Genomic DNA, 288,358 nt, shown 5'->3' on the forward strand with positions numbered 1-288,358 from the left:
ATAATAATAATAATAATAATAATAATAATAATAATAATAATAATGTACAAGGAAAGTGTTGATATTATTTTTGCGACGAAGAAATGCTCGTTAGTAGATCGTTTCGACCTTAAATCAAGCCTTTCAACAGAACATTTTTATTTTACTTTTAATAAATTAAGTAAATAATGTATTTTTAAAATAATTTAATTCGTTATTACTTCAAACGTATCAAAAAAGTATGTTTTGGCTAATTAACTAAAAGTTCAAATAGATCGTGAACAGACTATTATATGAAATATGGTAGGTAGTAAATTATTATGCATGTGGAAACTACCTTTATAAATTTAAGTTCTAAAAATAAAAATTTCTGAAGGTTACAAATTTAACCAAATACATATCTGCAACTATTGAAAAGAAAAAAATCAAAATCTTTTACCTAGACCTCTTAAAAATAAGGATACTTTCGACTTCCTTTTTAATAAACTTTTAGAAGGTTCTAGCAAATTTAATTTTAAACCAGTTATAATAATAATAATAATAATAATAATAATAATAATAATAATAATAATAATAATAATAATAATAATAATAATAATAATAATGATGATGATGATAATGATGATGATACAAAGGACTTTATATACTTAATACATATACTATATCCATGAAATTAGGATTTCTGACCATTGATATACATCGTATGTATATATGATTCCACTACGCATTTTGAATTTTAATAACATTAAAGTGTCATGGGATAAAAATAAAACATGAGACCCATTCAAGTGAAGCGCCGATATTTAAAAAAAAAACAAGGAAATGATAGAAGAAGTTTATTGTGATTGATATACAAGTATATACCTTAGCTACTTTTCGTCGTACTCACCAAAAATCTCCAGACATTTCTGGTAGCATGGCACAAGCTTCCGTATGCTCTCAGTGTAAAAAATCTGCCGCTTGAGAGTGTAACCAATCCAGAACTAATGTATAGGGCATTTTACTGTCGTTAAAATGTTTCGATGCAAAATTCACCTTTTTATGTGAAGGAAAAGAAAGTAATCGCTGGGAGCAAGATCTGGGCTGTAAGGGGGATGACTGAATAGTTCTCATTGAAATCTTTGAATTACTCAACAGTTCAAGCAACTGTGTGGTTGGGCGAGCATTGTTATGGATCAGAAGAATTCCAGAGCGTAGCGTCCCTGTTCACCGATTTTGGATGGCAAGTTGCAGATTATTCAAGTGTTTGGCAATATGTATCTGCTGTAATTTTTCGTTCTGGTTTCAAGAATTCCGCAAGAATCACACTTTTTTGGTTCCAAAACACGGTTGCCATGATTTTGTGAACTGATATTTGTTTGAGTGCCATCATTGCATTGACTGTGCTTCGACTCTCCAGTGACATAAAATATTCGCGTTTTACCCCCCGTCACTATGCGAGATAGGAGGTCATTTCCATCCTCCTAGCAGCCGGCGAAAAAATCACGTACAGCTGTCATTTTTTGCTCATTGTGAGCGTCTGTCAGTATTTTTGGCATCAATCTTATATACAGTTTGTGATAACCCAGCTTATCAGTCACAATTTGATGCAATTTTTTCGCAGACATTTCTGGAAATTCATTGGTGAGTCCAGTTATTGTGCACGGACGATTGAATTGAACTGTGTTCCACCAGATCATCCGCTAAACGCTAGGCCTTCCGCTACGCTAATCCTCATGAACATTTGCACGCCCTTCCCGAAACTCTCTGCACCATTGTCTGACTTTCCCTTTCCTCATTACTGTCGAACTGTAAATAAAATTTCCGACGGATGTCAGCTGCATTCTGTCCTTTCCATTCAGAAATCGTATGACAGATCTCACTTGACATTTGGCGGGATTTTGTATTTCATGTACTATCTCACCTTACTGCTACTCGCAGGTACGTACGTTTACGATTATGCTAAAATAATTTGAACTTAAATAATACAAAAAGTTCTTTATTATTATTATTATTATTATTATTATTATTATTATTATTATTATTATTATTATTATTATTATTATTATTATTATTATTAGTTTGTCTTGTATATCAAAAGAGCTTTATCTGTTACCTCTAACTGATAGGCGGTGTATTTTTGATTTGAGTTTCTTTCATAATATTCTTCAAGGTTTCTTTTCTATTGATGGTCTATGGTCCATAAGAATTCCATATCGCAATGTTAGAAATTTTGTACCTTTTGTTTCGAATGTTCCTACCCTGAAATGTTTAATTTATAGAACTATAGATACAGCCAACAAGTGTTACTATGCTCTAGATATCTTTCAAAGTAACTTTGTTAAATTCCGTTCACAATTAATTAAAATTCTAAAGGATAAATAATTTTTTCCCTTAACTTGTAAGGTGCCATTTGAGATTTTTTTTGTTTTAAGGTACTTTTTCTTGTTTTCTCTTTTTTACTTTCTTTCCCTTTTCCTATCATCTTTTTTTCTCTTTTATTCTTGTTCCATCTTTTTTGGATACTACACTTCTCCTTTTCTCTTTCTTTTTTATTTTGGTTATGAGTTTTACATGCTATATGCTAATTCTTTATTCCTTGGTATACTCATTTTTTTTTCATTTCTGTCTTATGAATGAGTGTACTTTAATTAAGGTATCAATTGAGTTGAAAATTATGCTTATATTCTTTTTATGATTTTCATGTATTTTCATTTGTAATTTTATGTCTATATGTATGTTCCCTTTTAATATGTTATATACATTCTTTTATTTATTTTTTCTCTATTGTATACTCATATCACTATGTTATTATTTTAGTCTTATGACTGGGTGTACTTTGCTTGAGATGTTACTTGAGATGATAATTATGTTTATTTGTTTTTTTCATTATGATCTTTGTTGTATGTCCATCTGTAATAGTCATTGCATGTTTTCTTGCATGTTTCATTTTTATGTTATGTTTAAATGTAGCTGTTTGTCCCTAATAAACATTATTATTATTATTATTATTATTATTAATAATAATAATAATAATAATAATAATAATAATAATAATAATAATAAATAACACATTCATATCTTGATTTCGTTTTTATGCTCCTTCTGGAAACTACCTTTTGGACACTTAACTTAATTAAGTAAAGTATTGATAAACATTGTGTTCAGATTGATCTCATCTGTTAATTCATATATGTCTGATCTTTAGACAATATTGTAGTTTAAAGAAACAACAACAAAGTTTGAAATTTAATCATATTAGAGTTTTGGTCTTTATATTATTAACAATATTGTATATTGTAACGTTGATAGTATCAAAATGAAAAGCTTAATAACTGTATACTTCAATATTAGTATTTTCTTGATAGGTGGCGTAGTTGTCGTACTGTAGCAGTTTTGCCTTTTCTCGATTTTCTCATAAAACTTCTCAAGAGGGTTAGCACTCAGTTATATTATTTTGTTAAGAGCATTGAGAACTATCGATTGATATATGTCTTTGGATTTTTTTTGTTTCTTAAACGCTAGTAACATTGAGGAATGTTTACTTTATTATTTGTAGTATTAATATAATAATAATAAAATAATAAAATGTCTTTCCTAGCAACAACATACTTCGTTCCCTTGAAAATTCTTCTAAGAGGAAACATGTTGAAAGCCGTCTGCTATTTTCCAAACTATTATGAAAATGCTTGGCATCTCCGCTTTTATGAACAAATAAATAATGAAAAAAAAGAACAAGGAAATTCAAAATTTGTGTGTTAAACCACACAAAATACCTAAGATTCTTTCAGTTTTCTGCATCAAATTAGTACATTCTTATTTACCTCATTCTTGTAACCATGGAACTTGGCAGCCAGGGACCCAACCGACCCTTCTTTACCTGATGGAATTCTACTTCACAGGCGAGGGACGAGGAGGCACCGTATCCATAGTAATATATGCAAATTTCCAGAAGATAGTTTATCGACATGCCAGGAGAGCCTAAGATTAAAAATCAATAGTGGAGCGCCAGGGCTTCTCACGTGTATATACACCTACCATCAACATCTAACACGTTTTGTATGATGGACGCAACAAACAACAGTAAACTATATTTATATATGTAAAAAATAAAAACGTAAATAGAATAACAATGCAGGGCAATAGTTTTGACACAGTAGTTACATTTCGAATTCATGTCTCATTAGTTTATTTTGTGCATGAACTATATTTTCTAATTATATCTAAGCTTAATGTGTTTAGATAAATTATAACTAATTTAGTCTAATTAGTTTATTTCGGATACTGAAGTATTCGAAAATGATTTCTAGTTGCCATAAATAATGTTTCTTGAAGTGTATGCAGCAAAATTTCAATGGAATGTCGCTAAAAATCTGCGTATAATTGCTTAAACCAAAAATTAAGAAAGGAAGAAAAAAGAAACAAGTTTACTGTTGGTTAATATCGTACATTTTCGTTCTTCATCTGTTTTCTCTTTCTTAAAAAAATCTTTTACCAATATACTATATATGATTTACTGTTTATATTATGTTTATACGTGATTAATGAAACTCGTACGATTTTGACGAAACTTGGCATGGTCAAAGACTTTGAGCTTAGTAGGTATATGAAATACAACATGTTTCAAAATTACTTGAACGATAAGAAGTCGTTTCATGAGCGTTAAAACTATTTAACAATTAAAACATTGTATTGAAATATATTTCGATCACATCATCGAAATTAGTTTGGCACGGTCGTAGTAGTTTGAAATTGTTCCTCCAGACCCTATAGTAACAAATTGCAAAATGGCTGCCTGTGGGACAGATAAAGTATTTTGCATCCTACAATTTTACGTCAGCTGGTCTGTTGTGAACGCTCAAGTAAGTTTCGTACAAAATTGCACCATTCACAAGTGATATCAACAATGTAACACAACAGATGCATTTACAAGAGAAAATTATCTGTAGGTCTTCTACGTCTAAGGTAGATATTGAGAGAGTTTGCCGCTTGTTTTCAGTATCATAGGGCTTAACTCCCTGCATTTTTTCTGTGGCGACATTTGAAAGACATTTGTGTACAAACCCTTTCTACCTTAAGATATCTGTAAACTGCAAAAGTACATTACAGCTGCACTGCAAACTGGTTATGGAAACATACTAAAACGAGTCTGGGATGAACTGGATTACCGAATTCACGTACACAGGGTAGTACCAAATATAATAAACGTTTGGTTTTTCAAAAAATTATCAATAAAGGACGATTTTTTTCCTGAACAGGAAAACTTACTAGTAATCCTGTTACTTCGTCGTATGATATGGGTCAGAATGACCCTATAAAATTTTTGTTAGTGATTTATTAATAAATTGTAGAACCATTTTATTATTTTTCAGTTTGTTTCAATTCATCTTAACGCATAAAAGATAAAATTTCTTTAATTCTTTAAAAAGAAATCTTTACACAACTTTTACTTGTTGAAACCGGGGAACACACAGAAGAATAATGAAGCCAAATCTAATTATTCTTTGAACGAAAAATGTTGAAAATGCATCAGTGTGGATTATTTTATTTTCTACTCTTCTTATATTGAAACACTAACATTGAATTAATTACTCATATTTCTGATAGCGTTATAAAGCAAGAAAACTAATGGGGAAACGATCACCAAGCCTAATCTCTTCGTTATAGTAAACATGGAGCACTCATAGTGTTATATACATTTGTACTTTCGGTTAATTTGCTTATGTTGTAAAGTTAAATCTTTTAGAAAAAAAGTACCACGATTCCTAATTATTTGTTTTAAATGTATATACCACTATGGATATAAAAAAAGATGATACCAAAAGATATTGCAGATTTTTAAAATTTCATTTTACTATTACAATTTTTGTTCTAGAGCAGTTTGATTGGAACAACTTGGCACTAGACATATTCAATAACAAAACCTCGTTTCTGAGGCGATGAACTTTCAAGTTTCATAAGCAATATTGTTAGTTATTTAGAGGTTTGAGCGTGGTGCTGGAAGGAACAAAATTTACAGCAAATTATTTCTAAGTTGTCCATCCAGTCAATGTTTGCATTTTAATGTAGACATTAAATTTCAATCATTGATGGGCAACGAAGAAATAATTGGCTATGAACTTCATTACTTCTAGCACCGCGCTCAGACCACTAAATAACTAACAATATAGCTTATGAAACTCGAAAGAAAGCTTGAAAACGTATCTTTTATTAATTTATTTATTTATTATTTATTTTTTGTGTGTGAATAGTTTTTACTTATTTAAAACCATTAACTCTTTACAGTTCGCTAACCTCCAATGCACCATTCAGTCTGTTTTTTTCTTAACACAATTGTTTTCAGTAGTAAGTGTGTCACTATTAAGAGTACATGTGTCACCGTCAGGAGAGGACAGATAATACTAAATACAATTTGATAATTAACTGTCTATTTTCTTTACGTAATACAGTAATTAATACATAAACAGTTTGTTTCAACACAATAAAAAACTATCTATTATTAGCGATAAAACTATCTATTTGAGAACAAGATCCTGAAACGAATATTCGGACTCAAGAGGAACGGGAATGGGGAATGGCGAAAATTTCATAACGAGGGACTACATAATGCATACGGTTTACCAAACATTGTTAAAGTCATCAAGTTTACTAGGCTCAGGTTGGCAGGTCGTGTAACCAGAATAGAAGAAAGTAGAAACGCTTGCAAAGACTTAACTGTAAGACCAATCGGAAAACGACCATTAGGAATACCTAGGCGCAGATGGGAGGACAATATTAAGATAAATCTCACAGAAATAGGAATATAAAGTAGAAACTGGATCCAGTTGGCTAAGGATAGAAGTCAGTGGAGAGCTTTTGTGAACGCGGCATTGAACTTCCGGGTTCCATAGGTTTCTTATAGCGCTATGAAAATGATTTTTTCTCAAAAACTACGCATAAGAATTCACCCTGAAACATGTCATCTTATTCATCTCGATGCTATCTATCTATTTATATATGTCTAATATTTGCATAATTATTATAGTTAAACACAAATTATTAAAGTTTAAAAGTCAATCAAAATTTTTGGCTATTCTTATTAACTATACAATGTATAGTTATACACCAGCATCTTTTGCTAGTATAATAATGGGGAGCCTGAAGCGAGTATACATCAGTGTATTAGTTTCATCTTAACCCTAGAAAGATCATGCTCGAATCTGCTACGTGAAGGGCCAAGGGGGGGGGTCAAATTTGCCCGCGCTGGTTTTAAGTAATTTTCTGAATATATTTGTTCAATTTGAATTAACGTGTTTAACTAAATTTCAAAAATGGAGCTTTTCAAGGAATTGTGCATTTTTATTTCTATAAAAAAAGGCTAAATACAGTGCGTAAATCTGCTTATGTAGAAAACTAGTATTGTAGTTAACACTGGACAAGTTCTATGAAGACTTAAGTGTTCATATAAAGGAGAAAACTAATATTTTTTTGAAAAGTAATTGAAGTTTTAGATATAAAAATACAAATGAAAGGAGTTTTGGGGAAAACAAAGATGGGTAGCACCTATGACTAAGAGAGGGAGGGGTCAAATCGGCCCGCGCATGTGAATTATTTTTTATAAGGAAACAATGCAGTAAAATTCCAGTTGAAAAAAAGCGAAAATGAACCTTTCATCAAAAGAAACAATAACAAAAAGCAGAGAATCCTGAACACATATTAATCCATATAAACTAAATAAAAAAGTCCTCGTGGGCAAAATTGACCCTCCCTTGGTCTTTCTAGGATTAAAAAGTGTTGAAGTTATTATACAACATCGAGTTTTAGGTTTACAAAAAGAAATCCATTTTTCTCAAAAACTAAGCATCAGAATTTACAGTTCACTCATATCATTTTGTTCAGCGCAATGAAATCTATCAATAGCTATATGTCTCATTTTTGCACTTTCTTTTGTTAAAATCTAATCATACCGTAGAAATTATTTTCTTTTTTTCTTAGGAAGAAATAACATCGGTTGGGAAAATTATTAAATTTTTAAATAAATTATATGCTCATTTTATCCATTTAATATGTACATAATGAAACTTTTATAAACTTCGGAATCTTTTTTTTTTCATGAGCTCTCTTATTAGATACTCTACATAAAATATTTGAGCGAAATTTAATATTCGTGTTTTAACAGTATGTCATTTTGCGTATCAGCCATATTAAATTTTGTGTAATGTCATTCATATTACTGGTGTTATCCGTAAGATTACATCAAAAAGTATCGAAAAGTAGATTTGATGAATAAGAATTTATTAAATTCAAACTGATTAAAGTTGTACCCGAAATTAAGGATAAAGTCAACATATACATAAAACATTTTATCCTCCTTTTCAGCTTTGTTGAACTTCGGGTGAAAAAACTAATATTATCACACTTACGTACGTTAAAAAGTTTATATTATTTACAGAAGAAGAAAAACAAAACAGACAAGAAGATCCGTGAGTTAGGTCAGAAAAGAAATAAATCAACAAGTAAAAAAGCAGTAAAAAATCAACATTAATAATAATAATAATAATAATAATAATAATAATAATAATAATAATAATAATAATAATAATAATGTATTTTTAGTGCTGGCCTAGCAGTCAAGCAAGCACAGTCTCATTAAAGATCATTGATTATCAATGAGACAATTTAAACTTCTCAATTGAAAAATGATATTAAATGAAATCTTTGAGTTTTACGTCTCACGGTTATGCCGGTTAGGCTAAGGGAAGCGGTGATGATGAGAAATGAATGAAATGTCCATCCACAAAGTACACACGGCGCGAGCTGGGATCGAACCAGGAACCCCAAGCGCCGGAGGTGAACGCTCTACCACTGAGCCACCGCGCGCCAATCTTCTCAATTGAATTATAATAAATAAATAATTGAATTATAATATACAATTCATTTCGCAATTTTTTATTTTATGATAAAAAAAATGATAACAGTCTAAGATTAAGAACTATACTAATACAAATACATCTGCCTTTTTACACGTTTGAACCAATGAATTCAATACACTTTGAGTTTTGTTAAAGTACTTATTGTAGCGTAATCAGCAAGACATTTTTCCAGCACCAACGCGCTGCATGTTCGATCCTTAAAAGTGGAAAAAATTATATTTTAATTTTACCTTCGTTCCAAAGTGACACGCAGATTCAAGAAACTTGTTTTACAGACCGATTCATTTGCAAGAAAAGGTTTTTGCTATCTACTAACTGTTTGTTTCGTGGCAATGAAAGTTGAAAAACGGAAATGGCTAAGTTGAATCTCTGTTTAAGTCAAGGTTCAACAGAGAAAATGGGTTCTATTCTTGGGACGCTGAATTGATTCCAGAAACCTACATCTTGATTACATTTACTTTTTTCGCGCTACGGAAATCAGCATTGAAACCGGAAGTAATAGTAAATTCGAACCACTTCTTGTATTGGTAGAGTGTTGTGGGTAGTCATGATATGTAGTCTTAAGATGATGAATCATTTCAAAAATCCATTTCTCGCTAGTGTTATCTTTTTCGTTCAGTGGGGATGAACGTTGTAACCGGTATTGAAACTCGAAGTAATAGTAAATTTGAACCAATTTTTGTTCATGAATAGTTATGATATGTTGAATGAACAGTTGAATGAATTAATTAATGAACAGGTTTGATATGTTGTCTTGATATGGTAAATCGTTTGCAAGAAACCCCTTCACGCTATCTGTTACCGTTTTTGTTCTATGGCAATAAATGATGTTCTATGGCAATAATTTCCGGTTTGAATACAGGGTTAAGGGAGGGTATGAAACCTACTTTTTGGACCCTCAATCAATTCCCCCCCAAAAAAGCGCTTCTAGAGATCTCTTACCGTTTATGCTCTTATACTTATCGACGGACGGACGGACGGACGAACTTACAAAGCCATATTATAAGAGTTCAAACACTTGTGCATCGCATAGTTTGGAAGTCTAATTTCGTTGGTAGAGTAGTTAGTAGGCAGATGCCTTCTTAGTGACTACGCTATATAATAATAATAATAATAATAATAATAATAATAATAATAATAATAATAATAATAATAATAATAATAATAATAATAATAATAATAATAATAATAATTCTATAGTATAGAAGTACTATTACTGTTGTAGTACTACTAATAATAGATATTTCGACAGTGTAAGTGTTCATTATTCACTAAATATGTAATTTTGTATATGTGTTCGGTGTAACTAATGGAGTACTGTGTTATTTCTATTATTAATCATAATTATAATAAATTAAAGCTATTTTTAGAAAAATGATGTCCATATTGAAAAATTCCCATTCAAAAACTTGGACTTTGAATCAACGTTGCTCCAAGCAATGCCATATCAAATTTTGATTCAGAGGTGGCAAGACCCTTCAATGCAATTAAAATATTACATTTTCCATTGGTATATTATTATTGCATTGATAAAAATGTAAATCAGTGGTGTCTAATTATAATGAGCCCGAGGGCCATAACCGTCTTAACTAGTAAAGTGGAGGGCCGCAGCTAATAATAATAATAATAATAATAATAATAATAATAATAATAATACGCTAGAAATGAAAATATAAAAAAATATATATTTGAAATATGATATACCTTTCAATGTGACAAATGAGGGTGACTAGCAGCGTTTACAAGGGCTGGGGTGTCTACAGTCATTCCTGATGTTGTGAGCTGCAGGAGATGTAAAAGAGAAGAATTTCCAAGCCAGCTTCTGAAGCGATTCTTCAGAATTTTCATGGTGGAAAATTCACTTTCATACAAATGAGTATTATCAAACATTGACACTCAAGATTTAGGGAAAGGTGTTACCGTGGATTCCCGCGCCTTTTTGTTTAACAGAATCGCTAAATGGATGCCTTATTTCGAAAGGAAACATTAAAAGAATGAATAAATATAAATGAAAATAGTATCAGTAATAACAATCGTAAATCGTGAGAGCTTTGTGGGCCGCAAAAATTGTTTGGCGGGCCGCCATTTGGACAGCACAAATGTAAATAAACCTTAATTTTCCTTCTAAGGAATCCCATATGACGTACCTAGTTGCCCCTGCGTGTTGCCGCAATGAAATATTATTTATAGTACTATTTGTATCATGAGGTTTCTTGAAATATAATTTGTAATGTCCCAGGTGAGGTTAAACTTAAGATATTATTACTAATATAAAAAATATCCCTTTGTTTCCTATTACTTCTTCATAATTAATTGTTTTATACTCTTATCAAAGAAATGAAGACACACTTTTGCGAGGAAATAATGAAACAACGGTTATATTTAGAGGATCAAAATGATGTTTAAATTCAATTCATATGTTGTATATATTAAACAATTTACTAACTTTTGTTTTTTTAGAACTTGATGACTAAATTTCTTATTCAAAACTATTAACAGTAGTTGTTCAGAATTGTATTTAAAACATCATTATTGAATCCTTTTTCACTATTTTATTGGTATTTCTTTTTACTACAAGTAAGGAAAATAATCCTTAAAACATTCTGTATTATTAAAGTCAGTCTACAAATGATTAATTTTCGATTTATTTATTTCGATATATTAATTATTATTTACACAGAAAATTAAGTATTTCACATGAAAATAAACTATGTTGTTGGCATAAATATTGCTAATATTAAACCTTAACATAATTTTTAATATAGTGTCGTTTTGTATGTCATTATTTTGGAGATAAGGAAATTCTACATCATAATGCACTTTTAGAGAAAATTGTGATTATATATATAATTTTGTTAAAATACATATTTATAGAATCTTGACAGAGTTATACAATGTGTTTGAAAAGTTAACAATGAACAAAAACTGATATTATTTATTCGTAAGTTTAAGTTAATGACCTATTTCTTGATTTGGGAGGAGTCCAGTCAAATAGACACTACGATTATTTGATTTTAAACCTTTGAACTTTGTATTTTGGCTAAAAATAATGTTTTTCTTATTGAAAGTCCCTTAGGCAAATAAATATAGACGATAGTCAATATCAGAATGGCAAACACAATACTTCCGAACATGATAAAGAAATTGAGAAGATCCTCAGAGAGTGCAACAGTGAATATATCTAAGTAGTTCATATTTTCATTGACTTTTGTCTCTTTTTTGGATATCTTGACTTTTCCAACATTATGGAGCATGAGATTGTGGGAAAGCACAAACAAACTACAATGAATTTTTAAAAACTAATACAATTATTATCAACATTAAAGGTCAATTTTTGTTCGTGATTTCTTTCACAACGATTATATATATATATATATATATATATATATATATATATATATATATATATATATATATATATATATTTTTTTTTTTTTTTTTTTTTTTTGCACCGTAAATTCATCCTTACTAAAAATTTCCATTTCAACATTAAGCATTTCTTTAAAATCATAGATACCATGTTTTATAATGGCTTACAAGATAAACGTACATTTCAATCTAAAAGCATTGAGACAAGTTGCATTGAACTCGGCCTTCTTCATATACTTCATGATGTAGCTACTTCAGCTCCCATTTTTAACCATAGTGACCAAATGCGTTGAAATATCCACAAGCTATTGCTACGTTAATTTCTATTGAAAAAGAAAGTTTTTGGTACGTTTTCTTCCATGTAGGATTCTATTTCAATGTCTTATCCTGTTCGTTTTGATGTTTTCGATGAACGTAGTCGAAAATGTGCATTGAAAATTATACCTATAAAGACAGAGGAAAATAATACAAGTTATAATAATATTAATATAATATAATGGGGGAAATTTACAATAATTCAAATCATCGAATATTATGCTACTAATAAATCCAGAGTCCAGGAACCTATTCACCAAACTACTAGTCTTGTAATACTAGTTTAAAACTTTTAAAAATCAAAGAATTTACAATTGTATATATATAATTAAAATCATAACAACTTAGAGATATCACATTAGTATTTAGAAACGACTTCTACTATGATTCTAGTATTTCTACTTCACAACATTTTACGACTTGTAAAAGACATATTACAAAACTAGTAGTGTATACACTACAGATGTGCGGGATATTTTGCATGCATGAAAAATATTCGTGGAAGTCTAGTCGGAAATTTCTAGAAAGATAATATAAGTAGAAGAAGATTCAAATATAATATGAAACAGAATTTTAAGGAATTATTGGTAATAACAAATAAGAATTGATTGGATTATCACAGCTCCTTATGCTCCTTTTTGCATAAACGATTTTTTTAATTTCTCAACCATATAATTATTTAATTTTATCTACAAACTTTTTATATAACTATAAGAAATAAGAATTTTGAGATGCAGAAAATGTAGGTATTAATTAAGAATGAAATAAGTACTGTGGAATACGCATAATTATTTCTGTTTAATATATATTAATTTTTTCCAATAATTATTTTCTTTAGACACAAAATAGGGAATTTGAAGTGAAAACATTAGCAATAACTCTTGGATAAAAATTTCAAAGGAAATGTGCTACTATATAGACAATTGGAATTTCAGATGGAAACGATTAACAAGGCACTAAAATAAATTAAATGAAAGTAAGAAACATTTGCAATGGAAAAGTGTTTTTTCAATATTTAAACAGGAATTTCCTAAAGTTGATAATAATCACAGTAATCAACAAAAGTTATAAAATTTAGAAATTTAAAACTGAACCTTGAATAATTTCGTATAATAGAACTAAGTTAGACAAGTATTAATTAGTGCAAAGTATTAATTAGTGCAATAGTTACGAAATATACAATGGCGTAATAATAATAATAATGATATGTAATAAAATTATAATGTGTTCATAAAAATAACGTGTAAGTAATAATACATTTTGTTCAGTATGAATATGCAAAATATAGAGTGGTTCCAATAATATGAAGATTAGTTTCATAAAGTAATACTTGCATTATAATATTGCACTATTAATATTTAGAAGAATAGTCAACCTTCATAAGTTGTATACTTTTGGTTAATAATATGCCTAAAATTATCCATTATGGGAATACAAGTTCTTAAAATAATAATAATAAAAACGATGGAATGCAATTTAAAATCACGTTGTGCAGATTTATTTGCAAACTAAGTATCTGGGTAAGTTTCATTTTCATAATCTATGTATGTCCTCAAATAATTATAATAATTAGCCTAAACATAACTTTACAAAATGTACGTTGTTTATGATTAATATGTAATATTTTACTTAGTCGTAGTTCACAGCATACCAATGAATCAGTTTCAAGTTGACGCCGCTTCACTACGGACAACCAGCGGATTGATCGGTTTCTCCTGTGCGGTAGAGTTGCCCGCTACACTGCAAAGGATTTGCGCTGGATTATGTGTATAGGACTCGTATAATGCGGTAATTACTTATATAAAATATATAATAATATAGAATCTATTGCAGAAATAAAAATAAAAGGAAAAAAGAAATGGTTGTACATTTATTTGTAAGTAAAACATTACTTATGGATTACTCGAGGATGAAAATCAAAATTTAACCATGCAATTTTGCATTTTCAGAAAAACAGGGAAGTAAATTTTATTTTTAAAATTGAAGAGTAATTATTAATATTAATATTATTATTAGTAGTAGTAGTTGTTGTAGTAGTAATAGTAATAATACTAGTAATAGTAGTAATACTAGTATTTTTAGTAGCAGTTAGTACTAGAAAATAAAGACATTGCTGTTATTATTATATACTTAAGTGAGTTTAAATTTATAAGATTTCAACATATTTTCTTTCAAATTTTGAAAATATTTTTAATAAATTCTTGCGAAATTTTAACATATTATCTTAAATTTTGATAACCTTTCTTAGTAAATTATTATAAAGTTTCAATATAATTTCTTACAAATTTTGAAAGTATTTTTAGTAATTCTTGTGAGAATTTTTACATTTTTTAAAGTTTTAAAGATCTTTAAAATTCTAGAGAGGTTTAAATATTATATTTCAAAATTTGAAAGTGTTTTGAGTAAATTCTTGTAAGGTTTTAACATATTTTCGCTCAAATATTGAAAAAAAATATTCTGTAAATTCTTGAGTTTTAACGTTTTTTAAATTTCGAAACTTTGAATAAATGTTTGTATGGTTCTCAAAAATGTCTCAAATATCGATAATCTTTTTTTTTTAAATTCTTGTAAGGTTTTAATGAATTTCGAATAAATCCTGGGAGATTCATTGAAATTTTAAAAATCTTTTTAGTTTATTCTTGTTAAGATCTTAGCAAATTTTCGATCAAACTACAAAAATATTTTTAACTAAATTTTTGTGAGACTTTAAGATATTATCTTCAAAATTTTAAAAATCTGTTTTGTAAAGTCTTGTGGCTTTTACTATTTTTTTCAGATGTTGATAATCTTTTTTTATTGAATTCTTAATAATTAGAAGTTTTCTTTCAAATTTTAGAAATAGTTTTAGTAAATTATTGTACGCTTTTACCAATTTTCTCGCAAGATTTGAAGAGAACAATATAAAATAGTGTATTAATTATAAAATTTGGTAGCTATATTAATTCTCGTATGTATAGTATTATAATACTTTAGAAAACATTTAGAGCTATCAATTAAAAAGTTGTTCTACTCAATGTTAAAAATTGACTATTTCTGTCACAATCCTATGTGAAGTACCAGTGCCTATGTATTGACACAAAAATTGGACGCAAGAGAAGTTAAATTCAAATAATTAGAGACATTTATATTTACGAACAAGAGGTATTATGGAGGAGATTTAATGAAGTTCCGTTAATAAATAATTTTATAAAGCAAGGTTACAGCTTTAAAAAGTTTTACGATTTAAAAATGTTACAATTTGGTATTAATTTTACTGTAATCTACTTCGAGCATTAAAAAATAAATAAATAGCTATATGATATTACATTAATTGATTTGGCCCCGCGTAGTGCAGTCGCTGACGCTCTCGCCTTCGGTGCGAGCGGTGCCGGGTTTGATTACCAGTGGGGACAGTCGATCGAAAAAGTGGAAAAAGCTTTTTCAGGTCAGCCATCCTGTATGTTTTCCTCATTCACACCAGGTAAATACCAGGGTGGTACCTAACTTGAGTCCCAGGCCGCATCCTTCCTTCCTTCCCTTTTCTAGGATAGTGTGCTCACCCCTCATACGTGACAGGCTAAATGGCCATAAATTCCGAAAGCCCATAAATTTAAATCTTAAAATCCCTACATTAACTGATACAACTTTACGTATTTTAAAAATAACGCAAAATTGTATATAACAAGAATTTATGGAAATAAGAAGTTTTAACGTTATAAAAATGTTAAAACTTATAAAAATGAATTTGATAATTGAAACACAAATGTATAAGGGGGTAAAAGTTAACCAATCAATTTTGGTTAAATCTTATCATTCTCTATGCTAAGTTTATTGGACAAGGAAAGTACGATAATTTTGAACCTACTTGTATTAACACTACGGTTTTTATCATGACAGGTGGTTAGAGTTCTGTCCTTCTGTACTGAAAACTAGATTTCGATTTTGGCTGGAACTCATGACGTTCAAACTGAAAACCTTCGTCTTATGCGTTTTGCTACTGAAAAGGGATACGTTAACTTTTAACCAACGAATTAAAACATTCTCTACTAATTACGATCTTAAATGTTTAATTTGCTTGCTGGAATTTCTGAGTTCTTTGGGGAATCTATTAATAGTAAACGCCCTAAAGATGAATTTATATTATCCAACTGAATTTTTATAATTTTGTGCAAATGCAAATAATTCATTCATTCAACGATTTATCGAGTTAAACTAGGTTTAATTTCTTACTTTTAAGAAAATAATCATAATTTAAATATATTGAAGGTAACAATTCCTTACTAAATTGAACAGCGTTAAATATCAAGGAGATGAATGCTTATTATAATAATTATTAACAGATTCTTTAAATTTTAGATACGTTAGATTGGTCATAAATCATTTAAGATATCAGTAAGTTATTGCATTGAGTTTGCTCGTTATATTTACAAATTCATTATCATAATTTAAACCTAAGTAAATCCTTATTATTTAATTGGTCGTTTTAATTTTACACTCTTCGTTTAAACGTAGAGCTATTAAAGGGGACAAAGTGTAGAATGCTAATTACATGCACAAGTTACATATGACAACTCAAACATACTTGTATTAAAATTTAATGCTTATTTAAGTGATTGTTTTAATTTTACGTGCATTGTTTTTATAGCTATCCTTTTAAATTGGGCTAAATTATATATTTAAGTATGGTAATTTAAACTAGTTTTATTGAAAACATATTTTATTTAACTGAACCCTTTCGGTTTCATATATAAGAAAGAAGGATAATTGATTTGAACGTATATATGTTAAATAGTAATAATAATTCAGTATTGTTTACTTTCAGCACACAAGAAAGACGGCCAATTACTCAAACTTATTAAAAGGTTGAAATAAACATATTATCCAGTGGTGTCTCTATTCGCGTACATAAAAAACAATAATATGGTTATTATTCTATAATCAATTCTAAAATAGTATTGTTAAAGAATGAAAACTTTGAAAACATGAATTTTATTTTCATGTACAAAGAAAATGTGATATTTTTAGAGCAAGTATCTAGCAAAAACCAAATTATTAAAAATATAACAATTCATTTTCTCATATTAAACCTTAATACATCTATTTTATTTCGCGATAATTATGGTAAGTAATTATGGTTGTTATGGGAATTTTGTTATTTATAGTAATTATTTTCACAAAAAATTTGATCATACAGGAAAGGAAATATAGTTAATTTTAACGACTATCTTTAATAACAAAACTTTTCAATTAAGAAAAGAATTTTTTGAAGTTTGAATTATATGTAAAATAAAGCCAGAAGTCGGTTTTGTATCCATGTGTATCAAGACAATTAATAGCAGAGATAATAATAATAATAACAATTTTATTACATACTGAAATTTACAGACTTACCGATCCAATTACAATTTCCATAGAGTAGAAATAAAAGCATACAAATGGTGAAAATAAACATAATCTAAAATTGAATACAATTAACACATGCACAAAAAAGATGTAAAATCATATTAGAACTAATAATAATAATAATAATAATAATAATAATAATAATAATAATAATAATAATAATAATAATAATAATAATAATAATATATTAGAATTTTGAAACCTTTTACTAGTAAGTATAATAATATTATACTTACGCTTTTTTCCACTTGTCTTTGTGTCAAATTTAATTAGAAATCAAAATCATTAAACCTCCATTTTTGTAATATTATTCGCTTTATACATACAGTAATTAACACTGAAGATGATACAAGGCTCAAATAGTAAAATTAATTCTATCAGTTGCTTGGCAATATGTACCTTTCAACAATGATTTATTCATTCATTCCAAAAAGAAGCTACGACATTTAAAACAAGAATATTTTAATAATTTATTATTGAGTACTATGGATAAATGGAAAGTTAATTTGTGTATAAATTGTTTATTCAACATGCCAATTTATTTAGTTTAACGTCCCATGATTATGCACTGAGGCTAAGGGAGCGGGCTTTGTAGGATGATAAAGCTGGAATGACGAAAGGGGATGAAACAGAAGGTTCCTGAGAAAACCCACTCACAACTGTGTTTGTTCAAAACAAAGCTTACTTGGTGGGAACTGGGATCGAACCAGGGACCTCATGTGCCGGGAGTAAGCGCTCTACAACTGAGCCACAGCGATCTTAACACGTAGAACTATTATCTTTTGGAAATATTTGTAATATTATATGGTACCTTGGCAGATTTTATATATATTCGAAAATAAGTTACACTACTCCTATCCTAATGAAATATGTAACTCTAGCTGAAAAATGTAGAACCAGAAAACATGTTAAGTCGTACTTTCTTCCTGGAATTTGTTTTTTATAATAATAATAATAATAATAATAATAATAATAATAATAATAATAATAATAATAATAATAATAATAATAATAATAATAATAATAATAATAATAATGTCTGACATCATGAATAGAATATCAAGTTTTTTGCGATGAAGGATCGCAAACCAGGTAATATAATTGCCGAATGGAGAAACATTTAAGAGTCTTTAATACAAATTATTCTAGCTCGCTTCTGTTTACAGCTATTCTACTTCTAATATTAGAATAACTACATAATTTACTAAGATATACAAAGTTGATTTATAAGACATATTGTCCCACAATTCTTAGCATAGTTAAGATCTTTAACTCCTTCGAAAGTATTTCTGTTGCAAAATTGTAATAAATATAATTAAATAACTATTATTATTTTTGGTGTATTGATTATGTTTATATAGCTCATCTTCATTTTTTCACTCCAAAATTCGTCATAAATATTTTATTGTAACCTACCTTAGGTATATATGGAGATGAATTACAATAAAATATAATGAAAAATATTAAAGGTCAAGGCAATTCTATCCTATTGCCGAACTCTGATTATGACAGAAGTGAGAAGAAAATTATCTGCCCGTTAAACCATAAATTTTTTTAAGGAAAAATCTACCCAGAAATTATAATTACACTCATATATAAATAGAATATATTCAAATAGTCATACAGACTCTTACAAATCACATTAAGTGGAACCCTATAAGTATGGCAGTTGAATATTATATTACGTAAGAATTAGGTGACACTATGTAATTTTTGACAATCCTGAAGGCTCATTTGTCACTGGAATTTCAGGAGGGGTAAGTATATATATATATAGGCGCGGATCCAAGGGGAGGGTTATAGAGGCTATAGCCTTCTTGATGCTCAGGTATACACTGGATAAAATGGGCTTCAATTCTACTTTCTTTGCAGTGGATAAAGCGGCACACTATGGTTTAGGCCCTCCCTTGATCACATCCTGGATCCGCGGCTGTATCTATCTATCTATATTCTGTCTTTATCAGATACCACTCTTATAAAAATTTTGAAACTTGTAGAAATCTTTATCCTGGCAACACGTGAACACACATAAATGTCATTGCTAATAGGTATACCTAGATTTAATTCTCTCCCAACTATATTTCTCTCGGTATGTTTTTTCAAGGTAGAGTAGGAAAACGTTATGATATTGTCATACTTTGTACGATCTATTAAAATTTTAAAATTAAATGTGATGGGAAAATATAATTATAAACAAACACATAATAAGTTATGTCCTATAGTTTGCTGAATAGTTATGTACTGTAGTGTATAATAATAGGCGAGTAAAAATTATTTTTTAAGAAGAGAAGAATAAGAGAAAGAAGAAAGATTGAGTGGGATAAATTTTATGTTTACAAACAAAGATTCTGATAACACTTGTAACTTCTTATATTATATACAGTATATAACCATGAAATATTTATTACATACAACGGAAGATTATGTATTGCATACTATCAGTGGGTGTTATTATTTTGCAATCAAACTTGTAATTCTGTTCGGAAAAATTAATTAAATGAAAAGATGACAACGATGTAACGTAAACCAAGAAAGTATCATCTAGCATCAAAATTCTCTGCACGTTGAGTTTCTTTTTCAACTTTGAATCCTTCATGTTAAAACTGTTTTTTTCTTGGTGAATTGTTTAACAATAAATAGCAGCAATGTGTCAACATGGGAACAAGATGGCAGAAGGCAGACTCTCGTTGCTAACACCTAGCACCAACAGATCGATAACGTACTGTGTTACAATATGGAGGTGGGTGAAGTGGGAGGGTGAGACAGCGAGAGAGAGAGAAAGAGAGAGAGTGAGTGAAGGGGGGCGGTAACTTGGTCGGAGGAGCTTTTGATGGCGTAAAGGTTACAAACTGACATGGCGGACGAGCTCAAATCGGCCAGCGGGGCTTCATTCCTTGTGTGTTTACGGTTTTCAAAATTTCACCTGTTACCATACAGCAGCTATAATTGACATAATAAAGAATGTTTATGTTATTAAATATAGATGTTAGATTTTAGGGTGGTTAGCAAAGAAAATGGAAAATAAACTTGAAATTTATTTTGAAAGTTTTTAAAACAGAAATAACTGCAAAACAGAGCGTCTCAGGCATTGGAGTTGTCCACAAAGGGGTCAGCGCTTTTAGCAAAGCAAATCGATGACTAGGGTCTTGGGCTAGCTGCGCGGGCAGCATCACAGTGACGTCATTCTCTCTCTGTGGTTTTCATCCCCCTCTGCCATTCGCCAGGATTATGGTGCGGGGGGACTTCTTCGCAGGGAGCTTTAGGTAAGTGAGGGCGTTTGCGGCGGTGGTCCTCGTACGGGGAGAAGAGAGAAAAGGGAGAAGCTAAGAGATTTTGGGGGTGGAAGATTTTTCTGTTGTTACTATTGCAAAAGGTGTGTACACGAGAAATGTGTAACAAGGAATGAAAGGAGACGAGAGGAAACTAAGGAACGTATAGAAGCAGAGAGTAAGAAAACTTAGGGGATAACTCCTCATAGGGTGTAGCACACAAGGGAAAGTAAAATAATAATATCCATATAATTAACATTTGGCCAAAAGAGTATGTTTAGACAAAGTGAAGGGGGGAGAAAAGTATTGCTTTAAGTTTCTCTTGTGGTTTTTCCCAAAGAAGGGACTCGTTCCGCCGTTGGGACACATTCTTAACACTGTGGCAGTATCTATGCAGGGACACGCCCAAGACTCGACAAAATAAGAACTTTAGTTGGAAAAAGTACAGAAAGGGCAAAATACACATTTAGTGCTACAGTACTTGCATTTTCATGCATGGCTTCTCATCCACTACCTTGTTCCTTCTTCACCTTACTCTTTCCAGACATTTATCCTCTTTTCTTTTACCCTCTGACCCTTGATTTTAATTGTTCTCGTGCCCTTCTCTCGTCTTGAAAGATATTTTCAGCGTACAGGAGCAGTCGTCTTCTCTGGTCTGATGGTAAAAGACTATAATAGTAGCAGGGCGAAATATTACCAAAAGAGAGGGGAAGACGACTGAAAAAAAAGAAGAAGAAAGCTACTCATAAGGGCTATAAGTAAAGTACTAAGAAAGACTAGGGTAGGATAAAGTTTGTATGCGTGTGGGTGGATGTTAAGAAGACGCCAGCCAGGGCTGGAGAGACAGAAAGAGAAAGAAAGAGAAGGCTGCAAGAGAGAAATTGTCAATACATAACACAAGTGTCTCTTCTTCTGTACTTCTCTTGCGCGACCCATAATGGCGGTCACGTTTTAAGTCGTGTGCTTGCTTGATAGAAAAGGGGAGTAACGGAGCATGCGCAAAATTCATTTCATTGGCGTGGGTCAGTGTTTTGGCACGTTGCATATACATACCTCTCTTCTTCTACAAGCAAGTAAAAGTATCTTTTCCTCCATATATAACATTCTTTTGTCCCATGTTACTCCTTCGTTTTAATATTTCCCTTTTTTCGTTCTGAAACGTTGAGCATCATAAAAAAAAGAAGAAAAAATTTTCCCCCATTCGTTTCTGGCAATTTCGTATATAATATTCAATTCAGCGTTACTACTATTACTACTACTACTTCTACTGACAATATAGTGATAGTAAAGGTATTGATACTGGTGAGTGATGATTGTAGTAAGAAATTCTTAGCATGTACTAGCACTCAGTTTGGTTGTTGGTCTCCTTTGCATTTTAAAAAAAGTCATGTGAAGGGAGAAGGGGAGGTATCTTCATCTTGTATTCTTCAGAGTAACTTCTTTTCGGTGACTTTTTTTTTTTTAAAAAAAACTTTCTTTCCTTTAGCCTCCCACTTTATTTTTTCTATCATCCTTTTTTTGGCTGTCTGGCGTCTTGTTCGCCCCAGACACAACACAGAATAAGTATTTCCTCTCACGTTTTGCCTACTCAACTCACACTTTTCTCTCATTTTCGCCTATTTCTTTCTTCAGGGCACTTTTCTTTCTTTCTCCTGATTTTTTTAGGACAGTATTGTCTGTGTCAAACTTATTAAGAACGTTATAATTAAAATTTATGCATATACACACAGTATAATATATAAATTCTGAAAGGTAACAAAGTCACGATAAATGGTGTGAAGAACTTTCTTGAGGGATTCTGACGGTGGTAGAAAATGAGGGGGAGCGAAAACAAATTTGAATTTTGTAGTATATTCACGAAATGATGTTCTAAACATTAGAGGAATCTTTTTTAAAAATTCTTTTTAAAATTCTGTCTTGAAATATCTTATCTAGTATAATAGCTTAATAAATATAAGCTTAAATTATGAATTCCTTTTGTATTTATGTGTTATGTTTCTTTTGTAACTTGACTTTTTGGCGCGAAATTTAATTTCAAAATAATAGACAGCAGAAAAATACATTTACAGATCATTATAGTATTTTTCATTTTGAAGAAACTGCGGATAATGTGGGATAGTCTTGTAAAATAGGATATTATTAAGTCTCTATCTAATAAGGAAACGGTGCTTGTTGCACTTTTGGATGTTCCTATCATGCATAACGCCATCAATTGCAAACTACTGTTGATGTAAGCAGTACTGCTATAATTACTTTTCTACAAATGTTTGAGATTTTTTTTTTTTTTTTTACAAATGATTTATTAGGTTACTTTTCACTTTGTTTCTTTGTTAGTGTCAAATTTTGCAACTTAAACATAAGCTATAGAGTTCCGAAATTTTGTATAGACACATAAATTCGATGACAAATACGTACAATATCTTCACATAATAATCACTCTTGCTTATCGTTTCAATGTATAATTAATTAATGTGTGTATTAGAAGTGTATTTAGACTACGTAAATGGGTAGGCAACAACAATTAGTTAAGCATTACTTCTTAGAACTTGAACACACCTTACTTGAGTTTCATATTATTGAAAAAACTTAAATAATTCTTGTTGCCACGGGTTCTCCTTTTCTAGAGACAGAGCTACGGAAGTCTCTGGGAAATGGAGCGAATGCTTTAGCAGACTAGAGCGTTCTTTTGGTGGCTAAATTTTAGATAATGTATATTAATAAGAATATGCAACACAGTGTTTTAATAGAGATAGAGTTTTGAATTTAAAGGGTTAGTATTTCTTCTTACTGTTCTCCTAAGCAACGATATTGAAAAAATATACTTGTAATAAGTGAAAATAAATATATACTGAAATACTGTTGCTTACAGGAAACCTTGATTTCATGTATTAATATTACTCCAAGAATGCAGTGAGAAACCAGTCGAAGGATGTTGAAGGATACATAGTAGATTTTAAAATTCCCCGTGTGGCAAATTTCATGGGATTGAGATCACACGTACGTAGTATCCATTCCGCAGACACTCTTCTTTTTTTCCTCCATATCATAGCTCATCTGTAATGAGAGAAGAACAGCACAATGAGTTTTAGAATTTATATAGCAGATATTATCTTTGCATATATGCACTAATGGAAAAGTATTTAAGAACATCCAATAAGAATTCACAACTCTAACTCAAAGTTGGCACACAAGGTAAAAGTAATAATAGGTGTTATGTTATTGATCTACATATGACACTCATAGGACATCCCAAACATGTTGAAGAATGTTCAAACAGAATGTTCAATTCAACTTAATAGCACGCGTCTCCACCCGAATCAGAAGAATAATACACAACAGCTGTTGTAGAGATACTGACTGTTTGTCAAGGGTATGCTTAAAGTATGTAAGTGGTAGCTATCACGTAAGTCAGACCCACTATGTACCACTTGACCTTCATGAGTACGTATTAGGTTAGAAAGCATAGCAGCTAAGATAAAAGGCGTATTCGAGGATAATAAGCAAACCCCTTGGCGGTATGGGGATGCACATTATCCTGCAGGAAAATCGAATTCTGCGTAGTGTACTGATAATGTAGGAGCACAGAATTGTTGATGTTACGAATACGTTTATCAGTTTGTTATCTACAGAAACATTTTACGGTGTGCATTTTGTTCGAATGTACACTTGATATTCTTACATGTGTTTGTGTCATTACGAGCAAAAATTATAGAAGAGAAACGTTAATATGAAAATATGTATTTTCTATCTGCATATTTATTATTTTGTATCTGTATAGCCTCGCAAGGTTTCAGTTGAAGTTGGGATCCCTAGTCCAGTGCGACATAGGGTTTAGGAAGGGTGTACTCCTAGTCCAATGCGACCTCAAAGCAGGTGATGGCTAGTTGATCGACTGATACCAGGTCCTTCTGTGATCCCTCTTTTATTTGTCCTCTTCGGCTCCCTTCGTGAGGCCCATCTTCTTTCGGTTTCCCTCGGTGTTTTCCGTGTTGACTTGTCGTCTGCTTCATTGTTTATAATCAATAGCACGTATTGTATTAACATGTGCTTTTGTCATGATGTGGGTTTCCTTACAATATATTATTACAAAAAGGCAAAAATAATTGCCATGTTTGTATTTTTCGTATTGATATGACTGTCGTTAGATACAGTTTAGATTATAAACAATCTCATCTACTACACATCACTATACGAATACTGTTCCAGTAGTTAATCCAGAAGTTTTGTAATTGAGGTAGGCCTTTTCATAGAAATTTGCGAACACAGATATCGGAAGCCATGAAATATCACTGTAGCGTACAATGACCCATCTTCCATTGAACACACGTTCCTACCACTCCAATGCTTCACAAATGGCAAAGCCTTCTCAATGATATCACATCGGTCTCGAACAAATGCTGCCATTACAGTACTGCAAGACCTACATTTAAAAAATCCTGTTTTTGTGGTCATCCTGTGTACAGTTTAATTTCATCACCCAACATTTCATTGTAATATCTCAACAAAGAGTAGTAGCACTTTTAAAACACACTTTTCTGCTAATACTACTTTTGTTTTACCTTTGTTTAGAGAAACACTACAGAAAGTGCGTTAAATATAATATGCATGGCATGCTTTCACATCCACTCCTCTTAGCTATAAAGCAAACAAAACGTCATATCACTTTGTCTAAACCATGAACAAAAGGCACTGGTTGTAAAGTATTTAAAAAAAAAGACTTAATTATGGGGTTGGATATTTTGAAAATCATAAAATGACACATATTTCTGAAAGTGGTCATTTTAGCCCTACATTTTCAGTAAAATGGCCATTTTTTGTTATATTTGAATGATAAAACATGATATATTCAGTTATTTGAGAACTGTGGTAGCCATAACTTAAATTGTTAGAGCTGTTTAATCAGATATTTCTTTCAGATTTTTTGAAATGGTTAACTTTGATCGTTGTTCCCTTGCCTACTTAGCAAGTAAGATATATGCACCTTCAATTTACTGTTCATAAGCTTTCAAAGAGATTTTACGTTTTATAATACTATAATTAGAAGCTTCAAACAAAATTCTTCTTAAAAATTTCCGTGCATCAGAATATTTCTGTTAAAAAAATTCAAAATGGCAACCTTTTCCCAAACATTTGGAGATAAATATTTTTATACGCTGCCCTTCATACTATTCGATACTTATAGTTTGGTGCTAAAATAATTTTTATTGCAATTAGTCTAAGAAATATGGACGGAATCGGATACTGCCAACATTCAAATTGCACACAAGACCCAAAGGAAACGTTTCACATCTAACTGTTTATGGTATAGTTCGATCACAGCTAGCGCCAAATGAACTTTGTGGTGGACAAAAATAGCGTGCGTGGGTTCTACCGTTTCCTCCCACTTTCTTAATTCCACATTTTTTATTTCTCATCATTACTGTCTCCCTTAGCCTAGCCGGCATAACCGTGGGCTGTAAAACTTAAAGATTTCATTTTATTTCATTTTTGTTTATTGTATACTCACAGAATTAGTTTGTTTACCCTAATGAGCACCTTAAGGAGATGGCATCATTGTATCAGCAAAATTTGGCAACAGTGTTGCAGGTCTTGGTATCTTGACGTAACTAATTCGTGTAACGAGGGATATGCAGGTTTTATTTGGGCTTACTCTTGATATTGTATTAATATTTTTGAATTCACTTACGAAGTTCTTAATCCTCGATCCCAAAGGGTAATAAGAAAACTGAGGTAGAAGCTCTACGAAAAGCATAAAATTGAAATCGACACTAGCTTGCTTGTGAGTTCGCAATGATCCAGCAAGTGTTTCCCTAGCATAATGGTTAAAGTAAGCGAATTGAAATTTACAGATCTGAATTCGGGTCTGGGCTATGACACTTAATTTTATTATTTTTTCTAGAATCCAACTGGTTATCATTGCTAATTATTTTGTTTACTTGTTTGTATACAATTTGTTGTTGTATGGATGGGCATAAGCAGGTATCGTTTAACGTTAATGTTGTTGGGAAGTTCAAGATTATCATAGGTTAAATGCAAGGTTGGATAAGAATTATTAATAGTGACAATGAAAAATTGAAATTTAACTATTGAATATTCAGAATAAGTTTGTTCCAAGTCTGAGAATTTTCTTGACATAAACATTAATACAATAAAATAGACTGTTTGGGGATTTTTCGGAGAACGTACTTATAAAATGTTCTTTTGTGAATTTCTTTTTCTTCATTCATTTCATTTTGCCTCTACACTTTCAAACGTATTAAAATTATAATTGATTGGGTTGAGTTTAAAGATTATTGATGAAAAAGCAAGGATTCTTGGTGTAGAATTGAACCTGCGAACCATTGTAAAAAAAAAAAAAAAAAAAAAAAAAGTGCCTACTTACGTTTACACTGTTGCCATTTTATCAAGGTGCTTAGTAGGGCCCTTTCACCAAGGTGAAATGGCCGTTGCATTGTGATTAAAGCGTTGGAGTTATAATGCACAAATCCGTGTTCGAATTCAGGTTATGCTACTTTCTGTTATTTTTATTTATTTCTACCATCTAACTGGTTTCTCGTTGTTAATTATTTGTTTACTTGTTAGTATATGACTTGCTCCTTCTCTTAATGCAATAAGTAGAAAATAGACATAAATAGATATTATGTCTTTTTTGAATGAATCGCAGGTTCAATCCCATACTAAGCACTCTTGGCTTTTTCTTTTTCATCAATAAATTTCAAATTGAACCCAATCTTTTGTAATTTTGAAAATGAAATGAAATCTTTGAGCTTGTCCTTCTGCGATTATGCCTGTTAGGTAAAAGGAGATGATGATTAAAACAAGTGAATGATAACGGAATAATTGGTGTAATGAGAATGTAGAAGGAGATGGGGAGTACTTAGAGAAAACCCACATACACACGATGTTGTCCACGACAAACTTACTTTGGCCGGGATTGAACCAGAGACTCCATGCATCAGAGGTAAGCGCTCTACCACTGAGCTACGGTGCTCTTATTTATAATTTTATGCATCATGAAAATGTAGAGGCAAAATACGAACAATAAATGCAGCAAAAAAAAAAAAAAAAAAAAAAAATAGCTTCAGAAAAAAAAATATAAATACGTCCTCTGAAAAATCTTCAAACGAACATTCACCCTTTATTGTGTTAACATTTATGTCAAAAACATTCTCAGAACTTGGATCAGCATGATTTATGGTATAACCCGATTTAAAAAAAAAAAAATAATAATCGCAGTTTAATATATTTGTTTTAACATAGTTGGTTATATGTGAGTGAAATCATTCACATGATGAATATTCGATAGTTAAATTTCAATTCATCATTGTCACTATTAATAATTCTTACCCAATCTTGTATTCTGCTATAATACAAACCTCGTTTTGCAACTCTAATAGCTATGACTTGATATAAAACTAAAATTTCCAATTAAAACTTTTTAGGGATTTCTAGATAGCAATATCCTTCAACTCAATGCAATACTAAAATGCCAGGCTGAGGGAGGCTTATCCCTATAAATAGACACATCTTCCATGACTACCTATATCTTATAAATAATTATTATCCTAATATTATAATCACCGTTTATCATCACACTATTTGTTGTTGTTTATCATCCCTTATCAGCACCGAGCTTATATGAGACGTGACCGATAGTTTAAGGAGCAATACGAATGTTCTCTCACCGACTGTCGAACCTGGGACCTTTCTTCATCTATTTTTTTTAATTCCCGAACCGTGGCATTTGTCTCCACCTTTTCCACATAAATTTGAATCACTTTTCTACCTAATTCAATACGACAGGAACATGAACACAGAATCGTCAGCCTAATCCCTAAGACTTCAATTACACCTCTCTGGCTACCAACGAGGAGGACACATCACACGATCCCATTCAGCAATGATTGCTGGACTAACCCAATAAGACAGTCCATAGCTGAGCTTAGATGGAAAATATGAGTTGTGATGTAAACATGTTCCTTCAAACTTTTTCTAAGATAATGAATATTTTTGTAAACGTAGTTATATGTACAGAAGACAACAATAGTGCACTCCGTGCTACAAGTCACCAAGGAGTTGAAGTAGCAATAGCACCACACATCTTTCAAAATTAAACACAATTCGGGAAACACAGAACCATTTGTGTTGAATTAATACAGCCATAATAATAAAAACCCATCTCCCGTTTGATTTAACACTGTTTTCCATTCTGCCTTATCCTGAGGCAAACTTTTCACTTCCTTGTAGTTTTGTTCCCTACATTTTTTTTTTATTACTTGATCCATAGATAATATAGCACTTTTGGTGGACAGTGAGAAAAAATTAGAAACAGATCAAAATGAAATGCAAGAAGAGCTTAGCAGCAAGTGTAGTACGAAGATCAACAAGAGGAAAACAAAAGTTATGAAATACGTAAGAAAGAAACAAGAAGAAAGAAAGTTAATAATATCTTACTGGAAAAGATAGGATTTTTATTACTTACAGAGTAAAATAACAAGTGATAATAAGTGCAAACAAGATGTAAAATCTATAATAGCTCAGGCGAAGAAGACATTTGAAGTAAAACAATAGCATTCGACCGGAAACATTGACATAGGACTGAAGAGAAGGCTGATGGAACTATATGTATATGGAGTGTATGTGTATGTGTGAATGTGGAGCATAGACTCTTACACAGTAAAAATATAAATGTCTGTGTTAATGCAACACAATGTCTCTGTGTTTCCTAAGCTATATTAAAATTTGAGACGTTAATTTTGCTACTTCAACTGCATCGGATTTTGGACTTAATTGTTAAAATGGAAGCGGCTAAATCAACTACCTGACCTGAGACTTTGTAGTATGGAGCGGTTTTAGTAACGCGCTACTGGTGTTGTTTTGTGTTTAATTCCCAAACAACTACGTTTACCCCCCCCCCCAAAAAAAATCTTTCTAGTTAAACGGAAATGACTATTATGATGGATAAATATTTATAAGTGGCTAAGAGAAACGAAATATAATTGACATGAAAAAGGAACATCATGGACTTTAATGTTGCAATTTGGCAAATACGCTCTTCCTGAATGAAAGAAGATAATCGAAAAATGACCAGCAAAATAATCAAATACATTCAAATATTCTTGTCTTGTCTTATTTTGAAGAGTCTTCATAAGTTAACATACATCAAAACAAGTGTAAGAACATCAAAAACAGATGGCAGCGTGGTCTGCTAATGTAAATCTTATACAAAAGAACGAAACTTACGAAATTTTTCATACAAGATTACAGAAAATATAATACATTGGTAGTTACTTTGTATAAATGTCAAACATACCACGTAAAGGTTTGCTCATCGCTCAAAATAATAATAATAATAATAATAATAATAATAATAATAATAATAATAATAATAATAATAATAATAATAATAATAATAATAATAATAATAATAATGAACTAATACAAATCTCAACGGTAGTTACCTGGAGATTTATGACACCCTGCAAGTTAATCTGGACGCTAAAAGTCCAGATAAAAGTATAGATGTATCTGTCTGATACACAGGACTTTGACAAGATTGTTATAACTTTGTTAAGGTAATGTTTTTTCTTAGCAAATGAAAAAATTAGCTGATATCTGAAGAATAATACAGGAATAACATAATGATGTCCTTTCAATATATAGCCCTGTGTTGGTAGTAACACTCTAGCTCGCATGGCGAACACAAACTACTGAAGTACTAACACTAATACTTCAGTGGTTTGTGTTTATCATGCAAGCTGGAGTTTTACTACCAACACAGGGCTATATACTGAAAGAACATCATGATGTTATTCCTATTACCACGTTCCAACGCTCATTTACCTAGTTCTTTAACAAAGCCACGGTGTTATTTTTTTTACACTGTAATTAACATCGTCTCTGTGTTAAACCGGTGACACTGGGCCTGTATTAACCGTAACATCTTGCCTGTATTAACCGTAACAGCGGGCCTGGATTAACCGCAATATCGGAGCCTTTGTGTTAAAATAACACACACAAGTGGTATATACTCATGCTGAAATTACTGGTCTGTGCTAAAACTTTTTTGCTGTGAAGAAGGATAAAAATGAATAATGGAATCCTCCAAAATGAGATGCTTCAACAGAATGTTGAGAATTAGACGAATAGAAAAGGTATCAAATGAAAAAAGTTATGAAAATGAGAGAATAAAAGAAGAAATATACTAAAAACAGTTTCGTAAAGAACAGATAGAATGATTGGATACATTTACAAACATGTGGCGCTATTAGCTATGATGTGAATGCCAGAATAGAAAATACTCTGAGGAAGGCGGTGATTAAACTATACAAATAATAATAAGTTTTTTTTAAAAAAAAAGAAAATATACGCCAATGTAATCTCAGAGTATACAATTAATAATCTGCTCGCATGAATGTAGTATGTAAAATTAACAGACATAATTTATTTTATGGCAATGAGAAAAATAATGGTATTTTAGCAAATGATGGTAAAGGAGAGAAAAATCAACTGTTCTAATTGATGAATAAACGATGCTAAAAGAAGAAATTCTTTTCGGTCTCTCTTTAATTACCTAAGAGAAAGAGCGAGAGAGAGAGAGAGAGAGAGAGGGAAGACAAAGAAAGGAAAATAAGATTTTTATTATCACAAACTGATTTTGAGCTATCTCAGTACAGCTTCGTATTTCATCTTCCTCTTTAAAAAGAAAGAAAAAGGTGAAAGAAATTCTACCACCGTTCATAATTATCATCATCATCATCACGCGTTATCAGTATGAAGACGTATTCAGAAACAGGAGATGGCAAATTTCCTATTCATTCTCATTAACTGCATTTGCAAATTCCCATTTATCGCCACCAAAACTATCTTTTGGTTTGATTGAAAATCTGTTGAATCGCTGTGTGTATATATATGTGTGTGTTTTTATCTTTACGTTCTTAAATGCCTTTTTTTAAAGTTTATCCTTTTTTTGTTAAAACATCTTTCCGTACCTTTTTTTAAAAGAAAAAATCATACAAGAAGGGGTTGAAAACGAAGTGGGGCGGGGCGAAATGGTGAGAGTTTTCGCAGTGTGATGAGAATTAAATATTATCCTACTCCTCCGCCCCCCCCCCTGCGCTATCTCTTACTCCGTTTTCGTTTATTTTCTCTCTCTCTCTCTCTCTCTCTCTCTCTCTCTGTCTCTTTTCATCAAGAACTCAAATTATGTAATTTGAGACTCAATTGGAACGTTTTTAGTGCCTAAGTGATTCTAATTCCTGACTGGAAATGAAAAGATGTCCAGGAAAGAGGAGGAGAAGGCGGGAGGGCGGGCGAGAAAAGGGTGGTGTTGACGTTGGTGTTGATGGTGTGAGTAAAAGAAAGAAAGTAAGTAAAGGAGAAAGTGGAAGGAAAAAAAGGTGGGTTAATACAAACAGAAGAGTTCGATGGTGGGAGGCAAAGAAGAAGAAGGGATGAAATGATGCAAAAAAAAAAGAGTGAAAGCAATGGGAGGGGCTAGGAAAAAATAGGTTGCTTTGTGTCATCCGAAAAAAGAAAAAAAAAAGAAATCATTGGCCGGAAATTACTCTACACGAGGCTCATTTCGAAAAATCACCTGTTTTAATAAACTAACGCTTAAGAACGCCTATTAAAGCACTAAGGCGCTGCCTTCCCATCGTTTAATGAATGGAAAAGTGGTGGAGGAGGAGGATCTAACGTCATCATGTTTCTGTCTAATAATGTTCCTTCTTTTTTCGTCTTTTCCTGTTACTTGAAAGAAAAGGTGATTTCAATACATGATTTAATTCCAGTTTTAGTTTTGAACCTTACTTAGAAAAAAAAAAAGTTCTTCAAGGGTTTACAGAAAAAGAAATCTGATAGGATGACTATAAATTCTGGAGCCAATAGACAAACTTTAAAAAAAAAATGCATTACTTCAACAAGATCGTAGCCAGAATACTAAGGCACGGGTCGAGATTATTTTTGGGGGGCAATTTACTTCATCTTACATTATCAACAAAACCCCGAAAGTTCCAGTAGGAGATGGGCCCCATTTAGCCACTCCCTAGCGATGTGTACCTTAGTGTTTTTCGTGTCAGCCACTATCATCAATACATGTTAGCAAATCTTCCACTTTCCTCATTAAATTATCATAACACGTAAAGATCCAGTCCAAAGAGGCCCTTATAGTGTATTAGTTATCCTTACAATAGCAGAAAATTCAAATCTTGAATATTTGCAGCACATGTCTTGCATGTCACAGTGCTAAACATTCTTGTTGCTAAGATACAACAACACTATAAATTGTGCTTGAGAGGATTTGGAGATATTTACCGCCTTATGCAGAGTCGTTTTGACGTATGATTAGCATCATGCTAAAATCCTCACTACCTGCAGGAAACATATGTTAGTCGAACTCTTTAGTATGGCACTAATCACGAGTCATTACAACTCTGCATAAGGCCCTTAGAGTCTATCGTCGTACGTATGGGGAGCACTTCGGATGCACTCATTTAAGATCAGCACGAAATGTCAAATGTTCTTGTGTAAAATGGTAGTAATGCCAGATGTTTCTGTGCAGCATTGATTAAAATGTGATGTTAAATAAAATCGATTAATAACTTGCACGTACTTCGTGTTATAACATTTTTGTGTGCTTACGTGTACCCGAAGTAAGTGAGTGTGTGCCTTTGGTGCGCGTGGTCCCGAGTTCGATTATCGATTAGGATGCAATTTTCTGTATTGATTAAGTATTACGATATCATTGGGGAGATACTTAAATTAAGAATGTATCAAATTCCGGTTTAGAAAAGCACAAATAGGAGACGATATGCAACCAGTGACGTAGGAAAGAGAAATCAGGCGGCTCAAATCCTCCTAAGCTTCAAATAATATTGCACAGCTAGTACTTCGAAATTAAATTTTGGTAAATGTAAAGAATTTTTTTTCGTAGCTCCCACCATCTTTAAAAGAGTCCTGGTTACGACCTTATAAGTATTGCTAACGCTATGAAATTTAATATTATGTATCGCTATACAAACCACGTTTAATGCATTTTCGTTACCACCAACTACGTTATATGTAGATGGACAACTATTGAACGAAACATATTGGATATACTGAGGAGAAGACTCCAGTATCCTGCAGTCTTCATGTCATGAGCGGGCATTATTGTTCTGATGATGTGATGATCTTCACGGTGTTAGATCAGGTATTGTGGGAGGACTTGGGTCCTTTCACGGCAGAGAGGTCCACAACTCGCGAGCCCGGTTCTTGCACTTAATCGGCTTCCAGCTCAATAAATGAGTGAAACCTCATGTGAGCAGGGACACTATAAGAGATAGCGAGCTCCAATTAGATTAGCAAGAGCAAGCACAAGTGAGTGCGAGTCTCATTGAGTATAACAAGCCGATCAAGCCCGAGAACCGGTCTCGCAGGTTGTGGACCTCCCTGCCGTGAACCGACCCAAGTCCTCGCACGATGCCTGATCTAACATCCTGAAGATCACCATATCATCAGAAAAATAGTGGCCGCTCATGATATGGAGCAGTAATACGCATGAACGCAAGATCGAGCTAGTGTGAGTCTTATTGAGAATAATACGAGTCTAAGCTCGAACGTGTTCGAGTCCGAGATAGCGTGAACCTTTTCGGGATAAGTGGGAGCGAACATCATTGGTGATGTGAGTTTATGCAACCCTAATTTCAAAATGACCATCTCTGCCACACTGGGAACTACTTACATCTGATACAGAGTCCATGTCAAAATGAAAATCCACATCTAACATTCTCGATTTAGAAAAGGAGTTCCAGTTTCAAATAAACAAAATCTTACATTATAACAATCAAAATACGAGGGACGCTCGGAAAGTAACCTCGTTTCGGTTAAAAAAGAAACACCAAAGTAAATAAGAAGAATTTATTATATACATCCGAAAACTACTTCTTTGCTCTATCTTTTAACATAGTTTCCACAAACATTTAAGCAATTATCATATCTCTGCACTAGCTTAGAAATTCCATCAACATAAAAATCTCCCGCCTGTGCCTTGATCCAGCCTGTGACCGCATCTTTCAGCTCCTCACCATCACCAAAGCGCTGAGTAGCGCTGCTTCCACTACTTCACGTACAGTGACCAATCGGAGGTTACTTTCCGAACGCGCTTCGTAGTAAACGCTCTTCAATAGATCTTTATTATCGCCAACAGTTACCAAAAACCATACTACTAGTAAAAAGCGCATACGCTTGGTTAAATTTGTAATTATGCTTTTAACACTAATTTGAGGACGCTGAATCCAATGAAATTATTATATATTTTTTAACTATATCCGTCCATGAGGCCATGGGAAAAATTACCCCAAAGTTGGGATACGTATATTTAGGTTCCCATTTACATCCAAACTTTAAGGTTATTATTTTCGTGACTTCTTGGGCGATATAGTTTTAAAATAGTTCCTTTGGATTCAGCGTACTCAAATTAGAATAAAAAACATAATTAGAAATTTATCCAAGCGAGACTGACTTTTGTCAGTAACATGAGTTCTTCAACAAATAATGTCTTTGCTGAAATAGGCCTATAGCAGTTGCATTCAAATTGCAAGAAGTTATAGAAGGGTTAACTTCTTTAGAAGTATTTTAAATGCTTTTCTTTTCAAGATAGCATGTTTAGACAAGGAATGTAAATTGAGCAATTTAGTGTGTAATAGGATAGCATTAGGATGCAAACACATCGAGTGAAGCGTGAACTTATGATTGAAGGTGCTAACTTTTCTCCTTCTCTCTGTGTGTATACTTAATGTGTGTGTGAATGTAGCTACATGAATCTCTTATAAACATGTATGTATGCGAGTCTTGGTAATTTACGAACAGTGAACATATTTATGAGGTGATAGTAAACTATGGGAAAATATATAAAGGGGGAAAAAATCTTAGGGAAGAGAGTTCATTGCAAATCCATTCTTTTCTGGTACCTAGTCAGTACACACACACACACAAAAAAAAAAAAAAAGTGAGGACTTTAGCGCTTGGTTTGGCATTTGACCGTTCAATGCAAGCAAGTAATGATTTATAATACACGACAGAGCCTCCGAAGCTATTAGCAAACACCAATATACAAGACACTTTTATGTGAACGTATAGTACTGCGGTCATTACCCAAAACCGGAGTGACCACTTCTAGCCACGCGCCTTGTTAATAGCCCAAGTTCCCGGAGAATAGGGTTTAAGCCCTCACAGAAGATCATATATTTGTTTGCTGTGTGTGATGTCCAGCTCACGAGTATATTGTCCATGTCCACCCTTTCTTTTCTTTTTTTCTACCACCTAGGATCATTACTTCTCTAAAGTGTTATACCCTTTCAGACATTTGCCTGACCAGAAAAATGGTCCTTACCAGGAGGAGAATTGATCTAGCTGGCATTTCCTTGTGGCACGAACATAAGAAACTTGAACCATTCCTCAAAGTCAGCTTATAATCCCATCTTATTGCTATTGGTTGAATCTCACCCCTATTCTTTCAACCCCTAACATTCTTTTTTCTCCCTTCATCCCTTTTCCTCTTTCGGGCTTTGACAATGTTATATACGAAGATGATAAATTGTCGAAGTGCTGCAACTGAAGGGTGTTGCTTGAATATATGAGTAAACTGACCACCTCTTTGGGTTTTCATGTATTATATGCATACACACATACATACATCGCGCATGAACGACGCTCAGTTTAGAAGAAACAAGAAAGGAGAGAGTACGCCGTATTGTATGTGTGGACTGTAACCGCAGACAAGTTTACCTACGAATAAAGGCTACTTGCAATAACTGAGTATCCATTACATAGTCGAGGGACTTCTTTGCTTTTGAAGATGAATAATTCTCTGAAAGTGTGTGACATTCACCGACAATATTGCAATTATTCTTTCAGAGGATCCTGACTGCAAGTTCTTCCCGTTTATTGTCCCCGTCTGTAGTAACTTCTTCACATTGGAAATAGTTATTTGTTCAACACTGACCATTTTAGACCGAAATATTTATATGAAAGTTAACTACAATAACATGCAAAAAATAATTAAAACAAAGTATGTTTAAATATAATAGAGTAACATCCTTGAAGCTGGATTTCTTTTATATTTTAATCTTCTCCGAGGAAAAACCTATGCATATGAGACCAAGCTATCTATTTTAGTAAACACCTATTTTAAGTTGAATAGTTTTCATCGAACTTTCACAGGCATTAAACTTCGAGAGGTTCTACTGTATTAGCAATTGGTGATTTGTTATTATTATCTTATTATTCATACGTACATTAATATTAGTTTGGTGCAAATGAAATGTCCACTTTTACGTTTGAAGGAAAACTTACGTCAGCAACACAACACAGGGATGGACTAAGGTCACCCGTCTAATATTAGAAACTTAATACATGTCCAGCAAACAGCCTGTTGAACAGGACACCTTGGAGAACACAAAATAGAGAATCATTTTTCTTTACGAATTCAAACTGGGGTATTTTTCAGCACTGAAAACTGCAAGAAACATTAATAGTGCACTTGTGTCAGAGATGGTGAATGAACGTACTATTCGCCGTTGACTGGTCAAATTTCGTTCAGATCACACAGGATTGCAAAATGAGCCACGTGGTCATCATATTCGAATGAGTTGATCAGGAACACATTAGAAGCGGCCCCTCAAAAAATGGTGTTCGTGCTATTGCACTCGAGTTATGCATGGACCATACCATCGACGTTCGGTGGTTCTTTGTAATTGATAAGGTGAAAAGTTAGACTCATCGATGCAATGTAAGTTACGTAAATCATCTAGAACAAGAATCACTGTCTGGAGGCTTGCAGTTCTCTGAATGTAAGGAATAACAAAGAAAGTTTCCGGCAAGTATTTACTTTAGGCAAGGCAGTGACAATAGCCGATTCGCCTGAACTGGTTCCCGAAGTTACAGTTACGATTCTGAAGAAGGAAAGACAGAGAACAACGTGCCCTGCGGGACTCTAACCCGCCTTCACTTGCTGACGCTCGCTCGGTAATACTATGTATATAGGATATCATTGCCTTGCCCAAAGTAAAGAGTTACCAAGTTTCCTTCATCAGATTGTAACTTTAGATAAAGAAATGGCTAAAATGGCAATTGTAAATGATCATGTGATCAACGTCCAGAATGGTTTCCTAAACCACCTCTTCATCCACAGGTGTCGTTGCTGCTGTGGTGGTCTATGGTAGGAGTGATGCACCATGTCTTTCTCTGGCGAGGGGAAACCACCAAAGTAGATAATTACACCGCAAACTTGCGAAAAGTTGAAAGAAATTAAGGAAAACTGATCGTAAGACTAGTGGGAATTCGAAGTTTTGTGGACAGATGCTCTAGAAATCAACTAGACATCTAGCAGAGAAGCAGCTGGGAAATAATAACCTAGAGTTTGATTATTGATAGTATATGGATTTGTATTCCATTTTTTTTTATCAATGATAAAAACAGATAAATGTTATAATTAAAAAAAAAAACAACAACAATACTATATTGAAAACTCTAACAGAACTATGAAATTTCATTAAAATACCTATATGTTTAATTGTTTAAGGTTAGTTTAAAGGGACAAGTTTTGTCTATAGATGTCACTGCAGTCTTCGTATCTCTCTCATGTATTTTTTACCTTTTAAGAAAATTCACGATTCCTCTTACAAATTTCAGCCTGCAGACTTCAAATTTTTAGAGGAAGAAGTTCATAACCGTCGAAGGCAACAATCCGTGCCGATTTTTTTATTTAGAAATTTCTTCATTCTTGAAATGATTTGATTGTTGAAATTGATATCCAAACCTTTCACAATATAACTGTTTCAACAATGAAGAAAATTCTAAATAAAAAATCAGCACGGACCGTTGCCTTCCATGGGTTATGAAGTTCCTTCTCTAAAAAAATTGAAGTCTGTAGGTTGAAATTTGTAAGAGAAATTGTAAGTTTTCGTGAAAGGTAAAAAATACATGAGACACGAAGACTGTAGTGACATCTATTGGCAAAATTTGTCCCTTTACACTATCCTTAAGTGACTTTTTTCAATGTTACATTTGAAATTGTATTTTTTCCTGATTGATAGTTCAATAAATGCAATCAGTATGAGAATTATCCCATAAAGGTACATTGGTTGGATAAAAATAGTGGCAACACTGTTCTCACGTCAGAGTACAAGCACTACAAAAGAGATAAGGGAATAAGAGGCAATGAAGTGCGGCGAGTTGTAATGACTGTGTGATATTAATTCAGAAGCAGCAATGCCATAGAGTAAAGCAAAGCGTAGGAGCGCCATAACAATATGTTTCTATAATTGGAACAACATGGGTGATCATGATTAAAGTGATGTATGTGCTCAGTGACTAACAATATGTTCAGGGACTTCGTGATAACCTTTTCACCAAAATGAAGGAACCACTTCACGGGGATCACTACGACACGAGAGAAGCCATCAACCGTGGCATTAGGTGGTCCTTGCGAGACATCGATAAAGATTGAAGCGCTGACGATGTACGACGCTTTCCGCATATGGGGCAGAACGGGATAGAGATAGGAGACAAGTGAGTGCTTTCTCTTACATGTTAGATATAACTGTAATAACTAGTACAAACTTTACATTCTTTCAATTCAGTGCAAGGGCTGCATAAAAGGTAATAGGAATCTAACAAGTGTTCTTTTGTCCATAAGGCCAGGTACGAATTATAACAATGTTGAAAGTATGTTTTATGCAGCCCTTGTACTGAACGGAAAGAATGTAAAGTTTGTACTAATGATTACAGTTGTATCTAACTGTAAGTGAAAACACTTTTGCGGAAGAAAAAAAGAGTCATATGTATAAGTATATTTATTTATTTTTCGTGACACTTTTGAATCAGTAAAAGCTATATTCAGATTAAAAAAAAAAAAAAAAAAAGTGTTTCAAAGACTGTTTATAATATATACGTGATAAACAAATACAGAAAAGTACAATTAGTACAAATGGCGATTTACATTGGTAAAAATTTAAATTACTTCTATCGATGCTTTAGAAAAAGTAACATTTAAAAAAAATAAAAAATACTATTACAGTATTCAAAACACATTTTTTTTTTCTTTCAAACTCAACCATTTACGATAATTCACTCACCCTGCTAGTACAATGAAAACAACTCTGTTTGAACATTAAAGTATAAAAACCTTTAATGATAATATACTTCGCCATTTTAACGGTTTTCAAAATCATTTGATCTACTGCTCTTCTCTGATATCTTCATTATATAGTATAATGTTACAAAAGAGAAAGCAAAATAAGAGTTTGAAAAAAAAAATCATGATAGAAACAGGTTCATTCAATTCACCCTGTTAAATCTTACAATTTGGATTGTTATCTATAAAGAAAGTTGCGAAGTTAAGTTGGCAACAAGTCGTCTATATACTAAAGGTAATATATATGCATGCAAATTCAAAAGAAGTTTCCTTCTTCACTCGTTACGCTGCAATAAACATGCATAGCCTTTAAAATGACCCTTTGTGACTCATTAAAAGAAGGATAAAAAAAAGTGCAAGGGGAAGTTTATGTCAGTGGTCAAGCAACATTGCACCCTGCTGCAACTGGTTGGGGAAGGTAATAAAAGTTAATCGAATAGGGTTGAGTGGACAATGATGCACCGGACTGGACGTCAGTTGACCTCTAACCTGCAAATTATGCACAGGCACGTGGCTCCTAAGTGGGTTGTCCGGTTTATCTTTGATGATGATGATGACCAGTTCTCAGTTTACCTACACTTTATGCAGTCAATTTGCAAGACGATCCCAGAACAGGTTTTTACATGCAAATATGACCAACCCTTTCTGCTCAAGAGAACGTTTCAAGCACATGTAGGCTTACTGATCATCTTTCTCTTCTTGCTGAGGTGCAGTTTTATACTTCTATTTTTACAGATCATTCAACATCAGGAAAATACAGAAGCAGATTCTAAATTGAATTCAAGTATATGTCAAACAGTTTGTCGTCATGTAGGTATTTGAATAGTTGCTATAGTGTTTACGATCAACTATGACTACACAAATGTATTTTAGTCATGTGGTCTGCAGCCCAATTCTAGATTTTTTGTTCTCCAAATACATGTTTTTGATACCAATTAGCCATGGATAACTGCAGCGGGGACAAGAGGAAGATTTTCGGAACAGGATCGGTTCTCCGAAATACATGTCAAAATATATTGATTTGATTACTCACCCATGACAATATTTAACATATTTACTGTAGTTAAGAAATTTATTCAATGTGTTGCATGAAATATTACGTGCATCAAGATGTGTATATTCGCAATTTCACTTGTGTGTCGATTTTTTGTTCCCCATCTCCACCTTGGAAAACATTATGCAAGAAGTGTTCCTGCAACTAGCTCCATGATTGACTCGCGAAACTGGGTCATTAATAAAAACTATGTGGCGCACTAGGGACTAAAACTGGAGCTACCAACAACAGAATACGCTTGTTGTTCATTTAACTATGCGTCATTATGTTAACATGGTAAAATATTATGTTAATCATGAATACATAAGTTTTATTTATTTATTTTTTGTTTTGTTTTAGCGACATCGTAACGCAGTTTTCCACACAAAATCATAGAAATGTGGTGCAAACGAAAAATTGAATGGCAAAATGGAATGTACTTAGATCATAAAGTATTATTGAAGTGAGGTATATCGTTGTCTTTCATTCTCTTTCGATCTCGATATAGCTCAGTGATAAACATTCGCTCAAAAACCCGACGTTTGCCTTTAGGTACTTTTTTTTAGCTCTTAATAACACAGATCAATCCATTACGGACCACACAACATGTTATTGGAGACTAGTCGTAGATTGACGACGAGGGTACCAGGTATACTTTTAACATTTTAATGCACCTAAAAATAAAGTTCCTCGATCCACTTTCAAAGTACAAAATCCACTCTACTTTTCGGAAACCAGATCAGTAAGAAAAGGGCAGGAGCTTAACAGTAATTTCTTGCCCTTTCATTTTTATATAGTTGATTCAAGCTCTGGTAATAGGTTAATAAATGACATATCTTTTTGGGTTTGTTTTTTCATATAACTTATCCGAAATATTGTATTTGTTAAGTGTTCTGATGTTTCGTTGAAATGGTAAAAGAAGTGTTCGGTTTTAAGAGAGTAGTCCAAATCGTACTTATTTTACTGACAATATTTTCATTATTATTTTATTTTATTATTAGATTTAGGTAATGGAATCAAAAATATATCTAGATACGAAACGTGTTCTTTAAGAATCAGATTAATATTCGTTTGTTCGTTACTAATAGTGACAAAAATAACGCATGCTGTCCAATGACGTTCAAAATTTTGATCTGTGCCTTTCTATTTATTTATTTACTTAATCATGTGTTCAGCATTCATACTTTCAGTGACTGATTGACTATTCTTGTGAGATGTTTACCGTGCGATGAGTATTCTGTAAGTTTCAATTTAATGTGAGTTCAATACATTTGCGAAATGAATGGGGCAATAAGATAATATAGAAAATAAAAATTGAATATATCAGCAGCTGTGTGAATAATAACTTTATCATAACAAACCACATGGGAAAGCGACAATATTTAATATGTATGCAGATTGTATCTGTGTCCAAAGAATATAAAGTAAAGACCCAATATTCAACTGAACGAAAGAGTAAATACAACGCAATATCCTAACCACTAGACGATCACAGCCACATAATGCTTGGAGTCTTCTTCCTTTCTCTCTGGAGTCCTACGTAAATTCTAGATACAGCTTATAGTGTCGGTGCTGAGAAGGGTCCTAAATTAGAAATAAATAATAATAATAAAGAAATTGAATACACTACTAAAAATAAGTGCCCCATGCCGTGACCAGGATTCGAACCTGGGTTATTGCGGCCACAACGCAATGTCCTAACCACTAGACGATCACGGCCACCGTGAGGCTTTAATTGTTGTCTCTTTCTTTGTGGAGTCTTCTTAACACACTGAAGTGAAGCGACCAATTACTCGTCATGCATCAGGCATTCCGTGATCCGTGTCCAATCCAGGCAATGATTTCATGATGTCGAGATTAAAATTGTAGTTTTTAGCAAAAGAAAACAAGAAAAAAAATATTTGGAGCAACAAATTCAGATGAAAAAGCCGTAGGATACAGTAGCTAAAATGATAGGGGCACCATTGAAATTATTTATTTCTAGGAACACTCATAGACGTAGTAGCTACGTGGTCCGCCGCATATGCCTGCGCACACACTAATAATATGGTGTTATTGTTTATTTTTAAAACAAATATTCATTTTACTCTTTACCTTTTCAGTTCTTGTGTATTCTAATATTTTGATATGTGTAGTTCCTCGATTCATTAAGATCACTGAAATAAAATTTTATCTGATTTTTAATACATTTAAAACCCAATAACGTGAGAATATTAATGCAATGATAGGTGGGTTTAATTCCTTTTGTTCATATCCATATGAAAAATCTGCTTTAATTAGTACCATTGTGCACACTCACATGAAAACTTCTTTCTATACCTTTGAATATACTGAAACTACCTGAATTTCAAAACACAAAATTGGGAGGATATAGAAACTATAATAATGCTATTGTAACCTGTATCTCCTTCATTCATCCAATATCCTTAAAAACAAGTTATGATTTCAACAAGTTTCGAAAATTTTATGGTCTTTTCATAGTAAAAATCCTACTCCTCGAAGTATGTCAATACGCCCCTGGTGGCTTCGCCTGCTTCCATCGACTGCCGTCCCCAGACATGATGTATTGCATTGTAGGTCAAGTAATGAAATTATTATTTTCAATAGGCCTATAAAAAAAAAGCCTCCCCGCCAAAACAACTATGCCCCTCTTTTTCCTCTTCCTTCAAGAAATTAAAGTTAGCGCCATCACTGGTGTTAGCTAATGAGTATGCTTTCTGTGTATGTGGTCCCGGATTCGATTCCTAGTGCTTATACTTTCTATCGACAGAGACCTGAATAGTGCTATTCGAATCCCAATTCGAGCAGCAGATTCCGTTTCATGTGGACACAATACTTGAAACGAAGCTATAGAAAAATCAACTAACGAATTTCTAAACTGAGCGTCTTAGAGTCAGTAATTCAAAAACAAGTGCTGTCAGAACGTTTGGTACCTCATATGGCCACAATGCTGGAAACGAAGTTAAACAAAATTGAACCAACGAATTTCAAAATAGAGCGCCTTGAGAGTCAGTAATTCAAAAGGAACTGCTGTCAGAATGTTTGATGCCTATCATCATTATCAGTTCCAAACAAGTTGATCGCACATCTTTTCTTCCAGACAACAATAAAATTGACCGTGCGCAGAATAATTTCTTAATGTCAAAACCAAATTCATAACTCTTTCTATTTATCTTAATAGCCTGAAGTTGCAGCATTCAGACTATTGGTACCTGTACTGTACTTCCAGTTACCAGCTGTCAACATTTACGTAAACATATCCACAATTTGAGAGTAAAAATTTCCGATCACATACACTTTTTGAATATATAGTCACATTGTTTTGTGAACACATTGTCATATTTAAATATTTACTCGTAAATAGTTAAGTCTAGGTACATAGTGATTCTATATCCCATTATTATGCTTATTATATGCTTTCAGCATATCAGCCAGATAAGGAAAACAGTATATTCTAAACTGAGTTAGCCTGGTGTAAGGGTCTCCGTTTCGGCATTACAGAATAAGAGAATATGGTAATCCCAATTGTACTTACACATACTTATGACTATAATTAAAAACCCAAGCAACAATATTAACTTAGCAACAGAGTTGGATTAACCCATCTGAATTCCCGGGGCTAGGAAAAAAAATACATGGCCCCTGCTCACTTCGCCTAGTGAAAGTACAGTAGGAAAATTAAGTGAATACGTTTCATATTTTTGGTCACATTTTATCTTATAATGTTAATTGTACTTTGTATGATTGTTTTTAGACAGCCAAAAGAGATTTTGATCAGAATGGAGGCCCCCGTTCACCTAGAGTCCCTATGGCTAGGGCCACGTTTCCCCTAATCTCCCCTTAATCCGACCCTATTTGGCATTAGATATAATTAATTAATTCTATAATTAAGTTTGGGAATAAGCAAATCTTGTGCAGTAGCAGAAGATAACAGTAGACAAGGAACCTTACGATTCTCCGGAACCAACAACACTTTCAAAGTTCTCTCGTCGGGCTTGTCACATGTACTGGAATTATAGGTTTTAATATGCGAATATTCCAACATGGATCTCAATATTACAGTATAATAATAATAATAATAATAATAATAATAATAATAATAATAATAATAATAATAATAATAATAATAATAATAATAATAATAATAATAATAATAATAATCAATAAAAACATTGTTTCAATCGATTTCTAGGGAAATAGTTTTTTTTTTAAATGTCAATTATTCTACAACTTCTTTTGATGTGTTAATGAATGAGGGTTATAGCTCTAATATGACGTATTGGTGAATCTGTTGGTCTGGTATATATATATATATATATATATATATATATATATATATATATGTATATATATATATATATATATATATATGTATATATATATATATATATATATATATATATATATATATATATATATATATATATATATATATATATATATATATATATATATATATATATATATATATATTGTATATACCAGACCAACAGATTCACAAATACGTCATTTTAGTATATATATATAGTGTTTTCTTATAAGAATTCATTTCCTAACGTATCTTATCTTTTAACCCTTGAGGGTTTTAATATATTATTAGTTGCAGCTATATAAGCCCGGTCTACTTTATCGCTAAAATTCTTATAAAGTAAAAATTGATTTTGAAAATGGCCTGTCTATGTAGACGAAATGGAGAGATATAAATAATATTGCTATCACTAATATATGTGAAATTAGAGGGGTAAGAGCACCTAATATAACGTTTCTTGGTGTTGTTTCCGAACACCCTGATCACAGTGAATCTGTCTGTTTTATTTTTCTTCTTCAACAAATCATTCATTTTCCTTGGTGCTAAAAATATTCTCGTACAGTCAATGCGGCGATAAACTAAAAAAAAAAAAAAAAAAGCAACAATCCTTAATTACAATGATGTTGATTACCATTATAATAAGTAGCAAAATTAAAAGTTACTCTTTTCTGGTGAAACTAAGCAGGTTACATCATTGAAGATTTTTTTTTTTTTTTTTTGTCATTTACATTTGCATTACCTATTTCGCAAAACACGCGAAGGCCTCTTTGTGGCCAAGTGGCTAATTCACGTGCTTTCTTTACATGTGATACTAGGTTCTAACCCTGGTTGTGTGCTTTCGTCGGGTAGAAACTCGACTGTTGTTCTATTTTAAGTGATATAGCCTCAGTGTTAGAAAGGTACACTCATGTCCAAAATTATTGTCGCATATCTATAACTGTCTTCTTGTAAGAATATAATATGATAATGATTTTGCAGGGTACTTTTAATACTGATACTATGTGTATAATCGGGAAGTGTATATTTCTGGTCAATTTTAAAGGAAAAGAATTACAAATACGAAAATTAGAATGAGTAAAACAAAATGTTGCTAAACAGACAAGAAAATTTTATTTTCATTTTATTGTTCTTATTTACTGCTCTTTTGACATGAAATTTGTCACATACATGTCTTTGTCAATCATACACATACTAACATTATAAGAAATAAAGGCGAATTCGTTATCAAATTATATTCCTACAACAACATATTTATAGACGTGCGACAACAATTTTAGACATGAGTGTACGTTAAACTACAATAAACTAATCAACCAGCTAAAAAAAAAAAAAGCTTTTTTTAAAACCTTAATTTGAAGAAAAATGAATGAATGATTGATTACAGTTTAACGTTCCGTTTTAGTATGAGCGCTCTATCAAGAATATCATGATGAATTAATATAAAAAATAAAGAAACAAACCTGTAGTATCTGCAATTAAAAGAAATAACATGCATAAAGATTACGTGCAGAAAAATTACATACATGCATGGTAGAATTGCATGCAAGAACATAAAATGTACCTATATATATATATATATATATATATATATATATATATATATATATAAAGAGACAGAAATTAATACATATAAAAGGAAATATAGGGTATACACGCATATTAAAGGCACCCATCCAAACAAAACTAACAATAAAAGTTTAAAGAATTGATTACTAACAATTGGAAATTTAGATTGGAATAGATCTAAGTTAGAATGGAATTTATTAGCTATCTCAATAGTGCTATAAATAGAACATTTGAAAAATAGCCTATTGCAAACAAAAGGAGTAAATTTCCTGGTTCTACAATAAGGAACTCAACACTAAGGTTCTACAATAATTCATGTAATAAGAATTTGAGATCGAAAAGTCTTCTGCGTCTATCATTAATGATTAATAAACTTAAATCCTCGCGTATAAACCTTAAGCTCATACTATCATATTGCTTGAATTTCCATTTTAACCACGCAAGAAAATTATTCTGAATAGATTCAATAGAGTTTCAAAATATTTGAGTTCACAATTCCAAATAACAGTTGCATATTCAAGGTGAGACCATACGTTACATAAATAAAGAACTTTGCATGTATTAATTAAGTTAAATAATAATAATAATAATAATAATAATAATAATAATAATAATAATAATAATAATAATAATAATAATAATAATAATAATAATAATAAGGGTACCATGGCTCTGTGGTAGAGGTTTCATCTCTGATGTGAACACCGTCCCTTGTTCGATCCCAGTTCTTGCCAGCTTGTAGTGGACAATATTATATCCATGGATCTTCTTGGAATTCTCTCGTAACCTCCCACACTATCATTTTTTCCATAATCATTCACTTTCATTAACCATCCGACTAATTTATAACTTGGAAGGCATAAATGAACCACGTGGAACGTAAAAAAGCACACATTTCATTTTAATTCATAGAAAAGTTTTACATTTCGGAATTACCTTTCAACAAGTTTCATTTATCTTTTGCCATGGGCAAAAGATAAATGAAACTTGTTGAAAGGTAATTCCGAAATGTAAAACTTTTCTTTCTGATTGCTAAGATAATAATGAAGATTTCAATCTTCGCGCTTAAAACTTGCGACCAAGAAATATTTACTGCAAAGGCGTAAAATTAATGATAAATAAATAAATAAATAAATAACGATATATATTTAATAAAGCAAGTGCATCTAAAACTTTAATTAGTATGGATTTTATGTAAATAAAACACTGATTGGAGTTCATATTATAGAAGCATTTATTTAAAAAAAAAAATCACCTAGATTTTTGTGGCCATAAACTGTGCATTTTGCCATTAGCATTATAACCTATTTCACAGCACTTCTTTAAAAGTACCCTTTCTTCTTTAAAAGAAGACGAGAGAAAATAAAATCTGACATCATAATAACAATAATGAGATTTGCAAGAATGAAAATGAAAACTCATGCTTGAATGACGTCATCTGCATATTAAATAGAGGAGAGAGAGAGAGAGAGAGAGAAAGTAGACATAAAAAGGGTGGTTTACGAAAGGCTAAAAAGAGCTACACACACGGATAGGGAGAAAGAGTGTAGGGCTTAAAAGTAAGAAAGCTTAAAGTTTATTTGGCCGTTGCTTGGGGATTTTTATGATAGCCATTGGGTTTTATGAAGAGCTAACAACGTTGGACCGTATATATATTCATGTATGAAAGATTTTTTTTTTTTAAGGAATCTCTGCAATGTTTAACATAATTTCTAGAGAAGATTCTGTGACAGCTATACTGAACCCCCCTGGAGAGTATAATAACAAATTTTTGAAAGGTTTTTATAACATTGTAATAATACGAGCATTGTGTTTAACAATAACTTGCCTCAGGATCCCGTTTTTACTGGGGCGTGCGGTTACGATGCAATTTTGAAGAGGGTGATGCTTTGGAAGTGCGTATACGCATTGCACAGAGAGGGTCAGTTACTGGTCAAGCAACTTTTCAGATCATATGCCAAATCTGGCGTGTGTTCGAGATATCGCTTCCTATTATAGAGTAACTATATAGGGAGAAAAGTTTATGTAACGAAAAAAGAAAGAAAGAGAAAAAAAGGTTTAGTTTTGATTATTATTCAATCGCGAAATCCTGAATTTTTGTTTGAAGCTGTGGCCAATACATTTCAATACCAGATATCGTATTTCTTTACTTGGTGTTGAATTTAAAATTGAATTATTTCTTCGTTTCAAGTATTTGCTCAAAATTTTGATTAGCACAAAAAAATAATAACACGAACTAATTATAATACGAAAAATAATATTAATAAGCAAGAAATTCTATACGTATATATGAAGCTGAATGTTTCTATACTCGTATATTCCCCTTTGTATACAAATCACATCGTTGGTTTGGAATACTTTTAGGTAATTGAAAGGAAGAGACGGTAGGCTATTTAGAATTAGAATTCAAATCGTCAGGTTGGCATACTTCTAGGTAACTGTATGGAAGATACCATAGGATTTTTAGAATTAGAATTCAACCCATTGTGTTGGCATACTTCTAGGTGATTGTAGGGAAGAGTCCGTAGGTTATTTAGAATTAGAATCCCAATCGTTAGCTTCGTATACTTCTAGGTAATTATAGGGAAGAGTCCGTAGGCTATTTAGAATTAGAATCCCAATCGTTAGCTTCGTATACTTCTAGGTAACTGAATTCTAGGAACTAGAATTCAAAATATTACCCTGCATACTTCTAGGTAACTGTACGAACCGTAGGTAATTTAGAATTAGAATTACAATCCATACCGGTGACTTGGTGTACTTTTAGGTGATTGTAAGGATAAGACAGTAAGCTTTTACGTTTAAAATTGTACTTAAAGCTAAAAGTACAATGTTACGTACCTTTGTGTACTTCTAGGTAACTGTAGAGAATATACCATATAGGCTATTTAGTTTTTTCACCCCTTCTTTATTTTCGAGCAAAGATGAATACTCAAATTATTATAAGCAAGAACTTTATGTTTGCTGGTAGAACTCATGAAATATCTTAACATACAAAATATACGTAATTTTGTTTTTAAATTCTTAGCAAAATATATAAAATAACGTAAAAGAATGCATAAAATTTGCTTTAAAAATGAACAAAGAGGTCTTATAAACATTATTATCTATACATATTCATAATTCCTCAAAATATAGATTATCTGACAATATTCGCCAGAGATGTATGCAAACTCAATTTAGATTCTAAACTCACTTATAGGTCGCGAGGTTCGGATCCCACATGAAACTGTAGGTCCATGTTTCATATAGCCTTGGTGCTCAAAGATGTTAATTAGTTTTCACCACATAATCAACCTATTAGCCATGTACTGCAAATGTTCACAAAAATATTTTGGCGAGCCACTAATATATCTTGAAAACAGTTTTTTTAAAAGATTTTCATGTAATTTGGAGGAAAAAGTTTTAAAAAATGAGGGAGAGATTTCAGTTTCGAGAAAATTGTTTGAAGGTTTTTGTAGATAAGCATTTCTACAATAAATTGGGCGGCTAGGGAAATCGTAGTGGTATGTCATATTTTCTAATTTTCGAGAAAATTGGGAAAGAAGTTTTAGCATTCCCATGAAATTTTAATCAATGACAAACAAGCAAGTGCATATTCGAAATTAGACTACCACATTCTGTTCTGTGGTACGATGGGAATTCATTCCATCTAATAACTAAATTTCACCGTAGATGGCACATACCATTATGTTAGCCCGAGCCGCCCAGGTATATCTTGTAAACGACTGTAATGATCGTGGTAAAATTTGTCATGATACAAGAAAAATAATTAACTAGGTCTTGACACTGAAAAACTCCATAGGTTCGCGGTGGTTCAGTTGTTCAGCGTTCACCTCTGGTGATTGGGGTCTTTGATTCGATTCCAGCTTGCGCGAAGTGGATTTTGTGGTGAACAGACAACATATGCATAAGTTTTCTCGACAATTAAAGGATTAAAGTTTTGCTTTGTTGTTTGTTATTAGGGCAATTAAAAAGAGTTTTTGCTTTGTTGTCTATTATTATGACAATTAAAGAATTAAAGTTTTGCTTTGTTGTCTATCTAGATATTGGGACAATTAATGAATTTGAGTTTTTAGTTAAGTACGATTTTGACATATAGGTACAGAGAGTACCTATAGTAAGGCTTGGAAGCAACTCGTATTTCTGTTTGCAGATTTCCTAGATTTATTTACTTACTTGGGAATAAATAAAGAAATAAAATAAATACCGCTTACCTTAGGATCTTCACTACATGTTCCATATTGAAAGTAATAATGTTACTTTCCCCCACAGCACCGTAGTGTAATAATTTTGTTCTGTACATAACGTGAACAAGGTTTCACATTCTAATAACTTGGATAATGATCAGGTGGTCACATATCGGTTTCTCATGTCGCAAGTATATACGTTTTTTTTTAAAAAAAAAAAAAAAGATCGGAAAGTTTTGTATATAATTGGTGCTGAGAAGATAATCATATTCTTATGCAAGCACCACAGACGAACACTTATGAAGGGAAGAAAAAGCCTTATTCAATGACCAAAACTATCCTATATGCAATAGCCTATAACAGACCGAACAGCAGCACACATTGCTCATTAGCGAGCACAGCAACCAAACGACACCGCACGACGTTCGCATATTGAGTCGCATTACGTTTGTTAAAATTTTACGAATGACGTAACCTGTCTGAATCTACGATTCAAATCCTCTTCACTGACGAATGTGAACTAAACTAAACAACTAAAAAAATATATGCATGTATGTATTTGTGACGACTGTTCCAGTAGTATTATTTGTGAACGAACACAAAACAGTAGCTAGTTCTAACAAATCTGGGCCTCCCTTCTCCCGCCGACATTGAATATTCGAAGCACACGATTTGCTATGAACTGAATCTATTCAAATAAGAAATACAATAAAGGACCCTTAAAAAAAAGAAAACTTTTGATAGAGAAAAGTTCTAATTAAAAATCTAAGTCGGCCTGACTCCCATTCAGTATAGAAAAGAAAAGTAAGGAGGGGGAGAGGAGGTCGTATTGGAAGAAGGACGAAAGGATGAGACGTGAGTGGCACCCTGGTCCTCCATGAAAAGGATCTTCTTTTTGGGAGACAGTTGCTTGTCAAATTCAGATTAATTTTTTTGCACGCTTTTACCAAGCCAACCGCGTGCTTTACTCCCTTTTCCTCCCCCTTCCCCTGAAATTTACTTTTTTTCTTTCATTATGACAGCTCTGCAGGAATATATACATATACACATAGCCTCAAGCCCACCCGCCACCACCTGGTCGGGATGTGTCTGAGCTAAGAGTGATTTTTATATATGTATGTATAAAGTAACAACTGGAAAATGTAAATCAACCAATGTGACCAGTTTTTAGAGATAACGTAATAGGAATATTCCTAGATGACAAGGTTGTATCTTTGATTATATTTTTATATTAGACTAGAAGGTACTTTTGGCAAGGGTCCAGGTTGAAGCCAGTTAAAGAAGTAAAATCAGTAAAGTGTTTATTATAGTGTGCAAGTCGATATACGTGTAATGAATCCATAGTTACTCTGTTCTTGATGTGGTAAAATTCTAATTTTGGCCACAGTGGCTGTCTGACAGATCGCTCACTTCTAGTGCAAGGGGTTCTTGGTTCAATACCAAGTTACGTGAATTTGTGGTGGATGGTTCTCTAGTGTTCTCTCACATCTTCGTTCCACCAATTCTTTCATAGTAATGTATTTCATCTATTATCCGCCTTTTTTAGCCTAAAGGTCATAGAAGACAATGACACTTTAACCGAGAATTTTCCCGATCTAAATTCTCAATCTATTTCTGATTTTTAGTTCCCTAATTTCAAATATTCCCTAGGTCCTGTTGAAGTATAAGAAAGAGAAACTGGCTACTCTAATCCTGTAAGACTGGTTTAATGTTAGGCAATCGGACTACCACCTACCTTTTCAGCAGAACCCCAAAACCAAACAAGATCGGAAAATAATTCCACTATTACATACGGAACGGGGTAGTGTTTAAATTTAGATGGAGTTTTAACATACTAATTAGATCTATAACTAGTATATTTGGTTCAATATACTAGACAATTTGAAAGAAGAAATTAACAAGACAAGATTAATTTAAATTTGGTAGAAATTTGTAAAATCAGATGAGAAGGAAGTGAAGTTCGAAGCCAGTAGGGAGTATAGTGCCGGTAGGGAGTAATGCTCTATTTGGTTTATAAAAAGGTGAAGATATTGATGTAGCACTCACTAATTCTGGAAAAGATACTGAAGGAAAAGGGGATAGTGAAAATAAATGATAAGGATGTCGTCGTGATACGAACATGTGCTCTGACTAGTGCGTTCACGAAACAAGTAGGAAAAATACGGAAAGTAGAAGAAGGAGAGGGAGAAAAGGGTTGCATGCGTAATCGTAAGGTAAGATTTTGGTCCTGTTATGAGAGAAAGAAATGAAGGTAATATAGGAGGTAAATGCAGCTTAGGAGAAAGTAGTAAGAAAGGAAAAAGGTTTTGTAGACGGAAGTCACTAATAATAGGAAATTCAAGATGGATGGGAAAATATATCAAATAGATAATGTCATGAAAGGTATGAATGTGAAGGTATTCCGGAGGTAGCAAACAGTATTGACTCTTAAATGAACACGTTCTAAAGACAATCAGCATGCAGAAATCCTAAAAATAATTTAGCTGCAAAAGTAATAGATTACAGAAGACCTACAAGTTAAACTTGTCCTTCTACTTTTAGGACTACTACACTTTAAAAGACTTACGAACCATTCTTTTTATCGTATCATAAATTTTGTGGAAGTATTATCTCGTATCGATTCTCAAAAAGGATTTCTCATCTCGTTTTGCTGAATTATTTTCAAAATTTTATGCCCTGAATTTTTTTTTATTAATTTCATCTACAATTATCAGACTATCCCACGCCAAGAGAGGTCCGCAAAGGGTGTGATATAACATTTATAAAATATTTGTTATTGGAGTATATTGCGTAATGAGTTCAATATCTTTGAACGTTAATAAATGCTCTTTACATACACTTTATCAATGCATAGTTTTTATACTCTGAATCATGTAATACTAAAACAGCATTAGAGATCTAAGACTTGGATGAACTAGAGTTATCCACCTAAGACTCAAGAAATTTCTCGTCTTGTCTCGAAAACTTGAAGAGAATGTTTCTAGTCTCGTCTCGAATATTAAAATATACTACTCGTCTCGTGGACAACGTTACTCTTAGATCTTAGCAATCTGGTGCTGAGCAATGTTAATATTAATAATGTGTAGACAAGAACTTTACAAGAAATTAGATATATGTAGAAGTAGAAAGACAAAAAAAATAAAATAACAAATGGCAGTGTCACGTGTACACCATGTGAGGCAATTTGTTATATTGAAACTAGGTGAACGGTGTGCAACCAAACTGACGTCGAGGTACAGTTGGGTTGGATTGCGTGCTACAAAGGAACAGTATACACAAAGGATGGAAATTAGAGAGTGACGCAAGGGGACGGTGTCTCCTTACTAAAAGGCCAAGAAAGATAAAAAGAAAGAAAGAAAAATAATTATTAGAAATACACGAAGATGTGAGCACAGGAAGAATTTTTCGTTTTTCTTCTTTTCGTTTATTACCCTTTTAGAACATAATCAGAGGTCAGAAAACTTATTTCTAATAGCGACACATTACGAGTTCCGTAAATTGCACAGATAGGTGCCACCAAATACCAAAATGAATCTTGCGAACCAGGTAAAAAGAGGTGACGGGACATATTTGACTTGTAGGATGCAGTTTGCCGACCTCTGCTCTAGATTTTCATGTTGAGGTTTTGTGTTTCTTTTTTTTTAATTACTTATATTAAATATCTGTGATCTTGATTTTGTATGGTAGTTGCTCTTTCTGCATCAAACAATGGTCAATTGATGGCTGGATTCTTAATATTAGCCTCTGCATATATATATATATATATATATATATATATATATATTTGGTCTCCCGGGCGGACAGACAAGGAGTTTTTTCAAAGTAAAATCCTTAAAAAATCAGATCATTCGAAAACTCTAGAAGGGGCATAAAAATTCGGAAGAAATAGACACAAAGGGACAGTGGAAGTAGCTCACATTTTGCGTACTACGAGCACAGTAGGAACCACAGGGCATCGAGATTCTAACAGAACTAAGAAACCGCGTTGAAAAAAGTGGAAGGAAGCTGAGCTATGAAAGCATGATACTACAGAGGACAGGAAAAAAAAAGATATACAGGAAACTGTGCTGAACAACGAATCAAGGAAACTGACAAACCCAAAGAAGGATGTTATAAAAATAAATCTGAAAAGATAAGGGAACTGAAAATATGAACAAATACGATGTTTAGTTAAACCAGGATGTTTAGTTAAAGTATAAAATACTAGAAATTGTTAGGTACAGGTAAATAATATATCAATGAATTACATGAAAGAGGTAACAGGGTGCACAGTCTGGATATTGTAGATGAGAATGATAAAACGATACAAAGCGAGGAACACATTCGAACAAGCACATTGAGACATGAGGAACGAGATAGCTTCTGAAATAGGTAAGAAATGGGAAATTGTCTTTGAATTTGGGGCCATCCCAACCAAATCGGAACAGGTGGCAACCCTGACTGAAGAATTAATGCTTCACAACAGTTATATGCACTTGCACACATCAATTCATGTACCCCGATTCAAGACACCTTGACTTCCTATATGAATAGTATTAAAAACCCAGGTACTTGGTAATGCACACATAGTTTCTTGCAAGCTACAGAGAAATTGATATAATTTAAGACATGATTTAACTTAGTGATCAATTTATTTACAAGTGAAATACAGTAGGATTCCACTTTCATTAAAGCAGGCGTTACAAGATCACAAGGTTGCAACTAGGAAGGATTTTTCGGGAGGTATTTTCCACACGTGCTCAATTACACAGTCTTTGACATCTTTCGCTTGATAGTAGTCATATAACTTCTATATAACTTCTAAAAATTAAGGTTCGAGAGTTAATAATAGTAATTTTACGTTCCTTCTCATAAATGGTGGCAAATACTATAGTCTTACTAGTATCACAATGGATGACTTAATGAGGATGTGTTTTAGTATCGGCTTCACCTTAATAGTGGGAGTTGTCGTATAACATCAACAAAAAAAATCCTTTTCTGTCAATTTTCTCGAAAACTACACATGAGAATTTATCGTCAAGTTTAATGAGATTTCTCAAGTAACATGCATCTCATCTTTGGACAATTTCTCCCTGTTAACGCTAATAATATCGTTTTCCTGTTAACGCTAATAATATCATTTTCCTGTTAACGCTAATAATATCGTTTCCCTGTTAATGCTAATAATATTGTTTCTCTGTTAACGCTAATAATATTGTTTCTCTGTTAATCTAATAATATTGTTTTCCTGTTAACGCTAATAATATCATTTTCCTGTTAACGCTAATAATATTGTTTCTCTGTTAATGCTAATAATATTGTTTTCCTGTTAACGCTAATAATATTGTTTCTCTGTTAACGCTAATAATATTGTACGATTTTAAGAAAAGCATATGAGCAAAATATGCCTGTGGACAATATATTTTATTTACACAATAAAGTTGCCTCTAAAAAGTAACAGAAAATGTAGCTTAGTACTTATGTAAGAGTTGAATCACATAACAAATTCCAATTAGTTAATCTAGACAATTGAATAGTTGTGAACATAGCAGAAATTTAAATTTAGTTTGGTCTGATTAATGTAATATTATTGCGTATTCATGAATTAATCATAATATCATTTCTTCGAAATTTGTCAGAATTTGAATAATTCAAAGTTTGCAAGAATTTATTCAAGAATTGCTTGTTAAGTACGTTCATATTGTCTTTTCTTTTCTTTTTTTTTTTTACGTGCACAAGCTGAGACAAATGAACAAGGAAAATACAAACAAATATTAAGTACGGAGTGCGAGTGAAACATTCAATTATTTCCAATTAAGAAATAACTTTACTGAAAAAAGAATGAGCTTATAACGCATACTATATAAAAACTTTAAAAAAAAAAAAAAAAAAAACAGACTACGAGAGGTATGAAATAACGGCATTGTTTGAAAATCATTTAGTTCGCCTTATTCTCATGATTATGCTAACATCAGCCATGTCGAATAACAGTTTGTCTTTCTTCTTCTTCTTCTTCTTCTTCTTCTTTTCCTTTTTGACTGACATTCTGTTTCAGTATAACTCTTTCTTTCATTTTATTTAAAGTAACGTAAGACATCTTTTACAGCTGTTTCCAAAAGCGAAGAAATATTTTCCTTTCTTTTTATACATTACGTTAAAACAACAGAGCTGTTGTCCTAGTTGCTAGAATTGTGTATACTTCCTCTCCGCTTTTTGTGCCTAATATTTACTAACGAAAATCATCCTCGGCTGCAAGAAACCACAGACTAAAAAGAAAATAAGGTTGGTAAATACTGCTTCTTTTGACAGACATGCTTAAAGACTATGAAGAAAAAGATGATGATGTTTTAAAAAAAAGCTAGGGAATCACCAACGAGAAAATCTCTATGAATGAGGTGGAGAAGAAAATTTTCAGCAACTTCACCACTATCCTTATTACACACGAAAACTCTGTAACTTAACAAGAGTTTATCTCTCTCTCTTTTTTTTTTTTTTTTTTTTTTTAAATGCCACTTAAAAGAGAAAATTCAGTGCATTCATTTATTCACTGACATACACATAAAAAACTTTCCCTAAAAGAAATATATTTCATAGATATTACTTACAATATGAGTAAGTTAGACACTGTTTCTAAAAGCGTGTGTTCACAATTACTGCTTGCTCCTTTTTATTTTTACTTAAAAAACTAAAAGAACGAAAGAAAAAAAGTTGAAATTTCTAGGTATATATCTATATAAGAGATTCCCAGCCAGATGTCTGTGTTGATTTTTGTCATACAAGAGAGAGGGTAAAGGTGATGCTATTTCATGATGTTTGCGGTTCGATGCCTCAATAAATTCCAGTTTGCTGTTTCTACTTGAAGAATTTTCTCACTCACGGAATATATAATAAGTAAGAAGAAAATATTTCTTCTATCTTCTTCTCCTTTCTACATCTTTTTTTATTATTTGTGTGTGTCTTGTTTGCTTTCTGTATACACACATTTTCGCTTTGCTAGTGTTTGCTGTGAAAGAAAAGAAAGACGGTGGAAAAGATAGGAATATTTTCTGCTGGAAATGTTCTAACTTATAACGATTGAAGAACGAATGAAAAAAAAAAAAGAGAGAGAGACAACACACTCACGCTAACAAGAAATATAGAAATCCAAACACTGACTCGTTCATTTCTGCATAAAGATTCGTTCAAATTAAGTTTGTTTGTAATTAATCTTGGTTTACTGGGTTGGCTTTCAATGCAAATTTTCTTATTTTTCTCTACTTCCTTTATATGTATATTTTGATTTCTCCTCTTAAATTTCAACAGACTTTGCTTTTGCTAGTTGGAAATACTGTTAAATCAGCAACCAGCAACAGATGAAAAATAGAAGTTTTGCTGTTGACAAGAAAAAGCATTGTTTATATACATAGAATAAAAACAAGCGTGCTTCAGTTTTTTATTTTTTAATATTAGCATAAACTCAATTATAAATTATCTTACGTTAGTAATACTAAAATTTTGAGAAAACTAAGTTTTTAAAGACTTAGTGTGTATACATAACTTTTGCTGATTTAATAATAATAATAAAAGTTCAAATTTCAATCAATTATACATTTCATACTTTATTATTATTAGATTAGATTACTATGTATATCTGTTATAAGATGTTTGTATATCTGTATGTAAAGGTGCAAAATTCATAATTTTTCACTACATAACAGATGAAACTTGTAAACAAATTTTAATTATTTATGATACATGAATAGCGGATTAAAATTTTTCTTTCTTTTCCCATACTGTTTTGCGTTAATTAATTGCTTTGTCTTAAATATCATAATAACATATATTGACTGAGAGTACAAAAATGCTGTTTGAAAACTCCAAACCAAGAAAATCTCTTATTTATATATCAAGCAGGCAAAAGTTACATTTATTCTAATATTCATACATTGTTCTCTCTCTCTCTCTTTTTCCCCCTACCGTTTTATAAAAACAGAACAAAAATAAAATGTAAACCTAAAGGACGGGGTACTTTTATTAATCTATGTACACTGCTAACTATACACTAAAATTATCTTGTAATGCACGCAGCATTCTGATGAATAATGTATATAGACGAATACTCTAACATACCTTTACTCTCATTACTAGGATCTAAGTCACTTTTAGTATATAGGTCTGTATAATATTTGTCTTAGAGTACGGATTGTACGTCTATCTTACAGATAATTGAATATACAAATATAAAAATTCCTTGAATAAAGTAAGATATAATAAAAATGTTGTTTCTAAATCCTACTTCTGAGAAACTTCGTTAACATTCTATGGTAGAAATGAGTGGGAAAGAAAAAAAACCTCTTTAATTCAAATATCTATTTTTCAATATATGACTTTTGAGTAGGGATGCGTTCGAGTCGAGTCGAGACAGAATTTTCCTGACAAAACTCGAGTCGAGACACAGCTCTTCCAATAGAAAAATATATATTTTTCGAGTCGAGACATCACTTTTACAGCACATTTTCGAGTCGAAACAGTCTCAAATCTTGTCTCGTGCGCATCCCTACTTTTGAGTAAGAGATCTATTTAGAATCTCTCTTCAGTCCTTAGAACGTTGTAAACATTTCTGTATATAACAGTGTTTTTAGGAGGTAAACTCGGTTTTAAGTAAATAACTTGTATATAAAACCGTATGTATTTTTTTCCTCTATACAACTTCACTCTGTTGAACCACTTCAAATGCATTTCGGAACATAGTTAGTACCTATCTCGAATTGGATTTGAACTATGTCTCTTTAACTAACACGCATAAGCTAAGGGAAAAATGGGTGTTCAAAATTTATACTTATTTATTAAAATATAATTTGAAGTACGTTCTAGAGTTTTCGAAAATTTCATTTCTTTATGAGCTGGGGGGCACTTCTGTAATATCTTAATTTCTCATTTATTTTCATAAAATGGTCAATAATAATAATAATAATAATAATAATAATAATAATAATAATAATAATAATAATAATAATAATAGTTGAACCATTTAAAATGAATTTTTCAAATAGCACTTGGGTTGACTTGTACTTTATTATTACATTTCGATTGAAACCCATATTCCAAGGAGGAGGAAAGAGAGGAAGATTTTCAATTTTTCACAAAGAATAGTACTAAATACTTTAAAGTGAATTTTTGAACATATTTAGGATTTGGTTGGAGCTGTTCTTCCTTTCCTTCTTCTCTTTTTTTAAAGTAATTCCATTTCGATTTCAGTACGCATCCCAAATAATGAAAAGGGGTTCAAATATCTCTTTCAAATATTTTGCTATAAACTTATTCTTTTAGTGTGAAGAGTGAACATTTCAGTTAGTAAATAATAAGTAGAAACATAATAGGTTTTATACTTTCTTTCTTTCTTTCTCTTTTAGCATTGCTTAGTTGTAATTTATTTGTATAGCTTTTTAAACACTTAGAAATTAATTATATCTTCTTAAAGTGGACAGGTGCATAACTTTATCCAAGAATAAAATTAACTCTTATTTTTTCAATTAGTGACGAATTTTCTTCATTTAGTTTTGATAACATTAGCCATATATCTGTGAAGGTGGTATGTATATGTATACCCAATGATTACTCTGACCATTTCCTTCATTAAAATATTTTCGTATATTCTGTTCTAGAAGCTAGCCAAGTTGTGTATTTTACCTTGCGTATTCTTATGAGTATGATACCAAAAGTTCTCCTCTGTCACAGGCATGGTTTCAGAAGCTTAAGCAATGAGGTTTCCAGTGCGCATGTGTAATAAATAACCAATGATAAATCGAAAGACTGTCCTGTCCAATCATAAGTTTGTTGAAGATACATGAGAAATAATTTCGAAATAAATAAGTTAAATGAAGAAATACTATTAAGTTTTTTTTAGAAGTCCTAGTATTCGATCTTTGTGTAGTTCCCGACCATGAAATCGAGAATTATTCATTCGTACTGTGATTTAATGACAAGAAATATCCAAATGAATGAATATGTATAATATGTATGCTTATCGCTGATCAACCACTGATTAAAATCTGAGTTATTGTTAAACAGAAGGGGATGGTTTGTAGCTATTTTGTGTTATGAATCAAGGATTGGAGAGAAGGGAGTTTTTGAGAGATAAACTGTGACATTGGAGTTTGATATAATTGAAAATATGACTGTTGTGATGGTTAGTCAGAGAACATTATTATTGTTTTAAACTATACGAAAACGTTATCAGATAATAACTCCATCAACAGAATTGAATAAACAAAATTTGCTATTTCAATCCCTTCTGTTATGATCTGATTTCTTAGCATTTTCTTTATTTTATTAGCAGTGGTAGATTTAGCAAAAACGTCAAGCCAGAACAAAGACCAACTCTCGGGGTCTTAGCTCAATTCTCCTCCATAAATTTGATAGTCATTTTCTACTAATGAAATTAACTCACTGTTAGTTACTGGTCTCTAGCAGGTATATCATAAAGAGTACATGTGTCACTGTTAACTGTGCATTTTGCTGCATATAAAGTACATAAAATAAGTAAGTTTATTTCAGCAAAATAAAAGAAATAGGCAATTTGGAAAGGAATTACATACTTGTCAGCACTACAAAAGTTTATATATATTTTTTATTTTTTCAAAAACACACATGCGAATTTATGAAACACAACAACGTACTAAGCAAGGCTATGTGATAAAAATATATATACAAGAACACGTAAGAGTTTCAACACACTGTCTCCATAAAAATTACACTCCTCCTTAGTCTGACATAGTTAGTGTGTTGAAACTGTTAGGTGTTTGTGTTAGGGTTGCCAACTGGACGTTTTTTCACCGGCCTGGCCGGAAATATTGCTATTATTTTGATTAAAGCCGGTGACCGGTACAAACTTCTTACCAGTCTCTTCATGATCGGTTTTTTCAAATTTGTATCTAGTTCGAAGCAAATTCACCTAGTTCGAAGTATAGTTTTTTTTTAATAGTAACTTTCATTCTGTAAATCCAAAATTGTCACCTTTCACCGTCTATCAACGATTACTATATTTTACTCATCTATTTAAATAGTTTTAAAGAGAGGACAGGGACTGTATCCGGGGAAAATTTGAAATTTACTTGAAAGGAATTTTATAAATTTATTGAGAGTGAAAAGGGACTTCTTAAAACAATTTCCTGTAGTTGAAGTATAGGTTTAAAAAATAAATTTCATTTTTCAAATCCAAAATTGTCATGTAAAAATTAATATAATTCCGATAATCTGTTTCGATAATTTTAAAGAAGTGTCAGTTACTGGTAAATACAATAAAATGATCAATACTGATTTCAGTTTCTCATTTATAGCACAATATCTATTAAACTTATTAGTGAATGTACTAAGGATATGTAGAATAAGGTGCTAATGCACTTTTGTTCACGACAGTACATTTCCTTTCCATGGATGGGTCCGAACAGGGATACTTCACAGCACACTTAGATCTATATCAGAGAATTTTGAGGGGCTGCCGGTTATTTATTTTCCAGAGTTGACAACCCTAGTTTGTATTTTTATGTATTTTTTATGACATAGCCTTACTTAGTGTTATATTTGACAATATGGAAGCAGACCTGATAGAATAGTTATGAAAATTTATCCTCAAGGATATAATTTTATCCAGTTCAATATAATTTATCGACAGATATATGTCTTATGCTTGGACAATGTTTTAGGTAAACAGAAACTCTAGTTTACAGTTAATGATAATTTTAAGCTAAATATCTCATTAGCCATACTATGTACCGTCATCTTCCTAATGTTATAATGAAGAGCTTAATAACGTGTATACTTCAGTATTAGCTTCATCTCAATAAATGATATGGTTCTTAAACAACGTTAATTTTTAGAAATGAAATGAAATCTTTAAGTTTTACGTCCCACAGTTATGCCGGTTAGGCTAAAGGAGACGGTGATGATGAGAGATGAGTGAAATGGTGGAATGAAGAAAGTGGGAGGAAACGGGAGGACCCCGAGAAAAACCCACGAGCACGGTGTTTGTCCACCACAAAGTCCACACGGCGCGAGGTGGGATCGAACCAGGGACCTCAAGGACCGGAGGTAAGTTAACTTTTAGGTTTGCAAATTAATGACTTCTTTCTCCATATTATTATGTTCATCATAATATTTACCGTTTCTTATGTCTCATATAGTTTTCTTAAACGCTAATAACATCATAACATTTCCAAAATTGAGCAAGCACAGTTTTTTTTTTTTTTTTTAATAAAGATCAACTCAACTCCCGGTCAATGTTGTGTGTGTGTGTGGTTAAATGTGTAGAATGACTCATACAGAGAAAGATAAAATGTAACATGCTTATATTATCCACAATATAATAATAAGAAGGTAAGTCAAAAATTATTCACAATGTAGCTATAACTTTTCTTTCATACTGCCCTCTGTCCTCGTTTATTTTATTGTTATGCTGTTTTGGCCATGCTATGAAATTTTGATCCTAATTCCTTCATTTGTTTTTGTTTTGTTACATGGCCGTTCCATTAGAAGTTTGCGCCAAAGTGTAACAACGAGCAGTGATCCGGTTTTCGAGGTCAGAAATTGTGTATCAGTGTAATCCATCAATTAGAATCAAACTTTCATAGCATGGCCACAACAGCATAATAATAAAATAAACGAGTACAGAGGTCAGTACGAACAATGTAAAAAAAAAAAGTTATAGCTACATTGCGGATAATTTTTGACTTATCCTCGTATATTTAAAACTACAAGATATATAGATATGTATATAATGCATTATGAGCACGGTTTATTGGTGAGACACTCAGTTTACTGCACTTAAAAAAAGAAAGCATTTGCAAGTTGATTGAGGTACTAATTGACAATGGATGATTGAGGGACGCTGTCTGGCCTCATTTTACATTATATGATTATATAAATAATTTTAAAAAGATAATACTGGGAGTTAAAGTAGGAAGGTCGAGAAACACTGCAGAAATGTTCCAGACCCTAACCCAAGGAGAGAAAAAATAGTCCCAGGACCTGCCGACAAACAGCGTAAATAATAATAATAATAATAATAATAATAATAATAATAATAATAATAATAATAATAATAATAATAATAATAATAATAATAATAATAATAATAATAATAGCGTCTCCTGTCTAAAGTTCTTGAAATTTTTAAACAGTTGAATCATAATTTGAACTGGAGACATTGATCAATGCCACGGATGTTGTCATTGGAAAGATCCAAGAATAAACATGTGCAACGTAGCTAAAAAAAATGAACAAGCCTATATGCATATACCTCGTTTAAAAAGTTCAAGATTTGATTCCGAGTATCAAGCATTTTTCCTTACTACCTCATCAGATAATACGAAAAAATGGTAGAAGAAACAACATCAAGAAGATAGCAGAGACCCTCATAACAAAAGTAATCATAAAGAAATGTGATTAGCTTAAAAAAAGAAAAAAAGTTTCTTCTTTTGGTAAAACCATTTTTTTTTCAACCGTAATCTTTAGGTCAAGAAATCTTTGAACACTCACTTCACAATAAAAATCACTCGTTTGCGGCGAAAGTAGAACGGAGGATAGGCGATTTCATTCTTTAGTATAGAAGCGAAATTTCATGGCTACAGGGGCTCTTTGCTTATCTGGCTCCTTCTTTGCTCGGGTATACGCTTGGGATATGTGTATAAAGATCTTGGTAACAGAGAGACATCTTTGTCCTCCATAAGGCGTCCTCAGGAGACACTTCCCGAAAGACATTGAAGCGTTGGGGACCTATCTTATGCTTGTGTGTATAAAGAGAAAGATGTTCGTGGCTTACGGCACGATAGTTCTTATATACATATTATATATATACACAAGCACACACAAGAAGACAAGCCACTCGAGGACCACAGTAGAACCACATCCCAAAGGGCGAACCAAGTTCTTTTCTCATCGCTACATCGCCCTTTCAGAAGACGAGGCCGTTGTCACAAGAATAGAATCTTCCAAAGGCTTTACCACAAGCGAACAAGGTTTGGTTCGTCATATCCCAAGTCCTGGTCGTATCCTGCTTTTAAAAGGAGTTTCCAGACGTTCATCCATATATGTACTTGGGTCTATGGATGTGGTTGCAACACGATTTCCTATAGAATGGCAAGGCCTACATGTAAGTTCTTTTGCAAAAGGTGGGTGTGGGTGTCGTAAAGGTGTGTTTGTTAGCTTTTGACACTTCCATTTTTTCTCGAAAAAATGTTTCTTTCTAAAGAAAGGTATGAGCCAATAACAGAAGGTCTCTTTTTTTTTTAATGTCCTGAGGGACGACACATCTTGTTGACGCCAGTGTGATCTGTCAGTGCTAGTGTTGGCGACACAAACTTTTTTTTTATTATTTTTTCGCATCTAGAGAAGTTACCATATATGAGTGTGTGAGCATCTAAGCATATGTGCTTTAGGGTTCACATTCAGACGTTCTTGTCATCGACGTCCTTTTTCACCATGCCACAAAAGGACGTTATCTCTTCTCAACCCTTTTTCTCCCTACTAAAACACCCTCTATTCTTCAACCCCCGTTTCTTTGTAGCTGAGGCCTTCTTTGGTGAAAGTGTGAGATATATATATATACATACACAAAAAGCACACGATGTCATGACTCGGTTTTCAATATGTAGTAAAAGTAGCTGATGATCGTTCTAAGCCAACCACAAAAGCGTTCTTTAATATATGTCTAAAAATGTTTTTACACATCTCATGGCTTACCTTGAAACCATCATAAAATATCTTCAAAATTCTCCTTACACAATTGTGATTCAATTGTATTTTAAAAGTATACATTAAACTTTATTGATTTTTTTCAATTATTTAAGTATTTAATACCTCACATTTAGTGTATAAGAGCTATATTGCGCTAACGTTTTATATTTATCTAACGTAAACATTTTATGTTAACCGTAAAAGTCCTTTGCAAACCTAACAAGGTTGTATATTTTTTTAAAAAAAAATTTGTTGACTGGAAGTAATAGGCCTTAAATTTCAAGTTTCCTCTAAATGCGATTATAAAAGTCAATATATTACATACTTAACTATTTGCATTTAATATTTATTGTGTTATTAGAAAAAAAAAACCTGAGAAATTTGAGATGTAGTTTTAAGTTGTGTGGTATTTTAGGAGTAATGTATCTTTAATATATTGTATATTCATTATAATGTAAAATGTTTGAATTATATAGAGGGTTATTAGAAATTCTTCAGGTTTGAAAAGACTCTACTGAAAAGAAAAGTATAAGACATACAATACCGAATTATCCATGAAAATATACAGAAACTATGGTGTTACAAATGTTCGATGTGGCTTTCTTTCACCACCCGACACACATCTATGCGGTAGCCTAGTAGTAATGGTCACAAATGTAGTTGTAATGCGATTCTGAAGCTTACCTAAAGTTGTTGGTGGTAGAGGCAGCATCACTATGTCTTTCACATGGGTCCACATGAAAAAAAAAAATCAAAGACTGAGATCGGGAGATCTAGGAGGTCATGGGAAAAGCACTAAGTCATCTTCAACACGTCATCTAATCCAATAGCGTGCAAGTTCTTCGTACGGCTTGGACGTCCTGTGCTTTTACTTTTACACATCTGAGAAATTTTTGGTGACCCGGCAGTGCAGTTGCAAATTGTCTATGGAATGAAAACTGAACGATAACAACGAGAAAAAAAAAAAAAACTTTTCAGAATTCCAAAACAGAATGCTTTCTGACGCATAGACACAATTTTGGAAATTAAGTTTGTGTTGCCATCTGTCTCCACAAGTGAAGATCATGAATATGAAAAATTAAACCTTCAAATGTTTCCTTCCGTTTCGTGATGAGAACAAACGTATTTTACTTCATAATAGTTTTCTACATATTTCACTTTGAAACACGATGAATTATTTATAATTATTCTGTATAGCTAATTGTATCTTTATACTTACGTGTTTTAGATATAATTTTAGTGTTTTTTTTTTACATGTTTTAACATATAGCATTCTTCTAGATTTCATTCACATTAATGTGTCAATAAAAGCAAATTTAAGAGGAAAAATGATTTACCTTATAGAAATGTATGAACTTTTGCTTATTAATTTATACGACGTAAACCCACTTGATTTTCAAGTCTTTTATAATAAACTTTCTGCTGTTATATAACCGAGGAAGAAACATGAATGCTTCAAGAGGATTAAAGTAGACTTTTTTGTTTTGGATCTGTCTGGAACACTGAGATTATATCTACTATTAACGTGGGCTCCTAACCATGAGCGAGGATCGAATCCGGTGTAGTTAGTGAGTGCACAGTATGTCTCATGTCTCTTTCTCCGTATAATCTTCATGTCTGTTTTTCTCACAGCTTTGGTGATTGAACTTGATTCCCTTTTGCTCTGAGTGCCCCATGTATGCGTCATGATTTATTTACTTAACAAATTGTAGGAAGTCGTCTGCGACCGATATTTTACATTAGGATTATTTAGAGCTTCCTTGTGGTTATGTGGATGGAAATTCATATGGTTCGTATCTCACGTTAAGTAGTAGATCCACGTCTCATATAGCTTCGCTGCTGAAAGAGATGCTAAATAGGGATGCGAAGATTTACGGCTGTGTTGACTCGTCTCGAGAAAATGTTGCATCGACTCGACTCGAATTCGAGACAAGACGTCTCGAAACTCGAGTCAAGACAAAATATACGAGTTAAGACATACGCACACATCCGCCAGGAAAATTATTACTACCTTCCTAATTGTCAGTATGTCCACCTTTAGCAGGGATAACAACGGCAACGCGTCTTGGCATGGACGCAATGATCCTTGGTAGATCGCTGGAGAGAGTTGGCACCACATGTGTTCACACAGGTCACCTAATTATTTCAAGTTTCTGGGAGAGGGCGATGCGCTCTGACGACACGTTCAATCACATGCCAGATGTGTTCAATTGGGTTCAGATCCGGTGAGTTGGGGGCTAGCACATCACTTGGAACTCACCTCTGTGTTCCTCGAACCACTCCATCACACTCCTGGCCTTGTTACATGGTGCATTATCTTGTCAAAAAATGCCACTACCGTTGGGAAACATGGGAGTTATGAAGCAATGTACGTAGTCTGCAAGCAGTGTGCTATACGCCTCAGCCGTCATAGTGCCTTGCTAGAGCTCCACTAGACACATGGATGCTCACGTGAATGTTCCCCAGAGCATAACTAAGCCGCCGCTAGCTTGTCTCTGTCCCGCAGTACAGGTGTCAAGGAGTTGATCCCTTGGAACACGACGGATTCCCACCCTCCCATCGTCATGATGAAGAAGCTATCGGGATTCATCAGGCATTGCAACGCTCTTCCTCTGGGCCTAAGTCCAGTTGCGATGGTCACGTGTTCATTTCAGTTGTAGTTGCCGGTGTCGGGGTGTTAACATTCGCACATGGATGGGTCGTCGGTTGCGGAGATCCATCTTAGGAGTGTTCGGTGCACTGTGTGTTCAGACCACTTCTTCTTTGCCCAACATTAAAGCTTGATATTAGTTCCACCACAGTTCGCTGCCTGTCCCGTTTTACCAGTCTGCCCAACCTACGACGTCCGACATCTGTAATGAGCTGGATGGCGCCCAACCCCTCGATGTTTGGACGTCGTGTCCTCTTGGTTTCGCCGTCTCGCAGTCTGGACGGGCTTATATCGATAGTAGGTAGATGGTCATAAAAACACAATAATTATAACTATGCTAAATTACTATAGACTGCCAATTGCTCATTCAGAGAATTTACGAAGTTCACTTTATCGCAATAGTTTTATACAAACAAGATATATGCTACGGATAATAGTTTTATACAAACTAGATAATCTATTATTATTATTATTATTATTATTATTATTATTATTATTATTATTATTATTATTATTATTATTATTAAACTTGAAGTACAATCAAATATCACGACATTAATTATTAGTTTTAATTAACTGAATTGAGCTGAAAATTAAATCTTGATCTCGAAAGATTAACTATTAAGTTTATGCGTTCTGTACCTTTCTAAAGTAATAAATGCTGGAATTGGTTTCAAGGCTGTTTCTGAGTGAATACTTTCTTCAAAATAATATTAAAAACTATAGAAAGATTTTCGAGACATTCGAGTCGGTTCGAAATTTTTTACGAGCAATCTCGTCTCGACTCGTGTGTCGATTCGAAAATTCGAGTCAAGAAATATGTTTGTCTCTACTCGTCTCGAATTTTACAAAGTGTGTCTCGACTCGAATCTCGAGTCGAGTCGAAATTCGAGACATGTCTCGACTCATGCGCATCTCTAGTGACTCACAAGCGTATAGCAATACAGCTGATCAGAACCACTGCCTTATAGTATTCCTATAGGTCGTTCCCCACCACACTAATTAGCATCCAAGATAGTTGGATTATAGGACCACATCAGCAGTTCCGGCGTGTTTTGTGGAGTCTTATTACATAATATTGCTTTTACAGATAGAAAGCGTTCTACTTTCTTTCCTTTCCCCCCTTTTTTTAGCTTAATATCCCAAGATTATGCACCAAAGCTAAAAGAGACGGTGATGTGGTGATGAGATTGACCCTAATGCTGGAATGATGAAAGTGAGAGGAAACAGAAGAACAAAAAGAAAGCTCAAACACACGATGTTTGGCCACCACAAAGCCTACTCAGCGCAGGCTGGGATCGAACCAGGAACCCTACCCCGCTCCAAAAGTAAACACTCTACCACTGATCTACATGCTTTCATGATTTTCTTTCTTTCTTTTTTCTTTTTTCTTTTATCTTTTTTTTTTTTTTTTTTTTTTTTTTTTTTTTTTGACAATGAAATGAATAAATGAATCTTTAAGATGACTTACTACTTTTCTTTGAGTGAATGTAATATTGTAACATTTTGTGATTAATTTTACATGTGTTTATTTAAATGAATTTACGAATTCTTCAGCTGCTTGCTTATTCGTACGTAAATATCTTCGTTTATTTTCTTCTTAATAGAGCAGTCTTTTTAAAGCAATTGTTTTATTTGTGTTTTTGTCTCATTTCATTTAGGTATACATAAATAGCTTTAATTTTCAACAGCTTTTTTCTTTGCCTTATAAAGAAAAAGTGAGTCGTGTTATTTTTATTAAAAAAAAAAAAAACTTGTCGAGATTTAATTTATTCTTTGCTGGTTTTTAAAAGAGGATGACACAGTCTGTGGAACAGTAACACGAAGAGAATTTTCTTCTTCATCATCTTTTTTTTTTTAATATTAGCATTAAAAAAGATAAAAAAAAGGTATTTAAAAAACGGCCTTCTGTAAAATACTGAGCACCAGCAAAAGCTGCAGCCAAGAGTATTGATCTTTCTTTTTCTCTTCTTTTCAACAGCTGAGCAGAAGATGGAAATGATGTAGAAAAAGAAGAAAAGAAAGAAGATGAAGAAAAAGAAGAAAAGAAAGTTACACAAAAGGCTCATCATTATGTGTTATGCCGGTGTGTGTGTGTGTATGAAACAACTAACAAAAAGTTGTCCTAGGTCATGGTTCTCTTTCTTTCTTATTTCCTCATTTTACTTTTCCTCTTCTTTTATTTTTGCTTCCCTTCTTCTTCCTTTTTTTAACTTTGAAATTAAGATTTTTTAAAAGAGAGGTCTTTAAAAATTTTCCCTTCTATCCCCGACAGGAGAAAGTTTGTTTTAGCAGCTAAATGAGAGACTCCATAACCTATCTTATTTCTCTTTCTTTCTCTCCTTCTTTCCTTGTCAAGACGATTTTATTCTTTCCCTGTCTCTCATACTTTTTCATTTGTTTTAGTCATTTCTCTCCTCGTTTTCACTACTACACTAATTTTCGCAAACAGTGATATTAGCTATCACTTAAGGTATAAAAATGTCTTTTTTTATCTTCTTTAACCAAATATACAAAAGCTAACTTCCCTTTTTATAACTATATTCATGGTGCAAAGGCAGGATAGCTATAAAATTTGGAATCATTTTCTGGTTACTGCTTAGATGGCATTTTTATATTTTCAGCAGGAGCAGGTGATCTGTAAAATGACTTTTGTCACAGTCACCTAAACTCAGAAATTTTACAGGATGGTCCGGAAGTGGGCGTACCCCTAATTGATGTTTTCTGATAGTTTTAGGCTTTACCCACATTTGTTTTGTAACATTGCTTGGCATTGTCTGGAAACATTGTTCATGTTGATTTGTGTTCGCGATTCACGTGAGCAATTACCTGAATCAGACGTTTCCTGGCCATTGGTTTGGAAGAGGTTGTGCATCTTCACCAGCTCCCTTTGCCTGGCCTTCAAGAAGTCCCGATCTGACGACACCAGACAATGCTCTTTGGAGTTTCATAAAGTAACAAGTAAGAAACACTCGATACCACACAACGCAGGAAATACGAGCAGCTGTGGAACACGCCTTCAACGTCGTGACTCCGGAGAACTTGGCGAAGAATTCAGCTGTGTTACAACGTGGATGGTGATGATACCGATGTTTATGACTCTTAAGACTCTTAAGACTTCAAGGTAACTGTGTACAGACAAACTATACTGTTGAAACTAAAGTGGAGGTACTCCCAGTTCCGGACCACCCTGTAGTGCTAAATTCATAAATGCCAGGACACTTGATGAGAGATACTTCTTTCTTTCTTTCCTCAACCATAGGGTGGTGGGCAACACGGAGATTTTAAAATTTTTCTCTCCCTTGAGAGAGATGTTTTATACTTTGATAAAGTCTCTTCTTCGTAACTGCATCTAGATATTCTATTCTTGGTCTTCCTCTTTCTGATTTTCCTTCTGTCCTTCCCTCTATCAACACGATGATCCAATCGGAGTGCCGAATAAGATGACCAATCATGCTGTTTTTTTCTTTTTCCTATTACCTTCATGATCTGTCGTCCTTCATTAGCTTCCTTTAGTACGTCTTCATTCTTTTCCTTACGCAAAACTAAAATAAAATTTTAAGTGTTTATTAACGTTTATTTATAAATTAGCAATTAAAACGTAACTTTGAACATTTCTGGTGTAAGTTAGAAGTAGGCTATATCTTTTATTTTATTTTATTTTATTTATTTTTTACTTCATCTGTCCTCAAATAAATAAATAAAAGTATTTTTTCCTGATTCTGAGCCGGAGCGTCGCTTTTTTCTCAAAAGCTCCATTATACGCCTTCCTAAACTTTAATACGTCGAGAATTTTTAAACGTGAGTGTATGCTTTAAAAAAATCCGGAATTTGGGTTCAGGAGAACTCTGAAATCTGAGACTAGACGAATGCTATAAAATTTCGGGGTTAAGATCTGGGAGTTTTTTTTTTTCTTTTTTTCAAATCTGATACGTATTGTATACAAATTCAGAATGTGAATGTGGAAAATCTTTGAAATTTGAAGTCATGTTATTAAAAAAATGCGAGATTTGAATCATAGAAAATCTTGAAATAATCTGAAATGCTAATTTTTAATATCTGGAGTATAGCTTACATTATAAATCCTGGGGTTTGAGTAAAGTATTTTGAATCTTGGAGTGAATGACTAAAAAATCCGGTATTTAACTTTGGGCGAATATTGAAATTAGATTCAATATTCCCAGAGATCTGTAAAAATCCCAGAGATTTTTTATTTATTCTGAGATTTATGCTGTTAAATCTCAGAATCGAAGTTCGAGATAATTTTGAAATCAAAGGTGTAAAGTTATAAAAAAATCCGGAAAATTTTGAAATGTATGAGAATAATGATGTATGGATCTGGAATTTTTTTAAAGTCTGAAAGTGAGGTGCATACTACAGAAATCCGAGATTTGAACAATGTAGAATTTTGAAATTTGAGGTTTACGGTATAGAAATTCGGAATTTAGATCTGAGATAAGTTTGAAATTTATGAAGTATGTTATAAAAATCTGGAAATGTTTTAAAGTAATACGTGTATGCTATAAAACTCCGAGATTTGAATCCATGAGAAATTTAAAATCAGAAGCAGATTATACTGTAGAGATAAGGGATCTGGATCGGGGAAAAGATAACAGTACAATGACAGCTCTGGATCTTAACGCTGAAGCAAACTTCAAAAAATAAGGAAAACCACTAAAGAATTGCGGCTTTAGGATGGAGAAGAAAATGTGAAGCAAGTCTTGCATTAAAGTATGCCCTATTTATAATTGCTTCCATTTATTTAAGATATTTTTAGCCACCCTGTATATATATATTATTCATTAAAATGAATCGTTTCTTTTTTAAATACAAGACACAACCAAATCCTGAAAAATCACGAGAACTACAGAAACAACTTAGTTACAACTAGAATATAGTTTTCTTAAAACTTCGATGTCTGATTGATGTTTGCATGAATGATGTCACCACAAGATCTAAAGAAAAAGCTTAGCATTACACCAACAAGAATTGAAAGTATTTTCTTCCAATTAACATTTGGTATGGGTTCGGCTCTTGGGTCTAGCCTAGATGCAGTTTAGCGATTGGTATGAAAGTTGCAGGATTCATAGTCTACAATAAAAATGAAAAAAAAAAAAAAAAAACATCTGTACATAGAAAGGGGGGGGGGGCGGGGCATGATTCATAAAAATTGTCCAAATGTGACAAAACTTACAAATGTTAATCTGTGTAACGTCCTGAGAACTGAAATAATTTTAATATTTTTCTATTTCTCTTTGGAGGGAGCAGAGGGGTATATTCCCCCATAAAATCCTATGGTTCGGCTTTTAAGTCTAGCTTAGAAGGATTTGAGCGATTGGAAAGAAATTTGCAGGAATAATATTTTTTCAGGTTACAATAATAATAAAAAACACAAAAACAAAAACAAATTTTCCATTTGTAGACTACATACAAAGCGGGACGGGGAGCATAACCCTAAAAAATTGTCGAAACGGTAGAAATTTTACAAAATTTAATCTGTGTAATGTCCTGAGAACAGAAGTATTTTTAATTTTTTTCTATTTCTATTTGGAGGAAGCAGAGAGGGCATATTCCCTCATTAGTTTTGTCCCATTTGGACAATTTTTGAGTGTCATGCCCCTGTCTTCCCTTTTGTATGTGCAAATGAAAAATTTTGTTTCTTCGGGTTTTTATTGTATACTGAAGAGCTATTAATCCTGCAAGTTTCGTTCCAATTGCTCAACTCCTAGGCTAGACCCAAGAACCGAATCCTTACCATTTTATTTACAGAAGTAATTGATTAGTGGTTAGTACAAGTACCTTTAGCACATGGAATAGTCATTTAGGATGCTATTCGGGTGGTTCATACAGTCGAAATTCTGTATTTGTCACTTGTGCTGTGTTATTGTAAAACAGAATATTTGTATGTGAATATGATTCTTACTAAATCTAATGATATTTATAAGATAAAACTCATTGTGAGTGATGTAGAGTCATTTTATGACCAAACTTTGTAAAGTAAGAACGGGAGTTACAAAATAAGGAATCAAAATGTAGAGAAATTAGAAACTTGAGACAAAACATCGACTACAAAAAAAAAAAAAAAAAAAAAAAAAAAAAAAAAAAAAAAGAAACTCCACATATATGTAATATAGCTATTCTACTTTTCTTGATTGGTTAGTTGGATTGGATTTTAGCTTCCCTTTTCAGCATCGAGGTTATATTAGGAGACGTGGGCATTCGATTTAAGATGTAATCGAAACCACGTAATGCGCCTAAATTTCAAGTATGTTCAGTGATTTAATGGCTAATAGGGTGTATACTCACCTAATATATTTGAAGGGTGTGAGGCAAGAACATGGTAACCTATAATTTTACTATTTTAAGAAACTAGAGGTTTTCTGCTGCACAATTCATTTTCAAAGTGGGAAAGCTGATTTTTCACATAAAACTATACATGAAGGATTAAACGGACAAGGTTAAACGAAGCGGTATATGTTGTTCTCTATCGGGTGTTGCTAAACGCAGCAATTTTAGGGATGGGCACAAGTCGAGTTAAAGGTAATTTTCTCTAGTCGAGTTCCGAGCCGAGTCACTGTTTTGATGTCGAGTTTCGAGCCGAGTCGAGTTTGATAAATGGCTCGCTCGTTCAGCTCGTTTTAACTCGTTTTGAAATCATTGCCTGATTAGACTGGAAAGGGAAAGCCATGAGAAATTTAAGCAGTAATGTGGACTATTTTTAGTGTTGCTCACGAGGTGATATTTTTAGTGTTGCTCGCATCTCGTCTCGTTCCAATTAACGAAACGAAAAATGGATTTTTGTAACAATACAGCTTCAGATGTTGTGAACACCAAGTTACAATAGGTAGTTCATATCATCAAGACTGAGACCCGCAAGGTCGAAGTTTTGAGCCCAAGCAGAAGCCCAGCCCACGTAGTGATGTTAACCAGCTCAGCTCGGTTCAACTGAGCGAACAGCTCGAGCCGGCTCGGTTAGGATGAGCCACCGACTCGCCTCAGGTGAGCCATCGGCTGGGTGAGCTGTTGGCAGTGCCGTTACTTCTGGGCACAAGAATTAATACGCGTATTTGGCCCCCCTAAAAAATGTACCGGTATCTTGAGCCCCCTCTTTCCACCTTTCTCTCACTTTTTATGGCTCCCCGGAGCCTGTGGAACATCCCGCGAGGCAAGGTCTACGGGGCCGTTAATTATTTTCTATGCCCCTGGGGCCGTTCCATACATGACAAATAAATTAAGGGGACAATATTGACAAATCGCTAAGCCATACGGATAAATATTATTTCTAAGGCCCCCAATAGTAGACATTTTTTTTTTTTTTACTGAAATGGGCCCTCGACTCATTTTTGTTTTATTTACTTTTATTGTGCTGTTTTGTTTGTGTAATGTAGTGAACCTGTTTGATGCTTCATTTATAATTTCATGTTCGTATCGTATATGGAGTAACAAAATTTTGTCTTAAAGTGGGCCCCCTTCAAACGACGGGAGATTCCCTGGGTAGGCAGTTGCCCCCATGCCCCCCCCCCAAGTTACGGCCCTGGGTGTTGCCTAGGCTCCATAGTGAATGAACTATAAGCCAAGCCGCTTGAGCCGTTGACAATCCTAAACCCGGGCCGAACAGTTTTGAACATGTTTGGCCGGCGCCTTATAACTTTTAACAATTTTTGGTTCCAGTTCAAATAGGGTCTACTTGCTCCTCCGGAACTCAAACCCAGAACCTCGTAAACGATGTCCTTGCCTCCTAGATTTCACGACTACCGAGGTCAGCAGTCAACTAGTTTTCAGGTAGAAATCACTTGTCTTTCATGTTTATACACGGCGTTGTTATAATAATAATAATAATAATAATAATAATAATAATAATAATAATAATAATAATAATAATAATAATAATAAAAGTAATAGTAGTAGTAGTAGTAGTAAGTATCTTTGATAATAATTATTTTGTTTGTGTAGGATACTTGAAGAAAGTACTTCGAACTACACACAGGATTTGGCTTGATTTGGCTCAACTCGATTCGAAACTCGAGTCAAATTCGAGTCGAGTTTCGAGTCGAGTTGGAGGAAATTTTTCGAGCCGAGTTCTCGAGTCGAGCTCAAAGATGTCTGTTTCGAGTCGAGTCGAGTTTCAATGAAAACTCGCTCGAACTAGCTTGTGCCTATCCCTAAGCAATTGTAAAATTGTGGGTTACCATATTCTTGCCTCACACCCTTCATTTTATAGTCAAGCGTATACTCACTTAAATTTATGAAAGAACGAGCGTATACGAAGTTGGGTATACTGTTTATTTTTGAAAACGATTGTACATATACCTACCAAAAATTTTTGCATTTACATTACTGGCGGTGTATTCATAAACATTTCTAACATGATGGAAACATGCAGAAAATTTCGATGTACAGTCTAAATCTGATTTGCTTTGTTTTCTTGTAAAATTGAGTACATACAACTATTTTTCCATTGAATTTTCGAAGAACATATTAAATTTGATCTATTTTGTTTCAATTATACGTAATATTCAACATTAGCCTATATCAAGAAATTAGCAGGATATATTTAATATAATTTCTGATAGCAATATAAGCGCCATCTTGTGCGATAATTACTAAAAGCATAGGTATGGACGGGTTCTTGCCCACATAAACTACTTGTACGCAGAAGTGGGATTATTCACGCAACCGTTATCCCCCACACGCACATTTGTCCACTTTCGCGATGGCGGACAGTATTAACCAGCGTTGATCGGTGCGCATGCTTATGGGTTGTAACAAACCTAGTGAAGGGCCGTTCCGTATGTTCATAATAGGCAGCGGGCGGAAGGTCAGTATAGGATGCTTCGTCATCCATTAGCCGTGTGGTGGTGGTGCCCACTGCCTGGACACCGACATCACCCACTCCTGTCAGTTAATAGAAAAGGGGGCGGAGCTTAATGTGGCACGCGCCCGCATGCTAAAGAAAGACCAGGTCACATATATAGTTTTACGTGTATAACCAACCCCTTCAGCATTATGCGAGATTTCTGTTTCCCCTTTTTTATGTTTTCTATACCTCCCCGCCAACCTTCCCTTCAGAAAAGGGTTCTGCTACTACATACTACTGCTATAACATGTAGTGGCGAACACGACACTTTTTTTTTCCTCGAGTCGTACGATAGTAGAAAAGTCCTTGGCAAGCAATCTGGTTCATTGCTCGAATGGGGTCCCCCTACAGTCCAGGCGTTAGATGACATACTAGTTGGTCAAATGTGGTCCTTTGTATGTGCCTACATTGAGAGCACAATGGGCCCCTCAGAAAAAGACTTGAAGAGTTGGCAGCTATAAAATATTCCACCCTTTTAATTCTTCTTTTTCTTTCTTTCTTTCTTCTCTCTCTATTTAATAATAAAATACGCACAGACGAACCATATATATTTTATGCAGGCGGTTTCTTCCGTACAAAAGAAATGAGATCGACAGACAGAAACTGCATTTTTGACTCAGACGTAGAGAGAAAACGAAGATACTCGCGGTCCAAAATTCCCCTTCTCCACTTTGATTAAAAAAAAAAAAAAAAAAAAACTTTCTGTTCGTTTTACAGTCAATAAGGCTCGTCTTATTCTAGTCAAGAACATTGGCTATCATAGACAGCTTGATCTGTTTAATTATCTCTCTTTGCGTGTTTGTGTATCTATAGTGTACCTACCGTACCATGAACGACCTTTTAGAAATGAAATGAAATTTTTAGTGTAGCGTCCTATGTTTATGGACCTCTGAAAGCGTTGCAAACAAAGTTATGAAATTAGAGACGAGACTACATAGATGACAATTCTCGTATCGTTTCCGAGACGAGAAGAGAATTTTACAAGTCTCGTGGGCAACACTAATTCACTCAACTTAGATCTCAAAACACTGTTTTAGTGTTACATGATTTAGAGTAAAACATCTATAGATTTATAAAAGATTGTACGTACACAACGTACAGCATTTATCAACGTTTAAAGATACGCAAGTTACTCTTCTTATGAGTAGTATTGTAGAGCAAGGAATTAATCGACACTTAGTCAATTAATATAGAAGCATAGGCTGTTCCAGTTGTTTGGAGCAAGGGATAACTACCTACACAAACATTTACTCAGATTAAAGTATTGTGTAAAATTTCGTATTCTATGTCAAACTTAGATCTCATTACTACACGATACACTCGTACAGTTTATTACTGACTCAACACCATACCATTAATGTTCCTGCAAAGTATTGCTCTTATAATACTCCCATACTCCCAATATACTCCCATAATAAATATGGCTTAAATGCTGCTAAAGCGAAAGGAATCGTAAGCTTCTCGTGATGCGAAAGAAATATGATAACTTCAACTTGAAATTAAGAAAAAAAAGTCACTGCATAAATTTTGTGCATAAATTTACAGAACGAGGTGAAAAAAAATCGAGATAAAAGAGAGATTTTTTTTCGATAATTGAGACGAGACGAAACTACCAGACGAGGAAAGCTTGTTTCTCGTCTCGTCTCGTCTCGTGGCCAACACTATCTAGTTTAAATGAAACGAAAAAATAATTGGTGAAATGATAATGTTGATGGAAACGGTAAAAGCTCGGAGAAACTCCACAGATACGACGTTGCCCATCAGAAGTTCAAATGACCTGGGATCAAACTAGAGGTTAGCGCTCTACGCAGTAGCGTCATTTTCAGATTTTGCCAGGAAGGAGGTCAAGGTTGTCCACCGACATAACGAGTTTCACGTTCTTATTACTATAGACCTACTAATACACATTTAAAAAAGAAAGCAAGTATTTTTCAAATTCAAGGTGGAGGAGCAACTGCCTCCTGCTCCCCTATTGACGCCACTCTACTTACTTTTTTTCTTTAAAAAAATCCGTACTTGGTTATCGTACTTGGAACCTTTTGATCAGATTCAACGAGGACACGAACACTCAAGCTTTGAGAGCAGTTAAAAATACTCATACTTTTCACTTTCAAAACTTCAGATGGTTTTCATCTCATGATTATCAACTGAGAGTCTCAGATCTTATTATCAACTGACAACCACTGTGTCACAGTATCGAAAGGATATTTCTTTTCTTTTTCTTTCTTTCTTTTTTCTTTTTGTTTTTGTTTTTGGAACTGCATAGGTTTTACTCTTCTTATGAGTAGTATTGTAGATCAAGGAACTAATCGACACTTAGTCAATTAATATAGAAGCATAGGCTGTTCCAGTTGTTTGGAGCAAGGGATAACTACCTACACAAACATTTACTCAGATTAAAGTATTGTGTAAAATTTCGTATTCTATGTCAAACTTAGATCTTATTACTACACGATACACTCGAACAGTTTATTACTGACTCAACACATCGTACCATTAATGTTCCTGCAAAGTATTGCTCTTATAGTACTTCACTAAATTATAATATAAATCTTTCTGTAGGAAGGAAAACCAAGAGTTGGAAAATTATTAAGCTTTAAGATGTCGAGTTCTGCTAAATTTCACATAGTAAATACGCCAACTACTTCTATGATATTCAGAAAAACTACAGCCCTCAACCTGAGGAAGAGCGACAATGGTTTTCTTTCTTAGGCCAGTTCCTTCAATTACCCTCTTCCCCCGCAATTTTTCTTTTCAGTACATTTTATAAAATTATTGTATTTAAAAGTTTTTGCAATTATTATTATTATTATTATTATTATTATTATTATTATTATTATTATTATTATTATTATTATTATTATTATTATTATTATTATTATTATTATTAATCTTTTATTATGTTTTCAGATTCAATCAGTTCTTAATTGAACCTTAGGAAAAGGATACTGTAATAGGCTTTCTCATTATTATTAACTGAACACCTCAAAACATTTAGAAATTAAATAAGATTAAATCCATCTACTATATAATTATATTAATTAATAAATCCTGGTCAACAGCTTAACTATCTTATGATTCTACCAAAGAACTTTTTTTCAGTTGTTTTGTGGAGGACAATAAGATTCTTTTCTCTTATTACGAAAAGAAAAGAAAAAAATATTTTGGTAAATCTTCCGTGAGTGCTTTAAGTTGTTAAAATGGTCAACAGAACGTCTAATCTTATGGAACCCACCAAACATATGTAACGGTTGGTTTGTATAAGCAGCCTTCAATCATTATTTCAATCTAATAATAATTTAATTTATTAATTTTACAATAGAAAGATAAAATTAAGCGAAAATTATGTGAAAATTTATATATCTGCTATCCCTTTTTGGTTAAGGAGACGGATGGTTTATGATAATGAATGATTATGAACGATAAAGTTGCTATTGTAGAATGAAAATAAAAACTCTTATTGTCGCGAATTCCGTCGAGGAATTTGAAGCTTAAAATATATAAAACGTTAATCATGCCTGTTGTTCTGTAGATTGCGAAACATGACAGCTTACCTTGAGTAAAGAACATAGACTGAAAGTACTTGAAAACAATCATAACGAGGAATTACATAATTTATACAGATTACCAAACATTGTAAGGGTCATCAAATCAAGGAGGTTCAGATGGGCAGGTCATGTAGTCAGGATGGAAGAAAGTAGAAACGCTTTCCAAGTCTTGACTGGAAGACCAATCGGAAAATGACCATTAGGAAGAGCTAGGCGTAGATGGGAGGACAATATTAAGATGGGTCTCGAAGAAATAGGAATTCAAAGTAGAAACTGGATGCAGTTAGCTAAGGATAGAAGTCAGTGGAGAACTTTTGTGAATGCGGCCTTGAACCTCCGGGTTCTATAGGCCATAGAGTTAGTTAGTTAGTTAACTGTAGAATGAAAAACTGGAAGGAAACAAACTCCGTTACACTCTTAGATGAAATGTTGGCCACTGCAAACTCATAAATTGGCATGGAATCTACCCAGGGAACCCTTGCACCAGAGGTAAGCGCCTTAGCACTGAGTCACTGTGCATTCGCTCCAATTCTTCTATCAAAACTGAACAAACATCATGCATAAACTTCAATCAGTATTGCTGGCCACTGACTTCTAATTCGTGATTTTCCGATTGTACCTAATTACTAGCCTATTTTGTAGATTATTCTCTTTTTAAATAAATTTTTGGTTTCTAACTGGTTTAAATATTTTAAGTATTTCTCCCTCCCGTTAAATCTCCCTTAAAATTTCAATGACATACCTACTTTTGCTTTATATGAGTCTCCTTTATAGGCATCCCTGCTTCTTTCTATATGTTATATTTTGTAACATCTGCATTAAATGAGTTAGTAACTTGTTTCTGTGGTTATCTGTCTTTGCAGTTATACAAGATTTAGCCAATATCTTTGAGGAAGTGGAAGACATTTAGAATGACAGCACATCGCCTAAGCATTGAGAAATGTGTAGTGTTGTCCACGAGATGCAATGTTTTCTTGTCTCGTCCGGTAAATTTTGTAGAAGTCTTCTCTCGGTTTTCCAAGACTTCTTTCTCGTCTCGGAAAAAAAGATCTTCTCGTCTCGTTTCGTAAATTTAAGTGTAAAACATGCCCTGATTTTTCTGTTAATTTAATCTGAAAATCATCAGAATCCTTGCGTGTCACCGAAGGTCCACGAAAGGTGTAATATAATAACATTTTAACCATATTTATCATTGAAGAATATTGTCCAAGGATTTGCATATCTAAAAACTTGGTAAATGTTCTTCATTGTGTTCATTCAATTACTTTATCAGTTTGTAGTTTTTATATTATGAATTATGTATCACTAAATCATTGTTTGAAATTTAAGATTTAGGTGAACTAGTGTTGCCCACGAAACACGGGAAATTTCTGGTCCAGCCTTGATTCTCGACTCGAAGACGAGACAAGAGTTATATCGTTTCTCGTCTCGTGTAGAATTTTTTACTTTTCGTTCCGTTTTCGAGATGGGCCGAGAAATTTCTTTTCCTGTGGACAACACTAAGCGTACGGAATATGTACATTTATTTCTCAATAATGTGACACAAGTGCAGAGTAAATATTTCAGGAATAGGGACCATCAGCACCAAAACGCAAAATTCAACAAGTTTTTTTGATGTAACTGGAAGAATTTTAGGCCTTAAAAAATCAAGCAAGTCACGAACAATTAAAATAAAAGTCCGTGAAGACCGCCCAAGAGAAGAGTTGAGAAATTTCTCTCAAAAATGAGGAAGAGGGATATATAAAAATAAATAAAACTTAATAAGTCTTGAACCGCAGGACCGATCTCAATCAAATTTTCAACCTAGATGAAGTTCGAACATGAGATGATTTTTGTCATATCACTTTGACGATGTAACTTAAAGGAGGGGGAAAGACATTTACAAATGATCGAAAATGACCAATATTAATGTCGAATCTATAGATTTTCAGGTCACTGAGGTGAACAGTGAAACTTCTGATACTTTTTAAATCCAAATCCAGCTTCGCAAATTGTGCGAGGAAAGGAAGGATATAGAAAAATCATCGAAAATGACCAATATCAAGGAGCGCTTGGTAATAGTAAAGTGTGACTGACTAACGAAACATATTACGATTTTTTTAAAAAATTAACCCAGCGAAGCGGATAATTGATGCTAGTATTTTATATAAACGGACTTCTCAAGTTGTTAATACAAAACAGAAATGCACGAGAATCTGAACTAAAATGTCAGAAGGAAATAAATACCCGGAGACAAGCTGTTTAAGTGCATAATAGGAGCACTATGGGAGTCAAGTGGAATACCGGAAATCCTGCTGATGTAATCTCCTGTTAATCTCCAATTCATTAATGAACAAAAATTGCAGTCATGGAAAGTATCACAGTAAGAGAGATATTTTGTTGTCTAATATCTTAAAGATTGAAAATTTGAGAGTTATATGACTTTCTCGGAGAAAAGCATGTAATTTAATTTAAACGTTCAGCTACAGATCACATCACCGTCCTCTATTGAAAGTTCAAATGATTTGGGTCAGTGCTGTTATAGCTGTTCGAATAATTATTTGAGTATTCGTTATTCAAACGATTACTTGAATAATTTTCCTCCTATTATTAAAATATAAGGGTATTCTTTTCAATATCCGAATAATAATTCCAATAATTAATCGTTGTCTAAATAATTTATTTGATATTGAATTTTTTTCGAATATTTATTCATTGTCTGAATAATTATTCGTTAATTGAATATAATTTTTTGCAAATTTACCTATTATTTGAATAATTGTTCTAATATTTGATCGTTATCAGAATAATTGTTCAAATTATTTTTTATCCGTTGCTTTTGGAACAACTTGTTCAAATATATATTCGTTATCTGAATAATTGTTTGAATATTTATTTGTTATCAAAATAATTGTTCGAATATTTATTCGTTATCTGAACGATTATTTGAGTATTTGTTCGAATAATTATTTTATCTGAGTAATGTTCATATATTTATCCGTAATCCGCATAATTTTTCGAACATCTATTTGATATTGAATTAACTTTTCAAATAATTACTCGTTACCGAATTAATTGTTCGAATATATTTATTTCATATTCGATTTTTTCGAATATTTATTCATCTGAATGCAGGGTCTATTCTAAAAGTATCCGAACTTATTTATTGCAAGATGCAAGCAAGCAATTTATTGATGACAATTACAACTGCTGTCAGTATTCTTCAATGTAGGCACCTTGAGCTCAATACAGCGAGTATAGCGACTTTTCCATTGTTAGTAGCAGTTCTGGAAGTCCTTGACTGCCAACTTTTTTAATGCTGCAGTCATGGCGGCTTGAACCTCGTGATACACTTTGACGCAAAAATGCTTCCCCTTGACCACTTTTTTTTTTTTTTTTTTTTTTTTTTTTTTTTTTAACCTTGGGAAACAAGAAGTCGGCCGGTCCGAAGTCCGTGCTGTAAGGGGAATGAGGCAGCGTTACTACACATACCTTGGTCAGAAGATCACCTACCAACAGCGCTGTGTGAGCCGGCGGGTTATCGTGGTGAAGCACCCATCTGTCGATAATGTCAGAACGGACGCACTGGACCCTCTGTCAGAGACGCTTAAGCGCTGTTTTGTAGCAAGCTGCATTCACGGTGGTCCCAGTAGGTATAAACTCTTTGTGCACGACCCCTTCGTATCGAAAAAGACAATGAGCATCGTCTTCACCTTTGATTTGGACTTCCGAGGGAACGTTAGGGTATGTCAATATGAACTTTGTCTCTTGCTTTCGGGATCGTACTCGAATAGCCAGGTTTCATCCCCAGTTATCACTCGACCATGAAAACTTTCGTCATGTCCACACGTTCCACAATTTCGGGGGAAATTCGATCGTTCGTCAAAATCTTCGGAACTATTTGTGCACAGATTTTTCGCATGTTTACGTTTTCGGTAACAATTTCCAAAAATTGTGTTTTCACCAGTCTCACCTCCTCTACACGCCTATCTTTGTCTAAAAGAGTTTTCACATGGGCCACATTTTCTTCCGTTTTTGATATGGACAGCCACTCTGAGCTTTGTTCATCCTCGAAAACCTCCCTCTTTCCTTCAACACCATGTGTCAAGTGTAAACTTGCGTGCGGGACATCATTTCCTCTCTGTAAGCCTCCTGCAGCAAGGTTAAATTCTCCGTAAATGATTTTTCAATTTGACACAAAATTTTACAGCATAGCGCTGTTCGGAAGTGCACTCCATTGTCACCAAGTCCACCAAATTCAAATTCATGATGCGACGTTGTTTCGGTGCACACAAGACGAGCAATAGCACCTCAACCACTGCTCACAGGCAACTTAGCGAGGCCTTGTTCTCAAGGTTAAAGTCCCCACTGTCACCTGGCTTCGCTTAACCGCACCCTTGACCGAATCTCGGGTCCCGCAGTGTACAGTACTTTCAGAAAGAACCCTGCCATTAAATAATTATTAACAGTGTTGCCCACGAAACAAAAAAAAATCAATGTTTAAAGATATGCAAATCATTACACAATATATAGTCCAATAATAAATGTAATTTAAATGTTGTTATATCACACCCTCCGTGGACTTCTCGTGATGCGGAAGGATTGTAGCAACTTCTAAATGATAATAAGAAAAAAATATCCGAGCACAAGTTTTGTACATAAATTTACAAAACGAAGGGGGGGGGGAATCCGAGCCGAGATGAGACGAGAATATCTTTCCAAGAATCCAATCGAGGCGAGAAATAATTCTAGAAAAGAGACGAGAATTCTACAAGCATTTACTAGACGAGACGAGAAAAATCTTATTTCTCGTTCTCTTCCGTTTCGTTTGTAACGCTAAGCATCACAGCGTATGGTGGGATGGGTTTATTGTATAAACAGAAAGGTGGAGGATATTTCAACCTTTGATGTGACAAAATGATTATTCCTAATGTACTGTGTATGTATGTGTCTTAATTCAGAACCAGAAATGGCCATTTTGCAACGCGGGTTCACTCAGCTTTGCACTAACTAATCTTACTGAGGTTCACACAATCTCAGGCTCATACATGATCTATCTTGGGTATATAGTGCGTTTGTTCAACTGAAGTGCAGTTCGTATATAAAGAATGCCGGCTTCTACGTGTGGTGATTTTTGGCATAGATAAGTCATCGTCTGAGGAATCTTGCAGAAAACGCCCCCGATAACTAAATAGACAACCAGAATCCTCATTTCAAACAATTGACAGATGCTTGTCAACTCCACGTGCATGGTGTCTTAGTTGCCACAGTTTCAAATGCTGTTCTTCGAGCTGTGCTCGATTCCCTGTTCCGAAGGGTAACTTCCTTGTTCTAACATTGCCTAATACCTGTTTCGTATTAGCCACAATATTGGGAAGGAAGAACAAACACAGTGGGTGTTAAGACATTGCAACCTCGCAAATGTGGTCAAAAGAGGGATGGAGGGAGAAAGGGGCGTTGTAAAAATCAGCATAGGAACTTGAAAGAAATTTACCGAACTGCACTCCTACTGAGTGAACGCACTATACACAATCGTCAATGTGGATTTAACATCAGTTTTGGAACCTATAAGAAGTTAATAAAATGGTAAACGTTTAATGGATCATTCTATACATAAGTATCTCTGTAAACTTTTACTTCACTTTTATTATTTATTGGCTGAAATGTTCGCACTTCGCACGGGTCAAATAAAATATCTATGTAAACAAACTGATCAACGAAGGAAACAACTCTTATTCTACTAATGGATTTGACACTAATATCGATCATTTTGGGTTATTTTTACGTCTTGGTATCCCCCAGCTTTGGTGATCTCCGGCCCGCATACAATGGTAGCTGGATTTGAAAGTAATCACTAATGGAAGTGTCACCATTGATCTCAGCTACCTCGAAAACTATGTATTTGACACTAATATCGATAATTTTGTATTATTTCTACATGTGTCATATTCCCCCTTCCGGTGACCCCCGACCAGCAGCAGAATGGGGTGAATGTGGACGCGAAAACTATGAATTTGACACAAACATAAGTCATTTTCTACTATTTTTATATGTTTTGGTAAACGACCTCCCCTGAGAGCCCCCTGGTTCGAATTTAAAAAAAAAAACGCTTCGTCTTGATCTGGGGCCTGGACCGTGACCAAAATTTGGTAACTTTCGGTCCACTCGTCTGGTCCCCAGGCCGCACACAGACCGACCGACAGACAGAGACACACAGACACACAAACAAACTCTTTATTTTATTTAGATTAGATTAGATTTGTCAGAGTAAAGAGTACCCACAAGTTTTTTTTTTTTTTTTTTTTACATTATAGTTTCTTTCATTTTTTTTTTTTTTTTTTAAAAAGGAGTGAAGGGGAAACACAAGACGTGAAGAGCATGAAATGAATTCTATAAATCAAAACTGTGAAGTTTAGGGTTTGACTCTAGAGAAAGTTGTCTTATTTCGCTACGTCAATATAATGGTTAAAGAAAGAAAGAAAGAAGGCAAGAAAAAGTGACACCAGATGCTGCACATCTCTTTCCTTTTTCATATCCATGTAATGAATAATAATAATTCCACTCCAAAAACACGAGGCCAAAAAGAGAAATGTTAGGTTGTATTATTTCGTAAATTACAAATCCAGAAAGCACAAAGAAAGTCTCTGACACAGTAAATTTAAGGAGAAATGAGGCACGAGTGTCAGTCAATGCTGGTTGGTTATATAGAGGATGCCAAAGGAGTCTTAGTAGTAATTTTGCATACCTCAGTGTGCTAGCCTATATACATTTATTTATGGACGAATGAAGAAGAAAATTGTAACAAGTGCAGGATGGCAAGCGTAGGTTGGAAAACAAAGTGAACATCAGTGTGTGTGTGTGTGTGTGTAGATGTAGTAAGCTTCTTTAAAAGATAAACGTTGTATGGGGGAACACCAACCGCCAAAACATTCAAGGTTCTTTGTAAACCTTCATTTTCTTTATTTATACCTACATATATGAACGCGATTCAGTAAAAAAAAAGTGAGCGCTACATCTGCAAAAACAATTGAGCATCGAAATTTGGCGATTACCTCGATAATTTAGTTGTAATAACTTATCTTCCTCTTTCGTACACTTATGCAGCTTTAAATTTTCTTATTCAAAGTCATCCAGAGCTTCGTGTCCCAATCTCCGCCCTCCTCTCCGCGACCCGCGAAGAACACTGCAAAGTTAACGTTTTAGATCTTCTAGTTGACAAAACTGCCTACGAAACAAGAATATGCACACATATATAACGGATGGTTTGAAACAAAAAGGGTGACACTTGGGCTTGGTTGGTTGGTTTGGTACGTACATCTTTCCTATAATCAAGGCACAGAAGAAATATTGTTGTTGCTTGCTGAAACTCGTTTGTACTAACTCCAATAGCAGTGTTATTATTACTGATGAAGATCATTTATGCAGTATATTGGTTTCGCTTACCAAAGTGCCTACCTTAACGCTTTACTGGTGACAAATAGCTCTATCGTAATTAATTCATAAATAAAGTTAGTTCCAGAGAAGCATGTTGTTGTTCGCCTAGAAATCTTTTGAACCGAAAAGCATTTTCTGGAAGATCAGCTCCTGTCACAATATGGAAGATAACACCCGAGTGAGTGCTTTTCGCTTAATCAGGTGTTGTTAAGGATACAGAAAGTTTCGCTATAGCTGTAAATTTTGTTGTGAATAATTAATCACAGACATTTGCTCATTTACTTGAGCAATATTTTTCTTTAAAGTACATGATAATTGGGTTGTGTTGTACTATAATACAGGTTTCTAATTCATTTGCGAATTATTTCTTTTCACATTCACCTCATTCTGTTTTAGTATTTTCAAGTCCTAACTGTTTCCAGTTTGCAGTCTACTTAGTCATGAATATTGAAAGATAAACATAAAACCAACATTCTCTTTCTTTTATCAACAATTTCTCTATTAGTTTTAACGCGATTTCCCATTCTTAGTTATTCTGAGTCATACTTTTTATTTTCTTATAGTTTTTCTTCCCTACACTTTATAATTTCGTTCGTACATTTCAATCACTATCTTCTACTGGATATTTTTGCTTCTGCCATTCCCTCCGTAGAAAGTAACATGATTTTTCCATGTCTCATCGTGTATCAAATCATTTTCTCCCTTCTTTTCGAAATAGTCTTCAGAATTTTCTTTCCATCTACTTTCAACATTCTTGTATATGACCATATTTCGAAGGCTTTCATTCTTCGTTTTTCTTACACAAGTCATTTCTTTAGTTCTGTTTATCCGGTTAGAAGCTTTTTTTTTTTTCAAATGCCTTCTTCACCTGAGCGATTTGGAATTTTACATCTTGTTTGCAATTATTATCGATTATTTTGCTCCCTAATAGAATCTCTGCTCCTCACCAACTGATCTGCAATTTGATACTAATTTTACTTGTTGTTTCTTTTCTTACACATCTCATATTTTTTACTTTACTCTTGTTAGTAACCACAGGGGTGCCCACAGAGGGGGGCTATGACGCAAACTGCGTCATTGAAATGTTTGGGGGATTAAAATTTATATAAATATGTTTGAGGGGGTGTAAAAATTAATCAAAAAGAAGATTTTTTTCATGGAAGAACACCTACGGATAGACAATTGGGGGGGGGGGTGCGTCATGGACATAAGGGGGGGTGGGCACCACTGGTAACCATGTTAATTTGCTGCCAAGCACCTTTTGTCCAGCATTACATTTACAGTTGCTAGCATTTAAAAACTAGAAAATGTATTGTCATGAAAACAAAAGGCCCATGCCAATCCAATTAGTTTTCCTTCCTAAGATGTATGTTTATGTAATCTTTGTATCACATTTTTGGCCTACCAACAGATCTTTTTTCTGAAAGGTCCTAAAGACTCATGAATATCTTTTAAACACAAAGGTCCCATTCACCTTTCTAGTTAGAAATTTCAATCTTATCAAGAAATTTCCATAGTTACAGATTTCATGACTTGAATTGATGTTTGACTTATACGCCAATCGAAAAAAATGTTATATCATGTAATACTACAACGGACAATTCTGTTAGAACTCCTGGAGTTACTACTGAACACATGCTTTAAAAAATAATGATCTTTTAAAACTACTTACGTGAAATGACGCACGAAGGAAAGATCAGATCAAATTTATATTGTATTGTATTGTAAATTTGATCTTATTCAGATTAAATAAGATCAAATTTACAATAATATCAACAGTGACGAATAACAATAGGAACGTATAAGTGAAGTTAACAAAAAACAAACAAACAAACAAAAAGACTTAAACCTAGGATTAGTATTCACGTATAAAGGTTGTCGCACTAGAACACAGCCTCGCGTTCTATTGAGGATGAAGCACATTGATCAATGTACTGAATTAACTCAGGCCGCAATAGTTATAGTTTCTATTCGTTTGTGGAAGTCTTAAAGTGATAGCAAGAACTGCCCTGTATTGTCAGAATTCTGTTTGTACAAACTTATTCTACAACATAAATGTAGCAATAGCGTGTGCAGGTGCACAACAAGAGAGTCAAATTAAATCTAGCGAACTCTAAATAACTAGGTTATTGGTGATGGATCAGAAGTATTTGGAAGGGACTTCCTCCAAGTGACACTCTTCAGTCTCATACTTCTGTGCAACAACTTCACTCATTTTCAACCTCATGCCATTATGAGACCAACAGCCTCAGTCATCCTTAGCAGGATGTCACCTGTTGGACTCTCAACCTCATTACAATCATAAGGTAAGTGATGTTGAGGTCGAATCATAATCTTTTTGATGTATCCCACTTCATTGTTATCCACATAAATATGTATTAATCCCATATATATGAGACTTAAAATACGTTGGAGGTTTGGAATAGTAACGAAGTCCCCACTGGAGAATAATTACCAGATTCATCCAATCTTATTTGCCCTTCTTCTTCAACCTCATAAGCTACTCTATGGCAATTCAATCTCATATCAGGTAAATCACTAGTTAAATATTAAGTTAATGAAGTCATTTCTCGCCAGGTTCCAAAACTCTACACTAAAAATTCACGTATCCATACAAGATCATAAGAATCGCAGCTTGTTCCTATTTTGTGGTTATCTTACATACGAGCTCGTAGAAAATACAAACATGTCAGTGTATCATGCTAATTAATAAATAGTCCCGTTAATAGATGTCGCTTCCTATGCTGCTTGACGTCAATGAATGTCTTTGACATGCAGAAAATTTACAGATTTAAAAATCCTTTGATTTAGGAAGTGGATTGTTTCAATGTAATTATTTCAAAATGGACAGTGGCGATATTGAAACGGAAGTCCTTTGCTGTTTATTATTAAGATAAGGACAGTAAACATATTTATATATGAACATTAGTATTTGTATTGATGGACAAAGTTAAAAGAAGAAGAAAGAAAGTAAAATGTAAACAATTAGAACTATTAGGTAAGCAAGATTTTATCTTATAGTGTGCAATAGGACAAAGGCTTAGGCGCAACAACTAATTTCAAGTAAAATATAAATACATATATAACCAAACTGGCATGAATTAACCAAGATTGTATTATTTTAAGCAAGAAAAAAGACTTATCTTTATTACTATTATTAATTAAATGAATAACTTTTTCAGTACAGATGCAAAGGCAGCCTACTGAATTTTTCTTACCGTCATCCAAGTTCATGTCCAATCGCAGCGCAGTCGTTTTCATTCGCTCATCCTTATGAACAGTATCTGCAATAATAATAATAATAATAATAATAATAATAATAATAATAATAATAATAATAATAATAATAATAATAATAATAATAATAATAATAATAATAGAGTCTCTGCTTTTACCATCATTCTAAACAGAAGACCTGAATAGAAGAGCAAAAGAAAAATAGAAGACCTGAATAAAATGACCTCTGTCAGTGCGAGGTCCTTGCTAGACGGTAGATTCATTGAAAGCTACCAGCGAAGATCTCTCAGTTTTTAAAGAAGCATTAGAGATATATACGGATTAGTGTTGTCAGTGTACTATACAATACCCTTTCTGTTGACCGTAATTCCAGTCCTAGTTCCAGCTCTAGTCGAAATTCCTAGGTGAAATTGCACTAGTTATCGACAGTATAAATTCAAATCTATCATTCTTCCCGGCGGCAAAAGCTCGTGATGCACTATGCCCTTCCAATCCCACCAAACGCACAACATAACCTTCCTATGCATCAGTGTGGGCTTTGCTACAGACTGTGGAGCTTCTCCTCCATTTTTTTTAATATACTCGTGATCAACTGCTTCAGAAATGGATCGTGTTCGTTACGTTTCAGCCATTGAGCCATTTCACTAAGTACATAAAGTAGGTAGAAATTAATATTAAATTGCAAGAAGTCAGTCCTTCTCTCTTTTATGTAAATTTATATTTGAATACACCTTGAAGTTCAAATGTCGTATTGAATTTTATAATCACAGCAGGCTCTAGGTATTTTGACACCCTTAGTCGAGAGGTATTTCGGTGCCCCTTGATTTAGTTATATTACCTTTTTTCTCGTTTAGGTAAAGAACCTTTAGCTAAACAACAAATGCCCTTCTGTTCGGAATATAAGCTAATAACATTTCGGTTTCGATTAATTCCGTGCTGAAACTTGCTACCATATATGGTAATTAGGTTTAATGGTTTTATATAGCTTGTAATAATTAATTTTGAAAAAGAAATCATTCGCCGCTCCGCCCATAAAAGTTGCTGCTCTAGGACGAATTGACTCTGTTTACGATGAGAAGCAAGGATATTAACAGGTCAAAAAGATCAATATTTATTTGACTTTCGTGCACACATGTTACTAAGTATATACGTCTATACAGTACAATCGTTAACACAGTACAATAGATTGCCGATATTGATTTCATTCTGTTTTCATTGCGCTTGCAGAATCATCCCGGGGCAGAGATCCACAAATATTTTAAGAAAAGAAAACGACTCATACTCCGTATTCATCAGTCTTATATAGTTCATTATCCTTTACGTTCCATTTGTTCCATTGTCCCTTCCGTGTCCCGATGACGTCAGTGTTTACGGAAAGATGCATCGGTAGTCAATGTCATTTAGATACGCACAGCAGACAGACAGATACGGGCTTTTATATATGTATATACGTACGTATATGTTATATATTGAAATGGACTATGTATCTTCTTAGAGCACTGGCCAAACGATCTCAAAGGGACGTTCGGAGAATCAGACGAGATTAAGGACCCCGGGAGGATAGCGGCAGGGGTGAAATGATGTTGATTCTTGCACGTAGAAGTGGAAAAGGGAGAAGAAGGAAACCGACACACACACACACACACACAGACACATGTAGAGAAGAGACAAATAAAAATAAAGTGGAAATTCAAGATGGTGTGTGTGTATGTGTGTATGTATTATGTGGGGAGGGGGTTATGGAAGTTAGGGAGGGATTTTGCTCTCTACATCGTGCCCGCCCACACCACGCATCAAACAAGGAGACGGCCAGGGACCAATAGGAAACCGTATCGATCGGATTGATAACTCTTATTGATTCTGTGTCGCTTCAGTTTGGCCGGATGAGTGGCAAACTTCCATGCAGAGAGAGAGAGGGAGAGAATTCCCTCACCCCTCCTAAGCACCCCCAAACATCATCTCTCCCCGATCTTCCTACAGCAAGTCCCCCACACATTCCCTCCCTTCTTCTTCTACAGTTTCTCGTTGATTTCTAACTCCCACTACATGCTGCCGCCATCCAGAGCGAAAATCTCCTTTAACCCTCAGAAAATCGAAGAAAAAAAAAAAAAACTTTCCCCAAACCTTAAAACTTTTCGGTGAGGGGAGAAAAACAGTTCTGATGTGAAGAGGTTTGGAGCCAAAGCTTTTCTCTCGTGCATAGCCATGTGATGTGATAGAAAAGACTACAGTTTTACTACAGAGTAAAGAAAATAAAAATATATAAACAATAAACAGAATAAAAAGGCATGTATTAAGGAAAAAAAGAAAGAAAAATAAAAGAACATCACATTCCTTGATTCAACCATCACTAACAAATACCATTGTAGTGAAGGAAACTAGTTTTGTTTTGTTGATTCTTCGAACATGGTGGTTTCTTCAGAAAACAAGATTTTGGATAAAATAGCTAATCAGAATAATCGGAATTTGCTATAAGTGAAATAAACAATCATCTTTATCTCCAAAAATTTTGTTTAAATGATAAACAATGTTTCTGCTATTTAATTTTTAAAGAAATTAATTACTTTAGTTTTATCAAAATTGCAAGTTACAAGGTAGAAGTACATTACCATAGACAAGATTTAGGAAGGAAAAGGAATAAGGCTGGGATATAAAGTACACGATTGAAGTCTGGCAATCCTTATTACCAGATATTACGTCATTAAAAGTTCAGATATTCCCCGAAAAAGAGTATATATATTGTTATGTTTCCTCGATAAGCTCATTATTGATTTCACTTCAAGATTAATAATTTCAAACAAATATTACTCGATTACAACATTTAGTTATAATTTAAATAGGCAAGGGTGCCAATCCTGGAGGGACCGAGGGGAACCGTGCACCCCCTCTTTGAATTTTGTTTCGATCCGAATATTTTATAAAATTGAGAGATTGGTTCGTCTACTACTACACCACTTGCTTCGTCTACTACTACACCACTTGCTTCGTCTTCGAAGCCAAGCAAGACCCCCTTCTCAGCCTATCCTCATTACTCTTTCCACTATTTAAGGTACAGTACATCTACTCCGAATATGTTTTGCTTCACGCTATTTGGATCACTGCAATGATGATGGTAAAAGTATGTATTAATTACCATATTCAGACAGTAATTTCTGTCCTTATCCTAATTATACAGACTGTTCCATAATTTTGGAAACAGGAAACTACTAGTTCTCTTCGTTTGCTTTGTTTGGAGATATTACTGAAGCTGGAGTGTTAAGGACGCATCCAAGTGATTCTGATTGTCGTATACAACAGACAGAGAGAAAATAGTCCAAGATATTAATCGGTTGCACCCAGATTAACCATCTATTACGCACAATTGCGTCGGGAAGCTAGTCCAAATACTCAAGGAGGAGAACGGGATCTGGAGCAGACAAATCTTGCAACAGGCTACAAAGGATATCAATAGATAAGCAGAAAATTTATGTACTTCAACAACCTCTATAGCACACCTAAGAAGCTCATCGGTAAAGATGGGGATCTTTCAGAAAGTTCCGTCTACCATATTCCAAAAAGTAATAACGGATGACTTCCATATAAGGTACAGTTGTTACATAATATTAAGTAAAGAGAGTTTCAACTGGAGAGTCAAATTTTGTAAGTGCGCTCCACACCAATGTGAGATTTATCCTATTTTTTTTTTTCAGAATTTTACTTTTCTTATGAGTGATGAAATAAATTTTTACTAGAACGGGGAGGTGAATTAGCAAACCATATGCTATAGTGTACTCACTTAATAGAAGTGCAGTTCGGCAAATGTCTTTGAAGTTCCCATGCTGAATTTTACAACAGTATTCCTTCCTCCTTCCATCTCTCTTTTGATCGCATTTGCGGAGTTGCACATTACCAATACTATGTCTAATATGAGACAGATGTCAGGTAATGTAAGAACAACAAAGCTGGTCTTGAGAACAGGGAGCACTAAGTTAAAGAACAGCATTTGGATCTATGGCAAATAAGACTCCACGTGGAGTTGACAAACGACTGTCAATTATTTGAAATTAAGGTTCTGCTTGGCCATTTAGTTTTACGCAAGATTCCTTGGATGATGACTTACTTATGATACGAGCCACCACACGTAGAAGACGGCATTCTTTATACATATGCACTTCAGTTGAAGAAACGAACTATACTGGTGAACACATCAGAGTTCGCCATTTTGTATTGGACTCTCTTGGGTTCACATCCTTTAATGGGTCTCGCACTCACTAACTTCATTTGGGCTCGCCTTCCGTTTCACTACACCAAGTGTGACTCGCGTTAACACAGGCTCACTATCCTTAGTGGCGCTCGCGCTCACTAATCTCGTTCAAGTTCGCCATCAGCTGGACTCGAACGCGATTATCCTCCATTGGGTTCACGTTCAATCCCAGACTCACGAATTTGGACATCTCTGCAACCAATGGCGAGCACAGATTTTTTTTTTTTTTTTTTTTTTTAACCAAGGGAGGAAGTTTGGGTTAAGTTTCCAGGTTCACATCCTTTCAGGAATTTTCTGACAAGTGAACTATTTTTTTTTTAAAATTTTTAGTTGATCGTCCCGCGGTTATCCTTTTAGGCTAATGGAGATGGATTATTAATGAATATGAATGATGTAGCTTTCTTGTGCTCCCCAAATCGGGCATCAAACTGGGGGCCACGTGCACCAAAGACACACGCTCTAGTCACTTTAAAAAAAAAATGTTGACTGATTAATCAAACATATCTTAGTGACTTGATTTGCCTATTTTTCCTTGATTTGGTTCTTTCTGCCAATTTCTGTTTCCCTCAACAAGACAGGAACACTGTCACAGAAATACTGAAAGACAATTAAAGTTCCACATATACTCTTCCACCGGGAATAGAATCCGGGACCATGTACACCAAAGACACACGAGGTGTCCACTTGGCAAACGAGGAGGATTAGTGTAACAAATGTTCATTTTTTCATTAAATCATGTAGAAAAGGGGGGGAGGGAGGAGAACACTGAATCCTCTCCCTTCTTTGTGCACGTCCCTGTCTGCAACACACACATGAGTGTGATGTGCTCAAATCTCTCCAAACATCATTCGTGAGAAATCACCTTTAGCTTTGTGTAACAATCAACAGGGTCCATATGTAGAACACTGTCTGTGAACTGGATATTGATTCCAGAACTACGAGAGTCATTATTATTTGTAAAGGTATTTCCTTGATTTTTTTAAAAGAAGAAGACTTATCCTCATCACGCAAGAAACAAATCCCATTACAATTCTTAGGACAAGTGTGATTCGTACATAAATTTATAAAACAATACAGGAGAGAAAAGAATTTTGAGAATCGGGACAAGACGAGATTTCAACAAAATCTACGAGGTGAGACAAGGAAACTTTATATATTGTCTCGTCTCGTGAGCATCACTAATAACCGCCTTAAAAGTGGCGAAAGATAATATGTAGGTAATGGTAATGAACCCACCACAAATAGTTTCAACCAGTAATTTCCAGTAATTACTGATAGAAGGACCTCGAACTTATCAAGTTTATTCTGATCGGAGGAGGAGGATTTAGCTTTCTGGGTTTTCGGCATCTAAGGCCATTTAGCCCGTCACGTTTGAGGGATGACGTCCCTGAACTAGCATACTAGCCGGGGAAAAGGAAGAAAGGATTGGGGGAAGAAAGGAAGCAGCCTGGGACCTATAAGTTAGGTACGATCCCGGCATTTGCCTGGTGTGAATGAGGAAAACCCAGGAAACCTCATTCAGGGTGGCTGGTCTGAAACAGCGTTTTACACTTTTTCGACCGAGTGCCCCACCGGGAAACGAACTCAGGACCACTCGCACCGAAGGCGAGAGTTTATTCTGATCGTCCATAATCTTCGGATATGTGGTGGTGGGGTCATAAGGTGTAAGATATCCAACGTAGTAAAACCTGGTCCACCTCTATATTTTGTGTTAATTTCCATTTAATTATTGATAGTCCGTTTATTATTTCATTATCCCATTTTATGATAATGAAATTGCTAATTTGAATCCTGTTTCTTAAAAAAAAAAAAAAAAAAAAAAAAAAAAAGACATGATAAAGGTATTCTGAAAACATGAGGCGCCAAATCCATTTCGCTTAGTTTCGAGTAATCTCGCAAAACGTGCAGTGAATCTCCATATATACACGTACAAAGTCACATATTTGAACTAGTTTTTTAGTATGATATATTAAGCTTTTAAATAAAATTATGTTTCCATGGAATTCCTTTAGATCAATTTCGGTAAAAAAAAAAAAAAAATAAAAAAATGGACTTGGCTACTTTAGATACTAGGCACCTGACATGGTGTTGGGAGAAGTTGAAAGGTAGAAAGTGTCAGAATAATTGCAATGGATATGTTGAGAGTTCAGTTAAATTTCTGTATTGAATCTGTGATAGAATAATTTGTTGTTGATAGAAGTGTGATTGAAATAAATCAATTTATAGAAGGAATTTGTTTTAATGATATTTGACATTAAACCAGGAAGGGGCTCTGAAAAGATATTTCATGTAATATACCTAGAAATGTTACCGTTTATGCTGAAATCGTTGTAAGATAGAAGTTATTGTAAGTCGTATAGGCTTGATGAAGAGAGAAGTTTGAGACAATGTAACAAGAAAGGTTTCCTATAATAATCAGTGTGCTCTCTGGTGTATGGATTAATTAGTTGATTCGTGGGTCACAATCGAAATATTAAAATAGCAAGAAATATTACCAAACACATAATAAATATCCTCTAATTTTTATTACAACACATTTTTGAATGTGTTCATATTACCACCTAAACATATAGCCTACATACTAGCCAATTTATATGTAGATCTATTTGAAAGCTAGATCATGTTACTAAGTATAATATATAATAATAATAAAGTACTAAAGTCAAAAGAAGAAAAGAAAAGAAATAATAAACTATATTCTAAAAAGAAAGAAAAAAGTAGTTTTATAGTCTCATTTTAGTGGTCTGGTTTAAGATCTCTGTAGATTCAAACACAAGACACACAGCTACGGATATAACTACGAATAATAGACATACGTAGAAATTTCGAGAAAGAGCAAGATAGACAGACAGAAGGATTCATATTATATGTAGAGAAGAGAGAAAGAGACTGACACGCTTTGGAACATGAACAAAGTCTCTTGCTCTTTGAGAGTGTTGGAAGGGGGAGAGGGAGGGGTGTAAGTGTGAGGAAGCAAAACGAGAGAAATACGGACAGCCTTCTTGAATTTCCCATTATAGCTATGAATGGGAGTAAACGTGACTGTGAGAAATCCCTCTTCCTTGAACGCCCCGTCGGATTTCATTAACTCGCCATAATGGGTGCGACAACTGTATGGGCTGGGTTTTCACTTCTCTCTCTTTTCTCTCATGTCTTCTGTCTTGGGAGGAAGTGGGAATAACTCCCGGGTGTAAGGTGGATGGAGAAAGAGAGAGAGAGAGAGAGAAAAAAAAAAAAGAACGACCTTCAAGTCTCAAAGTGGCTCTGTTATCACTTTTGCTCAAATTCCCACCAAGTTTGGTTTCCTTTATCAACTGACTCAACGATTTATCCTCACAGAACACTCATACTTCCAAGTCCTGTTCAAACGTTGCATGTATAATGCATTCGTCCCCGTAATATACATATGCTACTCCTAATACTTACTACCTCACAAGAACCTTAATTTTCAAAGTTCACATTGACGTTCCCTGGGTCGTTTTTGCTTTTACAATATATATATACTTCGCACACACGTAAGTTATGTACAGTACACTGAATATACAGTATATACGTATATGTCAACACAGGGCGGAAGGGAGTTAGAAGTGGATTTTAGAACTAATCTTAGGGTCGCAGGTGTATAATGTGTTTCAAACTTTATGTTACTTTTGTGTTATGGTTGAAGTTTCTTGGTCGACAGGAGTACCTTGAAATGTATGTATGTACAGTAGAAGCAAAACCAATTCTCATTTTGAATTCTCACAAAGCTCTTCAGTCAATCTACGTCTCGGAAGGGTGTATGTGTGCTTGTATATTATACAGCAGCATGTAGAATGAGAAAGGTGAGTGTAAAGAGAACGAACAGTGCTAAACAAATATATAAATATGTAACTTATATGTAGAGAGATACTTCTTCTACAAGAATACATACAACCTACACTAACCAACCTTTGAAACTCGTTACCAAAGTTTCACTTACAATTTCAATTCGATATTGAGTTATGCAAAAAGTTTGTATGTAATACAGGAAACTGTAAGTAGGTAGATAAAACTTTCATGAAAAGCAACAATGTTTTGTGATCTACGCAAAGTCAAAGAAAACATATTTACCATACATAAAATTGAAAGGATATACTACAGATTTTTCCACAGAGTGAAGAGCTAGAGGTTGATCTCTAGAGGAGAAAACCAATTCTAAACCATATGTAAACAGCGAAATATATAAATGAAAATCCCTACACTATAGTTATGGACAAAATATCGAAAAGAGTTATTAGTCCAAAATTAACAAAAGGCAGTTGATCATCTGCAGATAACATTATATTAGGGGTGGGGGTGGGGGAGAAGAAGACTTACAAGAGGTAGTAGATCATTTGAGTGAGAAACTGAAATAAAGACGCAATAAGAAAATACGTAATATAATAATAATAATAATAATAATAATAATAATAATAATAATAATAATAATAATAATAATAATAATAATAATAATAATAATAATAATAATAATAATAATATGAAAATCCTCAAATGTATGAAGAGGAAATAGCAGAAAATAAAGTCTTCTCGACGAAGAGAAAAATTGAAGATGTGAAAAGATTCCGACGTTTGAGTAGCAGGATGTACGCGGATTGTAGAAGTGAAAAAAGACATTGAAATTAGAGTAGTACAGAAAGTGTGACAATTACGCTCACACACTTAATTAATTGTTCATATATTCAAATTAAAACATCTTTATATGTAAATTCAATTTATTTTAAAAAAGTCAAGGAAAATTTTATTTTGTTTCATTTAGCAGCCAAGCGAACCTCTTTCATTTGTCCCAGGTAAAGAAGTTTCTCTGCTTTTCAGAAAAAAAAAACATAAGACGGTAACCGCACTAATAGACCACCCATTTTTTTACCTCGCCAGTAAACGGTAATGGAATTTGCTATTGTTACTCCAGCCATACTGTCGCACTACCAAAGTACCTCCATATCGCAAATATCACGTCACAGACACACAGGAACCAAAATTTTTTATCTACAATCTTCGCAAGTGCTTCTGAAACTCTTTAACATCACGTACTAGCCCAGAAGAGACGCTAGAGACCCAAGCCAAATTATCAACCGATTTTTGGGAAATGGTGTCACGAACTTAAAGCGGCGAATCAGAATCCGAAATTCAAAATTCACAAAGAGAAGAATGAAGCGTCTATTTTTTTTAAAAAATAAAGAAAGCTGGGAGAACGCCCACACGGAAGAGAGGTTACTCTAAGTCGACACTTCATCGTGAAAACATCACCAACACGCGATTCATAAGCGTACGTCAACTCATATGTACATATATATATATATATTTAAGTGTTTAAATTTCAGAAAAATGGCTAGCTAGACACCCGTTAGCAGCCAGTTACTTAAACCACGCGTTATCCACAGCAACTTCGTCGTTACAAGATTATTTATACAAATATTTAAAACATCGACAGATAGACATAATTCTTATCATCTTACGGTAACGCTACATAAATGGTGATGTTGAAGTGAGTCTGTGATTCTATATACGTTGATTTCCCGCATAAAGTGCAAAGACAGGAAAAGTAGTGCGATGTATGGCGGATATATATATAAACTGTGCGAGTGAAATTTAAGTGCAGATGGATTTGATAAGTGACGCATCGTTGCATTTCAACAACATGGAGATGAAGGACGGAGACACGGGTTCGATCCCCGATACTCGAGACAGATGCCTTGCCACAGGAAGACCCAGACGCTTCAGACAAACGAGGACCTCTTCTCCGGGAGTTGAATCCAGAGGACAGCGGGGTCTGAGAAGGGACATTAGGAAGCATTGTGACGGTCAGTTAAGTACAGTGCAGTTTTCTTCTGAAGTGTGGAAATATAAGCGGAAAGACTTATTAAGGTAGGACAAAGTATTCTGTTATTTTCTTTATTGAAGAAGGACTATGGCCAATATTTCCGTGATTCGTGATCTCCATACTCACCTTTTCCTAGAAACTTCGGGACATTGTTTATTCATACGGAACTGTCCGTAAACATTTAGAGCATTTTTTTTCTTTCTTTTTAAAAGAAGTAAACAAATAGCCTAATGCCTTGGTTGCATTTCCAAAATTAATTCACTGATATAGGAACTGTTAATTTCATTCTTGAATAAGTACCATAAAATTTTTGATTATTTTACTAGTGAAATTTGTATACATTGATTTGATCTTCAATCATGCATTTATTTGTAATCGTAATGTGTCAATATTTAGATCCTTGAAGCCGTCATTATAATCATTTATATGCAATCCAGTATTTATTTATATCAAGTATGAATTATTTCTCTTTTAAACATAAATCGCGTTTAAGATGTGTGAATGTAATGTAATTTCTGTTTTGAGTAAACTATGATTTAGCGTCAAAGTCTAGTTTTTCAAATTTTAACATTTGTATAGGTTGTGTTAGGGAAATATGTGTCAGAGCGGTAAACAGGCTTAATATGATTTTATTGTAACTTGTCAATTTTTATTATACTCATTCTTAAAAGAAACAATCAATATAAAGCTTCCAAAGACGTGCTATGTTGAGTAAGTTTCAGACAAATAAGTGTAAATACTCTTATCTCGTAATATCGTTAGAGTCTCATAAATAAGGAAAACAACTTAAGATACTCGAGTAAATCCCTTCGGAGGTACCTATCTGAGCAACGAACGCAGATAGGGTCCATAGCTATGGAGAAACGTGTATTCGCAAAATAAGGAATCAGTGAGAAAATCAGAGAGTGTCGACAATATAATTATTTTGATCAATTGGCCAAACTATAATAATGGTAGTACTATATATATATATATTTCTGTGTAGTGTACTTGAATATGAAATATTTGTGTAGTTAGTGTTGTGTAACGATTTTTATTGTGAATTGTATTATTTACCAACTGATATAGTATATGTACAAAGCTATGTTTTGTTTATGCAAATCTTTTAATATTGAAAATTCATTAGAGTTCATTAGAAACAGTGCACTAAATTTTCTCAAAAGCATACTATCGCTTCTAAACTATTTCTCCAGTAAGTCTTGCAAGCAACCTAAACCATTAATTCTTTCATTCCGCAATCCGATTCTTAAACTTATTTCCATTTCTTTTATTAATAAAAAGAGGTAGTAACTGTGGGCGAATTACTTAATAGTCGGTTATGTCTGGGAGGAAAACAATAAATCATTTTGCTAATTAATATTCAGTTTAATAGAAATTTTTGTTTGTATAACTACGTCATGGTAATTATAAAGAATCGAATATTGTCAGTTTAGTTGAGTAGAAATAGATTGTTGCTAAATTTTACAGTCAAGATTGAATAATTTGAATATTACGTTGTACAGTGAAGAATGTGTTAAGAGAAATCATATTATTTGGTCAAAACAGTCAAAAGTCTGATTCATTTTCCGTAAAGTCAATTAATTCATTTTTTTTGTAAATCCAAATTAACTTTCTTGTTGATTTTTGTAGATATCACCTTATTTCTCGTTAAATTTATTAAAAGTCTATTTGACGTTAGAACCAAAGCAGTTATGTGGTTATCATTTCAAAGATATGCCTATTTCTTTAACCGTTATTAGCATACCTAGAAGAACAGAAAAAGTTGAAGCACGGTTACATTGACCATCAGAAATTTTTATCTAAATTAACTCATTTTTAAAAAAAAAAAAAAACTTTAAATTAAACTTTCCTTGTTTGTTGCTTTTTAACTATTTTTGCTATCTCCACACACTTCGGTGACAGAGTGATAGTCAGTGTAGCCAACTGAACAAGCCATTAGCGAAAAATCTTTCTTTCAGCTTTGCAGCTTGTGAGATTTTTGCTCCGCATGTTTAAATCACTTAACTATTAACTACGCACCTGTTTTCCTAGCGCCTTGGAGACACCGTTATGGGGAAAACAGGATCGATTAGACATTAGGTCATCTTTCGTTGTATATATATCATTTTTTTTTAATTCCAAACCATCTTAGCAAAACTGTATTTTTACCTTGGAGAACTGAAGTTCGAGCCCCGTGGAGTCAACTTCAATTCTCCAAACTCTCATTCATTTTTTTTTAATGTTATTTGTGTAATAGGCAGATGAGTTGCCACTCATCAATACCATTCACTTTTCAAGTACAAGGTCAGGTATTCATTTTTCTGATGCATATTAGGCTCATCCGTGAGTGCCTTAATTATTCATTCTAGTGCAGATTAAATATGCAAATTAGAGATAAGGAATCGAATTCCGAAAACAATACGTTTCATATTCCTCGTCGCCCGAATACGTAAGATCTGCTTATTCGTAATATCACGCAGTAATTCTATTTGGCAGCCCGAGCAGAAATTTTCCTTTAATTATTAGTTATTTTCAATCGTTGCAAAACTTAACGCCCGAGACAATAACATTATCACTACAAAACTTGGCTTCCAATACAGGAACCCCAGTGTTACAAAAGGACGGACTAGTGTTATAGAAAAGACTAATGTGAGAAGGAAGGTCAGAGTATTAACAATAGCCAGCTGCATATGGACTAAGAAGATACGAACATTTCGGATCAGAAAGAGAAAACTGAAAGAATTAGAGATATTGTGTTGGGGATATATACTAAGAATAGAAAGCTATAACAGAAAGATAGAAAAAATAAACCGAAATCCAATGCATTTTAGTCACAATATTAAAAACAAGAAATCAAACTATTGGACATTTAATTCGCTACTCAGAATGGTGTAATATACTGCTGGAAGGAAAAGATGAAGGGAGATGTGAAAACTAAGAAGAGGGTATCTGGACGAAATCACGAAAGAACCATTATAAAAGCAGATAAAAAGCAAAGTATCTGGACAATATCAAGAAATAGTGATTATAAAAGCAGATAAAACAAAGTATTTGGATGATATCAAGAAAGGGTGATTATATATAAAAAAATAAACCAGATATCTGGACGATATTAAGAAAGGATGATTACAAAAGCACATAAAAATAGAGTATCTGGACGATATCAAAAAAGGGTGATTGTAGAAGCAGATAAAAACGACAAATCTCGACGATATTAAAAAATAATGATCATATAAAAGCAGATGAAAACGGAATATCCGGATGATATTAAGAAAGGGCATTTATAAAAGCAGATAAAAACGGATTATTACAACGAAATCAATATTCATCTAGCATCTGTCATTATCAGAGATCACTTTCAGCAACTTTTATATTGAATTTACTATGAGACATTATAATTATTAATAACATTACTTAGTGATCCAGGTGACTGAAATTTAGGTGCCTGAAGATATAAAATTTCAATTAAGATTATGATAGAAAAACTCGATCATTCTCGCTTCCATCCATCAACATATTACTTTCAATTATGATTCACTATGGTTTCGCTCACGTAAGCTATTTTATAAAAAAATATACAATCTTAATAATGACTATATCACCTAATAAGAATGTAACAAAATCTTTTATTTTTAATCTTATAATTCAATACAGAACAAAAGAGATACTGACCAAAGCTTAAACAACACTGATATTTTAAACTGTAATGTGTTACACTTTCGGATATCTACCATATACTTCATCAGACGTTATAGTAAAAGTGTCTATATAGTCAGATAGTGTCTGATGAAGGATATGATTTATAGTTTATGTAACACCACATTATAGTTTAAAATACAGTGTGGTTTAAGCTTTGGTCAGTATTTCTTTTGCTCAATATCCAATCTAAAGCCATGGATAGTGTTATTACAATACAGAAATTAATATTTTCTGTAGTATATAAAAAACTAATATTTCCTTTTATTTCTTCATATTCTTCTTCTTTTTCTATGGAATTACATAGAAAACTATAGTGTTTATGGACAAGATAAAAATACAATTTTCTATCGTTATAATCTATAAAGGTAAATATGGTTGGAGAAATTAATACATTGCAAATTTCCAAATTGTAGAGACACATACAAATATTTGCTGGAAAAAGTCACTATTTTTAAATTGTAAATGTTTAATTTTTTTCGGTATATTTTGTTCATTTGTCGTGCATGAAAATTCACTCCAAAAATTACTCACTAATGGGATTGTTGAAAGTTTGTAGTATAGTTACAAACAAACGTTAAATTTAGAACTAGTATCTGAAAGGATAAATTAATTTTTAAATTTTGAGTTATTCTTTTCGTACAGAGATAAACCTTAAAATGAACCAAATTAAACTGTATTCCATCTTAAAATTCAAGTTTGTACCGTATTTCACGACTTGAATATGAATAAATATGTATAAAAGAGTCATTTGACACGTTTTCATATGAGTTGGATAAATTCAAACGCATTCACTTAAAATATTTCGTCTAGAAATGTTTCAGTCTTTTGTCCTTGAATATATGCAATTTAATATGTTAGTGTTTTGCATAGCGATTTGCCAAATTCATTTTGTCTTAGTGTACGCAGAAATTTTTTGTAATTTGAAGCAAGTTGCTTATCCTAAATTGTAAATAATAATAAAAACCTTTAACGTATCGGAAGGTATGTGTTCTTTGTTTGTTGATTTGAGAATGATAAGCTCGAATGTGGATCAACATTTAACGAAGTCTAACACAAACATTAAAATCCCCTATCGTTACTGACTGCGAAGGCTTATGGCCAGGCACGGCTTTTGTAATTGTCAGCACATTGAATCACACCATAAAATGTTTTGCTTTCCAGAACGAAGTTTGGTACGTTCTAATTCAGGTACAGCACCGTCATTTCACATTTGAACTCAATGTCATATATTGAACTCAATATATATCGAACTCAGGAGGAAAGCAATTTCCCCCTTGAATGACCAAATGACGCCACTGTTCAGGTGCCTCCACCATTTTCTTTGTTAAAAAAAAGAAGAAAAGAAGGAAAGAAGAAAACAAAAAGGTAATGCACCAGGTAAGCGATTAATATAAGTGAACATGCAAATTTTTGGCATATTGATGCATAAATTTAGCTAAGTTTGTTTCTAGTGAATAACATTAGTATTAATATAATTATATAGTCATATATATATATATGTTTAGAATAGGTTAGATTTAATACTTTTATTTACATGTGCATTTTATTACTTAAATATTATTGTGTTTTAGATATTTTATCTGTTAATTAATACACTATTTGTATATGCACATGAATATACATGTGAACAAAAAAAAAAAAAAAAAAAAAAAAAAAAGAATGAACTAAGTTGTTGTGGAAAACGTGTGGTGATAAAGTAGCTTGGCATGCTACATTGATGAAATAGTAATATTTTTGCGTATTAAGGTGAACTTAGAGTACGAAATTTAGAGTGATTGACAGCATAGGTCAGATAATTAGAATTAATTTTAGACAAATTTTAATAAGAATCATTCTGACAATCCAGTTATTTAAGTCTACTTGCAGATGCCACAGTTGAGGCCATCTACCTTGAGGCAACGACCAAGAAACAGAATGTCTGCCATGGAAGAAGCACAACGTTGTCGCACGTGTGGACGTGACCTATGGGAACAGGATTTGGATCCCACGGATGAGGCTCGAAATTGTCCTGAATGTGGTGACCAGAGGAATACAAGTCCAGTTATGGAAAATGATGTCACTCAAGGAAGTAGAGACAACATTCAACAGCATCACAGGCCGAACAGCACTAATGGCGATTTTCAGGAATCTCTTCTATCAGCGTTACATGAGTTCATGAGACAACAAAAAGAAGAAAACAAGAAAAACGAAGAATTTAGAGAAGAACAGAGGAAGAAAAACGAAGAATTTAGAGAAGAACAGAGGAAGAATATAGAAGAACAGAGGAAGAATATAGAAGAACAGAACAAGAAAAACGAAGAATTCAGAGAAGAACAAGATAAAAAACTTGACAAGCTCATGGAAAAACAAGACCATTTGGCAGAAGACCTCTCGAGGAAACTACAGGAGCAAGCCAGGAGGCTGGACGAACACGAGAAGTCGAACAAGGAAGCGCTGGAGGACTTCAAGCGCACCATCTCCCAAAGTCTGGAGGAACAGAGAGAGCGGCAGCACAGGCAGTTGCAGGAGACAGAAGAACGTCTCACGGCACAAGCTGGCCAAATGGAAGAGAGGATGGTCAGGCAAATGGAGGAAAGGCAGGAACAGGTCCTAGAAGATATGCAGCGCATGCGGATGGACTTGGAGACGCAGACCCAAGCACAAAGGATAGAGCTGCAGACAAGGATGGAGAATATTGAACATTCCATGACTGTACGACAAGAGGAGCTAATAGAGAGCCTCACTAATCAGAGCACCAGGATTGAGGAACTCCGGCAAATCCAAGAGGTCGAACGGGAGAAAGCAGGAGCTATTCAGCAGACGGTGGACCAACTGACAGCATCCCTAATGGAGAAGATGTCCGAGTTGGTAGAAAGGAGAGTTGGGGAAGCAGTAAGAAACATACCTCAACCCGCCTTCTCAGAACCCCCTCGAAGGACTCCAACGCCTCCGGTTTCAAATCCAATTTTAGAAGACCTCAGTCAAGGGAATCAGGAGAGTGGAAGATCTGTGGACTCTCACGTTAGCTGCAGAAGTTTTCTTCGAGCTCCTAAAATAGATGAATTGCCATCGTTTGACCCGGATACGGATGTGGGACTGCCATCAACCTTCCTTGAGCGGTTGTTGGATGACTGCAGGCTATACGGAATAGCGCAGGAAGAACTTCTCCACATAATTCCACGTATCCTACGTGGAGCAGCAAAGATGTGGATAGACAATCACATCCAACAGTTCAGAACTTTTGAAGACTTCCGTCGTGCCTTTCTGAGGAATTTCCAAAGCGAAGCCATTATTCAGGGAAAGCTCACTCGCCTCAGAAACACACGCTATAGGGCTGATTCACGTAAGTCCCTGCGTGAATTCTTTTGGGAGCAAGTCAAGGCGTTCCGGGAACTAAGTCCTTCTATGTCAGAAGCGGAAGTTCTCTCAAACGTGAAGAACATGTTACCGTTACGTATCCAAAGGCAGCTCATCGGAGTTCAGCTGGAGGACACGGAGCAACGTGTCAATGATCCTCTGGGACAGCGAAGAGCTGGACAGGATAGAGAGTTTCCAGAGAGACCGAAATGCCCAAAGGAATAACAGGGGTACGACAGGCCAACGGAGAGTACAGCATGTGCGTAGGCAGTCAACGGAGGAAACCGTATATAGGGACTCCGGAAATAGAAGACAACGGAACCATCCTTATCGAAGAGAGGACAATCGATTGCGCAACACTCACCAGCCATCACAGCGGACAGATGAAGACAGTTCCGGCAGCGAGAGAAGTACAGGAGCACCGACAAGAGGTCACGCGCAGCGCCGTTTCCGCCGCAATCAAAGAAACAGAGGAGACAGGCCAAGAACTGAAGAGAGACAAGTCCGACAAGTGACCACGCATCGAGGGAACAGCTCGGAGCGAAGAGGTCACACGAGAGGAAACAATCGTGGGTCACGAGGGAGAGGTAGCAGTACACCAGATAGCATCAATGCTACCAACCCACTGGTCCTGCAGGCAGAGCAGCAGCAGGAAAACTAGAACTTGACCGCCAACGGTCCAGGGTTCGGGTTGACGGTCAGTCTCAGTCTGCTAGAAAGGAACCCAATAAAGTAGTTGACACCGATGTGGAAGGAAATGAAACAGCAGTGAAGATAAGAATTAATGCAGAAGGCAGATGTTGCACAGAGACTAATCAAAGAAACGTTGTAGAGCAAACACAAAAGAATACTGAGCCTCAGAAGATGAATGTGCATGTCTCTGCCACTTGGCTTACCTCTGATGATAATGAGAATGAACAAGAGGAAGATGAAACACAACGATATCAAACACCCAGGATAGAAGTCGTTATAAACCAACATACCTTCGAGGCAATTCTGGATACGGGCAGTGAAGCTACGTTGATTACGGAGTCTACTTGGAAAAAGATATCGGCAGATGTTCGCAACCCGACATTGCGACAAGCACAGGAGATCAGATTAGTGGATTTCACGGGGAGGTGTCAATCCAGAGCAATCGGTCGTGCAGTAATACCGATTGAGCTCTCGGAGATGGAGATTGCGTTGGAAGTATTGGTAGTTAAACGACTCAACGCACCCATTCTCCTGGGCGTGGACTTTCTGTACCGTGTACGCGCCGAGCTAGATTTCAATCGCTGTGAGCTGCGAGCGGATGCAGAACCCGCCAACATAATCCGCAAATTCCTACCTATGTCAAGAATGGAAGAGGAACTTTGCGTAGAGAAAGATCTTCAAATTTCAAATGTAACCAAAGACGAATTAATGCAAGAGATTGAAGAAAAAGTGCGTGCAGCCAACTTACCCTCGCACATTGAGGCACAACAACTTCAAGATATCCTTCGTAATCACTGCTCAGTATTTTCTGATCGTCCAGGACGCTGTAGGGTGTATCAACATGATATTGTTGTTGAAACAGAGGAGGCCATAGTTTCCAAGATATATCCGGTTGCATTAGCACACAGAGATGAAGTGCGTACGCAACTTAAGCAAATGCTTGAATGGGACATTATTAGGCCTTCAAAATCCTGTCATTTGAATCCACTGCTGGTTGTACCTAAAAGTGATAAAACTCTACGTCTATGTGTTGACTTTAGATCCCTAAATAGGCATACCAAGGTGTTACAGACACGACCTCTGGAAATTCAGGAGATACTGCAGAGATTCCACGGTGTGAAGCATTTTGCAAGAATAGATATGAACTGTTCTTTCTGGCAGCTAGAACTGACTGAACGCTCGAAACCCTATACCGCCTTCCCATTTGAAAACAAATTGTATGAATTTCAAGTCATGCCATTTGGACTTTGCAATGGGACTCAATCCTTTACGAATGCGATGAACTTGGTATTAGGGGATGAGGTTCAGGACTTCACCATTTGTTATGTGGACGACCTCCTAATCTTTTCTAGATCGATGGAGGAACACCTGCAGCACATCGACACCGTTTTGGCACTTATCAGCAAAGCAGGAATGACGGTGAAATTGAAAAAGTCGGAGTTCGGATTAAAAGAAGTTAAATTTTTGGGACACGTGATTTCACCAACCGGTATTGTAAAAGATAAATCGAAAGTAGAAGTCATATTGAACCTGGAGCCGCCTCGCACAATAAAACAAGTGAGAAGATTTCTTGGCATCTTAGGATATCACCGCTCATACATACCAAACTTCTCGCAAGTGGCGCAACCTCTCTTTGAGTTGCTGCAAAAGAGTCGAAGATGGAAGTGGACTCAAGCACACCAGAAAAGTTTCGAAGACTTAAAGAGGGCTATCGCGGAGGATGTGATGCTGTACCATCCCAACTTCCAGGAACCCTTTTACGTGCAGTGTGATGCATGTTTGTCAGGCCTGGGAGGCTGTTTGTACCAGAAACAAGGGGATGAAAGGCGAGTGATCCAATACGCCAGCCGAAGTTTAAGAGGAGCAGAGAAGAATTACGCCATCAATGAGCTGGAATGTCTTGCCATTCTTTGGTGCATACAGAAATTTCGCATCTACCTCCTTGGTCGGCGCTTCACTGTGATCACTGATCACAAAAACCTGCAATGGCTGCACCGCAGCAAGAACTGGAACAGTAGGTTGACCCGCTGGAGTGTACAGCTGCAGGATTACGCTTTTGATGTAGAGTACTGCAAAGGCAAGGATAACACAGTTGCAGACTCCTTGTCACGCTATTACGAGGAAGGCCCTGCAAACACTTTCAGCGTGAATACTGTGAAGCAGCAGACCTTGGTACTTGCAGTCACCAAAGAAGAGCTTGCGAGACAGCAGAGAGAGGATCCTCAGTGGCAGGATATAATTGACTTCCTAATAAAAGGCGATACTACGGATGGGAGCACCAGGAATCGGAATTGGAGTCAAAGCTATTGCTTAGCTGACCAAGTTCTATGCCTCAAGAACTTTCATGCTCCAGAGATGCTGACAATCTGTCTTCCGAAGACACTTCAAGACAAGGCACTCCAAGACATCCATGACAACGGCGGACACTTTGGCTTTTACAAGTCGTGGAAGGCCCTGAGCCAATCTTACTTCTGGAAAGGAATGAGGCGAGACTTGAAGAAATGGATAGCCGATTGTGAAGTGTGTGCTCGATCCAAAGTGGACAGACATCCCCCTCAGCGAACAGTAACCTCTTACCACGCAGAGCGACCCAGAGATATTTACTATGTCGATCTTGTAGGACCAATGACACGAACACCCACGGGAGAAAAGTATATCCTCACCGTGATGGATGGATGCACGAGGTATCTCGTAGCCATTCCCTTGAGGAACAGTTCGGCTAACCTAGTCCTCAAGTATCTCAGCCGTTACGTTCTACCCATCATTGGGGTACCAAATGCCATATTGAGTGACCAAGGACCACAATTTACCTGCTCAAGATGGAAGGAAGAAATGGAGAGACACAACATCAAGGTCTTGTACGCACCTCCATACCATCCGAAGTCGAACCTGGTGGAGAGAACACACGCTGAACTTCACCGACTATTCAGAGTATTCTGTGCCAAAAATCACACTTCTTGGGCAGAACATCTACCAAGCATTGTCATCCTCGTAAATCATGCGGTGACAGAATCCCTCTCTTATACTCCAGCGGAATTATTTCTAGGAGCAGTGCGAAGAAATCCCATCTTGGAGCATTTTGGTATTCCGAGGGAAGAACGAGAGACCTGGGAGGACAAGCTGCTCTATGCATCCCGTAGGAACATCACCTTGAAAAGGCGAAGAAATGAAAAACTCACCACTAAAGGTCCGGTGGTAACACCTGGGGACTTAGTGTTCCTGAAAGCGCACAGGTTAAGTGCTGCTGCAGACCAGACCGTGCGGAAGTTTTTCGATCTTTACCAGGGTCCGTATTATGTGAAGAAGAAGGTTGGAGCTAATACCTTCGCCATTATTGACTGTAGTACAGGAAAAGAATTGGTCCCACAACATTTGGAGAATCTCAAGACGTGGAAATGCTCAGAAGAGAGAAAGGAAGAATGGATCCAACGCATGAATGAGAGACTCTCACCCGGAGCATCCAGTAGCCAGAAGTAATCTTCAAACATGACATTGAGATTATCTCTCTCAGCGTGCACGAAATTTTAACATTAGGGTTCGGACTTTTTGTGAATATTTAAATTTTCTTCTTCAACATAGATTAGGGTTAGGACTTTCATGTATTTGTACTTTCTGTCAGAATTTGAACTTTTATATTTATCAAATGTTACTTCTCCTTAGATGCAGCCGTGCTTCACTCTGTTGCAGCACTTGCTACATCTTGGGAGGGGGGTATTGTGACAATTACGCTCACACACTTAATTAATTGTTCATATATTCAAATTAAAACATCTTTATATGTAAATTCAATTTATTTTAAAAAAGTCAAGGAAAATTTTATTTTGTTTCATTTAGCAGCCAAGCGAACCTCTTTCATTTGTCCCAGGTAAAGAAGTTTCTCTGCTTTTCAGAAAAAAAAAACATAAGACGGTAACCGCACTAATAGACCACCCATTTTTTTACCTCGCCAGTAAACGGTAATGGAATTTGCTATTGTTACTCCAGCCATACTGTCGCACTACCAAAGTACCTCCATATCGCAAATATCACGTCACAGACACACAGGAACCAAAATTTTTTATCTACAATCTTCGCAAGTGCTTCTGAAACTCTTTAACATCACGTACTAGCCCAGAAGAGACGCTAGAGACCCAAGCCAAATTATCAACCGATTTTTGGGAAATGGTGTCACGAACTTAAAGCGGCGAATCAGAATCCGAAATTCAAAATTCACAAAGAGAAGAATGAAGCGTCTATTTTTTTAAAAAAATAAAGAAAGCTGGGAGAACGCCCACACGGAAGAGAGGTTACTCTAAGTCGACACTTCATCGTGAAAACATCACCAACACGCGATTCATAAGCGTACGTCAACTCATATGTACATATATATATATATATATTTAAGTGTTTAAATTTCAGAAAAATGGCTAGCTAGACACCCGTTAGCAGCCAGTTACTTAAACCACGCGTTATCCACAGCAACTTCGTCGTTACAAGATTATTTATACAAATATTTAAAACATCGACAGATAGACATAATTCTTATCATCTTACGGTAACGCTACATAAATGGTGATGTTGAAGTGAGTCTGTGATTCTATATACGTTGATTTCCCGCATAAAGTGCAAAGACAGGAAAAGTAGTGCGATGTATGGCGGATATATATATAAACTGTGCGAGTGAAATTTAAGTGCAGATGGATTTGATAAGTGACGCATCGTTGCATTTCAACAACATGGAGATGAAGGACGGAGACACGGGTTCGATCCCCGATACTCGAGACAGATGCCTTGCCACAGGAAGACCCAGACGCTTCAGACAAACGAGGACCTCTTCTCCGGGAGTTGAATCCAGAGGACAGCGGGGTCTGAGAAGGGACATTAGGAAGCATTGTGACGGTCAGTTAAGTACAGTGCAGTTTTCTTCTGAAGTGTGGAAATATAAGCGGAAAGACTTATTAAGGTAGGACAAAGTATTCTGTTATTTTCTTTATTGAAGAAGGACTATGGCCAATATTTCCGTGATTCGTGATCTCCATACTCACCTTTTCCTAGAAACTTCGGGACATTGTTTATTCATACGGAACTGTCCGTAAACATTTAGAGCATTTTTTTTCTTTCTTTTTAAAAGAAGTAAACAAATAGCCTAATGCCTTGGTTGCATTTCCAAAATTAATTCACTGATATAGGAACTGTTAATTTCATTCTTGAATAAGTACCATAAAATTTTTGATTATTTTACTAGTGAAATTTGTATACATTGATTTGATCTTCAATCATGCATTTATTTGTAATCGTAATGTGTCAATATTTAGATCCTTGAAGCCGTCATTATAATCATTTATATGCAATCCAGTATTTATTTATATCAAGTATGAATTATTTCTCTTTTAAACATAAATCGCGTTTAAGATGTGTGAATGTAATGTAATTTCTGTTTTGAGTAAACTATGATTTAGCGTCAAAGTCTAGTTTTTCAAATTTTAACATTTGTATAGGTTGTGTTAGGGAAATATGTGTCAGAGCGGTAAACAGGCTTAATATGATTTTATTGTAACTTGTCAATTTTTATTATACTCATTCTTAAAAGAAACAATCAATATAAAGCTTCCAAAGACGTGCTATGTTGAGTAAGTTTCAGACAAATAAGTGTAAATACTCTTATCTCGTAATATCGTTAGAGTCTCATAAATAAGGAAAACAACTTAAGATACTCGAGTAAATCCCTTCGGAGGTACCTATCTGAGCAACGAACGCAGATAGGGTCCATAGCTATGGAGAAACGTGTATTCGCAAAATAAGGAATCAGTGAGAAAATCAGAGAGTGTCGACAATATAATTATTTTGATCAATTGGCCAAACTATAATAATGGTAGTACTATATATATATATATATTTCTGTGTAGTGTACTTGAATATGAAATATTTGTGTAGTTAGTGTTGTGTAACGATTTTTATTGTGAATTGTATTATTTACCAACTGATATAGTATATGTACAAAGCTATGTTTTGTTTATGCAAATCTTTTAATATTGAAAATTCATTAGAGTTCATTAGAAACAGTGCACTAAATTTTCTCAAAAGCATACTATCGCTTCTAAACTATTTCTCCAGTAAGTCTTGCAAGCAACCTAAACCATTAATTCTTTCATTCCGCAATCCGATTCTTAAACTTATTTCCATTTCTTTTATTAATAAAAAGAGGTAGTAACTGTGGGCGAATTACTTAATAGTCGGTTATGTCTGGGAGGAAAACAATAAATCATTTTGCTAATTAATATTCAGTTTAATAGAAATTTTTGTTTGTATAACTACGTCATGGTAATTATAAAGAATCGAATATTGTCAGTTTAGTTGAGTAGAAATAGATTGTTGCTAAATTTTACAGTCAAGATTGAATAATTTGAATATTACGTTGTACAGTGAAGAATGTGTTAAGAGAAATCATATTATTTGGTCAAAACAGTCAAAAGTCTGATTCATTTTCCGTAAAGTCAATTAATTCATTTTTTTTGTAAATCCAAATTAACTTTCTTGTTGATTTTTGTAGATATCACCTTATTTCTCGTTAAATTTATTAAAAGTCTATTTGACGTTAGAACCAAAGCAGTTATGTGGTTATCATTTCAAAGATATGCCTATTTCTTTAACCGTTATTAGCATACCTAGAAGAACAGAAAAAGTTGAAGCACGGTTACATTGACCATCAGAAATTTTTATCTAAATTAACTCATTTTAAAAAAAAAAAAAACTTTAAATTAAACTTTCCTTGTTTGTTGCTTTTTAACTATTTTTGCTATCTCCACACACTTCGGTGACAGAGTGATAGTCAGTGTAGCCAACTGAACAAGCCATTAGCGAAAAATCTTTCTTTCAGCTTTGCAGCTTGTGAGATTTTTGCTCCGCATGTTTAAATCACTTAACTATTAACTACGCACCTGTTTTCCTAGCGCCTTGGAGACACCGTTATGGGGAAAACAGGATCGATTAGACATTAGGTCATCTTTCGTTGTATATATATCATTTTTTTTTAATTCCAAACCATCTTAGCAAAACTGTATTTTTACCTTGGAGAACTGAAGTTCGAGCCCCGTGGAGTCAACTTCAATTCTCCAAACTCTCATTCATTTTTTTTAATGTTATTTGTGTAATAGGCAGATGAGTTGCCACTCATCAATACCATTCACTTTTCAAGTACAAGGTCAGGTATTCATTTTTCTGATGCATATTAGGCTCATCCGTGAGTGCCTTAATTATTCATTCTAGTGCAGATTAAATATGCAAATTAGAGATAAGGAATCGAATTCCGAAAACAATACGTTTCATATTCCTCGTCGCCCGAATACGTAAGATCTGCTTATTCGTAATATCACGCAGTAATTCTATTTGGCAGCCCGAGCAGAAATTTTCCTTTAATTATTAGTTATTTTCAATCGTTGCAAAACTTAACGCCCGAGACAATAACATTATCACTACAAAACTTGGCTTCCAATACAGGAACCCCAGTGTTACAAAAGGACGGACTAGTGTTATAGAAAAGACTAATGTGAGAAGGAAGGTCAGAGTATTAACAATAGCCAGCTGCATATGGACTAAGAAGATACGAACATTTCGGATCAGAAAGAGAAAACTGAAAGAATTAGAGATATTGTGTTGGGGATATATACTAAGAATAGAAAGCTATAACAGAAAGATAGAAAAAATAAACCGAAATCCAATGCATTTTAGTCACAATATTAAAAACAAGAAATCAAACTATTGGACATTTAATTCGCTACTCAGAATGGTGTAATATACTGCTGGAAGGAAAAGATGAAGGGAGATGTGAAAACTAAGAAGAGGGTATCTGGACGAAATCACGAAAGAACCATTATAAAAGCAGATAAAAAGCAAAGTATCTGGACAATATCAAGAAATAGTGATTATAAAAGCAGATAAAACAAAGTATTTGGATGATATCAAGAAAGGGTGATTATATATAAAAAAATAAACCAGATATCTGGACGATATTAAGAAAGGATGATTACAAAAGCACATAAAAATAGAGTATCTGGACGATATCAAAAAAGGGTGATTGTAGAAGCAGATAAAAACGACAAATCTCGACGATATTAAAAAATAATGATCATATAAAAGCAGATGAAAACGGAATATCCGGATGATATTAAGAAAGGGCATTTATAAAAGCAGATAAAAACGGATTATTACAACGAAATCAATATTCATCTAGCATCTGTCATTATCAGAGATCACTTTCAGCAACTTTTATATTGAATTTACTATGAGACATTATAATTATTAATAACATTACTTAGTGATCCAGGTGACTGAAATTTAGGTGCCTGAAGATATAAAATTTCAATTAAGATTATGATAGAAAAACTCGATCATTCTCGCTTCCATCCATCAACATATTACTTTCAATTATGATTCACTATGGTTTCGCTCACGTAAGCTATTTTATAAAAAAATATACAATCTTAATAATGACTATATCACCTAATAAGAATGTAACAAAATCTTTTATTTTTAATCTTATAATTCAATACAGAACAAAAGAGATACTGACCAAAGCTTAAACAACACTGATATTTTAAACTGTAATGTGTTACACTTTCGGATATCTACCATATACTTCATCAGACGTTATAGTAAAAGTGTCTATATAGTCAGATAGTGTCTGATGAAGGATATGATTTATAGTTTATGTAACACCACATTATAGTTTAAAATACAGTGTGGTTTAAGCTTTGGTCAGTATTTCTTTTGCTCAATATCCAATCTAAAGCCATGGATAGTGTTATTACAATACAGAAATTAATATTTTCTGTAGTATATAAAAAACTAATATTTCCTTTTATTTCTTCATATTCTTCTTCTTTTTCTATGGAATTACATAGAAAACTATAGTGTTTATGGACAAGATAAAAATACAATTTTCTATCGTTATAATCTATAAAGGTAAATATGGTTGGAGAAATTAATACATTGCAAATTTCCAAATTGTAGAGACACATACAAATATTTGCTGGAAAAAGTCACTATTTTTAAATTGTAAATGTTTAATTTTTTTCGGTATATTTTGTTCATTTGTCGTGCATGAAAATTCACTCCAAAAATTACTCACTAATGGGATTGTTGAAAGTTTGTAGTATAGTTACAAACAAACGTTAAATTTAGAACTAGTATCTGAAAGGATAAATTAATTTTTAAATTTTGAGTTATTCTTTTCGTACAGAGATAAACCTTAAAATGAACCAAATTAAACTGTATTCCATCTTAAAATTCAAGTTTGTACCGTATTTCACGACTTGAATACGAATAAATATGTATAAAAGAGTCATTTGACACGTTTTCATATGAGTTGGATAAATTCAAACGCATTCACTTAAAATATTTCGTCTAGAAATGTTTCAGTCTTTTGTCCTTGAATATATGCAATTTAATATGTTAGTGTTTTGCATAGCGATTTGCCAAATTCATTTTGTCTTAGTGTACGCAGAAATTTTTTGTAATTTGAAGCAAGTTGCTTATCCTAAATTGTAAATAATAATAAAAACCTTTAACGTATCGGAAGGTATGTGTTCTTTGTTTGTTGATTTGAGAATGATAAGCTCGAATGTGGATCAACATTTAACGAAGTCTAACACAAACATTAAAATCCCCTATCGTTACTGACTGCGAAGGCTTATGGCCAGGCACGGCTTTTGTAATTGTCAGCACATTGAATCACACCATAAAATGTTTTGCTTTCCAGAACGAAGTTTGGTACGTTCTAATTCAGGTACAGCACCGTCATTTCACATTTGAACTCAATGTCATATATTGAACTCAATATATATCGAACTCAGGAGGAAAGCAATTTCCCCCTTGAATGACCAAATGACGCCACTGTTCAGGTGCCTCCACAAATATTGAGTTCAACACCGACAATCCTATAATGTGCTGAATTTTACCGTGAATCGAACCAAAGACACGTGCACAAACACTTGGTAACACGGAAGTTGGTGATAACAAAGCTTGGAAGTCTAGCCACAACCTCTGCTACTGTATTCTTCTGTCTACTGTAGACTTCTGTGAAAAAATGAAGGGTATATAGGAAAAAATCTCATCTTACTAACATTGAACAACTATAAATATGACAAGTATTCACAGTAGTTTGGATGGATGAAAATTATGGATATACAGAAGAATAATAATCATACTCTAAAGCATTCTGTGATATGTTCCCAGAACTCTTACAAAGGATTTTTTTAACCATCATCATTATTATGATTATTCAAACATTGAATAGATATATATGTATCCATGTATTCCTATAGATAGTTCTGAATATAATATTTTTTTTTCTTTCTTCCTTTTGGATACAGGAAGTGATAGTATAAAAGTGTTATGCAATGCAGGTACTAGGAAGACCAGGGGAAGAGGTTTTTTTTCTTTATGTTAAAAAAAGGGTTGTATCCGCTTCCTATCACCCAGGTGTAACTCTTAAAAAACATTCTGGGACAGGGTTTTTCCAAGGGGTAAAGAGGAAAAAAAGAGAGAAGCCGAATACTTTTATATATAAAGAATATATTATGTATATGAAGTTCGGAAACTGGGAAGATGATAGAAGCTTTCTTGCCTGTTAGATCGTTTTTTTTTTTTTTTTAACATTCATCTCGTGGCCATTGTCCTGTTTCTTGCATGGCTGTGCAACGAACGAAAGGAAAGAAAATAGCTATTTTGTATTTGTGTGTGTGTTAGTGCAGAGAGAGAGACAGAGAGAGACAGAATAGCGATTTGCAAATAACCTACCTATAATACCAGAGTACTCCCTAACTTATTCTTTCACATCATTTCTTCCTTCTGCAGTTGTTGAGAAAGAAACTCTCTCACACATACACATTGTCTTGGCACACACACACACACACTCACACACACATATATATTTTTTTTCATCCCTTTTTTATTTCATTTGATACATCTTTTACTATAGCTCTTTATGTAGAGTTTGGCTTCGTTTTCTGAATGTGTAAGTATCGGGTTAACTTGGTGCAGAAAGGGGTGTACATTATTACTTTTTTAGATGCATAAAAAACTCTTTCTTATATATATATATATATATATATATATATATATATATATATATATATATATATATATATATATATATATGTGTGTGTGTGTGTGTGTGTGTGTGTGTATGTGTGTCTTTTTTTATTCCCAATTCTCCCAGGAATTCTATATCTAACGTGTGAGAAAAAAAGTCGAAAGGGTTAGAGAACGTTTTTAGTCCGAATGTACTATATATATAAAAAAGCCCCCAAGACAAGAATATATTAGCTGACTGACTGTAAAATAAAAGTTTAACATTTGCTTTACAAAATATAGAAAGAAAAGTTTTGAATATTACCTCTACCTACAGCACTTTTGACAATTATTTGTACTTTTCTTAAAGCATGGGACACATAAACAAGTGTCTTTATAATATATTTTCAGAGGTGTCAGAGGTCTAATTTTTAACCTCCGGTTCTGTCAAACGTGTTTAGGTGAATCTTTGATCAACAATTCATAACATTCTAATACAACGATAACTTGTTCGTATAGGATCTATTGAATTCCCAAACCTGTTATTTATGTAATACCGGTTGTACAAATACAGTTTTTTGAACTTTAAGGAATTGATTTATTAAGCATTCAACACCAAGATACTCCTGTAATTATCTTAACAAAGCTAATATTCCTTCCTTCCTTAATAACTTTGATAATAACATCACGAAACAATAATATTATATTAATATACATCATCTTACTTTAAAAAAATGAAATTAAATCGAGCTTATGACCGAATACTTCTTACTATTTAAAATAGTTGCATTATAGTAAGGGTTTGTTAAGCTAAATGTATACTCCCATTGTAATCACTATCAACAGATATTGGTAAACCGGTTGATGTCCTTAACATCACACTTAATAGTATTTACTAATTGTTAATTTTAACGGTTACTAATAATGTATAACCCTTAAAAAGCACTGTTAAAAATTAGCCTAAAGCCTTCATTTAATAATATGTATTTTTCCTCATACCTACAGGTATATGAAGAACTTTATTTCTCCTCAAAAATGAGAATTATAAAACCTAGATGCAGGGAACGATCTGTGAACATTTTAAGCTTCGTATATTTGTGTACTGTCCATGTACCTTGTTAAAAAGACAATTTGTGTATTGTCCATATACAATAAAATCTGTTTGTGTTGACCATCATTGGTTGTATTTAGAACTGGCCAACTGAAACAATGACGAACTTACAGAAATGTATTTCTAATTAATAACTATTATACATTGTTACATAAGTGTATACAATTTAGAAACGGTAGCTAAATATTACCTACGTATTAGTTTATATACCCCCGAACTCTCCTGTGCCGCTAGAGACACGGGATCGATTCGTGGTGAGAGCTCATGTGGCTCTGTCCACGTCTCAAATAGCCTTGGTACTAAAGAGAAAGACATAAACCTCCAAAAGAAAGAATTAAATAATATAATACAATGAAATATAATATAACATAATAATATAGTGAAATTCATTCTACAATAAAGAATTTAAGTGTAATAAATATCTTTCTGAGTTTGCTATTTACATTTAATGATTTAAATGTAATTTCTACACACTAACTACCAACAAAACACAACGGTATATATTTTCTATTCTTTACTTTTTTCCACTTGTGTTAATAGATGCAGATCTTAGTTCCAGGAACAAACTGAACTTCCAAATCTAGTTATTCCTACCGGCCCTTAGTTCTGGATTCATAAACAGATTTGCTCTGCCATTCGGCTTCGATCATCAAGTAGTGAATAGGAATTGGTTTCATTTCTCTCTTTACTTGCAACATAAATCCGAACATCATTTGTTTATCCCTTTCCTGCAAGTTCCACAAGGGAGAAAAGTTTCAAACAGATGACAGAAAAAATGACATACATACCTCAAGAAATATGCGTAAGCCGGACTAATGTAAAATACAAATAGCAAGGTCAATGAAGCCTTTCTGTTCACCCACCCGCCACCCGCCGTAAGGTATATTGGACACTGTCATTGCCTCCTGTATTTTTTGAAAAGTTACTTTCAATGAAAAAATTTTCGTTTTTTCTATTTGCATTCATTAACCTTCCACAGCATAACAACGGTCAAAGATATTCTGCAAGGATTTGTAATAAATTAAGGAGATCACATATGCTGTTAAATATTTAGATGTCCTACATACAAAGGTAAATTTAACATTAACGCTATAGGAATGACGTTGATCCAATGAAGCCAAGCTTCAAGATTTTCAGATGACCAACTTATACAGAGTTTTATGTAATGCACGTCTTATGGAAAACTTCATGTTCTACGAAGATAAGGCCAAGATAGATAGGTGACCAACTCAGAGAGGTGGCCAAGTGAAAAGATTTCAATGTATCATTTTAACGTGAGGTAATTCTTATTTACTTTCTATATACTTATCATTATAACTGAGATAATTTGTGATACTTTCCATATACTTTTTTAAAGTGAGACAATTTATGTACTTCCCATACACCTTTTTAAAGTGAGATGATTTATATACTTTCCATATACCTTTTTACAGTGAGATAATTTGTATACTTTCCCTATACCTTTTAAAATGAGATAGTTTGTGTACTTTCCATATACCCTTTTAAAGTGAGATAATTTATGTACTTTCCACATACTTTTTCAAAGCGAGATAATTTGCATTATTAATGAGTGTAGAGAGACATTATACATTCATTTGCTCTTTTACAATCTGACTCATTTAATAAATACGCTGTTCATCTTAATGTAGTTTTAAACTTACATAACTTATGTTTTCTTCGTTTACGGTCAACTTAATACGTCATAGATTTTATTATCTTACTTTCCCTTATATTTATGTTAGATATCTATATCTGTCTATCATTTCAAAATATCCCTGGCATCCTTCGTCTGCTTTTCCCCTTCTTTTCGTTTTTTCCCTTCTGCTTTCATTGTTTCACGGTACATCTGCAGCTATTCCTTTATGGCTGACGTTTCGTGTTCTTTGATCGGAACACTATTTTCTTTTCTATTGATTTAAGATGATTCATATTTCTGTTAGGGAGGGAGATGAAGCAAAAGAAATGAGCCGGTGAATACTCCTACAACCTCCGGGACTTTTTTGAAGTCTCTTTCTCTTTGCTCTTGCGTCTACATTTTTTTTTTTTTTTTTTGCTATAGTATATATTCTATTCACTTTGTACAAATGTAAAATATATAGTACGGTTTTTCTTATAAAAACACCTACCTCTTTTTAAATAGTATAAGTTTCTCAATTGCGGAAAAAGGTCGACTAAATTGATTTCTTATAGCAAAGTTTTATGAAAGTACTCAGCAAATAAGTTTGCCAACAACACACAATCAGTAATCAAGAAAGTATTTTTAACAATCGTAGGTGAAATTTTGTTATTATCCTTAAATATGCATCTTCGAAATTTCTCGGTTTACTATTTAACTGGTTTTCTATTTTACTATGGCAAATACGTTTGTCGTTTTTTAGTTGAATCGTAAAGGCTTTATTGTAATTGACAAATGAAAAAAATAGTCTTCATAATTGGATGTAATTTTGTACCGAGCTAAATTATTATAAGCTTTTAAATAAAGAAATACATTTTTAAATATCAATAAGAATATTTTGATGTTTTAAAGCTCGAATTCGGAATATTATTTACCATAACTGATACAATAACTTTTTCAAGATCCAAACCTATACTTCATTTATATCTGTTGTTAGCAAAATATTATGCCAATTATTATTAGCTAGTTGTTGATATAAAGTATAATAATCATCTTTAGCAAATGGAAAACGTTCACGGTATTTATTCACTTTACAATCCTTAGGTAAAAATACAATAGTTTCAATGGGAAAACTAATATAAAACATAATGTAGATAAAAGTCAATTAAGCAGAAATAATTTCTTGTCAACGTTGTAAAACTTGTCAAGTTCTTTATCTATCTAAAACAAGGATAGAAGAGTTAGAGACAGCAGTTTTAAACTTACATTTTAGCTTAATGTTGCTGAAGTTCTTGGTTAGAAACAATCAGCCAGATTTCATAAATTTTTTTGCCTAATACAGTAAGTCAAAATTTATATCCTTAAAGAATCTATCAATTTTTGGAAATTTCACATTTCCAATATAGAGGAACTTAAATCGTGCTATGATTTGGTATTTTCAAACCAATGTTTCCTAAACAATATTCACTGATATATACATTATCTAGTATCTTTTGCATGCGTACTTTGTCAAAAGTCATTTCTTTTATTCCTATGACTCTCCAAATCCCAATAATTATTTCAATATTCATAGCTATGTGAATATTACCTCATTTTCATTTTAAATATGAAGGTAGAATAAAACATTTTTGCGCAGATTCCATTTTGTTTGTCGAAGTTTCGGAACCTTTGTTCCATATTATAAATCCAAATTTTAGTCTTGGTCTTACAAGTAATTTAAATAAATATACATATGTTTTATCTCTTTGAAATATAAGCAGGGTGCGAAATCATCTCATTCAAAGTGAGGGGGAAGTTCTTTTAAACATAATACCTGTACACAAAATCGTAACCTATCAGAAGGAAAAGAAGCTAACCTAAGCTTACTAGCTTGTCGCAAAACACACTCATTTCCAATTATGCTATTCCGTATTGAATAAAACTCAAACAATACAAGAAAAGTGTACTCTGAACTAAAACGTTGTGCTTTATTTTATTGACCTTCAATATGTTCTACAAGCTTGCATTAATAAACCATCAAAAATAGAAATAAGGCTATTGTTCTAACTGGTGGCCTACCAGGCTATATTATTATCTAGTGTTACATCTAAAAATGATTGGCCATTTAAGTATTTAATTATATTTTTGTTGAGATATAAATCCGAGTCTATTGGCTCATGTCCTTTATTAATATAACCACAATTTAAAAGAATACTGTTTAGGTTAGAGCTCGGTAGGCTACAAGTTAGAATAATACCGAAATGAGAAACTGTATATAAAAAAATAAGAATTACAGCCATCCGTTAAATCTGACAAACACGAGACTACCGATAACCTGTAGTACTCTTTATAGAAATAAATTATATTCATACTCATCTTCATTCTTCTGTATAGTGCTATATTTATTGTCTGCCATATGGTGCCCCTCCTTAACCCAAGACGGTGAAACACTTAATGCATTCCACAAATTCAAGGGTGGTCCACATAATTTAAACTGTCATTAAGGCTTCTAATGTATCTATTGTTAATCGATTTCTTTCATAGCTTTTCAAGTCATGTGCAACACTGAAACGAGGCTCACATTCGACAGTGCAGTCGACAGTGTAACTGATTTTATTTTCCGCAACAGCAGTTTAAATACGGGTAGATCATCAATAGATTTGAGACCAGATTTCAAATGTCTCCATTCTATTACAGCTATAGACGGATCTATACCCAATAATGCAGCAGCGTTATAGACAGAATTGCCGTACAATGGGTTAAGTTTCTTGAATTTAAAGTTTCATCAAATACTTTAAAACAGGAAATCAGTTCATCTGCTGGAAATCTTCTTCGTAGTTAATCTAAATCCCTTGTAAGATTTGACATTTTACTCGCTCGAATTGATATGATGTCGAGTTACTGTCAACACAATAACACAGATACTTCTCTTTGCAATTCGTGAGATAAACGTCACCATTTTCTTTCATTTCAGTAAGAGTTGTGCCCGCAGTACGTAGCTGAGTTTTTATTTCTCGATATAATACAGATTTTTTTTTTTTTTTTTTTTTTTTTTTTTTTTTTGCATTGTTGTACTGACCGTAGTTAATATATGTGCAATGTCTAAAAGCAACCCTAACATAAGTATGGTTTGTCTTGAAGTTGGCTTACGATACAAACGTTCAAAGTTTAACACCGTTTTTTCACTCCACTCTTTTCTCACTTCGGCAGAAGGCAAATAATCAATTATGGATGATAGTCTCTATATACAACTAAGAGCACATCCTTTTCACATTAAATCCAACGGATTCGAAACAGTTTCTTTACTTTCAAAATACCTTTTTTGCCAATGACTTTGGCAATGTTTTCGAGGCGAGCAAATGCAGAAGGCTTTCTGAAGACTTTATAAAGTTCGTTAAGCAGATTTTCGAAGTGTACTATGTTCACGACTCCAAAAACATTTTATGTTACTAAATCAAGCTTATGAGCCATGCAATGAATACTGACTAAGTGGGGAACAAAATTTCTTCTAATACGAGCAGCAACTCCATCGTGCTTAGCTACAAGAACCGATGCGCCATCTGATTCAAGACCCACAAGCTTCTCTTTAATAATATCTGAATCAATGCCCTAATTTGCGAAAGCTTCAATGATCTTCATTTCTATTCCTTCTGCGTCTGCTTTCTCAATGCGTACTAGTTTACCTAGGTATAAAAACAGCTTCGAGCAATATTCCTCTCATCCACGTAGCCTACGTAATATACAAAATCAAATGCTTTTCAGAAAATTGATCTGTAAACTCATCAACAGATATAGAGAAGCAATCAGTAAACTTCAAAAAATGTTACCAATTTCTTGTGTAGCTGGTCTGCAATGAAACGTGTTGTCAAAGCAGCACTTTTGTCTGTATGGAGATGAGTTCCCATATCTAAACCATTTGCACGTTGTAATTTAATCAGTTCTGGGTGATTTCTGAAACTCCAACCTCGCTTTGCACTAGTATACACAGTACGAAATACTTTTGTACCGTTACATCCAATTGCTGTTCTTGCTTTCTCAGACACGTTTTCCTTGCTGTTTCTGCGTTTTTTCCAGTGCCTTTTTCTGACAAGTAACTCCTGCATCGAAGCACAACCGATGAACTGAACTTAGTTCATGTCTGTATACGGCATCCAAATCTTCATTTTTCCGAGAAACACCTTTCGATGACCACGGCAAGTCATTATTGGCAATTTTAATGTTATTGTTTTTACACATGAAAGAAGCATGCAGTTTACAAACATTACACATCATCACTTCCTGTCCTGCTTTCATTTCGAAAACAAGCCATGATCTATCTTGATTCCACGAATTCTGAAATCTTTCCCATTCCATGGGCGGTTGACTTTCTTCTAACAATGTTACATTTTGGTTCATTTTACTTGACATTGTTTTATCACTTCCATCACACAAACTCTCTCATAAATGTATTTTAGAAGCTTCCATCACATTTGCACTAAAACACTTCTTTTCAGCTTCACCCGTTTCACCACTACTGCATTCGTCACTGCTTTTGTTCGTGAATAGCGACCCATTATTAGTAACATGTGAATTGTCACTATTTAGTTTGCGAACTTTATTGTCTGACTCAGAATTAACGTTAAAGTACTTTGTAATTACGTTATTCGTAGCACTCTTCCTACGTTTCACTTTTGTTACATTCAAGAAGTCAATAACACCGCGCTCAAGTATGATCATCTTAGTAGTAGAAGGACAAAAAAAGAATAATTACTTCAGATACCATTTCTATTTTGTTTTCAGAGTTCGCCAGATCAAAGCACAGTTTAATTATTCACTGCATTTTTAATTTTGCTTAAAGCTAACTGCACTTCGATTATTTTCATTATACTTTTCCTCCTGAAACATTTCCAAATATATTGATAAGTTTATTGAACATGTATTAATGGGAAACATGTGCCTTTGAAAGTATTTTGTAGGGAAACTAACGTTACATTTTCAAGAAATATGTATGACTTCTGACAAATATCTACATATTCTCTTCCCCCCCAGTAACTCTGCAGTGAGGGGAATTATTTTTCAAAAAACAGTAAGTGAGGGGGAATTCCCCCTCATCCCCCCCAGGATTTCGCACCCTGAATATAAGTCAACGTTTAAAAATAAAACCTAAAATCCTTCTGGCACGTTGTACGGCAGAATTATGTGCTAATAAAATTTTAATAATAATAATAATAATAATAATAATAATAATAATAATAATAATAATAATAATAATAATAATAATAATAATGACTGAAAAGTCATAACTTTTGATAATTTGTAAAATGCATAGTGTCTTTCGACCAATAATAAGAAAAAAATCTCAATGGTAGAGCGTTCACCTCTGGTGCATGGTGTCCTTAGATTGATCCCAGCTCTCGCCAAGTAAGCTTTGTGGTGGACAATCGCCGTGTGCGTGGGTTTTCTCGAGGTTCTCTCGTTTCCTTCCACTTTCTGCATTCTACCATTTCATTAATTCTCATTATCACCGTATCCTTTAGCACAACCGGAATAACTGTGGGATGTAAAACTTAAATATTTCGTTTCATTTTAAGAAAAACAGGTCACGAAATCTCAAACGCTTCTAAATAATCTATCGCCTCCCAATCAATCCTTTTTGTTCCACTGCCTCCTTTGGAAACGAGAATATCCCTTGGGGTTGTTAACATTCACGTTGAGAAGCACTAAGTTACCCTATGATAACAATAATACTAATAATTGTAAATCTTGTTGTGATAAATATTTCATGCACTTCGACCATCCTTTTCCCCTATTCATGGAAACATAAGAACACTTATAAAAAGAAAATGAGTAAACATACCTACTGGAGGCGCATAATTTACGCTTTCCGTTTCTTCTTGTGTGTGGGGGGAGGGAGGAACTAAAGAAGATAGTAGAAGGGAATGGAAGAAGAGATAGTAAATGTAAATGTGTATGTAAGAGAGAAAGAGAGAGACAGAGACAGAGAGAGAGAGAGAATCAAATTATTTGTCCTTTTGTGTTAGTAGACACCGTCTTTGGAATATGTTTGTCCTCATTCTACTGTAATTCAACTATCCGTTTTAACAACGGATAGCAGCAGTAAGTAGACGTAGAGAAGAATATTTGCTGTGTTTCCCAAACCCAACACACACAGAGAGGATAGCTTACACAAAAAAGATGGCACAACTACGTGACTGGTTGGACGTGATTCGCAGCCCGGGCAACTTTAGTTGCGCTATCAGATCACGTCAAACCCAAGAGACTACAGACCACCATATACGTATTTATATATATATATATATATATATATATATATATATATATATATATATATATATATATATATAAAGATAGAGAGTATTTCGACCAAATTTTATAATGGGCACGAAATCACTACATATAAACTAACTTCTAACTTTGTACACTTATTCCAGTATTCTCCTTGTGGAGATTCTTTTTCTTTTTATCCTTATCTACGGGCTGAAACGGAGAGGTCTCTATCACACCTTTTCCTTTCTTATCCTGCTCCCGTTCACGTTTTCTCGTTCCTTTTCAAAATTCTTATGTTTGCCCCATCATTTTCAAAACCGATTCACCTTTTCATTTTTCCTCTCCCTATTTCTTCTTTTTTTCTATTAACATAGTATTTCTACTAGTGCACCTGTTTTCGTTCCTTTCTTTTGTAAAAAAAAAAAAATCTTCTCAATAGTAGAATTTTATGCACTTCTTTTTATGTAATTCTTCCTTCCCTTTTTTTATGTAATTCTCTAAAAAATAGTTTTTTTCTTCCTTCTTTAAGCCAGATATCACATGCCTTCTGGAGGAATTAGGGTTCACATTTGCCACTTTGTAAAAATTAGTACTTAGTCATACTTTTAAGCATTTAAAAAAAAAAAAAAAAAAAAAAAGAGTTCCAGTTTACCAATTAAAACTCCTTTATATATTTACTCTGTCCGTGTGTCCATCAGGGATACAAAAGATCTCAAGAACTACTGGATTGACCAACATCAATTTTGGCCATAATGTACACTCATGTCCAAAATTATTGTCGCATATCTATAACTGTCTCATTGTGGAAATATAATTTGATACTAATTTTGCATGGTACTTCTAATCTGTTACTATGTGTATAATCGGGAAATGTATACTTGTGTTAAATTTCATAGCAAAAGAATTATAAATACGAAAATTAGAATGGGTAAAACAAAATGTTGCTAAAGAGGCAAAAAAGTTTTATTTTCGTTTTATTGTTCTTATTTACTGCTCTTTTGGCTTACAAATTTGCCGATTATACACATACTAACCTTATAAGAAATACCAGGCAAAATCGTTATCAAATGATATTCCTACAACAGAATATTTATAGATATGCGACAATAATTTTGGACATGACTGTACAAGGGTAAAAGCTAGGAATCGAGTTAATTGATGGAAGTGATCATCCAATTGATCCGAAGGTATGGCCCCGTCCATTTATTCTCATAGGGGCTATTATAGATGAATTGCCCCTTTGGTGGTATGCAAACCAATCATACCTAAACCTCATATTAGTTGCATACTATTCAGTTACTTCTCATATCCTATCATAGTCATTTGCAAATGACCAGGGGCTTCTTCCATCAGAGCAAGAATAAAGAGAACAGGTCGAGGAAAAAACCTAGAGGGAATGAGGTGGAAGGGAATAAAATAAATATTTTCAGTATTCTTTTAGTCCTGAATCCATGAATAATATATCTGCAAAACCATCGACTAGGTCTTATTTACCTGTTGGAACTGTCTTTTATCAGCGCTAGATTTGCGGGCTTCTCCTTATTCTTTGTGAGAAGTTTACTGAATCCGAACTGGAAATTATGACGTCTCAGAGCAGATGCATACGTCACACTACTTTTTCCTTCCAATTAATCCTACAAATACAACTTACTTTTTGGTAGACAAACTAGACACTAAGGTCTCGCAGTCCCTGAAATATTTGGATGATTGAACATAAAATGTTGAGGGTAAATTTACCATTGTGGGATTGGAATGTGTCTCACTATAGAAAGATATCAAATTAGTAGGCATTTCTTTTTCTAGGACAGTGGTGTGAATTTCTATTGTAAAGAATCTCAAAGTAAGAATGTCATTGGTGCTTGATTGCAAATAAACAAAACTGTGCTGTGTAGAAGACATGTTTATACTAAGCATAATCCCAGTCTTAACATTACACCATACGTTTGAGCAGAAATAATAAGAAAAAATTGATAATGTTTTCTGAAGCTGAGGCTGGGAATTTTCATCGGGCTTTTTTCATCAATCTGATAAAATTAATTACAGTATATACCTAAAGTGCAGTCGGGTGCCTAGAAACCCCAGTGTATACTTATAGATGCAGGGTTAAAATATACTTTCAATAACCTGCACAGGAACACTTTACATATCCTTTACAGAAAAGTTTGCAAATATAGAGAACTTCTACCGACAAAGTGGAGTAAAAAGTTTAGTAACATGTTTCTATTTAAACTACATAGCACATATGCTCTAAATACGCACAAAATTCGTAATTATTCAACATAGCCAACATAACATATTAAAGTATCACACTAGTTTCTCAATATATAAGCGGTTCGGGCGAACATAATAACAAGCGCCACTTCCAGTGAAATTGAGTTATTATATGGAATGGGTTGGGATAGAACTAAATAACAGTATGTAGGTAGTTTAATTTCAGACAGATGGCAGGGGAAATTTGTTTGGTATTTTTGAGTTCTAGATTGTATTTCATATGACACAATTGTACAAAATAATTCCTTATAGATAGGACAGTGCGAGTATGGGATCCTAAGTGTTCCAGATCCCCTTTTTCATAGAATTAGTCACTGTTTGACTTTTAGGTTTAGAATATATTTTGAGATGAGATTGAGATTATATGGGTGTCAAAAGTAAGAACTAAACATTCCGCTTTTTCATCTAAGCACATCTAAGTACTTTCAATACAAATATCTAATATTACAATAGACTTTACTTTTATGTTTTGGAGGAACCAGTAATCCTTGGTATCGTCAGATATAATCGTACAAATTGAGCAATAGCGTCTTGTAGAAAAGTATTTATGTTCGACTGGTTTTGCACGAGCTAGAATAGCAGTGTTATCTACAAAGTAACGAAAAGGTATTGTATATTATCCAGTAACTATAAAACAGATGCATAGGAATGATGATAAGGTAGACCCTTGAGGTACCCCATAGTAATGAAAATGGAGAAGCCAAAGAACGATTTAGTTGAACAGAAGCAATTCTATTCATCGTGAAATCATAAATCAATCACATGTATTCTAAAGAAAGGATGTATAATGTCTAAAAAATTAAATTTATTGATATCATAAATAAAACATAATAAATAAAGCACAAACAACAAATGTGCAAAGTATTATTAACTATGGAGAGCAGAAAAAGGTGAAGTATTATCTCTAATTTTATAAATAAGACCAGCTGCAAGTTTCATCCCCTGACCTCCGCGTTTGTTCGGTCTTTGGCCTCGCATCGAGTTGGTTTTAATACCGTTTCTATTTATTTATTTATTTATTTATTAAAACATTTCTCTATGATTAATAGTAAGAAAATTATAAGTTTTATATTTTAAAACTCCCGCCATTTTGAAACAATATAACGTATCAAAAAAAAAAAAGTATCGAAACAAGAGTTGTAGAGATCCTCACGGAGATTAAGAACCACTTTAATCATTTTTAATCTAGCATCAATATTAAGGAAATTACGGGTCTTTTATATTTTCAAACGGGCACCATTTTGAATCAAGATAACGAAGGAAGCTGAACAACAAACGAAACTAAGTACTTTACCAAGTAAATGCACAATACATATAATTTATACCACAAAACTTACATTTCGTACTTCTGTTGATTACACTGCAAGAACTCTACAAAATTTCAAGATCCAGCAGCTGCTGGACGTACCTAAACACTTTGAAATAGTCCCATTTAAAATACATAAGTAGTCCCATTTAAAATGCATAAGATGGATTTTTTTTTAAAAAACACATAGAATCTCCTAAAACAAAAATATTTTATTACTGATTATTTTCTTGTTTGTTAGTTTGAAAAATCTATGAGTATGCCAAGTTTTGAGTTTCTATTCCAATTAGAAGTACCTATACTTAACCTTTACATTTTTCATTGAAAAATAACTCTATTTAAATAACACGGGGGATTCTTTCTTCTCTTCCTTTGACTCCCTAGAAACAAAAAATATTAAATTTTCTCAATTTTTCTGTGGGTTAGTCCCGGAAGGCTACTAACAAGACATTTTTTTCATTGTAGTTGTAAATTTTACACCTACCGGAAGTGCCAAATAATATGGGATGTATAAGCGTCCCATTTAAATAACATGGGGAAAATTTTTCAGTTCCTTAGAAAACCGTTCCATTAAGCAAATTTTTATTTTTGGTGATCAAAAAGATACAGCCATACCGAATTTCAAATATTTATTCCAATTCCAATTACCTAAGATATGAGATATGTTACATTGTTTCATCTCCCTTTCTACCATACAAAAAAATATAAAAATGTATGTATGTTTAACGATGTTCACTTTAGTTTCTCTTCTTAAGCTATGAGCATGCCAAATTCCAACTTTCCACCAGGCCCGGGTTGGGATACTAACGAGGGCGATGGCCAAGTCTACCAAAAGGTCGAACATATATATATATATATATATATATATATATATATATATATATATATATATATATATATATATATATATATATATATATATATATATATATATATATATATATATATATATATATATATGTGTGTGTGTGTGTGTGTGTGTGTGTGTAAGTCACAAATACTGTTTTCATAACCTAAATAGCTAAACCGTGAAAAAATCTTTGCTAGAGAAACACTTTTTCGTTCTTATAATAAAATTTTTGTCAAACAAAACGAACCTAAATATACCAACAAATCAATTTTAGAAATAGAACAGGCACTGATTATCTGAACATCGCACTAAAATACACAGGAATAATAAAATTTGTTGTAAAGAATTCTTTTTTAAAAAACCACAACAACAACAAAAAAAGAAAAATTTGAATTGTTTAAATTGCGTTATTATCAGTTGGGCATAGCTTTTGGAAGCTTTTTTTTGGGGGGGGGGGAATATATGAGTAGCAGCAGGAAATAACTCCTATTTTATATTACCAAAAATATCTACAACGTACATTTTTACTGTTTTACTGCCTGTATTTTACATGTTTTGTTTTAGATACATAACTTTATACATATTTTTTAAACAGTGATTGTAGTTTTTACGTGTTCTCTGCTAATATACAAATGAATTTATAATACAAAATTGGTATACATAATAATAAACATTTATCTACAATGTGATGTTTCGCAGTGCGCCTTATATAAAGGGCGCACTATACTCTTCACAGGTTCTTTCTACGTAAGAGCCAATTTATTAACTTATTATACAAAACTAGTATACAAAGAACAACTAAAACCACTTATCTGTAATGTGATATTTTGCTGGGCGCTTTATGTAAAGGACACACTATACCCTTCACGACTTTTTTACCATTAGTAACTGTATGTATTTATTGTACAGAACTGTGGTATACAGAAGAAGAAATAAAACCATTTATCTTTGATGGGATTTTGGAAGAGCACCCTGTATAAAGGGGGCGCTGTATCTTTCACGGGTTCTTTACCAATAATAACTGTAGGAATGTATTATAGAAAACTTGTATCTTTATTTATAATATGATGTTTCAGTGTGCGCACTGGGACATGTTCCGGTGTCCTGGTGGGCCAGCCCATGCCTGCTTTCCACTTACAGCCGTGTGCACTAACGAAGTTTAAACGAGCGTTCACTGAAACGCGTTCAACATTAAACTTGAAGTTTAAAAGTAGTTCCAGGACTTTTGTTACACCATTGAAAGTCGAAGTTCAGTACACCTCGTTTAAATAAACTTCGATCAGTTTGTAAAATCGACTCCGATTGGTTGTCGTCTTTTGACTCTGATCTTCGTTTAACAAAGTAACAAATAAAGAAAGCATACCGCGTGTCGGTCTTTTCGACTTTCGAGATTGTGCGCATAGAGTTGTGAGTAGTCTAATTTCAGTGATCGTAATTGTGATCGAAAAATAGTGAAACGTCGAACAAAAAATGTTTCCGAACACGAGAAATGTATTGTAATTTCATTAGTGGAAAAATACAAAGATATTATTGAGTGTAAACAGACTGACTTGGATAAACGAAGTTTAAACCCCCAACTTCGGCCGTTCAAGCCAAAACCAAGTTTCTCCATCGTTTGAGGGAGACTTAACCTTGAACGTTGTTGTTGCAACAGACATTTTCACCGAGCTTGGTTATGACTCTCGTGCAACAGTTGAACTTCGCTGGTGCACACGGCCATCAATGTTTCCTTGATTTTTATGTCAGTTCAAGTAGCTTTACACACATATATTGTATTATTGGTTTTGATAGAGCCTTTCAATTTCAACTGTGTCCCTTCTGGCGCTGCTGTCAATGTGTGTTTTCCCGTACCTCCCTACATGTTGCTGCGGCCGAGATCTTTCAATTGTTAAATGCGGAAGCATTGCCACAATGAATTATTTCACGAACTTCGCTGTGCTCTGTCTTGTTAGTCACTCTAAGTAGCCTACGATCTTCACTCGTCAAGACCAAACGACTGAATGACAAATTGGCAACACAGCTGAGGCTATTCACTTCTTTTCCCTAAGCAAAGAGAGGGTTCCATCCGTCAGAGGATTGCGGAGATGGGGCCGAAGTATGTTTCGCATATTTTCCGAGGGCACATCTGAGATAGATAGGTTCTAGTACACTTAATACAAGTTTTCATTTTAGTTCACATAAAATAGGGGAAACATAATAGGAATTTGTATTAACATTTTGTTGGAAGTGACAAAAATAAGAAATGCTGAATGTTCAACAGTGATTTAGTTGGACCTGAACGTAATGGAACGCCCTTCTGAAAACTATTTCTCTTAGATATTATGTCACTGACTTGTTCAGTTCAGTTTAGCTTATTCAGTTTAACTTGTAAATTACGCAATGACTGCGTTGTAAGAATTAGTTTTATTTTATAAATTCATACTGGAAAGTTTTGCTGCCACCTATTGATGTAAAATGTAAACGATATTAGGTAAAATGATAATACTTGATTAAAAATTATTGTAAAATCTAAGAATTTACAAAATAAAAGAGAAAAAAAAGTTGCCAAACTCTGACCCAACGTTAAGAGCAAATTTCGTTATTGTTATCTAATTTCACTGGGTACCGGTACTATAATAATCAATCCTCTAAATCTTGTTGTAGTTTGATATAAGGAGTGTATCGAAAAGTAGTTAGCAACATTGCATATGTCAGGAAAGTCAGAAGAAAATATAATAAGTGAAGCAAACCCACATTTTTATTAATAGAGAACCTCATGTATCTACATGGCAAAGAAAATACAACTTACATGTCCCATCGTACCTATGAACGTAGTTTCTGTTTAATTCCAGCCATAAACCGTTGCACAGTCTCGACGGTGCATTTCCTCGATGCTGTAGCCCAGTTTCTCTTGAAGTCCACCATGTTGCGCACTGGTTTATGATTCTTTCGTAAGTTGCGTTTGACAATTGCCCAATATCTTTCGATTGGACGGAGTTGTGGGCAGTTTGGTGGATTCAAGTGTTTCCCTACAAACTCGGCCTTCTGTTCATTGAGCCACCGTACTGTCGTCTTAGCATAGTGTGCTGTTGATAAGTCGGGCCAAAACAAGGGGGGGGGGGATTGCACGCCTTTTATACAATGGCAGCAGTCTTTTTTGTAGACATTCCTTTCGGTACACTTCTGTGTTTATGGTGGATTCTGCATAAAAAATACCGGAGCGCAAACCACAGGAGCAGATTGCCTGTCATACCAGTACTTTTTTCCCAAATTTTTCAACGTCAACGTAAATCTGTGCAGCACATACATCCCCAACTTTGCATGCAGTATAATATTGGGGTCCCGGAAGTGTTTTTGAGTCCTCTTTTACGTACGTTTCATCATCCATCAACACACATCGCTCTGGTGATTTTACGATGTTGTTATACAGCTTGCGGGCTCTTGTTTGTGCCGTTTGTCTCTGCTTTGGTGTTTGTTTCGCACGTTTTTGCTTTTTATATGTCTTCAGATTATGTCTGGCCTTGATACGCTGAATCATCCCTACGGACGTTCTCGCTTTGGTAGCCAAATCCCGCACAGACATTGATTGATTTTGGTGTATCAACCGCACAACTTCACGGTCGAGTCCAGGGTTTCTGGGACCCTTTTTTCGCCCGGATCTCGGCATATCTTCAAAGCTGTAATGTTCACCGAATTTCTCAATGACCGATTTCACAGTTGTATGATGAACCCCACAGTTTTTTCCTATTTGATTGTATGTTTTGCCTTTGACGGTGCACCAATTGTGCAGGATTTCCCACTTCACTTCCCGTTTCACACGCTACATTTCCCATTCAACTCGGAGCACAGCAACAAGCACGCAGCTATCCGTTTACAAGACTTCAACTGACCAGGTGCTTCCAGGTTTTACCGTCTATGCAGCCTCGCAAGTGCACACCGACACTCCCAATGTTGCTAACTACTTTTCGATACACTCCTTACATGTCAATTAATTATTAAGGCACTTTCAGAACTTCGTGCGAATTGTTCTCATATACATTGTCTTCTATATATAAAAATTCAACTCAGTAAGGGAACAACTATATAGAATCTACACCAAAGCTAACAGTGATTGTACATACGTAAATTTAACATGTGTTGAGTAGACACCTATTTTTGACAGAAACATATTACTGTTTACAACGAAAGTGAAACATAGTACGAATCCATTAAAAAGTCTATTTTATAATATATTTTAACAATGCCATGCTTGATATATTCATAAATTGTGCCCATTTAAAGTCCCTTGATGTGACTGCAGATAATTGCCTAGCAATATTTACTGCCCCTTGAAATAAACTGGTTATTGTCTTGCACGAAAACAGGATTAGGAGCTAAGGATAATTGTTAGTACTTCAAGATAGAGTTTTTTCTTTCTCTTTTTATTTTATTTTATTTTTTTTTGTTTGTTTGTTTCCTGCATCCTAATGGCTATAAGTTTTACGTTGGTTGCACTAAAATGATTGAGTTTATTCCGATTCATTGTAGGGTTAGAGAGAGTAAAATTGAATCAGTTTTCCTTCCAGAACAAAAATTTTGGCTGCGTTACAGATTGAATATCAAGTTAAAGAAACATAATTTTCCTTTCGTACCTTAATTCTCTTTTATGTATTGGCCAGTTCTTAAACTATAAAAGCTAAGACCGGTAGTTTGATCCAGTGGCGGTCCTAGAAGGTAAAAATTGGGGGGAGGGGGGGGCACGGAGAAGTCAAACTATGATAGGTACACCATGAGTTTACTATAAACATTCAAAAATATATAAATAATAGCTTAAATTATTTTTGTCACTTAAAAATGTAGGGGGTGGCCTAGATCTCCCCGACCCCTGTCTATATCTGCTACTGGTTTGATCCTATAATTCAATTCTCTTGGAGGCAAGATAGTGTGGTGCGGAACTATAACGATTGATCCTGGATGATGGTGTGTACCACATTCAAGACCTGGTCATAGCCCAGAGCCCACGTTAAGGTTATGTTCCTCATAACCTTGGTACTGAACAAAGACATATGATAAAGCACAAAAGCTCAAACTTAAACGATGAGAACAATATACAGATAGTTATCAATTTAATGGAAAGACACTAATGTCTGGGTTGCCAACGGTGAGGCAACGTACGCGCGTCAAACTGTTGATGATAGTTTGTTAGAGCAAACTCCGTACTACGTGAAGAGCAGTAGAACGGCAGAGTGCAGTGAACTAAGCATACAGCGACATGTAAAGTGGGCGACCGGTCTAATAATAATAATAATAATAATAATAATAATAATAATAATAATAATAATAATAATAATAATAATAATAATAATAATAATACAATGCGTCAAGCATAGATGTGTCTGATCAATACTTGGCAGACAAGTAAAAGCAACTATATAAGGAAGTTCACAACGCTTTTACAATGTTTTTCTTAATTTTACTAAAGTGCAGAACACAAAGACTAAAAAAAGGTGTAGATACTGCCGGGCAAATGGAGATCCGACTCCAAATGATATCCTCTTCCCTCCCAAAGCGAGATTCGTCTGTTATATATTTATTAACCTAGTTCAACACTTACAGAAAATGAAGAATGTTGATAATATAAAATGAAAGAAAATGTTTTAAAAAACTTAAATCATGACCAGAAGTTAATTAAAACAATTGGAATAAATCATCCACTTTGGTTGGTCTCATTTGTCTAATTGGACGGAAACAATTTCAAATTTATTACTATGTTTTTCTTCAAGGTTATTTTACCTTTTCTCACTTTCTTTTTCTTTTTAGTTTACTATTTGTACCGTATAAGCTTACTTAATCAAATGAACTTACATAAACAGTTTTCCTTTCTTTATGAGTAGATTAATTGTACATTTCCTACAAGCTGTGATTCTAGCTTTTGCACTGTCAAGATCCTTGTTTAATAGGATAGTAGGCCTATACTTAAAAATAAATAAATAAATAAAAATATGTATATGTGTAATATGTGTGTAAACCTATGTATAGTGAGCTATTAAAGGCTTTCTTATTCTGAAAGAGGACTTTTGATTTGGTTTTTGTGCGTAAAAAGCAAGCTCCCCTGAAAAAAAAAAAAAAACCTACCCTCTTCCCTTATAATAAATTTGTGGCTGCGTTACTGGTAAAAGCATAGCCCTATTCCTTAAAATTTATTATTTCGAAAATAGAAACAAACATTGCAGTTCTCTCATTCGTTATAATGTTTATAAGTCATTGCAAAACATACAAATTTTAAGACCCACATAGTATATGTAGCTCATGTCTTTGAAATTCACTGGAAAAAGAGATGATGCCGGAAACACTGACCATGGCTACTCACAGCGGGGTCAAGGACAAGGGGACAGTTGCTTCCTCTGGATTTTCGAATGGTATTCAGTTCTTGGAAATACATGTCAAAATACTAATTTGCTCTCACACACTATGTTACTTAATACGAGGAAGGTTCAAAAAGTAAGGTTACACTGCCGATATTTCTGGAGTTCCGTCTGTTATAGAAGAATGAGGAGTGTGAGGTAATTTTAATACATTGAGTTGGCAACTGTGCAAAGATTCAGCCACCAACCACTTACAATGCTTGTTATATGTATACACAAATGGCGACTTATTTGGAAAAATGGTCTCGCGAAGAAGTTCGCTCAGTTATTCGATTTCTTTTGGCGAAACTTGCAACCGCGGTTGAAATTCACCGGCAGGTGTAAGAGGTTTACGGAGAAACTGCAATGTCTCATCAGTATGTCGCAGAATGGTGTCGAAAGTTTGCGTCTGGTAGAGAAAATATTACAGACGAGGAGTAGAATTAAGAATGTCTGTCGTTCAGAAGCGTTCCTCACATTGTGCACGATATTCTGCACTACCGGAGAGTTTGTTCCCGATGGATTCCACGCAAGGACAGGATTTTTACCAGGAGGGAATCTTCAAACTCATCCCACGATGCGACAAGTGTTTCAACTCACATGGAGACTATGTCGAAAAATAATCTAATGTATATAGTAATACCTGTTCGCTGTATTGGTTGTATGAAATAACAAATACACGTTTCACTGCAGGCTTTGTAACCTTATTTTCTGATCACCCTTCGTACAATTATATTAAATATTTATTTATATACTGTAGTTTAGTTACTGTAGTCAATAAGTATATGTGCGTAAGTAATTGCTGTTTTTTATGATGTGTTATGTATGTGCACGTGTGTGTGTATATTCGCGACATTGCTTCTGTGTAGCGCTTTTGCCTCTCTTGGAAGAAATCCTGCTGGTATCTCTGGAATTGACGGAAATACATTATGCTTGACCCATCCATTCTTTTCGGAAGTGTAAATAACAACAACAACAACAAATTAAAAACTAATAAAAAATGGGTCACTTTTGAAAAGTAGGGTAGGCAGAAAAGGTTTGCTTTCGTTCACTTTCACAATGTACAGCATCAAAATAGTAATCAAAATATATACCAGATGTTAACATAATTCATTTAAAGATGTTTTCTTCAAAATTTTAAAATCTTTCTTTGAGAGAATTCGCATGAGGTTTTTAATATTTTTTTCTTGATAAAATTTGGAAGAAACAAGACAAATGTCGTCGTATGACAGATAAGTTAAACATGCATGTCTGTATTGTAACCTCCAGTAGAAAACTTTGTTCGTTACTTATAACTAAGAACACCGTACCATGTAAATTAAAAGTTTAGTTGTTTCCCTGATCTGTAACCAAACGATAAAATTATTTTTAGATTGTTATTCGAATTTTCTTCTTAAATTGTTTGGGGTGTTCCCTCTTAATTGAAATGTTATTATAAACATTTTAGCGTGTATCACAAAGCTATAGGATTAGAATTAAAAATGAAATCTTTAAGTTTTACGTCCCACGGTTATGCCGGTTAGGCTAAAGGAGACGGTGATGATGAGTAATGAATGAAATGGTGGAATGAAGAAAGTGGGAGGAAACGGGAGTACCCCGAGAAAACCCACGCACACGGTGTTTGTCCACCACAAAGTTCACTTGGCGGGGGCTGGGATCGAACCCGGGACCCCAAGCACCAGAGGTGAACGCTCTACCACTGAGCCACCGCGGCCCCCCGGATTAGAATTAAGAATTAGATTCTATGGTCACATTAGTCCACCATGTATGAGGGACGGCGTTCCTCGGGGATTATACTACCCAGAGAATTGGGGAGGAAGGAAGCAGCCTGGAACCATTATGTAAGGTACAATCCCGGCATTTGCCTGGTATGATCACTCAGGATGACTGGCTTGAAAAAACGTTTACACTTTTTCGACCAAGTGTGCCTATCGGAATCGAACCCGGGACCGCTCGCAACAAAAGCAAGAGCGTGAGCGGGCATAGCAAGGTTCACATAACAAAGCTTGATCACTCTTATTAAGTTCCGCAACTTTAAACATTCTTCAGCATAATATAAGTTAAATATTTCATCTTCTTTAATTATCATGAAGAGAAGAATTTATAATTGCAAAAATTTAAGAAATATACACGTAATTGAAGTATTCTGCATAGATACTTCCTTTTCACGGATCTCTTGTGAACCGTTACATGCGAAGAATTTCTTGTTAAAGAAATAGAGAGAAAAGTGAGGATGAATGAAATGGGAGGAAACCACAGGAAGAAAGAATGAAAGGATAACAAGGAGAAAAAAGAATGAAGAAAATAGTACGGATATAAAGAGTTGATTCGTTTGAGAAAACAGATTCTGTTTCTCCAAACTTAAAATCATCTCCCTCTAAAAAAAAAAAAAAATGGATGGGAGCTTCTGTGCTGCCTGACGAAAGGGGTGTCTGCTACACAGAACTTTCACAAAAGAACCGCAAATTGCAAGACTTTTAAATCCATCTCGTCAACCGGAAGCGTCGAGTTAGAAGGGACCTTGTCTGGTGCGAGTAGAAACCCAAGGACAAGTTTCAAATTGATGATGAAGGAAATAAGAAAAGAAACCGTAATGGTGGTAGCTAAGGTACTACATTATATAGAAGTAATATAATAATACTAAGAATATTTCATATATATATATATATAATCGAGGTACTGTATCATAATTGTACCTTTTGAGAGGAAGTAACATATCATCTTTCGTTAAAGATCGTTTTTCTTGTCTTGGTGTAGTCTTTTCTAATGCGGGAACTACTTCCGTTTAACTTTACTAGTTATAAATGGTCGTCGCCGCCACTGTCGTCTTTGCAACAGCTCCCCCCCCCCTTGTTATCATTCAATGAGTGTCTCAGACACATTAATGTAACATTTAAAAAATACGTAAAAGAAAAGAAAGATTTAGAGCGTGTTAATTGGATGTAACAATTGTAGTCAGTTCAATATTGAATGTTTTTACTAGTAGCAGCAATTTCAGTGATGTAAAGGAGTATATATGGAAGTATATGACTTATATCCAAGGGGGGCACCACGGAGAGTCCACCGGGTCCGGACTCCTCTCCCCCTCCCCCCAAAAAACTTTGTAATTTCTTAAAAATAACATACCTGTGTTTTTATTTGCAAAATGAGCGCACTCACAGGGATTCAACCACCGATTTGTACTTTCGGGTTTGTAACACACCAACAAAAATTTCCGGTGAGCGTCTGACGTACACCAAATTTAAATTTTAGGACTACTCTGTTATACGCTGCTGATTGACTATAGACTCTTCTTGTTGGTTTTATGAGCAACGTTTATATATTGAAGCTAAATCATTGATTTTTAAGTAACAAGTCATCAACATGAAAATTTGAATTTTATATGAAATTTTCAGACTTGGAAACTAAATATTCGGAGATTATTATAACTTCCAGTAATTATCTCGTCTAAATCAAAGTAGGATCCCCCTTTTAATATAGGTCATTTAAACTTCAGTATTGTATTTCATTTCAGAGTTATAGGCTTAATCATTAGCGTTTCTCCACCGATTACGCCAATTGTCGTTTTATTGTATCATACAGATATTTCAGATCGGGGCCACTATAAAAGGTGAAATTGCACTTACACGGAGAAATTTTTAAATCTCTTCCTCTCTCTGCGTCCCAGTTCTGTTCGTTTTCGATATTGAATACGTGCAAGTGAATAGACACACACACACACACCGAAGTTCATAGTTCTGCACTCAATAATTTCGAAGCCCTGCTGAACGAAAAAATGACCCTCTCTTCCTGTTGTATGGGTCCGTCTCATGTAGCCTCCTGCTGAAATGGACTCTTAACTCAAAATCAAAATTAAATTATCTAAGAGTAATACAGAAAAAACTCATTTTTTTTTTTAAAGGAACTTAATTGAGAAATGGATACATAGTCAAATTGTTGATTTAATCGATCCAAGGGTGTTCATAGGCGGGTTTTGGGGCGAAGGCTGTGTCTACTATATTTTTTTTGGGAGGGGGAGGAAGAGTAATAATTTTTCATTAAAAATGTAGCAATTAAACTTCAATTATATTGTAATGATGCTTTTAAGAACGATAAATAGTTTCTAAATTGAATAAAATTTATCCTACAAAGCAAGTTATTTGTTTTTGTCAAAACTAACTCCAGTTTCCTCTACTACATTTTTTTTTTATTATTTGTGGGAATTGTATATTTGGGAGGGAGATTTTCCCCAAGCATTTGGGAGGATAAGTATCATTGCTTTGACTTTATGCCCACGTGAAGGAAAAATAAAAAGCATGTTGAAAGAATACCTAGCAGACCACTATAAACGTTAATAACTCCGTAGAGCAACATATACAGTAACGACCAGTGCCGTGCCGTGAAAAATCAGCGCCCCTGTATATATGAGTAAGGTCGACAGCCAAGCACCACCATGATTGCCGCAAAGCGTAAGAAAAATTTTAAAAAAATAAACCCTGCTTTTCCTTGATTTTGAGCACTTTTTATTACTTTTTTACTTCCATTTTATATTATATGCATTTTCCTAACATTTTTCTTGTTTCCTCCCGAATTTTGCACCCTCTTACTTCAGCGGCACGGGCTGTCGCTCCACTCACCCCTCTTAGGCACGCTACTGGTAACGACATACAGTAAGGCAAGAGTGGTTCACGAAGAATTGTAATAACATCTCAAAATATGTGAAAACGAGTTAGACAAGATCCCGTGCGCAGTCCTCGGAAATCGAGTAAGCAAAACCAGAGTCGCCTCACCTGACCTTGCACCCTTACTCCCTATTTTTATTTATGGGGTTTTCTAAGGGAGAAAATAATTCAGCTCCAGCCACCATCTCGAAGAACTGACGACGTTGGTCATCGACGTCATTAACGAGACATTTCAAGAATGCTGCCCTCAGGAAGCAAGTGTTTGCAGAGATGCGGTACCTATTTTGAGCATTTTCGTTGTAAATGAAAAAAAAAAAGTGCCTAAATTCAACCAGCCACGTATCGTTATTGCAAATGTATCTTTTTTAAGAGTTATTGAAGTATATATTGGTAAATTTTATTGTGGTCCACTCTGTACTAATCTATGTGCAGTTTCTAATATAACATTTTTTACGTATAAATAATATTTACTAAAAACACACAGTACATTGAAATGCATACAGTGCATGCATACTTAGCTATGTAAAGTAACAATTGTGAAATATATGCCAAGTTTATGCATAAAAGTAAAATTAGAGTTAGAAATTTATATTTATATATATGTAACGTACTATGGAAGGCTTGCTGGAAAATGCAAGAAATTTAAGGGAGCCAAGAACAACAACTTAACTTCGTGTAGAAAGATGCTGGTTAGACGAAGAGATGTAATTCCAGGGCTGGGAGTTGGAGAAGATCCACCGCATGCAGCTTAATTTTCTATTCTCAGTGGTGTATTTATCTTTAACAGCAGCGCGAAAATGGCAACAATTCAACAACAACAACTCACAAGCTGTCACTGCTGTGCTGTTAAACAACAATTGAATATACAGACAAATTTCAAATTTCAGTAAGGGACTTAATTTTCTATCTACCTAGCAATTTTATCCATATTTAAATCAGCTAATAGTGTAATAAAACCTGAAAATATTTAAATGTCCTTACCGAAGGAATGGCATAACCATCGACGGCAAACCCATTTAAAAAAATATTGTGATATCTTCGACCTCTACGGGGTGGGTCCAGCTTACTTATGTCATTATGACAGGGTACCTAAGAAAATGTATTAATGTACAAAATCCACCTTATTGGGATATTTTGTCCATCCAAAGATTCCATAATATCAGTAAATGAAGAGTGGTGTGATGTGCGTAACATATATTTTGAGCATATTTGAATAACAGTATACTAATATTTTAAATTCTATTTTTTTTTTTAAATTCCGTTATTCCTTTTGTAGTCAGCAGTCCCGGGTTTGATACTCAATTGGGTCACTCGGTCGAAATGATGTTTTTTCCTCAGGTCAGTCATTCTGAGCGAGGTTTTCCTGGGTTTTCCTCATTCATACCAGGCGAATGCCGGGATGATATCTAACATACAGATCCGGACGGTTCCATTCTTTCCCCTTCACCGGATAGTGTGTTTGCCGAGAAACTTCATCTCTCATACATGACAAGTTTAAAACCATAGATGCCTCTAATGTCCAGAAATATGTATAAATAAATACCTAATAGAAAAAGGTATTACATTTGCCCTAATTATGTTATATTATTATTAGCAGAAAAACATATTTGTGTATACAAGGTTTGTTGAGAAAGGTCGTGGACTAAGATCCCTATTCGGTGTCCGAGTTTGTAGGAAGATTGATGTGAGTTTCTTTTGCTACAGCGTCACTACATCTTACTGTTTAATTTTATTAATTTTGGCAGTTTTATGTTTGTGTGAATAAAATAGGTTCAGTTATTTTCATATTTCTTATTGTGCAAATGGATTACGAAGTCTTACCCATATTCTAAATCTGCAAGTTAAATCCCATAAAATAACATTGTGTTTCAAAACAAAAAGTTAAAAGAAAAATCTTAAATTTTCAGGTCTGGATTGAAGAAAAAGGAGAAGCAAGAATATAAAAATACCTCGTCCTATATAAATAAAGAGATTAATGAATTTATAGCAAGATATTTCGTAACTCATCTAAATTGTAGTTACTTCTTAGTAGTAAAATAGTTTATTGGCCGTAATTCTATAGAAAGAAGATTTTGAAATATTGTTTTGATAATCTCAAATAACTATAATCTGCATAAGTGGTTTGTCAAAATGAAACATCAGTTAATTAGTAAGTCAACTGATTCGAGGTTTTCCTTACTCTGAAGACACGAAGCCACTTCCAAAATCCATATCATGTGCTAAGTTTAATATGGCGCGGTTTATACAACAAAATCTGCAGTTGATTGGCATAAAAGGTTTGCAAAACAACCCAATATAATAACAATAATAACATTTTTTCTATGAGTATCAAGATTAATTTCATCAGTACTATTTAGTTGCATAAGTATTTGCATGGCTGTTTGTCCACATGTGCACATATCATAAGCGGGACAAGAAGTTAAAATCATTATTTCCCTTTGCGCTTGCTGATATGTACACTCATGTCCAAAATGATTGTCGCATATCTGTAACTGACTTCTTGTATAAGAATGTAATTTGATAATGATTTTGCAGGGTACTTTTAATACTGACACTAGGCCTATGTGTATAATTGGGAAATGTATCTTTGTGGTAAATTTCGTAGGAAAAGAATTATAAATACGAAAATTAGAATGAGTAAAACAAAATGTTGCTAAATGGACAAGAAAGTTTTATTTTCGTTTTATTGTTCTTATTTACTGCTCTTTTGACATGAAATTTGCGACATACATGTCTTTGCTGATTATACACATACTAGCATTATAAGAAATACCGGGCGAATTCGTTATCAAATTATATTCCTACATCAACATATTTATAGAGATGCGACAATAATTTTGGACATGAGTGTACATGTTGTTGAAAATGTGTAATAATTACCTGATCTATTAGATAATACAATGTAAAAGCTAAAATATACCTGAGTTATCATCTTTCACTCCTACGTCAACCGTTTCGAAAAGAAAAACCAAACGAAATAATTATAGAAATAAGCATAAAGTGGGCAATTGAGTATTTTTTTCTTACGACTGGATGAAATCTGATAATTATGCTTCATGCGTTTTATATGAATAAACAACAAATGAGTATCGTTTCACAGTGTGAAGCTAAGGCTTCCAAATTATGCGAATTGCAGTACCGTGCCGTGAGAGAGGCGACGGCCCCTGGCGCCGAGGTAAGGGGGTGCAAAATTCGGGAGAGAAAAAGAAAAAAGAAGAAACATTACTTGTAATATGTGTATGGGGGCGCCGTAGTATACTCTCGTCCCGGGCGCTGATTTTCCACGGCACGGCAGTGGCGAATTGAATATTCAAACTTGAAGTAGTGCATGTATAAGTACTGCATTAGTAGTGCATGGTTACAATGGAGTAATAATATCAAAGATACAAAAAGCAGTTTCTCGCTATCAATTAACGTTTTTTTATGGTAATATAAGTTTACACCGATATTAAAACCGGAAGTAACAGTAAGTTTGAACCACTTCCTGTTTTGGTAGAATGTTGTGGATATAGTTATGTTGTCTTGAGACGTTGAATCGTTTGAAAAAAAAAAAAAAAAAAAACTTTTTGCTATTTGTTGCTGTTTTCGTTCTATGATGTTAAACGTTGAAACCCGAAATGGCTAATTTTCACCATTTCCGATTTGAATATAAGGTTAACGGAGCAGATGGCACCTATTCTTGGAACGCTGAATCGATTTCAAAAACCATATCTTGATAGTAGCTACTTACCCGTTTTTGTTCTATTGAAATCAGTATTGAAACTGGAAGTAATAATAAATTTGAACCACTTTCGATTTTGGTACAGTGTTGTGATTAGTCATAATATGCTGTCTTGAGATACTAAATCGTTTGAAAAACATCGCTTCTCGCTATCTGCTTCCGTTTTTGTTCTATAATGATAGACATTAAAACGTAAAATTGCTAATTTGAACCACCTACAGTTTGAATAGAGAGTTAATGAAGAAGACGGAACATATTCTTGAGACACAGAATCGATTGTAAAACCACATCTTGATAGCATTTACCGTTATTACTTTACGGAAATTAGTATTGAAACCGGAAGTAATAATAAATTTAAACCACTTACGATTTTGTTACAATGTTGTGAGTAGTTATGATATCTTGTCTTGAGACACTAAATAATTTGCAAAACATCGCTTCTCTCTATCTGTTCCCATTTTCGTTCTATGGCGATTATAAACATTGAAACCGGAATAGTAAATTTGAATCGCTTCCGGTTTTGGTAGAGTGTTGTGGATAGTCATAATACGTTATCTTGAGATGCTGAATCGTTTGCAAAATTCCACTTCTCGCTATCTGTTACCGCTTTCTTTCTACGGCGATAAAACTTTGAAACCGGAAATACTAATTTCTATCAGAGAGTTAAATAGGGAGTCAGTGGAGGAAATGGAACCTATTCTTTGGACGTTGAATCAATTGAGGAGTTTTTTTTTTTTCAAAACTCGATAGAGCACAAAATATTTTTTTTTACAGGCATTGAATTTTTGTTATTATTGCACATAACCTCTATCGAGTTCTGACAAAACGTTCATGATTGAGTATTCTATAAAGACAGAACATTTCGAGATTTGCCAGTTCTGACTTCACAGCTCGATTGATAGCATAAATAGCATACCTATCCCATATATACCTCCGTTTCTCAAAATTTGCTCTACCGAGTTTTAAAAAAAACGGTCCTCATTTGCAAAAAATTGTACCTCAATATCTCTTACCGTTTTTGTTCTGGTACTGAGAGGGCGCGGTGGCTCGGTGGTAGAGCGTTCACCTCCGGTGCTTGGGGTCCCTGGTTCAATCCCAGCTCGCGCCGTGTGGACTTTGTGGTGGGCAAACACCGTGCTCGTGGGTTTTCTCGGGGTTCTCCCGTTTCCTCCCACTTTCTTCATTTCATTCATTTCTCATCTTCACCGTCTCCTTAGCCTAACCGACATAACCGTGGAATGCAAAACTCAAAGATTTCATTTTTTTTTTTGCTTTGTTTCTGAGACGAACGGACGGACAAAGCCGTTCTATAAGAGTTTGAACACTGGAAGTCTTATATATGACAGTGGTTAAAAGTTAATAAATAAAAGGTGTAACTAAAGAAACTAATACAAAACGCTTACCTAGTTTCTACGATCGGCATAGCTGATGTGTTAAATCTTGTAGACTTCGACAAATCATCTGAAAGAAAGAACATAATGAATTAGTAAGGAAAGTACTAAAATTACAAACTTAACCCAACTTACCCTAACAAATTAGCTTAAATGGTACCTAAACTAATTACCGCGATATACTCAACACTGGTTACTTTGTGAATACAACGAGCTGCATGGGACTGACTAATTGCACAACTACAGATACTTCGATACTAGCAATTTATTTACCTTATGAGGATGCGAAATGGAGGAACAACAAAGAATTTCCGTGAAGTACAAAAGTTTGTATGCGGTTTCTCGAATTTGTATGTTAATGAGTTGATAAAGCGCGTATACGTCGTGTTAAATGTAATTTTCTAGCAATCCGAATAATAGTTGTCATTATTTTGTTCCCATTTTGTTGTTTTTGTTGTATATAATTTCACACATGTTGAATTTACAAACGTTTGTGTAATTTACTTATATCCAAAATAGCTACTAATGCAACTTGTTTTGCAGTAAAATCTTTGTATCATCATTTTACACTTAATATTTCATTAGGAACTCTTAATGTAAGCTAAGTGCGATTCCAGAATTAATAGCTGAACAATGTGATTTAATTATCTTTATTTCCATCGGATCCACAAAGAATCTGGAGCGTACGTTTATTTCTCGGAAGCAGGTCGCTGCGGTGGCGCTTACATGAATTTTACCTGACCCAAATGTGACCGGCTCGAGTTACGCGTGGACCGGCTCGAAGCTTGGACCCTGTTATAGATACGTTGCGCAGCCTCTGCCAATCGTCAAAAGTCATCGTTGAATTGCCTTTTGAACGAAAAACCTTATCCTAACAATATCCGAAAGACGTCAATGAATGCATGGTGATGAAGTGCCTGACATAGTCAAGTGCAGAGAGAGCCACCAAAGAGAGGGTTGTTTCACGTGTGACCCAGCGTTATTCTACAAGAGAAACTATTCTTCCTAAAACAGTTTTAGAATAGCTCTCTTCAAATACACTTACAAAGCATTAGCACTATATTCTTAATTTACTGTTTAGTCATCAGGAACTCAATGCTGTAATACTATACCACAGATATCGAAAAACAAAATCAGCATTAACTTTTTTTCCGGAGGCGGTGAGTCGCCATGTTTACATATGCTAGACTGCTGCTTTGATTCGGAATTAAAATCCAGGACTTGTCAGTGGATATAATTCTATTCAAAAATTGAGGATATTGTTCCACTCGTTGAAGAAATGCCTGGCAACATTGAACGCGACAGGTCACTCAGTGAACATGCCACCTATCTTGCAGCAACACGAGACACTTTCAGTTGTTTCCTAACAATTTCGTGATATCTTACTATACGAACATTCAGTTCAGTTGTAATCCACGAATAGATAATCCTTTCTTCTGTCTTATTCTTCTCTCAATAATCTATCTTTTTTTTTAATAATCTCTCTGTTTCACAATGTTCTCATCACTTTATCCTGTACATTGCGTTTGCCTCCCTTAAAATGCTTCTACCACCTGAATACAGCCGATCTGTCGATTTTACCATACACTTGTTTGATCATCTCAAACGTTTCCTGACAATCTTTGCGTAACTTCACAGAAAATTCAACAGTGATCATCTGTCTGGTAAATAACTGTATATCATTCTGATCTGCCATTTTAATACATGTTACAGTTGTACTTTTCTAGCGAGTAAACAAATGATGCACGTTGGCGTTACATTAAGAAAGCATGTCATAGAGTACTTTCACATCCTACATCACACACAGAATCGGCGTAGTGTTTCCATTCCACCAGTGTCCACCAATTTCGGTCTATCCCTCGTATTATTATTATTATTATTATTATTATTATTATTATTATTATTATTATTATTATTATTATTATTATTATTATTATTATTATTATTATTATTATTATTATTATTATTATTATTGGGCTGGGAAGGAAACTGAAAGAGACTTGCATATATATAATTTCTAAAATGTGTTTGAGATTCTCAGATATAATGTGTAATATACATAATACGCAGTTCACTACAATTTTAATTTCCTTGTCTGTCTGATCACAGTGATCCAGTGTTTTTTAAAACTTTTTTTCTAGAGGATACTACTTTTATTGGTCAGAACATTATACTGACTATCCTTCTCTTGCCTTTCTCGAAAGTAAATTTACCATTTTTTACAAAAACAAAATTGAGTATAGATCAATATGCTTATATTTTTGAAACAGTAACAAATGAAATTCATTTAATTTTATATTGGCACAAGCTGAAATACCCATTCTTTGCATGGGCCAAATAAAATATCTATGTAAGCAAATTGAACAACCCAATATATATATTTTACAGTATCGGTCATTTAATATATATCCTCAATTTTCTACTATTTTTACATGTCCCAGTAAACGCCCCCTGATTCAAACTTTGAAAAACAACACTTCGTTTTGGTCTGCGGCCTTGGCCAAGGCACCCGTGACCAAAATTTCGTAACTCTCGGTCCATTCGTCTGGTCTCCAGGCCGCGCACAGAGACAAACAAACTCTTTATTTTATCTGTATTATCATAGATTAACAAGAAGAAAATATATACTTATTAGTTTTTTTTTAAAAAATAATAAACTAGTAAGAACACTGTATAATAATAGATCTACGTAAACTATTAGAATTTAAATAACATTTGCTTTATAAAATTGTATTGAATTACATGAATTACGTGAATTGAATTACATGAAATATAACCTATTATTTATATAATTTACACCTGTTTGAGGTTCTCAATTATAGTTTGTTATGGTACACATTTTACTTGAATTTTATTTTTTCTCCCTTTTGTTCCACAGATAAGAGTACCACAAGGACATTTCTCGAAGATCACTATTTGAGAAACCCTGCTCCAAACTATAACCTGAGATAAAAATTTAAGTAGTATATACTATACTAATATATATAAATTTCGAACTTGAGTTTCAGTTTTTGAAGTCTTTTTTTTTTTTTTTTTTTTTTTTTTTACTGTGCAACTCCCTCATTAAAATCACTTCTACATGTATCTACATGTATAAATAGGAGATATTTTCAATACATAACCAACCAACAAACTACTGCTGCTGTTGCTGCTGTTGCTGCTGCTACTACTATTACTCTACAACAACTACTACAAGTACCACTACTACTACTACTACTACTACTACTACTATAATAATAATAATAATAATAATAATAATAATAATAATAATAATAATAATAATAATAATAATAATAAGTGTGATAGCTACATATACGTATATGTATATATAGCATATTTACTTGAAAAAATCATTAAATAAGATGATGTGAAACTAGGAAAATAGGTGTAAACTGTAAACCATCAACCATTCTACTCTTTATGTGAGTAGCGTACAAATTAACTTACAGTATTGTATCGACTTAATGAATTTGCAAAGTACATGATTCAGTCTTTTCATGAGCACATTTGTTACGTGGCCCAAAAGTAGGTATACACCTCTGCATTGATCAAGTATAATATTGTAGCTTATAGGTTGATTTGCTTCAGTTGTTCCAAGCTTAATATGTAAGTAAAAAATAAAATAAAATAAAATAAAATAAAATAAAGAACAAATAAAGAAACTATGGATAACCATAAGAAATTATATAAAATGTAGTGAGCTGATCAGTAGGGTACTGTATCCCTACTTTTGGGCTACCCTATATATCCTTAGGGACGGGAAAAAAATATTTTCACGAATAAGATTTAAAATTTCCACTAATTTAACACCACATGATTCTGCTTTTCAGGCTAAAAAAGGCATCAATCACTGACGAAAGTAAACAAATATGAAAAAATTGATTGAATGAGAATGCGGAAGGAAACGGAAGAACTTCGAGAGAGTCCATGCACATGAGAATGTGTCCTCGGATTGAAGTGATGCCCGAGATTCTCGAGAAATTTCTCGTCTCGTTCCTAAAACGAGATGAGAATTGTAATGTTTCTTGTCTCGTCTCGCCTCTCGTTTCGTAAGCAATACTATTCAACAGTAAGATTTGGAATAATGTGCACAGATTTAAAAAAAAAAAAAAATTATGTTTCGCTCTTCCACATTAAACCATAATCGTAATGTGCTGTATGAGGTTCTTTGTGGTTAGCATTCGCACATTTGGCGTGAGAGACCCGGGTTGGACTCCCGGCGGGAGCTCATGCTGTTCGGATTCCACGTTAAATGGTAGGTCCACGTCTCGTATAGCCTCGGTGTTGAAACGGACGCTAAACTCAAGTCAAGTTATATACTGTATGTATCTGTTCTTCTTCAGCATACAAAGATAGAATATTTCTGCATCTATCCATAACTATATTAGAAAGATTTTTATCACTAAAATAACAGTCGCACCAAAACATCTCCAAAAATATAAATTTAACATGTCTCACCATAAATATGTAAATTTAATAGAAAATTTGGGTTTCTAGAATGCTGAAATTTTTGCAATTTAGACCTAATGTTTTGTCCAGCCCACGGATATACAATAAATGTACGATTTTTCTTTTCAACCCCATGAGTTAGAAGAACAAATGTATCTGTCCTGTCCATCATACCACACTGAGAAAAATCCTTCTTCCGGACAGTGGTATATTATACAAATATACGGAATCCACATGTTTACTACATAAATTTGTATGGAGTATACGTTATGCACAAACTACATACGTACTGCTTTTTTCCCGTTTAGATGTTAGATTATGCCGCTCCAGGATGTCTAACATCTAACAGTCTTCCGAATATTACATACGTATAGGCATAATAAAGTCCATCTGTATGTGAGACCCTTACCGCCTATATATAATTCTTTCATTCATACGGAGAAGTACGTGTAGATGGAACATTTATACGGGAAGTATTATACAAAATATGAGTTTTTAGTTATACGTTCTCTGCAAGATATTACATACAGTCTTCAGTTAAGTTCAAAAACTACAGGATTTATGTATATAACCTACGTTTTTACGTACGCCACATACTTTTTATCCTCTGTGTTTACCTTCTTGGATCGGAGACGACTTTAAACTGTGAAAACATTTTCTTTAAGCCTTTTGATTACCAACCAACCAACAAAGCATGCAAAAAAAAAAAAAAAAAAAAAATACACTTACTTTCAAATTTTCATAGTACAGGTCTCCATTAACCTAGCCTAGACACATGAAACCAGTGATAATTTCAGATGTGGTGGTCCGGGAGAATTTCTTTTCCATCAAAACAACGAACCATATATCCTATCGTATTCATTGTGGACTCCCAATATTTTCGTAATACTACTTTTCACCCCAGTGTATTGAAATTTCCCTCCCAGGGAGAATCTTATGAAATCATCACTGTGTGAAACAACAGGATACGTAGAATAAAAGGGAGATTCGCACGATAGAATATGAATATAGTACTATATTATACTCTTAGATTGCCATTGCTGGTGTTTATTTATTGGTTTATTTTTAATTTATTTGGCCGTCTTTAAATATGGTTCGTATTTTGTCTAACTGCACTGCATGAATTGGCCATCACTTTCTTTTTAACTCTACGTACTGGGCAGTATAGTATATAATGCAAAGGAAAACAATGCTTAATTTCGTGCCTTTTAAAAGAATCAAATAAAACACTACAGTAGCCAAGTAAGTGCATTCAAAGCAAATATTGAAACACTTAACGGTCGATATATATACACAGTGTATAAGGGCAAAGGAATGGCTAAAATCCAGAAGAAGGGTATTAAAAGAACACAGACGCGAATATTGTTGGTAGTTTCGATGCTGGCATTCCTGAAGGGGGGAAAAATGAGTGTAGCAAGTGTGTGTATTGAGGAGAAGGAGAGATTGTGATGGTAAGAGTAAGTTGTGGGTGGGATCACAACCAGAGAAAGAGAGAGGGAGAGAGAACGAAATTCTAGGAGTTTATAACTTGGTCCATTTAACTCCACGCTCCCCGACCAGCCAGCATGTCTGGAGAAGACCAGTGACTACGGTCGTCCATCTTGCACGGGCTGGGAGAAGGGGCGATAGAAAACCTTTGAGGGAAATGCACACACACACACATACACACACAAACATTACGTATATGCATATATGTATATGCATTTGGCTGCTGCTGTATTTTGTGTAGAAACGATGAGGGTCTGCAAGAAGGAAGGTGTATGGAGCAAGCGAGGATCAAGTGATCTTTTTAGGTCCACATCACATTTGCCTTTCTATATCCCTTCCACACCGCTATAACCAGCATCAGCAGCCATCATAATGTCTGAACTTCCCCACCCCTTTTCCAGTATCCTCCCGTCTGGCTCTCCCACTGGAATGAGAGAAATGTCGAAATCCCAGCGTCCTATCAACCCATCCCATTCCCTTTTCCTTTTTCCCCTTGCCGTTTCTATCATCCAGCCAGCCAGCCCTTTTTACGTTCACTGTTAATGACGTCCGCCATTGTGGAGGAGAGAGAGAGAGAGGGAATGCTCGACAAAACTGAAGGATTTCAACTTTGGTACTACTACTGCACTGTTGAGGTTTTCCTGTCAAACCCTGAAATATTTGATTCGATCTCTTCTTTTTCTTTTTTCTTTTACTTTTTCTCCCCGTAAAAATTGTATCAATTTAAGAAAACAAAAGGGGAAGATGTGTTGATTGTAGTCTGGCTGTTTAAGAGATAGCCTATATAAGATTTGAGGCTTAGATAATTGAAAATTGGTTCTGAAGAAAACAGTACCAGAAAAGGTTTTCGTGATCATAATACTTGAAGTGCGAGGGAATTTACCAATTAAAAAAATTTTCTTCCTTCATAAGCTTCTTTGTCCTTGTTAAGAATATTCAATGATGATTAGGAGAATGTGGGGAGAAGATGTTATTAAAGCAATGTTCTTAATCTTCATGCCTTCTTCTCTACTTATGCCTTCTATCTGCGCGTTTGAAAAAAAATAAATGAGGAAACGGTATAATTCACTCTTGTAATTTTGTGCAATTTTGTTAACGATATTTGAACAGCATTGCGAAATAGGGCTTCGTAATATCCGGATTTAGGTATATCAACAACACATCGAATTTGATCGATATAAGAAAAATAGACATAAAAAATCTCGAAATCTCGAAGTATCAAAAGTATCGAAATGTTGTAATATCGAAAAATATCGTATTAATGAAATAGGAAAATATCGATATTATCAATAGATCGATCATTAAAGGTTTTTGATATCAATATTTCGATATTTGAAAGTCGATTGATTGATCGATATGTGTAGCACAACCCATTGGCATAAAAATATTGAAATATCGCATTATCGAAATAGGAAAATATCAAAAATATCGAGATTAACGATAGATCGATCATTAAAAGCTTTAGATATTGATATTTTGATATTTGAAATAATCGATTGATTGATAGATATGTCGAAATATAGCACAACATTATTGCTAGGACGAAACTATAATACTGTATAACATAAAATACTGTACAACACACTGAGAAAATTATTCACTTGCTGAGTGAAAGTTAAAATGTAAACTCGGTTTCTAATAGCCGAATTTGTGTTGAAACTACCCTTTTTGAAGAAATTATCTGGGTTACTAGTAACCGAGCAGTATTCGGTTGGACGATACTTTGCTCTTTTAATCTATTTCTTGGCTTCTAGTTACCGAGCAAATCGGCAAAAAATATTTTTAACCAATTTACTCGGTTAATAAAGCTTCTGAAAAACTTGTGTAAAAAGCCATGAAGCAACTTGGAAGAAATCTATATACGAAGTTTCAACCAAATTTTCCCCCTTTTGGGAGGGCTCTAACTGTGTTGAAATGATATTACATTCTCAGTAGAGAAGCAAGAAATAATACTATTGTCCTCAAAGCATAACGATTACCCATCTTGGTAACTGAGCATGTTAAAACATTATCCTACTGATCTGTGGTTCAGTGGTTCGAATCGTCTCAAATCCGTTTCTTAATATACTGAATGTATTCGATTAATTAATCCTTTTGGTTGGATGAATCAACTACTCGGTTAAATGAGTGAAGATTAACTTGCCGAATCATATTCGGCTTCAGTAACCAAGAGCTCAGTGTGCTATATATTTACAACGTAATCGGCTACCACCAACCGAATTTTGGCTAATTTAACTCTGAAAATTTTCTTAGAGCATATTCTCACAAGGAAAAGGGAGTTAAGATGAAAGTTGTGTTATTAAAATTTTAGAATGGGGTCAAGAATGATATCTTTCAAACTAGTTAGCAATTAGAAAATGGACATTTCCACTGATTTTTTTTTTCTTATTGCGCTATAAAATACTTGAGAGCTTAGCCGATTATGAAAAACATTTCCATTCACTGATGCATTGGTTCTAACTAGTCGAAATTTGCGATTGAATTCAATTTGTTACTCATGCGCTTGAAATAATGACAGCCATCTTTGTACGCTATCTGTCCGTTCAGGTGAAATTGTCTGCGCCGCTCAGTAGGAAAAAACAACATAGAGAAACAAACGATGCATGTTTTTCAAGTGTGTACGACTTAATAAAAATAAGTAACAGAACTCAAGACTTCTTTAAAAAGTAAACTATTTGTCTATTTATTTATTACCAATTATTTGAATATATTTGAATATCTGAGAACAAAGTTGTAGTGTAATGTAATAAGTTTAGAAAACATGAGCCATGGCAACAATTGCAAAGTGCCAGTTGATATCTTAAAACATGCTGTGAAAATTAGGAGTGTTGCCAATTTGAAAGATCGAATAATGGACGTTTGGTGCACATTAGAAGCAGTCCTAAACTCACACTGGTTAATTATAGAAGAAAATAAGCATACCATTGGCTTTTTGGGAACATTTGCTATTAAAATGAAGTGTCACATGCTATGGTTTTCTTTTTTCAAACTTCACTTTAATTCAAAATGGCGGATTTCAAGATGGCTGTCGTCAAGAATATCCTTACCGTATCACTTCCCTCTAGACATAATATGTATTACCGAAGCTTTTCTCCACTTATTAACATTAATACGCGGGTTAGAAGCGGAGGTAAGGGACTTTCGCACATAGTAAGTGAACAATTAAATGCCTGTAACTTTTCTCCAAATGAGTGTATCTCAAAACTAGCTTCACCATTGTCTTTCTGATTAAATTCTAGCCCGAAATTATGTATCATATTACCCTATTCCCATTTAAAAACCTCGACCTTAATACAAAATGGCGGATTTCAAGATGGCTGCCGTCAAGGTCATACCTACCGTACAACTTCCCCCTAGGCCTTATATGTATCTACATAGTTGTTCTTTCATTAACGCTCCGTTTACAAAGGTTAGTAAGGGACTTCTGCAGTAATGTCTAATAACCACATCACAACTCTTAAAAATTATATAAAAAAAAATAGAAAACATGCACCATAGCAAAAATTTCTGTCATTACAAATAATACATATATGTCCTCTATCAGCTAGAAAAAATTCATTGAAATCGGAGCCGGACAATTGGGTGATGTCCCTTGTTAGCATGAACGTAACCTTGACTATCTTAGTATGCATGTGAAATATTTCCTTGTGTAGACGTTTTGAGAGTCATGAAATGTGTTATCTGTTGAAAGTCGTTATTATTTCGCTCAAATGGGTAGTAATGCATTTTTTTTTAATAAAATGGTATTAGATGGTATTAGGTGTATTAATAACTTATTACTTCTTACATAGTCTCAAAATGTGAGTGCCAATGTATGGTATTAATACTGTCTGATATTTAAATTCATACATAATATGAAATGATTTATACTAACTACAGTATATAAAAAATATGTATACTAACTTCATAACCAAGGTAAAACTCAAGAACTTATATGGAATTCCTGCTGGTGTGTGTACCAATATAGAGAAAACTGAAATGTGAATTACTTGAAATATCACGTAATTTGCTAAAGATTATACGTTTATTTCAGTTTCGCTGTTCTTTCAACAAAAAAGTGACAACTTAAAGATTTTTTTAAAAAAATCTGTGTATACTTCCGCTTTAAAGAAGACAGAATAAAACATTTGCAACTTCCTATGCAGTTGTATATCAGTCTTAAAGAAATGAAATATTTTCTTTCTAGCCGTAATCGTGTGGTAACTTTTTTTTTTTTTTTTTTTTTAGAAGACCTGTTGATTAATAAAGGTATAAATGCCACTGGGCGAATGGAGCGAACGACTATTATCGTTTCACGGAGGCATTATTTCTTGTCCCACTACCTTCAGAGAGACTTGACAGCTATAAAATTTATCCTGAATAAATTTTCCATAAATATTCACGAAAGAAAAGAAAACGCAACGAAAAACATTAAATATTAAATCCTTTCTTCTAAAAATAAGTAGAAGCCTACCTCCTCATTGTATTATTTCTCTATCTTATACTATGTATTATTATTATTATTATTATTATTATTATTATTATTATTATTATTAATAATAATAATAATAATAATAATAATAATAATAATAATAATACTTCTTAAAAATATAATATTAAATAAGTAAATATCTGGGAAACTAACTTTGAAAGTGTAATTGTCAAACTGGTTTTGAACTCAATTACCGTGGATATTTGTACTGTTGACATAGAGCCTGGTTCACCACTTCATATATATGAAGTTTTTTTTTTTTTTTTTGAATTTGTAGAATCAAATTGTTCTGTGGGTTGCACATTTCTTTGTATTGGGGATCTGAATCTACGACAAATAACTAGTTCAAATTTCGATATAATGACGTCATCAGCTAAATGTAAAAGTCTTGACAATTTTATGTCCCTCGTAATATTCCTAATAGCATTGGCCAAACCTTAGATCTTGTTCTCACAAATCTCTCAAAAATAACAGCTCAAAGAGAATGCGATCCACTGGTAATAGAAGATAGATATCATCCTCCCCTTCTTATTCAGTTTGCAGCATTGTATTCAACCAAACTTTAAACAGTGCCTAACACAGTAAGTTACAATTTTAGGAAAGCAGATTTTGAAAAACTTTACCGAAACCGATTAGTGGGGGATGCTGCAGAATATTAAGGATGTCAATCAAGCTGTGGATCTATTTTGTGAAGTACTGTATCAAATATTTAATGATTGCATTCCCCGTAAAAGAGCAACTAATAAAATCTACCCTACATGGTTTACCCCGAATATTATTAACAAAATTAAACGTAAAACTTATTATAGTAAAAAAAAAAAAAAAAAAAAAAAGTCGCCTTAGTATAGGCAACATTAAGTACCATGAAGAGCAATTCCGTCAACTGCGTAAAGAAATTAAAGCAGAAATAACTGTTGCATATAAAGAGTTTTTAAGCAGCACAGAAGATAAATTAAAAGATGATCCGAAATTATTATGGTCCTTCATTAAAAATGAATCGCGTCATTTGTCTTCTAATCGCATACAGTACAATGGTCACGATCTTACTGATGATAGGGACATAGTTAAGCATTCGGGCAACATTTTAGTTCTGCCTATGGCTCCTTAAAAGCGGGCTATAACGTATCGAGCATGTCTCTAAATGATCGTTCCAGTGCTCTTCTTGATATATTTTCACTGCCTTTCATATCCGAAAAAGAAATAAAAGAAGCAATAAGGAAGTTGAAATCGAAAACAGCAAGTGGCCCAGATAGGATCCTAACGTACATTGTGGAAAGGCTGTTCAGATATATATTTTACAACCTCTGAATATTATATTTAATTTATCTATAAAAACATGTACCTTTCCTGAAAAATGGAAGGAGTCAGTTGTATGTCCTATCCCCAAAACGAACTCAACTAGTAACATTGAACAGTTCCGACAAATTTCTATCTTATCTGCGTTTGCCAATGTGTATGAATATATATAGCATAAGCGAATAATGGATCATGTTAAACCTGTATTGTCTGTCAGTCAACATGGATTTCTGAAGGGCAGATCTACTGTATCAAATCTAGCACTAATAGCAGACTACATTTCGAAGGAACTTGACAAGCAAAAACAAGTAGATATCATATATACTGATTTTTCTAAAGCATTTGACGTCATTGACCATGACATTCTCTTAAACTAATTGGCATTCTTTAACTTCTTGAAATCAACTCTGCAATACTTTGCTCCCTACCTTCAAAATCGTAAACAAACTGTACTGTATCGAAATCATAAATCTAAAGTCTTTCATGCAACATGTGGAGTCCCTCAAGGATCGAATCTGGGACCTCTACTTTTCATTTTGGCGATAAGTGACCTTCCTGAGTGCTTTCAATTTTCTAGAAATCTACTCTTTGTTGATGACTTTAAAATATTCAACAGAATTAAAACAATTCAGGCATGTTTAGAACTTCAGAGTGACTTACAAAATCTTGAAATTTGGTGAAAAAACAATAAATTTAAGTTAAATGTTCGTAAATGCAGATATTTAACATTCACTAGAAAAGAAGTATATTCCATATAATTATTCAATATTCGGGAAAAACTGAAAAACCTTGATTTTATAAGGGATTTAGGAGTTTTTTAGATTCAAAATTATCCTTTATTCAACATATCGAAACTATTTGCAAAGAAGCCTATAAAAATCTTGGATATATTTATCGAGTCAGTAAAGATTTCCAAAATGACCAAACTTTAATTGTGCTGTATTATGCATATATCAGGTCGAAATTAGAATATTGTAGTACTATATGGAACCCTAATATACAGAAATACTCATCCTTGATTGAGCATACTCAAAATAAGTTTTTAAGACTTCTTACATTTAAGAAAACAAAATTCTACTCGAAATTTGAGTGCTACATTAACTTTGTTGAAAATTTTAAATTTGAAACATTAGAACTCAGCAGAAGAAATATTAATTTATTATTTTTACACAAACTCTTTCATGGAAAAATAGACTGCCCTGATCTTAACGAACAAATATGTATCCAAATACCATCCACTAAATTGCGCACTTTTTTTTTTTTTTTTTTTTTTTTTTTTTTTTTTTTTTTTTTTGTATGACAGCGAAAACAAACGTCTTAAGCAGATCTCCTATATGGAGAGTTAGTGCAACATACAACAGGTTAGTTAAAGAAAATTTCAACCTTGGCGTACTGGCAATGGACGTAAGTAGTTTTAAGAAGTCTATTATTTCTGTAAGCCGAATGTAATTATTACCAATAGTTCTATTAATCTATGTAATCTATATAATGTATATACTATGTAACACTTGACCTGCTCTTACTTCACCTTAACTTCTAATCCTGTATGGAAGTAACCACTTTTTGAAATGAGCTTTGCACTATGGTTTAAACATATATGTATTTAATGTTGTCTGGGTCGTCACCACGCGTTCTGACGTGGAAAAGTCTTCATAGAAGATTCAGGTAAGGGCGGAGATACTAAGTGTAACAACAACCAGGAAACAATCTCATCGCGCGGACACTGAACACCGCGACTTCGCTATCATCTGTGGATTATATATGTATTGATTAATTAAACTAATAAGCATTAAAGAAATCAAATGTCACAGTAACAGGGAGACAAATTTATGTTCTAATAGAATTACAATAACTTTTTGTAGATATATATATATATATACATTTACAGATTTCATGATAAATGTTCTCAGATTAAATTTTGGCATATAACATCTTCGAGATTTCACTATAACCATTTCTCAAAATGTATTCCGACTCAAATTTACATATTTTGGATATATGTATTTTATGCGTTAATAGAAAGTTATTCCTTAGAAATATGTGTACAGCTATTTGTGTAAGCAATTATCGGTATGTAGATCTCATTCCTCTTTGTTCAACTTATTAAAAGGTATCACTGTAGTATTCCAGAATTATCACTTCGTCATTGTGCAGCAGATCTACCGGGCATTTAATATATTCCATCCTCATCATATTTTACATCCATAGACATCGTCGGGTTCCGTTTTATGAAATAATTGTTTCATCTAATATCATAATCAATATCTTCATTTAAATATTACATACTTATTCATATTTCATTATAACATTATCATTCATAACAATCATTTTAGTTAATATAACCCTGTCTAGAATTCTCGTGTCGTAATTAGAATAATAGAATAATATTTGTCGCCACTAAACCATGAATCCTACTGTTCACAAAGTCGAATTTGATATTTCGTACGAAAGAGGCAAATTATAAGTTTATTAACATTCATTGTCTTATACCGATAGTTAAGTAGTTTGAACTGTTACGTCAGGAAAATATGCTCTAAAGATATGAAATTTGTATATAAACAGTCTCTGAAACAGAAATTTTGATTTAAGTATTATGGATGATATCTACATTTTAAATTCATCTAGGTGGACTACGATAAGAAAGAGAAGGGCCTAAGCCCCTAGAAGAAACTTTTCTAGTGTGTCATGTTGATTGCTTCTTGGCCTGTCATCACAATTAATTACACAATTTCAGCAATAGAAAAAATGAAATGAAATCTTTAAGTTTTACGTCCCACGGTTATGCCGGTTAGGCTAAAGGAGACGGTGATAATGAGAGATGAGTGAAATGGTGGAATGAAGAAAGTGGGAGGAAACGGGAGAACCCCGAGAAAACCCACAAGCACGGTGTTTGTCCATCACAAAGTTCACTTGGCGGGGGCTGGGATCGAACCCGGGACCCCAAACACCAGAGGTGAACGCTCTACCACTGAGCCACCGCGCCCCCAATTTCAGCAATAGAATCATATATTAACAATTTTACGTTCACAATATGAAGATTGACTCCTTTCTACTATTTTGTATTAAAATTTGCTTTGAACACTATTTCGTTGGCACTTTTTTAAATAATTAAGATTGTTTAATTTAATAGTCAAACATTAATAATTCTTCCTTTCTACATTCTATCTTTATTTTTTTTATAAATATTTTAACCCTTTCACAGAGGAAGTCGACTTTTGTCGACAGAACCAAATTTCCTTAACATGCGAATGTCGACTATAGTCGACGTGTTAAAATTTGTTTGTCCGTATCTTGGCTTTGTCGAGAGTAGTCGCCAAAGTTGTACCGTTCATTTTTGTTTGTGTTCTATTGTTTTCGATAAACAATAGAAATCACACAGAAAACCTTTGGCGACTACAATCAACAAACCCAAGATACAGACAAATTTTAACACGTCGACTATAATCGACATTCGCAGGTTAGGGAATTTTTTTTCCGTCGCCTTCCATAGTGAAAGGGTTAAAGTACATAATTTTTTCCTCTTCTTCTTCTAGCAATTAAATTATTCTTAATTAATTAGTGTATTAAATAGATAATTAGTAATTTTGGTGCAAGTAAATAATAAAGTAAATACAGTAGGAAATTACGACCTTAGAAATATTAAACAAACGACAACTATTACGAATTGCATAACATAAACACATTAACTTATAAACTAATTCTGTAAATAAAATAAACTAAGTCTCAAGTAACAAAAAAACAGAACTGTTAATGCCAGTAGTGGGACATAATTAGGCCTGTGCCTGTTGTGTTATATGTCAACAAATTAAATTAAATTAAATTATATCACTCGCAGCAGAACAGGCCTAGCGTCATTTAATAGCTGATAGTTGACTTAGGTTACAGAGAGAAAAATCGAGGGCATTTTGAGTGAAAATCTGTTTCCGGCTGCAGGTGGCTTTCCTGGTGCTGCTCCTGCTATGGCAGAAGATCTGCAATCTGTGTTGTGGTTCAGATTTTGTGTGTGAGGCGAAAAATCTCTCGTCTCGTGTATCAACCGTACTGAGCACTACACACCGTATCATATTATGACTTTGTATAGTTAGATTAGGATTTAGCGTCCCTTTCAGTAGCGGGGCTATATGAGACTTGGATCTACAGTCTAAAGTGAGATCCGAACCATATGAACTCCCGCACTGAAGACGCATACTCTAACCATGTAGTCACGAGAAGGCTCTAGCGTTAACGACAATTAAATATAAGTACTGCTTTTGTGCGGAAAATGTCAAGGAAGTTTATGTTGGTGGTAGTAGAAAGTTATGGACTTGGAGGCAGGGGAATGGACACTCCTGGAAAATGATTGACCTGAAAGCAAACATTATTAATAATAATGACCAAGCGTTGTGTATTTGAATATCCACCATATTCCTTGTATGTTGCTTTATTTGAGTTTTAATTTGGTATGCTATGCTTAACACACATTGGTTCCCAGACGGTGCATTGAACAAAAGTTTAGAATTTAAAAATCAAGAAGCATTTAATTATTAGTTAAAATTGATCTTTAGACATACTGCACAAGTCAACGCCTGGAGCGGCAGCAACAATGTTCAACACTACAAAAAAAAGTTCTTACTTTATATAAACTTATAGTCTTACACTATCTTAATTTATATTATTATCAATAAAGAAGTCAATTAAATATGTCGTGGCCTTCAGCAAAGCATGCCATCCGTGAAAGAAGGTTGAGTACCATTCCCTTACACAACAACTATGAATGTGGGCTCCAAATCACAGGCTATCATGCAATATTGGTCGTTCGCCATCATACAATCTCGCCTCAAAAATAATTTTCTCACAAGACTCAGACTCCGGCGATGTATTATGTCGCTTTAACTTAACTATACAATTATGTAATGTCATTACATTTGCCAGTTTTCCATTGTACAATTGTATTTTTAGGAAAACTCACCACACACCACTGTTGAAAATACCTACATTCAAAGAATTATGAAAAGAGTTATTAAGCATTTTTGCTTGAAATAAAGATCTTAAAGCAGCTAAACAAAATTCAAAATTTATTTCTGCTTATGATTATGAGTATATATAGTGACTTTAAGGAGAGGTTGGAAGCTAGCACAGGTCTTTCAAGCGATCTATGACTCGCTTCTCCTAACTTCTTCAGACAGGAACGTACGCAAGGAGTTGATCCTGGGGGTTCGGACCCCTCTCCCCCGAAATTTAGGCTTTTATATAAATTCAGTCTAATTGTAGGGGTACTTTTACGAATGTTAATATAATTTATTCTGAACTGAATTTGGATCTCTCCCCCGGAGATATCCTGGGAACATGTGTGTGTGTCACAAAGTCCAATCGTGTTACACAAATATTGAGCGGAACCTTGCAAAAAATAATGTAAAGCGGAAAATTGGTGAATGATAAAATTGTAGCATGGTAAAAGCAGAACAGTGAGACACTCAATGTTAATAACTGCATTATTTGTCAGATGTTAGCGAAAATTTCATTTGCTAAGAGTAATAACTTAACAAAGGTATCACAACCGGTTCAAAATCCTAGTTATCAGATAGGTCTATTGCAATTTTAAGCGTACTTTTTATTTTTTTGGAAAAGGGTTAGGTATATGCAGTAAGTTCCTTATTCATCAGTTTTATTTCCGTAATTCTAAGATTTTGTAATAAATCTCCTAATCCTAGCCATTAGAGAGTTACGCCCTCTCTTTGGCACAGAATTGACTACACTGTTTAAATTATTGTTGGATTGTCTAAGTGCAGTTATATTTATGAACAGTATTGTAAACCTGATAACAAACAAAATATTAAGTAGGAAAAATATATATACATCCTAAAAAACAAAACATATCCAAATGGTGCAGGTATAAACTTAAATATGCACGTTACTTTCTAAGGATATAAATATCTATTAAGTAATATATTGAGAATTTGTATTAATTTTTATGATTTTACGATGAATAAAGCTTCACGCGGTATAATTGACATTAATAGCAAATAACGAACAACATACTATTTCGTGTAATCTTTCAAGAAAAATAATTTTCTGAGCATATGAATTTTCTGACTTCGTTTACATTAGTAGTGGTGTTGCCACCTGTGTTTCCACTTATAAATAATTTATACTACACTTTATTAATCGTCATAAGATTAAGTCGGTATAATAAGAAAGAATTCTTTACTTTTTGTTAAAAAGTAGTTATTTAGCAATTGTATACTACCAATGGTGTGTTATTACTAAAATGACTCTCATCATGTCAGGTACTTTAACGACTAACATTTTAACACTTCTCCAAAGTGCGATGTATTGAAGCAATAGTAGGCTTGTGTCAAGATTTAACACAACTAGAGTAACAGAAGTATTGTGTTGAATTGACACAATCATTCTTTAGATGGGATGTAAATCTGTTAGATGGGTTAAAACTATAATCTCCTATAAACGCAGTTGTTTCTGAGTACAGCATAGGATAGATAGATTGCAACTACAAGGAAAAAAATAACATTTCTAGTAATTCAGTACCCTTCTGTGCAATATTTTTTAAGATTGATGTCCCGTATTAAGTTGAGTTGATTTTAGTTTAGCGTCCCTTTCAGCAGCGAGGCTATATGAGACGTGGACTTACTGATTAACGTGGAATCCGAACCACATGAGTTCCCGCCGGGAATCGAACCCGGGTCCCGTGTTAATGTACCGAGGCTAACGGAGACTGTAATGATGATAATGAATGAAGATGGTGAAGAAAGAGCGATGAAACGGGTGAACCTCGGGGATACCTATACACATATATATCTATCAACCTCAAAGCTCACTTGGTAAGAGCTAGGATCGAACCAGGACCTCTCTGCATCAGAGGTGAGCGCTCTACCATATATAGAAAATGACTGCACTAACGAGAGCGTAATGTATTCAGTTTTAGAGGATTTTTATTGTTCTAATGTTCGGATTCAATCTATTAACAATTCAAATGTTAACATTTTAGCAAAATAGTGCTCTTGCAGGTAAGAAGAGAAACTTCCATAAATATTTGATATTCTAATATTTTTAAAGCAAAAATTGTAATAAATAATTACCAAAACGATCTATAATTTCATTCTTGTTAGTGTTAACATAAAGAATATAAATGATTTTAAAAGGTCGATTACTAATATTAAACAAGCTATTTAGAATAACAGTGATCAGTCATTATTTGTTTTAAAGTTCACAATTTTCTTCGTGATATTTATTGCTGTAATTTTACGCTAACACAATAATTCGTTGTAATTTAACTTAAACCTCAATTTCGGTCTTGGGTGTAACTGATCAAAATAATGAAGTATTTTAATATTATCCGCACTTTTATTGAGTGCGTTTTCTGCGGACAATTATCTTATTGGTATTAGTAGTAGTAAACCTAATACATTAGCCATAGATATACCACGGAGGGGCATGACATTGACACAGCTGTTGGGGGAGGCAATGTGTGGTTAGCTTATCAGCTTATATTAAACCTTATATCTGGATTTCTGAGCAAGATTTCGTTTCTCCTTAATTCTAGTGGCTCTTAAACTGTCTCTCGAATGTTCTACTGGGTGCAAGCTGGAATAAATACGCCAAGGAAACTGTAGCTAATGGTTCGGCTATGCACAGGCAGCTTATTATTATTATTATTATTATTATTATTATTATTATTATTATTATTATTATTATTATTATTATTATTATTATTATTGTCGTTGCTCTGTAGTACGGTCTAAGGTACAGTTTAGTAGAGCTCCACACATCTGAAGAAACGGGAAATCCACTTTGGCGAGGCAGCCAATTCACCTCTTGATTTCGTGTGAGCGTTCGCTGCCCCACCCGCTTCTCTCTCTCGATCCATCGATCCTCCACCGTGGAAGGTCGACAAGATTGGGGCACGCGCTCACATCCAAAAGCATACTTTAGGCAAGCCTTCTGCCATCCATGTATATATATATATATATATATATATATATATATATATATATATATATATAACATATTGTGTGAGTATGTATATGTGAAATCTTCTTTTCTATAAGATAGGATTTCGAAGTCGAGTTTGGAACACGTGCTTTCACAATGCCTTACATTGAGAAACTCTGATACTATTTCCTTAAACTGCGTTTGAATACTTTTTTACAAAGAACAGTTTGCAAACAATTTGTTTTCCTTCTTTTTTTCTTTCTTATATATATATGTGTGTGTCTTTTCTTTGTCAATAGCACTTCCGTTCTCCCCCCTTTATCCCAATTCTTTCTTTATTCTCTCATTCCACCCACTTTTTCATTTCCCCCTGTCTTTTCCTATGCTAGAACCAAGACGCTGTGCTGCGTTGCACCGTACAAGTCTATTTTTTCCTTCTTTTACGTTTTTCCCTCTATACTCACAAGTGATACAATATGCATATAGGCCTAAAAAGGAAGGTGACGTGATTTTCATACTATTTTAAGTAGCATATAAAACACATCTATTATTTATATGCAGAAAGGAACATTGTAATGGAAATTTATTATTAATGATAGATTCTCTGGAATGCTTCCTTGACTTTTTGACTTGAAAATAAAGTTATTCTTTAGATGAAAATATAATCTGAACAGTTAAAAAAAAAAAAAAAAAAAAAAAAAAAATGGAATTTTTACAATAACTTGGGATACTCTAGTATGTCCGAAGAGGTAACAATTATGTTCAAACCTTAGATGTACGTGGAAGGATTCCATTTTTTATGGGAGTACGGAAATCTAAAAATCCCTTTTTACGAAGATTAGCCAGAACAGGAATTCCTGTTCTGCCAAAAAATAAGATAATATCAAAAATGTGGTATAGTCCGCAGCAAAAATCCTGCAACATGAGCATGTAAGTTTATTGTGAGCGAAACTACGCCTAACAGCGCAGGAAATCAACATAACGTCTAAGTGGCACGAATCACGCCAAGAGAAACCTTGGCGTCATCCTCTGCACTCTTATTTTGGAGCAAAAGACTTCGTCGTTTCACAAACTTACATGCTCATGTTGCAGTTTTTTTTTTTTTTTTTTTTTTTTTTTTGCTGCGGACTGTACAAAGTTTTCGGAGAGTCGTTAGGCAGAACAAGAAGACACCAAGATATACGTATATCGGCACAAACGTTTGTATTACATATCATCAACATAGGTATTCTGCCATTAACTCCTTCAGTGTGGGTGGCGAGTTAACTCTTATCTTCAAAACGCACCTGCTGTTCGGATGGCGTATATATACGCTTTCATTTTGTTTTGGCTATTTTGTATTGCGTATGGCGAATATACTTGCCCATAGTATGAGTAATGTTATCCCGACAATATTTAGCGAGTTTGCGCTCAGCTGGTTTCAATTGTTGCTTAATTAAAAGAAGAAGAGGAAAAAGAAAGAAATTAAAATAGAGTTTGGGCTTCGTCAAATACAGTTTTCATTCTTTGTTTTCTTTAAGAGCAGACAGCACAGTAATGGGTTCAAAACGATATTTCAACGATGCTGACATCGAGGAAGAGTTATTAATTAGTGATTCTGATGTAAGTGATTTTGAAACAGATTTAGAATCAACATCCAAAGTTCTAAAAAAAAAAAAAAAAAAAAAAAAAAAAAAAAAAAAAAAAAAAAAAAACTACACTTTTTACAGCGGTTCGCATCTGAAAATTACGCTCTGAAGGGGTTAATGGCAGGTCACCTGCTGTAACTGAGAAGCTTTCATGCCCCACGGTCTCCCGCTAGCCTCTTCACGTACGATTTCTCTGTTTTGATAGTATTACTTATTTTAAAAAAAACCCTATTAAACTAGTATTTGTTGCGAGACTGAGATGTATGGCTCTATGTACCACGCAACCATCTGAGATTAGAATAAACAAGGCAAACTTTAGAGGGGTCGGATGTCCTCCCCATGGATCCGTCACTTTCAACAACAGATGTATTTATTTTAATCCATTGTTGAAGTATAACTAAGTATTTATATTTACATATTACGTTTCAGAACACATTATAAGATACGTATATACACCTACAGTATATTGATTACATTTTTGCCTTTCAGTTGGATCAAGACAAGCGGTCGACTTAAAGTTCGGGAAAATCCTGGAGTGGGGTACATCTCAAATAATTCTATTTTAAATGAAAAATTACTATAAATTTTATATATGTTCCCCTTATTTTTTAACATGTATGTAAGTATTGATCAATACTAGTGGTAGAAAGTCTAATTGCGCTGAAGAACCTGAAAGAGAGAGACCTTCTTTGCAATTTAAAAAAGGCAGAGGGAAGAGTCCTGTATTTTCTATCTTCTTCTTTTCACACTCCCTCGTTCTTTTCAGCGCTGCGTTACTTTTCCCCGTTGCAGCGCGTTGCAATGAATCATTTTAGCAGGCTTTAAAAAAAGAAGCAAAGAAGGGGAATATATGTATGTATGTATGTATGAAAGCTCACCTGTGACGCGTGCTGCAGAACCGGTCACTAAACGCATTTCAGATGCATATATAAGGAAGGGCCAACCAAATGAGATACCCGGTGGCTTTGAATGCAAGTATTTGTATACCCAACAAGGAACTCAATTGTGTGTGGCTGTAACTTGTCCCGCGCGTCAGTAAATCATAAAGTCAAACTACTGAATCATTGCGTTTGTATGCATACATGTTTAATATGTTTGCCCTATGGTTAAGTGCGTGCATTTGTATACAGCGTTTTTTTTTTTCTTTCTTTCTTTCATATCTCTTTCTTTGAAGAAGGGGTCAGTCAAGATGTAATGTAACTGACGTTATTGGTCATCAGAGGTTTATAAATGAATGGTCAAAGGTTGAAACAGGTTGTATTCAGTCCACAGAAAGAAGATGGAGAGCTTATATGAATGTACGTAATAGGGCTATGAGCAGCAAATTTATCTTTATATAAATAAAATTAGTTTCAGGATGAACTGTAAACAACATCTTGCAGGTTCTTTTATGTTTATTTCAACATGCATACAATTTATATTTATTATTTTAATATGGCTATTTATATTTTTAACATATGTCTAAATTTTGAAAGTCAAGAAATTTCGTTTGATATTTTAATCGCGTAGTCGATGTTTAGAATCATCGCACGTGGAGAACTATAGTTTGGTTCCTGAAACTATTATCATGTTACTGTTTCAATTTCTAGTTTTCATAAACCATGCTAAGCACACATAGAGGAAAGGGATACGCCCTTGTTTGGGAAAGAGGATTTGTTATTTTATCTGCTAAGTGGATAACATTCTAAAATAGTTATTTTAACAAAAAACAACACTCAAATAAAGTAATTGTTGAATAATTTATATTAAGATACTTTAGTGTGATCTTGATCCTGTAAATATTCAAGTTAGATCTAGACTTGAATATTTAACACAGGAGCAACCTATAAAAGAAAGATAAAGATCATATAGTGATTACTACTTTACATACTGACACAATGCGTTGTCTCTACGTTCGCCAATTACACTCTAATATGCATTTGTTGTATATTAAATTGAGCTAAGATTTGTCAGCTCAGAAGCAAATTATGTAGTATAATTTCTTGTATGACAAGAAGACGTCAGTATCAAAATATAATCATTATTCTTTCAATAGGCTCAGATGTGAATCTATTATTTTTATTTGACTGATCTCAGCTATTCTATCCTTGTATTTTGTGCCTGGATTTAATAATTTTTTCACCAACAAAAACGAATGTTTTCCATTGTGCTTAAAGAGTGTGAAATAATAATATCTAAATTATAATTGGAAAATGCAAAATATCCTCTTCCTTTCTGTTTAACAGAAGATTTTCATTTTCCACCCCTCCTCCGAAAAAAGTGGGCTGGATTCTGAGATTTGTATCTTCCCTTGAACAAAGTTTTTTTTTTTTTTTTTTTTAAATTTATTAGTAAATCTTATGAAGACAATCATATGGGCATTGAATGAACAAGTAAAAGGTATTTATTGCATTTCTTATGGGGACTTCATTATTTCAAAAAAATATTTGGCAGGTTATGCCTTCCCTTTCGAACACTAAGAAAAATCCGTTATCCGGACAGCGGTATATTGTACAACTATACCGAATCCATATGTTTACTACGGAAATCTCTACAGAGCATACATTATCCATATACTACATATGTACGGCCTTTTTCATGCTTATATGTTACGTCACGCCGCTGCAAGATGTTTGAGATCTAACAGTCTTAAGTATATTACACACATATAAGTACGTTACATATGTCAGCTATATATTATATACGTCCATCTGTATGTGAGATCCTTACTGGCTATTACAGTTCTTTCTTTCGTACGGAATTACGTTTATTCGGAACACTTATATGGGAAGTATGTATAAAACACTACATGTTCATTTTCAGTTATATGTTTGCTGCAAGACGTTACATAGGGTTGTACGTTAAGTCCACAAACCACAAGATTTACGCATGTAACCTACGTTTTCTCTCTGTGAAACAGTGTCTTACTAACAAAAGATTTTTGAAAAGAATGTGAATAGGTTTAATGAAGTAAGTTACTTGTTAGTCACTTAATTGTTGATAATTTTTTACAGTTTCTTAAGGAAAAGAAATTGAAAACACCTTTGTAGAATTTGTACAAAGAAAACATATTGAACAATATTAGTTTAATCAACAGGAAAGAATATAGGTATATATCTGAAAGTAAATGTTCTACAAATATGTCTCGTTATGTGAAATTATAAAGTGAGCCATGCAATTGTCGATTCCCTACAAGTAGTGCCATCTGTTGTATTACATAAATAATATTTTTCGTTAATTAAATATTTATATTGTCTTAATTTTAGTTAGAGAAAGATCATGAACAACCTGATATTCACGTATAATATTCATTACTGTCTGCTGCACTTCACAAGCCAAGTTTAAGGTGCAACAAATAGGAACAGTGCAGATAACATTTCCATTTTTAGAAATGGTAAATTTTGCGAATATAGCCGCTAATAATCCCATGCCAAACGCTGGAAAGTTGGAAATCTTGTCGTTGAATGAAGACCATTACGGAACTTAAATAAGAAAACTAAAATTGTATATACAAGCAGAGCACAATGTTTGTACCAAATAAAAAAAAGAAAGGAAAAATATTATCGACAGAAGAAGCAGCAAAAGCTTCGATCTGTCTGTGTACGTGTATGTTTGTTGAAAGAGGCTGGGAGGTGAAAGGAGGAGGAGAAAGACAGAAATCCCATGTTTGGGTTGGACGTCATACTCAGAAGGTTATTGTTTTGCAGAAATTAATTTTCAACCAAGAGAAGAAGAAGGGCCACAGTTTTCGTAATTGTAGTACAAGGTGGTGTTCTGAACAGCAGGAGCACAGAGCTAGCGACAGAAAACCTCTTGTTGGTCGGAGCACTCAGTGTATGTGTGTGTGTGTATGTAGAAGATGATGATGATGATAATGCCATACTAATGAAGATCTAGCAAAATTCTCCTTCATAAATTCAACGTTATAACTCAGGAAAACGTGTAAAGGATGTAGTTAACAAGGCCAAAGAGGGTGGTAGCAGCGGGCGCAGAAGAGAAGAGATTTTCTTTTCAACTGTGAATTTCAAAGCTTTTTGTTCGGGTGCACACACCATCTGGTGCCAAAAACCCGCAAGGGCGGAGCCCATTTCCACAAGATAACTAAAAATCAAACACCATCAGAGATTGGTCTCCAGAATATTATCTATTATCTTCTTCTTCTTGTTGTTTTTGTTTGTTTGCTTGTTAGTCTATTGGAAACCCAAAATTAGCACAAGAAATTTTGATACCGGAAAGTTTATTCACGAAGACACAAGTGCTCTTGTAAGTTCTGATATCAAAACCTTGCCATATTACTTCTTGCTCTGTAATAAGAAAAATTCGTATACAGTAAAACTGCAATTATCTGGATTAATGAGTTTTGGACGTGATCCGTATATTCAGAAATCCAGACAATTAGATAAATAAGAACAGTAAAAATAAGTTTTGATAAAAAAAAACGCTAAATTGCTATAGAAAGATTTTTTAATACAGTAAATTCAATTTAAATATAAATTTTGACGCTGGTTTAAATAGAAATTTGAAGGAAACTATATAGTATTTTTACGAACAAACATATACAGTTCGTATTTCTATCAGATTTTTTAAATTTTAATTTTTGAATATGTATTTATTTATTTATTTAGTTTCTGGTATCGATGCGAACGATATTTGGCCATCTGGATGGCTGGATTTCGGATAATTGGAGTCATGCTGTATAGAAAATACAATTTATCCTTCTTTCGTTTATTGTATTGTAGAGTATTGTAAAGTACTGTTTTGTTGTATAGAAGTCTGCTAAGCAACACAATAATACATCATTTTGCAAATAAAACAGATCTTAGTACTGTTTACTCTCATTTGTAGAATAATTTCTGCTCCCTTGTATACTGTTAAATTATTTAAAAAAAAAATAAATGAATAGCCAACTAAATTATGTACAAATGTGAATAAAAGTAATCTATCTTACTCGGATTTAATCTGAAGTTTTCTTTAAAACAAAATCATTTTCACAGTTTAAGGTGAAGAGTTACATCTTCAGCATAGTCTGGGTTAATCATATGTGCTGTATATTATTAATACAAAAATAGAATATCCAAATTGTATACCTAACAAACCTTATTGTAAAATCCGTTCCCGTGTATAATATGCTCTACCCAGAAAAGTAAACGATCAAAATCTTCATTAGTTTTAATGGCGTTTCTGATGGTTTATATATATATATATATATATATATATATATATATATATATATTAGCTGAAATGCCCGTTTTTGGCACGGCACGGGAGAGTGGGTTTTTCAAAATATTTTCCTCCATTCCCACCTTGAGATACACATTTCAACGAAGTGTTATAAAAACCCATAAAACACTAATTTTTTGGCATAAATCTAGAACTCCCCTACCCCTTAGGATACGCCCGTTAATTAATGTGATATGATAAAATACTGGAGTGTGGAACTGTGTTCCAAGATCATTGTAAATGAGTAAGCAGTTTTCCGTCATGCGATTATATACAACAAACAACATCTATTCCAACGTGGGAAAGAAATGCAGAAATTGTACCTTGCCCCTTTATATACGGATAATTTTGAAAATAACGGATCATGTGACCGCTTATCTGTAATGAGTTCATATACAGATTTTCATTTTCCTAACTTGAGAAGTTCAAAAGGTATTCTATTTTTGTTAATAATTTAAAATCACATACTCCTTTAGGATACGCCCTTTTATCAAAGTGGTGATTGAAACGCAGCTCGAGGTTAAAAGAAAGAAAAACCTAAGTACCTTCCAAAATTTATTTCAAAGTTTTCCGCTGTTCTCCCGTGATGCGGTCTCACAAAAAAGAGATAACATCGCTTTCAATGCAAAGGGAAAAAAAGTAATAGAAAATTCTCCTTTCCTCTTAAAACGGGAATATTTAAAAAAAAATGGGATATGTGTCCACTTATTTTTAATGTGCAGATTATATGCCGAGTTTCATCTCCCTCACTTTAAGGATTTATTTTTGCGGTACCTTTTTTGGGCAAACCCTTTGAATTCCCTTTACCTCCTTTAGCAGACGTATTGCCAAAAATTGCTTTCTTATTCATTATTGTCGTAACAAAAGAAGTTTTCTGTTCAAATATCACGCTTCCAGATATACTAATATGGCCAGAATTTTCAGTGAATTATGTTCTTCCATATAATCGTACATATTGTTCCTGTTCCAATTCCAGAAGCGGAATTTTCGAAAAAAAAAAAAATGTTGAAATACATGTTTCCTTTATTTTTAATTAGAAGTCTATATACCGGATTACAAATCTTTAACTTAAAGGAAAAAAAAAAAGAATTTAAACTCTGTTATAACAACATTTATATATATATGTCTGTATTTTCATTAATTTCGATCGTGTCTGAAGAAGGATATGCTAGATATCCGAAACCGTTACAAATTATAATTTAAAATAAAGTAAAGTTTTAAGCTTTGGTCAGTGTCTCTTTTGTTAAAACTTAAAGGAATTGTCACATACGGCATTTTCTGCAAAGGGAAATTTGTGGATTTTGATAAATGTCCCTCTTTTCGTTCTTTGGAGCGAAATTATCGAGAATGCTGAAACGTATGTTATCTTATTTTTAATGAAGAGTTCATAAGCCTAGTTTCATCCCTCTAATTTCAGGGATTCTTGACGTACACTACTCTTTTGGAAAATTTTGAACTCCCTTTTACCTCCTTAGAATGAATATTTCTAAAAATGATTCCTTATATTTTATTTTCGGGGTAATAAGTATATTCTGTAAAAATTTTACGTTTTTATCTATAGTAATATGGCCTGGGTGATGGTGAGTCACCCATTTCTACTCTTTATACTAGGTATAGTAGCATAGATATGGGAAGCATGATGGTGGAACGTTTGTATTATTGCAACTCATTCGTTATGTTGTACGAGTATATATTTGTTTTAACTATTCATGTAATAAAACAATTGTAATGGATTTACGAGTAACATTGTGCATATTTTTACTCCTTAAAACACTTCTTAAAATCACTTCACCGAATAAACTTCCAGCATCTTCAGAGAAATTAGTTTTTCTGTACTTTCTCCCTCAAGATACCAGATATACGTCTACCGACATGTTTTTAAAGAATGGCCTATTTAATATTTACTATGTACCGAATAAATTATGTATCTTTTGCAGAAAGCCCTTCTAATGTATAAGCTATCCTGATCTGAAGTCAGCCTATTGGACAAAAAAGTTTGGATTGGAGATTAAGTTTGTTATATATACAATATACCCCAAACAATGTTCAACGAAAACTCGACCATTTTCTCAACTCTTTCGAGGGGTGTCTTCCCGTTGTGCCTACTTCCCGTTATGCCTACAGGCCCTCCAGCACTTTGTAGAAAATATTTTTAATGATCTTATCTGTAGGCAGAACGGTAATTCCCGTTGTGCCTACTTCCCGTTGTGCCTACTCTTTCGAGACGGGGAATTCTGTGCAGGGAGGGATCTTTTCTAGGGATTTTTTCTTTAGTAATTCTAATAGATTCTGTAAGAAGAATAACTATTCCTTTAAATTTCATCATATATTTTAAATGTTATCTTACTTGCTCTTCTCAGAAAAAATGACTAGGTATAGTTTTGTTATTAGCAGCGTTATTCACGTCTACTTTAGTAGAGATGTGTTTTTTTAATACTTACAGAGAAATGGAAAATTAATTGATTCAGTTACAAGAAAATAAACTTATTTCGGTCTAATATCAAGTCATTTCACAACAAAATTTTATTCAGTTTTCCAGTAGTTCATCTCCAACTTTCTAAGTTGGGTCTTAGTCTCCTACATTAAAATTACTTTTTCGGCATCACCTTATCAGCTGATTTGTCTTCTATACGTGATTCTATACTATATGCCATAATATCATACATACTTCTATTTTCATATTTATATTGTCAATGTAAATAGCAGGAATACAAAATACAAATATCATAATTGAATGTTTTTGTAGAGTTTCAACTCAAATCAAAAGGTCAGATAATCGGGGAGGGAAAGGGATTTATAAGATTTTGTTTCAGTTTGGTACTCTTGAAGGTGATTGGCTACTGTGTTCACCGGTAGCCAATCAGCGTTCAGAACACCTGACGGCTTCGAAAAGTGAAAGTTCTGAGATCGAGACAGTAATCTGTATAAAATTCAATTCAAATTTTTAATCTGTCACTTTATAAGTATCAATAGGAATAGTAAGCAGCACAGAATGGCAGAATTTGTCAGTTCGAAATACGGGGGGAAAGTGCTCGCGTACGAAGGGTTCTTATACCGGAATAATAGACGTAGTAAAGAAAAGACATATTGGAAATGTACACGTGGGTGCAAAGCGACAGTTGTTGTTTTGGGTGACGATGTTTTATCAAAGAGTGGAGTACACTCTCATGAAACAGAAAGGAGCAAAATTGAAGCAAGATGCTTAATAGACAGGATGAAGTGTAAAGTGTCCGAGAATCCTGTAGATGCAGTTCCAAAAGTTTACAGGTAAGACTAAATTTTCTTTTTAAATGAGTAGTTATTTTATTGGTTAGTTCTATCTTCTAGTTAAAAATTAACTACTTTTTTCTTTCGTTTTTTAACATTACGTTAAGAGACACCAAATAGTTGATCTGGGTAAACTGAAGTCAGTTTCTTGAAGGTAGTGGCCTAGTATCTCGCTAGTCGTGTGATACAAGTTCAAGTTAGCAGTACAAATAATCTCAGTTTACAAGTTTTGACTTCAAGCTTATTGCACTAGTCAGATGAATGTATTTTGCAGGTAAATTTTAACGAAACTATTCATGTATTTTTTTTTTTTATTTATTTCATTTGTTTCTATCTTCAGAGAAGTGATTGCAAAGGAAGGGATACAGGAAGAGGTTGCAGCCGCTTTGCCAACATTTGAGGGAATTAAACATACCCTGTATAACTGTAGAAGCGCAGAAAGGCCTGAACTTCCCACAACAAGAAATTGTATTAGGTTAGAGGGCAGGTGGAGACAGACATTAACAGGAGAGGAATTTCTCTTAATTGATGATGGTGTTGATTCTGATCGATTATTGGTAACTGAATTTATTATTATTCAATTTTAATTACAATAACTTTCGTAAAGTACTTAATGTTAGCAGTGTTAAGTTTACAGACATTAATTAATATAATCTAGTTTGAATTTACTTAATAGGATCCTCAAAGTTTAGTTTTGGAGCCAGAGGTGTACTAATACAATTAACTGATTCAAATAAGGGATTTCAATTGTATTATATTCTGGGCACGAGCTTTAGATAACTTTAACATTCAAGTATGCATCCTTAAATTTTTAGCTAGAATTAAGTATGCTGGTCATCACACTTCAAGCTTCACTTCAAAGCTGAAATATAAGCGAATTGAACAAAAAATAAAATCATTGAAGGCACGTCTGGAATCACATGTAATAGACTTGGTGGCTTACACAGATGCAGTTGCATACTGTTTGCATTTAGAACAGTGATGGTGAGATGTTTTAAATATATTGGCTATATTAACGATATATGGTATTAACATTGACGATATGTAGTATTTACATTGACAATATAAGTATATGTAACATTGCATGTAGTATAGAATCGTGTTAGAAGACAAATTACCTGTTAAGGTAATGCCAAAGAAAGAGCAGTGATGTAAAACACAAAGGCTCTTTTTTTTCAAAAGGGCCGCCTTATGCATCCTCTTGCATTGTTTGTTTAATGTATGGCCGAACATGTCTTGAGGATGTGAATTGTGGCACTTTTTAGTACTGCAAGCCTTAGTATGCTGGAGATAAACTACTGGAAAACCGATTAAAATTCGGTTGTGAAATGAATTGATATTAGCCCGAAGTAAGTCTGTTTCGTGTTCGTTTCAGATACAATGTCAAACGGGTTACTGGCAACTGAATCAATCAATTCGAGGAAAGAGATATGATGGAGACAAACACTCTTTTTAAAGGCCGCCTTATGCATCCTCTTGCGTTGTTTGTTTAATAGTTGGCCAGACATGTCTTGGGGATGTGAACTGTGGCATTTTTTAGTACTGCAAGTCTTAGCATGCTGGAGGTAAACTACTGGAAACCCAAATAAAATTTTGTTCTGAAATTGCTTGATATTAGATCTTTTTTTTTTTTTTTTTTTTTTTTTAATGTTTGTTTCACATACAATGTCTAACATTCTTGCAACTGAGTCAACCAATTTTCCATGTATGATGAAACTTGTAGAGGTGGTGGTTGTTTTTACAGAAGCTTTTAGAAATACTAAAGAAATATTCCCTACAAAAATTCCTCCCTGCACATAATTCCCCGTCTCGAAAGAGTAGGCACAACGGGAAGTAGGCACAACGGGAATTACCGTTCTGCCTAGAGATAAGATAATTAAAAATATTTTCTTTAAAGTGCTGGAGGGTCTGTAGGCAGAACGGGAAGTAGGCACAACGGGAATGAACCCTTTCGAGGGGGAGTACTGCCTGGACCCCCCGAAGTACAAGACGTTTTGTAAATTTCATAATATAGTGAGTACACAATAAGGCACTCTCAATATCTTGTACAGATCTTCAAAAGTATGGTTTCTTAAATAGTTAGACCTCTACATGTAACCTATATACATTTAGCAATATTACACAATAATTAGAAAAAGGAACAAACATGGCTTGTCAATTTCGAAAGATTAACTTGTGATTTCACATGTTCCGAGAATTCTAAGCAGAAAAATAAATAAAATAACGAAATAAATTTACACATATGCATATTTTTAGTGTGTCTGTGTGTAGTTCCAGGTTCCAGAGGAATACAGAGTTTTTGATTTCAATTTCGCATTGTGTGTGACAATTGAGGGACTTTTCGACTTCGAGGTAGCGAACTCCTGTCTAGGAAGAAGCAAATAACTGCGATGTGTCTACCTCAAATCATTACTCAACTAAAACATCTGACCTATCATAATTTTTATGGGCTGTAACGCCAAATGAACGTGATACAAGTCACATACCAGTCCTTCGATTGTGATCACTGTATGGAATAATGTATACGTATGTTTGACAAGAAAAAATGTAAACTTGATTTGAAGATGAATACTGGTAAAGAAAAGTGGTAATTCATTGGCGCGTAAATACATGATTTTTAGTCGGTTTTTGAAGGATGCTGGAATTTCTAGAACAAGAAACACGACTCAAAAAAAGATACATTTATGTTGAAGCGTTAGAAAATATCCCCCGAGACTTAACGCTGTAGTCAATATGTTGAGATTTTTCCCACCTCCTGTATCACCTATATTCAATGCGGGCAAATGAACAACATTTGTATTTTCTGAAGCACAAGTCCGTATATACCAAATTTCATGCCTTTACGCCTAACGGTTCAATAGGAATGTAGTAATAGTTAAAAAGTATGACTTCCTTCATTTCCTCGAGGGAAAATCCCTCTCTCTCCCTCTTAGAAAAAGTGTATATTAATGATATGTTCATATTACATGTATCAAAAACTCCACCACCAGCGATTGGAGAGAAATAACTAATAATAATAAAACAAGTTAAAAGCTGAAAGGTTACCCTTTGGTGTCAAATTTCAGAAAACTTGGCTTTACTCTACAGTCAGGCGTTTAATTTAAAGAACTTCTATAAAATTTTTAAGTTCCTAGGACTAATGCGCGGAAATATATGGCGAGGTTTGAGAAAAAACTTCAAATTTCCATTACTCTCTTTAGAAATCAAATTTCGCACATATTAGCAATCTTAGCAAATTCTAGATTCAAGAACGTTTCTGCAAAATATCAAGTTTTTATGCTTAATGATTTCGGAGGTCTACTGAAGAGCGAATCAGTGGATTTTCTCTTTAATATATATAAATTATGTATATATCATAATTAATAAATTTGGAAACAGGAAAAAATAATAATATTGTTTATGAGGGATTCACTTAAGAAGTCCTCAGTGGGTTTCCGTCTCTCTGGGAAGGAACCAAGGGCTTTGCACATTTAGATGTATTTTACGTTTAGCAAGGTCCTCATTTGGCTTCTCCCTATGCGCGTTGCCTTGTAATTTTCTATACAAAATGTCGGTAACATGCTGTCTGTATCCTCCCCTCCTCAATCCTCTGGCTTCATCTACAGCCACTCACGTTGGCACATCCTAGTCCTTGCAAACACAGAGGGTAAAGATGCTTTCTCTCTCTCTCTCCCTGTCTCTCTCTCATCACACACACATATATATATATATACACGTAACGCATACATGTATATACATAGCTTTCCCCTTATGTCCCCACCTTCGAACCTTTCTGCACTAAGTTAATAACGGGCCCCAAAATTGAACTTGGCTTCAGTCCAAGCTCACTTTATGTTTTTGTACTTTCTACTCTCTCTCTCTCTCTCTCTCTCTTTTGCTTCATCTCCTGTTGGAAAATCATGGTGCACCTTGCTCACAGCCTCTCTCCCGTTGAACAGGGCAGGGCAGCAGAGCAAGGCAAAGCAACCGTCCCCCTCTCCCCAAACCCTCCAGTCGCAACTACCCTTGTCTCTCTCTCTTGTCTTCCTGGCTGCCTCCATCATGAACATAACAGGACGTCCATTTTGTCTTACCTCCGCTTGTGACAACGGCATTGCCTAATGTCTCTTCTGCCACTAACACAAGAAAATAGTCACTTGACGAAAATTATGTGTTCCTTTTTTTAAAAAAACCTATACCTCTTAACTTATTTCCTTTCATTTGGTTTTAAAGACTGATTTTCATACTAGCCTGTTTTGATGTAGCTTTTTAACCCAATTTTAACGTTCCAATCTTTAATTAGAATACATTTTCATATTACATTCTAGCAGGGGCGGATCCAGGAGGGGGATCGGGGCGATTGCTCCCCCCCAGATGAGGAAACTTTCTTATTTTATATATATAAATAAAACCCATCCCAAAGTTTGGAGCCCTTAAAAGTAGCAGTATAACAACCCATCGCCTCCCCCAGAAGTCGGTCCTGGATCCGCCCCTGCATTCTAGTGCATACAATGAATAAAAGCATTCAATTTATCTTCATAATATGATACACTTTTGCTGTACAAAACGACCCAGTGAATTTTAATTTAAGAGAAAAGGCTGATTTTGAATAGCAGACTCTAATCCCAAGAAATAACACACTCAAATGTGTTCTTTGAAATATATAAATGCATAAACTAATAAAAGGCGAAAGTTCTTTATTGGCAAGTACAGCAAAGAAATTCCTTTGATAAGTCAACACCATCTTCTCACTATCTCTCAAGCTCCAAGATGAACTCCTATCAATTTTCCTGAAATATATCCCACAAAAATAATATGCACTTTTAAACCTTCTCAGTGGCTCTGGCCTTCAGTTGTCTCACGCTCACCACCCCACAAATTACATCCTTGATTTAAACAAATCTTGTACAATTTATAGATTTCTAACATGGATATTTTAGTTGCTACTTAGCTTAAATATTTTTATTTTTATCCCAAAGAATTTCAGAGACAAACTTTACCTTATTCCATCATGGTGGACACCAGTTAATTTACATATAGTGTAAGACGTTTGCAATGTTTATTAGTGTTTATCTAGGATAGCTTGGGTGTTTTCAAAAATTTTGAAACTAACTGGATATCCCATAGACATGAACAAAAATAGATACTTAAACTAAGTACTACATACGTATTCTTGCAAATAACTTACGGAATATGAATTGACGAATTTTATTACAACTAATATATCCACTATTGTTGGATTGGTCCTACAAATTGTCCTAAGATAGGTGATGAGTAGGATCATATGGAGGAGAGTAACTGACAAAAATATTAAGAAAACTGGTCGTGTCATTGGTACGAGCCCGTATTTATAGAGTTTCCTCCATTCTAATTCACAAGCGTAGTCTCTCTGGCCGAATATTCACAACTGATATCTAATTTGGTGTCTGATACTAACTTTAGCAATTAAAGAAGAATATTTCAACTTAGTATTTACAAAAATTACCATTTTCCGAATAACTCGTAGAGTTTAAGATAAATTAATAGGTAGTATGTGCGTCACTATTCGAAGTATTGTGTGTCACTGTTAGGAGTATGTGTATCACCGTTCGGAGAAGAAAAACAACAATAGATAGGGTCTAACAGTGGCGGATCTAGAAGGCAAAAACTGGGGCGTGGGCAGCCAGAACCCAGACTATGATAGGTATATGATGAGTTTACTATAGGCTTTCAAAAATTGTATAAATAATATCTTAAATTATTTTTGTCACTCAAAAAACTGGCGAGGGCTAGGCCCCCTCAGGCTCCGGGCTAGATCCGCCACTGTCTGTGCTGAACAGTGTATTTTTTTAATACATACAATAGATAAATAAATACACAATCTGATCCAACAAAATAAAACTTTAAAAAGCTATTAATTACATTATTGGCAACGAACGGCATACTTGTTACTACCATAAAAATTCATTTTTCTTGATTTTCTCAAAAACTACACATGAGAATTTGCTCTTTTAAACAAGCCATTTTGTTCTTCTTAATGTGTTCCATCGTCTAGTACATGTTTCATCTTTAGAAATTTTTAATTACATGCTACTAATATGCTATATAATCCCAACGATGTTTTCACTGGCATTAGGGAAAATACGTAACACAATGTAAAAATAACTATTGTATCAGACTTTGTTTCTATATTGACAAACCAAACACAATAACACATTGAACAAGGTTATGTGATAAAAATATATAAAACCATAAACACATAACAGTTTCAACACACTATCTGCCTTCATCATCTTCTTTTGTTGTCAGACTTCTGCTCATCAAAAGACACAGTAGTGTGTTGAAACTGTTACATGTTTGTGTGTGTGTGTTTATATATATATATATATATATATATATATATATATATATATATATATATATATTTATCACATTGCCTTGCTCACACGGGAGGGTCTCACAAGTTGTCGCTAAAATCTGATTGCCGCATAGCATATCTGATAGAGCATCATCAGAAATGAACATGAGCAAAATTTAAGGTGCTATGGATCAGAAGGATAGGAGCTTCAAAATTTGAACATCTAAAAAATTATATCGTGGAATTACGTACGTTTAAAGTAAATATCTTGAAAACCGTTAAAGCAACCAAAACAAAAGTTGCACAATATAATGAGAACAAAATCCCCTATCGAAAACTACAAACAGTGTTGCCATAGGTGAAGTAGTGTTGCCAACTCAGCATAAACATATTTTGTTTCAAATAGCACTATATATAAGTGTGCACAGATTTAAAATGCACTACTATCACTAAACATAACAGTGAAGTGTAGTGGTACAGTGTTGCACACGATTGGAGCTACGTGTGTTGAAAGTGTACAATAGAGAAGTCTGATATGTGGTAACAAACGGGTAATAAAGGAATGCACCAGAAACAAGTGAGGATTTTGCATTATACTTCTGTAGCCCCGAGGGAATAAACAGACAATTCGCGAAAACAAAATGATACACGTGAGGAAAGAAACACGTGTTTTCAAATTCTGTAAACTGGTTCTCGACTATCTTATCAATATTTGGAAGAGTACTTTCTTAGTTTCGGTCTTTTGTGTTGACATATTCTTTTACTTCCTCTCCTACATACCATATGATTATGTTTGTACACTATAATATTACCATATTCACATTGGAAATATAATTGAGGCGCCTAGTATCAACAGCCGCTAAATCCATTTTTAACGAAATTGAGTTATATAACGCTTGTTATATGTTTGATCTAAAGGAATTCCATGAAAACATAATTTTGTTTAAAAGCTTAATATTTCATACAAATGAAATATTATGATAAAGCTTAATATTTCAAATATGTGACTTTGTACGCGTGTATATGAAGCTTCACTGCACGTTTTACGAGATTACTCAAAACTAAGCGAAATGTATGTGGCGGATTTTCATACTAGGCGCCTCAATTATTTTATTCTACCTCATTTCGTTTTTAATATCTTTGTTTTCTACTAATAGCCTCACCATTTATTGAGATTTTCAATAAGTTTATTTTTGTCCAGTGCTTTTTAATCACTAACTTTTTTTGATAAATTGTGGTAACATAAGTTTATGTTAAACTTATTTTTTAGTTTATCGCCTTACAATTGTACTTCGAGGCTAAGGGAGAAACTAAGATGAGATGGATGGTAATGGTGGTATGATGAAAGTGGAAGGAAACGAGAGAACCCGAGAAAATCCACTCATACGGTGTTTGTCAACTACAAAGTTCACTTGGAGGGAGCTGCGATCAAACCAGGGACACCACTTGCAAGAAGTGAGTACTGCACCACTAAGCCACCGTGATCCTAGAATATAATCTATTCGACAAAACGAAGTAACATAATGTCTTAATCCAACAATAATCTATTCGACAAAGTGAAGCAACATAAGTCTTATTAGAACAATAGTATATTTAGCGAAGTGAAATAATAGATCATTTGCTAGGCACTAGACCAACGCGAAGTTTACAAGTGATATGTAATATTTAGGTCTAATGTAATGTAAATAAAAGTTATATGTAATATTTAATTTGCATTCTAAACATAAATCGACAACTTCATTAAACAAACTGGTGGAAATTCTCATTATATTCCTTGATGAACCAAAAACACCTTGACTTTTAAATTGGTGATAATCTTACAGATTATTTTTTAAATAGTGCTTTTGCCTATTATCTAATAAATATTTCTTGTTCTTTACCCTTTGCTTAATAGACCTAAAATTAATTCAAAGAGATTAGGATCAAATTTGAGTATGAAACTAATTTTGCTCAGAATTGAGAAATATTAAATTCTAAATTATTATTCTTTAGATTAAACAGCAGTTTAAATTTGATTCAGACCCGTAGCTAGGAATGGCCAAGGGTGGTTCAGCCTCCTACGAAACTTTCAGTTCTTTGTTGGTATATACGTACGAACCTAAAGTGAAATAGGTAGCATTCCTTACCAGCACCACCAAAAATATCTCGGTATCCTGCCTTAGCATACTGCCTATGGGTGTAATTTTATCCAGTGCTAGTATTTAATTTTAGCTCTTTTTTTTTTTGGGGGGGGGGTATACTTGTTTCAAATTTGATGATTCTTCATAATTTTTTAATACTTAACTTCTCATATGAACTGGCACGTACAATGTATATATTAAAGTATGAAAGATTTATTAGGAAAGGAAAGAAAGAACATATTGTAAATAAACGATCTTAATTGCAATATTTCAACCATTTAACCAAAAGTTGGCGCTAGTAGCTACAGAACATATCATATAAATCTTGCAGAAAGGGATTTGCTGTAGCAAAAGAGATTTTCTATAAGAATCTTCACTCCCTCAAAACCCCTCCCACTTTGCTCTATAGAGGTAAGGTGTTATAAACATTGCTGCTTTCAATATGTTTTTGGTTGGTTTTGTACTCAAAGGGCTGCTAAAATAGGGCTTTTAACAAGATCTATCAACTATTCGTGAAGCCCATCTTATCCTCTTCTTTTTAATATATATATATATATATATATATATATATATATATATATATATATATATATACTCCAGGGAGAAGAAAAGATCGTAATACCTTACGCTGTAAGTACTTAAACTCTCTGGTACCTCCACTCACATATAAAATTCTCCAATGGCGGGCGGTTATGTGAATAAAGTAAGAGGTTGTAAGATGGGTGGGTGGGGGAACAGCTAGTGTATGTAAGGAGAGAGGGGGGTAAGGTCAAAATAATGCGTACCTCAATTCTTTACGTTACGACCTTTTCTTCTTTATTTTTTATATTCTATCCTGTCTTGGAAGGCAGTCAAAGGCACACAGTGTACAAAGTATATACAATATACCTTTCTCTAAGGCTTTCAATTTTGATTCGACTTTATCGAAGGTGGTTTTAAAGGAATAAATTGAATTAATCCGCACCACTATTTCGCCTTTGCGCTTAAATTTCTCTTTAAGAAAAAAAAAGTGTCTTCGTGTGTGGAACGCCTTTCCTTTCTGCCTTTTTCCCCCATTCTTTGGTGTTAAATCGTCTTTCTTTTGTTTTCTCCCGCCTATATTTTTTTATCTTCTCCTTTCTTAATTCTTTCCCAAGCACCAGAGAAGTAAAATAAAGAACGTGAGTGAGTAAGTGAATGAGAGCGTGTTAATATAAAGCTGTAGAGTATAGACGGTGGTGGTGCTTTATAAACTCCTGGAATAGAGCTTTTTCCTGTGCGATGATTAACACTTATTATGGTAATGTTAACAGCTTGTCTTGCCAGTAACGCTCTTTTTTTTCGGAAAAAGAAAAAGAAAGTCTTTGGCTCGGGCGCGGTATATATGCTGCCGCCTCTTATGGCAGTCGCTTAGAAACATTACAAGGGGAAGTGATTTCATCACAAGACGCTCTTCTTAGCCATTAAAGTGTGTAATTTTGTATAAATTTTGAATACAGCATTTTGCGGCGATAAAAAGCAACGTCGACAGAGAAAGAGAGAGAAAGTAAATCAGGTCTCTCTCTCTCTCTCTCTCTATCTCATATGCTTCTTTCGTTTTTCTGTTGTTTAACATTTTCCATCGCACAATGAACTGCTCTGCCATATAAGTATCTGGCGAAGAGTCATTTTTTTGTACTTTTTTAAAAACTTTTCTTTTGGGCTGTCAAAAAATAACTAAAAGCAAAAAGGTGAAAAGTTTAAGTAGGATGTAGTTAATTTTTTTTCTTTTCTTCCCTTTCTTAATTAGAATAGATTACGTATGTAAAAAAAAAGTGTATAAGGCAAAAATTTTCTTCCTTTCTTTCACCTCTCTTTCTCTCTGTCTCTCTCCCTCTATCTATCTATCTTTTTTTTTTAAAAAAAATAACTTACTAGATACCTGTCACTTAATAATATCATGAACAGAATATTTTAACATAATAATCCACTTCCCACTTTAATGCCGAATTTATATATATATATATAAAAAAAACTCTCCATTGACTTCTATCCTTAGCCATATAAAATTCTCCAATGGCGGGCGGTTATGTGAATAAAGTAAGAGGTTGAAGGTGGGTGGGTGGGGAAATAGATAGTGTATGTAAGGAGAGAGGGGGTAAGGTCAAAATAATGCGTACCTCAATTCTTTACGTTACGACCTTTTCTTCTTTATTTTTATATTCTTTTCTGTCTTGGAAGGCAGTCAAAGGCACACAGTGTACAAAGCATAAACAATATACCTTAGCGAACTAGATCCAGTTTCTACTTTGTATTCCTATTTCTGCGAGGTCTATCTTAATATTATCCTCTAGGTCTTCCTAATGGTCGTTTTCCGCTTAAATTCTCAGTTAAAATTTTGAAAACATTCCTAATTTTTCCCCATTCTGTCTACATGACCTACTCATCTAAGCCTCATAGATTTAATGATCTTAACAATGTTAGATAAACGAGATATGCAGTTCCTCATTTTGAATAGTAATAGTAGTAATATGAACAAAATGAACGTAATCTTTAAAAGATGATTCTGAAATGCTACAAACTTTTCTTAGATTTTTACTAAAATGCTAAACATTATAAATCTTCAGCTTAAACCTTAGTTATTTTATAAAATGGCAAGTTAGAAGAAGAGAAGTAGAAAAGAGTGAACCACTAATTTATATATATAAAAGGGGAGGGCTGTAGAGGCTATAGCTTCCTCTTGACACTCAGGTATACACTGGATAAAATTGGTCTTAAATCCTACTTTTTTCACACTGGATAAAGCGTCATACTATTGTTTAGCCCCTCCCCTGATTATATCCTGGACCCTCGGCTATATATATATATATATATATATATATATATATATATATTATATATATATATATATATATAGAGAGAGAGAGAGAGAGAGAGAAATATAGTTGCTATACATTGATTAACATAAGTGGTGCATGAATGCATGATTTCCGAGCTATAGCTCACTGAAACTTAGTGGAACGATATGATGGAGGGTCCGAAGTCGAGGACGAATTATCAGATGAAGGTCGGCTAAAAAAACAGAAGTTACTATTTAGAGCTTAGACTGAAGTAACGTACCGATGTTTAGGTGCGGGGATAACGTTAGCTCCCAAGCATACAAAGAAATGCATGAAGTCTTCTAGAAACGAAAAATAATAAATGAACTGACATATATTATTTTATACACCTTGATTCTGTGTTTCATTCTCGAGTTATGACGCCTCTCTATATCGTTCCCATTAATTATACCGAAATGACACATTTCTGCACTCATGTTAGTCAATATTTTTTTTCATCTTTGTAACTGAATTAATATTACACTGTTCTGTACTTCTTTTTTCTTTTAACTTTTCATTTTATAATATAAGTAGGGTTTAACTTGGAGATTTTTAAAAAATCTTTAGCATTTTGGTGGCAAAAGAAAAAAAGTTAGTAGAATTTCTATCTTTGGTGGTGATTAATTCTATTTATTTGCTGGATGGTAAAGCATGTTTAATTAATATCAAGTGAATCATCACTAAATAATCATATAGCAGAGCATTCTGTTATAAGGATCCTGTTATGTTTCCTTGTAGCGAGAAATAGGTAAGCTCTTATTAAGTCCTGTAATGGGTTATGATAACCCTGTTATTGGTTTTCGATTAAATGCTAATATTGAATACCGTGTATACGTTTCATATAAGACAGAAACAGATAGATATATAGGAGAAGATTTTGTATATATATATATATATATATATATATATATATATATATATATATATATATATATATATATATATATATATATACTCAATGTCATCATGGTAACCTTCATCTCATAATTACTTAGTGGTTTTCTCATTAAGAGCCTTGAAGGCAAATTTGTCACCAAAATTAGGCCCTTCGGCAATAAAGGTCATGATGGTTGCTTTGATCCTTTACTGATTGAGTGGGATTATTGAATAGTTAGTTAACTGAATAATATGTAGAATAAAAATCACATGAAACTTAAGAAACCACTTGTCTCTAACTAATAATTCAACATTAATATACAAATTAGCCCAATGGAAACATGTCTTAGTTTTAGTAATAACAATTCATAATGTTTGGGAGTCTGTAATTAAATTGTAGTTATAACTATTTATAATTGTTTCTGATTTTTTGGACTTCGCAAGTTTTGACGTTAATTCTTCGGAAAGACACTAAAATAATTTTTGATAATGTACAGTATGGATTTTTTTAAAAGTATGTATCTATTTCATCGATGACAACGAAATTCTCTATGGATGGAAATAGACCAATAAATCTTCATATATATAGAAATTATGCTATTTGAATATAGTACTTACTGTTTTTATTTTTTAATTTGGAGCGAATTATTGTTTTGTCAATAAGAACGGATTTATATAATGAACATGTTAATACTGAAAGGATAAATTGTTAATTTATTCTCTAATTCCGTTCTTCCTACTACTCTAAAGACAAATAGCAATAACCGAAAAGAACGTAGCTCATTATTAGCCAATCTTAGTCAGATAATTAGAACCGTCTGTGTATATATATATCTGTATTTCTTATGTGTTAAACGTTACAAAATCGAACCTTTCAGATGCAAAAGTGTTATTGAGTTTGCTTTATTATTACACAATAGAAGAACATTGATTCTGTTAAATTGTCTACAACGATGTGTTTAATTATTAACTTAACAGGTAAATTTATCTTTCCTAAAGGGAAGCATTACTGTAGATATATAGAGTTTATACATGTGAAATATATCACTTGGTACCCGTATAATAATATAATCCAATGTTTGCTGATTTCCACTGTGGTGCGGACTGTCATTTACATCTTGTTAAGTATGTAAATCTTTATTTTGCGTAAAGATAGAGAAACCCAATCAGATTCCTTCAACCTTCCCTCTTCTTTTGATACCCTCATTCGGAATTGACTAAAATGTCCAATAGGGATTTGTGTGTGAGTATGTATGTATATATACGTATGATTCACGGCGTTTGATTCTTAAATTTTGAGTATGAACAAGCATATATATTCACATCGCTCCTGGAGACTTTTCTTTTTAAATGAAAGCAAAGGCAAATCCAAGGGCTTGCTTTTTCCTTCATCTACAGATCATGCTGAGTGGTGAGTCACTCACTACAATCAAGGAAATAGGATTTTAACGCACGTCTTAAGAGGATTTTCATTGATGTGATTGGGTCCTGATGAAGGTGTGTGTGGACGAGACAGAAAAGAAAAAAATAATCGAACCGAGATGGAGACAAGACTTCAAGAAGAGCATGAAGAGAGAATCATCATACTTCAAATATTGATTCATGAATATTTTCCCTCCATACTAGTACCAGCAGACGTACCAAACTACTAGACGGGTATATAAAACTTGTTTGCTATCCTCGACCGGATTAGGAGCCACATAAACCAAGGCTAGACAAGGCGCTCTTTTCTATCCACGACAAACGGTATTTTGGACGCATTGATTGTGGGTTTTTGACGTTTTATGGCCGTACGTAATCTCCTCAAGATTGTCAAAAGCACGTCTAGTTCTTTCTTTCTTGCTTTCCAGGTTCTAGTAATTTATTCCGCTCTTCTTTAAAGGGCTCCGAGATGCTTTATTAAAGGGTGTCGTTATATATAGAAAGATAATATTGTATCAAAATTGCGAATATATATATATATATATATATATATATATATATATATATATATATATATATATATATATATATATATATATATATATATATATATATATACTGTATTTGCAAATAAGATACTGAGTACAACGGTCAGTTGTTTTTAAAAGATGCTTTTTAAGTGTTTCCGATGCAGGAAAAAATAACATTTCCCAAGTAAAAGCTCAATTGGAGTTTTTTTTTTTTGGGGGGGGAGGGGTCATCTGTAAACTAGGATGTTGGTGATTTATATAATTCTTGCTAAATTATTGTTGAAAGTAACAGTTATAACACTTCAATATTGCTTCTACTAACGTATATTTTAGTTGTTCACAAAATGAAAGGGAATTTAGTGAAGTCCTATTATTAATTTTCTTACTATTGTTTAAAATGGATTTATTTCATTGCTATATATTTTTAGGTTATATATGATAAAGGTTTTGCTTACATAATCTTTTTATTAACCTACTTCAAAAAAGGAGTTCGATCCGTGTATATACATATACATTGAACAAAATGATATAGGTGACCGTAAATTTTCATGCGTAGTTTTCGAGATCAAGAAAAAAAATCGTTTCGTAAACCTAAAAATAAACACAGTAAAAAATAATCACGCTATCTATTAAGATGAGACAGATGATGAAGCTATGCACTAATTAAGCTTTTTCATTATGACAATAACATACTACACATTATACTGTATTTGTTAATGAGATATAGTTTAAAATTATGATTAACTCTAAAAATCTTAATTTTTTCTTTAATGTTACGCACAGACGAGACTTACATGAATTGACAGAGCTCATCGAGCTGAATGAAACAAAAATACCTTTGAGGATTAACTCTCATGAGTAATTTTCGAAACATCAAGAAAGTAGAAAAAACGAACTTTTATGTCTTTAAAAAATATGGCGTTTTTTAATACAATTAACAGTTTTCATTCTGCTGGCAGAGATTATTTATTTATGTACTGTATATGAAAATTATACACTGTTAAGTAGCAGATTGTATCTATTATTGTTTGATTCCTCCCAACAGTGGCACACTTACACTAAAAGGTGTTCCATAAAAAACGTAAATTTTGAAATGCCTGCCATTTCGGTTCCAGTAAGTTGGCAGCACTGAAAGTTACAGGATTTTCACCTGCTGTTTTCTTTTAGTATAGGAATGCAATGAAGCTCTTCACGATAGGCAACTATGTCGGTCACATCGACAACACACTATTGTGTCGTGAACCGCTCCATTCCTACCTGTACAGAAAGCAGAGATGACGATCATGCGCTATTCGGTGCTGCAATGATTACTAACCACAAAGACAATAGATTCAGTGCTGCCAACTTATTAGAACAGAAATGGCGGGCATTTCGAAAGTTACATTTTTTATGGAACACCCTTTTCACCTCTAATTCTGGTAATATTCTCAATAACACCTAACTGCAATTTTCTTCAAATATACTTGTTTCTGTATACTATTTTTTTTTAAAAGAAAAAGATACAGATAGTGACTTTATGTTCTCGTGTAGTCGAATTGTTAGGTTAGTGCAAGTGGTTCTGGGTTCAAAAGCTTTAATTATAACTTTTCTATTTGAATGTGTTATCATCAAATACATATATTCTGTGTATCATATTTACCGTATTTTTTCGAGCATAAGGCGAACCTGAATATAAGATGACCCTCCTTTTTTGAAAAGGCTTCTTGAAAATTTTCTTCTTTTTCATAAATTCTGAATAATCACAATTACCAATTATTCTGTTGATATAAAATATCTTTAAGATACACCAAAAATGTTACCATTACCTAATATAAACTTACAGGTTTACCAATTATTGGTAGCCTAAATTATGGTAATAAAAGAACAAATACTAATAAAATACGACACCGTAAATTAAAAAAAAAAAATTAGTACAATGACTAAACGAAGAAAAACTACAAATATTTGAAAGAAAATAATTAGAAAGATTTTCGAACCAATCAGAGAAAATAACAAATGGAGAAGCAGAACCAACAAAGAAACAGAAGACATCTTAAGAGGAGAAGATATTGTACGGTTCATAAAAGCGCAACAACTGCGATGGACGGGACACGTAGGAAGAATGGAAGAAGGACAACTAGCAAAGAAGATATTACATGAAAAGATATTTTCTACGAGAAGAGGTAGACCAAAGCAAAGATGGTATACGAGGATGTAAACAAGGATCTGAGAATATTGAAAGTTAAGAACTGGAAAGGAAAAGTAAAGAACAGAGAAGAATGGAGGCGCCTGGTGAATGAAGCCAAAGCCCACCCAGGCCTGTAGAGCTGTATGGTAAGGTAAGGTAAGTACAATGACTACAACATCCTGCAAGTGGGTTTTCTAGGAGTATTCATCCCACTTTCTCATTCCACCAACTATTCCATCATCATTCACTTGCTTTAACCATTGCTTCCCTTACCCAAATGGTCATAATCGTAGGACGTTAAACTCAAATATTTCATTTTATTTTGATAACAATGATGGAAAATGAACTGTTAAATTTAAAATCAAAACTATAATTAATTCATTAATGGGGTTACATTTAACATTCGGTATGAGCTATTACACAACGCAAAAAACATCATTGACCTCAATTTGCAAAGCTTAATTTGCGAATGTAAGACACTTCCGTATTTTTTGAATAAAGAATTTATATAGGCTATATAAATTCTTCATATACCCTCTTATAGTCGAATAAAGACGATACATACTTACCGCAAGAAAAAGTAAAGTTATATTTCAGTATATACGTACAAAGAAATAAGAAAGCGTCAATTAGAAAGTTAATAGTGAAAAAAAATTCAGATGCTGAAGGGTTGAAAAGTTGTTGGTATTGATAATGCAAATAAGTCGAGATAATAAACTTGATGTGCGTATGGGGTATAGTTCATAAGAATCTACTTACATCTTTTTTTTTTTTATTTAACTATCTTCTTCAACCCTTCACACAAGAAAGGAAAAAAAAGCAGTGAAAGGGATATCGTAACCAGCCTTCCTTCTCAAATCATTTTGCAATTAACTTGGTTGACCAATGCTTGTGCTTGACTTCTCGCTTGTGCCGCTATGTGTGCATTGAATAGCCTTTAACAGCTTTGATGAATGCAGGGTGCAGTAATATAACACGTGCAATACAAGATAGTATATATACACAAAAAGAAAAAAAGAACTCTCTCATTCTCTCTTCCAAGAGATTTGGCAATTACCAACTGACCAATGGACTTGTCAGTGCAGTCCGTTTAGGAAATGGATAGGTAGGAAGCCTTTTCCTAACTGCTTGCTGGACGGGGGTAATTTCTGCTTTACAATGAGAAAGAAAACCGGTCTTCAGCCCTTGACCACACAGCATACATACACTCTTTACTTGCTGCTGCACTGACACGCGCCCTTGCATATTTGTATGTACATATGCATGTGTGTGAGTGAGTGAACATATAACCAGGAAGGCACATACATACTATATTACGCGCTTCAACACCTGCTGCAGTTTTCGCAAAAGAAACATAATTTATGGCATATGGCTGAAAAGACCAGAGTTATTGTTGCACTTGCAAATGCAGTAACAAAGAAGTTAGTTTTTTCTTTATTATTTGCATACATAAAAGATTGCAAGGTTGTTGTTACTGACTGCACTTTCCCCCCTCTTTCTTTTGACATTCAATTACATACCGCATTTGGAGGTTCTTCTGTACTCTTACAACACACACACACATTCATTGGTATTGTTGTGCTTGTGCAAAAGCTTCTTGTGTTGAATGTATGATTTATGAATGCACAGTTGCACACACACAGTGACACAAGCTTCCAATGTTGTCGGGAGTTAACATCTACAAGACTCCTGCAGAACTAGTATCAAATTTCTTTATTTGTTCCTGCTCTCTGCACGGGAAGTAAATTACAACGTCTGCTCTATCATTGAAATTTCTTTCTTTCCTCTGTTTTTTTTTTTTCAAAGACTGCTTCTTTTCTTTATTTACATACATTTGTTAGTTACTTTGTAAGTATGAACGAGTATTGAATTACAATACTTAAATGAAGAATTTCCATCGTAGTACTTGAATTTCAATTTTCTTACAAATGAATTTAATGATCAAACTGAGAATCTTCAATATTCATTTTATTTCCAAATTTTGTTTTCAGTTCCCTTTAAATAAATTGTAATGTAATACTACATATAACAAGTATTGAAATTGGGGTAATTTTCCAAATAACAATAATATATAAATATAATACTTATTCTATGTGCCCTTGATTGGAATGCCTTTGTAATCACAAGAAAGAAAAAAGCATAGGTAGAAAAACATAAACAGATTAGGATATGACTTTTCTGAAATCGAAAATTTACGTAATTATACTTGAATTGTTAAGACAAGTGAATGATAGACTGATATTAAAACAAAGCAAATAATCCAAAGAGAGCAATTCATGCAATTTTATTCTTGAACTACTGTGGTTTCTCGAAAATAAGGCCTGGACTAGGGTTACCAGACGTCGTCCTTTTTAAACCCGGGCATACCCTCTCTTTCCAGGTCTTAAAATGGTCTGGGCAGGTTTCTAGAAAAACTGGGAAATATTCTATTATTATTATTATTATTCTATTATTATTATTTTTATTATTGAAATAATACCATATGTTTAATGAAAGGTGATGAAATATTGAACGTATAAATTTTAATTGAAAATTATACAATAGATGTTGACCTGATACATTGTATTAATATTTCTGCAATCGGTATTGCATGGCTATAAATTATGATCCTTTCTCGCTATATCATTAAGAGAGTTGTCGAATATTATATATAGAGAGGCAGATAGGCATATATATTACTCTCTTACGACACACACACACATTGGTATTGCTGCACTTACGCAGGAACTTGTATTGAACTATGCTTTATGAATGCACAGTTGTACATACGTCCACACACGTTTCCAATGTTGTCAGAAGTTAACAAATCTCTCAGTGAACAAGAAAGCAAATCTCTTAATGATACAGCGATATTATTTACAATAAGTAAATCTAAAAGTGTCATTTTTTTAAAGTCTCTTGAATTTTTGCCCCAAAGACGGATTAAGGTTCATTTTCAGGAGCCACCACTGTACCTGCCAAGTCGGAGCAGCAGCAACTAACGTGTTTCCTGATTGTTGCGCGTAACATGCAAAATGTATGTTGTTTTAAGGTTTGGTGTAGGACATTCCGATAAATTATGCTAGGGATTATTTTGTGCTTAGGTCTTATTTTGAGGGAAACATGATAGTCATTGAAAAACTGTCATTCATTTGATTTTTATTTGACGTTTAACTTAGGAGCCAAAGGTCTGGCTATCGTAACATTTCACAAGTTTGTATAACAGGTCAAGCTTTACCAACCATGTCAAGTTTGCTCCACATCGGTTGAATTCAGTTATGCGTGAAATAAACCAGTGGCACTCGCAGGTCTTTACAATTGATTTTTCAGAAGCTAAAAATAAGCTTAGCTCTGATCTGTACTCAGTCAAAGTCAGGAGAGAATGGAGATTTTTTCCCCCCCTCAAATGCCAAACAATATTATAGCCTTTATTTCATTGTAAAATTAGCTGCATCAGAGTTTGGAGACAGGAATTCGTGTTGTTTGTTCTGTCTCATTACGAAAGGAAAGACTTTCTTTGGAATCTTAAGAAACCGTGTGATGTTTATAGGATATGACTTCGATGAACTTACATTTAAAGAATAAATGAATAATGATTTTGATAAAATTGTCTAAATGGTAGTTTTGTACTGTGAAATGTTTATCCCATAACGTACTTCGAGCAAGATTGTTATTCCAAATGTTTGTGAAGAAAGCAGGTAGAGAAGCGTTACAGTAAATTGCTAGAAAAATAGACGACGCAACGGACAGATTTTAATTTGACACTTTTTATTATCTTTTGTTCTAAATACGGAAAATTGTGGATGCGTTAAATTATCAAATAATACTTTTGATAAAGTGGATGCTTTCAAATATCTATTATCAATATTATCAGACGAAAACCATATTTCTCAAGAAATTAAATGTCGACTAAAAAAAGGGAATCCGTGCTATTATTCTCTTCAAAATCTCTTGTCGCGAATTCTGTCGAGGAATTTGAAGCTTAAAATATATAAAACGATAATCCTGCCTGTTGTTCTGTATGGTTGCGAAACATGGTCGCTTACTCTGAGGGAAGAACATAGACTGAAAGTATTTGAGAACAAGATCCTGAGACGAATATTCGGACCGAAAACGAACTGTAATGGAGAATGGTGGAAACTTCATAACGAGGAACTACATAATTTATTTGACTAACGCTTCAAAATCACTGAATGCGTTTATCTTAAATAATAATATAATTTGCTGCGTTTATAGTTTTACACTTCAAGATTTCAATTTAAATATTGAAATACATCGCGATACGCAATAAAACTATTTCACAATAATTGCACAAGTTCGCGAAATAGTTGATCTCTGAAGTTAAACGCAAGCAGTGCATTTGGAACGTCAGTCTAAGAAAATAAAAACGGATGGAGTACCAAAATATTTATTGAATTTTCAACATTTCCGTGAAAAGTTTATGCAATATATGATGGTAGCTGTTATGAAATTGAATCCTCTAATAGCTGCGTAAATCACATTATTTGTAGTAAGTTATTAGTCATATTATCATGTTCTAGGTGTATGTTTCATAAAGATTGAGCTATACGTCATGTACAGTCGAAAGGGAAATTATTTTTTCCATCGTAAATGTGCCTTTGACATTGATCAATCTATGTAAATTTTTCTTTACTGTAGAGAGAACATAATCCTGATTGATTTTCGAAAAATAATATTCAAATTAACAAGTTTATTTTAAACACATTGGAAAAAGAAAATTAGTGATAAAGAACTTTTGTCTCCAATTGTACAAAATCTCAGAAGAAATTGACAGATTTGCTTTTACCATTATCTATGTTACTATCCAACATACATTGACCGTACTTTGACAGTTTCAAGTAACATCACATATTATAACGAGAAAACACTAACAATAGAACTACAAATTATTCTAATAATATAACAATAAAAATAATGAATTATTAATTATAAATGTACAATATAAGGGCACCAGCAGGTTTTTTCCCCTAAAGGTTAAGTAAAAGTCTACTTAAATCGTAAGCATATATTTATTTGATTCAATACGTATTTATATTCATAGAGTATACTGTTCAAAGAATGCTGAGAGAGACAAATGCTTCCTCTTGGTTCCCCATCTGTGTGCCCGTGCTCATGATGGGGAAAGCGTCTTCTATTATGACGATTTCAGTATTACTTACTAATGGTTTACATCTTTGCATAGATATTCTATTCTGTATATAATATATTTATCAACTTGCAAGGTTGACCAGTCTAAGGTTTTAGATTGTATAGAGATCACAAGACGCCTGTCACGAGTTTGAGTCCCGTACATGGCATGAGTGTTGTGTGTTGAACTTTTCATCAATCATTTCATTAAAACCATTGATTTTTCGTTGTCGTCTCACTTAACCTAAAGTATACGTAACAAATTTAAAAGTAAATAAAACATTACATTTTTGAAATAATTAAAACTGTATGTATTTTATTTGTGTTTTATTTGTATTTTATTTAATAGTGTATTCTATGAGAGAAAACATATACGTCTGTACTATATTACTTGGCATCATAATTGTTAATGGACTCTGAGAGACTTAACTGACTGTAAGGGTGATTTTTTTTAGAACTGATAAATTTGAATTACTTCACTAGATTTGAATTACTTCTGAAAATAATGAAACAATACATCACAACTAAAATTGCGAACGTAGATAGGAAACATTTTGTTTGACAGCTGTGAACATAGATCGGCGTGTTCAACTTTGCCTACAGGAATAAGGTGGGCATTTTCAACAATTTCTCTAAAAGTCATATGTTATGTGTCTTCTTTCGCTTCATTAACAATAATGTAATTTAATAATTTTTCTATTTATGTGTGTTAGCACAAAAACGTTAATTTTAATTTTATTCTTCAATCCCACTTCTAAACTCAAAAGTCTTCCAATTGTAAGGTATACGGATGGATATTTGCTATTTTTCTTGAGGCATTGTTTGTATTAACCTTAACGAATTTTAACCAATAAATACGTTCTCATAAATCTCCAATCTTCCTTCATCATTTGCCACAAATTGCATGAAAATTGGACTTGAATTAGAAATTCTATCAACAAATGAAATCCATCAGTTCTAAAAACAATCACCTTGCATAAGAGAAGTCGTAATCAATCAATCGAAATTTGATTAATACAGGCACGCGTCTTCGTAGTATAAGAGCGCAAAGAATATTACAATATAATACACTAGTTTTGCTAATATTTTACGAATCGTTTTTCGAATATTTCTTGTTATTCTAATATTAGTATGACGGGCGGCGCTGGCTCAGTGGTAGAGCATTCATCTCTAGCGTATGGGGTTCCGGGTTCAAACCCTGCTCCCACCAAGTGAACTTTGTGGTGGACAAACACCGTGTGCGTGGGTTTCCTCGGGGCTCTCCCGTTTCCTTCCATTTTCTTCATCTCGCCATTTCATTAATTTCTCATCACATCACCGTCTCTTTTACCTAGCCGGCAAAAACGTGGGACGTAAAACTTAAAAAATTTCGTTTCATTTTCTAATATTAGTATATCCGAAAGTTTTTTCAAAATATTCGAACTATTCATTGTTAAAATAATTATTTGTTTTTGAATAGTTGTTTAAATATTTTTTATTGTTCGAATACTTGTTCGAATAAATGTTGGAACAAGTTTTCTTGTTCGAATAATTATTCATTGTTTGAGTTAATATTCTTTGTTCAAATATTTAATTATTCGTTGTTTGAATAGTTGTTGGAATTCTTTATATTGTTCGGATAATAATTTGTTGTTTGAATCACTATTTGTTGTTCTAATATTGATTCGTTCAAATAATTATTCGTTATTCGAACAGTTGTTGGAATATTTTTATGTTCGAATAAGTATTCGTTGTTCGAAAGTTATTGAAATAAATTTTATTGTTCGAATAATTACTTATTGTTTGAATAGTTGTTGGAATATTTTTATTGTTTGAATATTTATTCGTTTAACGAATAATTGCAGACATATTTTTTATTGTAAGAATAATTATTTGTTATTCATGTAATTGTATTAATATTATTTTATTGTTCGAATAGTTGTAGGCAGTAGCGTACCCAGGAATTTATTTCGGGGGGGGTTCAAACTAAATATGAAGCTATTTTATATTAAAATTGCTAAAATTGCCCCTAAAATTAGGCTAAATTTTTAAAAAGTCGAAATTTCGGGGGGGGTCCGGACCCCCGTGTCCCCCCCCTTCCGTACGTCCCTGGTTGTAGGAATAATTTTATTGTTCAGATAATTGTTTGAATAGTTCTAGGAATATTTGTTATTGCTCGAATAGTTGTAGGAATAATTTTTGTTGTTCAAACAATTGTTCGGATACTTGTAAGAATATTTTTTATTGTTTGAATAGTTGTAGGAATAATTTTTATTGTTCAAACAGTTGTTGGAATAATTTTTATTGTTCAAATAATTGTTTGTTGTTCGAATATTTTTTATTGTTCGAATAATTATTCGTAGTTCGAACAGTTATTGCAATGATGTTTATTGTTCGAATAGTTGTAGGAATATTATTTATTGTTCGAATAGTTGTTGGAATAATTTTTATTGTTCAAATAATTATTCGTTGTTCGAATAGTTGTTGGGATATTTTTTGTTCGAATAGTTGTAGGAATATTTTTTATTGTTCGAATAGTTGTTGGAATATTTTTGTATTCTTGAGATAATTGTTTGTTCGAATATTTTTTATTGCACGAATAATTATTCGTAGTTCGAATAGTTGTTACAATTATTTTTATTGTTCGAAAAGTTGTAGGAATATTATTTTTTGTTCGAATAGTTGTTGGAATAATTTTTATTGTTCGCTGTTCGAATAGCTGTAAGAACATTTTTATTGTTCGAATAATTATTCGTAGTTCGAATAGTTGTTACAATGATTTTTATTGTTCGAATAGTTGTAGGAATATAATATTATTTATTGTTCGAGAATAATTATTAGTTGTTCAAATAGTTGTTGAAATAATTTTTGTGGTTCGAATAATAATTGTTGCAATAATTTTTATTGTTAGAATAGTTATTAGAAAATTTTTATGGTTCGGATAATTATTCCTTACTAGAATATTTGAATAATGAATTATTCGAATCTTATCAGCATTGCACCACAATTGTAATAGTGGAATATTTTTGTTATTAACTTACTAACCCTATGACTTAATAAAACTAAAGATCCAACACCACAGATACTGTACCTTACTAATAAACTTCATTCTCCACATGTTTGTTTTATAGTGATTGCGTGCTACCCACCTCTCTAAAATTTTATGTTATCCTTCTACCCACTTATGTCTTCCCAAAGACTTTTCAAACTACAATTCTTTACACCAGCATATAGATCTATTTGGCAAGCAAGCAATATATCTCTTCAGCAGATAAATTATTTAGGAGTTTTCCTATGGTAGGAGTATATAAATCAGTTTCGCTTCAGTATATTAGTGTTTCTTTTGAATAAGTAGGACGAAATGTATATAGTATGCCCAAGTCATATCTACTATATCAACAACTAGGATAAAAATATAACTATTAATAATAAATATACACAGTCTTTATATTATTATTATTATTATCATTATTATTATTATTATTATTATTATTATATTTTTTATTGTTGTTATAATTCCAGTTACATAATCATATATTCCAGTAATAATAGCGTGTATAACACAGTTAATTGGTTCCAAGAAAGTCTGCGCAATAAAAAAACATTGTTCGAAGTCTCCTTACAATCAATTTAAATCTAAATTGTTCGTGAAAATTGAGGAGAGTAAACAACTTTTAAAATAAAAAATAAACAAATAATACAGAGATTACTTTATAAGTAAACATTTAGAAATTATAAAAAAAAAAGATTCTTCAATTGAAAACGAAAATTGAAATCTTTCAGTTTTATAGCCCGCGGTAATGCAATGTAGGCTAAAGGAGACGGGTGATTAATGAAAATGAACGCATTGGTGGAATGAGAATGTAGGAGGAAACGGGAGAACCCCGTATACTATAAACTCTAATAGCCTGGAATTCGAACCAAGGGTCCCTCGTACAATGGTGAGAGCTCTACCACTGAGCTACTATTCCTCATTCTTTAATCACAGTTCATATTGGTATGCTCGACTCGAGTTATACTGTATTTAAATCTATGCATGCATACATGCCATTTACGACTTATATTTTTTAATGAATTGCCATGTGTATGTAATAATTCGTTGATATGTGTAATAATAAAAACCATATTAGAGTAAAACCCGCATTATTCAAAGCCACCTTATGCAAAGTATTTCCTTATGACCTTATTAACATTTACATATTGATGATTATACCATATTAATATTTATATTACAACACTACTAATACTATGTAAACATCTACATACATTGTATGCTAAATTCTTTTTATTAACAACTATTTTTATACTTTCTTTTTACATTTGCCTGTTCGTATAAATACATATTTTAATATTTGTTATGAATAGTTTCCCTCCTATATTATTTCATTCACAACAACCCTTACCTTAGAAGTCTTAATTATGTTAACCATGTTATATTAGAAAACGGGTACACATTATGAAATGTTATCTTGTTCGACTTTTTTCCATTCACTCGTTTGAGTGCCTTTTTTTTAAAAAAAAAAAAGTCATAACGTTGTGTTTGAAAACGTCCTGTCTTTATTCTTCTTTTAAGTGTTAACGGTAAATTAGACATCCACACAACTACTGGTAAAATTATTTTTATTATTCGCGATGAAAAAAACATTTTGCATGTTGTAAGACATATACTTCACGTCATTATTGTATTTCTTTATCTCCCTGTAGCCATTAATCAATTTTATTGCGCTTTTGATCATTACGGTAAATTTTAAAATTTGATATTGCATAATATATATAAGAGAAGTGTATAGTTATATAATTGTTTGATTTTATCATAATATTTTTTGGTAAGATTATAGTATTTTACATAGACTGTTTTATTTGGATAAAAAAAGATGACAGAATTTAGACGGTAACTAACTGAATGTATCAACCAATTACTGAACTCGATAATTTTAAGCGTATTACATTTACGCATTGTCCAGTTTTAGACATTATTTTACTGTAATAGGCACTATGTATAAAACTACAAATGACTGGAAATGATGTTGCTGAACAAACATCTTAAAATGTACACATACGTTAATACGTAAAAATATTCAACATAAAGATCATGACAAATCAAAGATTTCCTTGGATTGATCCCTAGTAGCAGCACACAATTCAAAATTCACATTAAACCTCAGATCCCTTTCTACTGAATAGGAACATTACACTCTGGGTACACAATGTATCAGATGCAAATTGGATTTGTGATGTTACGAACTACAGCTCCAGAACATCAATTTTACGTAAGTACACCATCAGTACCTGAAGAATATTCTATTTCATAAAATTAATGACATGTAAATTCACTAATTTATTCATGAAGAATTGTGTAGATATCTCATACAGTCAAATTTGACCCCTGTTTTCAGCTAGCATGTATAGAACATTTATGAAACTCTAGAAAGTTCTTATTTGTCCATTCTATGCTTGGTTAGTGTACAATCTTATGAACAAAAAATGCTTCGCTTTTGATGATTTCAAAATTGATGATAATATTTTTTTAAAAAAAAACTGAAAATCAATTTGTGTAGAAACCTGTTTATTTAATTTATATCCTATGCATAGAACTTAAAGTATTGAAACAATCGTAGTAAGTCATAATTTTAAAAATCCGAGGTAATTTTACCTACAGAAAAAGTCGTAATTTATGATAATTTATATTCTTTTTTCTTCTCCTAAAATTTGTATCTTTTTTTTACAAGTATCAATAACAAACTCAGTAAAACGTTATTATAGTATTTATGAAATATGTAGAAATTATCGCCGGATATCGAAATCACTAGATGCCAACCATTTTGTGCACATAAGATTACGTACAGTAAGTTCATCCAGCCAACCATAATAAAGAGAAGTAACAATTATAAGTTTTATAATTTTCCGGTTTTCAAGGTACTGTATACGAAACTACTAGCTGGGAGCTGTGAACGTGTTTCATTTCACGGTTAAATTATACAATTTCTCGAAGAATAAATTAAGGAATTTGCATTGTCATTCGTTTTATATAATTGAATTTTCTTAAATTGCTAATTTATGAGCATCAGTAATATTATACGTAAATGTGTTATAAATAAATTTGTATAATAAGCTAGATGTATCACAAACTTAATTTCATAAAACAGAATTAAGGGACTCCATTCAAGGTCTTGTATCGGAAAACGTTGCCTTATTCTCCGGATTTCAGAAAATACCGCTTTCCCCTGATCTCCGTGCGCAAGAAGAGAAAGAGAGCGCGTAAGTTTAAAGAATTATCTAGACACATTTTGTACCTAAAAAGTGTAATACGTACTCAGAATTTATCTCCAAAGAACTTAGCAATAATAATAATAATAAATAAATAAATAAAAAATAAAAATAAAGGAAATTTTAAAAACATTTTAAACATAGTGTTTAATTTTGAAACGTCCTTCCGGAATGAATTCGATACAATATTTGTTACCCACTTGAAGCAGGATGAGGAATTACTTTATTAATAAGCTCATCCGTATAGGTTATTATTATTATCTAGACATTTAAAAGATATCTAGCTATCTGTAACTTTTATCTTCCAAAGAAAAAATCATCAATCAATTAACTTCAAGTCGTTTAAAATAAAATTCTACATTTTGTCAAAGTTTTCTATTAATAATTTTTCCCCTGGATCTCTTATATTGATATAATACTATATACATAACATATTAAATTGGAATTATTTAATATTAATAAATATTTGAATCAATATTTTTTGCATTCGTCTTCACTAAATCTGAAGAGATTTATATTCCCTGTTAATGTTTCCTAATCCTTTTTTGTCTTTAATATATGTGCTCTATACGTCAGCACGAAATTATATACATCTTTTAAATATAAAAATTGATTTCTTTCGTAACAACGAGCGAAACAAAAATTGCCGGAAAGCAAGGAAGTAATTTAGAAATTAAGTAACATTAAAAATAATAGGAAAAATTAGAACTTGAACTTGAACTTATTGAAAATATTTGGAACTTATTGAATAAATTAAAGAATTTGAGTATATTGTATTATGAGTGTATTATAATTTATTAAGTATTTACATAATCTATGTTAAGAAATTAAATAAACTTTAAACCTATAGCTAAAGTGTCTTTTAGTTCAACGATATTGCAATTAACATTTAAAAAATATGAGAATTGTTTTATATTCTTGTATATTAATAAATATTGCTAACTTAAATTATAGTGTTTGCTTTTGGTATTCACAAAGTTGTGTAGTAAAATTTGTAAGAATTACTTTTGTATTTATTACACTATTAGAAAGATATTTGGGAAAAAAGCAGCACATTTACTCTTTATTAGTTTAGAATGAAAAATTATTATCATTAATAATACAAGTAAATATAATAATAATAAAATTTAATTACTATAGAAAATAGTGTTTGAAATTGAAGATTTTCTTTCTTATTGGACTTCATTTTCCTGAAGATATAAAAATGTATACTTCATTTTCGTAGAATATTTACATTGATCTTATGGATTTCAATATATATATATATATATATATATATATATATATATATATATATATATATATATATATATATATGTATATGTAGGGTCTATGTATATATTAGAAGAGTTGTGATTAAGACTATTAAGACACCAGTTTGACCCATGATATTTTGTTCTTAAATTTTTATTTTGTGAAAAAATTTACTACAGAAATAATCATTTCCAAGAAACAAATTTCACAAGAATAAAATAACAAAAACAATTAATCCAATTGATTTATAATAATTCATGAATTTTAGTAAATACATTAATTTATCACTTTTGATCATTAAAGAGATTTTTAAAAATAATCTAATAAATATGGAAGTCAGATTACTATTTGCGATCAAAACTAACAATTTAAATTAACAATATTTAAATACTAATTAAGCCTTTGTAGTCAGTAAGTTTATTGACTACGTAAGTCAGTGGATTTATGGTCGCAAAACTAGAACCTTCCGTTTGATCTCTATTCTATGCCAAATCAATTCATTCTAGTAATTTACCAATACAAAATATTTTAGTAAATTATTATTAGTAGAACAAGATAATTAAATTTTAATATTAAACAAAAATTCCTTATATTCTTTTCAAATAAATAAATTAATAAATAAATCTTTTATATCGACTATGAAAAATGCTAAGCAATTTAACATAAAGTTCTGTTTATATTTGGTTCTCTTTCTCTAATTTGCTTCATGCAGTTCATTTTACTGCTTAAACTATTTTGTCTCTCTTCTATATTTATTTTTTCATGAAGATAGAACATAAAGATAATTTAGCCGTTGTTACAAAAAAAGAAAACACGGCTTTTTCTTCATTTACAGACGCAAAAGGAAGAAGAAAAGAAAAGTAATCTGCGAACTTATACGTCTCTTGTCATTTTATGTCACTTGTGCTAAAACCGTATATGAATTGCAGTCTATTTTTTTTCTTTCTTTAGTGCAGCACTTAGATCCATCAATTCGCTCTTTTCCAGTACGAATAACAACGGTCTGTTGTTGTGTGGTAAAAAAAAGAACAACTTTTTTTTTTTAATGCCTACGATATACTCTAACCCTTCCCCCCACTTTCAATCAAATTTTGACGTTATTCTCTTCACTCCTTTCATGTGCTTTTTTATGAATCAAAAAATGGTGTAGTAAGTTCTTTTTTGCTCTATATTTTTCATCTCTTCTACTAAAAATAGAGAGAGAAAAATTAAAAGAGATTCCGTAAGTTTTACGAGAGCAAAATGGGACAATCACACGCCCCGTAACTTGGGTCTTTAATGCCCTTTCTGTATATACATTCTTTCTTATACACACAAATACATACATACATTCTTCTCCTTTTCTTCTAACGCCTTTAACCCTTGCTACTATTACTACTACCACTACTACTACGTCACAGGGGCTGTTGCAAATGAGAAAGGATGTTGTTAAAAACGACGCCTTCAACACGATTTCGTCGCGATTAAAAGGATGACATGGAGAATTCATTTCCTTAGTTTCTTTCTTTCTTTCTTTCTTTCTTCTCTTTCCTTACTTTTTCTTTATGCATACAGAATAGCGCTTTAAAGACAGACTTTAAGACGGCGAAAAGCTGGCTCTGTGATAGGCATAAGTGTGGTAGTGTGAAACAAATTGTGTAAGATTGATGATTGAAGATTGACAATAACCTAGTTACCTAAAAAAAACTGTTAAGTTCTTAGACAAAGTTTTATCTAGTTCATTAAAATATAAAGAAATTAGTTATAATTAATAAATAAAGAAGAACTGACAATAACCTAGTCAAGTAACAATATCAATTATTACAATATCAATCATTAACAATACAATAACCTAGTCAATTATTGAATCTATCTCGCTTCTTAAATTACAATAAATATCTTAAAACTAGATAAATGGATGATAATAATTGACAATAATTTAGTCAACTGAAAAATTAGTTAAATTTTTACAGTAAAATTAGCGAATAAGGAATGACAATAGGCAATAACCTAGTCAACTAAAAGTCTTTTGAATGTTTCTCGTTTTATATTGTTTCATAACAAACAATAAACATTTTAAAATAAATAAATAGATGATATTTGACAATAATTTAGGAAACTATAAATGTCAAATTTTTAGAGGGTAGGACTGTGCTTTATCTTATTTCTTAAATTATAATAGATGAGCACGGTGGCTCAGTGATAAAGCGCTTACGTCTCTCTTGCGTGGGGTCCCTGGTTTGATCTTCGGTTAGTAAGTTTGTGATGGACAACATTGTGTCCGTAGATTTTCTCGGTATACTCCTGTTTCCTACCACATTTTTATGCCACTAATTGCTCCATTATCATTCACTTGTCTTAATCATCTGTCTCCCTTAGCTTAAAGGACATAACGTGGGATGTTAAACTGAAAATTTTCAATTCACTCATTTTTTTAAAAAATATATAGTAAATATCTTAAAAGAAATACATCAATGAATATTAATAATTTAATCAAAAATCTGTTAAATTCTTAGGAGCTACAAGTTACGTTACTTAAATTACAATAAATATATTTTAAATAAACCAATGAATCGTTTCTCGTAAAATCGTTTCTTAGAGCTGAGAGCAAAGTTTTATCTTGTTCCTTAAAGTTTTACTGAATCATTAACATTTAACGAAAAAATGTTTAAGATTGGACATGAACGTTCTGAAGAAAAATGCTGAGTCAATGTAAATCCTCCTGTATAGTTACCGATAAAATCTAGAAAAATATATTTGTTTGTAAACCTAAAAACTAACAATGCATAATACCATATCCGTTACTAAGATGAAACTGGCACTAAGATATACTGTGCCCTCGCAAACTTTTCGTTTTAACATTAATAAGAAGACGGTTCACATTGTGATTAGTGAGATTAATAGTCAATAATTAACATTAGCAGTTAAACATTAATTTTTCTTTAATATTGACAAACGATGAGACATCTGTCAATAGAAAGCTAGCTGAACAACATAAGATGTTTGAGGTAAATTTTCATGCATAGTTTTTCAAGGAAATCGACGAAAACATTTTTTTTTTTTTTTTTGCGACCGTTTAAGTATCGTATATTTGATGCCGATAATAAGAGTTTTTATTCTGTTGCAACAGATCGCTTATTTATTTATGTACTGAACAGGCGAACACCTAGAATTTTTTGTTGGGAGTGGTCCAAGCTTTGAAAGGGGGGGGGGGAAAGGAGGGTCCAGTACTTCAAACCACTACATCTATGTAACATTGAACGGGTATTATTCTGTACCCGAAAAAACAATAACTAATTTTAAAATACTTTCACCTATATTTGCAGATAAAATGATAGAACTAGGTTGTTTCTATAAGGGAAAGAGAACAGATGAAGTGTAAGGTCAAATTTTCATGCTACATCAACAATTTCCCTGTTAAACAAGTAAAGTTTTATTGAGAAAGTATACAAATTTATGTTGAGTTAGATAGTTTTCGAGGGGGTCCAGACCCAGTGGAACCCCCTTGGGTGCTCCTCTGGTACTGAATATGTAAAAAGTACACTATGAGTAGCAGATTGTATCTGTCATTGTCTTTTCTTAACGTAGGCTAAACATTCTCAATAGTTTACGCCCACACTATTAAAAAAAACACTATATTTTGTAAATGAAAATTGACAATAACGTAACTAAAAGTCTGTGAAGTTTTCAAAATTAGGGAGAAAACTTTTCGTTTCGTTCCTTAAAATAAATAAATGACTCACAGCAATATCTTTAAATAATTACATGATAAATAATGACAATTGACAACAAACTAAATATTTCATAAATTATTTTATAATTAGTTAATCTTTACTTACTTTTCATAAATTGAACGTTGACTCATATGGTAATTATTGCCCAAATATTCATTTTTAAAACTTTATAAAAAAAAACGAATAAAAGGACACCTTATTAGGAAACTGAAGTCTGAGTCTCCCCTAAAACAAATAGTTAGGCTACATTGTAGGGTTAGTATCGAAATATTTATTTATGAAATATGCAGAATATCTTCATGGATCTTGTAGAGAATATCAACCAATAAAACTCGTCCATACTATCATGATTTTTTAAAAAATACTAAAGTAGAGAACACATTGTATGTTAAGAGTGTAATATCTTATTTATGTAATAAGATCAAAGAAAGTGTTTGTAGGAGTTCCAAACACATTTCTCCAGTAAAGTTATCCGTTGTCGATTATATTTTCGCAAATAGAATGTAAACTATTAGAGTTTTTACGATTAAAAATGTAAACATAAGAAATTTTTTTCTATTATTAAACTACTCTTTATGACATTTCATAAGAAAATTTCATTATTTCATATTAAAGAATTATTAATAAAATACTTAGCTATGAAGTATGAGCAAAATAGCTATAGTCGTTTTCTAGCAAAATAGTCTCAATACAACTCATCTCAACAATAAATTCTCTTTGTAGAAGTTTCTGAGTAAATTTATTATTCCATTTTGATGTCATTTTAAGGTGAGTGTAAACGCTTGACCATCACCAATAGATGGCAGCATATTTCCCTTACCTTTCCAACTGTTACTTTTCGCTTTCCAATGTAATTTGTAAGGAGTGACAATATTCATAACAGTTCAATCGAATTCAAGAAATGAAAATTCAAATTCGTACAATTTTTAAATTTTGTCTTATTAATTTTTAGATCTTTAAATTTACTCTTCAAAATCATGTTCCCAATAACAAAACTCTGATATATAGAAAATATACGGATTATTCTTTGTTTTTTTTATTAGATTGTTTTTAGGCGAAGTTTTAATGTTCATCTCTTAAATTTGACTATAAACACTATCGCTTCTTACAAAATATATTGGAAAGTGCGGAAAATGTGCTGCCATCTATTGGTGATTTGAGTTACTTTAAACTCACCTTAATAAGGCCGTTTATAGTTATATTAAAAAAATTACGTAATCTGCAAAAATGTACAAAATGTATTATTATTATTATTACATTATTATTATTATTATTATTAAAATCTTTTGAAGTAATATCATTCCTAAATGAAAATGAAATGAAATCTTTGAGTGTTACGTCCCACGGTTATGCCGGTTAGGCTAAAGGAGACGGTGATGATGAGTAATGAAATGGTGGAATGAAGAAAGTGAGAGGAAACGGGAGAAAGTGGGAGGAAACCCACGCACACGATGTTTGTCCACCACAAAGTTCACTTGGCGGGGGCTGGGATCGAACCCGGGACCCCAAGCACCAGAGGTGAACGCTCTACCACTGAGCCAAATATCATTCCTAATAATAAAAATTCCCTTTGTAGAATGTTGAGAGAAAATTACTTATTTCATATTATTGGTATATATGTTATGAAATATTTATTTATGAAATTGAAACAAAACCGTCTGTGTCTTTTCCGAAAAGAATTGTCCTAAAATAACACATCCTCATGACTGAAACTATCTTTTCCAGATTTGCTCAAGAAAACTACTTGTGTCATATAATAAGATTGTTCATGAAATATTTGTTTGGGAAATATGAATAAAATGGTCTCAGTCGTTTTCCTTAAAATGATGTGAAAGAATCTCACCTCCACTTATAAACTTCATCTTATTAGAACTTCTATTTCCCTTAGGATCGAGTGATACTACACTATAGGTTCATTAATGAAATATTTACTTAATAAATATAAATAAATAAAATCGTTAGAGTAATTTTCTAGATAATAGTAATTTTCGTTTTTTTTTTAAAAAAAACTATCAAATTATCTTTTCTTCACAGGAGTAAGGAGAGAATTCAAAATCTTTCTGCTGGTAATCTTACAGAAAAAAAAGAACTTTTGTTTAAAAATTTGGTGTCGTTAGATTAAACGGTGTGGCTTCTGAATCGTTTGAACGTAAGAACGAGCGAATGAACGGATGGACGAAAAGACGAACGTAAAACGAAAAGATATTAATATGTGAAAGCATAACGAGAATGTAAGAAAAAATAACACACACATTGTTAACGTAGATAATTATATAATCCTTAGAGTAGTCACAAATAGTCTTTTTTTCGGGAGTTTCTAAAGGATTTACTTAGGTTACTCATATCAGCGCCAAAACCTTATTTTGCTGTTAGTAACTGCTCTTTTCTGACTAATTGGCTATTTCAAGGCTAGTTTCTGTCCTTTCGTCTTAAGTTCTGTCCCCAATGGAGCATTAGATTCTCATTTTCTTATTTAAAAAAACGCAAATTGTGATTCGGATCCTACTTTAAGCAGTAGGTTCCGTCTCATTTAGTCTTCATGCTAAAGGAGGAAAATCAATTATCTCTATTATGCAACCCAACAGTGGATTCATGTAATGCAAGGTTGCATAGTAATTACCTTGTTAATGAAAACTTAAATGTTAGACAAGTGGAGAAGTTTACGAGTCACTATTCCGCATGGACACGATTAATTTTATAGGCTTCTTTATTCACAAACTTTTGCATTTCTTCACCACGAATTTTTTGTCAGATTGTAGAGCGTCAAAAGCTATGAATCGAGTTTTAATCTGAGCTGATAGGAACCAAAAATTTCTTGTTTTTAACGTTGATTGCTATAGAGTAAAGACGGTAATAGATAACTAGATTCAGTTTCCTGTAGTCAATTAAACGTCCTAGATCATACATACTCCATCTCCACTTTAATCTCTACTAAAATCGGAAGTGGGGGAAATGTATTACCACTTCGCATTTCAATGTTAATTGAGAAGATATCACGCCATAGAAACTAAACTCATTTTGGTGGTATACACTTGTCATATTTATTTGTGCTGTTCTCTAACTACTAGGGAGGAAAAAAAAAATGGAAACTCACTGTTTTATAATTTCTTTTCAGTCAGATCAATTAAATTTTAGATATGATTATTTTACTTACAAGTGCAATTAAAATTGACACAAGAAGTATCAGCAAAATTGTACGAATTTGAAATAGAGTTGAATTTGAACAACCCACTATTTGCATGTAAGATGGCATCTCAAATCTACAATTGTAATTGAACGTATACAGGATACAATATGGAAACAAACGAGGTTAAATGTTCCTCAGGTATTATGCCTACTTACTTATTATACATAAACGTGTGAATTCTTAAGTGTTACACTCTAGTCAACTGAAGTCCCAATTTGTCTAGGATAAACATTATTGTGAAAGATATTGACCATACTTCGATTAACCAAATATAATCGAAGTATGGTTAATATCTTTTACAGTATTGTTTGCTCCTAAACAAATTGGACTTCAGTTGGCTATGGTGAAGACATTCTCTGGAGACATGATCCAAATTATTAAAGAACTTCAACTTCTGATGAACTTAAACCTGACACACGCTACGCGCCTACACCTGACACACGCAACATAGACATACGCTACGCACCTACATGCCAAAGCTGAAAGCCGCCTCAGATCTGCTCAGCAAATTCAACATCTTCATGGATTTCTTCTCTGAACTATCACTATAAAGCCAAGAAACCTTTTCAGCAGTTCTTGCTTGTTACCGCATTTTTCTGGTTTTACTTTGTTTTGTTCTGTAATTTCGTATTTTGTAATTGTACCCAGTCAAACACGTCAATAAATAAATCTTATCCATCTCCAAATGAAAGCTACAAATAAATAAATACTCATGGCCCATGGGAAGGCATTTCCTTCTGCGACCCGCCCATCTTTAGATAGGAATGAAACTGCACTTTTTTTTAAAAAAAAATAACTTTGAATTAGTAGCAATTTTATTTTCGTTAAGTAACAGGAATTTACATCCTTTCTATTCATATTAGACATATGTAAAATATTCACATTAGTATCTATTACTTGCTTCTTTTTGATCAAGAAAAGCTGATATAGAATTGGACAAATAATATTGTCACCGTTGACTTGGGTGGAATCACGTAGTTCAAATCTAGTCACGGCGTCGCCATAAATGGTATCACATTCTAATCAGCTACACATCTATATACTAACTACTAGAGCAGCAAGGTCGTTCAGAGCTCCAGAGGATGTTCCTATTATCATTTGGCAACAAACGGAAGAATATTTATAAGATTTTGTAATTGTTGTCATTGTTGCAATCTAATATCAATAAAGTTTGTTATACGATACGTAATTAAAGTAACTGAGTGAGTTGAAACAAATTATGCCGACATTAATTAGTTTTTAACACTCTTCATGCAAAAGTGTGTTATTAGAAGAAATTCAGGGATGACCAACGCGTCATTCGGAGGTCTTCTCAAACGACTGGCAAGTTATGAGAGGTAGCTCACTGGTGGTGTCATTCTGTCTGTATGTATCATTGTTATTGTTTTATAATTCCCTCTACCAGGCTAGTCAACAAATAAATAAACTGCTAGTGATTTCTGAAATAAAAAAGTAGCCCTCAAATCTGAAAAGGTTGCCGATCATTGTTATACAAATAACTATGTGTTTGAACTACGAGATACGTAACTTTTGCGTACGTTGAAGAATCGGATTCTTTAGGGAATCGCCAGTTATTGATACCAGACATCGAAGGAATCGGCGACAACTCGGTAATAGAGTGACGTAACACTTGGTATATCCTAATATAGCTAAGACTTTTAGCCTTTTATCACCTGCAGGGTGTCTGAGTAGTTCTCGTACCCTTAGGTTTGAGTAACACGGAGAATAATGCGAGTGTAATATTAGTTATGGTATTGGTAATACTGCATTTATGGACTGCATCTCTGCGTTCAAGGACAAGTGGAGCATTTCAGTTGCGAAACCATGGATGATGGATGATGGTTTATGCTGCCTTCTTACGTGGTCACTGAGTGACGTGACTTAGTTGCGTCACTGCTTGTGAAAAGAAATACAAACCAGGCAACCGGCAGCAGATACGAGGCCTCTTGTCCTTTTCTGTTTTCCCCTCCCTTTTTTTGCCCAAATTATGTATGGTGTTGCCAGGACACATAGAAATACACGGAACACGCAAAAACACACATATAGCCATTCATGGTTCGAGATTGCAGTGTTCATTCGGCAACTGTTCAGTTCATATGGTTCGTAGAATCATTTCTAGCGTCTCAAGTTATTCCAGTTTGAGAATGGCTGTTAATAGCAAGCAAGCACTTCTTATTTTGCTGCTCAAAAAGAAGAAACATAGAGGGGAAAAATGTATGTGTATCCTATGCTATCATACTTTGTGTCGTGATCTGTGTGCAGACAAAATGAAATTCTTCAACTACTTCCGTATGTAGAAACCTTCATTTGATGAACTTCTGGAGTTATTACGGGCAGATATTAGGCTATAGGAATTGACACAGTGGTGAGAACAAGTATTACGCCAGAAGAGAAGCTAGTTGTGACTTTAAGGCAAGAACGACGAACACGGACGATATACCATAATCGCTCATCTATTACAAAAACATAATATAAAAAATTGCCATTTGTCCAAGAGTTATGGTGGGAGTAACGGACGGACGTACTAACAGTACAATATATAAGTCCCGCTACGTGATAGTAATAATAATATTAATAGTAATAAATGTAGACCCAGAAATGATTCATTTGGCATAAGGGGTGGCTGAAAATCTGATGAGTAATATAAATGACTAATACCCAAAGAACAAACATAATAGACGACTAGGCAGAGTTGGATTTACCACTAGGCCCACTAGGCCCGGGTCTAGGGACGCAACATTTTGTGGGAAGCAGTTTGAACGAAAATTTAAGAAGCAAGACGAAGAAAAGTGCAAAAGTATAATAATAATAATAATAATAATAATAATAATAATAATAATAATAATAATAATAATAATAATAATAATAATAATAATAATAATAAAAGTCAAATTAAACACTCTTCAAATAATAATTGATTTAGCAAGTCTGTTGGCTTCAATCATTGGTCGTCGAAGCTAAATGAAACTTTAACGTTACGAAGAGACCGGTGAGTATGGTGTATATCATTTCCCCCGCATGTTATTTCCTCAACACCTTGTCACAATATTAATCTAGTTAAATTTCAACAATCCGATTATTTTAATTATTTTAATGAAATTCTTAGTGTTTGAATATTCAAACTATTATGGCCGAAAATTCAAATCGAATTTCTTTCATTATAGCACCAATGCATATTGTAAAACTGAAACTCACCATTCTCTGTAACTTTATTTTTTTGAAAAAATCGTGAATTTGCAGCAATTCGTCTTTCTTCACAATATATGAAAAAAGAAAAATAATTAAAATTTATAGAAAAGACGAACTAAAGGTATTCATAAAATGTTTTCATTATTATTATTTTCTATTGTGTTAAAAATTTCCCCCATCGGATAGGTGTGGAAAACCCGCGACTAGTGCAGGACGGAAAGGTCTAGTGTGCATGTTTCGTCTAATCAGCATTTTTTTTTAAACATACATTGGTATCAACATACACTGACAACCTTGTGCGGTGACAGTCACTGCAGTGTCCCCGTACGAAGGCTACAATTTAAAACAATGCTTTCCCTCGAGTGACGGACACTGAGAGTTGCTCGAGACAGTTGGTGACGGCAACCGTTTTAGTGACGACAACTGCAGTTGCCTCGTACGAATACTACAGTTTAAAGCAATGTTTCACAAGCAGTTGCGTCACTCAGTGACTGCGTATGAATAATCAGTTACGGTTATACAGTTCAGGAACGAGTAGTGTCATGTCAGTGTGTGGGTACACTAACGCCCACCCTCAGGGCAAACAAAGACACAAGTAGTGACTGTCTTTAGAGATCGCTTTGACATGGACCCATCTCGAAAAGCAACCCTGCTTGTTTGGGGGAAACGTGCGTTTGCTTCACGATGTGTCGAAAGTAGCCTGCGTAATAGATGTAAGAAGACACGTAAGAAAATATGTACTAACGTCCCTCGGAGAGTTGTCAAGTCTCTACTGGATATATATTTTATATATGTATGTACTCAATTATAGTATTGTGAGTCAAGGATTGGATTCTTTAGAGAATCGATAGTTATTGATACGAGACATCAAAGGCGTCGGCGATAATGCAGTGGTCGGGTGATATCTCAATGGGCGGATGAATATATCATGATTTGACATGATAATTTTTGTATATTGGATAATGTTCTAACAAGGCCATTACAATATGTACTAAATAAATAAAATAAAATTACGCTAACATCGTTCTCTGTGATACTCAAACCTAAGAGTACGAAGACTTCTAGATCACCCTGTGCATGACACACTGATATGATCGATTTGTCTGTATACGTTATGAATACCAACTTACCAAGGAGTTACAAAACAATCTCTTGGAAAATCCAACGAAAACATGTAAAATCGACCATATTAAAACTTTATGATATAACTCTCAAATGAAAACACGATTATTAGTCGTTATTATGGAAATCAATGGTTTAACCTGAACTAGTGAATAAAAAGGGAAGGGGTAACGCACTAAACTTTCTTGCTCCTATTTCATAAATCATAAATCATTATTGTAGCTTAGAACCTTCTTTTTCAGCAACGAGACTATATGAGACGTGGACCTGAAATTTTAAGGTAGAACCCAAGCCACTGTAATGAGTTCAAAATTGCAGTGCTCTCTACCTGGGACCTCGTGTCATAGGCACGCGCGCTAGCTACTGGATCAGCGGAGAGGGCAAAATCATGATTCGTTTCATGCTGAAGAGTTAGTACTGAAATACTTTCATTATGTATAAAATGTGAACATAATAATAATAATAATAATAATAATAATAATAATAATAATAATAATAATAATAATAATAATAATAATGTTGTTATTGTATATTTCGTCTGGAGAAAACTCACTACACAGATTAATTCTCCGTTTTTGAATATTTGCTAAAAGAAATGGGGAAATATGATTAGTACTGAAACATTTATTTTTGAAATATGAACAAATTCGTTGTATATGTTTGACAAACTCGGCCAACGAGTAAACTGTCATTAGTGCATCTTTTGAAAGAGAAACAACTAAAATAAATTATAAGATTGTTAATTATTTTATTTTTAAAAAAATGGAATATGAAGGAAATAACTATTGGAGCTGTCTTCTAAATAAATAAATAAGCTGTCTTCCGGTTTCAATATTAATTGAAAAAATAGCACGCCATACAAACCAAACTCTTTTACATGGCGTACACGTGACAGCGCTGCTTGTTACTTCTGTTATTATTTAGTACTTCTTTAACACAGAGACTATATTATGACGTGACTATACTCCTTAACGTGGAATCCGAACCATATTCACTCCTACCTGGAATCGAATGTGAGTTTCCCGCACAGATCGCAAGAATAGTAATAACTTAGCCATGATGTTATGTAGGTTTATATATTAAAAATACTTATTTGTCGTAATCATATGGAAAAATAAATGCTTCATTCCTTTATCCTAAACGTGAATAGAAGCAGTAGCTTATAATACAGTATGAAAGGAAAAAAGTAAAGAATTGGGATGTGGGATTTCCAAACTTGAATATTGAAAATCGAATATCGAATATGTCGAAACTTCATCGATATATCGAAAATCAAAATAAAGAAAAATAGAAAATACTGAAATAAACCGGAAATCGAAAATATCGAAATATATCAAAAGATATCAAAAAGTAAAAGGTATTAAAAAATATCGAAAAATTGAAAATCAAAATATATTGAAATATCGAATTATGAAAAATATTGGAAATAGAAGTATTGATAAATGTTAAAAGGTATCGAAAATATCAAAATGTTGAATACCAAGATATCGAAAAAATATTGAAATACCAGATAAGAGAGAGAAAAATTAAAAAATCGATATATTAACCACCAAAAATCGATATACTAACCACCAATATATATATATTTTGATATTTGAAAATGTCACTCAGTCAAAAAATATTTCGAAATATGATGTTTCATAACCCAAACTAAGAGTCTATTACAGTCATTTTCAACTTATTTTTTTTATGACACTGGAGCCCACCATTCCGTTTGGAGCAGAAAGCGAAAGGGTGAAGAGGTCGTGGCAAGCAGAAACGTATTTGGGAATTGTTGACAGTTTATCACTAGCTAGTCAAGAATCTACGAGTAATGTACTTGGAAGACAGTTGATGTTTTTGTTCGCGTCTTAGGCTGCCATTCCATCGATAACGTTAAGTTACTCCGTATGTTTCCTAAGCGAGTTTACTCACTGAACATGAGAGAAAAATTAAAAGACATTGTAGAATATCTAAAGCGTGGGACACAGCCAATGGCATATGGGTTAGGCGAATGAAACGAAGGCTGTGACATAACGTTGCCATACGCTTATTGGGTTAACATTGGGTTAACATCCAGGAAACTGGAAGGCCACATGTTGGGAGTAACATAGTCATGAAAGTTGTCGAATAACCATTCTTGGTGGTTTGAGCTATATAAGAAGGTGTGAATTTCTGCTGAAAAACATATGGCCTCCTACGCGCTACAGCAATAATCCAGGGCTTCTGAGCTGTCTTCAACACCTCAGTGCAAGCAACGGCATTGACTTTATCACATTGACGAAAGAAATATAAAGCAATCAGAACACCTTTACTGCTCTGATCTCCAGAACCTCACTGAAGTTGGACATTTGGTGTGCTAGAAGATTGGAAGTTCCTCATGCCGGTTCATCTTCTGGTCCTGGACAAATTTTTACTCATAAAACAAAACCCGGAGCACTACGGACTCCTCTGGTTGTCTCAGCTTGTTTAAGAGATGCCTGACTATGGTCAGTCAGAAGTTTCGCCCTGGTTCTCTCGGACAAGAACTGTCCTCTCGGTATCATGTACAACTTGTAACGAAGATTCTCATAAATCCACACTTTGGATGGTGATCTCATCAATCTGCAGCCCTCTGTCGTGTTCCTGCTATGACTTCCCAGTATCCTGATTGATGACAGCTTGGATAGAACGGGCAAATTATGGGGTGCCGATAATGTCCAAGCCCTCACAATGAAGTGGGGGAACAGTGGCCAAATCACTCCTAATAGCTCCTTTCAGGAATGCGGCAATCTTTGAATCGAGTGACCTGTAGCCAAGGAGACGATGATGTTTCATGGGTTAGCCTAGGTTTTCCATTTTTACTTACAGAAAGAAAGGAGTTGTAACTATGACGTACAGGATACTGTGTCACTTATGTGTTCTCAAATATCTGCCACAATTTGTATACAATATGGCTAATGAGATGTAGCCCTAAAATTATTATTAATTCTTAAAGTTTAATTTTTGCTTTTAACTATAATGTTATCTAAAGATTCCAGATTGCATCAAGCAGAACAAAATGACACGCTTGAGTGTAAAATTCTCATGTGTAGTTTTCGAGAAAAGACGGATATTTATGGAAGCAAAAACTCCGTTCGTTACTATTAATTCATTGTTTTTATTTTGCTAAATTAGTTTGCTTTATTCATTTATGTACAGTATGTGTAAAAAATACACTGTTCGGCAGCAGATTCTATCTATTGTTTGTCTTCTCTTAACGGTGATACACATCTCCTAACAGTGACGCGAATACTACTTAATTCCTAATAATAATAATAATAATAATAATAATAATAATAATAATAATAATAATAATAATAATAATAATAATAATAATAATAATAATAATAATAATAAATATTGAACTTTGGATAGAAAATATACAACATTTTATTTTCAATGGGATTTCGAAGTTAGTAATTTTTAATTTCGGAATTGATAACAGCACGTCCACGCGTCCAGACACATCCACGAGACGAGGCGAGACAGAATACATTCAATACAAACATATACGCCTTCCGAGACGAGATATTGCTTTTGCAATAGTACTTTTTTCTAGACACCCTAGTCAACGCAAGTAATAGAAAAGATATAGACAACTTGTTCTTGATCCTCTTGCTAACATTTCTAGATTCTTGCATGCGCAATACAGTTCTTGATTGATTAATTGCTGGGTATTTTAGTGGGTTTGGGCACAAAACCTCGGGGCAAGAACCTCGCCTGGCCAGAACCTCGCCGCCCAAAACCTTGCGGGACAAAATCTCGCCAGGCCAAAACCTCGCTTGTCCAAAACCTCGCCGCCCAAACCCTCGCGGGTCAAAATCTTGCCAGGCCGAAACCTCGCCTTGCCAAAACCTCGCGTCCCAAAATCTCGCCATAACCAAAATCTTGCCTGCAAAAATCTTGCGGTCCTGATCTCTGGACACAGAATCTCGCCTGGTCTAAACTACGCAGGACGTAATCTTGCCTGGGAAGAAATGTTAGTATAAAACCTCGTCACGACGATTTCTTCGATGTTGAATGCTATATATATTGCTATATGTATATATTTTGTAATAACACATAATTGCATTAAAATAGTAACAAGAAAGTATTCTAACGCGTGCTTTGAAAATCTGTATATATAAAAATGAAAATGACTATGTTTGTGACGTCATACCTCTTGAGCCACCCGACCGATTTCGATCAAATTTTCAACATAGATGAGGCTCGGGCCTGGGACGCCTTTGTAATTTCACTTTGACGACATAATGAAGTGGAGGGGGAGATATATAAAAATAAATAAAACTTAATAACTCTTGAACCAAGAGATCACTCTTGATCAAATTTGCCAGACAGATCAGGTCACTGCCTGGGATGGTTTTCATCATTTTACTTTGACGGGAAGCCGGAGGGAAAGTGGGAAACATATAGAAATACATAAAAATTAAATTGACTGCGTTTGTGACTTAATAGCTCATGAACCACCCGACCGATCTCGATCAAATTTTCAATATAGATGGAGTTTAAGCCTACGGGGGGGGGGGGGGTATTTCACTTTGATGCTGACCTTAGGAAATTCTAACAAAATCGAATAATATTTATGAAAGTATGAATTAATATGTGAGTTTTTACGTCCCTCGATTACGTCCTGTAGGTTAAAGGAGACGTAGATGATCAGGATGAAGAAAATGATGAAATGAAGAAAGTAGAAAAAAACGGGAATACCAAAAGGAAGAACACACACATAATGTTTTGTATATTATTATTATTATTATTATTATTATTATTATTATTATTATTATTATTATTATTATTATTATTATTATTATTAATGTTATTATTATTATTATTATTTGTAATATGGAACTGCATATTAAGAAACTCATTGGGTAAATTTTAAGGAAAGGTTTCATTCCGCAAATTTTTGGCCAAGCGAGATTTTGGGCGGCGAGGTTTTGTCCATGCGATGTTTTGGCCCGGCGAGATTTTAGCCCGCGATGTTTCGGGTGGCGAGGTTTTGGCAACGTGAGGTTTCGGCCTGGCGAGATTTTGTCCCGTGAGGTTTGGGGCGGCGAACTCTTGGCCACGCGAGGTTTTGGGCGGCGATATTTTGGCCCCGAGATTTTGTCCGTATTCCATTTTAGAGAGAATGTCAGCAACGAGGATATCGGTTCCCGTCACTGCATAATACTGCTGTCTAAATCAGTGTTAGGACGGACTTCTGGGGGGAGGGTTATAATATTGTTACTTAAAGCTAATTTTAAGAGCTCCAAAATCTGGGATGGTTTTTTTTATACATAAAATTGGAAAGTTTACTCTTCTGGGGGGCGGCGATCGTAAAATACTCCTTATTCTAACCCAAGCTGCAATTTTATTTCAGCTGCTAATTATTATCAGTTTTTTCATATAAACATTTTGGACCACATGGAATGAAATTGGTTATTACTCACCTCCTCTGCTGGGTTAGGGCCCTCGTCTGCCTAATAGGGTAAATGGGTTAAAAACTTGTCTTTCGGCCTGATTAAGGTTTTTCCAATATTTTCAGGTTTTCAAATATATATATAAAGAAGTCAGTTTTTTTCTTTCTCGAAACGTAGAAGCTCAAACAATCATTGCATTGAATTCGTTTAAACAAACTGAAAATGCCTTTCAACAGAAAAAATTAAAAGAATCAGAGTGAAGTTTTATAACGAAAACTAGCCTTTGGCTAGCTGGCTCCGCTCCCAGACTCCCGTGTTTGCTCGGCCTACTTCCTTGCATCTCTTACGTATCAGCGTTTGCATCAACAGTGAATATCGTGCATTTGCTCTTCATACATTCCTTAATTTGTCCAGCTGAGGGCTTCGCTCCCACCTTTGCTCGATCTATGGCCTTGCACCTTTTAAACCCACAATTCTACCGAATTTCAAATTACTTTTCCTATTTCAACTATCTAAAAGATAAAATTTTGTATCCCAAGAAAAGGCCTATTTAAAACATGGGAATTTCTTCATCTCCCTTTACACCCCTTAAAATAAAAATATTCACTTTTGGCAATTCTCCTACCGGTTATTCCCGGAAAGCGACAATCATGCCAAATTTCGTCATTCTAATCCTGTCGGAAGTGTCTAAACATTTTGGGGTGTAGAAGACGTTCCATATAAATAACATGGGAAAGATTTTTCAGTTCCCCATAAAACCACTCTAAAGTTGGATTTTTTAAAAACTTTTACTGATTTAATTAGGTAATGCTAACGGAAACGTAGAAGCATGCCTAATTTCAAGTTTTTATTCTAATTTCAAGCACCTGAAACATGAGATTAAAGGTTAAAAAGAAAAACATTTAAATAACATGGAGAAAATCTTCAATTCCCTTTTAGACCCGCTAAAAATTAAAAATATTAACTTTTGGCAATTTTCCTGTCGGTTAGTCCCGGAAACCTACAATTATGCCAAATTTCAATTTTTCATGTCCTCCGGAAGTGCCGGTACCCCTTTAATTTATGACAGTTCATGTAGTTTTATATATACCATAGTTAGGATTACACTCGTCATTGTAAATAATTTTTTCTAATGGTCAACTTAAAGATCGATACCTTAGGGATTATTTGTAGTTACTATTGCATTAAAAAATATTTTCGAATGTTTCATAACGAAAAGTGTTTATCGATCTCCTACTACGTTTTTCAATATTTTAGTTAGTAGCAATATGGCCAGTACTGTGAGAAGGAGGACCACTGAAGGGGCGAAGAATTCGAGTAAAGAGCCTATCCCTGAAGCTACCCTGCAGCTCCGCCACTTTACTTTCCATTATTTACAACACTCGAATTCACATATGTTTGAATTTAATTTCTGGGGAAAGAACTCGCAAAAGAAAGTGCGAGACCGTGAATGTGTATGTGTATTACCACAAGTCAAAATTTGTGAAATGTATCCATACTCACAGTATTTAACATACCATGAACCATTTGTGGCTTCCTGAAAGAATCAACTTATAATAGAAAATGCCAATATGCACTCAAGAAAATATATATACTTCTCAGCTTAAACTCCAGGATCCAAATATTGACACTTTTATATCAAAAAGAGTCTATAACAGGGAAAAATATAACTGTAAGAAAAACTAGGACTTTTACGCCATGTTTCGAAAAGGGTCTAATGGAAACTTAAAACATGTCAATAAACAAGACGTCAGTTATTGATAGCTTCTCGAACATATGCTCTTTGTGGAATGTTTACTTGTCACAATTTTCATGACGGGTACCAATGTAAACTACTTGGAAGATATTCAATGAGAAAGTATATGCATAGGGACTTCAGTTAAGATGTACACTTATAACGAACGGTACTGCTCTGTGGTACTTAATAGCGAGTTTTTAGATTAGAAAAAATTAGGACATATTTTGTCAACTGGCGAAAGAGAGAGAGAGAGAGGGGAAGAGAGAGTAAGGCATCTAACAAATACCGTAAACATGTATGTAGAAGCAAATTACCGTTTTAACTTTTTTTTTTTCAAAATTCTCGTCTAATATTTTTAGATTTCTTTTTACTTCATTTTAGTTTCGCTACAAATCGTTGAACTGTTCATTTTGGCTTCACACACAAAATCCTAAACCAGTTCCATCCAGATAACCTGAATGTTTGTTTCTACGATCAAATCAGTTCCACTGAGGTCTCGTGAATCAAGTCGTTTGTGATCATTAGTTCACAAATTTTTCATTATCGAAAAAAAAAAAAATCTACAGCAAGGTTCATTGCGATTAACAGTACAAATTAAAAGAAAGAAAAAAGTCGGCACTTCACAGGATTCACCTCTAATTCTTTTAGTATTTTATTTCTAATAATATCTTCCTCTTCGGAATGCCGTAAGCAACAATATTCTTATTTCACGAATTAGAGGCAAAACATAAAGGGACGCAACACTGCTCACTTTATAGATTTTAACCTCAGGTACCCAATTTACAGAAGCTGAGTGAATCTCTTTAGCCCAATTGGAACAAGGGTAAAGTAAGAAAAATTTCTCTTCTCCAATGGATATCGAACCCAGACCAACCACAAGTAAGAGTCATCTTACTGACTGCTCCTCTACCGACTCTGTTTTGCAAATTACGCTTATTTTTGTGTGTACACAAAATTTAAAAAAAATCATTGGTAGGTATACAGGAATGTCTTTTATAAAGGTATTCCATATTAATATTTCATAACAACCATGTCAGGGGAAAAAGGGGGACAAAAGTCGTCACTGAATGCTCTAAGATAAAATCGAGACAGTTTGCAATCATATGAGAGTAAAGAGACACAATAAGGAGCGTCATTGAAGGAAGGCAGAGAGGGTCAATTGCTCCCGCACTGAGTTTGAAAAATGCATATTTTTCAACCAATTGCATAGTAATATACTAACTTAAAAGCGGAAAATCTTTCGTCGCTAGACAGTGACGACGGCAGAGGGGGGGCAAGGGGGGCGAGCGCCCCCCTAGTAGCTACTTCTGCCCCCCTGACTGCCACCTAGACTGCCCCCCCAGACTCCTACAATCTTTAAACATTCTACATGTAGTATTTTATATCAGTATCATAACCAATCTCATTGTCAAATTGTAGTCTACTTTCCATGCATTTACTATGTGGCAGATTAGTCCTCAAGCTTTCTTTTTTGAGCGTCTGGGTATGCACGAAATTTCTGGTTTCAAATTTAGCGCCTTTTGAGGTAAATTTTAGTTATAGGGCTACTTCTTTCTTATGATTTTTAATTATTGTGCCTAGCGAACAATAGTAGATTTGGTCGGAATCAACTTCGATTGGAAACAAAAGAAAGGTAAAACCAATTACTTAACTTGTTTGTATTTATCCAGGTTTGAAGTTTTCAGTTTCATATTTTGTTTTATTTAAAGGTTCTGTACTTCTTTTTTCTGGAACATTATTTTCGGCTTTCAATATTCGGAGGATGTGCTTATAACAGCTTAGTTTGCAACTACCAGGGCTTAATTTTTTGAAAGGGATAAAAAGAGTTGTGTTTTCTCTTCCTGCAAATGATAATAATAAATTTATGGAATTAAATTGATTCCCAATGAAACGTATTGTCAGAGTGCTGATCTTTAGTTAGTAATTGGTTTATTATACTAGTGCTCCCTTACTTATTTTGTTTCAAAGTACTGACGTGACGTCTACCATATTGACTAGGAACTGCTGAAAAATTAGTAGTCCAACCCAGAAGGAGCGCATGTGGAGTGGTGAAGTTTTACTTCTTCTACACTTACCCCGAGAGTCAATATACTACCTTGTACAGCGGGGGACACTTCTAAATGGTACACCTTAGCCGTAAATCTCCATATGGCTGTACCATTTAGAAGTGTCCCCCGCTGTACAGTGCTCCAGCTTTTGCGGAGAAGTTAAAAAATCTGAAGATTTCCTCGCACCACTGTTCGTAGCACTACCCCTATCAAATCTAAAATGGCGTCCTTTCAAGTGTTATTTAAGTTTGGGAAATAAGTACACGTTATAGTTAGACGAAGCTAAATCTGCGGAATAAGAATGATGATCTAGACATTGAAATCCTAGATTATTATGCAATGTCAGTTGTGTTCGCAGCGGCTTGATGGACAGCTGTATTCTCCTAAACGAACAGAATTTCTTTCTTTTCATTTTCCGCGGCGTTAAACTTTGAATTTTTCTTTCAGTTTTGTAAGTAATGTAGAGATTCTGGATTAAATATCTGACCGTTGCGGAGGTAGTCTATGAGTACGACTCCATACTTATCCCAGAAGAATGTTGCAAACAGCTTCTCAACCTACTTCTGTGTCTTGAACTTCTTGGGGCGATGGAGAAATGAGTGCTACTACTCCATTGACTGTTGCTTCGATTCAGGATCATAGTGGCACAACATATTTCATCTATGGTTACTACTTGTGAGCGAAATTGATCAGCATTACGGTCAAATTGGAAGAAGACTTCTCTTAATGCCGTCACTCTTTTATTCTCCTGACAGATATTTTAAGAACCCATTATGTTGAGAACTTGAGCATACCGAAGCCATTCTGAATTATGCCACCGACGAGTTCCAAAGAAATGCCCAGAATCTCTGACACAAGTTTTGCTAAGAAGGTAAAAACTGAGAAAGCGGGGTGCAGCCAGACCTCAGATTAGAATAAGTATATCGTGAATTTACTATACACTTTAAAAACTATATAAATAATAGCTTAAATTATTTTTGTCACTCAAAAACAAAATGTTATAACAGTTAGGATCTGGATGTTCGTGAAATTATCTATTTGGGTACACATAATCACTTCAGAGGCCTGAGAAACAATAAGAATTTCATTATTAACATGAAAATTTGTATTTATACATACAGAGATATGTTTTTCTAAACTACGGTTTCATTTTTCTACTAGTACCTACACTCTTTCTGGATTGGACTAGGACATTTTCAGCAGCTCCTTCTAAATTCTCTCTCTCGCTACATATATATATATATATATATATATATATATATATATATATATATATATATATAGCGAGAGAGAGAGAGAGAGATACGTAACATTTAGTACTAGACGAATGTGTTACTTGTAGCATACGCAAAAGTAATTCAATTTATGTTTTACCCACAAACGCTCCTTGTGCCACCAGTGACCCACTTTATTTTTCTCTACGTTACATGCGCTATATCATTCATTTAGCCAAACCCCCGTTGTTCCACTTCAGGCACACTACCCATTCTTTTGTTGTACGAATTTCGTTCAGTTTTCTTCTCAGGTTTTCGATGTAACACGGTATTGTTCAAGGTAGTTGCTAACGAATAAAACTGGTCTTGGGCGTTTGTGGCTTAAGCTTCAAAAGTTTCATTGAAAAATATTTCATGTGCAGACATTACTTATTTGTTAGTTACAAATTTTACTTGAAATAAGTTTAATTTATAATCATATAGGTCTAATATGAAAACAGCAACGAAATTACACAATGTAATGTAAAATAAGTCAAACATAATAAATATGTCATTTTTGGTATGGCAAATAGTCGCCCTCCCCGAAAATGTATCTGCCCCTCCTTTGCCCCCCTAAGAACTTAAAGCTGGCGTCGTCACTGTCGCTAGATGATCTCTCCCCCCTCAAGCAAAATCTGAAATGCTGCTGCTGGACGCGTTCAGTTTCTTTAAAACAGCAATAACAATCACATTTCCCATATCCTTCATTGCAGATTCCAAAATTAACCATTAAAATATCCAAACTGTTTCTTGGAATGTGTCTTAGTTGTAAATTTTTCCACGAGACGAGCGGAGAAATAAGGTTTTCTCGTCTCTTCTTGTAAGTTTTGTTAAAGATTCGTCTTGTCTCGATTATCGAAAAATTATTTTTAGTCTCGTCTCGATTCTTGAAAAAAAAAACCTCTCTTTCGTCTCGAAATTTTTCTCGACTTATTTTATACATGAAATAAAATGAGTTTTTTTTTAGTTTAACGTCCCACGATTATGCCCTTTTAGGCTAAAGGAGACAATGATTACGGCAAGTGAATGATGATGGAAGGATTGGTGGGATGAGAAAGTGGGAGGAAGCGAGAGTACGCGAGAAAATCCATAGATACAATGATGTTCACCACAAGTTTACTTGGCCGGGGATCGAACCAGAAACACGACGCACCAGAGGTAACTGCTCTACCACTGAGCCACTATGCGTTCTCATTTTGTAAATACAATATATGTACAAAATTTATGACCTGATTTTCTTATTAGTTTCATCTGTAAGTTATTAGAGTTCTTCCGTGTCACCAGAGGAAGATGAAGAGAGTCATATAACAACTTTATGAAAATATATTGGGTAATGATTTGCATATGTTTAAACTTTGATAAATGCTCTTTCTTGAGTCCGTCCAATCACTTTATCATTTTATAGCTTTTATACTATGAATTATGTAACATTAAAACAGTGTCTGAGATCTGAGACTTGAAAGAACTAGTACTGTCTATGAGACGAAAAAACAGTGGCGTATTTACGATTTTGTTTCGAGAGGGGTGCTTTGCTAACTTTCGGAGGGGCTTTGCCCGAAAATGTGAAAATTCTGCAAGATATTTCATATACTTTACTGTAGTAGGTAAGATTTCGGGGGGGGGGGATTAAGTCCGAAAGCCCCCCCTAAAAAAAAAATCTCGATTCGATTTTCGTTTCGACACGAGAGGATAAAATCTCGTTTCGTGGGCAACACTAACAAAGCATTCCTTCCTGGTTCGATCCTAAACCATGTGATATAGACTCGTAGTGGCCATTGTGCATGGAAGTTCTTGTCGGAGGGAGGTGAAGACGCCTGCTTTCTCTCACTATTCTAGTTAACTTTTTAATCATTCTTTTGGATTTGTTACAGAACACAACAAAGGGGAAATTAAGTTAAAAGTTTTGCTTTTGGAGAGAAAGTTACGTATAATGAACTTTCGTTTTTTTTTCTTTTAAATTTCGTTTTTTTTTTCATAGCAAACTTCTTAACACATTTTATTTATTTATTTGTAAAGTTATTTTTAAGTTTTGTAGCATTTTCGGCAACGAAGGAAACTATTATTACTTAAGACTGTTTTATGTGGACGTGAAATAATTAAAAAGTATCCCAATTATTGTATATCACAAATCAGTGTGGTAAAAAAAAAAAAAAAAAAAAAACGGGGAGAAAAACTAATATATACTTCTCACTCTAAGATAGGCTAAGCTGATATCTAAATATAAATGTGTCGATATGAAACTTTTAATTAATTGCTGAAATCTAATGTACTAATGAAAGAACATCGAGAAAAACACGAACATGATGTCCACCGTAAACTCATATGGTTCTGATCAGTTTCACGTTTTCCATTAGTATATTAAAATGTAATCAATTATTCATACTTTGAACATGTAACGTTATTTAACATCACGAAAATATTTCAAATTGAGAACTTGAATTGAATAAAAAACATTCCCGAGTTCATAGACATGGGCTACATACAGGCCTGAAACCAGCCACAGAGGTTTAGGGGGGGGGTTAATGGCCAAGTCATTAAAAATTCTCTTACAAACATCTAAATTGTGTTTCTTTTGGTATTAATATTAGCATTTTGTGTTGATGTCTGGGCCACGAAAAGTTTAGGGGGGCCAGGCCCCCTAGTCCCCCTCTGGTTGTGGGCCTGGTTACATACATATTTTTCACATTGATAGACCTGTTTCGCGCAGTTATATCTTTAAGGATAGATGATAAAGAACATAATTAGTAAGACCAACCACAGAAAAACAGTTCCAAACAAAAGCATTTAATATTATAATAGTTTTCCTCCCGAAAAAATGTACTCCGGTGGACTTGGGGCTTTTTCAATTCAGGTCCTCAATTACACCCCAATTAAACTGAAACTTTTATGTAACGAAAAAAATACTACGTTGTATTATTGTACAATTCAGTAAGAAAAGAGTAAAACATAACGATAACGAAACATCACTCATTGCAATAGTCAATTCAAATAATTATGGTGGAGGTGCTGATTTCCGCAAATATGAGTATAATTTTATCTGGTAACACGCACACATACACACACACACAAACACATACGACGTCACGAAATAATGTTTCTGGCATTATGTAACACATATTTACGTGTATTGTTACGGAACAAATTCAGTGTTCAATGTGAACTTTTTCATTACGTAGGGAATATGAATCTTTCCGGGTAGGAGGCAGGACACTTTTTCTTTTGTAAGAATTCCTAATTCAGCGGCTATAATAAGTCCAAAATTGTTTCTGAGAGCATCAAGATTTAGTTTGTATTTAAGTTACAGTTTGTTTTGCTAGTTTGCGCACTTTATAAACCACATTCTCTATTCAAGAATTGAAATGTAAAAAGAGATATAACCTCCGAGGCCATATATATATATATATATATATATATATATATATATATATATATATATATTCGAGATTATTCTAAGTGTGGACAGTACCGATTTCAGTTTCAATTTTATGTGACGGGGATGATTCTTAATCATCAAACGAAACATTCGTCACGTTAACATGATAATTTCTACGAAAAACCATGTGAATCATGTTTTAAGTTGATAGTAGGGAATAAATTCGTCCGCTCATTCTTGACCGATTTTATCCGTAAATAATAAATCTGATTGGGAGAACCCTAAAGAAAATACACTTTTTTCTTTCTTTTTACGAAGGTCAAATTCTTACGTCACGTATGTAGAATATTTAAGCTCAAACAGTAAAATGTTCCCATAAATATATGTTGAAAGCCTTGATTAACTCCATATTAAAATATTTGAGAATATATACTACTCTGTTTAACCAGTGGGTAGCACGTTCGTTCTTGTTGCGTTTTGTCCTAGATTCGATTTCCTGTGAGGATTTTTAGTACGGACATTAGATTTGAAAAGAGAAATAGTTAACTGTAAGGAGGCGCGCATCCAGAAATTTCTGTAGGGTGGGGTCCAAAGTTTGGAAGGTCCAGTAATAAAGACGCAACGTTTATGTAGTATGTAATGGGTGTTTTCCTAAAGCCAATAAAAACTATAACTAGTTTTTGGGTACTGCCACCTCTATTCTCACGAAAAATGATAAAATTAAATTTCTTTTATCAGAAAAGAAATAGTAGAAAAATATAGATGATGAATAAGTTCAAATGTTTAGCCGACATCAGTAATGTCTCTGCTAAGGAAGTATAATTTTAATAAGAAAGTGTACGAATATATACTGAGTTACGAGATTTGGGAGTCAATACCCGGTGAACCCCATGTAGTACGTGTACCCCTGGCTGTAAGTAAATAGAGCCCCCCCCCCCAAAAAAAAAGAAACAGTGTCCAATACGTTTTTACGAACTGACCACGCCACAAAGTTACACCAAGTTCACAACTAGATAGCTCCCTTCCCTCCCCTGCGATAAACACCAACCATTCTGGAAACTTTCAATTGTTTGTTGGTATGTATCAATGCTTAGGTAAATTGAAGTCTACTCTGAAAAAAATCTCAGCCCCTCTGCATATGTATTCTGGCTACGAGTCTGCAACTGAGTTAAAGATCTGGACGGGCTCGAGCAGAGCCCGCGGGCTTAAGCCCGACCCGGCCTGCGAGCCGGACTCGGGCCTACAAAGTATATATCACTTCAGGCCCGGGCCGGGCTCGGCAGTAAATTTTTAAATATACAACCATATTTTTCGGGCCTTTTCGGGCCTAACTTTGTAAATATACTGTAGAACGACATTTATTGGACCGTTCATTGTGGACGACTTTTAAAGCACAACTGCAAAATTAAACCTCTAATGACTGTAAATAAAAGTACAATATATGTTAATTATTAAGTTTCTGTAATTCGGATATATGTCGGGCTCATTTGACTATTACACAAGCTCGGGCCGGGTCGGGCCTAAATGCTAAAACATATTTCGGACTCGGGTCGAGCCTCATATTATAAATTCACGGGCCGGGCCCGGTCCGAGAAGACCTCTAAACTGAGTCCACGAGCAGCAGCCTACAGTATGCGTGGGTGACAATCCAAAATTTCAGTACAATTTAATCAACTCTATAAACTGAAATAATAATAATAATAATAATAATAATAATAATAATAATAATAATAATAATAATAATAATAATAATAATAATAATAATAATAATAATAATAATAATAATAATAATAATAATAATAAACTAAAGTTAAATGAATATTAATCTAAGAAAGTAAAGTAAATTAAAATCAATAATAAATGTCAGTTGCCCTAGGAAGATCTATTTTAACATCAATGAAAAATGAGTCTTACCATTCTTCAATGATATTCCTCTGTCCATCGTGAAAGGTAGTTGACAGACCGGGATGTCCACTCAGATAAATATATATATTTTTTTAGTCGTTTAACCAGTGTCCACAACAAAATAAATCATACAACACAAGAAGGTCCTTTTCGTATCATACGTTGACCACACGTCAAACAGGAAAACCGTCTGCATGGTTCTTCTGTAAAGTTCTGTGTGGTGGATGGATGTTATAGGAACCTTCACTTCTGCATGATAGTACCCGTGCGTCGTAGATTTTTTTTTTTTATCCATCCCCTTATGCCTATTCATCAGACGAACCTACTGCTAAAAGAAATGTGAGGTGGGTCTACCACTCCTTGTTTCACCCCCTCCACCTTTGGCCTGATTTCTTTTGTCCAGGTGCAGAAGTACGTGAAGAATATACTCTCCGCAGGAGGAAAGGAGAGAGAGAAAAAAGTTCTCATGGACCACTCCTGAAGCAGGAGATAGACATTCAGCATCCTGGAGAACCTTATGAATTTTTGTAGAAACTGTTCGGAGAACGTAAAACTTACTGAAGACAGCGAATATTCTGTACTAGATTTATCTTCAGTTGTAGCAATATCTTTGTTTATACCAGAATCCTTTTGTGTTGGTTATGAGGGATGACACACGGTAGCAAAACTTTTTTTTTCTTTCTTTACGGGATGGTTATATGGGATGAGAAAGGTTCATGGATGAATAAAAAAAAATCTGCAAGAGAGGAGGGGAAGGTTTTGCCACCATCCCAACATAACCCTTTCCCTGGAATCAAAGGTGTGACGGCCTATTATGTATTCAAACGTTTTTTTTTCTTCATAGCAGAATCTCCATGTATAGTATAACAACGAATATATATATATGTGTGTGGCACCCCTGAATTCTTTTTGCTTCTCGTTTCCCATGCTTTGAATCTGTCGTCAGAGACCTACCTTCCTCTTCGTCTTCTTCCGTCTATTTTTTTCATATACATACATCTATAACTCCCTTTTTGCAAAACCCTTCTTCTGTTTCGTTGGCGACAATAGTCTAGGGAAGTCGGAAGGTGGAGGGGAGGGTGCCAAAGGACACGGAGGACATACTGTATACTATACAGACTCGGATATGTTAAAAAAGAATGAAAGGGTTGATGGAAACTTTACCATTATTTGCATGTGTGGCCGTCCTGGGTTTTTTGGAGTGGAGTAAGGGGTTGAGGCGTTGGGACACCTTCTTCTGCTGTACTGCTGCTGTTACCATCACCAATTGGAAACTTCCAAAAGATGAGGACGGACGAAAAAAAAAAAAAAAAAACTATGGGACGCGGGATTTGGTTCTATCTACATCTGAGGACAACTATGACAAGAATCAAAGGGTTAAAAATGTAGCTGACGAATATTTCAGTATAAAAAAAGGGAATAAGTCCCTCCCTCCTTCCCCTTCCACCATTCTGTCATGCAAAAGAACAGAGGCCAGAGTTCTCTTTTGTATATAGCAGAGTACCTTCTGTTTTTTTTTCTTTACCATAGTTCGAATTTAAATTTGGGTTTTGAAAAAAAAAAGTACTGGGGGGAAAAAACTCACGAGATGGTGGTACCCAAATTCAAGACTTTAAGTGAAACTCAACTACATTACAGAGAGTTAAACATATTTTCCTCAATGAACACTCTTGTTCTTTGCCTTATAGGAGTTTACACAAGTACTTCAAGATGTTCATAAGTGAAAAAGGAAGAGAGAAGTTAGGGGAAAAAACTGACTTAAGGAATATAAAAAAAGAATTAAATGACACATTATAAAAAAAACTGAAATTTTTAGTACAACACGTTTGTTGCCCAACATAGGAGGCGTGTCGTTTGTGGGGATGTCCCCTTCATTTCTGATTGTTGTTTCTCGAGAGACTACAGCTGGTCAGCGTAAAGAGCGGTGGGCGTGGTGACTCTCCATTCCCTTGACGTTCTAAGCTCTAACTGTTGTCCAGGGTCAAGTTTGAATCTAGTCAGAGGGCAATACGGACCAAGCACATACAAATCTTACTTAATTGCACTATTCAATGTTATACTTGAAGGTCTTTTATTATTATTATTATTATTATTATTATTATTATTATTATTATTATTATTATTATTATTATTATTATTATTATTATTATTATTATTATTATTATTATACAGGTTGTCCACGAGATAACACAAGAAATAAGGTTTTCTCGTCTAATCTCTCAACTTTTTTTTTTTTTTTTTTTTGTCAAACTCTCATCTCGTCTTCACTCTCAAAGTAAATTTCCCTCGTCTCGTCTCGATTCTCGGAAAGGTTTTTCCGTCTCATTCTGTAAAATTAAGTACAACATTTATGTCTTGATTCTTTCTTAATTTCATCTGGAAATAACCAGAATCCTTTCGCATCTCAAGAGATCCTTAAAGGGTCTGGTACACTAACATTTAATTCATATTTATTATTTTTGTGTAATGACATGTATTCTTTTAAACATTGGTAAATGCTCTTGATTATGTTCATACCATTATTTTATCAACTTATAGTTTTATGCTATGAATTATGTAACACTAAAGCAGTGTTTCAGATCCAAGACTTGGGTGAACTAGTCTTCCTCGCGAAAACTCGAGAAAATTTTCGTCTGGTCTGGGATTGAAAAAAAAATATTTCTTGTCTCGTCTCGAATTAAAAAGTGTTTCTTGTCTTGTCTCGTCTCGGATTGAAAAATATTTCGCGTTTCGTCTCGGATTAAAAAGTATTTATCATCTCGTCTCATCTCGGATTTTTTTTAAAAAATAATCTCGTTTCGTCTCGGGTTTAGAAAGGTATTTCTCGTCTCGTCTCAGATTAAACAGTATTTATCATATCCTCCCGTCTCGGATTTAAAAAGTATTTCTCATCTTGTCTCGATTTTTTTTTTTTTGTGAAAAATCATCTTTTCTCGTCTCGGATTTTTAAAACAGTATTTCTCGTCTTCTCTTTGATTTAAAAATATATTTCTTGTCTCATTTTTGAGATGAAACTCTAGATAAGACGAAAAATTTCTCGTCTCGTCGGAAACACTAGCAGGTATCCTCTATAGCGAACCTCTATCTGAAGGGAGAGGGAGAAAGTCATTGAGCCTAGTGTCCGCTGTGATCATTGTTATTCCTAAAAATGAATTGATGAGAGAAATGAGTATTTTTAATTTAAATAAAAATATACTTTAATAAGCATTAACACATTCCTGCCACAGTCGAGCTCACACAAAATTAATTTTGGGTGCTGATATTATGAGTGATTAATGTGTTTTCTTTGGCACGTAATTAAAAATAATCTTTTTAGATAATAGTAATGAATTAGTTTATGTCTTGAAGCACTTTATTATTATTTTCCGTTTTTAGTAGGGATGTGCACGAGTCGAGCTAAAACTCGACTCGACTCGAAACTCGAAGCAAATTCGAGTCGGGGCAAAGGTGGTTTTCTCGAGACGAGCCGAGTCGAGTTTGATAAATAGCTCTCTAGTTCAGCTCGCTTTAACTCATTTTGAAATCACTGCCTAATTAGACTGGAAAGCGAAAGCCATAAGAAATGTAATCAGAAATGTAATGTAATGTGAAATATTTTTGGTGCTGCTCACAAGATGAGACACTGCTCGCATCTCGTCTCGTCTCGATTAACTAGACGACAATGGGTTTTTATAACTAGACAGCCTCGAATGTCGTGAGCACCAATGTAAGTAGAAAAACATATATGTTGTAGTTCTTACTATCAAGGCTGAGAACTGCGCGGCCGAAGTTTTGAGCCTAAGCAGAAGCCCAACCCAAGTAGTGATGTCAACCGGCTCAGCTCGGTTCAACTGAGCGAACAGCTCGAGCCGGCGCGGTTGTAATGAGCCACCGACTCGGTTCAGGTAAGCCATCAGCTCGAGCCGGATCGGTTGGGGTAAGCCATCAACTCGGTTAGTTTCGGCTCGAGTCAACTTTGTTTGGTGAGCTGTTCTCTCGGCTCGATAGTGAATGAACTGTGAGCCGAGTCACTCGAGCCACAACCCTAAACCCGGGCCGAGCAGTTTTGAACATGTTTGGTCGGCGCCCTATAACTTTTAACAATTTTTGGCTTGAGACCGAATACTTACTCCTCCGAAACTCAAACCCAGAACCTCGTGAACAATGTCCTTGCCTCCTACACTTCAAGGCCACCGAGGTGAGCAGTCAACGAGTTTTTAGTAATCAGTTAAAATAAAAAGGTTCATTGTGTTGTTATAATAATAATAATAATAATAATAATAATAATAATAATAATAATAATAATAATAATAATAATAATAATAATAATAATAATAATAAGAAGAAGAAGAAGAAGAAGAAGAAGAAAGTAGTAGTAGAAGGAGCATCATTTATAATAATTATATTGTCTATATAGGATCATTGAAAAAAGTACTTGAAACTACGCATAGCATTTGGCTCGATTTGGCTCGTTTTGGCTCGACTCGACTCGAAACTCGAGTCAAATTCGAGTCGAGTTGTAAGAAATTTTTCGGGCCGAGTTCTCGAGTCGAGCTCAAAGATGTCTATTTTGAGTCGAGTCGAGTTTCAATGAAAACTCGCTCGAACTCGCACGTGTCCATCCCTAGTTTTTAGTGCTTAGTTATTTTCTACTCTTTAGCGCTTTTGTGGAAGTCAGTTAGTATTTTTTTATTTATTTTTTAATTTTCTGCCTTTTAATGCGTTTCTGAAGTAGGTTGTTTTACTTTTTAAGTTGATTTAAGTTTTCACACTTTTTTGTTACCCCAATAGTTTAGTTAGATAACTAAACTAAAGGTAGGATATTAAAATGGGTGTCGGGCTACGAGACATACGTGACTATATGTATAATCAATATAAATGTTCCGGAATTATACGTGAACATACAAATGGTATTAACTCCAAATAACAAACTCCAAAGAATGTAATCAGAGCCTGATAAAATTTATTGTAACCTGCGAGAAAGTATACTCTTTGAAACTGAAAAAGAATAATCAAAACTGGTACACCTTTGTTGAACTTATGCATGAACATGCACACAATGAAGATGTTGTTAATTGCGATATTAACGATGTCAACATGGGTAGAGTTTCAAGGTCTAGCTGCAAAGACTATCATTAGACCCACTTTAAATTTATAAGAAACCACTGGGAAAGTTTACTCTTTGAAAGAAAAGTGTTATCAAAATCGGTGCACCTATGTTGAAATTATCCGTGAACATACGGGTATTAAAGTCGGTTAAATACGGTTTTCACACTTTACCCGTTCAGGTGTTTTATGGTCTAGTTCTGAAGACTATCATTGCATCCTACTGAAATTTATTGTTACCATTGAGAACGTATGCTGGTTTAATTGAGGATCTCCTCCTCCCTTTTTTAGCCTGTCAAAAGTAGGAAAACGTGTTACATTAAAAGTTATAATTTACTGTAGTATCGAACGTAAAATATTATTAGTTCCTTCGTTGCTAAACGGTTAGCGTACGCGCCTTTGGCATGGGAGAGCCGGGTTCGATTCCTAGTGAGAGCTTATGTGGTTAGGATTACACGTTAATTAGTAGGTCCACGTCTTATATAGCTTCGCTGGTGAAAGGAACACTAAACTAAAAATCAATACAATTATATAGAATAATATCATTGGGTTGAAAAGTAAGTAGTTAATATTGTATTATTATTATCATTTAAATGTTATGAAACTAAGTTCCAGATACAGCTCATATAGGTAATTTACATGGAATTATCAGCAACAAGCATCAAGAACAATGGTTAAAAAAATAGAAGGAAGTTGCCCAGAGCCTATATATAAAGGTATCATTCCAGCATTAGCCTGGTGAAACTGTAGAAAAATCTTTAGGATTTTCAGTTACTGGGTTTGAACCCACGATATCCCGTTAATGAAACAAGAACTTTAATGACTTTCTCTTTTTTAAAAAAAGAATGTCCGAAGAGTTGTCTCCATGGTCTTTGAACTAGTATTATTTACTTTTGTACTGAATGTAAAGGGGACATAAGCACGGAAACTTTGAAGAACAGTTTAAAATGCCCACGGGCTTCATGAGGAGTTGAACCACCAAATTGCTTCGCATTATGACCTCAGATCGTTCAAATGCAAGATAGCGTCAACCCCGCTAAAAGTTAATTCACACATAGTGTGCCGTTCCCATGCCGTGCCGTGGTCCTCAAAGTTTCTTTTAAGATTTTGACATTGAAAATTCATTGGGCTCTCTTTTTTAATTCACACATGACGTGCCGTGCTTGTGCCATTCCCATGAAGTGCCCCGTCCGTGCCGTGGTCCACAAAGTTTCTTTCAGATTTTGACATTGAAAAATCATTGGATCCTCTTTTTTAATTCGCACATGACGTACCGTGCTTGTGCCATTCCCATGAAGTGCCCCGTCCGTGCCGTGGTCCATAAACTTTCTTTTAAGATTTTGGCATTGAAAATTCATTGGGTTCTCTTTTTTAATTCGCACATGACATGCCATGCCTCGACAAGCCACCCTGAAAAGAAACCAGCCCGATCGTAGCTCATCGGCCACGATCCTTCGGGTTTCTTCAAAGAACACGAAGCGACACGAAGTTGATCAGTACCAAGGAAATTAGTATAAAAAGAGATAGCAGCATGGCACAGCCCTATGGTGTGTAGGGGTTGAATGAATGCAGCCATGACAAAGACCGAGCATGGCAGGGGATAACGCTATGGGTACGAAACACTATATGTGAATTAACCTTAAGATACGAGTCGCTTGCTGAATTTTAAAGTTTGTGATCGTTTTAATAGTGTTCGATATTTGGCTAAAATAGCGTCACATGGTCTTGCCGGTGGAGGGGAAGCAGATTGTCCACTGCCCTCCCCAAACGGCATCCTTATTTGGCTAATAGCTATAAGTAAACAGATAGATTAGTAGTTAAATATTGCTCATAACCCCTCGACTTTTTTGAGTGTTTATTTGGCTATGTTGAGGAACAATGTACGGCAATTATGCTAATTTTGTGGTATTTGGATTTCGTATACCTATACGACATTACCAAGATTTCGCTAGTTATGATAGTTTCACTTCCAACATAATGTATATGTTCTGCTAGACCAGGGTTTCTCAATCTATTTCATACCACAACCCCCCCCCCCTTTTATCACATTCTCTTGTCAGCGCTCCCCGCAAGTATCCTCCGGTTTGAAGTTGATTAAATAAGGTTATTTTGAAGCTCTATTTAACAAAGCATCTCAAAATCAGAATTTCAAAATAATGTTCAATTACTAACTATTTTTTTTAAACCTTTCTTGGCGACTGACCCCCAGTTGAGAAACTAATGTTAAGCTATCGTTTCATATCTCCCAGCAACCAGTTTTACATAGATTTAAACGTAACCTATTGCTTTTACTTGAATGTTACAAACATAATATCGTTGAATGCTATATTAAAATAAAAGAAGCACATTAAAACAATTTAATGTGCATTTTTATAGCCTATCTTTCGGCTGAAAGATGGAGATGAATACCTTAATTGCAGAGACCATATTTAAGATATACTTACGGGTTTTTATTTTGTACAACACGCTTTAAAATAAATAATGATAAAATTAATGGATATAACTGCACAAGAAGTAAATAGAACAATCAAGTGCACGTGTAATATTTAGATCATACACCAGTTCTGCCATCTCTCCTTAACATTTTTCAAGACATTGTGAAAGTCTAAGAATAATACTAATTTGTTTTCCCAGCAATTTTTCAGTGGGCCTACTTTGAAAACCTTGAATGTTACAAACATAATATCGTTGAATGCTATATTAAAATAAAAGAAGCACATTAAAACAATTTAATGTGCATTTTTATAGCCTATCTTTCGGCTGAAAGATGGAGATGAATACCTTAATTGCAGAGACCATATTTAAGATATACTTACGGGTTTTTATTTTGTACAACACGCTTTAAAATAAATAATGATAAAATTAATGGATATAACTGCACAAGAAGTAAATAGAACAATCAAGTGCACGTGTAATATTTAGATCATACACCAGTTCTGCCATCTCTCCTTAACATTTTTCAAGACATTGTGAAAGTCTAAGAATAATACTAATTTGTTTTCCCAGCAATTTTTCAGTGGGCCTACTTTGAAAACCTAAATTGCTAGTGAAATAATTTGAATTAACTGCTGTATCGCCGGACTAATTTTAGGAAATTTACGGGATGAATTGGAGAATTCATTCTGCTTTGTGAGGAAGAGTGAATGGAAGTCAGTGAGGGGAAATAGTTGAAGTTAAGAAGGTGGTAAGCGGCATTGTATGTGAAAGCGGAAGGGACTATTTGGTGAAGAGGTACACTTAATAAAATTAAACGTAAAACGTAAAAAGAAAGAAAGAAAAAAAGAAAAAGAAAAAAGTAGTCTCAGTGTAGGCAACACCAAGTACTATGAAGAGCAATTCCGTCAACTGCGTAAAGAGATTAAAGCAGAAATAACTGTTGCTTATAAAGAGATTTTAAGCAGCACAGAAGATAAATTAAAAATGATCCGAAATTATTATGGTCCTTCATTAAATATAAATCGCGTCACTTATTTTCTAATCGCATACAGTACAATGATCCCGACCTTACTGATGATAGGGACATAGCTAAAACATTCGGGCAACATTTTAGTTCTGTCTATGGCTCCTTAAAATCGGACTATGACGTATCGAGCATGTCTCTAAATGATCGTTCCAGTGCTCTTCTTGATATATTTTCACTGCCTTTCATATCCGAAAAAGAAATAAAAGAAGCAATAAAGAAGTTGAAATGGAAAACAGCAAGTGGCCCAGGTAGGATCCCAACGTACATTTTGAAAGGCTGTTCAGATATATTTTTACAACCTCTGAATATTATATTTAATTTATCTATAAAAACATGTACTTTTCCTAAAAAAAAAAAAAATGGAAGGAGTCAGTTGTGTGTCCTATACTCAAAACGAAGTTCCGACCAATTTTTATTTTATCTGTGTTTGCCAAGGTGTATGAATATATATTGCATAAGCGAATAATGGATCATGTTAAACCTGCATTGTCTGTCAGTCAACATGGATTTCTGAAGGGAAGATATATTGTATCAAATCTAGCACTAATAACAGACTATATTTCGAAGGAACTTGACAAGCAAGGACAAGTAGATGTCATATATATTGATTTTTCTAAAGCATTTGACATCATTAATCATGACATTCTCTTAAACAAAGTGGCATTCTTTAACTTCTCGAAATCAACTCTGCAATACTTTGTTTCCTACCTTCAAAATCGTGAACAAACTGTGCTGTATCGAAATTAGAAATCTCAAATCTCTCATGCAACATCTGGAGTCCCTCAAGGCTCGAATCTGGGACATCTACTCTTCATTTTCGCGATAAATGATCTTCCTGAGTGTTTATCTACTCTTTGTTGATGATCTTAAAATATTCAACAGAATTAAGTCAATTCAGGACTGTTTAGAACTTCAGAGTGACTTACAAAATTTTGAAATTTAGTGTAAAAACAATAAATTTAAGTTAAATGTTCGTAAATGCAGTTATTTAACATTCACTAGAAAAGAAAAATATATTCAATATAATTATTCAATATTAGGGGGAAAACTAAAAAAGTTTGATTTAATTTGTATTTGGGAGTTATTTTTGATTCAAAATTATCCTTTATTCAACATATTGAAACTTTTTGTAAAGAAGCCTACAAAAATCTTGGATATATTTATTGAGTGAGTAAAGATTTCCAAAATGATCAAACTTTAATTGTGCTGTATTATGCATACGTCAGGTCGAAATTAGAATATTGTAGTACTATATGGAACCCTAATATACAGAAATACTCATCTTTGATTGAGCGTACTCAAAATAAGTTTGAATTGAGTTGATTTTGAGTTTAACGTTCCGTTCAACAGCAAGACTATATGAGACGTGGACCTACTGATTAACGTGGAATCCGAACCACACGAGCTCCCGCCGGGAATCGAACCCGGGCCTCCCACACCAAATGCGCGCACGCTAACAGCTTAGCTACGGAGGAGCTCTCAAAATAAGTTTTAAAAGCATCTTACATTTAAGAAAACAAAATTCTATCCGAAATTTGAAAGCTACATAAACCTTGTTGAAAATTTTAAATTTGAAACTTTAGAACTCAGGAGAAGAAATATTGATTTATTATATTTTTACACAAACTCTTTCTGGCAAAATAGACTGTCCTGATCTTAACGAACAAGTATGTATCCAAGTACCATCCACTTGATTGCGCACTGATTCGAAAAAAACTTTTTTTTTTTTTTTTGTACGACAGCGAAAACAAGCGTCTTAAGTAGATCTCCTATATGGAGAGTTAGTGCAATCTACAACAAGTTAGTTAAAGAAAATTCCAACCTTGATGTACTGGCAGTGGACATAAATAGTTTTAAGAAGTCTATTAATTCTGTAAGCCGAATGTAATTATTACCAATAGTTCTATTAATCTATGTAATCTGTTAGGTATATACTACGTAACATTGTAATTAGGCCTGTGCCTGTTGTGTTATATATATGTCAATAAATTAAATTATGATTTAGTGGTGGGATATACAGTGTGGAAACGGAGCATATATGTCAAGGTTGTGACATATCGTATTTGAGTTTTATCAAATTATACAAAAATAACGAGCGTGCATTCTAACCAAGCTAATCTTCTAGGTGGCTACTACGGCGGTGTATTTCTGCACAGAGTACAAAAATATTTTACCTAAGTTTACATGTGGAGCGTAGGCGAATCAGAAAGGTAAAAACTGGGGGGCAACCAGAAGCCAGACTATAATAGTTATAAGTTTACTATAAACTTTCAAAAATACTGTATATAAATAATATATTCTATTATCTTTGTCAGTCAAAAAATTGGGAGGCCATGCCTCCCGGCCCCAGGCTACATCCGCCACTCATACCTAGGGGTGGATGGGAAGGATGACTTCTAAAAATGATCAAAAATGACCGATATTAGTGTCTAATCCATAGTTTCTGGACTACTGAGGTTGCTAGTATGAAACCATGTATCATTGCCAAAACCTATTTATTTCCCTACCCTCGCTACGAGTGTACCTATCATTGCTGACGTGTCTGCTCCCTTCGCTCGAGCACACCAGCTTCGCCCTGCCCTGGTCGCGTTAAACATCATTCGTGCTTTTTAGTGGATACCTATAGCACCGTTGGTTTGTATTTTTTGCATTGTAGTTTTTTATCTCATATATTTGGACGTCGTATATATACGCAAATAGTAATTGTAAAAGTTTACACGCCTCTGTTTTCAAGATAACTGACTTGTAACTCAAACTAACCTAACCTAACGTAACATAATGTAATCTAACCAATTGTAGTACATTTGAGTACCTTTTCTCGATGTTCGTGTGATCCGACGATACAGCACACAATTTTCCTTGTCATTATATTCAACATTCTAAAATAATGAGTCTTCAAATCAATTTTGAAGTCCTAGGTTTAGAGGATTAAATGGACAAGACTGAAAATAACCTCAAAATATCTTTTAGTTTAGTAAATGGAATTATTATTTTGTATTTTGTGGAACTGCAATGGTTGAGTGGTAGAGAAAGCTTACCTCTGGTGCGTGGGGTCCCTGTTCGATCCGAGATTTCGAGAAATGAGCTTTATGGTGGATAAACACTGTGCACGTGGGTTTTCTCGGGGTTCTCCCGTTTCCTCTCACTTTCGTCATTCCTCCATTATCACCCACCTCATCATCACCGTCTCCCTTAACCTCGGCGCATAAACGTGGGACGTCAAACAATTGTTTGTACTTTCTTAAAAGTATTTTGAATTTACCCTTTGTTTCTGCGATATTTTGAAACAAATAGCCGTTCCACATGTGCACCAAGTGAAGGAGTTTGGATTATATACCTATGGCATGATATTTTCTCAATCAATATGGAATATGGAAATAGAATGGAGATTCAATATATTCTTGGGACACTCAATTGATTGCAGAAATCAGCTTTTCGCTTTATCTAACAGTTTTTTTCTTCTTTAAATTCTATAACTATCAAATTTAAAACTGAAAGTGGTTGATTTCTGCCTCTTCCGATTTCAGTAGAAGGATAGTAGGTAAAAAACAACTTTTAGAACGCTAAATCGATTAAAAAACTGTTCTTGCTAACTTTTATAGTTTTTGCACTCTGTAGATGAATATTGAAACCGGAAATTGCAGTGGATTTATGAATTCCTTCCGGATTCAGTAGAGTGTAAGAAGGAGATGAAATGTGTTCATCGGATTCAGTAGAGTGTAAGGATGGAGATGTAATGTGTTCTTGAGATACTTAATCAATTGCAGGAAACCTCTTCTCACTATCTGTTGCCGATTTTGTTCTTTGGTGATCAATGTTAAAACCGGAAATGGTTGATTTCTACAATTTACGCTAGATGACTCTCCATCATGGACCTCAATTCATAACTTTCAACTCTCTATATCGTTGCTAAAATTGATATTGATAATTTTCTGTCCCCCTGACGGTCAAACCGAAAGACGGCAACGTAAAGGGCATCTCCACCGAATACATAGTTGACTCCCTACTTTCTTGACCTGTGAGTACCATGGTCGAACTGGGCATGTAGAGAATTGGTAGTCTCTGTAGATCATGAATATGTTGGTTTAGATGTAGCAAAGTGAGGTGTGTTCGAACAGGAGTCGGAAAACCGATTGACGGTCCCGACAGTGTTTAGTCACTTCTCGGGTCACCGTGTGCCACTGCAGAGGCTTCCGGTGAAGATATTTGAGTCTATCTTCATCTCCTGACTCTGCTGCGTAATTTATATCGCACAATACCCCTGAAATCACAGATATCCAGCAGGACCTTCAGAAGAAGTGACGAGAACCGGCCCAGAAGTACCGATTGTTTGCTTGTTTGGGTGCATATTTACGGTGACGAAGGGCCCCTCAAGCATTGTGGGCATGGGGACACGGACACACTAGTTTCCGAATATTCTAACCCTTGTGCCACATTTGAATCTGTTCCAGTGACAGAGCTCAAAACAGTCAGACTGCTGATCACTCGAGACCATTTCGAACCATATGTCAGCTGAACTTGGTTTAGTTTCAGTTGGAACCCATTCTTAGGCTTAGTTGTGATATCCAGCAGGCCCATAGCTAGGAGTGTGTTATGGGTGAGGCAAGGTTCAGTTTCTTCCCTGACATACATACACATATATACCAAGCTTACTTGACGCATGGGTCGAAATAGCCGAGAGCGATCAGCAGTGTATGACCGTTTTGAGCCCTGGCACAGGAACAACTTCAAATGTGACATTGGAGTCTGCATATTCGGAAACTAGCGTGTCTTACAGTTGTCCCCATACCCACAATGCTCGATGGGCCCTTCCTTACCGTAAATATGCACCCCAACAAGCAAACAATCCGTACTTCTGGGCCGGTTCTCGTCACTTCTTCTGAGGGTCCTGCTGGATCTCTGTGATTTCATCGGTAGTGTGCGGTATAGAATTAGTAGTAGTCAAGAGATGAGAATAAACCCATAGATCTTCACCGGAAGCCTCTCCAGTGGCACACGGTAACCAGAGAAGTGACCACAACACTGTCGGGACCGTCGATCGGTTTGTCGACTCCTATTCGTACACAACTCACTTTGCGACATCGAAACCAGCGTATTCGTGATTTACAGAGCCTACTGGTTTTCTACATACCTATATCAACCCTGGTACTCACGGGTCAAGAAAGTAGGGAGTCACTGAAGATGTCCTTTATGAAAGAGTTTTGGTAAACCAAAATCACCTTTAAAGAGTATTTAAAATGAACGGGAATGCAGCAATTGTACCCTTAAGTTGATCAGGTATTTCTCACTTAACCACAGACTTAATTTTTCTAACTGACACACAATCATAGTCATACATCTTGCAAATAAAATCAGAAAAATAAACATACTGCTGAACAAGACTGCACTTATTTAATATAAAAAAAAAAACATTTACACGTGACGTTTCGATCTTCTAGCCAAGATCCTCATCAGACAGAATGTACGTCTGATGAGGATCTTGGCTAGAAGATCGAGACGTCACGTGTATATGTGTTTTTATATTAAATAAGTGCAGTCTTGTTCAGCAGTTTTTGTTTTATTTTTTCTGCTCGAAGAAGTAATTTCCAATTGATCAAGTCAGATCACAACTTCGCGTCTAGGCCAGAAGTAGCTCCGTGTAGCATAGTTGCAAACGCTCTAGTCTTTGGTATGATTCCGGTAGGGACGCTCGGTTGGAAAAGTGTAACAGGTTTTTTCAGGTCAGCCACTCTGAGTGAGGTTTTTCCTGGGTTTTTCTCATTTTCACCAGCAAATGCCGGGATGGTACCCAACATAAGTCTTCCTCCCCAATTTTCCGGGCAGTGTGATCGCCGATTTTTCTGTTTTGATATAGTCCATCAACTTTAGCACCTTCGTCCGCTCCTCCTCTGTCCTGCCACCGTACCTTCTAGCACGTCTTTTGTGATACAGTTCTTTCTCAGTCAATCCCAAGCACTTTCTCTTATAATCTTTTTTCAATTATATCTAAAATTTCTCTTTTCTCCCCACCATCTCTTATACCCTCTAATTCATTTCCCAACTGCCTTAGCTAATTATATCTCTTCTTTTCAGCGTCCGAATTTGGAAAGTTCCCACCCTTGTCTTAGTCGCTTTGTGTAATGTCTTGTTTCAATCCATACAGTACAATTTTGCACACGATACACTTTATGAATCTTTTTCTCAACTCTTTACTCAAGGACTTCTCCGGTAAACATTGCATTTACGAAGACACTTGTGTTTCAGGTCTAGCGGATTGGTTGCTACAATGAAATTTAGTGCTACGTTGGCGACTCTTACCGAATTGGTCCAAATGGAATAGCCAGATGAAGAGTGTTTTGAGAAAAAGCCGTAGTTCTCGAGTAGTCAAGTTGGCGGAAATCATAATGATTGGTACTGTAAACTGGACATTAGTCCCAGATGTGGTCAGAGTGACTTTAACGACTGGGATACTTGGGGAAACCACTACTCTATTTTCACTAGTTTGCTGACAGCAGAAAGAGAACACATATACGCACCAACAATTTTGCATACAACTGAAGAGATTGAGGGAAATTATAAGAAAAGAGAAGAAATTACAACATACACCTCATTTTCATTTCTGTATATCTTTCATCGATTACCCTTAATAACGCAATTGCATCTCTTATACCCTTACCTTTCCTAAATCCGAGTTGTTCCTCCTCGACTTACACATTTGTTCTTCCATACAATCTTCAGTTCAGTGTTCGAAAAACAATTTTTGTTGCATGTGATATGATACTGATAGTTTTATAGTCCTCATATCTCTCTGGGTTAAATTTTTTAGCCAGCGGTATCATGATCATCTTCCAGAAATCTTTTCGTCACTCTCCTGTTTCATATATTTCATTGCAAAGTAGGAGGAATTCTTTCTTGCCCTTGTGTCCTTATTCTTAATTAATTCGATTGATAATATTACCTATTCTGGTTGTCTTTCCATTCCTAATCTCGGATATAGCTTTTACAGACTCATTCCAAAGAATAATAAACCCTTTATCATCTTCGCATACTTCATTTTCAACTTCAACATCTAGGCCACGCGTTCTATCCGTACTCTCATATAAGTCCACAAAATATTCTTTCCATGTTCGTAAGACTTCCCTATTCTCGCTGATTACTTTTCCATTCTTATATTCTACTGCCATTGTAATATCCCCTTGTTTCCTCCAAAGTTCCTTAGATTTCACCTTGTTGTAACATTTCCTCATATTTCTCAGCTCTTTCTAATTCTTCCACGTCTTCGCATTTTCTTTTGTAAAACTCTTCCCTTGCTCTGTCTGTTTTCCTTCGTAGTTTATTGTTCAACTTCCTGAACATCTTTCTACCCTCTTCTGTATTAAACTTTTTCTACGCCTTTCTTTCCCTCATTTTCTACATCTACTCTGTAACCCACGGTTTCTTAGCCGATTTGTTTTCGCGGTAACATAGTACTTCTTTTGCAGCTTTCTGTATGCAGGATTTAATATTATCTTATCATCTGTTACTACATGGACTTATTTTTTCCTTGTTTGAGTACTTTTCTTCTAAGATTTCTTACTTCCTCGTTTTTAATCTTTTCAGTAATAGACTTCTTGTTGTGTACTTTTCTTCTAGCTACATTTTTCAGTTGAATATACGCTTCGGGCAGCAAAAGGTTATGATTAGAGCAAATATCGGTTCCAGAAAGGGTCCTCGAGTTCTTTAAAGTATTTTCATACTTGTCATAAATTGGATTGATGAGGAGTGGAGCAAGTTATTGAGAAAACTTAGTTTGTAACTTGTTTAGGTCTAGTAGTGAATACTGGACTAGGGGAGAAAATGGATTTATGTTTTTAGTTGCTTCTTTGTGAACTCTAATTCTGTTTGGCTGAGAACATTATGATCGGCCAATCAACATTGAGAACCAATCTCAGGAATTGTGTTATATTAAGGGGCAAGTCTCTATTGTATTATACTGTGTACTGTGTTTGATGAAGTCAAGAGGCGAAGTTGTTAGACAATTATTATTATTTTTAAAATAAACTTGCTTTGTTCAGAAATTTTTATTTTTATTTATTTTGTAAATTGTTTCATTTCTTCTTTAATACTTTCAAATTTCCCTCCGTGTAACGTGTTATATTCCATGTCCTTTTTCCAAACATTTTGCTTTTGCTTTTCTTCCTTTCTCTAGCGATGTTCCCTACGTTGTGAATCTCTCGTCCAATAGTCCTTCCCAAGACATCCCCGTCCTGAAGATCCGAATGGGGGGGGGGGGAACTATATTTTGAATTGCGAAAGACTATTGTTGTACGTATGACACCTTTCTGCTGCCAGCAAATTAGGGGAAAATAGAGTGCTGGTTTCCAGTTGCCTTCAATCCTGCAGTATCCCAGCCGTTAAATTTACTTTGACCACGCCTAGGATTAAGGTCCAAGTCACCGTACCAATCACTATGATTTTCGCCAACTTGATTAGTGGAGAACTGCTGCCTTCTCCCAGAACACTCTTCGTCTGGCTACTCCATTTAGACCAATTAGGTAGGGATGGCCCTTCTGGTAGTGAACTACCGCCGACATAGATCTAAATTTGACTGTAGGACGCAATGTTCTGCATCCGATACATAAGCGTGTTCGTAAAGATGGATTTATTGGGGAGGAATCATGGGACATTACTCTTGAGAGAAAGCAAATTTTTGAATTGTATTTTTTGGTAATAGATAGCTATTGCGATTATCTCGACCAAGTTGATTAATGGAGCTAATCCGTTAACTTCTTCATGGGTATCGGTGACTTTAATGATGAACATCCATGTCCCATTTTCTCCAATTGAACGAAAGGTGTGTACTGATTGTAGAATGCTAGACGTTACACACAACGCCGTTAGGAGACAGTATACATCCTCCAGCGATTGACATCTAACGGATAAAATTAAAACTTCCGCGCGTGACCCTCTTCACTGTCTTTAGCAGGGTTTAATCAGTATTATAAAGTATATATAGTTATCAAATTAATGGATTCACCCATTCACTGCAAAAGATAATCTATCATGAGTTATTAACACTGAATTCTTGAACTACGTGAATTCATGTTTTATGTTAATGTAGTAGTTGTTGAAAGGTAATGATTAGTGTACGAGATGGTGTAAATATTGGATTCGTGTATGCATTAGGCCAATCGTTGGTGGTTCGGAATGAGAGACCACTCCCATTTTCAAGGAGGACAAGTTGGAATAAGTTTCCAAAATTGTCATTATACAGTATTAAATGGATTTGATTTTGATTTGATTTTAGTGTCCCTATCAGCAGCAAGGCTATATGAGACGTGGGATACGAACTATACGAGATCTCGAGAGCAACAGTACCCGATATGATGATGGAATACAGAACCTTCGGCAAGACGTCAAGAGAGAGGAGAAACAGTGTACGGAAATTAAACATAGGCGACAGGGGTCGCCTAACATTGATAAGAATTGTCACAAACAATAAAATTGTAAAGCTTATTCGGTTAGTTAATTAGTAAGATGACCTTTGGCATCCAGAATAATCTGAAGCTACAGTATATGAATCGTCAAATTTCGTACATAAGGCTCTCTTTCGAAATGGAAACCCGTTTTTCCGTGTTTTCCATTGTTTTGATTGCTTTTGCTTGTTCATTGGAGTTTAGCACTCCTTTTCAGCATCGAGAATATATAAGACATAGGCCAACAGTTTAAAATACAATCCGAACCACTATAATTCAATCAAACTTTTAATGCTCCTCCTCAGAAATCGAACCAGGAACCAAGTGCGTCACGTGGTATCCACCTTATCAGTGAGGATGGCTGTATTGATTACTAATTCATTTCTGAAGTGCTCTAGTGTATTCATATTTCGTTGGTGAATATGAATTAACTCAGTAATCTACAGGGTGTAACGGAAAATGAAATGAAATGAAATCTTTGAGTTTTACGTCCCACGGTTATGCCGGTTAGACTAAAGGAGACGGTGATGATGAGTAATGAATGAAATGGTGGAATGAAGAAAGTGGGAGGAAACGGAAGAACCCCGAGAAAACCCACACACACGGTGTTTGTCCACCACAAAGTTCACTTGGCGGGGGCTGGGATCGAACCCGGGACCCCTAGCACCAGAGGTGAACGCTCTACCACTGAGCCACCGCGGCTCCAGGATGTAACGGGAGGTAATGCAAATACTGCTGTAGGTGATTGTACGTGAGTAGTACATGAAGAAAGTCCATATAAACATAAATCGCGAAACGCCCAGTTTTCGAATATAAATTGGAGAAAACGAGTAACAACGAAAAAAACCACGTACGTATTCACCGATTTATTACTAGTAGGATCATTAATGAAAGTACATGTTTTAGCGAATGTGCAAGTGGTATGTCCTCAAACGCAGGTGGTAGTGTCTCCAGAAACTGAAGGAAAGTCTGTCTGTTCAGATTATTGTCTAGGACGATTGGGCCAAAAAATATAACACTCACCACGGCACACTACACATTAACCGAGAATATGTGCTGGAAATTTATAGAGATGATGATATGCGGATTGGCATCACACCAATAATACCAAATGTGGCTATTATTTATGCCATCTCGCGTAAAAGTTGCCTCATCGGTGAACATGATGTACAGAATTAAGTGTTCATGCATTATCCATGCACAAAAGGCTACAAATTTCTCTTCGTCACCATTATGAAGGCTTTGTTCACACTGGAAATGGATGCAAGCCTTCCTCCGCTAATGTTAACCACACAGCCATATGAGACCCGACCTCGAGCCGACGTGCTATGTGCTTGGTACTTGTGCCTGAAAGAACAGATTTTCCTTCAGTTTCTGGAGACACTACCAGCTGCGTTTGAGGACATATCACTGACATTCGCCGAAATATGTACTTTCGTTAATGGTACTACTAGTAATAAATCGGTGAATACGTATGTGGTGTTTTCGTTGTTACTCCTTTTCCCCAATTTGCTCGAAAACTAGGCTTTTCGTGACATATGTTGATATGAACTTTCTTCATGTACTATTCACGTACAATCACCTACCGCAGTATTTGCATTACCTTCCGATACACCCTGTAGATTACTGATTCATTTCTGAAGTGTTCTAGTGTATCCATATTTCATCGTTGAATATGAATTGGCTCATAAAATCAAAGGGATAAAAAGGGGGTTAACCCTCGGACACACACTGGGGTGTTTAACACCCCGATTTTTTTTTTTTTTTTGTTTATTTGTTACTTGTTTATTGTAGCGAAAGAGAAATTTTCATTCCTTTGTAAATTGTTGGTATCAAAGCCTGAAACCACTGATCTTCGACATTGTTTGTCGTGCTTTCACGGAGTGAAGAGTTTCTGTTTTTAAGCTCCTGTTTGTAACACCCCAGAGTTAGCATTTATCAAGTGTGTTTCCTAAGGGTTAATTTGATTTAGAGAAATATATTTTTAATCGTTTTAGGCCATGAATCACGGCATTCATTTCGAAGACAATTTCCTCATGCACAATTCTTCAGTCAAAATGTGAAATACTCGCTCAGTTGATATGCAAATCGCTTATATTTAATTGGCGATCCTGAAGTAGGCATTTTTTTCTTTTTTTTAGTTTCACGACCATATTTAAACTCAGATATCCACTTGATAAACAGTTTAAAATGGCAGAGCCGAATTTCCTGGCCTTTCGTCTGAAATGTGTAATGATCACTTGATGTTTGATATTTGCCATTAAAATAAAACACGCAGCTGTTTTTACTGATCCAGACATTAGTGCATTCTCATGATTGAAGATGGCCCATAATAAAGTACTAGGATTGGAACTAGTCCTGCCATCTGTGAGCCATTCTGAGAATTATTTAAATGTTTCTTATAAGTGTAATGGCGGGAAATGGATAATACCAGAAAACCTTTGTTTTCGCGACTCATATCAAAGGAAGTGAACATTTGTAGCCCCTTTACCCCCATATGGATGTCAAGGTTAGGTACAAAACGCTGAAACAGTTTGCGAGTGACTGAAATCAAAGTGTAGATCCGATCCAATGGGAGAATAGAGAAATTAACAGCCCGATTTTTTTTTTAACCAATTTATGCACTCATTGAGACAACTAAAATTAGTGGTATGCATACGAAATATGCGTAGGGTACGTTTAGTGCTGTTTGAAAGAAACTAAAGACTAACAAGAATATGTGAAGACTATTTATACACGAATAGATACAGAATATTCTAATTGACTGAATTCGTACAGGACAGGTTTCGTATCTGTGGGGTTGATGTTGCAGATAACTATCAATTCTAGATAACTTCTTGATTGTTACTTTCAACTTCTTTTATAAATCGAGTTTTGTCAAAAGGGCTTCAGTTCGTAGAATGGAACTTTTGGAAAATTACAATAAAACGAAGGAGTACCAAACATATATATTTGTAATATGTGTTTCATATGCATTTAGAAGCAATAAGTATGTCTAAAACACTAAGTTATCATAAAACTAATTACTTAAGTCATTTCAAAATATTTTATTTACTTTTTAAAGTTGTTCAACTCATACTCTTTCAACAAATAAGATTAATTTGGAAAAAAATAATAGAATGTTCTTGTATTAACATAAAATACACACAGAACTTTACGAAGTTGTAACCATGAAAACTTTTTTTTTTATTTAAAAAGAAATAAATAAAACGCATATCTGATCACATCCTGAAAATAGACCACCTAGAAAGTCCTTCCAAAATATCAAAGTAAAACTCTTTCTGTTCTCTATAACATTTTGTAGTGCTGTCGTAATATCGTTCGTCGTTGATTCTTTTAGAGGATCTCTTTCCGCAGGATACACAAATTGAACAGAGACCATTATTTTTCATTTCCATGAAGAAAAAGTACGTTTATGCAAGCCATCGAATGTGTTGTAGGCAGGTGATCTAAACTGTTAACTCGGATCTGTATAGAAAATGATACAGTTTACGAACTTTGAAATGTACACGGCCAACTATATACTACGAGTACTGTCCAATAAGTTTTCCCTCAAACCCTCTAATTTTTTTAAAATTAATTTTTGTTACAATTGTTATTTATTTTTATATTGAAGAATAAAAGTAACTTTTACAATAAGAGAAAAAAGTAAAAAATAATTGCGTGGTAGTTTTTAAATATATTTTTTAACGTTTATTCCTTCTGTGTTTTTATTATTTCACCTATATGGTATCTTAAGTATTTCATTTTATTTTAGTACTTTTTAATATTTTCTATAGTTCACAACCTTTAGACTTAATTTTGGATTTTCACCTGCATTACTATTTTTTTTAACTTCTTTTAAATTTAGCTTCTGCCTTCACTTCACATTTCACTAATTACTAAGTATATTATTAGGTTGTTCACCTGTGTATATGTACGCTTTATCTTTGTTTCGGGGAATAATCATACACTCCGTTGCTTCACACAGTCTCGTAAAGAAAAGACACCCTCAATCATCCAGCACTATTTTGGACTTCCAGAGTTTGCATCCAGTGAATGGTTTTGTTTTTTACTAGGGATGAGCAAAACCGGTTTCTAGAAAACCGAAATCCGAAAAACCGACATTTCGGTTTTCTCCAAAACCGGTTCGGTTTACACCGAACACATAAAACTATTTCTGTAGAAAAGGAACAGGTTTCCGGAAAACAAAGAAACACTATTCTGGTCAGAAATTGAACCAGTTATTGGAAAGAACTGAAACCAGTTTCGATGAAAAACTGAACCAGTTTGGCAGAAAACCGGAACCGGTTTTGAAGAAAAAGGAAACCGGATTCGGTGAAAAACCGAACCAGTTTTGGAGAAAACCGGTTTTTGAAAATTAAAAAAACGGTTTGGGTTTTCCTAAAAAAACGGAAATCAAAAAGTGGTTTTTGTACCCGCCACTAGCTTTCAGATGAGCACACTTCATGTATTTTTCTTTGTTTAATTTTTCTCGTTATTTCGTTTTTTTTCTTTTTTTTTTAAAGAAACAATGTAGTTTTGTAACTTCCTGTTTCCGTTGTGTTCTCATGGTGTTTCACCTAGACACACATGGCCCGCTCTTCACTTCTAATTGATGTTTTATATTATGTCTCTAGTATTGCTAAAGGATTTTGTGCTCGTTGTCGGTTGATGTAAATAGTTTTGTGATATTTACTCCTTTCCAGTGGAGAAACTAAGTTCTCGGGGACCTATCTGAAGAAAGTGTAGAATGTTTCTCTTCTCTATGTTTCTATTGAAATGACAATATGAAGTAGTGGTCCATTATTGCAACTTTTAAGGAGGATTTATAGATCCTACAAGAACTTGTGAAATTCATCACTATAGATCGGAAGTCGTTTAGTTCAAAACCGGCTTTTGTTCATTTACAGCAAATCCTGGAAAACTGAAAACTGAAAACTGAAGGATGTATAATTTTAGTAGAACTGGAAATACTTGAGTGCGTTCATGTGAAACACTTGAACATATGCAAAAACACATACCCGAAATAAGTGCTTGAGTGTTCGTATTGCGAAGCATATTTCGTTTTCTGAGGCAGAATTTGCTCAAAAGCTTCGTACACATTGCAAGTTGTTCTAGTCCTGAGGCGTTTGGTTTCTAGATGTAATACGATGTGAAAGAAAACTACATTGTATTCTAAATAAAATACTTAAAAAAACAATATTAACGGACTTCAACAAAAACACTTAAAAACAGTAAATAAAATAAGCGCTAAAAGACCAGAAAATAATAATAAATATAAAGCGCTTAAAAGCAGAAAATAATTTCTGCAAAAATAATTATCTACAAAAGAATTGAAGTCTGTGCTAAACCAAGCAACTAAATGACTCATAAAACTAACCCCGAAACCAATTTTATATTAGGTATTCTTTTGTTTGATTTGGCACAAACTTCATTTTTTTTTTTTTCACCCGTGAAACAGTAATGGCTCTCTTAGAACAATTTGCTGGCTATACCCCTATTGGGAAGTCTAAAAATTAGTAATATTTTATAATTATGATATTAGTGTTCGTTACCACCAGTGGCGCCAGATATTAGCAAGCCCTCAACATCCACACACAAAATTTTGTAGTTAATGTTTTCCTATCGATATCGAAAGCTAGAAACTATACAAAATTAGCTATACTTAGAATGAAGTCACATTCGATGAACACTTTATGTATATAGGCTATATCTCTCTATTTGATCCATCTAATTCCGAAATGCTTTTGTTACGCTTTTCAAAAATCAAACAAAGAATGAGGACCTTCATGTGAATGGTTTTCGATCTTTCCAAGTGACATCTCTACTCTACCAACAGCTGGTTATGGTGACCACCAAGTGCTGACTATCAAGAGATTTTCACTGTCAATCTTATCAGTTGGGAAATCTTTCGAATAGGGTCCATTGTAACAGTGAATTAAATGTACTTGCGTCAAAGCTAGGATGAGCTTTTTTCTTTAACTTTTTTCTTTTTTGTAACAGTTAGAGGTGTTGTCTAGTGTTTGAAGCAGCATTGGCGAACCGCTGCAAGGACAATATGTTGAGTGCTTCAGTACCTCAAACCACATGTGAGAAAGAAAGCTACCAGAACAAAAGAGATGCGATCTTGATCAAGCACAGTGGAACTGGAAAGGCCCTTTGGCTGAACGAGGACAATCTTTGATGAATGAATGAACGAATTAAAAAAAAAAAAAAAAAACTATCACTTAAAGTTCAAGTAATTCAGCCCTTTCGCCGCCAGAGGCCACTTTGTAACGGCGCGAAAGGCAGCCCTCTGGTGTTCAAATTTCAAGGTAGACTTTTCATTAAATAAAAATTATTCACCTCTATAACCCAATGATAGTTTAATCAATTTTTTTAAAGTCAAAAACTGAGGCACCTTATGTCATATGTTCAGATTTCAATTTTAGTGCTCTCTCTGTTATAATTACAGAGAGGATTTTAGGGTACAGCACCTTTTCTAAAAATAAAGTTTTTATAACAAGCAAAGTTCAAAATATATATTTCCGGACATGAAACGAACTAAAATAAACGCACTTTGTTGCACCTTTTCGTTCATGTTGCACCTTTTTTGCTAGATTAATAAAATTTCCTTTTTTTCTTTACTTCTTTTAACCTTCAGTAACTTTATTGTAAAATTTCCACTTTTTTAATAAAAAAAGTGATACAAATAGTCAATAAATAATGTTCTGCGTGTACGATGAAGAGCGGCAATTTCCTTTTGTCTTTCAAAACTCCACGATAGAATAATAAAGCTGTTTTCCCTAACACCATTGATGCTCATGCAGTCGAGGTTTCATGTAGAAAGAAGGTTCGGGGAAAAAATCGAGCACTTCATTCACACTTTGGAGATTGAAGTCTTTTTCCTTTGCCTGCCCAATCAGTTCTGTAACACTCTGAATCAGAATTCATTTTTCTCAATAAAAGCATAGCATGCCAAAGATCAAGAAGAAACTGAATTTTAAAAACTAATGCATTCAAAGTGATAGTATAATTCTTCGATTTGCAGTTTGCAATGTAAATACTTCCATCGATGAGAAACACCAAAGAGACAGAGTAAACCAACATATCAACTACATCAAATATGTTAAGAACATGGAACTTCGCAGGTTACAACCAAAATAAACTACCTTGATAAATGCATTCGCTTCCGGATCTGAAAAACAGCGATCATTTAGTGCATTTTACGCAGATCCTAAAGCAGCATTAATTAAATCAGGAATTCCAGTCCACAAAGCAAACAATCCTACATGAAAATAATTTTTGGAAAAGTATACACCAAGATCAGTACCAGACGAGAGCACCCTGAGAAAAATCTACTTACAGCTGATTTATGAGGATGTTTTCGTAAAAATTAAAGAAGTGTTCGGCAAACATGAAGTGTTTCATGTTAGACGAAACAACTGATGAGCTGTAAAGATATATACTGAATGTATTGGTGTTTCCATTACCTGATGAGTGGATGAAACCGATGTTGTTCAAGGTGTACCAACTTGAGAATGCAAATGCCTGCACAGTAATGCATTGGCCGAGATGGTCGTTTTAGCAAAGAAAACAGTTCCCTTCAAGAGTTACTGTGTCGAGTAACGGAGGGTTATATGGACGAACTAACGTTACAATCTTCTAGGACCCATTTAGCGTGGTCCTAAGTAACCTCTGTATCTAGCTCCCTGGTGGTTATGTGGTTAGCTAGTATAGTGTTGTCTAAAGGACTAAGGCTATAGGATGGCGATCGTAAGGCGAAACCCATTTTTAACTGCTGTCACATGGACATTTTTTTACTGTCCTCACATGGATATTTTAACTGACCTCATTTGGGCATTCATAACTGTCCTTATCGGACCGCGGTGGCTCAGTGATAGAGCGTTCACCTCTGGTGCTGGGGATCCCGGGTTCAAACCCTGCTCCCGCCAAGTGAACTTTGTGGTGGACAAACACCGTGTGCGTGGGTTTTCTCGAGGTTCTCCCGTTTCCTCCCACTTTCTTCATTCCACCGTTTCATTCATTTCTCATAATCACCGTCTCCTTTAGCCTAACCTGCATAAGTGTGGGACGTAAAACTCAAAGATTTCATTTCATTTTTCTTAACTGTCCTCACATGAGCGTATTTAACTGTCCTCGAAGTTTCTGTATTCATGTCCCTGTCGCCTTGAATTAAGTACAATATTGAAAAGATAAATATTAATAGAATGATCATAGAGTATGGTTAGCATGTTCGCCTTTTGTGTTTAAACTCGGCTTGAATTCCAGGTGGGAGGTAATCTGGTTTGAATCCCACTTTATAAGCTGAAAGTCTGTCTCATATAGTCTCGGCGGTGAAAAGGACACCAAACTGCAATGCAATAATAAAACTTAATTGTCATGGTTCTGTAATAACGGGGAGAAGGGTTTATTAGAAATCAAAACCATTGAAAAAGTTTGGAAGTTGCTATAAGCCCTACTACCTATATTTATACATAATTGCCATATTTACGAAATTGCTATGATTCGCATGGAGCAGCAAATTAAGATTGGTTATTTGAATTTTTTTAAAGAATATTTACAAAATTACACGACGCAACTGATATAATGGGGCCGCTCGTCTCTAGTATGTGGAAACATTGCTCCGGTCCCAGCTTGCACAAAGTGGGCTTTGCACTGAAGAGATATCGTATGAGTGAGCTTTCTCAGGGTTCTTTCTTTTCTTCCCACTTTCTTAATTCCATCATTTCAGTCATTATCATCACCGTCCTACTTGGCCTCTGTGCTAATAGTGGTACGTTAAACCATAAAAAATCAAAATAGATAACATTTCAATTTCTAAGATAAGGATGTATTTACGACCTTTACTTGAGAAAGCATGAAGAAACACATGATTTTTTTAGGTATGTGTAAATATAGATAGATAAATAAATAAATATAAACATTACTGATGATCTGGGTCATATTGACCAGACCTTCAAGACCCAAGGGTTAAGAAAGATTCTGGCCAGCAACTTTGCGCATGTTCAACAAGGACCAGCTCCTTGACTTTCAAGAGCATTATCTTTAGCTTATGTTTAACCAATCCAGTACGGAACTCGAAATTCAAGCTACTTCCCAAAATCGAACATTAAAATTAGTACGTTTCTACTGGCACCGAATTATATACAGGTTCAGTCACAGGTCACAATATTCTGGTACACGACATATCTGTTCTGACATTTATTACAGTACAATAAAAACAGGTTGACATGCAGAGTACAGCTGTGTTGGATTGTCTGCAGCCACTTTGATATCATTTCCTTGATTCTATATCGATACTATGTCTTTTCCTTAGGGACAAAGAAGTTAGTCACTGCTGTTTCCACCTCCTGCTGGTTGGTAAAGCATCGTAATTTTAGAAAGTGCACCATGGACCGAAACAGATAATAATCAGGTACAACGATAACGTTGTTATGTTGTTGTATATAGTATTGGCAATCTGTGCCAGCTTATAAAAAGGTGATCAGAGGCGAATTAGTGGAACAGTATTATGTAAAAAGAAAAGAAAGATACATAGAGATATCAAGAGATTATTCTTTTGTGATCGTAAATTAGAAAGAAAAGAGTTGTTGCTATGGATACATAATAAATAAGTGTGTGTAGAGATAGACATCTTGTTATGTGCGCTTCTCATGAGTGGATATTAAAATCAGTTAAAAAGGTGACAAAACGTGTATGAGCCAGGTTATTTATGAAGTATTTAAGTGTTATTCTTCTAAAACTTGGTGCCTTAAACCCGGAAAATAAATTTGTCGTTTTGAAGTACAGTAAAAACGGCCAACATTATAAGTGACGTTAGTGTGACTACCCTAAGAAGCGGAAAAGTGATACGCCGAAATAGTATCATGAGTGTCACGGATAGAAATACAACTGGAGAGCGGAGTACTTATCTAGAGAATAATCCCAACGAAAATTTTACTTACAACAAATTAGGAATCTTGACGAAAGAGAAGCTCGAAAAAGGGAAGAAATAGCACAACAAATTAGGAATCTTGACGAAAGAGAAGCTCGAAAATGTGAAGAAATCGCATAACAAATTAGGAATCTTGGCGAAGAGACTCAAGATCAAGCTCGAAAAAGTGAAGAAATCGCACAACAAATTAGGAATCTTGACGAAAAGACTCAAGATCAAGCTCGAAAAAGTGAAGAAATCGCACAACAAATTAGGAATCTTGACGCAAGAGAAGCTCGAAAATGTGAAGAAATCGCACAACAAATTAGGAATCTTGACGAAAAAGAAGCTCAAAAAAATGAAGAAGTAGCACAACAAATTAGGAATCTTGAAGAAAAACTAGACCGGAAAATAAGCCAACAAACGAAGGATTTTGAAGAAAAGTTAGAACAGTTAGAACAATGCAACGAAAACAAGTGGGAAGCTGCTCAGCGTCAACTTTCACAGATGAACCAGCATATTATAGTCAAATTTGAGCAATATGACGAAAAGATGGAGAGAGTATCACAGTCACGGAATTTCAAAACTCTGTAGATTTCATAGAGGCAACATTAAACGCCCATGATACCCACATCAAGTTATTACAGGAGGAAGTCAATCTTATAAAAGAGAATTGTGTCTCCGAGGGTGCAACGCAAGACGATGGATATAGGAACATGGTGGGTCCTGCATTTAATACTCGTGAACCTAGTCGCCATCCTAGGACGATGTTGGAAGCTAATGAACCTTCAAGTTGTGGAGAGGAAAGTATCGATAGGGAAAGAAGAGTGAGGCAGTCATCCCGGCGAAGCTCCAACAGGTATATGAAGACTATAACAGGTAAACCTATACGATTCAGTGAAGTTAAATCACTTACCAAATTCAGTGGCATACCGGAAGATGTAACCGCTAGGGAGTTTCTTGAAAAATTTGAGGGTGAGTGCGAGCTTATAGGTGTAGATGAGTCGCAGTATATAAAACTATTGCCGCATATATTGTTACCACCCTGTTTAACATGGTTTAAGGCTATCAGGGGTAGTCTTTATACATACTCTGATTTTAAGAATGCTCTATTGTCTAATTACGAAAATGATTTCATGACAGCGAATAGGGATGCCATCTTGAGAACAAAGCATTTTAATCCAAAATTGCATAGGAGTATTACGGAATTTGTAGTATCTACATACAATGAGTTGAGATCACTAAATCCAAATCATCCGAAATCTCGTATTATAGCTTCTATTAGAATCCTATTGCCATTTCGATTACAACAATTGTTAATGTCGGCACAATGCATCAACTTTAACCATTTAATTATGCTTATTCAAAGTTATGAAAGTCAGTCAGCAATACAGAATAATAGAATGCAAGATAGAGATCAGGGTAATTCTGGACGTAATCAGCCACAATATGCTTCTGTTCGTAGTGCCTAGTTTTAATAATAGAATGAATACTTATAATCGTACCGGTAATCGAACACAACCCAATCACAGAAATGGTGTTAGGAATTTTAGAAACAGCAACAGAAATTTCAGTAGGAATAATAATTATCGCCGATTTTCACAAAATCAATTTACAGATGGCAGGAATTTTGTAAATAGGAATCAAAATATGGTAACATCCTATGAAAGACAAGAACGTACACAAGATTGTGCTATACAATGTTGCTTAAATGAGCCCTTCGAACGTATAACTTGAACTATCACAAAGGCGTCCGATGGATTTTGTATTAGATTAACCTTTGCTTACGTCTATGGTTAATGTGTTCTTCCTTTGATTTATTATTAAAATGTATGTTAAAAATATATGCAATTATGAAATAGTTAAGAAAGTGATGAAATTAATTTATGGCAATCAACTGAAAATACTATTGATTTGTTTCTTATAGTTTTGTTGCAATTTCCTCTTATAGCATTGATTGAGAAAATGTTAATTTGTGTTTCATGCTAAGAAATTATCTAAAAGCTTTATTGTAAGACGTTACTCTTGTTTTCGTGTTTTTATTCTATGCGAATTTCATGCGAATATTATAAATATGTAAAAAATTAAAGATCATAATTTTAATGTAAACGCACCAAGGTAATGACAGATATTTAAAACAGATGCAACTTATTATATGGAAAGAATAAGAATAATGAACATCGAATATTTTAATTTCTCAGAGTTTATTAATGTATCAAATGATAATCCTCAATGTGTTTATATGTTCTAATGCTTTCTGATCCTACTAATATTTAATATTTTAAAGATATTTGTTTGTGATTAATGTTGTTTGAACATGAAGGAAACTCTTAGCTAGATTTAAATTTTGAATAGGCCCATTGATGATAATTGTAAATCGACGTATTAATAAATATATGAAAAAATGTAATGTTATAATATATTATATATTTGAAGAGTAAAATATTTGTATTAAAAATAATATTGAGTATATACGTGGGCTATTCAAAAGGTAGGTGTTTCATGATCTTTAACCCAGGGTTCTTTCCTTCATAGTGAAACTATTACAGAAGCCCCGTTCAGGCGACATTCTACAACGATAACGTTGTTATGTTGTTGTATATAGTATTGGCAATCTGTGCCAGCTTATAAAAAGGTGATCAGAGGCGAATTAGTGGAACAGTATTATGTAAAAAGAAAAGAGAGATACACAGAGATATCAAGATATTATTCTTTTGTAATCGTAAATTAGAAAGAAAAGAGTTGTTGCTTTTACAACGACTCACCAAAGGTAGTCATCAACCTGGTTCGGCTAATAATATAAGTAGATCTTGAGTGGTAGTATTTGTTTACACATTAAAATATCTTCCGTGATTACATTTACTAGTATTCTCACCTTTTATATTGAAATTACAAGTCGATGATACGTTTTAAACAATTTTATTCGTTGATTCTCTTTGAACGAATATGTACATAGACTGTATTGCAATCGTACATGTTTGTTAAGGTATCTATCAACAACAACATAGCAACTAATTATCCTATAATGTATGTTTCTTACATATATTAGAAACATTCTTCTTTTGTTATTTTTAAATTAACATTATATCTGGTATAGTGCTTATGTAGAAGCACTTTCTGCCCAAAAATACAAGTAATTATCAATTTATACAAGTATCTCGTTGTATAAAAATGTCGCCCGACGATGGGACTGAATATAAAAGTTACAAGGGAGCTTGGTTTTTATATTTGAGAACCACTGGTCCGTTTATAAGAACAATATTCCATAATTACGTCCTTTACATTTTGATCGACCCTCGCATATATATAACATTATTTAGTTTCCTTTACATGAATACATTTATACTAAATCTTTTATTCCATTAATACTTATTTTTGACAATAAAGTTTCAACACAAATTAATATAATGTAAACAATTTTTGTGTTTAATCAATCATGAATTAAATTATAATAATTCACATTAATAAGAAAGAATTAAAATCATTGGAAAATCATCGTTGTTTAATGAAAATCAAAGAAAATTAAATTGAATAAAAATCAAAAATTAAACGCAACCTACGTTCGAGCAAACAAAAGGAAGAAAATAAATCTATTTCTACACAAACAAAAGACACCTTTTATATTTTTTTTAGTCTCCTTCATTCCTATTTATTTGAGCAAGAATGTCAGGCGCGACTAACTTTTTCACTAGACGCATCCATTTTTCTTTTGTATACTGGGTAGGTTTCCAAACCTTCAACTCATCTATATTACGAAGTCCAATTGACGTACCCGTTTTAGCGTTCAACAATTCAAAAACTTTAGGGTTTATTTCCTTAAAACATAAATAAGGACCTGAGAAAATGTCACAAAATTTGTAAATCTTCTTTAACAACACATTACTTTGTGGATGTTGTTTAACAAAAACTAAGTCATTGACCTTGATCCTATATTTTCCTTCTTGCAAAGACTCTACTTGAGAATTACGTTTCAAAAATTTGTTATGTCTTCGGATTTTTACCATATTCACTAAATTGGAAGAATCTACGATTGTTGAATCTTCTAACTTGACATTAAAATGTCGTTCCACAGGGAAAATCAAATCAGAACTGTTATGTACATTAGCAGGAGACACGCCTAAAGTGTCTGATATAGAATGATTCAAAAGGTACGTGATTTGACTGACATGCTTGATCCATTCGGCATGTTTATCTTTACAAAAGTGTCGAAACAACATACCAAAATTGCGATGCACATTTTCTACGACAGAGCTACTAGGATGGTACGGTGTTACAAAATGGATTTTAATGTTAGCCTTGTTCATAGCTTTGATAAACACATCACTTTTGAACTGTGAACCATTATCACATAATATGTGTTCGATAGGGCCACAATGTGGAATATATACGTTCAAGATTTTATTTATGATAGCAGCGGAAGTTGCTCTACGCAGAGGATAAGCTACTACATAACGTGAAAAAATATCCATGGTTGTAAGTAGATAAGTTTCTCCAGTAGCTGCTCTTGGTAAAGGTCCATATAGATCGATAGACAAAAACGAATGTGGTCTCTCTGGCGTTATTGAGAGCATAGGTTTTTGTACAGCCTGGTAGTTATGTTTAATTCGCATGCACTCAATACAATCCTTGATATGATTTTTGATTTGAGCTCTCATTCCTCTCCAATAAAAGGATTTATTAATCAAGGCACATACCTTTACATAACCAAAATGACCGAAATCGTCATGATAGGCCTTTAATATGCGTGTTGTCAGCGTAGGTGGAATGCAAATTTTGTTTCTAGATTTGAATTTAAAATCTTTAATAAGTAGAATTCCGTTGGATAATTTAAATCTGGAATTCCAATGTTTGGGACAATTACATCCCTCACTGCATGAAGACAAATGTTCCATGATTTGTTTATATTCATGATAATTCATTTGATGTTCTCGTAGATCTTCTATTGAAATGGTAGCTATTTCATCCTGTAAGATCTTAAATTCGTTGATGGACAAGATATGTTGTTCTTCTCCAGGAAACAGACGTGATAAGGTATCTACGGGTCCATTATCTACCCCTTTAATGTGTTGTACTTCAAAATCATAAGCTTGAAGCTCTAACGACCAGCGAAGTAGTCTGTTATTATATCCCTGTATGCTGTTAAGGTATCGCAATGAATTATGGTCGGTAAGTACTATGAAATGACATCCGCTGAGATATGGAGCAAATTTTTGTATCGCAAAACGTACAGCCAAAAGTTCGATTTCTGTCGTGGTGTATCCTTTCTCAGCTTTCTTTAAAGTACGGCTAGCGCAATGAATAACGGCCGGTTCCTGAATGGTTGGATTAGGTTGCCAGAGTACTGCAGAGATTCCAAGTTGAGAACCGTCACACTGAACACAGAAAGGAACGTCATATCGAGGGTGATTCAAATGGATGTTTCGCTTCACGCATTCCTTCAACTTATTAAAACTGTGTTCTTGAATCGGACCCCATTGCCATGGTACTCCTTTCTTTATAATCATAAATAAAGGCTGGGCTATCTCAGCAAATCGCGGGATGGCCTTGCGAAACCAATTGAAGAGCCCTAATACTTGCCGTGTCTGTTTCACATTTAATGGGGCAGGCAGATCTTCTATGGCTTGTACTTTAGATTGACTGAATTGTAAACCAGAGGCATCAATTTGGTATCCAAGAAATTCTATAGAATTCTGCAGAAATTTTGATTTCTGTAGGTTGATAGTAAGGCCCGAACTTTCCAATCTGTCTAAAACTATATCTAAATACTTCAAATATTCATGCGGATTTTTCCCCATGATCAAGATGTCATCGGCGTAGGTTATCACGTTGCTGCGTAAGTCTTGACCCAAGACTTTATTTAAGCAGGATGCTAACGCCGCACTACCATTGATAAGCCCAAAGACTACACGGTTGTATTCGTATAAGTGACCTTCAAAACTAAATGCTGTGTACGGTTTCGAATATTCATGCAGTTCGACCTGATTATATGCCATTACTAGATCTAAATTTCCGAAGACTGCATTCCCTTGTAAAGAGGCTAGTATTTCTTCCACTGGAGGATACCTCACTTGTTCCAGATCAATGTGACAATTCGTGCGTCTCAAATCTAAAACCATACGTAGAGAACCATTTTTCTTTGGAACTACATGTAATGGATTAAGGTGAATGCTTTGTGAAGGCCTAATGATCCCATCTCTTAACATATCAGTAATTTGCTGACGTACATTTTCCCTGTATCTATGTGGAATTATATAGGGCTTGGTTACAATGGGTTTGTCTGTTTTAACCTTAAAAGAATAAACAAAATCCTTACAACGCCCAGGACGTTCTGAAAAGACATTTTTATGTTTATATAGGATTTCCTTAAAGTCAGCTTTTACTGTATTATCTGTAAAATCAAGACTACTTTCGAGTGACTTAACACGCTCAGAAAACAATACATTGTCTTTTGAATCCATCAAATTTTTTGTGTCTTTCGTTCGTTGATCATTTAATTTACCACTTCCTGAACTAACAGAAACATTATTCAATACATTAGGAACATTATTATATTGACAAGCAATATCATCTAATTTTGGAAGCAGTTTCTGAACGATTTCCTGAGGTATGCCAGGTATAGTCAACGTTTGGTTTCTAAAATCGAGCATGACACGCAATTGAGATAATAAATCTAAACCCATAATTAATTTTTCATTCAGTTCCTTTATTACTAGAATAGGGATTGATATTTCAAAACCTTGAATAGCTATTGTCACACGAGTAATTCCAGCTACTCTCTTTTTATGTTTACCGGTAAAATCAACTATAATAAGATTCTCAGCCTTTTGTAACTTAGGATTCGAATAATTACTAGTAATTGCTTTCCATAGCGAATATGATAATAAAGAAGCGTTTGCTCCTGTGTCAAGTAAAGCTTCAGTGCTTAGCCCATTGATTTTGACAGGTATTTTAGCTGTACTGTATGATTTTAAAAATACAAAATTTTCTTCAACATCAAAACCATCATTGACAGTATCATCTTTGGACCAACAACGATTTACTACAGGCATAAATTGGTACTGACATCTATTAACTGCTATTTCCGAATAATTATTTACAGATACGTCATGTAAAAGGTCGTTTTCATCATTAACATGAACATGCAAGTTGGAAGATAAATATTCATAAGAATTAATAGCTGACGTGAGTTTGACATTATCGCATAAATTTGAAGATAAATGTTCATGAGAATCTATAGCTGATATGGGTTTAACCCCTACCACATCAGCTGCAATTAGTTTAAATTTATACTCGTGTATGGTTCCAATAAAGTACATTGTACAGCACAATCATGATTATGTCCCGTATTACTGTTCTGTACAGGAATTGCATCAATATCTGGATTTTGATGTGAAGTGCCATCTCTTAACCCCCGATTACGTCTATCCACGTAGTTTGCTGTATTCCTGGAATTTCGCCATGTATTTCGTCTATTTTTGAACCTGTTTTGGGTATATGGTCTTACATAAGGATTGCCACGACTAATTAGGTTAGGCGGATTCCCTACATAGCTTTGTCTATTTTGCTCGTTCTGATTGCTTGAATTTACTCGGTTTAGATTGTGTTCCGTATCGTTCACACTACGGATATTTAGATTCCGAACAGGTACAAAATGATCTGAATTATTTTTACTTTTACCTATTCCTGCTTGTTGATTCAGAGCATGGTATTGAGTTTCATAACATTGAACAAGCATTAATAAATGGTTAAAACTCATACACTGTGTAGAAAATAGGATCTGTTGTAACTTAAACGGTAGCAAATTTCGAATTGATGCTATGATTCTAGATTCCGATTGCAATGGATTTATGACTTTTAATTCGTTGTATGTATTTACAACAAACTCGACAACAGATTTGTGCAAACGAGGATTGAAATGTTGGTTTCTAATCGTGGCATCTCTATTTGCAAGCAAAAAGTCATTTTCGTAATTTGCGATTAGCGCTGCTTTGAACTCCTCATACGTACTAACATGATCTCGTACTGCTTTAAACCATAAAGAACATGGTGGGAGTAATAAATGAGGGATTAGTTTCATATATTGTGATCTATCTATACACATTATATTGCACTCGTCCTGAAATTTTTCTAGGAAAGAAGTAGCATTCTCATTACATTTACCACTGAACTTACTCATAGCACGTATTTCACTCATCTTGACGCTTAACTTTACCTTCCTTTTATCATTCCGTGTTCTTGTTGAGTGACAATTCCTACCTATGGCGTGATGTGTAGTTGCACCATCTCTTTTCCGCCCATCTGTACTCCTCGGATGAATTTCTTCCAAAATAATGTCCTCATCAGATACGGGTGAAGGCGAAGTCATCTCTTGTGAACAAGGGAATTCTACACGATCATTATCCATGTTGTTGTGGTATGTGTTGTCCTTGATCTGTAGTGTCCTGATTTTCTCTTGTAAGGTAGCTATCAACTGTGTATTCACACGTATCTGGTTGGAGTTATCCATGACCTGAATCTTTTGTTGCTGTACAGAAGATTCTATTACTTCCAAATCCCTTTTTACACCACTGACTTCTTGGATTAGGTGGTTTTGATTATCCTGGCAATCCTCAGATATTCTTTTTAACTTTTCATGAAACTGCGAAGTGATGTCATTCATTGCCTGAATAATAAATTGTTTCGTCTCTTCTGACTTCTGCTCCAATCGCCTGTTGGATTCCTCGGACTTCTGCTCTATCATCTGCTTTAATCCTTCCATATCGTCTTTTCGGCTTTGTTCATGCCGCTGTAAGACTAATAAAATTCGGTCTTCTAATGTCATTCCTGGTGCTGCATTTTGTTCACCGTTATCACTATCACTGGTTTCTTTCTGCATTGCCTCACCGTTCATTTTTCTTGTGATTATTCTACCACTTCTAAGTCTTGTCAAGTTTGTAGTCATTAACCTTATTACAGAAGTAAATTCACCCTTACTTTACTTCGGGATATGAATTTGCAAGAATCCCGGGTGAGGTAAACCAAAATTTTTACAACGACTCACCAAAGGTAGTCATCAACCTGGTTCGGCTAATAATATAAGTAGATCTTGAGTGGTAGTATTTGTTTACACATTAAAATATCTTCCGTGATTACATTTACTAGTATTCTCACCTTTTATATTGAAATTACAAGTCGATGATACGTTTTAAACAATTTTATTCGTTGATTCTCTTTGAACGAATATGTACATAGACTGTATTGCAATCGTACATGTTTGTTAAGGTATCTATCAACAACAACATAGCAACTAATTATCCTATAATGTATGTTTCTTACATATATTAGAAACATTCTTTTTTTGTTATTTTTAAATTAACATTATATCTGGTATAGTGCTTATGTAGAAGCACTTTCTGCCCAAAAATACAAGTAATTATCAATTTATACAAGTATCTCGTTGTACTATGGATACATAATAAATAAATGTGTGTAGAGATAGACATCTTGTTATGTACGCTTCTCATGAGTGGATATTAAAATCAGTTAAAAAGGTGACAAAACGTGTATGAGCCAGGTTATTTATGAAGTATTTAAGTGTTATTCTTCCACAGGAGTATACTAATCTTGGCGAAGCGGCACAATCAGAACTATACGCCCCGTGTGGCATCAGTTCTATGCCATCAAATTCTTGCATTTTTGTTGCATTTTGCATTCATGCTGCATCTTTCGAGCCAAGATTGGTTTTGCGTTATTCTATTGCAGTAGGGTGCGTTATTGGTGAAACATAAACACTGCAGGATATTTTATTTTTATTTTTATTTATTTATTTATTTATTTTTTTGACATAGTGCAGTATACATCCGCTTCAACTGTTCGGAATAAAGATCGCAATTGATGGTATGACCGTTAGGAAGGAACTCGAAGTGAATTACTTCACATAATTCCACCAAACATAGAGCAGGACTTCATGATTCAAACGGCCCTGTTTGACTACCGGCTCTGGAAGTTGATCCTTACTCAACCAATGTTTTGCAATTTGGATTTTGGAAAAACATCAATTTTTCGTTGCATGTGACAATCCGTTTCAAGAAACTTACGTCACGAGGATTTCGTAGCAGTTGTCAGCACACATTCATTCTCCTCTGGGCCTAAGCTGGGATCAACTTGTGTGAAACAATGTGGCAGCTCCTGGTGCTTTTCCCGAGTTCGTGAAGGTGACGCATTATAATGGACTGGGACATGCCGAGTGACAATCATTGTGTACTAGTGGGTGTATTTTCTTCAGTGGCGTGGTGTATGACCTCAGATTCTGTTATGGTACGTTGTCACGTTACATGAATCTAGTAGCTGTCATTAAAAAAACTTTGCAGTCCTACTATATTTCTCCATGTAAACATAGTCTTGAAAGGGACATACACCTTTTTTTTCCATCTTGCAAGGAGTTGAACCATGTGCAACTTTCTGGTACGTCTTGCTTGCTACCTGCTATCGCCCTCCTGCTGACATAAAGGAAAAAACAGTTTCGCCCCTTCCGAAACAACGGATTCTTTTAGACAGGGAGGGGAAGTGCGCCAAAATACATTTCAATGAGGAGGTTCACTGTTTGTCCACTAGAGTGCAGTGCTGCATGTGTGGAGATTCCTTTCTTGCTTTCAGGAAGTTGTAACATCTAAACAGTAAATAGAAAGATTGGGTTGCAAGTTTTTTTTATGACAGCTACAATATTCATGTAGCGTGACAATGTGTCTTTAGCCTGGGACATCCATAGCTGATCTTCGACTGCAGCCAACGAGTTGTTGTGCTATGATTCATTACCACTTTCCCCTCTTGTGTTGCAAATGTTTTGGATTAGTGGCGCAGTGTTATGCTCGAGTCCGAACTCAAATGGTAGAGCAATAGTTCACATATCAGGCGTCGTTGAGCACTCATCGTCAATGTCCTAAAAACTAACTGAAGATACTGTTGGAGTCGCGACCTTAAGGTGTTAAATAGTCCGCTTGTCACACTACTTCTTGAACCAGTTTGATCTTGTACTTACAGCCAAGGGCGCCGATTTCTCTGTAAACTTGGGGGGGGGGGCATTCAGTTGTAGAAGGTATATATATATATATATATATATATATATATATATATATATATATATATATATATATATATATATATATATATATATATATGAGAATTTTAAGACAAATTACATTCAAATTATGCCAAATATTGTATATTCATAAATGCAATAGGGAGGCACATGAGCTTTGGGGGGCCCCGGGCTCCCCCGGCCCCCATGATCGGCGCCCTTTCTTACGTATAAACGTACCTGCAGTTTGGGTTGTTGAAATATTGCAAGACTTGTGACTGAATCTTATAACATATAACAAAAGCCCCCCAAAAATGTCTAAGTCACTAAAGTCTTAACAGATTTTTCACGTGGTAAGTAGTATTAAATGTAATTCTTTAATATCTAAAACAGGACTTAAGTTCCGTATGATTAAAGGAAGGTTAAAGTAAATTAGAAACATTAAAGAAAGAAAGTTACAAAAAATAAATAAAGTAAGGAAAGAAAGAGCGGCAAGAATATTGAAGTTAAAATTTTCCCTTCTAAGCTTTTTCATCCTTTTTTTCCCCTTTCATTTTCCCTACCACAACTACAGTTTAATTGGCGGCGTCGAGTTTCAATTGATGAGAAAGCCCTCTGCGAGATGGAAGCAGAGTGAATAAGAAAACACCGCTGCTGCTATTTTTATCACGAGAAGAGAGAATCTTAAAATAGCTCATTGTTTAACTTGAAAGAAGATATATACTTTCCTTAAAGAAACACTCTTTATGATTTGAGCCTGTAATTTAATAAAAGTTTGCTTTTTTAAATGATTATTAGATTTCCTTGCATCTAATATTTAAAAAATTATTAGAAAATGCATTAATTTCATTATAACGTGTCACATGAAAGTAATCCAGTTCGGGAAAGTGAATCCCGATTCTCAACAATGGTACCGGTCATTGATCATTTCATGTTTATACCTAGGTACAATTCCAAATTTAACTATGATATAATATGAAGCATGGACATACGGTATTGGTAGGTGAGGGGTTCTGGGGATTGAAATCCTCTCCGACATATTTTAGACTTATTTTTTAAAGGATTAGTATCTTGGTACAAAAACAAACTATGTTATTTACTTCTTTGTGGTGTTAATGACAAGTTAATTATTAACCATTACAGTGAAATACTGTTTTTTTTCTTTAGTTTAATGTTTCAAAAATTTTATCCAATTTTATATGTCATCTTTAAGGTTATTTATTTATTTATTTATTTGTTTATTTATTTATTTATTTATGGAAATCATACTATATGTGTAGAATTTTCGATCTGTACAGTTGCCTTAATGCGCTGTTAGCATAATAATGTTATGAAAGCGAATGACGCTGTTGAAATTAGAAAATATCATCTAATTTTGAGTTGTACTGAGACGTCAACTGGTGTTGATCATACTCCAATGTTAATAAACTATGAGTATTCCAATGCAAATCGTGTTTTGAATCATAGATTTGCCGATATAACTTAATTGAAATCAATATTAAGAAATTAAAAATTTCTTCTCGATAGTGTTACAGAGAAAATATTAATACCACTAATTCAGACGAATATCATAGATTAGTTCTCATACTATTTTTAAATTCTGTCATTCAAAATTGAAAGAGTGGTTTTCTTAACATCTTTACAAACATTCAGGCATTCATTCCGAGCCTTTAGGTAAGGACATCTCTATCACTGAAATTAGGAAGGGTATACAGTAGTAGTACCAAGGTATTTTACACTATTCCATAACTAACCTTGAAGTTGAAGTAGAAAGACACTCGTATGTCTGGGAAGTCCGTGTATACCACTATGCCTTACTAGTTTCTTACTAAAAATCGTTTAGTAGTGATCTCATGGTTAGTGGTACAAAGGATCTGTATGTGGTCCATCATGTTGGTGGATACGTAATTGAATGCACCTTCAGGTTCTTTGTGACTTTTCTTCCAAGACTGCAGATGTGATCGTACCGAAAGTATCCTGTATTGCTTGTTGAAGTTCATCCTTGGTTTATAATAATAATAATAACAAAAAATAACAACAACAACAATATCAGCAACATCAACATCAACAGTTAATAATAATATTAATGTTACTAGTATAACTGATAAAAATATTACGATACACTAATACTTCAAAGTAAGACCTCAAACAGCAATGCAATGGTGTAGTGCAATCAAATATGTTATCGCAATGTATGGAAATGTTGCATGTTAAATGAAAGAAGATGGAACAAGTCTGGACTCTCTACGACAACCTTGTGCAAAATGGTGGCGGATCAAGTTGTAAACAAAAGCTTAATTGAAAATCTATGGCCACCTTGAATCCAAGATGGCTGCTTTAAACCTATGTCGAAAGGATAGGCATACCAAACTGCTGAATCTAGGAAAACCAAATTTGGCATGAATGTTGATCAGTAGGTGATGAAAAAAAAATGCGAAATGTTCAAAAACACGACATCTTGAATTCAAAACGTCGCACTATGTATCCGAACGCATGTCCAGCTGAAATTACTGGTGTTGGAGAAGCGAAATGTGGTATTTACGTTTATGGTCAATAGTAGATATCCACAAAATATCAAAGTGTATCATCTATTATCCAATATGGCTGCCAGCATGAAAAATGAATTTGTATATAAATATGGTATTTCTTGAAATATTATGACCAAACTAACAAAGTTTGACGCAGTTTGATATACTGAAAGGACTTACATGTGGTTTCGTACTGCTCGCCAATCTTATAATTGAAGTTTTTTTTTTTTTTTTTTTTTTTGTATATTTGGTATTGCTTGAAATATTGCGATCAAACCAACGAATGGCATACAAATGTAACTATTACGAATACGTTACAATAGAGACCCCAACCTGACTGGTGCAGCAAGTCCTTTATGTATGAACTACGTATGACAAAATTAGAAAAATACTCCAAGATATTCAACTTTTGTGTAGCAGTATGAATAAGTAGTCAAGAGTTGTGTGTTCATCGCATATTCGTTATATGCACGTAAATGATATCGAGAGAACCGTGATGAACGTGCATTAGGAACAAAACATACGTGTTGTTACGGAACGAAATAATAGTTGAAGTCAGTGGCGTATTGGGGGGAGGCTTTCGGCCTTAAGCCCCCCGAAATCTTACTTACTATAGTAAAGTATGAAATATCTTATAGAATTTTCACATTTTCATGCAAAGCCTACAACGAGATACTTTGTATCGGTTGATAATTACTTGTATCTTGGGCAGAAAGTGCTTCTACACAAGCACTATACCTGATATAATGTTACTTAAAGATAACAAAAGAAGAATGTTTTTAAGATGTAAGAAATATACATTATTATTGTATAGTTGGTTGCTATGTAGTTGTTTATGGATATATAATTAATATGTATGATTGCAAGACAGTTTGTGTGAATATACGTTAAAAGAGAATCAACGAATAAATTATCTAACACTTATCATGGACTTGTAATTTCCGTAGAAAAGGTGATAATACTAGTGAATATAATTACGGAAGATATTTTAAGGTGTAAACGATTACTGCCACTAAAGATTTACTTATATTATTAGCCGAACCAGGGTTGACGACTACCTTTGGTGAGTCGTTGTAAAATTTTTGGTTTACCTCACCCGGGATTCTTGTAAATTCATATCCCGAAGTCTAAAGTAAGGGTGAATTTACCTCTGTAAGAAGGTTCATGAATACGAACTCAACTATTCTCAGAAGTGGCAGAATAATCACAAGAAAAATTATGATCGGTGAGATAGTAGAGAATGAAACTGTTGACAGTGTTAACAACGAGCAAAATATAGCTCCCATTACACCCGAAATGTTGACATTAGAAGACAAAATTTTAATGGCATTACAGCGACAGGAACAAGCCATGAAGCAAAATTTGGCTCAGATGTCCAACGAATTAAAACAGACGGTACAGCAGAAATCCGAAGAATCAAGTAGACAATATGAAGAATTGAGTAGACGATTGGAGCACATAGATCAAAAGTCAGAAGAATTGAGTAGAGGATTAGAGCAAATAGATCAAAAATCAGAAGAGACGAAACAATCTGTTATCCAGGCGGTGAGAGACATCACATTGCAGTTTGATGAAAAGCTAAAAAGATTATCTGAAGATTGCCAGGATAATTACAACCATGTAATCCAAGAAGTCAATTGTGTAAAAAAGGATTTGGAAGTAATAGAATCTTCTGTTCGTCAGCAAAAGATCCAGGTCACTGATAATTCTAACCAAATACGTGCAAATACTCAATTGATATCTACCTTACAAGAGGAAATTAGGACGTTACAGATTAAGGACAACGCATACCACAACAACATGGTTAATGATCGTTTGGAGTTCCCTTGTTCACAAGAGATCCCCTCGCATTCACCCGCAGCAGATCGACGTGGACCTTACGTTATCTCTTCTTCAAGTAATCCATCCGATGAGGACATTATTTTGGAAAGAATCCATCCAAGGAATACAGATGGGCGTAAAAGAGATGGTGGAACCACGCATAACGCAGTAGGTAGAAATTGTCACTCAACACGAACACGAAATGGTGAAAGGAATGTAAAGTTAAGTGTAAAGATGAGCGAAATACGTGCTATGAGTAAGTTTAGTGGTAAATGTAATGAAAATGCTACTTCTTTCCTAGAAAAATTTCAGGATGAGTGCAGTATAATGTGTATAGATAAATCGCAATATATGAAATTAATCCCTCATTTATTACTCCCACCATGTTCTTTATGGTTTAAAGCAGTACGAGATCACGTCAATACATATGAGGAATTCAAAGCCGCGCTGATTGCAAATTACGAAAACGACTTTTTACTTGCAAACAGAGATGCCACGATTAGAAACCAACCTTTTAATCCTCGTTTGCACAAATCTGTTGTTGATTTTGTTGTAAATACGTATAACGAATTAAAAGTCGTAAATCCGTTGCAATCGGAATCTAGAGTGATTGCATCTATTCGAAATCTACTACCGTTTAAATTACAACAGATCCTGTTTTCTACGCAGTGCATGAGTTTTAATCACTTATTAATGCTTGTCCAATGTTATGAAACTCAATACCATGCACTGAATCATCAAGCAGGAGTAGGTAAAATTAAAAACAATTCAGATCACCTTGTACCTGTTCGTAATCTAAATCCGTAATGTGAACAATACGGAACATAACCCAAATCGAGCAAATTTAAACAATCAGAACGATCAAAATAGGCAAAGATATGTTGGGAATCCACCTAACCTAACCAATCGTGACAATAATTATGTCAGATCACTTAATCGAAGTAGACTCAAAAACAGTCGAAATACATGGCGAAATTCCAGAAATACAGTAAACTACATGGATAGACGTAATCGTAATTCAAGAGATGGCACTTCGTATCAAAATCAAAACAATGACGCAATTCATGTACAAAATAATGCGGAACATAATCACGATTGTGCAGTACAATGTACTTTATTAGAATCATATGCAAGTACGAATTTAAACTGACTGCAGTTGATGTAGTAAGGGTTAAGTCTATATCAGTTATAGATTCTTATGAACATTTATCTTCAAATTTATGTGTTAATGACAATAATGAAAACAACCCTTATGACTTTGAAGTACAACACATGAAAGGAGTAGGTAATGGATCCGTAGATATTTTATTACTTCTGTTTCAATAAATGATAATTTTCAAATGATTTTAATTCTTTCTTGTTAATGTGAAGAATTATAGTTCGATTCATAATTGATTAAAAGCAAAGGTTATTTATATTATAGTGATTTGTGTTGAAACTTAATTATCAAGGATTATATTAAGTATAAGGTTCATTCTATTAAGCTAGTTATTCGACGACTGTCTTCATGCACCACCTTATATGTTACTCGAATAAGATCCTTTTGTATCATGACGCCTTATTGATATAATGTATACTGTAAAATATCATCTAAAGTAATTACTATATAATGCGCCCTAGAAAGACCAAACATTGTTATCATCACCGTTTTTAATAATGATTGAAACTGTTGATCATTGTAATGTGTTTTAAAACGAAATTATTTCTTACGTTTTTGACTTCGTACCCTTCGTTGATTATATTAGTAAGTGACGACTTGTTATAAATGTATTTATATGAAGGAAACTTAATGAAGTTATATACGAGGGGCGATCAAAATGTAAAGGACACAACCAATATAATACCATCATTATAAACGGACCAGTGGTTCTTAAATATAAAAGTCAAGCTACCTTGTAACTTTTATATTCAGTCCCATCATCGGGCGACATTTTATACAACGAGATACTTTGTATCGGTTGATAATTACTTGTATCTTGGGCAGAAAGTGCTTCTACACAAGCACTATACCTGATATAATGTTACTTAAAGATAACAAAAGAAGAATGTTTTTAAGATGTAAGAAATATACATTATTATTGTATAGTTGGTTGCTATGTAGTTGTTTATGGATATATAATTAATATGTATGATTGCAAGACAGTTTGTGTGAATATACGTTAAAAGAGAATCAACGAATAAATTATCTAACACTTATCATGGTCTTGTAATTTCCGTAGAAAAGGTGATAATACTAGTGAATATAATTACGGAAGATATTTTAAGGTGTAAACGATTACTGCCACTAAAGATTTACTTATATTATTAGCCGAACCAGGGTTGACGACTACCTTTGGTGAGTCGTTGTAAGCCCCCCCGAAACAAAATCGTAAGGACGCCACTGGTTGAAGTGAATCGATATTCAATTGCTCTTTAGTCTTCCTATTATTTTTAAATACATAATAGAGAAAAAAATATATAGATTTTTACTTTTATGAATGACATAGGTTTTAAGCGGCTTTCTTGTATTCAAGGTGGCCATAGACTTTTCATTAAGTTTGTGTTCACACTTTAACAAGCCGCCATTTTGCACAGGGCTGTCGTAGAGAGTCGAGATTTGCTCCATTTTCTTTCATTTTACAACAGCTTTTAAATGATGTGCTACCTAACCTCACTTGCCATTTGAAACTTTTGATTTGGACCCCAACTGGTACCCTGCGGGGGGCCCTGGGGCAAAGTTTTTTTTACCTCAAAAAGTGTGTCCTTGAAAATGATGGGATACGTATTCGCCGAGCTTCCCATTTACCCTACCGTTTCCAAACAAATGACAAATCTCAAACTATTCTGCCATCTTTATAGCTTTTACATTACAAAATATGTTGTAACTCAGGATATCCCGATCGGTGGCACGTATAAGTTTGTGATTCGTCTAGTTATAACATATGAAATGCAAACACAATTATCTCGTCCGGATCTCAGTGGAGCCACTTTGTGACCCTCCCTTGTAAGCTACTTTACCTGAGTTGACTACTTCAGCAGAAAGAAACTTCACTCCTGAAAAGGCTTAAAACTTATTTACGAAATGCAGTGAGCCAATGTAGACTCTCTAGTCTTGTGAGCGTCCACGCTCACAGAAGGATCAGGATGATGTCCTTAACTCATCTACTCACTTGAGGGTAACAGGAAGGCCAGTTGGAAGTCGGCGAGCCTAGCGCGACGAAGCCTAAGAGCGAGCCACCCAGCCGGAAGAAAAGGAGAAGACACCCACGCCTCACTCTCATTCGTCGCTCATTCGTCTCTGATTCTTGATACTCAATTTCTTCGTAGCGGCAGGAACCAGTGAGGAGCACTCAATTCTTCGTAGCGGCAGGAACCAGTGAGGAACTCCAATTCTTCGTAGCGTCAGTGCTCTGTAAAGTTATTATTTTAATCAAATATATAGAACCAGTATCCAACGCAGTCTCCAATCGAAGAGCCAATCTTTCAAAGAAGAAGCTGAGGAAAACATCCGGGAGAAGACAGCGTCCAAGAAGGAATCCACCACATGGGTTAAGAAGAGGCAGCCATAATTGTGGTCCTTGAGCGTCTTCTAGCAACTATAAGTTAAGTAAAACGATTTCTTGGGAACAGTGGACGAATATCTTAAATTACCATTTTTTACTTTAATTCAATCATATTTTTATCACCCTCCATTCTCTTTGTATTCTGTCCATTTTATTATTTCATTAAGTCAGCTAACATCAGTGTTGCAGACAGAATTTAACTTTCACTTGTGTCTAACTTACCTTAGTTCAAATAAATAGTTTATAATACCTAAATAGTTCTCTTGTTTAGTTATTGAAACAGTGTGCCTTTTGTATCTAGGTAGCCGCTTCACGGCCTATGTCTAGATATGGTATTTCTCTCTGCCATCGCGTGTAACCTCTGTTGCTATCGAGACCGACAATAAACTTGTTTATTGTTCAGGGTTTGTGTTTCCCTGGTTTTATTGATTGGATAATTTTCCAAATTATCACAATCAATCAAATCGGCGTGCACAGTCTAGCTCTTCTGAACATTGATTGGAAAATTCCTGTAAATCCTGAAGAAGTGGCTTCACTGTTTGCCAAAAGCGCGCGGTATGATTTACTCATCTTGTAACTTTGGACAAGTACAATATTGCAGAAGCCTTTAACCTTTGTCTCCTTTTGTTAAAAAAAATGTTTTGAAAAAAGTAAGAAAGAAGAAAGAGAAACCTTCTAATAGGCTATCAGGTTGTCTAGAAAGTGCTGAACCTTTGGAGGTCAAAGTTGAGGATACATTTATTTAATGGAAACCGCATATACACCATTTTGTTCAATCACCTTCTGCCATTTTTCCGGCTACACCATAGTCATGTCGCTAAAGAACTTCTGTAATTTCTGATCAAATAATTGTGAGGCGTGGTTTTTACAGGCCTCTAATTAAAACTAATTTAATCTCATTCACAGAATTCTGCAGAGACCGAATCAAATGATTGTATGACAGTGCCAGGTTCTAGCTATACGATGGATACATTACAACCTCTCAGGCAAGTTCCCTCAATTTCTAACAGGACGTTAAATATGCATGCAATTTGGCGTTGTTAGTGTAATATTTGTCTAGAAAAAACGTACCTAGCTATCAAATTTTCGGGTCGTGGATATAAACTCACCGGTAGAAGGCTCAACGGCCATAAGCTTACCTACATTAATGCAAAAAGTTAACTGGACATAAGTTCACCATAAAGAATACAATCGTATTATAAAATTGTATAATTATTGATTGGAATTTCCCAATCAATAATTAATTAATAGTAATAATAGGGCCAAAAGATGCATTTTTGATTAATTTATATACAGATTTAAAACATGACTACGATATCACAAAAGCTTTCTGTGGTAAATGACAAGATTATTCTTTTCCATCTTTTTATTTTTTAAAATGCTGCAAAACTTTGTATTCTATATATGTTATTGTAAGTAAGCATATATTATTGTATTCTGCACCTGTAATAATACTACAACTTTCCCTTTACAAAGTATAAGATCAACAAAAAAGCTTTGATAAAACATTACTTCTACAAAGACAGTTGTGAAATTCGTAATTCTAAACCAGAAAATCCCTGTTGTCGAGTCTATTCCTTTGCAAAACTTTAACTTTCAAATTTTGTAATAGTGGACATGATTGGCCATTTTCAACTATCGGAAGACGGAGAGGATAATATATTTATAACATCTGATTTGTCTTTGAAGTAACGAAAAATCGACAAAGGGGTAACGGTTCCCGACGAAAAATCGACAAAGGGGTAACGGAAATGCCTCCTTCCTTAGACGAGACAGCAAAGAAACACAGGTGTCTGTTCGCGTTGCCTTCTGGACCGGAGTCAAATCATGTGGGAGACATCGATCCAACTTGTAGTGCTTCCCAAGTTGATGGAGGGGCTGCCGAATGGATTCTCCACTCACACTGAATTGTAGTCCCAGTTCTTCACATGTCTGGTTACTATTCGCCTCAATTGCTGCCTGAAGATCTTCATTTTGTACATGTGTTTGCCTCTGGGCAAGTGATACGTCTTCGAGTGTTTCGTCACCGTCCTTAAACTTGTTAAACAACCGCTTCATTGTCCGCGTAGTCATGACACTCTCACCAAAGGCCTAGTATATCTTCCGTCCCGCTGCAGCGGCGTTTGATCCCAAGTTTGAACTCGTACAGCATACACATTCTAATGATGCTCTGTGGAGGTTCCATGTTCACTCTGTCTTTACGCAAGTTCTTAGTTACCTTTATAATATTCTCAAAAATATCTTTCCACTAACCATGTTATATATAGGCCATGCATATACAATTTATTATAGGTGGTGACAGCATAATGATTTAAGGAAACAGCACCTACAGGAAAATATGTCCGACTGTAATGACTGATGGTGGTATTGTAAGCTTAGACAATAACTGAAGTGGGGCAGTGGGGCATTGTGTGAATGATCACTTCGAATACCATACCCGAAAATCCACAGACAACTCTTATGTGTTTATAGATCATGCATTGTAAATGAGAAGTTGGTGGTGTATGGATGAAATATCATGCAGGAAGATCACGCAGGATGGCCATTAACACTCAATACACCCTAGAATGTTTAACGACTGAATAAACTTATTCAAGCGAACCGAAGGTGGGTATACAGAGCGCAATTACACTCGAACCATGCCATTTTTCAGCTCAATGAAATCTGTCGAAGCATATATGTTTGAACATTAGACCTTTTAATTTTTGTTACTTGCTATTTTAACAATTATACAAAAACAATTACATTGAGCAAATACATTAGGTAACAAACTAAAATTGTTTTCCTGATATTGGAGGGAAGATATTTCATACGAATGTAACTTCACAATCTAAATTCAATATACAGTACATAGGTCTAATCAGTTTTTTTTTGTCTATTATCTTCGATTTTTCTAATAGCATCCACAATTTAAAAAAAAATAATGACTAACATCTAAACATTTGTAATTCACACTATTAAAATCAAGTTTAAAATGTATTTTCTCCGTGTTGCCTTTGGAATTAAAAGAAAAACCTTCAAAGTAGTAGTCTTTTAGTCATCATCTTACCTGTAAAGGAAAGCAAAAGAATTTTAAAAAATTTACCTCAACATTATTTTTCTGTAGGTTACTTTTTGACCTTTCCAAGTCGTTGTTTCTCTAGTACTATAAACATACTATATAAGAATGCAATTGTGATGTGAATGCTTTTGTACTTGCGAGCATTTTTTAAAAATATATACATATATGTATCCTTAATTTGTGTCTATGTGTTGTAATTTTCAGTCACATACGCTTTTGAAGACGAAAGTCTTTTCTAATACTCAAGTGAAAAAAAAAACTTTTATTTCCCCCCCACCTGAATATAATTATCTTGTACAAATTGAAGTGTGTAATTTCTGAACATATATTACTGAAGATACAAGAGTACAGGGCATTCAAAGGCCTCCTTCCCATTATTTATTCTTCTATTCAATTGTATTTGTCCTATTTATCTCGATTGTAATTTATTGTGAATATTATTGTTGCGCATTGAATAATGGTAAGTTTACTGAAAATGTTTACAGCCTAATCACCCAAACCCTTTATAAAATGTCAGATACTTCTCGTAGAAAGAACTTTCATATGAAACAGCAGCGTCATTTCAATTTTGCTTGAGGAGCGAGCTAAAGGCCATCCAATATAAGTAGTATTTCACATTTTCATCGGTACGTATGTCATTATTATTATATGTGATTGATTACAATATATATAAATCTCAGACTCAGGGGGGAGGAAACTATCCCTGACCTCGGAATCTCAAATAACGCCATTGATACTAACACTAATTTGAGAAGAATTCGTCTAATGTTTCAGTATATCGTACTGAAATTTTCATGCCAATATTTTCATGCAAGGTGATAGCGTATTTGTTCTGAAAACCAGCAATTTTCAACTCATACTCAGCTCATTTCAGCTCATGTTCATGCTCATACTATTTGTGTATATCTGTATATAAACACACAATGTCATAACTTGTTAGCTTAGTTTCTGGGTCGCTTTATACAATTTTCCGAGTAAAATCTGATATCACATCATGAAAGTACTCGTATGTTCCTTCAGATGAAATCAGTTCCTTTCCGCTGTTGTCTCTCAATATTACCTCTTTCTAAGGGGTATGTAAAAACAACTATACTTGATTGGCCAACGTAATCTGCATCGTTTTTTTTTTCAAAAAAAGAAAAAGAAAGAAAAACCTGGCTCACACAACGAAGAAGTCACATGCTGTAATATGAAGAAGTTGAAGGAAATAGCAAGTTGACCTTCGCTGTCTTAGCAAATTTTCTCCGGCCGAAGAAGTAATCGAAAAGGTGGAAAATCTAATAGAATATAGGTAATGAAAATTCAGCAAGGCCGCAGCGTAATCTGTCAAGTTTTAAGAGCTTTTATATCTATAATTCGAGAAGAATTTGTTCAATATATATATTTGAAGTAAAAAAAATAAAATCTTTCAGATTAACGTCCGACGATTACGTCTTTTAGGTCAAAGAAAACGGATGATTAAAGCAAGCGAATGATGATGGAAAAATTAGTGGAATGATGATGTAGGAGAAAATGAGAGTACTCCCAGAAAATCCACAGACACAATGTTGTCTACCAGAAACTTACTTCTCCGTGGGTCGAACAAGGGACCCCATACACTAGAGGTAAGCATTCAATGTTTATGTAGGACACAGTTTTGTCCTGTGCAATGGGTCTTCTCGGGGATCTCCAGCTTCCTTCCACTTTCTTTATTTCGCCATTTTGTTCATTATCATCCACACCGTCACTTTTGGCTTCAGAGTATAATCGTGGGATGTTACACCAAAAAATATTCATATAGTTCCCAATACAGCACGTTAGCCATTCTACACTGAAATATGAAATATCAGTAATAGCCAAAAACTAATATAACAGTGAATATATATATACAGTATATATATATATATATATATATATATATATATATATATATATATATATATAAGAATTATAAGTTTCTATATGGTTAGCACAAGGGTCTTCAGCGCTGGAGTCTGTAGTTCGATTCTCGACGGAAGCTAATGTGCTTCGGATCTTACGTTAAGATAAAGGTTCACATCATCTTACATAGCCTTGATTCTGAAGGAACATTTTAAAAGTTTACGTAACAATACTTACAACTTTAATTCTTCAAAATTCGGATTGGAAAATTCTTTCAAAGGTAAAGATATCAATGGTAGATGGAAGTTAATTGAGTTGAGTAGGAAGTCTGGAAATAAACAATCTGTAGATTATTTGAAGTTTTGGTTTCGGAACACATAATAAACTCATATTCAGTGAAGTTCAAATAAGTACTCGAAAATTAAATGGGGGAACTAGAGATTGAATCTTTAATTTGCCCTTTACTGTTTATGAAGATATATATATATATTTCGTGACACTATATCATATATTATACGATACTATATTCACTATATTCATTACATTCGATGTGCGTTCTCCTTGCATTGTTGCATTAGCCCCTGTTCAGCTGTCAATTTCAATGTTTCCAAGTTGGGTTGGTTGCATAAACATCCAGGAGTAGCTCGTTTTTGCTGCCGTTATGTATTGTGCGAGTATTCTGCCTGAATTTAGTTGGTTGGTTCACGTTCACTAGTTCTGTAGAGCAGGGATAGGGTAGTCACTCCCTTTCCCTTAAACTGAAAAGAAAAATAAACAGCAGTTTGTGTAGCGAGAAAACCTGAAAATTGT

The 288,358-nt window shown here is 34.0% G+C and overlaps 1 long non-coding RNA gene and 1 other non-coding gene across 2 annotated transcripts; both read right to left on the minus strand.

The window, feature by feature from the left end:
- Positions 1 to 11,462: 11,462 nt before the first annotated feature.
- LOC145694934 (uncharacterized) lies at positions 11,463 to 236,365 on the minus strand. The gene is made up of 5 exons (XR_014133074.1): positions 235,810 to 236,365; positions 150,261 to 150,318; positions 91,858 to 91,923; positions 24,073 to 24,259; positions 11,463 to 12,683 (listed from the first exon to the last, which is right to left on the minus strand). It is a non-coding gene; the product is annotated as an uncharacterized LOC145694934 (long non-coding RNA).
- TRNAH-GUG (transfer RNA histidin (anticodon GUG)) lies at positions 43,063 to 43,134 on the minus strand. Its single transcript has one exon. It is a non-coding gene; the product is annotated as a tRNA-His (tRNA).
- Positions 236,366 to 288,358: the final 51,993 nt, after the last annotated feature.

Source organism: Thermobia domestica, chromosome 9 (assembly GCF_964235325.1).
Source record: "Thermobia domestica chromosome 9, izTheDome1.hap1.1, whole genome shotgun sequence".
Classification (NCBI taxonomy): Eukaryota; Metazoa; Arthropoda; class Insecta; order Zygentoma; family Lepismatidae; genus Thermobia; species Thermobia domestica.